Here is a 273,970-nt window from a genome sequence, read left to right as displayed (position 1 = left end):
CCGGTATGTAGGGCACGGCTTCTTCCAGCGTAGCTCGGCTCCAGGCTGCCCTTGACTCCCTGGATTCCCTGTCCTGTCTCCCCACCCCCGCTCCCACCCCCGCCCCGTCTCTCTCCTCATCGGGTCTTCTTGCTTCTCTGAACTACTTCCTGGCTCTTCTTTCCCGTTTGTTTTGGTCCTCGGCACTTCTCCGGTTCTCCGTTTCAAAGCGGACACCACGTTTCCCGCTGCGTGAGTCGCGGAGAGGTCTTGTGGATGGGGGTTCTCTCGGGACCGCTCCACTCAGCGATGCTTCCAGCCGAGACTGTGGTGATGCTCGTGGTGACCACTAGGTGGCGGCCCCCTCACGGCTACGGGTGCCCTCCTGCGACAAGGAGGAGGCTCCCGGCTCAGCGCCCAGGTCTCCCCACAGCTGGGCAGCCTTTACAGGCCAGAAAGAGGTGCCGAAGAGCTTGCGTGCATGAAAACTACCATTGAACAAAGCTTAGAGCCAAAGCATCGTTCCTGGGACTATTGCCTGCCTCCGAAGGGTCACGGGTGCCCCACAGACCAGGGTCTGTTTTCCAGGGGATGGACGCAGACTGGTGCTCCAGAGGGGAGCAGGCTTGAAACCATCAAAACAAAGGCAGCACCCAGGGCCTGGCCACTAGCACAGGTGTGGGGCTGCCTGGATTCCCTGCGCACCTGAGGCTCCGCTGGAGGCCCTGCTGCCCCAGCAGCACCCACGTGTTCTTCTGAGAACAGGGATCTCTTCTGAGATCCCACAGAGCGGTCAGAACTAGGAAATGAAGCACATAGGGGGTGGGTGTGTTTGACCCCTGCTGCCTGGGAACCTAAGCTATCCATCAACTTCTGTTCGCGCCTTACAGGATCTTTCAAGGTGTTCTTCTCTGGCGGCCAGGCAAGACTGTTTCCATTTGCATAGAAGCTTCACATCATTCACCACCTGGTTGGTTTCCAGGAGTGCTCTGGAGGTAATCTACAGGAGACCTTCCATTTGGGCCCCTCTGCATGTACAGCCAACTGATAAAGGTTCAGGCTGGGCTGTACCTCAGTGTCAGAGCACGCATAAGTTCGTAGGTTCAAACTCCCGCACCAGAAAGGCAGGGAGGAAAAAGACAGACACGACTCATTCTTTCACAGTTCTGAGGCTCCAAGTCCAAGCTACCTCTAAAGCTGGGGTGTCAGCAGGGCTAGGAATCTTTAAGAGCAGATCTGAGCCAGAGAGTGATGGTACATGCCTTTAATCCCAGCATTTGGGAGACAGAGGCAGGCGGATCTCTGTGAGCAAGTTCCAGGACAGAGAAACCCTGTCTCAAAAAACAAAAAAGGAGGGGCTGGAGAGATGGCTCAGAGGTTAAGAGCACTGGCTGTTCTTCCAGAGGTCCTGAGTTCAATTCCCAGCAACCACATGGTGGCTCACAACCATCTGAAATGAGATTTGGCGCCCTCTTCTGGCCTGCAAGCATGCATGTAGGCAGAACACTGTATACATAATAAATAAATAAATAAATCTTAAAAAAAAAAAAAGAAAAAAAAAAGGAAAAAAAAGAACAGATCTGAGAAGCCAACACACCCGACACTGAGCCAACTCAATAAACAGTAGCAGAGTCGAGACATTACCACACTTAGCAGTATGGCCAGAAAAGTATGGGGCAGAGCAGGGGACACAAGTGAACCCTGAGCAGTGAAGAGTGAACCCTGAGCAGTGAAGCCTCGGCGGGGGGAGGGGAGGGCCCAGAGCGGGAAGTATGGAGCACACACATTCTCAAGAGCAGGGGTCTGGGAAGGGCTGTCTTCATGCTCAGGCAGAGATGCGGGGCCAGAAGGGCAGCAATACCTACACTCCAGACCTCTGCTCTAAGGGCTGCTTTTCAGCCTAAGTCCTGTGTCTTTTGATCACGCTTACAGTAAATCCTCCGAGCATATCTGTGGTGATATATTGTGTACCCTAATAAATTTGCCTGAAGATCAGAGAACAGAACAAACCACTGATTAAACCTAGAGGCCAGGCAGTGATGGCACACACCTTTAATCCTAGCACTCAGGAGGCAGGGATCTGTCTGGATCTCTGTGAGTTCATGGCCACACTGGATTACATGAGACTGACTCAGTCTAGGAGAGAAACAGAGCCAGGCAGTGGTGGCACACACCTTTAATCCCAGTGTTTGGGAACCACACACCTTTAATCCCAGCACTTGAGATCTCATGCCTTTAATCCCAGTATTTGGAAAGCACACACACACACACACACACACACACACACACACACACACACACGCCATTAATCCCAGCACTAGGAAGGAAGTGATGGCTGGGTAGAGAAAGGTGTATATAAGGTGTGAGGAGACAGGAACTAAAGGCTTTTTCAGCTGGCCCCTTTTGGCTGAGGACTCAGAGACATTCAGTCTGAGGATTCGTGGAGTTGACGAGGTAAGATGTGGCTGCGACTTGTTCCTTTGTCTCTCTGATCTTTCAGCATTTACCCTAATATCTGGCTTGAGATTTTTATTAAAAGACCATGCAATGAACTACTATATGGTCTTTTTATAAAAAACCCAGAGCCTGATATTGGGGTAAATGCTGAAAGATCAGAGAGACAAAGGAACAAGCCATGTCTTACCTCCAGGACTCCTCAGTCTGAAAAGCTTTCCTCAGCCAAAAGACTTTAGTCCCTGTCTCCTCACGCCTTATATTCCTTTCCCCACCCACCCATATCATTTCCTGTCTCAACTTTGCTAGTGCTGGGATTAAAGGCATGTGGCTCCCAACTAATGGGATTGAAGGTGTGTGCCACCACTGTCTGGCTCTGTTTCTCTCCTAGACTGAGTCAACCTCATGTAATCCAGGGTGGCTTTGAACTCACAGACATCCAGACGGATCTCTGCCTCCCAAGTGCTAGGATTAAAGGTGTGTGCCACCACTGCCTGGCATCTATGTCTAATCTAGTGGTTTGTTCTGTTCTCTGATCTTCAGGCAAATTTATTGGGGTACAAAATATGTCATCACATTTCCCCTTTTTTGTCTAAAATAATAAAAGGTTATAACTAATAGAAAAACTATATACAATAAGTATATATAATATAAACAGTCAAGAATTACATTAGCAATGTCCAGTCCATTAACATTTGACAGATTCAGGTAAAATATTCCATTATTCATCCTATTTTGGTGAATTAGGTCCAAAATGTTGTACCTAATTCACTTTCTTTTTTTTTTTAATTTATTTATTTATTATGTATACAGAAGCGGGCACCAGATCTCATTACAGATGGTTGTGAGCCACCATGTGGTTGCTGGGAATTGAACTCAGGACCTAAGGAAGTGCAGTAAGTGCTCTTAACCTCTGAGCCATCTCTCCAGCCCCCTAATTCACTTTCTATCCTAACTTGTATTACCAACTCAAAACTATCCTTTGATATCTTTCAAACTTATAGACTTTACACCTCTTTAGTGAGTTTCTTTTCTGAATTTGTTAATAAGAAAAACTATAACTATCTAATCTTCAATTCCCTCAGAGATCCTAGAAGGAAAAAATATTACCTGAGTAAACAGGAGGTGCAAACAGGCAACTTCCAAAAAATGTGAGAAATGATAGAAACAGCTGGACAGTCACCCAGGGTTCCTCTGAAACAATGGAGCATCCATCTTCAGCCTACAAGCCTAGCATATCTGACAGACTCAGCTTGTGAAGCAAAATTTTCTAAAGAGCCTTCCTACTTTGTCTTGGTAAGGTTTGGCAGTCCTTTTTGTGTGTGTGTGCCCTATTTGTCCCATTTGGACAAACATACTGTCAGCAGTTGAGGCAAGGGCATTTTCTTGCCCAGTGACTAACTTTTGCCACATATGGAGTTTCTTTGATGCCCAACATCTTCTCTGAAGTAGATTGGTGCTGCCAGGAACAGACATGTCTCATTGTCATAAGAAAAGAATCTATGTTATTAAAACATCTTAAATGCCATATTCTACAGATCTCTGAAGTTTCTGAAGATCATCTGTCTATCTAAAATATATCTGTTTGACCTTGAAAACATACCTAACATGACTACAAGTTTGATTGTAATGACTAGCTACTAACTTTCATTTCTTAATATCCTAACTAGTTGGTAATAATAACTTTCAAGGACTAGTAATTTGCATTACATTGTTATATGAGCTGTATAGATACATACCTTTGAACAAGATTAGAAATATATGTACAGTATTTTCTAAAAAAAAAATCTTAAATTTGTATCAATATACATAATTTTTATACAATATACAAAAATCCAATCCAATGTAAAATATTTAAAACTAGTAATTGCTTTGTAAAAGTAGATTCAATAATCTACCTTTTTATATTATTATATCTGTATCCTCCCCTTTTTCTTTTCAGAGTAGACTTAATAATCTACCCTCTTGTCCTATCATTTCTACATAATACATTTCTATATCATATCTCCCTTTCTTCTTTTAGAAAGAGATTGACGATGACCAATAACAATTTTTAACCAACCCCTAAACAAAGACAAACATCCATAAGCCATTTTTGGGGGGAATGTGGGTATAGGTTTCTAGGCTACTTCCTGCTGATTGGGGGTGCTGACAATCTTATGGGGACACAAAGAAAATTTAGGATTATGGTCAAGTCCTGATTAGAGTAGTCTGTGAGGCTGTATCATCTCAGCTAGCCATCTCAATATTGTCCTGTGCAGTTTGTAGTCCAAAGCCGATCTTTGGATAGTGTTTGTTAGTTTGGTGGCATGATCATAGTTCTGATGGAATCATCATTGTGGGGTCCCATCATCTTTTTGGAGACTTCAAAGTCACTGTTAGGTATGGTCCTGGTTCACTGCAGAAAACTAATGGAGACTCAAACCCAAAATCATGTACAGGAAGCTAGATGAACCCTTTTTTCTAGAATTAGTTAGTACTCTATATAACCATTAATATAATGACAGAAGTTTAGAATATATATATATATATTAATCTTATGAATTTTGATATAAAATCCATACCTTAAGAAAAGTTTTAAAAAGTCCAAATAAAGCCAAAGGATCATGAGATTAATAGCAATAGAGTAGTCCCTTAATTTTGGTTTTTCTTCTGTCCCATATCAGGTGGCTCTTCTGACATGATATAGAGATTTTGCATTTTTCTTTTAACAAGCATGCTGGGATTTAGAGAAGGAGAGAACCACACTCCAACTCCAAATCCAACTTTAATTTTTAATTGAACTGGGCCGACATAAAGACCATTTGCATTATGTGTCTGTAGAGAACAGCAGAAACAAACATTTAGGAAGATTTATGGAATTTTATCCTGTTGGTAATGTGACATACCAATAGACCAATTTACTCTTTTTCTTGGTACATTTTTTCTGGATGATTTGTCCTTTTTCTTTAGATGTCTCATTTGTCCAGTGTTCTTCAGATTCCTTAGCCTTCATTCTCCTCAAAGACAAAAACAAAACCCTTCCCCAACCCTAACTTTGGGGAGGTTCTAAATCTAATCTTTATTATTTTGATTTATAATTTCTCCTTAAATTTTTGTTTTATTTTCTAAAGGTGTTGTATCATCCAGAGCAGTATGGTTTCTTACAATCGTCATTAGGTTCTTTAATTGCACTGGGAAGGAGTTTCCTCCAAGATGGCAGGAAAGGATTGAACTGAATTTGTCATGGGGGCCTGTGAGAGGCCCCTCAGGGCATTTCCCACCAGCAAAGGCAAGGGATTGCCTTGTGTGTCCCTTGTTGATCTACATTTGTTAGTCCAGTGTCTACCTTTGCAACACTTTCTGCATAATCCAGAAGAGAGAGACATTCTGTTGGGATTATTTCTTGAGAAAACATTATTTCTAGGAATGCCCTGTTTACAGTCCCTGTTTAGGTGATCTTGTTTATCACAGCTGAAACATTTGATATATTATCTGTCTAGCTTCTGAATTTGGTATCATTCTATTTACTGCTAAAATTAGTCTTTGTAAGAAATCAGTGAAGGTTTCTTTTGGCCCTGTGTAACTTTTGTAAATGACTCAATTTTCTTTCCTACTTCTTAAATTCTGTCCCAAGCACTCAAGGCTACCATGTGGCATAAAGCCAGGGAGTGGTCATCATATAAAGATTGTCTTTGTATATCAGCATAATCTCCCTCTCTAAGAAGTTGATCTTGAGAGATTTCCATACCGCTAGTCCTACTTTGTTGTTCAATGATCTTAGCCTCATCCTTCCACCAGGTCCTCCATTGTAATTGGGGACCAGTCTCTAAGACTGCTCTAACCAAATCTCTCTAGTCGTGAAGGATAATTCTATTACAAGTTGACCATGAGTTTAACATCTGCTTCACAAAAGATGAGTGGATGTCATATGAGACTATTGCTGCTTTGAATCTCCTGAAATCTAGCATTTGCGTGGGAGTCCAGTCAGCTTATACCCAGTCTTGGGGATATCTACCATTTGGTAGTTCCTACAAGGTTAACAGATAGATTAAGGTTGGCTGTTTGAAAGCCTTAGGCTGTTTCTCTGTAACCTTATAATGAAATGCTGAGATTGGTTCTCTTTAAATTCTTCTGTCTGAGTCTGAATATCTCTATAATCTGTTTTAACAGGTTTTTCTAAAACTTTTATCTTGGCACTCATATTAACCAACTTTTTTAATGATAAAACAAAAATGATCAAACAAATAATACTTTTAATTGACGTTACATAAATCCCATCAACATTAATTATTCTCTCATTTAATTGTTCCATTTACAGACCGTTTAATGTATAGTCAAACAGAGACCAAATGTCTTCCATTGTGAAAATGTTTCCCTTTTTTAATGTGGGGAAAAATTTTCTTTTAACTAATTCCTCCCTTTAAGAAATCCCAATTGATTCATCAAATCTGCTGAGAATGATGATTCAGATGACACTGTGGCAGCAACCAGAGGAGGGGCCCCAAGGAAAGCCAAAACCCACCAGGAGAGGAAGAAAGCAAAAGATTCAGCCATCTGGACAGGAGACATTAGCAAAAGTGGCTAACTCCTGTGGTTTTTGGAGCCCAAAAACCTATGGAATTTGCTGCAGAGGGGCTGTAACAAAAACTAAGCCAGCAGGTTAGAGAGTCCAGCCCAGGCAGGGTGGAGATTCTGGCCATGTATAGCTCAGGCCTGAGAAGGGGGCTGAAAGTCCATGACTTCATACCCCACAAGTTGGGCGCCAGATGTAACATGAATTGCTAAATGGTCTTTTTATAAAAAACTCAGAGTCTGATATTGGGGTGAATGCTGAAAGATCAGAGAGACAAAGGAACAAGCCACATCTTATCTCTAGAACTCCTCAGTCTGAAAGAGCTCCAGCCAAAAGAGCTTCCTCAGCCTAAAAGGCTTAATTCCAGTCTCTTCACACCTTATATACCTTTCTCCATAAACCTATATCATTTCCTGTCTCAACTTTGCTAGTGCTGGGATTAAAGGCATGTGATAGCCAAACCCTGGAGTTAAAGGTGTGTGCTACCACTGCCTGGCTCTGTTTCTCTCCTAGACTGAGTCAATGTAGTCCAGGGTGGTTTTGAACTCACAGAGATCCAGATGGATCTCTGCCTCCCAAGTGCTAAGATTAAAGGTGTGTGCCATCACTGCCTGGCCTTTGTATTTAATCTAGTGGCTTGTTCTGTTCTCTGATATTCAGGCAAATTCATTAGGGTACACAATATATCACCACAAGACCATTTAGAAATTCAAGCAGCATCTGGCGTTCAACTTTTGGGGTATGAATTCACAAATTCACCAGCTTAAGCCAGAGCTACACGCGACCAGAGGCCCTACCCTGCTGGCTAAGTTTTTTGTTGTTGTTGTTGTTGTTTTTAAGATTTATTTATTTATTTATTTATTTATTATGTATACAGCATGTATGACTGCAGGCCAGAAGAGGGCACCAGATCTCATTACAGATGGTTGTGAGCCACCATGTGGTTGCTGGGAATTGAACTCAGGACCTCTGGAAAAGCAGTCAGTGGTCTTAACCTCTGAGCCATCTCTCCAGCCCACTGGCTAAGTTTTTGTTGCAGTCTCTCTGTAGCAAATTCCACAGGTTTGGGGGCTCCAAACATGCCAGAATTAGCAGCTTTCACACATTTCCTCATGCAGATAGCTGGACCTTCACTTCTTTCCTCTCCCAGTGGGTTTTGACTTTCTCTGGGCCCATTCTGAATCATCATTGTCAGCAGATTTGGTGAGTCAGTTGGGATTTCTTAAAGGGAGGAATTAGTTAAAAGAAAGTTTTTTTTCCACATTAAAAAATGGGAAACATTCTTACAATGGAACGTGTTTGGTCTCTGCTTGACTATACATTAAACGGTCTGAAAATGGAACAATTAAATGAGAGGATAATTAATGTTGATGGGATTTATGTAATGTCAATTATAAATATTATTTGTTTGATCACTTCTTGTGGCTGCATTCCTGCTGAGCTCCTGGCCTGGTTCCAGAGAGCAGCACCTAGCCCTAATCCTTCCTTTGTTTAACCACACCTTTGTTTCTCTTGTCGCCCTATGTGAATCTTGTTTGACAGTCAAGGATCAGAGAGTCTCCCAAGGATCAAAGATCTATGCAAAACTTGGTTCAGGAAAAAAGGAAAACCGTGGTACCTGAGAAATCAAGTAATTTGCACTTGGCATTTTATCTCTGGGAGCTCCTTTCAGGTTGCTTTAAAGGTACAGAAATTAACTGGCTAAACTGTAATTAGAGAGAAATAAAAATGCCCTAGGCAAAGGAATAGTGCTTCTGTCCTTCAGGGCTTGTCCCGTGCAGCCAAGTAAAGCTAGATTCATTCTTAAGATGCCTCTGAGTCTTCTTTCCATGGATCCACGTGAACCCACACAACTGTGCTGCAACACACAGCTACAATTTCTGTTTGATCATTCAAAAAGTTGGTTAATATGTGTGCCAAGATAAAAGTTTTAGAAAAACCTGTTAAAACAGATCATAGAGATATTCAGACTCAGACAGAAGAATTTAAAGAGAACCAATCTCAGCATTGCATTATAAGGTTACAGAGAAACAGCCTAAGGCTTTCAAACAGCCAAGCTTAATTTGTTCAGTAACCTTATAGGAACTACCAAATGGTAGATATCTCCAAGACTGGGTATAAGCTGACTGGACTCCAATACAAATGTTAGATTTGAGGAGATTCAAAGAAGTGATAGTCTCATATGACATCCACTCATCTTTTGTGAAGCAGATGTTAAACTCATGGTCAACTTGTAATAGAATTATCCCTCAAGATTGGAGAGAGGGGCTGGAGAGAGGGCTCAGAGGTTGAGAGCAACAGCTGCTCTTCCAGAGGTTCTGAGTTCAATTCCCAGCAACCACATGGTAGCTCACAACCATCTGTAATGAGATCTGGTGCTCTCTTCTGGCCTGAAGGGATACATGCAGGCAAAACACTGTATACATAATAAATAAATGAATCTTAAAAAAAAAAAGACAGGAGAGATTTGATTAGAGCAGTCTTAGAGGCTGGTTCCCAATTACAATGGAGGACCTGGTGGAAGGATGAGGCTAAGACCATTGAACAATGGAGTAGGGCTAGAGGTATGGAAATTGTTCAAGATCAACTTCTTGGAGCAGACGATTATGCTGATATACAAAGACAATATTTATATGATTACCACTCTCTGGCTTTATGCCACATGGTAGCCTTGAGTGCTTGGGACAGAATTTAAGAAGTAGGAAAGAAAATTGAGTCATTTACAAAAGTTATTCAAGGCCCAAAAAGTCAGTCTTTCTTACAAAGACTGACTTTAGCAGTGAATGATACTAAATTCAGAAGCTAGACAAATAATAATTGAATCTCTAGCTTTTGAAAATGCTAATGGACAATGCAAAAGGGTAATTAGGCCATTAAAGGTAAGATCAACACCCTTGGAGGTATGGATCTGAGATACAATAAATATTGAATCTTATGATCATGATGATTCTTGGATAGGAGAGGTGATTTCTAGAGGTTTGAAGAAAAATAGCAATGTCAAATATTTCAATTGTGGTAAACAAGGTCACCTAAAAAGGGACTGTAAACAGAGCATTCCTAGAAACAATGTTTTTTCAAGGAATAATCCCAATAGAATGCCCCTCCCTTCTGGATTATGCAGAAGGTGTGGCAAAGGCAGACATTGGACTAATGAAAGTAGATCAACAAGGGACATACAAGATAATCCTTTGCCTTAGGCATCAGGAAACTCCCTGAGGGGCCTCTCACAGACCCCCATGTCAAATTCAGTTCGGTCCTTTCCTGTTACCATGGAAGAAACCCCTTCCCAGAGCAATTAAAGAACCTAATGCCTATTGTGGAAAACCATACTGCTCAGGGTATATAGAACAGCTATAGAAAAGAGAACAAAAAATTTGAGAGAAACAATAAAGCAAATTTTTTGGCACTTCTATAAATGAACAAAGACCAAATTTTAAAATTTAAAATTTTAAAATGCAAGAAAATTATGTTGTCATTTGAAAGTCTTGTAGACACAGGTGTAGATGTAACAATAATTGCACCAGAAACTTGCCATCAAATTGGCCTCTTCAGGAGGTAAATGTTCAGCTTTTAGGTATTGGAACATTATCTCAAGTGAACAGAGCATGAGATGGGTCAAATGTATTGGGCCAGAAGGACAGAAAGGAAAATTAAAGCCATATGTAGCTAATATAGCTATGAATCTATGGGGATGTGATTTGTTACAGCAATGGAATACCCAGATTAACATTCCTCCAACCTCAGAAACAAACCATAAACTAATGTATGTTCTGGGAAAAATATTAGAAGGTATTATAAAGAACAATCACCAACCATCCAGATTATACAAGAACAGGGCACAACAACTGATGATCTTTCAAAGACACCAACAGTCCTACCTTTAAAATGGTTAACAGAGCCAGGTGGCAGTGACACACGCCTTTAATCCCAGCACTTGGAAGGCAAAGCCAGGCAGATCTCTGTGAGTTCGAGGCCAGCCTGGTCTACAGAGTGAGATCCAGGAGAGGCACCAAAACTACACATAGAAACCCTGCCTCAAAAAACCAAAAAAAAAAAAAAAAAAAAAAAAAAGGTTAACAGACAAGCCTGCATGGGTTCAGCAATGGCCTTTAACAACAAAGAAACTTCAGACCTTAGAACAACTCTTTCAGGAGCAGCCTAATGCTCAGCATATTGAAAAATCAACCAGCCCTTGGAATTCTCCTGCATTTGTTATTAAAATGAAATCTAGTAAGTGGAGAATAGTAGCAGATCTAAGAGCTGTTAACAAGGTAATTCAGCCAATGGGTTCTCTACACTCTAGACTTTCTTTGCCTACTTTGTTAACTAAAGGATAGCCTCATGTAGTTATTAATTTAAAGGATTGTTTCTTCTCAATACCCTTACAAGAAAAAGACAGAAAAAAATTTTGCCTTCATGGTGCCTACTTATGATTCTCAGCCTGTTAAGAGATATCAATGGAAGGTTCTCCCACAGGGAATGTTAAATACCCCTACCCTATGCCAATATTTTGTATGACAGCCATTGGAAGTAATATGTAAACAATTTCCAAAATCTATAGTTTACCATTACATGAACAACATTTTGCTAGCTGTTTCAAATGTAGACACTTTAGAAAGAATGTTTGAAGAAATAAAGAAAATTTTGCCTTGTTGGGGGTTACAAATTGCTCCTGAAAAGATACAAAGAGGAAATCCTATCAATTATTTAGGATATAGGTCTACAAAAATTTAGACCCCAAAAGGTGCAAATTATGAGAGATCAATTGCAGACTCTTAATGACTTTCAAAGATTGCTAGGAGACATTTCCTATCTATGGCACACTATTGCGGTAAAAAATGATGAACTGAGTAATTTGTTCAAAACCTTAGATGGTGACAAGGACTTAAATAGTCCAAGAGAATTATCAGCTGAAGCTGAGAGAGAATTGGCTTTGGTGGAAAAGAAAATACAGGATGTACATTTGGATCATGTGGATCCAAAGCTTGATTGCACTTTAGTTATTTTACCCCCTAAGCATTCTCCTACAGGAATATTAATGCAGAGGGAAGATATTTTAGAATGGATCTTTTTACCACATTAACACAGTGAAAAATTAAAAACTTTTGTGGAAAAGATCTTTGAGTTGATTCTAAAAGGAAAATTGAGACTTCATCAATTATCAAGAATACTCCCAGCAGGAATTATAGTACCTTTAACTAATGACGGAATTGACAAATTATGGACATAAAGTGAACCTTGGCAAAGAGCTTGCAGTAATTTTTTGGGAGAGATTAACAACAAATATCCCCAAAGCAAGAAAATTCAATTTATAAAGAGAACCAGCTGGATCATGCCTGGCGTTGTATGGAACACCAATATCTGGAACCCTTACATTTTATATTGATGCAAACAAACAAGGAAAGGCAGGTTACAAATCAGAAAATTTAAGTAAAGTGGTTCAAAGTCCTTACAATTCTGTCCAAAAATCAGAATTATAAGCCATTCTGATGGTATTAATGGATTTTACAGAAACTGTCAACATAGTTACTGACTCTCAGTATGCAGAAAGAGTGGTCTTACATATTGAAACTGATTAATTTATCCCTGATAAGTCAGAATTAACTTTATTATTTATTCAGTTACAAGAAGTAATCAGGAATTACTTCTTGTATGTAAGTATATCCCTTACATATAACACACATCCGATCCCATACGGTCTGCCAGGCCCTTTAGCACAAGGTAATGATGAGATTGATCAACTATTGATAAGAAATGTGTTGGAGACCTCAGAATATCATTAAAAACATTATGTCAATAGTAAGAGTTTAAAAAAGGACTTTTCTATAACCTGGCAACAAGCCAAGGATATTATAAGGAAATGTCTTACTTGTTCTTTATACAATCAAACTACACTACCAGCAGGATGTAACCCAAAGGGTACTCAGAGGAATGAAATCTGGCAGATGGATGTGATTCATTTTGTAGAATTTGGAAAATTAAAATATGCACACCCCACACCATTGATACTTACTCAGGATTTTAATGGACAACTCCGAGTTCTGAAAAGGCTGATTCTGTAATCATACATTTGCTAGAAGTTATGGTCATCATGGGTATACCTGCACAAATTAAAACTGACAATGCTCCAGCATATGTCTCTGGTAAAATGAAACAAGTTATTTTGCTTATTACAATATTATATGTATACAACACAATCCCACGGGCCAAGCAGTCATAAAAAGATTAAATCAAACTCTAAAGGTTATACTAAATAAACAGAAAGGGGTAACAAAGACCCCTCCAGAAATAGATTAAAAATCTTTTATTAACTTTGAGTTTTCTCAGTGCTAATGAGAAAGGAACAACAGCTGTGAAGAGACATTGGATAATAGAAAAAAACTACAGAATTAAATCAGCCTGTATACTTTAAGGATGTGCTGACCTCAGAATGGAAACCAGGATATGTGTTACGTTGGGGATGAGGTTTTGCTTTTGTTTCCACAAAAGAAGAAAAGCTATGGATACCACTAAAATTGATAAATGTTCGATTTGAACAAGAAAGACCTCTTAATTGGAAGAGGTGATAGTTCATCAACCTGCATGACCATTCAATTTAAACTACCTTATATAACTAGCAAATGCTTTTTATTTGATCAGATATAACTTGCCAAAAAGGAATCTCCCCAAAGTTAAGGTTGGGAAAGGGTTTTGTTTTTGTCTTTCAGGAGAATGAAGACTAAGGATTCTGAAGAACACTGGACAAATGAGACATCTGAAGAAAAAGGACAAATCATCAGAAAAAAAATGTCCCATGAAAAAGATTTTCTGCAGTAAACCATGACCACATCCAACAGCAACTTTGAAGTCTCCAAAAAGATGATGGGACCCCACAATGATGATTCCATCAGGACAATGATAATACCATTAAGCTGACAAACACCACCCAAAGATTGGCTTTAGACTACAAACTACTCAGGACAATATCCAGATGGCTAGCTGAGATGATACAGCCTCACAGACTACTCCAATCAGGACTTGACCATATTCCTAAATTTTCTTTGTGTCCCCATAAGACTACCAATGCCCTAATCAGCAGGAAGTAGCCTAGAAACCTATACCCACATTCCCCCCCAAAATGGCTTATGGATGTTTGTCTTTGTTTAGGGGTTGGTTAAAAATTGTTACTGGTCATCGTCAATCTCTTTCTAAAAGAAGAAAGGGGGATATGATATAGAAATGTATTATGTAGAAATGATAGGACAAGAGGGTAGATTATTAAGTCTACTCTGAAAAGAAAAAGGGGAGGATACAGATATAATGATATAAAAAGGTAGATTATTGAATCTACTTTTACAAAGCAACTGCTAGTTTTAAATATTTTACATTGGATTGGATTTTTATGTATTATATACAAATTTTGTACATTTGTACAAATTTGAGATTGATTTTGTTAGAACATACTGCACATACACTTCTAATCTTGTTCAAGGTATTGCACCTATAGAGTTCATGGACTGCAAATTGCTAGTCCTTGAAAGTTATTATTGAAAGTTTATATTAGGATATAAAGAAATGAAAGTTAGTAGTTAGATATTACAGTCGAAGTTGTAGTCATATTAGGTGTGATTTCAAGGCCCAACAGATATATTTTAGATAGATCATCTTCAAAAACTTCAGGGATCTATAGAATATGGCATTTAAGATGTTTTAATAACATAGATTCTTTTTTTTTTAAATGACAATGAGACATATCTGCTCCTGGCAGCACTAATCTACTTCAGAGAAGTGATGGGCATCGAAGAAACTCCATATGGAGTTTACTTTTTTGTGGCAAAAGTTAGCCACTGGGCAAGAAAGTACCTTGCCTCGACTGCTGACAGTATGGTGTCCAAATGGGATAAGCAGAACACAAAAGAAAGGACTGCTTGCCAGGCGGTGGTGGTGCACACCTTTAATCCCAGCACTCGGGAGGCAGAGGCAGGTGGATCTCTGTGAGTTCAAGGCCAGCCTGGTCTCCAAAGCAAGTTCCAGGAAAGGCGCAAAGCTACACAGAGAAACCCTGTCTCGAAAAACCAAAAAAAAAAAAGAAAGAAAGAAAGAAAAAGAAAAGAAAGGACTGCTGAACCTTGCCTAGACAAGGTAGGAAGGCCCTTTACAGAATCCTACTTCACAGAGGAGTCTGTCAGATATGCTAGGCCTGTATGGGGAACATGAATACCCCAACATTGCAGAGGAACCTTGGGTGGCTGTCCAAGCAGCCAGCTGTTTCTGTCATTTCTCAAATTTTTTGGAAGTCCCTTGTTTGTACTTCCTGCTTACTCAAGTAATATTATTTCCTTCTCTGGTCTGTGAGGGAGTTGAAAACTAGATAGTTATAGTTTTCCTTATTAACAAATTCAGAAAATATAACTCACTAAAGAGGTGTAAAGTGTATAAGTTTGAAAGACATCAAAAGATAGTTTGGGGTTGGTAATACAAGTTAGGATAGAAAGTGAATTAGGTACAACATTTTAGACTCACCAAAATAGGATAGATAATGGAGTATTTTCTCTGAATTCATCAAATGTTTATGAACTGGACATTGTTAATGTAATTCTTGAATGTATATATTGTACATACTTCTTGTACTTATTGTATATAATTTTTTATATTAGTTATGTAGCGAGCACATACCCCGGTTCCAGGATAGGAATAATCACTCTTGTTTCAGACTTGGTATAACACTCATTTATTCACACAATAAGATTACAAGCAATATTTATCCTGTCTTCTGAATGGAAACGGGAGTACCTCTCTGGGTGTACAGGTCCGGACTCACCATGTCTATTCCTCTGGATCTTGGGTCAGCCTTCCTGTAGTCAACCATGTCTGCGCTGAGGACAGGATCTCACGTCTCTGGCGGCAGAGGAGAGTCGTCTCACGCAAGGGTCTGACGAGCTCTGTTGGTCATGTCTGAGGCTTCATCTTTTATATGCCTTTATGGCTAGGTTTCTAGCCTTATCCCTACTTCCACACATAGCTTATAGCTTATCACTACTCCATTTGTGGTTTACTTACGTCATTCTATTGCTTATCACTCCTGACCAGGGTTGTTCACCCTAGGCCTTACATGTTCCTTACAAGTTATAACCTTCTTTTATTATTTTAGACAAAAAAGGGGGAATGTGGTGATATACTATGTACCCTAATAAAATCTGCCTGAAGATCAGAGAACAGAACAAACCACTAGATTAGACATAGATGTCAGTGGTGACACACACCATTAATCCTAACACTTGGCAGGCAGAGATCCATCTGGGTCTCTGTGAGTTCAAAGCCACCCAGGGCTACATTGACTCAGTCTAGGAGAGAAACAGAGCCAGGCAGTGGTGGCACACACCTTTAATCCCAGTACTTGGCAATCACATGCCTTCAATCCCAGCACTTGAGATCTCACACCTTTAATCCCAGTATTTGGAAAGCACACACACACACACACACACACACACACACACACACACACACACACACACACGCCATTAATCCCAGCACTAAGAAGGAAGTGATGGCTGGGTAGAAAAAGGTATATAAGGTGTGAGGAGACAGGAACTAAAGGCTTTTTCAGCTGGACCCCTTTTGGCTGAGGACTCAGAGACATTCAGTCTGAGGATTCGTGGAGTTGTCGAGGTAAGATGTGGCTGTGGCTTGTTCCTTTGTCTCTCTGATCTTTCAGCATTTACCCTAATATCTGGCTTGGGTTTTTTTTATTAAAAGACCTACCTCAAATTCGAGTTACACATAACTGTTGGGGAATATTATTTTAAGGTATGTTGCTTTTGTTTATGTTGCATTTGTTTAACTCTGTGAAGTTGTGTTATTTTGTCTGTCTAAAACACTAGATGTTCTAATAAAGAGTGAACGGCCAATAGCAAGACAGGAGAAAGGATAGGTGGGGATGGCAGGTAAAGAAAAAATACATAGAAGGAAAAATCTGAGAGGAGGCAAGAAGTAGCCAGAGAAGGAGGACATCAGGGGCCAGCCACCCAGCCACACAGCACGCCAAGGAGTAAGAAATGATGACAGGAATACAGAAATAGAGAAAGGTAAAAGCCCAAAAGCAAAAGCTAGATGGGATGATTTGAGTTAAGTAAAGCTGACTAGCAACAAGCCAAGCTAAGACAGGACATTTAATTAAGAATAAGCCTTTGTGCGTGATTTATTTGGGAGCTGGGTGATGGGGCCACCAAAAGAAAAAAAACAACAACACATCATTCATTATTGCCCAAACTCTATGACCTGAGGAGGCCCTAATTTTTCCCTTGGACTTTGCAATTCTTTCCCAGAGATAGAACATCCCAGAACTTGCTCTAAAGAAGCAGAAAGGGTAGAAGCTGACAGAATTCTCAGGCTTCCACCTCTTCCCAGGGCCTTGGTTAGCACTGAAGAGTCAGAGGGGACCTATGGCTGCCCAGGCACCCTCCGCGGCTGTGGGCAGAGGCTGCCATGAGCATCCACAAGCCCAGGCTTCAGGAAGGCAGAGCTGAGCTCCAGTGTGGTCCTCCATCCTGGCGTTTCCCAGCACAGTCTGGTTCCTATGGAGACGCCCAGAGTGGAACCAGGCTGAGCTGGGCTTCCCGCCATGCGCCAGGCTCTAGCCTCAGACTAAATTAAGTCGTCCTGGTGGGGGAGGTGGAAAGAGAGGGATCTAAAATGAGCTGGGTGAGTCAGCACTGGGGGCCTGAGGGGGATGCAGCCAGCCCACCAAGGTCTCATTTAGTGAGGGGGGCCACGCAGCAGCTCCGTCTGAGAGAGGTTTATTAATAGACATCAGGCTTTCTGCACCTGGAGAGAAGTGACCATCCCACTCCATGCCGGGAGCTCCCCTGGTTCAGAGAGACACACGTGACCCCAGCAGGGCCCAGGGTCCCCTAGGGCAGAGTCGCCTGAGTGCAGAAGACTGATCTGTGGGTGAGGCAGTGAGCAGCAGCAGCTGTGAAGACCACAGGCCGCGGCACCGCCTGCCCTCATGCCCTCGCTACCCCTCTGCAATCAGAGGCAGATGCCCTGAGCGCCGGCCTGGTCCAGATGGCTGGTAGACAGTGGGGTACTCCCACCAGGGGCAAGCCCAGAATGAGGACCAGTGAAGGGCCAAACGGCAGAGCTGGCCACCATCTGGTCTGGCTGGGATGCTGGAGCTGTCGGCTACAACCTCATATTGGCCACTAGGGCCTCGGCTTCAGGAAAACTCACGGCCCTTTTAGATTAAAACTCACTTGTTACTCTTGGGGCTGAGCTGCTGGGAGCATGCCCAGCTTCTGGTAAAAGGAAGAAGAGAGGCCTGTGAGGCAGAGGGAACATTTAACCCCTCAGCTACCATAAGTGAGTGCTAAACTCCCGACTGCCTCAGCCCCAGGCCAAGCTAACCCACCCCCTGCCCTACAAGGACGGTGGAGGGGATCTGACGGCTGATCTTTGACGTCAACTTGACTTAGCCAAGGAAGAGAAAGCTTCAGCTGAGGACATGTCTCCACCAGATTGGCCTGAAGGCAATTCTGTGGGAGCATTTTCTTGACTGATGATTGACGTAGGGGCTCAGCTCACTGCAGGAGGTGTCACTCTGGGAAGGTGGCCCTGGTGTATATCTCCAGGTTCCTGCTTCAGTTCCTGTCCTGACTCCCCTCGATAGTGGACTGTAACCTGTAAGCCAAATACACCCTTTCTTCTCCAAACTGCTTTTTCTTTTTTTTTTTTTTTTTTTTTTTGGTTTTTTTTCGAGACAGGGTTTCTCTGTGTAGCTTTGCGCCTCTCCTGGAACTCACTTGGTAGCCCAGGCTGGCCTCAAACTCACAGAGATCCGCCTGGCTCTGCCTCCCAAGTGCTGGGATTAAAGGCGTGCGCCACCACCGCCCGGCTCCAAACTGCTTTTTGTTACGGTGTTTTATCTCCCTTTCCTCCTTAAGCTGCTTTTTGTTACGGTGACTGGGTGAGAGGAGAACGGTGGGAGGATGGTGGAGAATGATAGAGGATGATGGAGGATGGTAGAGGATGGTGGAGGATGGTGGAGGATGATGGAGGATGGTGGAGGATGTTGGAGGATGATGGAGGATGGTGGAGGATGTTGGAGGATGATGGAGGATGATGGAGGATGGTGGAGGATGGTGGAGGATGATGGAAGATGGTGGAGGATGGTGGAGGAGGATGGAGAATGATGAAGAATGGTAGAGGATGGTGGAGAATGATGGAGGATGGTGGAGGATGATGGAAGATGGTGGAGGATGATGGAGGATGGTAGAGGATGGTGAAGGATGATGGAGGATGATGGAGGATGGTGGAGGATGATGGAAGATGGTGGAGGATGATGGAGGATGACAGAGGATATTGGAAGATGGTGATAAGAGGATGATGGAGGATGGTGGAGGATGATGAAGGATGGTGAAAGATGATGGAGGATGTAGAGGATGATGGAAGATGGTGGAGGATGATGGAAGATGGTGGAGGATGATGGAGGATGGTGGAAGATGGTGATAAGAAGATGATGGAGGATGGTGGAGGATGATGAAGGATGATGAAAGATGATGGAGGATGTAGAGGATGATGGAAGATGGTGGAGGATGATGGAAGATGGTGGAGGATGATGGAGGATGGTGGAAGATGGTGATAAGAAGATGATGGAGGATGGTGGAGGATGATGGAGGAGGATGGAGGGATGGAGGATGGTGGAGGATGATGGAGGAGGATGGAGGGATGCAGGATGGTGGAGGATGATGGAGGAGGATGGAGGATGGTGGAGAATGATGGAGGATGGTGGAGGATGGTGGAGGATGATGGAGGATGGTGGAGGATGGTGGAGGATGGTGGAGGATGGTGGAGAATGATGGAGGATGGTGGAGGATGATGGAAGATGGTGGAGGATGATGGAGGATGGTGGAAGATGGTGATAAGAAGATGATGGAGGATGGTGGAGGATGATGAAGGATGATGAAAGATGATGGAGGATGTAGAGGATGATGGAAGATGGTGGAGGATGATGGAAGATGGTGGAGGATGATGGAGGATGGTGGAAGATGGTGATAAGAAGATGATGGAGGATGGTGGAGGATGATGGAGGAGGATGGAGGGATGGAGGATGGTGGAGGATGATGGAGGAGGATGGAGGGATGCAGGATGGTGGAGGATGATGGAGGAGGATGGAGGATGGTGGAGAATGATGGAGGATGGTGGAGGATGGTGGAGGATGATGGAGGATGGTGGAGGATGGTGGAGGATGGTGGAGGATGGTGGAGAATGATGGAGGATGGTGGAGGATGATGAAGGATGATGGAGGAGGATGGAGGGATGGAGGATGGTGGAGGGTGATGGAGGAGGATGGAGGGATGGAGGATGGTGGAGAATGATGGAGGATGGTGGAGGATGGTGGAGGATGATGAAGGATGGTAGAGGATGGTGGAGAATGATGGAGGATGGTGGAGGATGATGAAGGATGATGGAGGATGGGTGGAGGATGATGGAGGATGGTAGAGGATGGTGGAAGATGGTGGAGGATGATGGAGGATGACAGAGGATATTGGACGATGGTGATAAGAGGATGATGGAGGATGGTGGAGGAGGATGGAGGATGGTGGAGAATGATGGAGGATGGTGGAGGATGATGAAGGATAATGGAGGATGGTGGAGGAGGAGGATGAAGGATGATGGAGGATGGGTGGAGGATGATGGAGGATGGTAGAGGATGGTGGAAGATGGTGGAGGATGATGGAGGATGATGGAGGATGATGGAAGATGGTGATAAGAGGATGATGGAGGATGACAGAGGATGATGGAAGATGGTGATAAGAGGATGATGGAGGATGGTGGAGGATGATGGAGGATGTAGAGGATGATGGAAGATGGTGATAAGAGGATGGTGGAGGATGATGGAGGATGATGAAGGATGGTAGAGGATGGTGGAGAATGATGGAGGATGGTGGAGGATGATGAAGGATGATGGAGGATGTAGAGGATGATGGAAGATGGTGAAAAGAGGATGGTGGAGGATCCAGATAGTGTGGAGAAAAGATGGGAAGGTAGTGGTAGGATGAGGGTAAGATTATGGGATGGATTTTGAAGTGTGTAACAGGATCAGTCATTGGACACCTTCCACATGGGGCTGTATTAGTTTACTGTTGCTTTGATAAAATATCCTAACAAGGGGCTGGAGAGACGGCTCAGCATTAAGGGTACAGGCTGCTCTTGCAGAGGACCCAAGTTAAGTTCCCAGCACCCACATGGTAGCTCACAGTCACCTATAACTCCAGAGGATCCAATGCCCTCCTCTGGCCTCTGTTGGCACTATAAATACATGGTACATAGACATACACGCAAGCAAAATACCCATACACATAAAATAAAAAAAAAATGAAGAAAATAGTAAAACACCCTAACGAAAACAAATTAAAGGAGAAAGGGTTTATTTTTACTCCAATTCGGTGGAGCACAGTCCATCCTGGCAGGGAAATCATGACAGCAAGAGCAGCTGCTAGCCACATTGTATCCAGTCAGGAAACAGAGTAATGAATGCTGGGACTCAGCTCACTTTCTCTCTCCCCACCCCACTCCCACCCTTCCCAGAGACAGGGTTCTCTCTGCATGGCTCTGGCTGTCCTGGAACTCACTCTGTAGACCAGGCTGGCCTCGAACTCACAGAGATCTGCCTGCCTCTGCCTCTGAAAGCTGAGATTAAAGGCGTGTGCCACCACATCCAGCTCACACTGCTCCCTTTTATTCAGGCCAGGCCAGGTGCCATTCACATTTAGATGGGCCTTCCTACCTCAATTAACCTAATCTACACCATCCCTCACAAGCAGGGCTAGAGGCTATCTACTAGAGAAGTATCAATCACACCTCTTGTCTATTTGACGCCTAAACTTCTCACCTTTAAGTCCTAACCTTCCTTCCCTTGTCCCCAGAGTCTCATGGCCGTCTCATAATATTGAATGCATCCCATCCAATTTCAAAGGTCACCTATAGACTTTAACAGTTCTAACACTTTCAGAAAGTCCAAGATCTCCCTAATTGTGAAGGCCTATAAAATCAAACACATTGCATCCTACCAATACACAACAGCACACAATAAACATTTCCATTCCAGACAGGAAACGATACAATATGGTAATTATCTACCAGACCAAAGAAAGAAGAAAACCCAGGATGCAAACACCAAGTCCCCCAGCCCCATGTCTGGCATCTGTGGTTTAGAATCATCTGGGCTCCAGAGGGTTTGGGTAGCCCACTCCTCCAGCTCTGCCACCAAAGCACGCACAGCCTTTCCCTGGGGCTCACCCCACGGCATGCCCACAGTTCTGCTACACTGGTGAACTATGGTCCTGGCACCTACTTCCTCCTGGGGTCTCTACGGAGACATTGAATTTGCTTTTACACACAGCGGCCTCTCAAAGCCTTGCAGAGACTCGGGCCCTGCCTCCCATTGCCTGGCTCAGTGACTCTCTGGAGCCATGGTATAAGACTCCATGACCCCTCCATCCTGCATCTTTTATACCTGGAAAACTGGACCTCATGGGTGATGCTGCCAAGTTCAAGTCCAGCCTGGTCTGCAGAGTGACTTCCAGGACAGCCAGGGCTACACAGAAAAATAAAAAGGGGGGGGGCGGTTGTGGTGCACACCTTTAATCCCAGGACTCAGGTGGCAGAGGCAGGTGGATCTCTGTGAGTTTGAGGCCAGCCTAGTCTACAAAGCAAGATCCAGGAACAGGCACCAAAACTACACAAAGAAACCCTGCCTAAAAAAAAAAAAGAGGAAGAAGTTTCTGTTTGTCCTGTTAAAGTCATTGGAAGTTTAGGTTTCTATTTGTAACTAAGATCCTGTTTGTCCTGTGCAGGTTGAGGGTTCTGTGTGCAGTCAAAGGATAAGTTCCTGTTTGTCCTGTGTTAGGTCCTTGCAAGTTAAGGTTTCTACTTGTAATTAAGAATAAGTTCCTGTTTCTTAGGTCTGACGGAAACTGTTGCAACCCCTTTCCATGATTCCTCCCCCGTTCCTTCCCTTTCACGTATCTTTCTACCAATGTGTAACTGCCAACCCTCTCCCCTCTGTGAACTCCTTATCTCTCCTACAAGGACCCCAAGAGACCAGCAGGGGCTGCTCTCTCAAGTCCCAACAGGGTGAGACAGCCGGCTGGCCAGTCCCAGTGAGCCCCAAAATAGTTTGCTTTAATTGGACAACTGTAGACTTGGCCCTTTCTCCTCTCCATTCTCTGGGTTAACAGTTGGGGCAGCAACACAGTAGTAACTCCTCAGCCTCCTCACAGGCCTCGGGTGTTGAGTTTCCTCTGCCCGGGGGTGGGTAATGGTAGGTGCTCTGCACCAGGAGCCTGCCAACCTCCCTGCAAACTCTGCACCCCCTCATCAGACAATGCCAGCCCCATGCCATCCCTGTCCTGCCCCACAGACATCTGGCAGTGGGCCGGGGGTGGGGGGTTCCTACTAAAAATACCATCAAAACCCATTGCCTGGGCTGGCAAAATGGGTAAAGGTACTTGCACCCAAGTCTGATAACCTGAGTTTGATCCCAGGGAGGCACATGGTATAAGGAGAGGACTGACTCCTGTGGGTTGTCCTCCGACCTACACACTCACACACACACACACACACACACACACACACACACACACACACACCACACAGACAGACACACCACACAGACATACACACACACACACACACACACACACACACACAAATATACAAATAATCACACACGTATACACACACACTCAATAAATACATAAATATTTTTAAAAAATCTGTTTTGAGACAGGGCCTCATTATGTACCCCAGGCTAGCCTAGAGCTTGCTGTGTAGACCAGCCTGGCCTCAAACTCATAGAGATCCACCTGCCTCTGCCTCCCGAGTAAAATAACAATAATTGTTAGGTTTCAAGGCAAAAGGCTAAGGTGCCCATTAAGATATCAAAGCAGACCTGGCCTCCAGGTTCTCCCAGCATCCTTCAGTCCCTACCTATTACAGGACCCTTCTGGCTGGCATACCCAGTCCCTACCCTAAATTCTCCAGTCCAGGGGCTGGGCTGCCCTTCCTTATATAATCCAACCACTTTGGGGACCCTGCCCTCTCAGGCCTCCTCTCTCCCCTCTCCCTCCCCGTCCCCCACTCCTCACATGGCTCAGGGCCACACCCACTCTGGACTCTCCCAGATGTTCCGGCCTTTCTCCTCCACCATACGTAGAAGCCGGCATGTCCTTCCTTTTTATTTCTCTTTTCATTCATCTGGCACCCAAACCCAGGAAACCTAACAATAATGATATAATAATAGTAATAATAATAATTTAATTTTTTTTAAAAAAAAACCTTATACCCAGAACAAAGTGCATGAATCCCAGGCTTGTCCCTGTTCAGGACGCAACCCTTCACACACATCTCCCTTTCCTGTCCCCTCCCCCTCCAGGAAGCCCCTAGTCTCACCCTCGATGGTAGCACAGCCATGTCCTGGCTAGAGCGCTGGACCGAGCAGGAGCTCAGGCACACAGGGACCACTGCACTGTCCCACTGAGGCTAGGCTCTTGTGGGCTGCCAGCTGGCCACTTGGCTGCCCGGACCTCCCCTCCGCAGGGCGGCAGGTTCCCAGAGTAAGTGGAGAGTGAGGAGTGAAAACAAAGACACGGCCAGCCGCGGTGTGGTCGAGGCGGTGGGTTTTATTGTAGACATGAGGGAGAGCTCAGTCACGGGCATCTGGAAGAGGCCAGAGCAGAGAAAGTAGCGGATTGAACATGGCCAGCGGAATAGACGAGAGGTGGGAAAGACAGGGAAGCAAGAGAGGGGACCAGGGGCCAGAGCAGAGGGCCAAGGGGACCAAGAGAAGAACCAAGAGAGCAGAGGCCAAAACAGCGGGTTTTTTTTTTTTTTTTTTTTTAAATAGGAATTGGAAGCTGAGGGACCGCAACCCTTGGGCTACCGAGGTTTAGGGCGGGAGTCGGGTTGGGGTGGAGAGGTGGGTGTGAGAAGAGCAGGGAGGAGCCACAGGGACAGAAGGAGCCTGGCGACCAGCATGCGCTTTGGTATGCTAATAGGAACCACAGCCATTCGGCCTGGGTTTCTTTGGGACCTGATTGAGAGCAGGAGAGGGGGGAAAATGCATCCTGTTGTCACCTGGCCTTGGGGAATACGACATATCCCAAGGTGAGAGAGGGTTTGGGATGTCATCTGGGACACTAGCCCAGGGACAGGAGTCATCATAGGGTCCTACCTTCTACTAGAGACTCGGGAGCCAGATTTGAGTACCAACTAAAGAATGCTGAGCACCTTCTATACACAGAGACGGCATTGAGTGTCTGCTGTGTGCAGCCAGCATGCACTGAGCACTTACTGTATGTGGCTAACGTACTGAGTTCAGAGACGGCATTGAGTGTTTGCTGTGTGCAGCCAGCATGCACTGAGCACTCACAGTACGCAGCAAGTTGTATCATGTGGCCAGCAGTCCACATGTCTTAACCTCACTCCCTTCTCAGGTTAAAAAAAAATCCAAAGCTTGGAAAAAGACAAAAACATCCCTGCTGCCTTCTTGTTATATCCTAGATCAAAGCTCTCTTAGGGTGGTATGGTTTGGCATGGCGTAGCATGTGAGTTCTGGGGCAAGGGAGTCTGATCAGATCAAGACTGATTACCTGAGGCCTAAAGCCCTCCCCATGTCAGCCAAGAATCCCAGTAGACTTCACAGACCCCCTCCCAGGAGTCAGGCCCAGCCCTCCCTCCCTCCCAATGGGAGAGGCTGGTTCCCACCCGGGCCCTCCAGAGAGCAGAACCAGTATCATGTGTCAGTCTCTGCCCCTCCTACACCACCATGCCGGCAGGGTGCAGGGTGCTGGAGAGGGAACAGAGTCACAGAAAAGGGGCAACCTGCCCGGATGCAAACCAAGGTTGCACAGGAGCAGCCCTGAACCCTAACTTCATCGGCCCTAAAGGCAATAGCTTATACCAACCCACTGTAAAGTGAGTAAGCAGGTGGCCAACTCACAGACCACACCCTGCAAACACCCAAGTCTTCAAGGCTTTGCAGCGGTCAACTCCAGCAGCTTGAAGCCCAAAGTCAGTTGAGCTGGCTGAGGCCCCTCCCACCTGGAGCGCGGAGGGAAGGGGGGGCGGGCGGCACCATCTAGGGAGCCACTGCCTCAGACAACCTGCAATTACCACCTAATACGATTGTGTTAATTACCACTGCAGAGTATGAGGACTGAGCAGTGAGCCCAAGGTTACTCTAGACCACACACACACACACACACACACACACACACACACACACACACACACCACACACACACATACACACATACCACATATACCACTACCCCCCCCCCACACACACACATACCACACACATAGACATATATTGATGAAATTATTAAGGCCACTCCACGTAGTTAAAAGGGAGGTTTATTTAGTGGCGTAACTTACAAATGAAGGGATAGGTAGGTTGCAGGGTCTGGGGAAGACGTAGCGCAGTTCTCTGGAGAACTCTGCTCCATCTACCTCTAGTGTCCAGGGTCCAGGAACCAAGAGAAGGCAGCGCATCCCGATCTCGGGTCTTCAGGACCCTCTCTTGGCCCCGCCTTGTAGGCGTGACAGTTACCGAAGCTTCAATGGGGGTTGGAACTTCCAGATCAAAGCTGAAATGGCTACCCACTACACACATACACCACTACACACACACAGACACACACACACAGGCTTTCCAAGTTAATCATATGCTCAGCTGGAACCCCACACTCAAGTGGAAAATAGAGGCTTGAGCTGGGGCGTGGAGATGAAGGAAGGCCCCTCAAACAGTGAGTGAGCTCTTGGGGGCAGGTAGGGCTCAAGAGATCCTGGAAAACTTGGGAGGGGGCCAGCGAGGGCTTACAGGGCATCAATGAGACCGTGCCTGGGGCCTTCCTCGTCCCTTCCACAAATCTCGGGCAGGACACTCACACCCTCTTCATTTCCTCCCAGCTCTGAAGTGTCCACAGCCCAGGCTTCTGGAGCTGTATCTGTTGTCTGCTTCTTCCTGGGACTCCCCAGGACAGGGACCTCACCCCTCAGCCGTGAGGCTTACTGCTCCAGTGTTCAGGCTGGAGCACAAAAGAGACTTAGCTCCTTTCCAAACTGGAAGGATGCCCAGCCATGGACTTTAGGCACAGCTGGACCCAGATAGCCAACATGGACGTAACCCTCACCCTCAGTTCTGCTTCCGCTACGCTGGTCCCCTCTGAAGAAGGCACATCAGCTGTGAGTGCAATCCTCTAAGAGGCTTCTGCCTCTGAGGACCTGGATGTCCACTGCATCTTCAAGGCAGGATGGCTCAGATGGAAGCCACGTTGGCAGGGGTGTGTGCTGACACTCACATCTGCCTTTACCATTGCCACAGACCATATGGGGCCTGATAACCGTGAGGACCACAAGGCAAAGAGAAATTCCTGGGATTCCTGTCGACACTGTCCACGCTCCCTTGTGTGTCCTCCCGGGCAGCATGAGGCAGAGTGGGGGACCAGGCTCAAAGGGGCTTTCAGCTTCAGGCAGAGAGATGGGCATGGGGATGCAGGACCTGTGCTTTGGCCTGGGGGATGCCACTGCCAGACTCAGGGTGAAACATGGAAATAAGGGGCACACTCACATTACATATAGACACAGGTAAACACACAAGTGTCCAAACCAAAACAGGGATGTGTTCAGAGCCACACAGGGTATCAGGGTGACACACAGAACACTTGCTTCTGAGAGATGACATAGCTCTGGAGTGGCACACAGGTGGCCCAGGAGAAGCCCAATGGCCCTGGCAACACATCCCAGGACCTTGGCCTCAGTGGTGCTGCTCATCTGCCCACTGGCAACAGCGGCTGCTGGCAACTCCAAGGCAGGAGGAGGATCCCAGTGTCAGCAAGAGGACTTGTGTCCTGGGCAGAGAGGGACACGGGGTACTTTCCCAGCCAGAGAGGGACATGGGGCCCTGTCCTGGGCAGAGAGGGACACTGGGTACTGTCCTGGGCAGAGAAGGACACAGAGTCCTGTCCAGGGCAGACAGGGACATAAGGGTCCTGTCCTGGGTCAGAGGGACACAGAGGTCCTATCTTAGGTCAGAGGGACACAGAGGTCCTGTCCAAGGCAGAGAGGGACATGGGATCCTGTCCTGGGTCAGAGGGACACAGAGGTCCTATCTTAGGTCAGAGGGACACAGAGGTCCTATCTTAGGTCCTGGGGCCAGAAGGACATGAGGTCCTTAGTGGAGATCAGAGAGGTCACAGGGCCTTGGGTGGACACCGGAGCTGTGCCCTGTCCTGGAATTCTAGGAGACCTTCAGTCCAGGGCTCTGAGCCTTCAGTCAGTGGACACCCAGCCTGGGTTCTACTTGCTTCTCTCCTGTAGCCGAGGACCCACCAGCCCAGCCCTCCCCAAGTGGTCACGGACTTCCTATATTCCTTCCTCCAATGTTTTAACTCACGCCCAGGTTGGCAGAGGGCCGCTGGCCACAGTATGGCAGCTCTAGTTCTTAGCATGGGTCCCTCCCACCCACAGGACAGAGGTTAGGACCCCACGATGACCAGAGAGGCCAGCAAGGTGATGAGAGGTGGTGTGACAATGAGGGGCAGTGGGACCTTCTCTCTCTAGTCTGCTGCCCATCTAAGGCATCCCCACCTAGGACCCTGGGTGTCCTGTACATGGGTGCATGAGAAATGGTGACTCCCGGGGACTAGATGACCCTATCCCAACTCTGGTGACAGACACATGGCCATGCAGTGACTCACTGCAGAGAAAACCCTGTTCCAGCTGAGAGGCCCCAAAGGGCTTCCTGTAGGAAGCACCTACTGCAGGGGCATCCTCCAGACCTGCCTCAGAGTCTCACTGGACCAGACAGGGGCGGGCCAGTTCCTGGTTTAGGCAACCGACAGTCCCCGAAGAGTCCCCTAGTCGGCGGGACCTAGGAAGGAAATGGAGACAGCTCTCTGGGGACCGCACAGCCTGACCAGGCTCCACTCCCAACCTCAACCAGACAGCTGGACTCAGCAGAATCCATGGGCCTCCAGCACCTCATGAGATAGCAGCAACGTCCATTCTGCAGGCTGTTGTGAGGAAGGGCTGTGTTGATGTGGATGCAGGTTGAGGACAGAGCCCAGCATTCGCATCCGTGAGTCCCCCACCACACAGGCTGGGGCTCCCTCCCTCTTCTGTCCAGTCCCAAGCACCAGAGAGTAGGAGTATGAGAAAGGTCTTCCTCACCGGAGGCTCCCCACCCTGCCTGCCATCCACAGTGAAACTCCTGTTGTTATTAAACACAAAGCAAGCAGACCTGCACCCCCGCACTCCCCAAACACCTTTACTGCACTAAAAACGGCATTATAAACAAACACATTTGGGGGAGGCGTCTTAAAGATTCACACACAGTCAACTGCAAACACAAGAGATATCAAACAGTATAGAAAACAGGACCCCACGAAGGATAGTGGATGGGAAACAAACTAGCAGGCGATCCATGGGTACCTCTGTCTATCCCGACTGACCAGCCCAAGTCCTGGGTTCTGCCCAGTTCCAGAGACAGCGGGGACCAGGCATAGGGAGGGGTCAACTCCAAGGTGCCACTGGGCTGCGCCTCCAGGGCCCCTAAGGAATCAGCTCCCATGCCCTTCTCTAGAGGGACTTGGGCTTTCGGAGTTTGAAGATAGCAAAAGAAGAAGGAAGGATCCGGGACCCTCCCTGGTCCATCAGTGCCCCACTGTTCTGAGCTACAGAGTTTGTGCAAAACACAGCAGCCATTCAGGGAGCCATGGATCCCACCCCAGGAGGGTTTCCTAGGCAGGGAAACCATTCACAGCCCAGCCCCATCCCTCCCACCCACCGCCACAGCCTATTTACACTCGGGAGCAAAGGGCATCCTGGGACGGCAGTTTGTCTACAGCCCGCAGAACGCGGAGGGAGTCAGAGGCTTGAGGCAGAAGCTCTGGGTTACAGGTGGCTCTGATTGGCCAGCAGGAGCGGGGAGAAGCCTGTGCCAAAGAGCCAACAGCCAGGAGACACTGCCTCCCTCAGCTCCTAGTGCGCCCCGGCCTTCCAGTCTCCCCAGCTCCAGGCAGAAGGCCAAGCCCTCCTGTGGCTCTGGATGGAACCCCAGCCCCAGAACCTGAGAGGCTGGGTCGACCTGAAGCCAGCCTGGCCGAGAAGGATGACCTCCCACAGACTGGGGGATGTCACGGAGAGGTTCTCAGAGCGTCTGAGCAGAGAGTATAGTAACCAGACTGTGAGGGAAATCACCCCCGTGCAGCGAAGGGAAAAAAAAAACCAAGGCCAGCCCCTCAGGGAACTCAGCTCCGGGTCCCAGCTGCCTTTGGTACCCGGGATCCTGGGGCCGCTAAGAACCCCACAGCTCTAGATGGAAGGGTCAGGCAGTTATCACGGGGTGGAGGGGGAGGGGTGCCGGCCGGCAGAGCCGTGCTTTGCGCCTGCAGCTCATCTTCTCCCAGGGAAAGAGCATCTTCTCCCAGGAAAAGAGCAATCCACGGAGAGAGACCCAGGGAAACACAGGGCCACAGGCCCCGCTCACCCCCTCCCCCCAGCTGAGCTCAGTGCGGAGGGGGAGGAGCCAGTGACCTCACAGAAAGGGCAGCAGGGAGGTCAGGGGCAGTTCCTCCTCCCCCAGGAGTGTGTCCCGCTTGAGGCTGCTACCCTTATTGACCACCTTGATTCTGAGGGCCAGCTTGCGCACGCTGGCCGGTCCCAGGCCGTCGAAGAAGAAGTCCTCGTTGAAGATGGGGTGGCGGCTGTTTTTGATGATGGTGCTCCGCTGCTTCTGCAGCTTCCCGGGCACCAGGCACAGCCCCACGCAGCAGTTGATGCTCCGGGCATCACAAGGCCGGTCATACAGGCCCTCGGCCGCCAGCAGGCGCACACGCAGGCGGGCCTGAGCCGCCTCGTACTCGGCCAGCAGCCTCACGCTGCCCCTGGTGCCCATCCGCACTGTGTGCTCTCCACGTGGTGCCTGGCCAGACTCGGGGCCCGGTTCCGGGGTGGCCCTGCGGGTCAAGCGGCGACGGACACCGGGGCTAGTGTCTGGGGTGCTGTCGTCGGCAGACAGGGAGCCATGGCGGCCCACCGAGTGTTTCAGCTGGCTCACCTTGGCTTGGCTGTCCTGGGCGAAGCCCTTGAGCAGCGACACAGAGCGAGAGAGCAAAGGGGACCCGAAGGGGGAGGACTCCGCAGAGGACCCCGTGTCACTTTCCCCACCACTGAAGTAGCGGCTAGGGCTCATCAGGGCCCCCCCAGCCTCCCGGGATCCCCCATCACCCCCGTTGGCCTTGGCACCTGCTCGCCGGCGCCCAGCACCAGGGGAGCCCACCTGGGCGAGGGCCCCGTGCTCACTGTGGAAAAGGGACTCCTTGCGTCTGGTGTGGGGGCTCTCGGCCAGTGTGGCAAAGCCATAGGATGTCTGAGCCTTAGGCACAGAGGGCAGTGACATGGCACCCTGTGCCTGGGGGTCGGCGTTGGTGGCCTCCTCCGCGGTCCAGTCCTCCGCGCTCTCTATCTGAATCACGTGTCGTGTGGCTGCCTTCAGCAAGCTCCTGCTCTCCGAGGCCAGCTTGACCGGCAGCCGGGGGCTTCGCGGGGCTCGGCGGGGCCCAGGTGAGGCCAGGTTCTGCTCCGAGGTGGATGGGCCCAGGTCTGCCTGCCCCTCGGCCTCTGTGGGGCCAGAGGGCAGCTTGGGGGGGATGAAGAAGTCGGGGATCTTGTCCGGCGTCAGCACGTTGCTGTATAGCGGGCCCTTGGAGGCCTTGTCCCCAGCCTCACCACCCACCCCTCGGCTGGCTCCGTTGTCCCCGGACCCTCGAAGCCGTTCCAAGAACCACATGTTGGTTTTTCTCATGAGGGCAACAGGCAAAGACCAGGGAGTCTGAGAAAAGAAATAGGGGTGTCAGGGGTGACAGCTGAGCTCAAAGGTCACCTGTCAGCGCTGTCAGAGGGTGGGACCTATGTGCATGGGTCCCCTGTTAGGGTTACCAAAAGGCCGGCATTTGTGCCCAGGGGTCAACTGATTATCAGAACTGTCAGAGGCTAGCACTTGTACACGGGGGGGGGGGGGGTCATCTGCCAGGGCCCCATGGGGTTGACACCTGGTTCAGGGGTCACCACCTGTCAGGGTCGCGGCCAGCGTAATGCAGGGTCACGCTGAGCGCTTGAGGCGCCCTGAGTAGTGTCAGCCTCCCTCCCGCGCCAGCGGGGCCCAGCCTGTATCCCGCGCACCTACCCACCCACCTGAAGAGCTCGGGGTCTCCCCCAGGACCCACAGGCCTGAGCTGTCCCGGCCCCGCCCCCAGCAGCCACCCACCTGTGGCTTCGCTCGGCTGCTGCGCCTTGCGTGGGGGGAGGCGGCGGCGGCCCTGGGCCCCCCGCGCGGCGAGCTGACCGCGCCCCCGGCTTTCCGTGAGCGGGGTCTGGGCACCGCGGAGCGCGCGGGGCTCACCTGCCGCGGGCTGCAGCCACTCCGGAACGCGGGGCTCGGCTGCGGGCCCGGCGCAGCTGCGAGCGAGGCGGCAGCGCAGTGGCCAGCTCTGCGCTCGGCGCGGGAAACCGCCCACCCAGCCGTATTCCTCCGAATGCGGCCGCGCGCCCGCGTCCCCGCAATCCGGGAGGGGCGGGGCCTCCCGGAACTGGCGGGGGTGGGAGGGGTGTGGGGGGGGAGACAGCGGGGGCGGGGCTCCTAATATAAATAGGGCGGGGTCTGCATGTGGGACCGGGCCTAGGAGATGGTCCCTTATTAGGGCTGGGGGCGGGGTTAGATGATGGGCGGGGCTCCTGGTTAAAATAGGGTGGAGTCTGAGGAAGGGGCGGGGCTGGCAGGAGTGGCAGGACTTTGTTGGTCGGGGCCCGGGGGCGGGGCCGGTAGCATTGGACCAATTGCCTGGCACAAGGAGGGAGCGCTGAGAAGGTTAGGGGAACCCACTGGTACAGGCCAGGGGCGGATCCAGCTGTGTGGGACGGGTCTTGGGCTCTGGGCAGGGTCTCCTGACAACTTGTATGGCCTGTGATCCTGAGCAGGACCCCACAGTACTGATCCGGGCCTCCTGGTACTAGACTGAGTGGAGTACAGACTGGATGGAGAGCTGGGGGGTGGGGCTTGTGACACTGGACCCTGCTGAGGCAAGCTGTACCACTTCCGGTCCGGGCACCGCCCCTCATCTCTGGGGAGCATAGCAGGCCCCTTCACTAGCCAGCGGCGCTTCATCCAATAATAATAGTTATAATGATTGGAATTGGGAACTGAGTCCCAATCAGCTTCTAAATGACCTTCTCCATCTCGGGTTCCCATGGCCACCCGGCAGGGAGTCGTGCTCAGCGGTTTGTAGAGAGGTGACAGTTTCTCTCTAGAAGGACCTACCCAGAGGGAGGCCTGGTCACTGCTAACTGGGTTTCCACAGCTCAGTGTTAGGTCTTGAGGGGATGCACCTTCCATGGGCCTACATTTATCTAGGACCCATCTATGGCCAAATGACCCAAATGCTGGGGACAATCTGATGGCCATCCTGATGCCCACTGAGACAGGTGCCCACAGAGCAACACATAGGTGAATGGTAGTGTAGGCGTGTGACTCTCCATGACACAACTATAGCAAGCGGCCGTGGTGGCGCACGCCTTTAATCCCAGCACTCGGGAGGCAGAAGCAGGTGGATCTCTGTGAGTGAGGCCAGCCTGGGCTACAGAGTGAGATCCAGGACAGCCAGGGCTACACAGTGAGACCCTGTCTCAAACTAACACAACAACAAAAACTGCAACATGGGAATGGAAGAACCTGCCATCGGTCACGGCCGATGAAGAGGCCTGGATCACAGTCCCTAGGAACCAGGCTGCCTCGGTCTGCTCAGCTGGAGCTTGAATCTTATGGCCATACACACTTCCTGCTGTGTGCCATCAGGCAAGCTTCCAAACCTCCGTCCCTCTGCCACCTTAGTGATTCCACAGGCCACGTTTGTCCACTGCTGAGGGTCCCACAGAGCCTGAGAGGTGTTGGTTAGAATTTTCTCCCAGGCCTTCTGCAGGTGAGCCAAGGGTGCAGACCTAGGCGGCAAAGAGCTCCAGAGGCTGGCTCCAAAAGCTGAGCCCGGCTGCTGTCCCCTGCACCCTGTTACATTGGGAAGCGTAGAAAGGGAAGACCATGGGAAAAGGTACCTGGAAGTGAGTCTCCACTCCCACCTTGGTGGCCCCCGTGGACCCCACCCTGCAGGGAAGGAGCCCAGCCCTTCCAGCTGGCAGATGGCAAACAGGAGCCTCTTGGTCAACAAAGCCGTCTGCCTCTGTCAGCAGAAGCACTGACAGGCAGATGTGGCCAACCCCCTCCTGTCTGGGCTGGGTTCATGCTGGGGAGAGCTCCTAGAGTAGGAGGTATCGATCTAGCTTCTTCCTGCGGTCCTGGATCGTGACACCTCCTGCTGTGTGACCTCAGCCCCCAGGGCCAGTGGGAGGGGCATTTCCCAGAGGTCTGTGTGGCATTCTGCTCCTGTCTGGGGCTGGAGAGATGGCTCAGTGCTTCAGAGAACTTGGCTCTCATCGCGGAGCCAGGTTCAGTTCCTAGTACCCATATGGTGCGCGCGCACGCGCACACACACACACACACACACACACACACACACACACACACGGGTGAAACGTTCATACACATAAAATACAATGCGATGCTATAGAACGAAGATGCAGGGCTCAAGACCCAGCGCCAATCCTTGTGCCCACACAGCTCTAGCAAGAGGTCTCACCTCAGATCACAGAGGCCTGACTGCTCCTGCTCCATAGCCTGTTCGCTTCCAGACATGTGCCGTGCTTGGCAGGCCCACAGGGAGCTAGGCCTCCCGTCCCTGTGTAAGGGGGCTTATGGGCACTTCAGAGTAAGAGAGCCCAGAATTCGAACTCAGAACTCTGCTACACCCATCCCAAGATCCCTCAGGGCAAATGTTAATTGAGTAGTTGAAGGTGTGAAAGGCAGGGCTGGGGGGGGGGGTGGAATCCCCCCAGGGCCAAGCACATGGGCTTCCTGGAGAATTGAACCTGAGTCCTGGATAGGAGGAGGGTTGGTTGGCCACATAAGCCTCTCTTTACCAGTGGCTCAGCTCAGCGATCAGGTAGATAACGGAGCCTGGCAGCTCTGCCATCCTGTCACCCCTCACCACGCGTGGGTCTTTGGTGAGTCACTAGCATCCATCTCCTAACCTGCACAGTGAGGCCTGGAGTCCCTAAACTCAGGCAGATGTGAGTACATGTCCTGAGGGGCACCAGACACAGGACTTCAGAGAGGACAGGGGACTAGACCTTGTGAAGACCTGATATATGAATGGATTCATGAATGAATGAATGGAGCTAGTTTAGACCCCTCTTTGACCCAGGTTCCAGAATCTAACCACAATGCCTCTTCCCGGTCTTCAGACATCCCTGTCCTATGAACAGGACACTCCCTGCCGGAGTGGCTCTTTTCACTGGAAATCAAGTTTATGACCTCATGCTTAAGCAGTCCAGCAGCTCTCTCTGGCACCTAGCCACTCCTCAGTCCCGTGTCCTCCACCCCGGGCATCTTTCTGTTCCTTGGGCATGCCAGCTTCACATACACAGGGCCTCTGTGCATGTTCCCACTCTGCCTAGAACTCTGTCACCTCCACCCTGGGATCAACAGCGGCCCTACAGCGATGCCCTTCAGATTTCCTGGGATCCTTTTCCCAGGTGTTACCTGGAAAGTGCACTTAGTGGTGACTTGCTGGTCAATGTCTGGGATAGTCTTGCATCCCTGCAGAAGTCCTGGCGGATGAGAAGTGCTCAAAGGACTGTGGTGGGATGAACGGATGAGCCGGCATGCAGGTAGATGAGTAAGTGGATAGAAGGGTGGGTGGGGTGTGGATAGGGCTGAAGGTGGGGTGGGTAGATGGATGGATGGGTGAGTGGGTGAATGGGAGGATGAGTGAATGGATGGATAGATGGATGGATGGATGGATGGATGGATGGATGGATGGATGGATGGATGGATGGATGGATGGATGGATGGATGGGTGAATGGATGGATGGATGGGTGAATGGATGGATGGATGGATGGATGGGTGAGTGAATGGATGGATGGATGGATGGATGGATGGGTGGATGGATGGGTGAATGGATGGATGGATATATGGATGGATGGATGGGTGGGTGGGTGGGTAGATGGATGGATGGATGGGTTGGTAGATGGATGAACTAACTAGTTGGGTAGTGGGTGGGTGGATGAAAGAATGGGCTGATGAGTGGATGGGTAGATACATGGATAGTTATGTAGGTGAACTGAAAGGTAGATGAATGGATGGGTGATTGGATGGATGGCATATGAACGGGTGGGTAGAAAAATGAGTGGGTGGATGGATAAGTTAGGAGGTGGATGGGTAGGGGGATGAAAAGATGGGTGGGTGGGGACGGGGCTCTCAGCCTCTGTATTTGGAGGAAGAGGATATCAAAGTGATCTGTAACTCTGCCTTTATTGGTGTCTCATGTTTGGGGCAGATGGAAGCTCTGACTCCCACGCCCTCCCTGGCATGGACTCCAGAACACCACACAGAGGTGCCCAGTCCCCCCTAGGGGCCCCTGTGTGCAGGGGCCATTCATCCAGGTGGGGTCCCTAGGGGGTAGGGCACAGTGATTCCAAGAAGGGGCTGGGGTAACACTGAACAGAGAAGGAGAGGCCTGCTTATTCTTGCAATAAAATCGTAGGCTTGTTGAGAGCTGGGGCACGGGGTGGGGTGGGGGGGACTCTGGGGTGGTCAGACCCCACAGGCGCTCCAGCCCCAGGACTCAGCACAGCTTCCTCCTCAGCCTCAGTTATCGACCCGGGAACCGTGGCAGGCCACACAGGTACAGCAGGTTCACGTTCAACGCTGTGTTTAATTACAGTTGAAGGTCCAGGCAGGTAACAGCTGGGAGGTGCCGAGTGGACGCCACACCTCAGTGAGGTTCCTCGGCCTCTGACTCACCTGGATGCCCTACCATTCCAGGTGAGCCTCAAGGCTGCTCCCCCAGCAGGGGGTTGAGACCCCAAAGCACCTTGACCCCCCCCCCCCAAAGGCAACAGTGCATCTGGGTCCTCAGAGCCCAGCCAGGGCAGGAATCTACAGCTGCCCACACGTTATTCCGTGGACACAGCCTGATGTCTCTGCCCCATGGGGAACCGAAGGCAGGGCCTGCATCTGGGGTGTCTTTGTTAAAGGCGACTCGGTCAGTCTTTGGTTTATACTACCTCACCCAAGTTCAGGGTGGAGGCTCAGGCAGGGCCAGGGGCTTGGACTCTGACCATCTCACTGGCCCAGCCAGCCGAGCGCAGCTAGGAAAAGGCGGCTTCCTGAGGCTCATGCGGAAGGAGAAATGACGGCCATTCTGTTTCTGGTGGTTTCAAGATCCAAGAGAAAGGCTGAGCCCTCAAGGCCATGGCAAGGGCCTTTGGGGGTAGGAGCTGGGCTGAGGACCATCACCTGTGGACAGAAAGAGGTAAAGTTAGGGTGTCCGTGACAGCAGCCATCTCTGTGTTCATCGAACAGAAAGGATCTCAGCAGCCATGGACACACAGCTACCTGGGACTTGGGGTTCCGAGGCTGCTGCTGGGTGTCCCAGGGCAATATCTTAACCTCTCTGTGCAGACCAAGATGCTAGCCTCAGAACCTGTCTCAGAACCGTGTGATCTAAGAGATAGCATAAGGACCCTGAGTGTTCACGTCTAGGTTCACAAATTCCTTTGAGGCTAAAATAGAACCTTTGTCTGGGTGACATACACCAACCCAGCATGGTACAGATATCGGAGAGGTCCACAGGGCCACATCATTTCAACAGAGCAGTTCTGCCGGCAGCCCTGGCCCCCAGGCAGGAGGAGAGGTTGTCATGGGGACGAAGAACAGCTTGACCTGACCAGCAGCTCTGGGGAAAATTCCACAGTGCCCCCCCCACTTCCCCCAACCCAGCTCCCACATCCAGCTGCTACCTCCTGCCCTCCCTACCACAGCCACCTCCCTCCTCCTGCTCTGCCCAGAGACCCTGAGGTCATCGCTCTTTCACTCCCTCTCCGTCAGCCCTCCATCCCCTTAACACCAAAAGCCCAAAGGTAAACCGAACCCACCCTCCCCCAGATAGGAAACCTGGGCAAGCAGCACACAGTAGGGCCAGCCCTTGGAGGGTGGCGTGACTGCTTCTAGCGGCTGGACTGGCTTTGGGATGATAAAATGTTCTGCAGTTAGCTGTTGCGGGCGATAGCCGCACCACAGTGAATGTACTAAAGCCACAGGCGGCGCACAGAGTGGGTGGCCAGCACAGGAAGACAGCGGGTGGAGCTGGTTACTGGGCACCTGGCTCACGGCTCCCGGGAGACCACTCCCCGCAGGTGCAGCTCACTCTCCGCAGCCACGATGGGCAGGCCGTTCTTCAGGTGGTAGTCTATGAGGTGACTGATGCTCTCAAACAGCACGTCTTTCGTCCGCACCTGTAGGCAGAGACCTCAGCACCCACCCCAAACACACCCCACAGGCCACGCCCCCACCGGCTTAGACTCCACCCCAGAATCAGCCCCAAGACTCCAGAACCATAGGCCCGGTGTGGTAAGGCACACCCATGATCCCAGTGCCCAGGGAGGCTGAGGCAGGAGGATTTTGAGTGTAAGGACAGCCTTTTAGACTCTGTCTCAAAAACAACAATAAAAAGCAGAAAATCTGGGGTTGGGGATTTAGCTCAGTGGTAGAGCGCTTGCCTAGGAAGTGCAAGGCCCTGGGTTCCGTCCTCAGCGCCAACCAAAAAAAAGCAGAAAAGCTGAGGCGTCTCAGTCAGTAACGTGCCTGCTGAGCAAGCATGGGGACCTGAGTCTGGGTCCCCAACTCCCCGTGAAAGCTTCGTGCACCGGTAACCCCGGTACCGAAAGGGAGGAGGCTGCTCACCAGCCAACCTAAATCTTAGAGCACCAGCTTCAGTGAGAGACCATGCCTCAAAAGACAGGGTGGAGCTGGATGCCCTTAGTCCCAGCATTCAGGGGGGCAGAGGCTAACCTGGTCTACAAGCTACAAGACAACCACTGCTACACATCGAGACCCTGCCTCAAAAACGGTACAAAGCCACGGAGAAAGACACACAAGCACACGTGCACACAAGAGAAGGAAGAAGGCAGACACGGGAAGCGGGTGGGGGGAGCCGGGACACAAAGACCGAGATGGTATCGACGTGTCCACAAGCCAAAGACAGCAAGAATCACCAACCACTCCCAGACCCCAGCAAAGGCCTGGCACAGAGGTCTCGCCAGGACAAGCCCTGCCCTCTCTTAAGCTGTATCACTGGTGGCCGTGTGCTTCAGGAAACCCAGGAAACCAAGACACCCCTGACATCACAGGAGGGTCCAGCTAGACTGTGGTTCTCAACCTGTGGGTCACAAACCCCTTGGGGTTGAAAAACCCTCTCACACAGGGGTCGCATGTCAGATATCCTGCCTATCAGATGTTTACATTACAATTCATAACAGTAGACAATTGGAAGTTATGAAGCAGCAACGAAATCGTTTTACGGTTGGGCTCACACAACACGAGGAACTGTATTAAAGGGTCACAGCATTAGAAAGGCTGAGAACCACTGCTCTAGACAGTAAAATAACTACGGCTTCCGTGGCTGAGAAAGCTCCAAGCCCCAATCCTCCGTCCCCGGGTGTTAGAAGGACGTCCCAAACCCCCGAGGGCTTCAGAAGCAGGCATCTGTGGTTCTCATGGCGCCGGCAACATCCATGCCAGAGGAACGGGGGAGCAAGGTCAGCCATGCTGCCTTTCAAGAGGCAGTCTGTGGTTCAGAAAAATAAGCAGATGGGCTGGCGAGACGGCTCTGCAGTTAAGAGCACCGGCTGCTCTCGGGAGGACCAGGGTTTGATTCCCAGCACCCACCTGGGCATTCATAACATTCATAACTCCAGTGCTCTGGGATCCTCTTCTGGCCTCCGAGGATACTACTGCACACACACACACATGTAGGCAAAACACCCATAGACATAAAATAATAATAACAAATTTGAAAAAAAAAGGAAAATGAACAGAGCTAGGTGTGGTGGTGCACACCTTCAATCCCAGCAGAGGCGGGCAGAGCTCTGAGTTCAAAGCCAGGCTGATGGTCTACAGAGGGAGTTTCATGCCAGACAGAGCTACACACAGTCAGAATTCAACTAAAAAAGGGGGTGGTGGTGACACCTGATTCCACAAAGGATCTGACTTGATAAATTAGAGATCCAGATAAATAAATCACAACTGCCATCCTGCATGTGGGGAGCAGGCACCCAGCGTGGAGAGGCTGGGGCTAGAAGTACTTCTGTGAACCCCAAAATGCTTTTCAAAGTAGAAATCCCTTTAAAATGTTTTATTTAGTTAGTTAGTTAGTTAGTTAGTTAGTTAGTTAGTTAGTTAGTTAGTTACTTTGAGACAACATTCTCATTCTGAAGTTCCAGGCTGGCCTGAAACTTACTGCAATTCTCCTGCCTCAGCCTCCCAAGTGCTGGAGTGACAGGCATGAGTCACCACATTTGGATTCAACATTCTTTTTTATTAATCCCAGCACTCAGGAGGCAGAGGCAGGTGGCTCTCTGTAAATCTGAGCCTGGTCTTCAGAGCGAGTTCCAGGAAAGCCAGGGCTACACAGAGAAATCCTGTCTCAAAAGAAAAAAAAGAAAAAATCTTTAACTGAAAAATGTTTAGCTCTCCAGAAGCTAATGCCAACGAGCTTTTCGACCGTTAGGGATCATTATCTAAAAACCAAAACCGGGGCCAACCCTGAAGTCCGGGGCCCCTGCCACCCCTCCTTCCCGAGGCCAGCTTACCACGCCCTCGGGGTCCACCAGCAGCAGATGCTTGGGCTGCCCTGCGTGCATGCCTGTGAGGACATACTGCCCCGGGTTGGTGACGCTGTCTCTCACGAGGAAGTCCCCGTCGGCACGAAGCAGCTTCTCCGCAGCCCGACGGCTCATGCGTCCATGGTACCAGGGCTCCTGCCTCAATTGCTCCTCTGTGGGTGCGATGGGGGCCCTGCGGGTAGGGGGGCTGGGCCACTGGTCCTCCAAAGGGAGCGGGGCTGCAGCGAGGCCTGCTGCCACTGAGCACTCGTGCAGCTTCAGGGCATCCTCGAAGGGTCCTGTGGGTCATTTGTTTTTTCTATTGCTGGGACAGAACCCAGGCCTTCAGGCTTGCCAGGTAGGCTCACTCCAGAGTCCCACCCCCAACCCCTCACTGGAGACCCAAGGCGGGGCTCCACCCTGACCACACCCCCGGCCCCTCACTAGGGGATTCTAGGCGGGGCTCCACCCTGACCACGCCCCCAGCCCCTCACTGGGGGATTCTGGGCGGGGCTCCACCCTGACCACGCCCCCAGCCCCTCACTGGGGATTCTAGGCGGGGCTCCACCCTGACCACGCCCCCAGCCCTCACTGGGGGATTCTAGGCGGGGCCCCGCCCTGACCACGCCCCCAGCCCTTCATGGGGGATTCTAGGCAAAGACTATCCCTCAGTCATGTCCCCAGTCCTTGTTTTACTTTTTGAGAGTCTCACCGAGTTGCCAAGGCCAGCCTCATACTCTTACTTTGTTGAATGCCCAGGGTTGCGCTGCAAGCCCAGATCTGAAACTTACTGGGCTCTATCTGGCGTTGGGCCGCAGCCTCTGCAACCCCAGCCTTGTGACTGTTGACAAGGTTTCCTGGTTCCATTCACTGTCAAAGCTGTTTTCAGGGGAAGCTGAGACACACCAGAACTCCCTTCGCCCTGCCTCTACCTCCACGGGTGCTCTACCTCCACGGACGCTCTACCGCCACGCGATGCCTATACGGCCACAGACGCCTCTCATGGCTGACCACATCTTATGCCCTTGGCCTGGCTGACTGTTGGTAACAGCTGGTGGCCTCACCTCCCTACCTCTGTGGAACTGTCACTGCTCTGGGCCAGGTGACTTCTCCCAGTCTCGGGACCCTCCAGGAACGGGGGGGGGGGGGGGGGTGAGGGGGAGGCAGAATGTGACACAGATCGGCACCCACGTGCCTGACACGGGCCCCCACAGGCCCCACCGACTCCCCTGCCAAGTGGTAACCAGGAACCCACCTCCCCGTGGAAGTCAGGCGGACGGCTGTCGCCCAGGGTCGGCTGCCTCTGCAGGGAGCTCACCCCAACCTGCTTTCCCGCTGTGAGGAGCCAAGAGGCCATGCTGTACAACCAGTGCCGCCACCGCACAGCAGGCACTCAGGAGCTGTTACCTCTCGCCACAATTGCGGTGATGAGGAATGCAACGGCCTAGGTCTGGGGAATGGCTCGGTACAGACCAGAGGACCAAAGCTCGATTCCCAGCACCCGTGTAAAGAGCTGGGGGCAACGGTGTGTCCTGGTAACTCCAACCCAGAGGAAACGGAGACAGGAGGATCCCGGGGCTCACTGGGCAGCCAGCCTAACCTAGTTAGTAAATCCCAGGCCACTGAAAGGGCGAGGTGTTTAGCACTGAGCAACAGTAGCCAAGGCTGTCTTCTGGCTTCTAAATGCTTATCGGCACACACCAAAGAAAAGCAACCATAAAGACCGACTGAAAAGATCTGGAGGAAGAAATCTCTAGCCATCTGGGAGGCCCTGAGAGAGTCATCACCCCACAGTGCCCAGGGGCTGGGGTGGGGCTGACATGAGAATAAGGAGCATTACAAACCCTTCTGGGAGGGCCATCAGACTGAGTCATCTTCGGGGGGGGGGGGGGGGGGGCACTGGCTCCGCCACCATACCAGTTCTCCCTCCTCAGGATGGCGTTGCCAGAGGAGGAAGGTGGACCAGCTCTCCAACCCCCACATGAGACCCTGAGTTGACATTGAGACAGCCAGAGAGATCTAGTCAACTAGGTAGGGACTGCCAGGCCCACTGCCAGCTCAGGGCTCTCCCCTCACTGTGGGCAGAGGCTGGGCTGCCCACAAAAGGGGTTTCAGCCTCACCCATCAGACCAGCTTGGGCATGGCACGGAAGTCTGCCCCTAGCCCACTGAGGTTCATAGTCTTGGACTGTCTACCCTCTGGATTCCCAAGGACGCATTCCCCGTGCCATCCCAGATCAGACGGAGAACCGGCCACGCACGCATGTCAAACAGGTCCTTCTTCGGGCTGTCCTCAGGCAGCAGAGGTGCCTCAGAAACGTCCTCGGGTTCCATGGCGTCCAGGCCCTGGGTGTTGACATACAGGTGCTCCTCGTAGTCATGTGGCCCTCGAGCATCTGCCTGCACATAGCCATCCCCAGGTGGGGCTGGAAAGGATGGAGGGCGGCAGGTCAGACGGAAACCCAGAGGACTTGGAGAGGGGAGCAGGACAGTGAATGGAACAAGACCCAGAGGGAGCGGGAGGGGCAGGGATGCCACCAGCGTCACTCCTCAGGGCCCAAACCCAGGCTTGTCCAGGAGTAAAGAGCCACACAGCGCTCCAGCTGGGGACAGAGGCTGGTCACACATGCAAGACTGGGCCAGAGCCCAGATATGCCACAGCAAGCGGGCCGCTCTCTGGCCAAAGGGAGGGTAGGCAGGGGCGCCAAGCTCCAAAGAGCTGGACGCTCACGTGGACCCTCTGTTTAAACAGTAAAAGCCGGGGCTCTCGAGCGCCTGCACTATGTGACCGGCCACATGGTTGAGCTATTCCCACACTCTGCTCCTATTTTAAGGTGGCTGGCGGCCACCTCCTCCCCTTTCATGTGTGTATGTACACGTGGAGGCTGGAGGTCAGTGCTGGGTGTCTTCCTCACATATCCATCTTATTTTCTGAGACAAGGTCTCTCACTGAACCCGAAGCTCTGATTAAACTAGAATAGGTGGATGGCCAATGAGCCCTGGGGACCCTCCTGTCTCTGTCCTCGGTGCCGGGACTCCGGACACGGACCATTTCACTCCGCTTTTACCTGGATGAGAGAGATCAATGTTGTTCTTCGTGCTGTGTTTCCCTTTGTAGTTACTTCTGGGATGGACCTGTCTCCTGAGGGCTATTCACATCGTGCCAGGTCCTACACACCATCTCCACCCACCCAGGGGTAGCAGGACGCCCTGTCCCCCAGCCTCGCCCCTCAGGGTCACTGGGGGCTGTGCTAACCTCATGAACAGCCCTGACTTTCATTTCTCCCGTCTGAGCTCAGCTGAGCAGATTTCTCAGAACCCCAGGCAGGAAGTGAGGATCGGATGGTAGCAGCTGTGGCCAAGCCCTCCTCGGGGAGTGTGAGCCCTGCCTGTATCATCAGCATGATGCAGGACACATGGCTCTGCCCTCTAAGAGCCCAGACATGTCACTTAGCCTCTGTAAAATGGGGAGAGTAAGAGCTTAATCATAAAATACTGATGGCAACTAAATGTGAATCCAGGAGCCAGCAGGATGTGATGTTCAAGGCCAATTGGGTTGCAGAATGAGACCCCATATCAAAGGTTTTTTTTGTTTTTTCTTTGTTTTTTTTTTTTTTGTCCTTTTCTGTTTTATGGAAAATGCATCTATTTGTGAGCAGAAGTTCAAGGTCATCCTCAGCTACATAGTGAATTCAAGGCCAGCCTCTCTACACACACACACACACACACACACACACAGCTGAGAGTCAGAGGGGCTGACAAGACCTGAGATCTGTATGAACACTGACCGGGTCAAGTGGATGCCGGGGGAGAAGCAAGCCAAAGCCACAGCCCCAAACAGGAAGATTAATAAGGCATTGGGTGATCTCTGTCAAGTTCACAGGGGCCCCATCCACCTGGGAGTGGGTGCACACCAGAGAGGTCACATTGCTCTGTACGGAGGAGTATTATACAGTCATGAAAAGATGAAGAAGTCTGCAGTGTACAGGTGCGGGAAGATCCCACAAAGGATTGTCACTTGGTGCTCTATCAGTGAGCTCCGCACTGGAGACACTGGAAGGCAATTCATATTTGACGTGCTTGAGTGTGCACAGAGAATTCTGGAAACCTCCAGTCATTAGTCACTAATATGCCAGCCTAGCCAAGGTACAGGGCAGGGGACACGGTCTCGCAGGAGGGCGGCGCCCCCTGGAGTTTAGAAGGGTGAGAAGCTGAGTGTGCCCCCAAATGAAGATGGCAGGACAGGGGTAGAGCTGGGAGCACACAGCCTGTGGTGCACACGCAGAGAGGTTTGTCGGGGACGGGACATTTCAGGGGACCCCAGACTCTGTGAGGCCGCACAACCTACCTACTCCAGAGGGACCCACGTCCCAAGGCAAGCCACGGGCATCTCTCCGTGCAGGTGACATTCCCTGCAAGAAAGGCGTGGTGACCCTGGTTTGTGCCAGGCCCTCTTCGTACCCAGCACCCCTCACCACCCCGAGGGCAGCCCCAGGCCCCTCTGGCCCCATAGGACAGTGGAGACTGACCTGTCCGAGGCCCCCGAGTGTGGCCAGTGCGCAGGGCTGTGTGACAGCCAGTCTGGAGTCCACCAGCCCACCCAGGGGTGGCTCCTTCCCTGGAATGCTGTTGTAGTAATTGTGGTCCCCGGCCTCATCATCGTCACCCCAGGCCGACTCCTCCAGCCCTGTCAGCCTGGGGGCACAGAGCAAGGCTAGAATGCTTGGCCCTCCCTTCCCAACCCTCCACCTCCACCTTTCAGCCACGCCTTCCCCACGTAACACGGGTGAGAGTAACCATGATCCATGAGAGGGGACGTGGTGCCCTGTGCAGAGGGTGGCCACGAACACCAGCCGCTGTCTGTACTAGAACCAGAGAGCAGGAGGCAGCACCCCAGAAGTAAGACATCCCACCCTCCTCTGCTATCAGATGGGATCCCCTCAAGAGGACAAGGGGGCTGCCTCCTGCCAGCCCTCAGTCTAGATGAGATAAATGGGGATGGGGCCACACGAGGTATTCTGGGCAAAGGAAGGCAGAGGCGGCCTGCCTCTGGAGGGTAGAACTAGCAGCCTGGCCCCGGAAACCTGGTGTCTCTTTACCTTTCGGGGGGCACTACGGCCTTGGGGGGACTGTGCAGGTATTGCTTGAAGCGCAGCTCGAAGGCTTGGCCGACAGTGCTGATGATGCTCTGGGCTAGACCCTCACAGCATTCCAAGATGTGGCAGGCTGGGGAGGTCACGGGGTCAGTGCGCCTGTGACCTCCAGCACAGCCCTGCCCCGGGCCCAGGGCCCTGAGCTCCCCTCAGCTCACCTCTCTGGTTGATGGGGTCCTTGGCCACATAGGCCACGTAATCAGTCATGTCCTGGAGAGACAGGTGGGAGAGGTTAGCCAGGTTCAGCTCCCCGGGTTGGGGGTCGGGGGGCCCAGCTGGGGTCAGGGAAGGCTGCGGTGACACAGGACGCAGAGGTCCGCCCACCCATCTTACCGTGTCACCGCCTGAAGCGAAGGAGATTGACTGCATATGATGGTTGGCGATGATCTGTGAGGACAGGGAAGCAGGTGTGGTCACGTGTGGTCACCCAGAGCCCTGGCAGGTGAGCCACTGCCACACGGAGACGACATGGGGACGCTGTCTAACACTGCAAGGCCGCAGAGTCCCACCTGGGTCTCAGCCCCGCGAGAACTGGACAGGGCCTAAGGAAGGCACAGGAAGCCAGGTCTCGGGAGTCACATGATCGGGTTCCCACCTGAATGCAGACACGGCCACACCCTCAATCACACACACCCTCCCAGCCGCCTATCCCAGGCTCTGGTCTCTGAATATGGACCAGCTATGTGTTCATTCCCGCTCATTTACACGACCCCACCCCGTCTGCTGCCTGTCACTCGGGTTCCTAAAGTTGTAGAGGGATTTGATTTCCTCAGAATTAAAGCGCGCCCTCCTGGAGGGAGAAAGAGAAAGGTGGGGAGGGGGGAGGAGGGAGGAGTGGGGAGGAGGGAGGAGTGGGGAGGAGGGAGGAGTGGGGAGGAGGGAGGAGTGGGGAGGAGGGAGGAGTGGGGAGGAGGGGGGAGGAGGGAGGAGTGGGGAGGAGGGAGGAGTGGGGAGGAGTGGGGAGGAGGGAGGAGTGGGCAGGAGGGGGGAGGAGGGAGGAGTGGGGAGGAGTGGGGAGGAGGGAGGAGTGGGGAGGAGTGGGGAGGAGGGAGGAGTGGGGAGGAGGGAGGAGTGGGCAGGAGGGGGGAGTGGGGAGGAGTGGGCAGGAGGGAGGAGTGGGGAGGAGTGGGCAGGAGGGGGAGTGGGGAGGAGTGGGCAGGAGGGAGGAGTGGGGAGGAGGGAGTGGGCAGGAGGGGGGAGTGGGGAGGAGTGGGCAGGAGGGAGGAGTGGGGAGGAGGGAGTGGGCAGGAGGGGGGAGTGGGGAGGAGGGAGGAGTGGGCAGGAGGGGGGAGTGGGGAGGAGGGAGGAGTGGGGAGGAGAAAGGGAGGAGTGGGGAGGAGGGAGGAGTGGGGAGGAGAAAGGGAGGAGTGGGGAGGAGGGAGGAGTGGGCAGGAGGGGGGAGTGGGGAGGGAGGAGGGAGGAGTGGGGAGGAGGGAGGAGTGGGCAGGAGGGAGGAGTGGGGAGGGAGGAGGGAGGAGTGGGGAGGAGGGAGGAGTGGGGAGGAGGGAGGAGTGGGCAGGAGGGGGGAGTGGGGAGGAGGGAGGCCCCTAAGACTCAACATAACAAAACTCACGAGGCTCACAAGCTGAAACTGAGGCTTCAGTGGCCACGTCTTCCCAGGAGCCTCTACGACCCCTCAGCGGGACCACAGGCTCAGGAGGAGACGGAACAAGCAGTGTCCTCCCACAGCGGCGGGGCCTGGGCATCAGACTGCTCCAGGCTCTGCTCCAGGCCCTGGTCCCCTGCCCGCTGCCTTGCTTTGCCCTATCCCTAGGCCTGTGTCCAGAGTGCTCTTCCTTCTCCGTTAACAGCAGCAGCAGCTCCTTCGGGGGCCCTTCCATGCTGCAGGCTCCCAGTCTGTGTGGGGCAGAGTACCTCCACCTTCTAGACCCCACTCACTCACCAACTGGGCTGCTCGGAAGACACCCCCCACGCAGGACATCACACCCTGCACTCTACCAACCGAGTCCCCGCCCACAAGTATGTTCCTTTGGCACCAGCTGCATCTGATGTGAGGCCAGCTTGTCCGTATCCGATGTGAGATGCCACGTGTAGCTCTGCGTGCCGTCCTGCACCTCGGCATGCGCCTACACCAGCAGCAGCCAGGAGGGTCAGAGACGCATGGATGGAAGGAATGCTCACTGTGGAACTATGGCTGCGACCACTGTTGATAAACTCAGCCTGTGCCTTGCTAGCGATAAAATTCCAGCTCAGACTTCCTTGGATCTCAGATCTACCAGGGCGAAGTGAGAATTTGTGCACTAAGAGAGCCAGGTCTGCCACATACCTGATGACCTGGTTAGGGTTAGAGTTAAGGTTAGGGGTTGGGGTAGGTCGCAATTGGGGCTAGCGTTAGAAGTGCAGCTGAAGTCAAGCACGGTGACCCATGCCTTTAATCCCAACAGAGGCAAGTGGATGATCTCTACGAGTTTCGGGCCAGGCAAGGCTACGTGGTGAGTCTTTGCCTCAAAACAAAACAGTGGGGTTGGGATGGAGGTTGGAGCTAGAGTTAGGGTAATCAGAATTAAGAGTTGGGCTTGGGGTTCAGGTGGTTAGAGTCGGGATGAGGGTTATTGTTGGAATCAAGGTCTTCCTGCAGCCTGTTCCCCACGGTGAGCTCCTCAGCAGGGCCTGCCCACCCTGCCTCAGTCTATCCTCATTTCAGTCCCCCCCACAAGACCCGGGCATGGCCCGTCGCCAGGACAACTGCTCAGGCAGCCCTGCATTGCCCCCAGTTCCCAGAGATCGGAATGCCATGGTCACTACTCTCAGGACGGACTCCAGACTCCTCCCCAGGTTCATGCTGTCCTTTCCCACAGGAGATGCCTCTCCTCCCTACGTCCAGGGGGAGCCCACTTCCAAGTCCTCAGAGTGCGGAGTGCTGACAATGGTCCCTGGCCGCCACCCACTCGAGCCCAGGTCCCCTCCCGGACAACTGCGGACATATCTGCCCTCGTGGTGGCCTTGCCCTGCATAAAGGCAGCAAGCAGACCATTCGGATCCTGGCTACTGGGGACTTCGTGCCCACAGTGACCCCCACGTCCTGGCTCCACCTCAGCGGGCATCATATATTTCTGGGCATCTTAAGGATCCTGCAGATTATAGGAGAGGCCTGCCAGGTGGGTGTGGCCGAGAGCTTTGAGGTTGGGTGGAGCCAAGAGCAAGATGAAGGGTTTGTAGATGGATAGAGCCAAGGGTAAGGCCCAGGGGTTGGTTCACCAGTGGGTGGAGTTGAGGGTGGGGCCAGATAGCACTGTGGACTGGGTTGAAAGTGGGCATGGCGGGGTCTATGGTGGCACTGACGGGGCAGCAGTGCCGAGGGTGGGGATATGGATGGAGCTAGTTGTGGAGAGACTGAAGCCAGGCGGTGGTGGCGCACACTTTAACCCCAGCACTCAGGAGGCAGAGGCAGACGGATCTCTGGGTTCAAGGCCAGCCTGGGCTACAGAGTGAGTTCCAGGAGAGTCAGGGCTGCACAGAGAGACCCTGTCTGGAAGTACAGGGCTGAGAAGAAAGATGCTGGGTTGTGGGTAGAGTGGGGATGGAGCCAAGATCAGGATGTGGGTGGGGTAAGATGGCAGGGTTGTAGGCAGGGCAAAGGTGGGGTTGTGGGTGAGGGCAGTGGCTCCCACCTGGCGGGTGGCAGGAACAGAGAGGTTGAGGCCATCCACAGAGATGTTGACCGAGATGCTCATGCCAGCGAAGCGCAGGTTGCTCTTCCCCAGGATGGAGGCCAGCGCCTTGTTGGGGGCCTGGGAGGGTAGAGTGTGCCACCTGAGTCAGATGCCCGGGGCCAGAGCAGCTCTGGGTGGCCACATCGTTCCCTGCAGCCTCCCAAGACACACACTAGCTCTGCAGGACCACACAGACGACACCCACCTTCTTCTTCCAGGAGCCCCGGACACCTGGCACGGCCTCATGGAGCCGGCTGATGGCTTCCCTGCGGAAGGGGGAGACCGAACTTAGAAACAGCAGGGCCGGGGGCCAAGAGACAAGCCAAGGAAAGCCGGGAGTGATGATCCCTTTGCTCAGGAGGCGAGGGCAGGAAGACAGTAAAATCAAGGCCAGCCTGGGCTTCATGAGAACAGGTGGTGCCAAGGACTAGGGGCAGAAATAGGACACGGGGCTGATGGGAAGTGAAGAGTCCTGGGTACCCAGTGTCCAGCATGGGCGAATGCACACACAGCACGGTCCATCCACCCACTGGGGTATTACTCAGCCCTGAAGAGGAGTGAAGGTCTGACATGCGCCACAGCATGGAGGGACCGTGAGGACACTTGTGATCAGTGAGACATGTGGTTGGTTAATCACCCAGGGGTGAGCCTCAGGGGACATGTGCAGAGGGCTATCTCGATTGTGTTGAGGCGGGGAGAGCTGTCCACTAAGGTGGCGCCATCCCCTAGGTAGGGGATGCTAGACTGTGTACGAATGAACAAAGCAAACTGAGCGTAAACATGCACATATTAATTCATCTCTTCTGTTCCCTATTATGACTGTGATCCTCAAGCAAATTTAACTTTATTATCTATTATTTGATTACATATTTATTATGATGAGCAGATCCTTCGAGCTTCTGCCTGATGCACTTCCCTCTGACGCACTAAGTGAGCTAAATAAACCCCGTCTCCCTTGAATGGCTTTTCTCAGGGTCTCATCAGAGCGGCACCCAGTGACTAAGACAAAGACACGAAGCCACGGTGTGGGGCTCCCTGCGAAGAAATGCCCGGAGACAGGAAGTGGATTCGTAGGTGCTGGGTGGGCTGTGGGCAGATAACTGCTCATGAGAACAGGGCTTCCTTTTGGGTGTTGGAATGTTCTGGAAATAGATCAGGTGGCTATAAAACACTATGCAGAGATATTTTAAAGCAATGAATTGCAGTGTACAGGGGTGGGTTGTTGGGGCAATAAATCCTGTCGACTGTTTTGTTTGTTTCTTGAGACAATCTCATTCTGTAGCCTAGGCTAGCCTGGTCATGGCAAACCTCCTGCCTCTGTCTCCCAAGTGCTGGAGTTCCAGGTGTGAGTCACCACACCTGGCTTTGGGTCTTAGTTGCTTTGTTTGTTTGTTTTTGTCTTGTTTTGTTTTTTTCCAGACAAGGCTTTGCTGTGTAGCTTTGGAGCCTGTCCTGGAACTCGCTCTGTAGACCAGGCTGGCCTCGAACTCACTGAGATCCTCCTGCCTCTGCCTCCTGAGTGCTGGGATTAAAGGTGTGCGCCACCACCACCCGGCTGTGTCTTAGTTTTTAAGTTCACAGCAACTGGAATAAAAAAAGCCTTTCCCATCACCCTCCTGAAGTCACACCCCACTGCAGGGCAGGCTGCAGGGAAACCGAGTCTGGGGAATGTTCATCACAGCCACGCACAACAACCAGGAACAGAGCTGAGACGCGAAGCTGAAGGACAGCCGCTGCTGAGCCCAGTCTTCTCCTGTCTTTGGTGCCTGGCAGGTCACCTCCACCCCACTATGGCAGGTCACCTCCACCCCACTATGCCACCCTCAAGAGGCCTCATGATGGACGGGCCAACTGCGACCCGAGCTCCCAGCCCACTCCAAGGCCTCACCTCGTCACTTGCGTTCGGGTGTTGAAATCCAGAGACCGCATGGATCGGAGCACCTCAATACAGCCCATGTACTGGGGGGAGAGAGTGTGATCAGTCAGCAGGCGGAGCCCAGCCCAGGAGCTGGTTCTCTGCAAAGAACTTCACTTTCTCTCCAGCGATCCAGAGCTCTTCTCCCTCCCCGACCTCTACAGCCACTGCCCCGGGACCTTTACTCCTGGTGTCCTGGGTCTACCCTCCCCCACCTAACACCGAGTCCTGCCCATCTCCCACCCCAAGGCTCAATTTCAATGTCTAGGCTGGGATGCCGGATGGTGGCATGCGCCTTCACTGAGTCCAGTCACCACCCACAGGACTGGCAGACAAGATCCAGACAGGGACCATCTGGCTGGCAAAGACGCAAACATCAGCCAACCGCCTTCCACAGAAACCTCATAGCTGTAGTTCGGTTGGTAGAGGCCTCGCCCAGCATGTATTAGGCCCTGGGCTCCATCCCAAGCACCCCATAAATGCGGTGTGGTGGCACACACCTGAGGAGGCAGGAGGATGAGGAGGTGAAAGCCATCTTTGGCCACATAGGGAGTCTGTTTTGTGTTGCTTTTTGTTTTCCGAGGCAGGGTTTCTCTGTGTAGCTCTGGCTGTCCTGGATCTCACTCTGTAGCCCAGGCTGGCCTCGAACTCACAGAGATCCTCCCGCCTCTGCCTCCTGAGTGCTGGGATTAAAGGCGTGCGCCACCACTGCCCGGCTATATAGGGAGTTCGAGGCCAACTTGGCATACAGAGACCCTGTCTCAAAAGAAAAAGAAACTTTGTGGGCCTCTATCTAGACAAACATCTCGGTGGATGTCAGCAGAACACAGGAGGAGCAAAGCGGAACCTTCAGTACATCCACCATGAAGCTTCCCCTCTGGAAGGGAAGCTGGCATGGGGGTGCACAACTGTCATCCCAGCACTCAGGAGGCTGAGGCTACCCTGAGCTGCATAGGGAGACTGTCTCAACAGAAGCGGGGAGCAAGGAATCGAGCTAGAAGAGGAAGTAACCAGAAACGACTGCCACTTCCTTCCAACCCCATCTTGGCAGCTGGTGGCACAGCCTCCATCCATCAGTCTGCCGCTGACTTATGTCTCATCAATTAATTTATTTTGGAGTCCTGCTTGTTGCCGAGGCTAGCCCCAAACTCCAGGCTTTGAGACATACTGCAGCTTCCCCATTCCCCAAGTGCTGGGACCGTGTATACACACGGCCGCACCCAGCTTATTCTGTAATTTTGTATTATTTATTTACTTAGGTTGTTTGGGGGACAGGGACTCACATAGCCCAGGCTAGCCTCAAACTCACTATATAACCAAGTATGACCTTACACTCCTGACCCTCCAGCCGCCACCTTCCAAGTGCTGGGATTCCAGCCATGTGCCACCATGACCACCTCCCAGGTAAAATAAAATAAAAAGATCAACGCATACATGCTTTCACCCAGTGACTCCAACTCTAGACTTTTCAGCCCACCAGCCCTGTGCCACGTGGGCAGATTCCCCGTGGGTGAGGAGAAATCAGCCGAGGCACCTACCGTCCTGTCCCCTCCCAGCACGGGACCCACCACAGCCCTCCTCTTGCAGCGACTGCCTCAGTTTCTCCTGAGGGGTTCCAGCGCTGACGGTGCCGACACAGGACCAGTGAGTTCCACAGTCACAGAGTGACGGCTGAATTCACTGTAGCCAAATAAATAGCTTTGCAGCCCAAGTAGATCCCCTCATGCGGACACGCAGACACTAAGCTCTGCCCGTGCTCTCTCCAAGTTTACACTAAACTGGCTGCCCTCTGCGCTGGAGAAGCTGAACACACACGGCCCGTGGGAGAAAGCGGCCCACAGTAGTAATGGGTATGAAGTAGTAAAACGAGACAAGTTATTTTTATGAATTTATATGATACGATTTCCAAAGGCTGCTGCTCAGAGACAAGAGGGAAGGGGGAGTCATCACGAGGACATTCGTGTGACTCGACGTGCAGGAACACGGGGGTGCGTGCTCACCCACAGTTTGCATCCCCAAGTACATGGACTCAGCAGTCAGGCTGCCTCCAGGCAGAGGACCAGGATGCCACTGACACTCTAAAGTGACAATACATCACCCCTCACAGGCCACGTGATGATTTTGCCAGTACAATATCAGCAAGGGGACAGGGTCTCAGAAGCACGGGGACCTCAGATGAATCCCTGGCAGTCATCTAAGGTGACATGACTGTCCAAGATGCAAGGCCAGGAGCTGGATGAAGTGCCTTGTCCCAGCCAGGCTGCTCGCGTGCAAAAGGGTACAGAGAGGGCACTCAGGACCCGCCCGGCACAAAACCGCCAGGAAGGGGAGTCTGCGCTCACATCTCTGGGCCCTGTGGGAGCAGGACAGGAGGAGCCGGGCAGATGGATCGGCACTGCCAGGCCAGAAGTGGGAGCCAGAATATGGCTGGAAAGCCAAGGCCACAGACCCCTGCTGTGATGGTGCTACAGGATTCATTCACTCTGAGTGGAAGAGGTATGGGGGAGCTACAGGCAGAAGCGAGCTGAGCACCTCGCCTAAGGGATGGATGGTCAGTGAGGGATGAGTAGGAAGATGGGTGGATGGATGGATGAACGGGTGGATGGATGGGTAAATGAATGGATGATTGTTGGGTGGGTGAGTGGGTGGGTGGCAGGTTGGTGGATGGATGCTTGTTGGGTGGGCGGGCAGGTGGGCGGATGGCTGATGGCGAGCTTGTCAGTTCATGGACAGAGAAGAGTAACAGATAAATGGACAATATGGACTCCCTATCGGGCATGTCTCACTGCGTGGTACATCAGAGAGCATCAGCCAGGCTCCCTGCTTTGGAAAGGCCCAGTTGCTCCCAGATCCCTCATCCCTGGCCCTTGTCTCTGTCAGTGGCAGTGCCCCAGGCCCTACAACATGTCTCACTCTGTCCTTCTGGGGGCCTAGGGAGCTGATGACTCACAGGACAAACATGACGACCTGAGTTCAGATCCCCAGCACCCACATAAAAAGTGGAGCATTGTGGTATACACTGATAACCCCACTGTTAGAGATGCAAAGAGACGCAGAATTCCTAGGACGTCCTTGCTGGCCAACCTCGCCCAATTGGTGAGCTACGGGCCAGTGAGAGTACATGTGCACATGCATCACACACGTACACGCACACGCACACGCGCACACGCACACACGCACACGCACACACGCACACACACACAAACACACCCACACGTACACACATACTAAGGGAGGAGGGCTGTGCTGCCGGGAATGGAGCAGCCACATGTCACAGTCACCGTCAGCTGGCATGTCTCAGGACATAAATGTGCAAGGGCCCTAGTTGGTGTGGTTCCGAAGCCACATGGCCCTGTTCTGGCTGGTCAGTCAGGAAAAGCACCAAGAACGCAGCCTGCAGGAAAGAAAGCCCTTTGTCCAGGACCACAGCCACCAGGAGAAGAGCTAGCCAGGGCAGCCAAGACCCTGAGGACGAAGACTAGGTCTCCAGGGACCACCTGACAATCCCCACAAGGACAGGGCTTACGAATACTTCCATCCACATTCTAGAGGCCAAAGACCAGGATGCAGGTCTGCTGGGGCTGAGCTGCCTCCAGAGGCTCCACAGAGGGCCCTTCCTGCCTCTCCCGGCTCCTCTGAGTCTTTTGGTTGGCGGCTACACCACTCATTCTGCCTGAACCGTCACAGCCTCCTTCCCCATGTCTTCCCACAGTATTTCTAAGGACAGCAGTCACCAGATTCGGGACTTAGCCTTCCTGGCCCAAGCCCATCTCCACTGACTACATCTGCAGAGACACTGTGCCCATGTCTGGCTACATCCTGGGGTACCAAGTTGGCATGAATTTGGAGGGGCACCTTCACCCCAGTACAAATGCCCACAACCTGGGTGCTTGACGGAGTCGCTGGGTTAGCCAATGCAAGCCGCCCACCCAGGACCTCTGTCTTCTGACACGCCCCTCCTGGTGTGAGCCGCTCCAACGGGGCTGACAGTGACCACTCCTGAGAAAGTCTCAGGTGGCCCTCTGCTTCCCTGAGTTCTGCAGCTCAGAAAACATCCCATGTGGTGACACCAGTTCCCAGATAAATCTAGATAGCCGGGGTTTGGCCTCAGCTCATCCGCAGGGTCCCTTCTGCCACAGGCTGTGGTCACAGGGACCCAATGAGGGGGGTCATCAGTCTACTGGCCACAGAGACACATGAGAGCACGGAAGGGCCGGGTCCTGCAGGCAGAGCCTCTGACTGATGCTTGACAGCAACTACCCGTAAATAAGGGTGGCACCGCCTCCCTCAGGGGCCAGAGTCCCGCTCAGAAGGATCCTTGTGATCATCTCCCTGCCCCCTGCTCTGACCTTCCCGTTGTCAACCAGGAGGCCGGCCTGGCTCCCCGTATTCACATTGTCAAGGCTCAAGCTTGGGGACCAGGTAAGTGCCTTGGCTGCTTCACCCCACACGCCTTTCTGCCCTGTCCATTTCTCACATGGACACCATTCTGCATAACCCCCAGTCACCCAGGTCTGAGCCACGTCAGCTCTCCCCACACCTCCCATGTCCCCCTCGAATCCCTGTAGCCCCCTCTGTGCCCCATGATGCTGTTCTGACAACGTCCCTGAAAAGATCCTTTGGAAACCCCAAGCTCCACCTTCTCCAAGTCTCCCACTGCTACTGGAAAATTCCAGACCTGCCCCCTGCCACAGGGCCTTTGCACTGGTTGTGTCCTGCCAGAAGAGTCTCCTGTGCCGGGGGTTTCCACAGTTTCAGGTCTCAGCACTTCAGAGACGTCTTCCAAACCACTGTGACTGGAGAAGTTACAACTCGCACCGACGTCATCCGATTTTACCATCCCTGCTCCTTCCCACGGGCTGTCTTCTGGTGTCTTTATTATCTGTGTCTCCTACTGCAATCCAAGACTTGGCAGACAGGGACCAGAGATTCCCCACATCCTCTACAAGGTCACTATTCCACGGGGGCTGATCTAAACCCCACGCTGCTCACACCCCAACATCTGGAGCCCCAACAACGACAGTTTCTGAACTCTCAACACATATACCCACCAGACAGGACAGGGCCCTGGAGGAACTGGGTGTGAGGCAGCTGAATGAATGGGATGCTCTCTCACAGTGTGACACCAGAACCCAGCTGAACATCAAACCAGACACGGGAGAAAGGGGACGGAAGCCAGAACGTGGGCACCAGCTACAGAGGGCACTCAGATCCCGAATTGCACGGGCCGAGGAGCCAGAGGGAGATCCAAACGCGGCCTGGGCGCTGCGCGGACCCAGAGCCACAGCCGGCGCCAGGCAGGCACCTGGAGGCTTCAGTGTCAAGGCCGAAGCACTGGAGGGCTATCCGTCATCCGAGCTGCTGCAGCCAGGGAGCACAGGCGAGGAAGACAGCAGGACCGTTATCACTCCATTCTGGAGGCTGGTCTGTGCAGACGGCGCTCCCTCTGAGGCTCCAGAGGGTCCCCGTCCTCTCCCAGCATCTGGGGGCTCCCAGGAATCGCCAGTGGCCCTTGGCTCGAGACCTTTACCTGTGGTTCTAGCCTCTAGCTCTTCTTATGACAGGGTCTCGAATAGCCCAGGCTATCTCAAACTCGCCCTCTAGCAAAGGATAACATTGAATTCCTGATCCCCTGCCTCCACCTCCCAAGTACTGGGATGACAGGTGTAGGCCATCATACCTGGCCCCTTGTGTCTCGGCTTTGGGCCTCAGTCACTGCAGGAGGGCCCACCCTGCTCCAGAGAAAGCTCACCTGAATCCACAACACCCATAACAAACCTACTTCCTTCTTTTCTGTGTTTGGTTGTTGTGAGACAGATCTGGAACCCACGATGCAGACCAGGTTGGCCTCAAACTCACAGATTCTCCATCCTCAGCTTCCCCGGTGCAGGGATTAACGGCGTTCATCATCATGCCCACCTTCTTTTTCTTTGGATGTGTAGCCCAGGCTGGCCTAGAACTCTTGGCAATCCTGCTTCGGCCTGAATGCTGGGATTACAGGTGCGCCCCACCACTCTCAGCTGAACTCACTTCCAAAAAAGGTCCTATTTGTAGATCCCCACTGGAGGAGGACTCACCCAGCCAGGGAGGAGGGACGTGACACCGTGCGGAAAGTGACATCCGGGTGGGGAAAACAGGGCACAGTGAAAGACACAAACACCCTCTCAGCATCCTGGTCCAGGACATCCAACAAACGGCATTCGAGGATCGCTTGTCATCTCATAGATTGTGGTGGGCATGACACCAGACTAGGGTGCCCATGGCGAGCATCACAGACCAGCTTGCTTTCAAGTGGTCGATCAAACTGCACACACAGGGGTAGATGCTTGGAGTGAAGATAAAATGTCCCGGGGGCAAGTGGGAGACCATCCCCCACACCACATCCCTTGCAAAGGTCACAATAAAAACCTGGTAGGGGGCGGGGCGGTGGCGGCACACCTTTAATCCTAGCACTCGGGAGGCAGAGGCAGGAGGATCTCTGTGAGTTCGAGACCAGCTTGGTCTACAGAGCAAGATCCAGGACAGCCAGGTCTGTTACATAGAGAAACCGTGTCTTGGAAAACAAAAAACAAAAAACCTGGTGGGGGAAGAGGGGGATTGGAGCTGGCGCTCATTGGATACAGATCTCGTCTGGCATAAATAAGGCTTTGAGTTCCATCCCCAGCACCATACAGACGGGATGTGGTGGATGACTGTCACCCCAACATTTGCAACGTGGAGGCAGGAGGATCAGGAATTCAAGGTCATCCTCGGCTACCTAGTGACTTCCAGGTCAGCCCGAGCTACGAAAGACTCTTTTTCAAAAACAAAACAAAGAATAAAGTTCCGGGAGTGATGGCACACATCTAACACCCCAATATCCGGGAAGTGGATGAGGCAGGATTGGCGGCCGGCAGTTGAGGATTAAAATCCTCTCCCCAAATCCCTACCCCCCTCCCACCCCTGCCAAAATAAAAGGGATAAACATAGCCAGGCCCATTCACTTCAGCAGTTCTGGTGTCGAATCTGGAGCCCTGAGCGAGCTTAGGTTCCACGCTCCATCCAAGGTCTTTGCGTGTCCCTACTAAATCGCTTTCCCTGAGGCTCCGAGGGTGACGGGGTCTTCTGCTCCCCGGCCTCACCTGGGGGACTCTCGTGCCCAATAGCGGGGGCGGGGGGGGGGGGGAGAGAATAGTCTGCGCATGCGTGTGTCCCCCTCCCCACCTGCGCCCTCTCCCCGCCCCTCCCCACGTGACGCCGTGGGAACTCGGACCCCAGTGCCTGCGGGTGGGGGCGGCCAAGAAGCGCGCACTGGAAACGGGGGTTCCAGGGTAGTGGGGCGAGCTCACTTGGCTCTGGGGATCCGGGAGACCAAACTGGAGGGAGTCCCCCACCCCGGCGTGCGGGTAAGGAGGCTGGGCGCACTCACCCGCACGATGTAGGAGACCCCGGGCCCCAGGACCCTAGCGTCGGGGTGCAGCCAGCCGTGCGCCGGCTTGTGGATGAAGCCGCCCTTGCGCGCCCACTCGTCGGCGACGTCGGGGGTCCCCCGCGCGCCGCGCGCCCCTGAACCCCGGCAGCGGCCAAGCGCGGGCAGCGGGCAGGGCGCGGCGCAGCGCGGTTCGCAGGCGCCCAGCACGGCGGCCAGCGCGGGGACCCCGGGCTCGGGTTGCGCCTCTGCCGCCCCCCGCCGCGCGCGCCGCCGCCGGACCGCGACCCAGGAAGCCGCCGGGCGCCGCGAACTTCCACTGCGGCATGCGCGGCAGCAGCGCGCAGAAGGTGGTGGGCGCCTCGGGCTCGGGGGCCGCGCGGCCACCCGGACCCTGCGTCATGGCCGCGGCCGCCGAGGAGCCCCGGCTGAGCCTGGCGCCGAGCCGCGCGCTCCTCCCCGCCGGGTGATGTCACCGCCTCGCGCAGCGCGCAGCCGCGGGGGGCTGCGCTCCTGGGACCCCCGGCCCTCCGCTGGCGGCACCGCATCCGACCCTGCATGGCCTGCCGGGGCTCCCGGAGGGGCTGTCCAGTCACGCTCTGACCGATGGGGAAACTGAGGTTAGGGGTCCCAGTTGGGAGATGGGACGGGATCCTCCAACCTCGAAGTCCCCCTTCGCCCCCGCTCCAGCACCACCCTACCCTGCCCTTTTCCTAAATGGAGAAACTGAGGCCTAGAGTCGCAGGTGCGGGGCGTCGTCCTCCAACCCCGAGGTCCCCATCACCATTCCAACAACATCCTGCTCTTCTTTACTTCTAAGTTGGGAAACTGAGGCCTGGCTCCGGGCCCTAAAGTGCCCCCTAAGCCACTGTTCCAGCTGGACCGTGCTTTCTCTACTGAGTAGGGAAACTGAAGCTGGGGCAGGGCAGTAGCTCACTGGGGAAACTGAGGGCTAGGGCAGGGGGAAGGCCCAACAGGGGAGTTGGGGTCTGGGGTGGCAGAGGCGGGCTGAGAGGGCCCCCGTCGTCGACACTGTTTCAGCCATATCCTGCCCAACTTTACTTCGAAATAAGGCCCGGGGCAGGGCAGTGGCCGGGGTCCAGGACTAGAGAACCTCGAACTCAGAGGTTCCTCCCCTTGCCCCCTCCACCTGGACCTTGTCCTGTTTTACTGTTTAGTGGGAAAACTGAAGCCCGGATGGAGGCAGGACGAGGTTTAAAGGGAAACTGAGGCCTGGAAGTACCTCGGGTGCCCAGGACACCGCAGGTGGGGCTGCGGTGGAAGGGTCTGAGGGTAAACACAGGCCGCCTCTGCTGGCGCCTGGCCTGGGTCCCAGGCTGTCAGCCAGGGACACCCATCGGTTCTCGGAGTCACCAGTTCCATCCCAGGTTCAAGGGACCTCCGAGATGCCTCCCTCGGACCCCGAGGGGATTCCTTCTGTGAGGGGAAGGGGGTGTCATCCTCCTCCTCCCCTGCGCCATACCCAGGACAGTCCTGACGGGAAACAAAGAGAAGAGGGCTGGGCGGGGCGGGGTGCGGAGGAGGGGCAAGGCCGGCGGGATCGATGAGGAGAGAAACGAGATCACGGCCTGCGAAGGGGGCGGGGGCGCGGGCGGGGATGCTCGGCGGCATCAACAAAGGCGCACCAGCGAGCCCTTGGTGCTCTTGGGTGGGGAGAGATGTTGCTGGGCTGAGGTCTGAGAAGGGGGCTGTGGGATCTGGCTGTATGGAGTGTGGACCACGGCATTCCGGGTCTAGGTGCCCATCCACCGTGTGTCCTCCCATCTGAATGGGGAGGTTGTAGGGAGCGTTGGCTCTACTCTTTAATCCGCGGTACAAATGACAGTAGATCATACTGTAATACTTTAAACTCCTACACATCCTTCAAAGCCCAGTTTACAGTACCCCTTCCCAAGAACCTAGCTGGTCCCACAATCCAAATCCAGGCTCCTGGTGCCAGGGCTTCCATTTGCCCCATCTGAACTGGGAGAGGTCTGTAAAGTTGTGGGCCTGGAGGGCAGTGTTTAGTGTTCTTTTGTGGCGTGACTGGAAATGCTAAATAAACCAATGTGCACGGTGCTGCCAGCTGTTGGTGGGCGATTTATTGGCAAGCAACTCTAGAGGGTGGTGTAGAGAGGGCAGAGGCATCAGGGCCACCTCCAGGAGAAGTCTCCTGCCTCATCTGCAGAAACCCAAGTGGCCTAGATGTTGAATTCTAGGACACGCAGCTCCCTGTCCAGCCAGGGGAAGGGACACCTCTCCCTGGCCTGGCTTGACCTGGGAAAAGAAACTGGGGCCCTAGAGGGAGGCTCACCCTCACCCTGGATGGGGCCTTGGGTCACGGGCCCCAGGGACAGAGAGATCAAGTGGCCTCCAAGGACCTTGGACTGCAGAAGGGGAGGGAGGCACCTCTTTGCCCCATTCTGAAGAAGCTAGGCCCAGAAAGGGCCCCGGCTCCCTGTACCCGGCAGCCATCAGTATTTGGTGTACCCTGCCATGGTAGACGCCCGCTTTGAATGACGGATGCCCATGGTGTATGCTGGAGCCCGGGCCCGGTTCACGGTGACCTGTTCTGGGTTGTGGGTACCAGGACCAGGTGTCTCCTCCAGGGGCCGCGGGGTTCGGGGTCTCCCCAGTATGCTGAAGGCCGGCCTACGCTGCCGGTAGGTGTTGGGGTCAGGACTCTCGTACTGCCCAGGGCCTGGAATCTCTGAGGGATCCTGAGGGGGGCGTGCTGGGGGCGTGCGGCCCACAACTGTGTAGCTGGGGCTGCTAGGCTTGATAAAGATCTGTGATCCCCAGAGGGGTGGCATGGTGTAGGCATTGGGGGCAGGAACAGAGGCGTCCGGGGGCTTCTGTCGGAGGCGGGAGCCCAGAGTGAAAGCTGGGGGATTCCGCTGGCGTACCGGGGGCGCTTTCTCTGGGCTGTAGGCCCCAGGGCCTGGCGTCACCTCCAGACCTGGAGAATGAATGAGCATTGGCACAAGATGGAGGCCTCACCTGACCTGCACCAGAGGTCATACAGACCCAGAGTCTCCCCCAGGAGCATTCTTCACACTTGCATTCTTTGCCTGATACTCCTGGCCCTGAGCCAACAAAGGCTCCCACTTCCACCCCTTCCTCCAACCACCCCACGCGCACCAGTGGTACCTTCTACCCCTCCAGCCACGTGATCACCCAGATTATCCTCTCTGAAGATCTGGGCACCCTGAGATGGACTACTAAGGTGGGCCTGTGTCCACCAGGAAGTTCACTAAAAATGTCTAAGCTGCTTCTGTCCTATATTTGACTCAGCATTAGTGTGACTAAAGAGCTGGGGTGGGGCAGTGAGGGAAAGCTGAGCAGAGTCATGGAGCACAGGGAGATGGATGAGTGAGTGAGGAGGAAGGTGGCGGCATGGACGGATGAGTGGATGGATGGGTGGATGGACACAGAATGGATGGGTGGGTATATAAATGGCTATGTAGGTGGATGGCGGATGGATGGATGGATGGGTAGATGGTGGGTGGATGGATGGATGGATGGATGGATGGATGGATGGATGGGTGGGTAAGTGGGTGGATGATGGATGGATGGATGGATAGGTGAGTTGATGGGTGGGTGGGTGGATGGACGGGCGGACAGACGGACAGATGGACAGATGGATGGACGGATAGGTGGGTGGGTGGATGGATTGATAGGTGAGTTGATGGGTGGGTGGGTGGATGTACGGGCAGACGGACAGACAGACGAATGGATGGACAGACGGACGGACGGACGGATGGATGGATGGATGGATGGATAGGTGAGTGGATGGGTGGGTGGGTGGATGGATGGGTGGGCAAGTGGATGGATAGGTGGGTAGGTAAGTGGATGGGTGGGTGGGTAGGTGGATGGATGGATGGGTGGGTGGGCAAGTGGATGGATGAATGGATGGATGGATGGATGGATATAGAATAGATGGATGGGTGAGTATATGAATGGCTGGGTAGATGGATGGTAGATGGGTAGGTGGGTGGATGGGTGGGTGGGTGGGTGGATGGATGGATGGATGGGTGGGTAAGAGGATGGATGGGGGCTGGAGAGATGGCTCAGAGGTTAAGAGCACTGCTCGCTCTTCCAGAGGTCCTGAGTTCAATTCCCAGCAACCACATGGTGGCTCACAACCATCTGTAATGAGATCTGGTGCCCTCTTCTGGCCTGCAGTCACATATGCTGTATACATAATAAATAAATCTTTAAAAAAAAAAAAAAAAAAGGATGGATGGGTAGGTGGATGGACAGGTGGGTGGATGGGTAGATGGATGGGTGGGTGGATGGGTAGATGAATGGATGGATGGATGGGTATATGAATGGCTGGGTAGATGGATGGTAGATGGATAGGTGAGTGGATGGATGAACAGAATAGATGGATGGGTGGGTAAATGAATGGCTGGGTAGATGAATGGATGGATTGAGAACACATGCAGAGAATAAAATCAAGTGTCTGAGCATTCCTCTGGGACCATGAAGTGGGGGTAACAAAAGGCATCAGAGCCAGGCCTCCCTGCCCCTAGGCAGCGGGGTCACCATGTGCTGCCACCTCAGCTCAAGGCTGTGGGAGTGGAGTAGTGACCCTTCATCTGAAACTCGGGTTTTATCCTTGCAAACACTGAAGTTCTCAGAGCTCCAATCATGCGGGAAGAGAACAGTCTCCAAGACCACACACACCGTACTCACCTCGAATCTTGCCCCGGCCCTGCATGGAGTAGGCAGGGGGACAGCTACGGCCAAATCGAGTAACTTTGGGGTCCAAGAAATAGACAGGTCCTGGGCTGGAATCCTGAAGAGGTGCTGGGGAAAGGACCCAGAATCCCAAAGGTGCCCTGAGCTAAGGGCTCCCCACACCCGGCCCAGAGCCTCCCAAGAGCCTGAGGTATAGCTCAACCTTGGCTCCAGCCTGGGAAGTACTGATGCTCCTGAAAGGGATCAAGCAGAAGGATTGTGCAGGGCATGCCAATCCCTGCAGGGCCTTGGCTCACAGGGAGTCACCTTGAGTCACCCTTGAGATGGCTCAGCCTGCCTGACCCACATTTTCACATCAACATGGAAGGCAGAGATCACTGAAGCCACAGCTGGTCACCGTTTTCACAGTTGTCTATGTGGGAATGGAACCCAGGCCCTCATAAATGGTAGTCTTGAGCTCTCCCCATTAGCCATACCCCAGCCCCTCACTGGGGATTCTAGGCGGGGCTCCACCCTGACCACGCCCCCAGCCCCTCACTGGGGGATTCTAGGCGGGGCTCCACTCCTGGCCACGCCCCCAGCCCCTCACTGGGGGATTCTAGGCGGGGCTCCACCCTGACCACGCCCCCAGCCCCTCACTGGGGATTCTGGGCGGGGCTCCACCCTGACCACGCCCCCAGCCCCTCACTGGGGATTCTAGGCGGGGCTCCACCCTGACCACGCCCCCAGCCCCTCCCTGGGGGATTTTAGGCGGGGCTCCACCCTGACCACGCCCCCAGCCCCTCACCGGGGATTCTAAGTGGGGCTTCACTCCTTTTTACTTAAACCCATGATCCTCCTGCATCAGCTTTTGAGTTGTCAAAATGACAGGTCTGTACTGCCATGCCTGGCCTGATCACTGATTGTTGGACTTCAGGCACACTAGCATGTGCATGGTGAGCATCGGAGTCCAGTCAGCATGGTAAGTGTTGGTGCACCCATACTGGGCCCTGCGAGTGAGTGATACACCTCACCAAGTTTTCCTCGAAGCCTCAGTGAGTCCCAGGATGTGCATAGGTACCACCCAGGTGTGGGCTTCTGTGCACACCCACATAGGCTGTGTTTGCACACACAGTAGCCTCCCTGTCACCTCTGTGATAGTCACTAATATTAAATGATGGCCCTCAGAAACACCCCTATGCCCCTATTTGAGTGACAGGAATTTGTTCCCAGCTCTCCCCTAGCTCAGAGCTAATCTAAATGACTCCCAGGATAGGAGCAGATGGGGTCACAGCCACCAATATGTGCTGAGTCACACACAGGAAGATGCCTGTCCCTTGTCTCCTCAGCCTGTGGGAAACAGGACTGTCAGCGCTTAGCCCCTGCTCTGCATGGGCAAACCTCCTTCCCATTTTCCTACCCAGTTTGTGTGATGAGAGACCCCAGCTCACCCACCAGGACGTGTCCCACCCAACCTGCAGGCTGCACCTGGTGGGCTCGTCTCTGGGGTCCCCCTTCACCAAACTTTTCTCTGTGTAAGACCCCCTGGCTGTCCCAGAACTTGCTCTGTAGCCCAGGCTGGCCTCGAACTGACAGAGATCCTCCTGCCTCTGCCTCCTGAGTGCTGGGATTAAGGATGGGCACTACCACAGCCAGTTAAGACTTCATTTTTCACTTTAAATGATGTGTACTTGTAGGAGAGAATTTGTGCACTCTGGGTGCAGGGTCCACAGAGGCCAGAAGACAGCCTCAGGTTCCCTGGAGGTGGAGTCACAGGAGGTTGTGAGCCACACTGTGCAAGAACTCTCACGGGTTGCCAATACCATCTCCAGGCCCATCCCACCACCAGATATCTCACTGACCGCACAGCCCACAGCCCACCCAGGGCCCTCACCTGTTCCAGCTTGGGGAGGGGCTCAGTGGCTCCTCCAGCCTTCTGTCTCATGGCCTCTAAGTATTTACAGCAGTTCCGGACCCAGATGGCCTCTGTCTGGTCCACTGGGGCCTCAGCAGCTTTAGGAACCAGCACTGGGACTAAAGGCTGCTGTGTTCAGCCAACGTCACTGAGAACTCAAAGCTTGCCATGGGGCTCGGATGCCACACACTGAAGACTGCCAGAGGGAGGGAGGCTCCTGTGCCTGCTCACCTGCATCTCTGCCAGCCTCTAAAGACCACCCTGCACTTGGGACAACAGATGCACTCACACAGTTTGAGTGCTTTGTGGACACCAAGCAGGACTATGGCTTTTTTTTTTTTTTTCCAATCACACCTAAGGTCTTACACACGGTAGGCTAGTGCTCTACCCACTGGGCTATACCCTGACCCTAGCCACCCAGTCCTGGTTGATCCATCAGAATCTTGGTGTCTGGCCAGATGTGGTGATACACATCTGTGATCCCAGAGTTTGGGAGATGGAGGCAGGAGGATCAGGAGTTCAGAGTCAGCCTGAGCGATACGAGAAGGCAACAACTTACCCAACGGGGCACAGCAGCGGGGAGGAAGACCCGACCCGCCTGCCCCGCGTCGCTCACCCTGGTGTCCTTCAGTGGGACTCTGGAGGCCCAAGGATGGACCCTGTACCCCTCAGCTGGCCTTACCTTCGCTGGGCCTCCGAGCGAGTGAGTAGGCGGGACTGGCTACCTTGGTGCAATCGTGATTGACGTAGCCAACGGTGGATGGAAGGATGTACAGGCCAGGTCCGGAGCCTAAGACCCAAAGACTGGATCAGAGGTGGCGCCCGGAACCCTGAGAGGCTGGGCAAAGAGTCCCACCCTGGACCCCAGCCACCTCCATGGCAGAGTAGAGAAAGGGGTACTGGATGACTGAGCCACACCTCCATTGTGAGCTAGTCATGAGTCACAGGACTGTAGAGAGTTGGGAAGCAGACAGCAAGGAAGGCAGGCTAACACAGGGAACTAAGGCTAGAAGCAAAGACCACCACTGGTGGGGAAACTGAGGCCGGGGTATAGAAACTGCCACAGCTAAGGAAACGCAGGCCGGGGATATAGAAACCACTGAGGGAGGGAAACCGAGCCCAGGACAGAGAGAAACGCCACCTCAGAGGTGGGGAGACAGAACCCGGTGTAGATGTGACTCCATCCTAGGTGGGAAACTGAGGCACAGGCTACAGCCTGAATCCTCCACCAATGTCTCCCCTGCTGAGCGTCCAGCTGCAGCCCCTGCACACACTCCATAGCTCTGCAGTCCCCACAGGTACCCTCCCTCTGACTTCCTCCCTCTGGTTCTGCCCTACTGCGCTCAACCTGTCCCCATGCAGGGCAACTGTGCAGGGCCAGAGACCCCACAGAGGACATGTGGACCTGCCTGCACATACTGCCTCTGCTGAACTCTAGAACATCCCAGGAGCCCCAGGAGGAGGACAGGAGGGGCCCTCCCCAACCAGGCCAGCACGAACCGTTCTCCAGGGTGACCATACCACAGGACTTCCTCAGCCCAGTCTCCGGAACGTGGCCCTCGGCCACCCGTCGGGCCAGGGGCACTGTGGCCAACCTGGCCGCTGGGTCGCAGCTGAGGGTCCCCATGGTGAGCAGGGCCTGGTGTGGGCTCCTGCGCCCTGCGGTGCTGCTGCCACAAACCAGGCACTGTCCCCAATCCTCGCAGCTCAGCCAGTATGTTGGCAGAGGCCTGGCCTCACCACACCCTCCCACCACCACACAGACAGCCCCTTGTCCCTACGCAAGGATCTCAGGGCCTGGCCCGAGCCAGGCTGGTCGGCCGGACGCTGGCCTGGAAGTGGAGCTGAGATCAAGTGTCAGCCAGGTGGCTGGATGGCCCAGGAAAGACTCCAGTGTCAGCCGAACAGGTCCCCAGGGAGCCGGCTGAGCTGGGCCACGGGGCCAGAGCAGGCCCCAGGGAGCCAGGACTGCAAACAGAACACCAGCAGCAGCAGGAATGAAGAGTACAGCGCCCCATTTCCACAGAGCCCAGGACTGTGCACAGCACGTCCCCTACCCAGCCAGGTGATCATTCACCAGCAAGCATGTACCCAGCACCTGATGTATCCCAGACTCCTTTTAGGGTGGTGTGACAGACCAGAAACAGACTGGTGAAGGGCGGGTGTGTTCTTGGGGTGGGGAAGGAGGCTAAACGATAAATGTGATAGACTGTTCTGGTAGGAACCGTGCTGAGAAGGAAGACCGTGCCAGGATGAGGGGACCAGCCGTGAGAAGGTCCTGAGGCAGGGCTGAGGACAGCAGTCCAGGATCATCCTGTTCTCACCTTTGCTGAAGGCTCCTGCTGTGTTCCAGCCAGAGAGTTCTGGGAAGGTTAGCCGAACGAAACACAGATCTATTTCTTCCCGTTTGTTTCTACGCTACTGGGAATTTTTTTAAATGTAGTGACTTGGGTTTTGCTTTGTGTTGTTTTGTTTGAGACAAGGACTCACAATGTAGCCCAGGTTGGTCTTGAACTCCTGATCCTTTGGTCTCAGCCTCCCTGGTGCTAGGATCGCTCTTCTATGGTCACAGATGGAGGAAATGGAGGTGAATGCACTTATATTTCTTTTCTTCTTTCTTTTTCTTTCTTTTTTTTCCCCCCAAACATGGTTTCTCTGTGTAGCTCCGGCTGTCTTGGAACTCACTCTGTAGCCCAGGCTGGCCTCGAACCCAGAGATCCGCCTGCCTCTGCCTCCCGAGTGCTGGGATTAAAGGTGTGCTCAACCACGCCTGGCCTAACTCGTATCTGTTCTATAGCCCATCTATACGCGCATAGGGCAGTGGTGGCACACGCCTTTAATCCAGCACTTGGGAGGCAGAGGCAGGCGGATCTCTGGGTTCGAGGCCAGCCTGGTCTACAGAGTGAGTTCCAGGACTGCCAGGGCTGCACACAGAAACCCTGTCTCAAAACACAAACAAACAAATGAACAAAAGCTAAATCAGCTGCACAGAGTTCAAGCGTTTTGAGGAGCTGAGAAAGAGTCCACACCGGATGATGATGAACCAGACCAAGGCCGAAGGAGGCTGCTGGGGTCAGGGCTGGAGGGTGAAGCTTGCCGTGTTCTGTTACAAGGTAAAGGCCACACTGGGTCTGGAGCAGGAAACAGCAGGTTCAAATCCTGGTCCAGATGGACAAACAGGTGGCTAGGGGGCAATCCAACAGGCAGCGCCAGTGAGGGGACCTGAACTGAGCCAATGCGCCAGGAATAGTAGGGAGTGCTCGGCTTGTTGCTCCTTGACACACAGGCCAGGTATCAGATGATGAATGAATTGGTGTGGGGCCATGCCACCACAGTGTCCGTCAGTTACAGGATCCAGGTGAGGGAGTTATACCTTTCCTCTGTTGGATGTGTCTGATAAATTCTTGGTCCTGTTTTACCTGATGTGATTTTAATATGTCTGTGTGTCCCCCACAATCTCTATTGACCTCAGTAAACATAGAGTGGCTCCTTTTCTACTACCAGGAATACATCATGTGCCAACCTTGTATTGCCCGCCCAGATGGTGCAGCTCCTGGGTCCACCCAGGGACTGTGGTCATTCTTCTCCCTCGGGACAAAGTCAAAGGCTGCTTGTAAAATGGATGATGGCGGAGTTGCCTAGAGCAATGCACAGTTGGGAGGGAGACTGTTTTATACACTCTGGAGTAACTTAGTAACTGAGGGGAGGAGAGAGACAGACAGACAGACAGACAGGAAGGAAGGAGGCAGAGAGACAGTGGGACAGGTATGACAGGCCTGGTCTGGGCAGGAAGGAATCTTCACCCTGGCACTCAGGGGAAGGTCTGAGGGCTGGTGGATCCCAGAGCCTGCTGCACAGGGAACTCACAGGTGCCCTCTGGTGGATGACTGGAGAACAGGTCCTAGCATGTCTCTGTAGGTCTGTGGAGATACTCTAGAAAAGAAAGATGGGGACATGAGAAGACAGGTAAAAGCAGATAAGAAGGGATGAATAAGTGGAGGACGGTGAAGGATGATGGAGGGGGTGGGAGGATGGAGGATGTGGGAGGATGGTGGAGGATGATGAAGGATAGTGGAGGATGGTGGAAGATGATGGAGGATGGTGGAGGATGGTGGAGGATGGTGGAGGATGGTGGAAGATGATGGGAGGATGATGGAGGATGGTGGAGGATGATGGAGGATGGTGGAGGATGATGAAGGATAGTGGAGGATGGTGGAGGAGGGTGGAGGAGGGTAAAGAACAGTGGGAGGACGGTGGAGGGTGGCAGGAGGTCGGTGGGCAGAGGTGTGAGATAGGGGGAGGATGGTGACAATTGACAGCACTGGTTTGTTTTCTTTTTTTGCTTTTCAAGACAGGGTTTCTCTGTGTGACTGTCCTGGATCTCACTCCGTAGACCAGGCTGGCCTGGAACTCACAGAGATCCACCCGTCTCTGCCTCTTGAGTGATTTTTTTTTTTTTTTTTTTTTTTTTTTTTTTTTTTTTGGTTTTTCAAGACAGGGTTTCTCTGTGTAGCTTTGCGCCTTTCCTGGAACTCACTTGGTAGCCCAGGCTGGCCTCAAACTCACAGAGATCCACCTGCCTCTGCCTCCCGAGTGCCGGGATTAAAGGCGTGCGCCACCTCTGCCCGGCTCAAGGATTAAAGGCGTGCACCACCCAGTGCAATGAGAGGTTTAAAGGAAGACTAACTATGAAATGGAATGAAGAGAGTGTATCCTCAGGGGGAGACCCACAGCTAATCCTGCAACCTGTGAAAGGGAAAACGTCTACAATGTAACTGAAGGAGGGGGCATTTCCAGCCCCGACAGACAGGAGAACTTGGCAGCTTCAGCCACGGGGTTCTTGCTTTGTGGAGAGGATACAGGAATCTTCCTCTAAGGTTCAGGGATACCGCTAAGACCAGGTGTGGGGCAGGGGAGTCCCTCCTGGAGGCCTGGAGAGGCCAGTGTGCGACGCTGATGAAGCCTGGATTGCCTTGGAGACCCCGCAATATTGGAGATGCCAAAGCCATGGACGTTGGCCAAGTAGAGCATCAGATAAAATGCTTGAGAGAGAAAGATGTGTTGCAGTCAGCAAAATTGCAAGGAATGGGAAACATGAGGAGCCATCCGTCTAGTAAGCCCTTTGACAACATCAGGCATATAGACACAGAATTTGAAGTTTATCCTGCTGGGTTCTGGTCTTGCTTTCGTCCCAAATATATATATATGTATTTATATGTGTATATATGTATATGTGTGTGTGTGTATATTTTATATATATATATATATATATGTATGTATGTATATATATATTGCTATTCCCCCTTTTTCCCTTCTGGGATGATAATGTATGTTCTTTTCCATTGTGTTTGGAATTATGTAATTTTACAGGGGGTCACAATTAAGATTGCCTTGAGTCTCAGAAGACTTGATCTTTGAACAGTGTTGAGACTGAAAGACTACAGGGACTTTTTAAAGTTTATATACATTGGTGTTCTGCCTGCATGTATGTCTGTGTGAGGGTGCCAGACCCCCTGGAACTGGAGCTACAGACAGAGCTGCCAGGTGCGTGCTGGTCCTTTGGAAGAGTACCCAGTGCTCTCCACCCCTGAGCCATCTCTCCAGCCCCCAACAGGGACTTCTAAAGTTGAACTGAATGCATTTGCATTATTACATAGCCATGAATTTGTGGGGTTCAGGAGTAGAATGTGGTGGTTTGAGTGAGAATGATCCCCACAAGCTCATATATTTGGATGGTTGGTCCCCAGTTGGTGGAACTGTTTAGGAAGGATTAGGAGCTGTGGCCTTGCTGGAGGAAGTGTGTCATTGGGAGTAACTGCTCTTGGCCACTGCTCCAGAGCAATGCCTTCCTACCCTGCTGCCGTGCTCCCCATCACCATGGTCGTGGACTCACCCCTCTGACACTGTAAGCAAGCGGCCAATTAAATGCTTTCTCTTACAAGTTGCCATGGTCCCAGTGTCTCTTCACAGCAATAGAACAATGACCAAGGCATGGAGGAAAGGGTTTATTTTAACTTATGTGTCCTGATCACAGCCCTTCATGAAGGGAACTTCGGGAACTGGAGGCAGGAACCAAAGCAGAGGCCATGGAACAAGGGTTCTCGTCATGTGGGTCACGACCCCCTTGGAGTCAAATGACTCTTTCAGGGGAATTGCATATCAGATATCCTGTATATCAGATATTAACATTATGATTCATAACAGTAGCAAAATTACAGTTATGAAGGAGTGATTTTTATGCCTGGGGGCTTCCTACACCATGAGGAACTGTATTAAAGGATCACGGCATTAGGAAGGTGAGACTCACTGCCATGCTGCTTACAAGCTCGCTCCCCATGGCTTGCTCAGCCTGCTTTCTTGGGTAACTCACGACCACCTGCCCAGGGGTGGCCCCGCCCACAGTGAGCCAGACCCTCCTGCATTAATCATCAGTGAAGAAAATGCCATAAAGACTTGTTTCTGGGCAATCAGATGGAGGCATTTCCTCAATTAAGATTCCTTCTTCCTGCAGGTGTGGTAGCGCACACCTTTAATCCCAGCACTGGGAGGCAGAGGCAGGAGGATCGCTGTGAGTTCGAGGTCAGCCTGGTCTACAGAGTGAGCTACACAGAGAAACCCTGTCTCGAAAAACAAACAAAAAGAAAGTAGGAGAGAAGGGAGGGAAGGAGGAAGAGAGGGAGGGAGGGAGGAAAAAAGAACCAGATAAATAAAAAATGTAATGAAAAAGATTTAAAAACACAAGACGGACAGACCGCTGTTGGGGAATGGCTCCCAGGCTGAGCAATCATGAGGACCTGTGTTCAAATCCCCAGAACCCACATAAATCTCTGTGGTAGACGTCATCTGTAATTGAGTGCTCCAAAGGCAGGACGGGAAGTGGAGTCAGGAGACGCCCCGGAACTCTCAGGCCGGCCACCTTGACATGTGAAGGAACAAACATGACCCCATCTCAAACAAAAGCAAGGACTGACACCAGCCTGTCTTCTGATGTCCACGTTTGTGCTGTCACTGGGCGCAACCCGCCCCCACCCCACCCCATATACACCAGGACCCTCCAGGTTGTCCTCTGGCCTCCACACATGCATACACACACACATGCATACACACACATGAACATGCATCGCATGCATACACACATACACACATGCATACACACACACACTCATGCATACACACACATGCATACACACACATGAACATGCATCGCATGCATACACACATACACACATACACACATGCATACACACACACACACACGAATATGCATGTGCACAAAGAGGATGTAGGAGATTAAACAACAAAACAGACTTCTCATTGATGGAGGATGTAGTGGGAGGCGACTGCATTGATGCAGACGGGCTCCAGGGGACCGGGCTGGTGTGGGACTGTGGGTGATCAAACAAGGCAGATTCTAGATCCACTCTGTTATCCCAAGGCAGTGGGCAGGAGATGGAGGGTGGCAGGCAGACTGGTACATGCCTGTCACCCAAGCACTGGGGAGACTGAGGCAGGGAGACTGTACAGCCTGAATGGGCGCTCCCGAGGGGACTGAGTGTCTTGGATTCCTGTTGTTTGTGTCCCTGGCCTCTGGGGACAATGGCGACTCAGAAGGCAGGACGTCCGTCCGTCCGTCCTCAGGTGCCAGCTCACAAACTGCCCTCCCAGACACCTTGATCTGTCCCTCACCTTCCTGGTACCGCTCATCTTGTCCTCTGTCCCAGAGCCAGGCCCGCTGACTCATACAGAGCTCTGCGGTGGCCTGCTGGCTGTGTCCCGTGGGGACACTAACAAAGAAAACCTGTCCTGTCCCAGCTGGGCTCCTGTCCCTTCCCTCCCAGAAATAGTTGCCAGCCATGCAGGTCAGAACTGGTTCACGTGCTTTGCTGGGGGATCCAGCCTCAGGTTCAGAGCAGGAGGACATGAACCTCCCCAGAAGTGAAAGGCTCATGTGCTGAGGACCGGTGGGATCTGGAGAGGGGACTCACAAAGTCTTTCCTTCCCTTTCTGGCGGCCCCTCCTGTTTCCCAGCACACCTCACACCACGCCTTCTGCCTGGTATGCCCTCTCCTCCCCTCCCCCAAGTCTTTGTCTGTCCTCATATGATGACCTTCCTGACCCCAGTCTACCCCACAGGTCACCCCATGCCCATTCAGCCAGGCTGTAGCTCAAGACACTCACCAAGCACTTTGCAGTTCACAGATCCTGTTTTCCAAGCTGGAAGCAAGCTGTGGCTTAAGCCTGGAGTGCCTCCAAAAGACCCTGGTCCCAGCATCGGGGGCGGTGGACAGTTTAAAGAGCAGGTCCTAGGCAGAGGTCCCAAGGTCACTGATGTCATACCCTCAAAGAGGCTTGTGGGGCTCCAGTCTCTTCCTCACTCTCGGCCCCTGTTTTTGTCTTGTTTGGTTTTTAAGACAGGGTCTTATGAGGAAGTCCAGGCTAGGCTCAACTTTATGGCAATTCTCCTGCCTCAACCCACTGAGTGCTAGGATGGCAGGTGTGTGCCACTATTCCCAGGTCTCTCTCTTTTGTTTCTTGGCTGCAAGGTGAATAGGATGCTCCACTACACACATCCTGCTTCACTACAAACTAATTAACCATGAACTCCCAAAATTCTGAGTCAAAATAAGCCACTTCCCAGGCATTATAGTAACAGAAAATGTACTACTCAGGGCTCAGACTCCTCTCCCTAGAACCAAAGCTCCAGGACTGGAGATGTGACTTATAGATAGAGCCCCTACCTAGAATCCCCCAGTGAGGGTCTGGGGGCGTGGTCAGGGTGGAGCCCCGCCTAGAATCCCCCAGTTAGGAGTTAGGGGCGTGGTCAGGGTGGAGCCCCGCCTAGAATCCCCCAGTGAGGGTCTGGGGGCGTGGTCAGGGTGGAGCCCTGCCTAGAATCCCCCAGTTAGGAGCTAGGGGCGTGGTCAGGGTGGAGCCCCGCCTAGAATCCCCAGTGAAGGGCTGGGGGCGTGGTCAGGGTGGAGCCCCGCCTAGAATCCCCCAGTGAGGGGCTGGGGGCGTGGTCAGGGTGGAGCCCCGCCTAGAATCCCCAGTGATGGGCTGGGGGCGTGGTCAGGGTGGAGCCCCGCCTAGAATCCCCAGTGAAGGGCTGGGGGCGTGGTCAGGGTGGAGCCCCACCTAGAGTCCCCCAGTGAGGGGCTGGGGGCGTGGTCAGGGCGGAGCCCCGCCCAGAATCCCCAGTGAGGGGCTGGGGGCGTGGTCAGGGTGGAGCCCCGCCTAGAATCCCCAGTGATGGGCTGGGGGCGTGGTCAGGGTGGAGCCCCGCCTAGAATCCCCAGTGAGGGGCTGGGGGCGTGGTCAGGGTGGAGCCCCACCTAGAGTCCCCCAGTGAGGGGCTGGGGGCGTGGTCAGGAGTGGATTCCCTGATTAAAATTCCCCAGTGAGGGCTAGGGTGTGTGATGATAGTTGCGAGCTTCCCTACCACACAGGATGCCCACAGTTAATCCCCAGCACCCTCTCTGCCATGCAAGGCACAGAACATAAGATCCTCAGGCCAAGAGTCTCTGTGGTACTTAAAACAACACTTATTATAGAGCATCACTCAATAAATTCACCCTGAGCTACTGACCATCCCTTATCCTAGTAACTAGTCTCCTGCTCCAGGGCCTCCAGGCTCTGCCAATTCTATTGTATCAAACGGGACCCTGGTGTCCAGTACCATCATGTCTGTTTCCAGACACACCCTGCAAACCTTAAATAAAACGCTGCAGCTGCATGCAGTGGTGTACACATGTACCAAGGGGTCAGCAGGCTGAGACAGGAGACTTGAGTTTGAGAACAGCCTGGGTTACATAGTGAGTTCCTGGCCAGTCGGGGTTATGAAAATTAAATGAATAAAATATCAGATTTCCCTAGTATCTTCACCCCAGGTAAGGAAGTGAGGCACTTGAGTCCATCCTGATGACAAGGCCTGCTGCTTAGCAACCTTGTCATCATAATCTCAGCCCCCTAATAATAGGTTGGTAACTTTGGTAACAGAACCCAGACACAAGGAAATTGAACCCATCTCCCTAGAAACAGGACCCCAGACCTATCAACATTCAGCCAGCCCCTAACAACAGAACCTCAGGCTTAGCGCAGTTCTCCACCCTTGGCAACACAGTCCCAGCCCCTAGCAACAGGATCCCAGCCTAGCAACACTGTCTCAGCCCCTAGCAACTTGATCCCAGCCTAGCAACATCATCCCAGCCCCTAGCAACAGGATCCCAGCCTAGCAACACTGTCTCAGCCCCTAACAACAGGATCCCAGCCTAGCAACATCATCCCGGCCCCTAGCAACAGGATCCCAGCCTAGCAACATGGTCCCAGCTAACAGTGCCAACTCCTGAGCAGGTAACACATCCCTGCCACAGGGAGACCGTGAGTGCGTCTTTGGTCTCCAGTGCCTGCACCCTGGCACTGGCCAAAGCTCCCTAAGTGAGACTTGTGATTGACAAGTAAATGAGAATCGAAGTTCCCTCAGCTCCAAAGGCCCCTGCAGCCCTTGCATCCTTGGTTGAGAGTGCTGAGGACTGAGCGCCCAGGTGCCTGGCTTCCATAGTTTTATGGGCCACATCCTCGGCCCGAAGCATGATGGGAAATGGAGTTCAGTCACGGTGGTGGCCCGGGACTCCAGAGAACTGAGGACTTGGCTGAGACCACAGGGAAAGGCTAAGTTTGTGTGGGTGGGGCCAAGTGTGGAGAGGTGGGAGGAAGGTGTTGCTGAGCTCATCGGTGTGTCCTCGGTGGCGGTGAGGGAGGGCTAGAGAAAGCTGATCTCTGATGGGTGGGGCGTGGAGTCCGTAGGTCAAAGGCTGAGGAAAGGCCCGGTGCTGGTGGGTAGGGTGTGGAGGGAGGGCCAGGAACTGTTACAGGCTGGAAACCAGACTCTACTCCTCTGTAAGGCATAGGTTGGAGTGGAGTTAGGGTGGGTTTGGGGTTGAAGTGAGGATAGGGTTGGGGTTGGGGTTAAGGCGGTGGCGCACGCCATTAATCCCAGCACTCGGGAGGCAGAGCCAGGCGGATCTCTGTGAGTTCGAGGCCAGCCTAGTCTACAGAACGAGATCCAGGACAGCCAGGGCTACAGAGAAACCCTGTCTGAAAACCAAAGAAGAACAAGAAAGAGGAGGAGGAGGGGGAGGGGGAGGAGGAGGAGGAGGAGGAGAAGGAGGAGGAGGAGAAGGAGGAGGAGAAGGAGGAGGAGGAGGCGGCGGCGGCTAGGTTAGCATCAGGGTTAAATGCCTGATGGCACCTGCTTTGTGCCACTAGGTCCTGGTAACCCTTCTCATTCCTGTGTCCAACCATCAACCACATGAGTTCTGAGAGGTCCCCAGAATACTGGCCCAGTCAGGGCCACTATTGGAGTGTGAGGGCCAGCATGGCGTCCCTGGGCATGAAACAGTCCATAGAGACCTGAGATCAGGGCTTCAGGTTGTTCAGTCAAATGGTGGGTGGTTCTGAAAGCCAGGCCCTGTCAGGTCCTGCTCAGGGGCCCCCAGTCCACTTGCGACCCCCTACCCAGGCCTGCCTGGGCCCATTCCTGGGCAAAGCCAGCACCCACCAAACAGTTATCACAGCATCATGGCACTCTGGTCCTCTAACAGGTATGAGGGGTCTCCAGAGAGTCCCTTAGGCTCCCAGCCTCTCCGTCCAGGTTTGTCCTCAGAGGTCACTGTCCCCAGCAACCTTGCAGGGGATAGCTTTGGTCTTGGATATCAGGCTGTTGTGGGGCTCCCCAGACCAATATTCCCTGAGACAACCCTTCACTAACTCCCGGGACAGACAGCTGATGAAGGGATAAGCAGTCTGGGGTGAGGACTGAGGGGTGGTTTCGTATCTGCGGAGGAACTGCAGCCATCCCGCCCATCCCAGGCCAGCAGATGTCACTATCAGCCTGCCCAGGAACCTGTGATGCACTCAGCTGGCCAGACCCACCCCAGCAGGAGTCCTCAGAGCCAGAATTTGGCTTCCCTGGCCTCTGTGACTCCTGACATCTCCAAGTTCAGGCAATCCAGGGCCAGGCTGGCGCACCTCCTCCCGCCCCTCCAGATGGAAGGCAGCAGGCAGCATGAAGTCCCTCAGGCTGGCAGGTCCTGTGACAGCTTCCCCCACCCCCACCTCATTCTGCAAATGACAAAGGCAGCCAGAGCACACTTTTCTGACAGCATTGCTTACGATCTGTTGGCGCCTCCCTCCAGGCCCAGCACAGCTCAGACAGGTGATTTCAGGGACACGAGGTCCATGTGGATTGGAGTCAGGTGTCCCACCATGCACGGTGGGTAACCAGGTCTAGTCCTACCTCCATGGGTGGTCCGTCCAGGAGGGAGTGTCTGTCTGTGTGTCTCAAAAACGCACTAGAATGTGCTTGTTGTTTTTAAAGGTTTTGTTATTTTATTCTTTTGTATTATCCCTTTCAATTTTAATGTGCATTGGTATTTTGCTTGCACGTATGTCTGTGTGAGGGTGTCAGATCCCCTGGAACTGGAGTCACAGTGAAAGGACCAGGCAGACGCCATAACAGGCTGTCAGTCTTCTCCCAGAGATCTCAGAGCTGATGTGCCGGTACTTGGGCTGTCCGTGTAAACATTTCTGTCTACTTTCCCTTCTTTCCCTGGAAGAGGAGGAGAGAGAGGCACAGCAAGGGCCACCCCCCTCCCTCCGCTGCTCTCTTGCTACCGGGCCTGCAGCCAGCCAGCTGCTCTCGCAGAGGGTGGGGGTGCGCGCTCTCAGTGCAGGCGGGCAGTGACGGGAGCCATGGGCAGGGCGATGGGGAACTGACTGACTGCAACAGACAAAAACTGTGTGAACACTGAACAGAGAATCTGACTTTACTCAGAGGACACACTCTATGCCCACCGCACCCCCTCCCTTCCTACCTAAGCCAAGCTCTTCACTGTGATAACTTCAAGGTCTCTTCTGCCGGCCAGCAGCTGTCCTTGTTAACGCTTCTCCGTCCTGATATTGCTTGAAAAAGAAATGTTGAATTACAAGTCAAAGACACATGGATATATTTGAGTTCAATGGGTTACAAATACTTGCCATCATTTAAGAAAATTGGTTACAAATTATTGTTGGTTAAGATAAGGAGGAAAAAAAAACTGTATCAAATTCCAAGGAGAAGATAGCTCAATGAATTAAATAGAAAAAAAAAAAGATGTTTTAGGATGTAATGCTTTGTTTTGTTTTGTTTTTGGTTTTTTGAGACAGGGTTTCTCTGTGTAGCTTTGCGCCTTTCCTGGAACTCGCTTTGGAGACCAGGCTGGCCTTGAACTCACAGAGATCCACCTGGCTCTGCCTCCCAAGTGCTGGGATTAAAGGCGTGCGCCACCACCGCCCAGCAGGATGTAATGTTTTTATAAGAATATGAAGGCCTGAGCTGTGAGGATGAAAGTTTGAATAAATGATTTTTTGGTTTGAGGAAACAGGTTTTTTGTTTGTTTGTTTGTTTTTTGTTTTTTGTTTTGAGATTTACTTATTGTGTATACAGTGTTCTGCCTGCGTGTATGCCTGCAGGCCAGAAGAGGGCACCAGATCTCATACAGATGGTCGTGAGCCACCATATGGGTGCTGGGAATTGAACTCAGGACCTCTGGAAGAACAGTCAGTGCTCTTAACTGCTGAGCCATCTCTCCAGCCCCATTTTTTGCGGGGTGTTGGGGGGTTGCCTTTTTTTTAATAACATATTTATTTTATGTACATTGGTGTTGTAGTGCCCTAGGACTGGAGTTACAGATAGATGTGAGCTGCCATGTGGGTGCTGGGAATTGAACCCGGGTCCTCTCGAAGAACAATCAGTACTCTTAACCGCTGAGACATCTCCCCAGCCCCAGAAACAGTTTACGATGTAAAAATTTAAAGTCTTAAGCATGTCATGAGGGCTTGAGTATGTGATATTTTGGGTCTGAGGAAGTAGTTTGAGGTATAAAAATATGAAACTTTAAGTAAGTTGTAAGGTTTGAATATAAGTAAAGTTTATGTGGGGTCTAAGATGTAAAGGTTTTAGGTATGGGAATATTAAAAGAATGTTTTGGGAAGAAGGAAAGTAACTGAAGACATGTGAAATGCAGGTTATTGGGATGTGTAAAAGCAGGTTATGAAGATCTGAGGATTAAAAGGCTTAAGTAGTGATAAAAGAAAATGATTTGAGATATATAAAAATTGAAGCATGTTCCAGACTTCTTTCTCTTACATTGAGACTCCAAAGGATCATAGTTGTAAGAATGTCTGTCTACTCTGTAGGTGTGAATAAAAATGTGGCCACATGCGTGTTTGGTTTTGAGTGTCTGAGTTTGCGTGTCCTCTGTGTTAGGGAACACAGGTTAATACTGGTCATCTGGCTATCCAGATGCTAGTTTAAAGCATAAACTGTTAATGCTTATTTAATTATAAGCTATTTAAATAAGAAGAAAAAACAGAATCTGAGAGGTGCATTGGACTAATATATCTACAAGATAACAAATTGGCCTGGTTGTTGTTACCAAACTTAGAGATGTTTTCAAGATTAGGCCTAGATTTGTCTGGCTCAGATGCATTTAATAGACAATGGTTCTCAAACCTGTCAAAGATCTGATGCATATGACATTTAAATTATTTGATAAAAAGCTTACTATAGCGAACAGAGACTCCCAGCTCCTAGCAATGACTCCCAAAGTCTCCAAAGAAGATATGGAACAACAACAAGAAGACACCACCTGAATTGCGGACGACACCAACCACTGGGCAAGATGCCCCGACTCAACACCTGCTGCCAGGGATCTGGCCCAGAATGGACAAATGAGACACTGACAAGATAAGATCAGTCTTTCCCAAGTCGCTCCTCCACAGGAGAACTTCCATGTTATGGGCCCAGCAGCCAAGACTGATGCTGTCCTGATACCTGTCCTGCCAACACTGTGAAGTCTACAGGAGCCTGGGGTGATGGCAGTCTGGATAATGGATAGTCTGTTGTTTTTTAATAGACTTGGAAATCTGCACTCAGGTAAAATTTATCCTTCTCGGATCTCTGATGGCATTGATGACTGGGCTAGCTATAACTTGGTCAGCTTAGCAACATCAGACAACCTTCCACAAGGTTGCAGCCACTTCATTAATTAATTCATTAATGCATTAATTAATTAAAAGCTACTAAGTCTCAGAGAGAGAGAGAGAGAGAGAGAGAGAGAGAGAGAGAGAGAGAGAAACTGGGTCTAAATATAGACTTATAGATGCTTCTCATCAGGCCAAAAACATTTCAGTCCAATCTATACCTGGCTCTCTAGATAGAAAAGACGGTATGGATTTGGATTTCAGGGCAAATTGATAATACTACAATTACCGAGACTATGGGTCTGAAGTTCATAAATTTTAACTCCTGTTCCTAGTTTATATCTTTCTCAACAGGTTTCCACTTGGCTGACAGACACATCCAAGCATCATTTGCTGACAAGCCCTGAACTTGCTGAAAGCTGATATGGACCAGTTCATGCTATCTCTTCAGCTGGTCAATAAAATGCTAACATTCTGGCTTCCCAGGGCCCTGACAACAATGTCCCAAGGTCAGCAGGAAGTAATTACAGAAGAGAAAACATCGCCCTTGTCCGTCGCCCCTCACCCCCATGTTAGATCAAAATGGAATTTCTTGTCATAGGGGACCTGAGATAAAGTAATAACTGGTCCCCATTCTCATTTCCAAGTTCCTTGAGGATAAGGAACTCTATCAACAATCACAGGGATTTTGGCCCTTGTGCTTCTGCTAATTACTGTTGGCTCTTATGTCACTGATGTCTTAACTGAATGATGACTCCTGTCTGGGTACCACTAAACTGAGGATGCTAGAATCCCAATATCAGCCCCTGAACCCATGACACACTTGCAGATGGCAACAACCGAGTAAGGGAAGCCCACTTTGCCATTGATGATGGGAAACCTCTTATGTCCTGGTCCAATTAGTCTCCAAAATTATCTAATACCCTGGTGATAAAGTCTTTTACCAAAAAGAAACGTCTCCATGGTTGGAGGCGATACACCACTCAAAGGGGGAATGAAAGGACCAAGCAGACGCCATAACAGGCTGCTCAGTCTTCTCTCAGAGATCAGGCCTCAATTTCAGTTTCCTGAGACTTAGGCAAGCAGTTTCTGGGAGGGCTATGACATAGTCCTTGCAGTAGCTCCCTTTCTGCACGTACTCTGACTGCTCAAGATTCAGCCAGTTGTTTACTGTCTGGGACCCTTCACCAACGTGTGAGGCCAGCCAGCCCCCATGGCAGCTCAAGGACAGAGCCTGGGACTTGTCCAGGCCTGCCCCAAAATAACTGTAACCCCCAACCAGTAAATTCAAAGGTTACACACCCTCACTCAATCATATGATGCCAAGGCTTGTACCGCCCTGTTTGCGGTTTTTCCCTTTAAAAACCCCTCACTCTGAGGGCTCAGGGCCGTCCTCCTTCACCTGGCTAGCCAGTGTGTTGGACGAGGATCAAGCCCGGGCTTGCTTGTTATCAATAAATCCCTGTGTGTTTTACGTCGGCTATTGGTTCTGTGGTGGTCTTGCTCGCGGGTCTTGCGATGTGGGCACAACAACAGAACCAGGGTCCTCTGGGAGAACAGCCAGTGCTCTTACCCGATGAGCCATCTCTCCACCCACCCTCCTTTCTGTTTGTTTGTTTGTTTGTTTTTGTCTGTTTGCTTAATATTTATCTAATTTTGGCCTCCCTACATAGTCCTGGCTGTCCAGGAACTCACTCTGTAGCCCAGGCTGGCCTTGAACTCAAGAGATCCCCCTGCCTCTGCTTCCCGAGTGCTGGGATTAAAGGCGTGCGCCACCACTGCCCTGACAGCCCTGTATCTATGTGTATGGGGGTAGGGGTGTGTGGGGGGGGTGCATGTAAGTCTGAGTGACCTCAGAGGCTAGAAGAGAACGTTGGATCTCCCTGGAACTAAATTTACAGAGCTACCTGACCTGTGTGCTTAGGACTCAGGTCCTCTGAAGAGGAGTACATGCTCCTAACCACTGAGCCATCTCTCCAGGCCCTGACACTGTCCTCTCAAAGTCCAGCTTCCAGCTGGCCCCCACCTCTTCATGCTCCACAGGGCCAGAGCACCCCGGGCCAGAGCACCCCGGGCCAGGGACTCCAGCCAGTCTCCCAGCCAGTCTCTTGCCACCCTGGCCTCTGGGAACCACACTCTGAAGGAGCCAGGAACGGTGAGCATGTAAGATTGATGATTGAGTGAGGGCGAGCGGAAGGGCCAGGGTTGGAGCAAGGCTACCTTCTGGAACCTTCCTCGCGCTGTAGGCAGGGGAGCCAGGATGTCAGGTCTCCTGAGAAGGCTGGACCTCTGTGGAGAGGGGGGCTTCCTGTGACGTCAGGAGGACTTCCTCCTTGTAGGACAATGGCGGGAAGGGGGGTCGGGCCCTGGACTTGCAGGGAAGGAGGACAGGAGGTGCCCAAGGGCCACGGAGAGCACAACAGAGTCCTGCTGGCCCTTGGCCCCAGTGGGGACAGACGGCCCCTGGGCCACCAGCGCTCCAGGCCCCTGTGCCCTCACTGTGTCTCTGTGTCTGTCTGTGTGCCTCTGCACCTCCCTCTGTGTCTGTTTCTTAGTTTTCTGAACTGTCTGTCTCTCTCTCTGTCCCTCTCTCTCTTTGTCTCTCTGTCCTCTGTCTCTCTGTGTGTCACATCTCTGTCCCTCTCCCCGCTCCCCCCCCCACCCCGCCCCTCGTTTTTCCCTAGTCTCCCCACTCCCCCCCCCCCCCCCCCCCCGCCCACAGCTGTCCCCTCTACACTGTGGCTCTGGCTCCTGCTCGCTCTCCCCACCACGAACAGGATGCTCCACTGTCTTGCAGGTGGAGCCAGAGCTGAGAAGAGTGTCCTTTGAGATCTTCAAGGAAAGCAGGGACCACGCCTGCAGCCCACAGCACCTCAGCCTGCCAGGCGCCTGCTGACCCCTCCCCACCTGGCCGTGGTAGAGCAGGAAGCCGGGTCAGGGGCTGGGAAGCAGCCCATTCACCAGCCCGCTGCCCCCCACCCGGGTTAAGGGCCCAGCTTCCGGGGAAGGGCCCGCGCGTCTTGGAGTCACCTTCCTGCACAGCTTCCGGGCACTGGCGCATGCTGGGTGAGGGGGGCGGGGGGATGGGACCCAGGCAGCCACAGTTCTGAGTTCACACACCTGAGTCTGGTGTCTTCTACTCTCTCTGTGCCTCGGTTTCCCCACTGGGATACCAGCCTCCACCTGTCACACACCCTGCCGTGGGTGCCTCAGTTTCTACTTCTGAGAAGATCCTGACAGTCTGCAGGCTGGGCAGGGGTCAGGGGTCATGGCAGGAGCAGACAGAGTCTCACCCTGTATAGTTAGGGTTTCTGTTGCTGTGATAAACTGCCGTGACCAAAGGCAACTTAGGGAGGAAAGTGTTTATTTCAGATCACTGTCCTTCACGAAGGGAAGCCAAGGCAGGGCCCTGGAGGCAGGAGCTGATGCAGAGGCCATGGGGGGAGCTGCTGACTGGCTTGTTCCCCATGGCTTGCCCAGTCTGCTTTCTTTTGTTTTGTTTTTTCATTTTCTGAGACAGGGTTTCTCTGTGTAGTTTTGGTGCCTGTCCTGGAACTCGCTCTGTAGCCCAGGCTGGCCTCGAACTCACAGAGATCCACCTGGCTCTGCCTCCCAAGTGCTGGGATTAAAGGCGTGCACCACCACAGCCCAGCTCAGTCTGCTTTCTTATAGCACCCAGGCCCACCTACCTGCCCAGGGATGGCACCACTCACAGTGGGCTGGGCCCTCCCATGTCAATCATTGATCAAAAATACACCTGCATAACTCAGCTGGGTGGTGGTGACATACACCTTTAATCCCAGCACTCGGGAGGCAGAGGCAGGCGGATCTCTGTGAGTTTGAGGCCAGCCTGGTCTACAGAGTGAGTTCCAGGACAGCCAGGGCTACACAGAGAAACCCTGTCTGGAAAAACAAAACAAACAAAAAATACCCCCAAAGTCTGTAGGTTTGACCACAGACCAAACTGGTGGGCATTTTTTCCAACTGAAGTTCTCTCTTCCCAAACGGCTCTGCTTATGTCAAGTTGCCAAAACCCAAGGCGAGCACACTCCCGATGTTGGTGGAGACAGACTTCAAGTGTCTGAAGACTTGACCTCCACAGGGGCCTTAGGAAGGCAGAGGAGGGGGAGGGTCTTGGAGACTGGAGAGAGCAGAGCAGTGGTGCAAAGGTCCTGTGGCCGCCTGAGGCGGGAAGGACACAGGGCTCTAGCCTTTCTTCTCTGGGTGCAGCACAACCCAGGGGTGTTGATATGTAGAGGGGTGTCCCTCAATAAGGGTCTGGGCCAAGAGCAAAACATGGGAGGGACGGTGTGCCCATCTTGGAGGAAAGTGGGAGAGAACTCAACGGAGTGTGTGAGAAAGCGCCTCAGAACTCAGCGCTGAGGCCCAGGATCTACCCCAGACGTGTCAAAAGCGAGCCAGCTCCAGCCCCCGGCTCTGTTGGAACTGCAAGGTCTCGTGCGATGCAAGGACACAGACTGGGGATAACTGACTCGTCAGGCAGAGCTCAGTCCCAGGAGAAACCCCCACTCCGGGCGTGGCCGCAGGGGACCCCACCATCCAGAACCGAGTCTGGCCTCTCTGCCGCTCTCGTGTGGCCACCTCTGGAAATGAAGTCAGAGCTCGAGTCGGCCGGGGTGGAGCCGTCTAGGACTGGCTGATTTCCATGCACTTGACCCACCATGGTGACCCCAGCCTCTAGCCTCAGCCTTCCCGTCCATAGAACTGGGGCCTGGAACCTTCCCAGACCTTCCCTGCGCGTCTGTTCCGCCCGTGTTCCCGGGTCCCTGACTCTCTGCCTCCTGCGGAGTGGAGGTCGGGCTGGGAAAGCCCCCAGGGAAACTCCCACGGATAGGGAGGAGGGGGAGGAGAGGCAGGGTCTCAAGACGGCGGGAAGCCACCAGCCGCTGCTATTTAAACCGCTTCCCTTGGCGGTCACAAGACAGAGGGACGACATGGAGTCCAGCCTGGTCCTCCTGCTGGCCCTGGCCATGGCGCCCTTCCAGCTTGGCAGTGGTGAGCAGGGGTGTGGGGAGGGGAGGGGGCTTCGGGAGATGAGTGGGCACAAGGGAAAGAGCTTTGGGGGTGCTATGAAAGCCCAGGGCTTTGAGAGGCTGGCCCGGGGATGTGGGGCTCTGGTTGCTCTCTAGTCAAGGCCAGGGACCTGGGGCAGAGGTCTAGAGCCCTGGGGTCTCAACCCAGGGTCCAGGGTCAGGACTGGAATCTGGGACCCAGTTGCCCCAACATGAGTTTAATGTTGTTTCCCCTCAGGCCAGTCCCTCCATGTGGATCCCCCTGATCCTGTGGTGGCTGTGGCCAAAGACACAACCCTCCGGCTCAACTGCAGCCTGCCCTGTGACGAGGGTGTAGCCCAGGCGCAGTGGCGTGGCCTGGACACCCACCTGGGCAATGTGCAGAACCTCCCAGGCAGCAGCATCCTCTCCATACATGGTCTGCTGACAGACGCTGGCACACGTTTGTGTGTGGGCTCCTGTGGGGGCCGAAGCTTCCAGCACTCTGTGCAGATCATTGTGTACGGTGAGGCCCACTCTGCCCTTCTAGGTGCCACCTACCCAGGGGTATCAGGACCTTGCACCACACCAATGCCATCACCCACCAGGTCCCCGCACCCCAGACCCACAAGGCTGACACATCCGCCCTTCCTGTCCCAGACACCTAAGGCACATAGCTGCATCATCACCCCAACCAAACCTACCTCCTCCGCCTGGCTCAGCCCTGGGCCCCATCTTCCATCCGCAGCCTTCCCAGACCAGCTGGCGGTGTCTTGGTCAGGACAGGACCAAGAGGTGTCCTGCACGGCCCACAACATCTGGCCCCCAGGCCTAGACATTCTCTCCTTCACCCTGCTACTGGGAGACCAGAGACTGGAGGGGGCCCGGGCCCTGGAACCAGAGCAAGAGGAGGAGACGCAGGAGGCTGAGGGCACGCCGCTGCTCCGAGTGACGCAGCGCTGGTTGCTGCCCTCCCTGGAGACCCCTGCCCCCCCTGCCCTCTACTGCCAGGTCACCATGCAGCTGCCCAGCCTGGTGCTGACCCACAAAAGGGGGCTTCCAGGTAAGTCCTCGGGGCCCACCGCCTCTGGGCTTGGCTACCCTGGAGCTTGAACCAGGATTGTGTGTCCCTGCCTGGAGAGTCCCAAGAGAACTGGTCACAGTATCTGCCCTGTGAGGCAGCCAGAAAAAAGACTAATTCAAAAGATGAGGGCCTACTCTGCGCCAACTCCAAAATGATATCTCCATCATTTTCTGTCTGTCCTGAAAGACTAGATGGGGACCAACACTCAGTAGGTATTGGATAAACACTGCCAAGTAGACTCAATGCAGGTCCCAGAACTCAGGAGTTCTACAAATGCTGGCTGAGCAGATTCACAGGATTGGCACACTGTAGGTGCTTTATAAACAGTGGCCTAGCCTTTAATCCCAGCACTTGGGAGAGAGAGGCAGGTGGATCTCTGAGTTTGAGGCCAGCCTGTTCTACAGAGCGAGTTCCAGGACAGCCTGGACTACACAGAGAAACCCTGTCTCCGAAAACCAAAATAAATAAATAAGCGGGGGCTGGAGCGATGGCTCAGAGGTTAAGAGCACTGGCTGCTCTTCCAAAGGTCCTGAGTTCAATTCCCAGCAACCACATGGTGGCTCACAACCACCTGTAATGAGATCTAGTGCCCTCTTCTGGCCAACAGGGACACGTGCAGACAGAACACTGCATACATAATAAAGAAATAAATAAGCAGTGGTCTAGTAGACTCATACAGGATCCAGGAAGTTCTGTCTGTGTCTCCATCTCCTGGCCCAGCCACTATGATGCCCTGTGTCACTTGAGTGACAGGAGGGGGAGGGGAGGGGGAAGGGGGAGGGGGACGGGGATGGAGGGGGTTCTGTCCTAACACCGGGCTGCAGATGAAGAAACTGGGGCAGGAGAGAGGCCCGGGGCTACAGAAGAACATTCTGTTTGCAGTCCTACAGAGCTGGACCTCACCAGAGCCCCCCAACACCACCTCTGCCAAGCCCTACATCCTGACCTCATCACACACTACTGAGGCCAGCTCCACTGGGCTCCCCAACAGCACAACCCTGCCGTCTACCCCTCCTCATTCCACACTTAGCCCTAGGACTCTGAGCTCCGCTGGAACTTGCTATCCCGAGATCCACCAGGACCAGGAGGCAGTCTGGCAGCTACTCTGTGAAGCATCCTGTGGGCCTGGAGTGACTGTGCGCTGGATCCTGGCTCCTGGCAACCTGTCAGCCTACCACAAGAGGGAGGCCGGGGCTCAGGCGTGGCTAAGCGTGCCTCCCCCAGGTCCCATTCCTGAGGGCTGGTTCCAGTGCCGCCTGGACCCCGGGGGGCAGGCAGTCAGTCTGTATGTCTCCAGTCAGGTGTTCCCAAAACCCTGTGAGTGCTGGGGCCCCGGGAGGGACGGACATATGGGATTAAAATGATAGTTGGGGCCGGGCGGTGGTGGTGCACACCTTTAATCCCAGCACTTGGGAGGCAGAGGCAGGCGGATCTCTTTGAGTTCGAGGCCAGCCTGGTCTACAGAGTGAGTTCCAGGACAGCAAAGGCTACACAGAGAAACCCTGTTTTTTAAAAAAAAAAAAAAAAAAACCTAGTTGGGTTTCTGTGCCATGCCTCAGTTCAGTATGCTTTCCTGGCTGTGAAAGAACTTAGACTTTCAAGCACCTTGCAGACACAGAGATTCTGTGAAACAGACGGTAAAGAGAGATGACCAGATATGAGTTTAAAAAAAAAAAAAAGTTTTTTAATGTTGGCTTCACGTGGCTGAGGCTGGCCTCAAACTTGGTGTGTAGCTGATCCTCTTGCCTCAGCCCCGTACGTGCTGGGATAACAGGTGTGCACCACTACCCCTGTTTCAGTGGTTCCATTTTAAAACACATTAATTAGTTGGGGAGTCCACTTTTAAACCATAGGGCCTATGTACAGTGCCCTCAGCGGGGCCTGCAGGCACCGGGGCTGATGATGCCCTTCCTCTTTTCTTCTCTTTCAGCCTCCGACATCACCCTATGGATTGGCAGCTTGGCGCTGGGGCTGCTGGCGCTGGCCTTCCTTGCCTACCGCCTGTGGAAACGCTACGGGCCGAGTGTTCCCCCAGACACCAGCTCATGCACACTCCTGTGAAGCTGGGTTCGGGGCAGTCAAGATGTTAGAGTGTGGCCCCTTTCCTTGGTGGTCAGCACATCCACAGGTTCCTTCCAGCTGCTCGCCCAGCGCAGAATAAAGGCCCCTTATCTGGCCACTGGTGTGTCCTGTCGTGCTGTAAAATAGAGAAGCTTTGCGCATCTCTCAGTCCTACCCCGGGGGCCCTGGAGACAGGCACACATCCCAGTCTATCTTGGTAGGCCCGAGCAGGATGCTAGGCTGGGAAACGCCTGCGCTTCCTAAGAGTAACTAAGGAGGTTCCCAATGGCCCGGAAAAAAAGGACTTGGGGGGCGTAGCTGGGGCAAACACCGAGATGGGGTGTGAGGGGGGCAAGGGGATGGAGGTAAGGGACAGAGGACAGACGTGCAAGGGTCCTGGAGAGCCACCACACAGTTACGGCAAGAGCAACCCCTAGTGGTCAGGAAGGGGAATCGTGGGGACTCGCTCGAGGCGAGCTAATCCTTTCAGGAGACGAAGTGAAGCCAAAATCCCGGCAGAGCCCAAGCCGAGTGCACCACCTGAGACTCAACGCAGGAAAGGATGGGAATCCCGCTCTCAGTCCTAGATTCTCGGCGGACGAACCCCCACGCACGTTTGAGGGGGTTTCTCTGGTACCCAAGGAGCCTGGTTGCTAGGAGACCACGCTTACGAAGACTTGCCCGCTACCAAGATGGCAAGCAATCGCGCTTCAAGCCAGAAACCAAGCCCTTCCTGGGGGACCATTTTGAAGTCTGGCAAGCTCATGATTCCGGACCGAAGTTGAGAGATGCAGTCATGGAGTACCAGCAGAGACGTAAACGGAGAATACCAGTTAGGGCACAGGGGGGATAGGTCGCCTGTGCCTGTCACTGCCGAGACGCTGTCAGAGAGGAAGCCGCTCCTCTGCCCTTAACAGAAATGGCCGCCCAAGGAGGCTGCTTTGTCGCGCCGTGAATTATGGCAGCACTTCCGGCCCCTCTGCCCTCAGCAAAGATGGCGGCAGTGGAGAAGCGGCGGCCGGCAGTAGCGCCAGCGGCCAATTTCGCGGACAGCGGCCGGTCGTCGGCGTCTCAGGCGGCGGCGGCGGCTGAGAGCGAGGAGGATTTCCTGCGGCAGGTCGGCGTGACAGAGATGCTGCGCGCGGCCCTACTGAAGGTGCTGGAGACGCGGCCCGAGGAGCCCATCGCCTTCTTGGCGCACTACTTCGAGAACATGGGCCTGCGCTCGCCAGCCAACGGCGGCGCCGGGGAGCCCCCAGGCCAGCTCCTCCTGCAGCAGCAGCGCCTGGGCCGCGCGCTGTGGCACCTTCGCCTGGCTCACCACTCGCAGAGGTGCGGACCGATGGCGGGCGGGGTGCCTGGACTACACCTCCCGACAGGCCCCGCGCGGGCTCCACCCGCCGCCGGCGCGGGGCGTATCCGGGAGTAGTAGTCTGTCCTCTTTTCCCGGACCTGGTCCGTTTAGGGCGGTATAGCGGCCGGAATACAGCTCCCGGCATGCTTCGCGTAGATTTCGGCCGCTGTGATCGCGGACTGTACTGGGAATTGTGGTCCTGGTAGGAAGTATTGGGAGTTGTAGTCCATCTTTGCTGGAGCTTCCAGATGATTATGGCCTAGTGGGTTTTTGCTTTTGGGCTTGTGCCCAGTTTCTCCTCGCAGCCCAGGGCTTTGGAGGTCAAGAAGCCCAGCGAGGACCTGGTTCAAGAAGCCATCCCTGCAGTCAGAGCATAAAATAGCTGCGGTGCTTGTCCCGGAGATGGGCAGCCTGTGTACTGAGGCCCCACCCCGCAGTATGGTCCTGAGATGCACCCGCAGAGCACAGGCTGGTCTAGAGCCAGGTGTGAACCGTGCAGAGAGGCCTGGAGCTAGGCAGTTGCTCTGTGCCCCAGTGGGAATAGTTCCAGTGGAGAAGATGAGTGAGGGGCACTTCAGTGGATGGGGGAAGTTGATCAGTAGGTGTCATCAACCAGCGAGTGAGAAAGTGGGTGAGCTGGTGTCTGGGGCCTCAGCACGGAAGTGGCTTTACAAAGGGTGCGTGGAGGAGGACTCAGAAGGTGTTGGGCAGCAGTGATCCCAGCTTTCCCCAAGGGAGTGAAAGTCCAGGGAGCCTTCCTGCTGGTTCTCTCCTGGAGTCCCAGAGAAGCTGGAACAAGTTGGGCAGAGCAGGGTGGATCTGAGCCAAGCAAACACCTCTGCACCAGAGGCAGAGGGCTCGGGATCCCCAGACGATGGCCAGGAAGGGAAGCGTGGAGCAGGACGGGCTGATGGGGGCGGGGACGGTCGGTCGGACAGGCACAAAGGCTGGGAGATCAGTGGTTCTGGAAGTGGATCACTTGGTGAGGAGCTCGAGCAAGAAGGTGGACAGAGTGTACAGCTGAGACGGCACTGGGGTGTGAGTGGGGAGACTGAAGGCATCTGTGTGGCAGTCTTTCTTTTGGACCACCAACAAGCTCCCAAATCATGACACGGAGACTTAGTATTAGTTATGAACGCTCGACCTTAACTTAGGCTCGTTTCTTGCTAGCTAATCTGCATTTTGCCTCGGGCTTTTTACCTTTCTTTCATTCTGTCTATCTTTTCCTGTTTCCTCCTGTCTGGCTGGCTGCTGCCTGGCGTCTGGCTCCAGGCATCGCCCTCACGTTCTCTCTCTCATTCCTAGATTCTTCCTCCTACTTATTCTCTCTGCCCGCCAGCCCCACGTATCCCTCCTCTGCCGAGCTATTGGCCGTTCAGCTTTTTATTAGACCAATCAGGTGTCTTAGGCAGGCAAGGTAAAACAGCAACACATCTTTACATCGTTAAACAAATACAGCAGAAACAAATGTAACACATATTTGCCTAGTCAAATCAATGTTCCACAGCAGAAACAAATGTGACACATCTTGACATAGTTAAAGTAATATTCCACAACTCCAGCAAAGGAACAAGCGCACAGGCCTGCACCCTGAGGTACCCAGGGAAGGAGGGGCCAGGAACAAACTGCCTCCTGGGGCATCTGTCTAGAAGAGAGTCTCCCAGGGCTGTGGGGGACCAGCCCCCACCATTATTTACCCCAGAGACTCTGGAGGAATGAGGAATAAGAGACTTAGTTAGAAATAGAGGGGAGAGAGAACACAGGATAGACTCGGGTGGGCCTGGATCCTTAGCCACCAGCCCAAAGGTCTATTTATAGCAATGCCAAGGGGTGGAGCAGAAGACCTCCCCCTGCTAGTTACAGTCACCTGGTGCCCAGGCCCGGGGTCCAGTCAACCTCCCATGCAGTCCTGCAGGGTACAGCCACTAGGAAACCTAGTGGGCTCCAACACAAGGGTGAAAAGCAGTCAACTTAGTGATTTAAAACAGGAACATTGTGAGTTGAAGTCACAGCCCACCTGAGGATCTGGGGCAGGGTTTGTGACCATGTCATCAGGCCTCTGTGCCCTGCCAGCCGCTGGGTCCGTGCCTGGCATCCTCTGACATGGTCTCATCTTAAGTGGCTGAAACCATGAAAGCTGTGTGTTTACCACATTCTGAGGTTTGTGGATGTGAACTTGGGGGTCACTGCTCACCCCAGGACCTAGTGTTATACCACTAACTCGGCAGCTCAGGATAGCAGGGGACATGGAAAGGAGCCAGCAGGCAGGTGGGGTCCCCAGAGATGCAGCCAAGGGTGGACCCAGAAGCCACAGCGTGTCTGTGTCTGATGTCACAGAGCTAGGTCTCTCTTCCTCCCCCAGTCACTGCTCCCCACTTCAGACCCCGTGATGGATGTCTGGGAAGAGTGGGTCCTTGTGCAGTGCTCGGCCTGCGCCTCCACACGTGGCAGCCACTGACGCCTGCCAGCAGAGCCACTTCTCTGGAGCTGAGGGGCCACGCTTCTCAAGTCCCTCCAGGCTCTATAGAGCCTAGTGTCCCCATCGGTCACCTCCCCAGCAGCCTGTGAGCACCACTTAAGATCACTCTTCACCCCAGATGCCTGAAGCCTTGGCCACAACAGGGGAAGCCAGGAGTCAGACCCATGCGACAAAACCCTGCACGCCTTCCTGGCTACTGTGCTGCTGATAGGGGCAGGGGGAGGGGCACTGCCCATACTGTCCCTAAGCTGTTAGGGAGTCATTTCTATGATCAAGTACAACGCAATGATCTAAACTAACTGAGTCACTAACTGGTCGCACTGAGGACAATCCAGCACGCGCCTCCCTTCAGGCACAGCCGCTCTCCACGAGGCACCCCAGACCCTGCAGGGTGCCCAAGAGCCAGGAGCTCTCCGAGTGTAGAGGAGAGCTGGAACAGGGGTATGTGCCCCCCCATACATCATCCAGCCCCACCTCAGAGAAAGCCACTGGCAGGAGGAGGGAGGCCCCCGCTGCCTGCGCAGTGTGAGCACTCAGCAGAGAGAACTGCAAAGTGGAGCCGCAGCCCATGCTCTCCAAGCTCTGGAGCTCACCCCCTTGTCTGTGCTCCCCTCACCTCTGAGTGACTCAGTGGGGATCCCCAGGAGAGGATGTGAGCCATCCGAGAGGTGGGTGTCCTTGTACCAGGCCGTAATTACCTGACCTGTGGCTGTAAACAGCCAAGGGCAAGGTGGCTGGAGCCCTCCCCATGCCAGCACGAGATCATGTCCATCCTCCCAAGAATCTGGAGTTGCAGAACTGGGGTTTGCATTCCTTGGGTAAGCAGAACAAGGCTCACAGAGGCAGCAGCGTCAGAAAGCCAGTGACCCTGGGAGACAGGTCTGGACCTGGTCCAGGAACAGAGCAAGGGCCCACCCAGGCCTTTTACCCCTGGAGGTCACTGCCAGAGAAGGCAGGATCAGGACAAGAGAGCTAGTGGCTATAGGTCAACCGGAGTATCAGTCAGGAAGAGCTATGTTGTGCTGCTATAACAAACAGTCCCAGAGCCTCCGTGGCTCTTAACACAGCTGGGCCCTGCTAAATGACCTTCACAAAAGACACACGGTCTGTTCTCTGGGCGTCTGCAGCTAGCTAGGATTTATTAAGCACCTACTTCGTGAAGGTCTCTAGAAGATGAAGCATCTAAGAAGCCCCCAGGAGGTCAGGATGGAGCAGACCACCCTCATTGTGAAGCTGAGCCACACAAGGACCAGAGTAAGGTCCACTGTCAGGCAGTTACTCTCTGGGTAAGTCCTGCAGTGAGACTATCGGCCTACTCAGAGCCTCGATTTCTCACAAGGCTGTGTTCATGATCACCACTGTGGTCCACAAGGAGGGACCACACCCTGGAGTCAGGGAAGGATCCGCCTGACTCAGCATGCCCTCTCTGCTCACTAGCTGTCAGTTGAGAATGTGACCTAGCCACAGGTTCATGTCAGAACTGGCCACTTTGTGTCTCAATAAAACTTTAATTACACGACATGGTGGAGATGCAGGGAGATTGAGGGCTCAAGGCTCAGCTACTGAGAGACCTTGCTTCGAAATAAACAGCTGGCTTGTCACAGCTGGCTTGTCACCGGACAGCTGCACGAAGACGTCACAGACGGCTCAGGTGTGTGCATGGTGGCAGTGAGGACTGGCGTGCCCTCCCCTGCAGCCATGTGCTGGGGGCGTAGTGAATGGTAGACGCCCCAACATGTCTGCTGGTGGGTTGAATGGCACTTACCAGGTGCGGTGCATACTGTGTGCCGGGATGGGCCGGTTGGCAGAACCCTCACTTAGCATGTGCAAGCCACTGGTTCCAGCCCCAGCACCACATAAAGCGGACATGGTGCACTCAGGACGTGGAGGCAGGAGGATCAGACTGCATGAGACTCTGTCTCAAACAAACCCAGATGGCTCATCCAGTAAAGGTGCTTGCAGAATTTTGACAACTTGAATTCATTCAGTTTCTGGAAGCCATGTGGAAACAGAAGCGACCCAACTCTAAAGGATTGCCCTCTGACCACCCACACATACAGACACATATTTATGTACGTGTATGGTTACAACTAATAATGAATTGGTTTTGTGACAAGGTCTCACTGTGGCCTCAAACTCACAGAGATCCTCCTGCCTCTGCCCCCTGAGTGCTGGGATTAAAAGATTGCTCTACCACTTCCTTTTTTAAATTTATTTTATTTTTATTTTATGTGCATTGGTGTTTTGCAATGGGTGTCCAGTCCCCTGGAACTGGAGTTACAGACAGTTGTGAGCCGCCGAGTGGGTGCTGGGAATTGAACCTGGGTCCTCTGGAGGAGCAGTCAGTGCTCTTAACCTCTGAGTCATCTCTCCAGGCCCTGCTCTACCACTTTCATCTTAAATATTCTTTTAAATTTGATTTTATATGTGTGGGTGTTTTGCCTGCATGTATGTCTGTGCATCATGTGCATGCCTGGTGCCTTGGAGGCCAGAAGAGGGCGTCAGATCCCCTAGGCCTTGAGCTACAAATAGTTGTGAGCTGCCATGTGGTGCTGGGAATCAGCTCCGTCCTCTGCAAATGCAGGCCTACTGACCGAACCATCTCTGCAGCCCTGTAAATAAATCTTAAGAAAGCAAACACTTGGGGTTCCTCCATGCCTGGTGCCCTGGAGGGAGGGACAGACAAATGAGGAGCTGGATTGCTGGGGTGCTGGGAAGGTCTGGAAAGGCTCCGGGTGGCCGGCCAGGATGGGGGCCTCCTGACACCGCACTGTCCCCGCAGGACCGCCTTCAACAACAACGTGAGCGTGGCCTACGAGTGTCTGAGCGCCAGCGGCCGCAAAAAGAAGCCTGGGCTGGACGGGCGCACGTACAGCGAGCTGCTGAAGCGCGTGTGCAGGGACGGCGGGGCCCCCGAGGAGGTGGTGGCACCGCTCCTGCGCAAGATCCAGTGCCGGGACCACGAGGCTGTGCCGCTGGGCATCTTCCGGGCCGGCATGCTGTCATGCTTTGTGCTGCTGGAGTTTGTGGCGCGCGCCGGCGCCCTCTTCCAGCTGCTGGAGGACCCGGGCCTGGCGGTGGCCGATCGGCGTGTGGGCCAGGCCGTGCTGGACACGCTGGAGGGCGCGCTGGGCACGGGAGACCTGGCGGCGGCGCCTACACACTACCTAGAGGCTGGTTCCCGCTTGGGCCCCGACAATCTGGCACGTGCCCTGGACAGGGCGGCGGCTGGACGGCGGCCCAGCGCACCCATGTCCCGAGAGGAGTTCCTGGAGAAGGCTGCCGCCCTCTTCATCGCCAAGGTCAAGCCGGTGGGCTGAGTCCAGGCCGCACGCACACCCTGCCACCTCCCCGGGAAGGCGTGGGCTTGGGATCTGCAAACCGGTGTCCAGACAACCTGCACAGGGCCCTCACCCAGGGAGGGGTCCTGGGTGGACCCTGCAGGACCAGCACCTTCAGCTCAGTCCCCTCTGTACTGGCCTGTCTTCCCTACTCACAGAAATAAAATCTGCAAAGACCCAGCTTTGCTGGTTGCCTGTGTGCAGCTCCCTAGCCATTGCCAGGCACTGCAGGTTCCTCCCAACCCAAGGTCCCGCAGGGTCACCAAAGAAGATGAGGGGATATTGGGAGGATTTTCCCAAGGACAACATATCTCTGCTGATGTCAGAACTAGTAACTTCCTTAGACCACCAGGTCTAACTTCCTTAGACCGCCAGCCCCCAAATCGTGACACGGGGACTAATTAATTATGAATGCCCGTCCTTAGCTTAGGCTTTTTTCTAGCTAGTTTTTTTTTTTAACTTAAATTATCCCATTTCTATTCATCTGTGTGTGGCCCTGAGGCTCGTTTACCTCATCCACTGCTGTCCATCCTGCTTTCAAGCTTCCTCTGTGTCTGGCTGACTGGCCTCCGGTTGGCTGGCGCCCTTTTCTCTGTGCCCGCCAGCCCCACCTATCCCTCCTCTGCCGAGCTAGTGGCCATTCAGCTTTTTTTTTTTTTTTTTGGTTTTTCGAGACAGGGTTTCTCTGTGTAGCTTTGCGCCTTTCCTGGAACTCGCTTTGGAGACCAGGCTGGCCTCGAACTCACAGAGATCCGCCTGGCTCTGCCTCCCGAGTGCTGGGATTAAAGGCGTGCGCCACCACCGCCCGGCTTCAGCTTTTTATTAGACCAATCAGGTGCCTTAGTTAGGCAAGGTAAACCAGTAACACATCTTTACAGAGTTAAACAATTATTCTGCAACACAAACAGATGCAACACACCTTTACATAGTTAAACCAATATTCTGTTCCACAACAAGAACTCCACTCCTAAGGTCCTCACTGGGGGATTCTGGGCGGGGCTCCATCCTGACCACGCCCCTCACTGGGGGATTCTAGGCGGGGCTCCACCCTGACCACGCCCCCAGCCCCTCACTGGGGGATTCCTGGAAGGGGCTCCACCCTAACCACGCCCCCAGCCCCTCACTGGGGATTCTGGGCGGGGCTCCACCCTGACCACGCCCCCAGACCCTCACTGGGGATTCTGGGCGGGGTTCCACCCTGACCACGCCCCCAGCCCCTCACTGGGGATTCTGGGCGGGGCTCCACCCTGACCACGCCCCCAGCCCCTCACTGGGGGATTCTAGGCGGGGCTCCACCCTGACCACGCCCCCAGACCCTCACTGGGGATTCTGGGCGGGGTTCCACCCTGACCACGCCCCCAGCCCCTCACTGGGGGATTCTAGGCGGGGCTCCACCCTGACCACGCCCCCAGCCCCTCACTGGGGGATTCTAGGTGGGGCTCCACCCTGACCACACCCCCAGCCCCTCACTGGGGATTCTGGGCGGGGCTCCACCATGACCACGCCCCCAGCCCCTCACTGGGGATTCTGGGCGGGGCTCCACCATGACCACGCCCCCAGCCCCTCACTGGGGATTCTGGGCGGGGCTCCACCATGACCACGCCCCCAGCCCCTCACTGGTGATTCTAGGCGGGGCTCCACCCTGACCACGCCCCCAGCCCCTCACTGGGGATCCTAGGCGGGGCTCCACCCTGACCACGCCCCCAGCCCCTCACTGGGGATCCTAGGCGGGGCTCCACCCTGACCACGCCCCCAGCCCCTCACTGGGGATTCTGGGCGGGGCTCCACCATGACCACGCCCCCAGCCCCTCACTGGGGGATTCCTGGAGGGGGCTCTATTCCTTAGCCAGGCCCTCAGCCTCCTTGGAGTCTTTTTTTTTTTTTATTTTTTATTTTGTGTGTGAAGATCGGAGGACAGCTGGCAGGAATCAGATCTGCCCTTCCACCAACTGAACTCAGGTCGGTTTTGGTGGCAAGTGCCTTTAGCAGCTGAGCCATCTTACCCGCTCTAGGTTTTTTTTTTTCTTTTTTTGTTGTTTTGTTTTTTGGGTGTTTTTTTTTTTTTTTTTTTTTTGTTTTTTTTTTTTTGGTTTTTGAGACAGGGTTCCCCTGTGCACCTTTTCTGGAACTCGCCCTTGTTATTTTGAGACAAGGTCTCACTAAGTTGCCTCGGCTGGCTCGAACTCATGACCCTCCTGCCTCTCCTTCCCATCCAGCTTGAGTGACACAAGGCACCACCTTGCCCAGCTGCATGGATGCTTTCTAAATTCCATGACTGAGTAGAGACAGATGAGTCTGTCCCATCTCTCAGCTTTTCTGGGACATGAGCCAATCAACACTGACAAGAAGAGAGATTTCCAGAAACTTCCTCAGTGCCCTAAATCCCCTGGGAGCTCACTAGGCAGGTAAGAGTGACAGGAATAACAACGTCATAGCCTCTGCTAGCTCAGGAATGCTATCCTGCCGGACTTGGCTCCCCTGCTGTATGAAGAAGCCCCTGGGGCTGGGGGAAGGGTGCACTGAGCAGAACCTGGATGCCAGGGTGAGGGTGGAGTGGGGTTTGGGGTGCCCAGCAGTGAGCAGACCCGATGCAACCCAACCGTAGCTTCCTGAAGAAGGCCCCTCCCGTTCTCCACCTCCTGACCTGCACCAGTCACAGATCACCCCATGACCTGTGGAGGGTGTCCCTGCAGGTGTCAAGCAGGGAAGCATACCTCTTGGAGAGATGAGAATGAAAACCTGGAGTAGATTGACTTCATCAACCTGGACCAGACTTCGGGAGTCCAATGCCCGAGGTTCATTGTCAGCATATTTCAAACAATACAATTTGGGAAAAGGTTTCCAGGATACAATCACGGCAATTCCAGGTGTAGAATAAAGCTTAAGATGTGACTACGAACAAACTCCTTTACAAAGTCCATGTGACCGTGAAGGTGGGTTCTATAGCTAAAAGACCTAGTGTGGTCTTTTAGAATCTAGTGTGTCTCCGGGAGAGATAGCGTAGAGATCAGCAGGACATAGAGTGCTTTAGACATCTCCCCTAAAGATGGGTAACGGTCTAGGGAGGGACTGTTATTTATTAAGTGGCACTGTTTACCATGCAAGAGAAGCCACAAGGCACAACGAAACCCACTATAAGAGTTATTAAGGGAATAGAAAGGGTGTGCATAGGCCTATGGAATGTCTACGCAGGAAGAGAGAGAAGGAATAGGTGGAACCCGCTTTTATAGGTCCCCACACACATATGCACACATGGGCTTACGTAGCTACGCCACACATGCGAATAGATTACATGATCACACAGTGCAAGGGTTACACAGGACATAAGGCCCTAGGGTGACATAGCGTCTTCCCTGCCTACTGGACAGTGCATGTGCCGTCATGCAGCTGGGGGAGTGGCCAGGAATCCTAACAGGGACGAGTCTGGAATAATCATTCTGGGAAATTTGAGTAAGGGTCTTCCTCTATAGCAAAAGGTGAGTGAGGTCTGCTTCCACAGATAGCAAAAAGGTCGCCAGGTCTTTAACAAATCCACTCTCAGCCTTCTGGATGGAATGTAGGTATTTGATTTTATCTCCTCCAATGAGGAGACTCCCCTGTGTGATTAACATTCCTGGTTCTCTTAGTACATCTCTTTGAGTACAGGACCTCTGTGCCCGCAACAACTATTCTGTAAACTGTAGCCTGAACCTCTGGAGACAAGCTGGGATGCTTGACGAGGAGGTCCTGGATTGAACCCTGCAAGCATCTGGTCACCACAAGGCATGTAAACAGAGTTGGCATTGAAGACCCAGCTGGGAGGCACCTGGATTTTTGTTTTGTTCCATTTTAATGTCCTCTCTGTTATGAATTATTGTGCTGAGGGAACACCGAGGGTACCCTGCACACGTGCGTGCAGGGAAACGTACTGTGGGATGGTCTGTATGTCAAATGTGTTGCTGATTGGTCAATAAATAAATCACTGATTGGCCATTGGCTAGGCAGGAAGTATAGGCGGGACAAGGAGGAGAATAGAGCTGGGAAGTGGAAGGCTGAGAGAGAGACACTGCCAGCCGCCATCAGGACAAGGAAGATGTAAAGTACCGGTAAGCCACAAGCCACGTGGCAAGGTATAGATTAATAGAAATGGATTAATTTAAGCTGTAAGAACAGTTAGCAAGAAGCCTGCCACGGCCATACAGTTTGTAACCAAAATAAGTCTCTGTGTTTACTTGATCGGGTTTGAGCGGCTTGGGACTGGCGGGTGAGAGAGATTTGTCCTGATTGTGGGCCAGGCAGGAAAACTCTAGCAACAGAAACGTGCTGGGCAGACGTACACCATGCGGGCATGGCGGCGGCCACTACTTCACAACCCAGATGCTGCATCCATGTGGAGAGTTTATTATAATAGAGAGGTGACGAGAAAGACAGAGAGAAAGAGAGAAGGAGAGTGAGGGGGTCTAAGGAGTGCACTTTGTGGAAGGAAAAGCGGAGGAAGAGAGAGGAAGGGAGGAGTTTTTCTTAGAATGAGGCTTTTACATCGGGTGGCAGGGCAGCGACAAGGGGTGGGATTTCAGGGGGCGGTTCAGAATATTGACACTCTCCCTCACTCTGTCCAGACACGTTGGCCTCTGGCTAGTTTGGATTCTCTCCACTTCAGGGCCTTTCTGTTGGTTCAGGGGCCATGCCCACAGAGGAGAGTGCTGGTTGGCGGAAGAATCACAAGCCATAGTTACCTTTCTAGAGCTTTATTGGGAGAGAGAAAGACCGCACCGAGGGGGGGAGTATGGAAGGAGAGAGTGTGGGAAGAGAGAACACAGAGAGGGCACGCCCCCTCTTTAGGCTGGGACGCCATCCCAGGCTGGTGATGTAATTAAGGACATAATCCTTACACTTTCCACGTCTGTTTCAGTTTCCTGTGACACTGTTCCCCATTCACCTGACAATTCACGTTACCCCCTACGAGCTGGCTCCCATGTCCACGGTAATGCTCCTGCCCTGTTCTCTGACCTCTGAAACACTATTTCCCTCACAGGAACTAGTTACCATGAACGGTGCATTTGTTTATTTATTTGTTTATTGGTTTTTCGAGACAGGGTTTCTCTGTATAGCCCTGGCTGTCCTGGATCTTGCTCTGTAGACCAGGCTGGCCTCGGACTCACAGAGTCCGCCTGCCTCCACCTCCTGAGCGATGGGATTAAAAGCGTGCACCACCACCACCCGGCTGCCACCAGGGAATTTATTTTATCTCTGGAAACGGTTTCTCTGCCGCACTCCCTTCAGCCCAAGGTTCAGGGACTCTGCTGTCATTGCTGGTTCCCAGAATCTGCCTCCACCTGAGAGGGAAGGAGGAAGTGAATTCCTTGTGAGTGGAAGTCATTAAGGCAAGGTCAATTCCTGTTACTTCTATTACATTACCATAGACTTACCCAGCCATCGCTGATCCATCCCACCGTCTAAGGGAAGGGGGACAACACCCCTTAGCTAGTGGCCCTTGCTGTGAAACAATCCGTTTCTACACTATGAACATGTACTACTCTCATTTGTTAATAAATGAGATTGGCCAATACTGGGCAGGAAGAGACTGAGTGCGGGAGAGCCAGACATTCAGAATTCTGGGAAGAGGAAGGGCAGAGTCAGAGGGTCACTGGCAAGCACAGAGAAGCAAGATGAGAACGTGGTACTGAGAAAAGGTACCAAGCTATGTGGCTAAACTTAGATAAGAATTATGGGTTAATTTAACTGTAAGAGTTCGTTAGTAACAAGCCTGAGCTACCTGCCGAGCATTTATAAGTCATATTAAGCCTCTGAGTTGGTTACTTGGGACTGGGTGGTCAGGACAGAAAACTCCACTTACAGCCCCTTCCTCCCTCTTCAATGCCTACAGAACATTGCCTCCCAATCTCCATGTCCTCTCACCCTCCTTCTGAGGACCCTAGGACAGTCTCTAACTCTCTGCACTTGAACCTATTGGCCAGCTTCCTTGGGCCATGTCCACGGAGGTGACAGGTCTATGTGTTCTGGGGGTCAGATAGAGATGTATCTATAGGCATTCTGCTCTGGGTGAAGTTGGCCTCGAGTCTGGTTCTGTCCATGCAGAGCAAGCAGCTCTACTTTTGCAGGGTATTTGATCACACTGTGAACCCCGAGGTTGTGCTATTTACTGCAAAAACCTATTTCTAGGTGTGGTGTGGCTCATCCCTAGGACACACTTTTTTTTTTTTTTTTTTTGAGTCAGGGTTTCTCCGTGTAGTTTTGGTGCCTTTCCTGGATCTCGCTCCGTAGACCAGGCTAGCCCTGAACTCACAGAGATCCCCTGGCTCTGCCTCCCTGAGTACTGGGATTAAAGGTGTGTGCCACCAACCGCCGGCCCTAGCACACACCTTTAATATAGAGGTTTCTGCTTATTGTAAACAGTATTAAATAAAAACAACATCCCATAGGTGAAGAGGCAGAGCAAGCAACCAGTAGACAGGAAGTAACCATAGAGAGTAAGAGAGAGTCAGAAGGATGGATAGAGAGGCACATAGGAAGTGGAAGAGGAGGGACATTTGAGTTTGAGGAGGTTTTGAGATTGTACACTGGCTGAGGAGGAAGGTCAGCTGGGCGGTTTCTCTGCCTCTCTGAGCTAGCAGGCTTTCACCCCAGCATCTGGCTCCAGAGTCTTTGTTGGTAAAATCAAATGATTGAGCAGGGCAGCGGTGGCGCATGCCTTTAATCCCAGCACTCGGGAGGCAGAGCCAGGCGGATCTCTGTGAGTTCGAGGTCAGCCTGGTCTATAGAGCGAGTTCCAGGACAGGCACCAAAACTATACAGAGAAACCCTGTCTTCAAAAACAAAACCAAAAACAACAAAAAAAACCCACAACACCCTAGAGCCTCCCTCAACCCCAGCCCCTCAAGAAACCACAGCTGTGTGCTTAGCTACTGCCTCCAAAATGCCATTTTTTTTTAAACAGAGTCTCACATAGCCCAGACTTGTTGTGGAATAATCTTTTTTGTATCCTGTGAAGATGTGTCACTCTGATTGGTTTAATAAAAAGCTGGACCGCCAATAGCTAGTCAGGATTTCCAAGCACAGAGGATACTGGGAAGTAGGGCAGAAATGCCAGCAGACAGAGAGGAAGCAGGATCCCGAGTACAGAGTAACCAAGCCACATAAAAAAGCAGGTTAAAAAATATTGGTTGATTTAAATTATAAAAGCTAGTGGGCCGAGTGGTGGTGGTACACGCCTTTAATCCCAGCACTCAGGAGGCAGAGGCAGACAGATCTCTGTGAGTTCGAGGCCAGCCAAATACCTGACCCTGGCTCCTTTCTCTCCCCTATGCTCAGCAGCAAAGGACCCCCAGGGGACCAGCAGCCTGTCCTCTGGACCCCCAAGTGGGTGGGTTACTCCATCAAGTACGGCTTTTTGCACAGTGAAATGGATGATGGAGTTGGTTTCATGTTCTTTAACATGTGACAAAAATCAGCTGAGGGAGGAGAGGGGCCTTTTGATAACACGGACACCATGTGAGTCACCGGGGAAGCCATGTTCACAGAGGTCAGCCTGGCTCAGTAGGCAGAGTGCTCACCTGCCATGCACAAGGCCCAGGGTTCCCTCACTGGCAGAGGCCATTGTCACGAGCTATTGTGGGCCATGACACAATTACAGTTTATAGCAATTGATAATTCAGATGTCAACCCACCAGTGGAATGTTCTCTAATGGGCTAACCTGTAGAGCAAGGCTTGCAGGCCACCAACTCTGAATACTGCTGCCTACATCTGTAATTTCTTGTGCAATAACAGCTATGATATCGCTCCATCACCGTGCATTTCCATAAAATGTGTATATGTGATCTCATGGTTACATCTCAATCTTATGGGCACATACATCTGTGGGTGTCAGAAAGATGACTTTTCGTTTAGCTGTATAATGTTGACACATAGAAAACATCCTAGGATGCTTCATAGCCAGATCCATTGTCCCACGAGACTGTAGACAACCCCTGCCTTGTTCCTTTTACTCATACTAACAAAAATAGCAATCTCGCCTCAGTCTAACACAAACTGCACACATTTAGCTCATTTTACCTCAGAGCAAGTTCAAACTAGACTAAAGGCCTTTGTAAAGAGATCATAAATTTAAAACTTCACAGTTATGCACAAGGTCAGAGTCTCAGGTGTCCACCAAGGTTACTAACACAAAACATCCTAAGAAAAGCCTGCCAATTCTTTGCTTGCCGAGTCTGCTGATAAAAAGCTATGTCTCAGAGTTTGTCACACCAGGCACTGAGCCCCCTCCCTCTGGTCCTGAGACCTTGGAACCTTGCATTATCACGGTAATGGCTCTGCTCCTTATTGTCTATTCTAGGAATGTGCTATGACTTTGAGGGTTTTGAAATTTTTCTAAGGCTTGCAAGGAGTCTCCTGTTAGAAATGTAAGGACAGTCAGACAAAAGAGGAGCTAAGAATGAGAGCTGAAAAGAAGCTGTAGATTTAGAGAAGCAGGAGAATAAAGAGACATGCAACGAAGTATGATATGAACAGATTCATTCCTTCACCCTCAGATGTACATCCAGTTAGTAAAGCATTACGTAGTCTGTCCCTGGGGGTCCTCTTGTTTAACAAGAATCTCCTTTAGAATGCAATTAAATCTTTCAACAACTGCTTGTCCTGTATTCCTGTAATGTGTTTTATGTTGTAACACACCCACAAAAAAAATGTTTCATTTTATTGTAAACATAAGCTGGGGCATTATCAGTTTTTATTTGTATTGGTATACCCATTACAGTCATTGTTTCTAATAACTGTGTAATTATAGGATCAGCCTTTTCAGAACTTAAGGCAGATGCCCATTGAAATCCAGAGTATGTATCAATGGTATGATGAATATATTTTAATTTCCTAAATTCTGCTAAATGAAATACATCCATTTGCCAAATTTCTTTTCTTTGTGCACCTTTAGGATTAGTTCCTGCAAGTAAAGGAACTTGATTATATAAAGAATGTAGCACGACTTCTAATTGGTCTTAATAATAAAAACCTGGAGTCAGATATTGGGGTAAATGCTGAAAGATCAGAGAAGTAAAGGAGCAGCCACAGTCACCTGTTACCTCCATGACTCCTCAATGAAAAAGGGGTGAGATCCTGTCTCCACCCACCTTTTATTACTGTCTCCACCTCCCTAGTGCTGGGATTAAAGGTGTGTGCCACCACTGCCTGGCCTCTATGGTTAACTAGTGGCTAGTTCCACACTCTGATCTCCAGGCAAGCTTTATTTATTAAAGCACAAATGAAATATCACCACAAAAAAACAAACAGTAGAGTTTTTATGATTTCCTTAGTCTGTTACCAAGTAACATAAAGTTTTTTCATTAAGCCCCTACTATTAACATGTTTCTTAAGAAATTCTGAATCTTCCAACACATTTCCTATCAATAATTGATCAATTTCTTCTTTTCCTTTGGCTAATGGTCCAGGCAACCTAGTATGATATTGAATATGGGTAATATAAAGTGGGCAGTTCCATTCTCGGATTGCCTGTTGTGGTTGTGCAAACAATAAAGTTAATTCTGAATTATCAGGAATAAGTTCAGCAGTTTCTATATGCAATACAACCCTTTCTGCATTTTGAGAATCAGTAATTATGTTAATAGATTCATTAAAGTATAATAAAACCATTAGAATGGCAAAGAACTCTGACTTTTGAACTGAAGTATATGGACTTGGAACTATTTTACTTATGTTTCCTGCTTTGCAACCAGTCATTCCTAATTTTTGTTTGTTTGTTTGTTTTGTCAAGACAGGGTTTCTCTGTGTAGCTTTAGGCCTTTCCTGGAACTCTCTCTGTAGCCCAGGCTGGCCTCGAACTCACAGAGATCCACCTGCCTCTGCCTCCCAGTGCTGGGATTAAAGGCGTGCACCACCACCGCCCAGCTCTAATGTTTTTGCATCAGTATAGAATGTAAAAGCCCTAGGAATGCGTGCTGTTTTCACTATACAGGGAAGAATCCATTCAGTTCTTTTTATAAACTTGAAGTCACTTATTTTTTTGGGATATTTGTTGTCAATTTCTCCTAAAAAAATTACAAGTTCTTTGCCAATCATCATTAATCACCACAACTGCACAGTTTCAGCGTTAGTATAGGGTACTACTGTCTCAGTTGGATCCGTTCCTGACAAGTGACTAATTCAAACACCTTGTCGATCTATATAGCTTGTCTTGAACTTTTAACTCTGTGAGCCAGGAAAATCTATTCCAAAATATTATCCTCCCTCTGCATAATGAGTCCAGTAGGGGAATGATTGGAAGGTAAAATTACTAAAATGCATTCAGTTGTGAATCAAACCAGCTGTGGAAATCTGCAGGAACTTCCCCAACAGGTGACAAATGGCCTAATTCAAATGGGTCAATACAAAATGAAAAAACCCACAGGTTCCCATCCAGGGAAGGTCAGGTATGGCTGGACCCAGAACACTAACCGAAATGAGGCCTAATGGTACACACTTGGCATCCCAGGAACTTAAGAGGACCACAGTTCCCCAACCAGTCTGGGCTATAGAGTGAGTTAAAAGCCATTCTCAGCAATGTTGAGAAACCCTGTCTCAAAAGTAGACAAACACACTGGGGGGGGGGGGGTGCAGAGGCACACGCCTTTAAACCAGCACTCGGGAGGCAGAGGCAGGCGGATCTCAGTGAGTTTGAGGCCAGCCTGGGCTACAGAATGAATTCCAAGACAGCCAGGGCTACAGAGAAATCCTGTCTCCAAAAAAAAAAAAAAAAAAAAAAAAAAGACAAAAATCCCAGCAGCTCTGTCGCCAGCGTCTTTCTTCTGCCTCCCGGGAGGTCTCAGCTTTCCAGAATGGGGAAGACATGGTCCCATAATCCCTGCCCGAGCTGCCAGCCCTGTTCCTGGAAAATGCCCAAGGACTAAGGCTCTTCATGAGGCACTCCTGCAGCCCGGGGTGAGGACAGCCCCTTTCTTTGAGCAGGCTTGGACTATCCTGACCAGATGACCAGTCTCAGACGTCCATGTCTGAACACGCCAGGCTAGAAGTGAGGACACCCCAGTCACCAGAGGCCAAGCCAGTATACTTCTCAGATGCTCAACACCCAACATTCAGGATGTCTGAGCCCAGATGCAGGTTCACCTGGGAGCATGGTGGGAGGGAGGGAGGGAGGGAGGGGAGCCCTGTCCCTCTGTCCATCAGGGCTTCCCAGTGGAGGCTGGGGGAGTGGTCACCCCAGGCACACTGAGAGGAAAGCCTGGGCTATTTGCTGTGTCGTGACAACTAGATACCACTGTAAAATGGAGACATGTCACAGACAAGAGGAGCAGAGAACGCGAGTAACCCTCGCACAAGCAAGGGGCCCCGGGGGCCCAGAGTGCTGACTAGAAGGAACCCAGAGCCGCCAGAGAGAGGACAGCCAAGGCCTGGCACGTGAGGTGGCCCTGGCGCTGAGGCTCTCCCCTGGCCACATCAACCAGCCCCACCTTTGGCACTGTCTCCCTGTCCCAAACACGTCTCCTTGCTATCCCCAACCAGGACAGGATGCTGGAGCACCTGTAGGTGCTGCTGTAGGTGGGGAGTTGCCCTTTCTCCAGAACGCCTACAAGCAGCGTCAGTTACCAGCACAACCCAGGGCCAGAACCACCCACCCCTAGAGGTCACAGGTACACCACACACACACCCAACTCTCATGACCAAAAGTCCAAGCATGGAGCGTGGGTGTCTGCACCGGACAGCCTCAGGGACTTTGCACGGCTGTCCTCGCTCCTATAACCTCCCGGGATGCCTCTCCACCGCTTTCCGGTCTGTTTAAGCAGGACTAGGGTGTGGTCAAAGGTCAGCCTGACATGAGGGTCGAGCGCCGGGATTGAGATTCCACCTCCTGGAAGCCAGGCCTGCGGACCCCAAGTCATCGACTCTGTCCGCCCTCCCTCGAAGCAAGCCGGTAGAGACCAAAAGGGAACACCCAGAGCTTCACGTTGGGAAAACAAGGCGGATCCTGCTCCGCCCCCGCTCAAGCCACGCCCAGTTTCCCGCCCGTAGCCACGCCCCCTTGACGTCACAAAAAAAGGCCCCCAAAGCCGCAGCTGCTGGGCCGCACCGCGCAGCCCTGCCCTGCCCGCCACCCAGCACACAGGCATCCGCGGAGCTCTTCTGGCCGGAGGCGACGGCGGCCTCCGGGGCTTCGGAAACGCAAGGCGCCTGCGCGGCAGGGCGGGGGAAGAAGACTACAGTTCCCGGCGTGCCCCGCGGGCGGGCGCGCAGACACATTCCGGACCCGGTGGAGGCGTCGCACAGGCGCATTCTAGACCCGGCAGTGGCGCGCAGGCGCATTTCCGGCCCGGCGGCAGCGGTGCGCAGGCGCATTCGAGGCCCGGGTGTGGCACGCAGGCGCATTCGGGACCCGGAGCCGGCGCGCAGGCGCATTCGAGGTCCAGTGACTGCTGCGCGCAGGCGCATTCGGCGCGGGCCGGGCCGGGCCGAAGCGAACGCCGGGCGGGCAGCGGCGCCAGAGCGAGTGGAGCCTTCGGGGTCCCCGGGTGGCGGCGGCGGCGGTGCAGAGGAGGAAGGCGGAGGCTCTCCCCCTGCGGGCGCGCGACCCGGTCCGTCCCGCCAGCTCGTGCCGGCCCCGCGGCCCGGCCCGGCCCCGGCCCCGGGTCCCTCCGCCGCCGCCGCCACCGCCATGGCCCGGCCGCTGGTTCCCAGCTCGCAGAAGGCGCTGCTGCTGGAGCTGAAGGGGCTGCAGGAGGAGCCGGTGGAGGGCTTCCGGGTGACGCTGGTGGACGAGGGCGACCTGTACAACTGGGAGGTGGCCATCTTCGGGCCCCCCAACACCTACTACGAGGGCGGCTACTTCAAGGTGAGATGGGCCTCAGTTTACCCTTTGTACCAAACCCCCCTCAGGTTGGCTCAGGCCCTATGTGCAAGACGGCCCTTCCCTTCTTGTTGGGCACGTGCTGACCTAACCCCGGAGGACTGGTCTCCCTGGACTGCCCTCCAACAGAGACCACAGAGGACCAGGGACAGCTAATGACTGGCGTGTCCCCAGGCAGTCCTCCACCACAAGACACAGGCCCCTCCAGAGCCTGCTGCTAGCCAGCTTGTTCCCAGGGTGTCCCCACGCCTCTCAGCATGCTCTGGTGAAGGATCTCCCCAGGGACAGCTGCTGGCCTTGTCGCCAGGCAGTCCCCTCACCACAAGACACGGGAGCCTTCGGAACCCCCTGCTGGCACGCATGTTCCCGGGCTGCCCCCCATCCCACTAGCATGTCCCTGGGGAAGGTTCTCCCTTGGCTGCCCACATCCCAGGACATAAAGGCCCAGAGACAGCTGCTGGCTGGCATGTCCTCAGGCTGTTCCCCACTCCGGGACACAGGACCAGGGGCAGCTGCTGGCCGCTGTGTCCCCGGGGAAGAGATGAGCAGCCTGGACAGCCACCTGCTCCAGTTCCAGCAGAGGCCCTGACAGGGCTTTGGCAGACGCGCCTACTTGGACGACAGCCACCTTTGGCCCTCGCCGGGGTTTATGTAATACATTCCAAGGGGACAGTGGAGGCAGGGGCCTGGCTGCCCACCCCGAATCCTCAGAGCTGCACCCTGGCTTCCTGCCAAGGGCTCTGGCCCCAAGAGCTCTCTGTTTGACCCATGGCAGGCAGCCTTTCTCAGGTTCCACTGAGCAGGTGGCTTCTTGGAGGCCTGATTTTTGCCTTCCAGGCAATGTCATCTGCCCTCTGGTGGCTTCGGGCTCAATGTACCAGATGTTTTTGTGATTGGGAGCAGGGAGCCTAGGCTGACCCAACATTGCCAAGTATAGGAACCCACATCAGTGCAGCTGTGCCATCCTGCCTGCTGTGGACTGGGACTCCTAGCAGTCGCAGAGTCACGTTCTAGAGCCAATAGGAACAAGGTGAGGACTAGGTCGATGCACAAATCCCAGCCAGTCCAGGTCCCAGGTGTAGGTCCATGACGGATGTTTGTCCTGTGTCCTCTTTTGTGGCTGATGTCCTCACCGTTCCTGGTCAGTGACTGGGAGAGCAGCAGTCACTGACCAGGGAAGCTCTAGAGTAGGGTTCCCAGGTACAGCGAGCGTGTGGAGAACGGGGGGCATGTGGACACCTTTGCCTCCCATCCTAGAGTGTGGTCTGAACTGAGAAGCCCCTGGGCTGTCCAGACACTGTTAACACCTCGTGGAGCGGGGACTGCCAGGAGGACAAGCATGGACAGCTGAGCTGGTGCCCACCTGTAAAGCATTGTGGGTAGAGCCTCCTGGGCTCACATTATTCTAGGGCCAGCTTGGGAGGAAGCCCTGCAGGATGTCAGTCAGATCTGCCAGCTGGGTGCCTTCTGTGCGGTATGGGTGGCTGAGACATGGAGCCCTCTGAGGGGAGCTGTTAGAGCTTCTTCTGGATGGCAGCCGTCTTACTCTGAGTGTGACTGTCCGGGGAGGGTGGGGGCCTTCCCGATGCTGAGCCTCAGTTGGCTCTTGTTTGTTTGTTTCGAGACAGGGTCTCTCTGTGCAGTTTTGGTGCCTGTCTTAGATCTCGCTCTGTAGCCCAGGCTGTCCTCGAACTCAGAGAGACTCACCTGGTTCTGCCTCCCGAGTGCTGGGATTAAAGGCGCGCATCACCACTGCCTGGCAGTTTGTGCATTTTTAAAGAGCATCTGGAGCTACAGAAGTGATGGGTCTTGTTCCAGCAAGGCCACATCCCTTCCCAGCTGTCCTGAGGAGATCAGGGTTGGAAACTCTGCGCTAGGTTTGTGGATGTCCAGTGGGAAGGAGTCACGGGGCAGAGCCTTCAGCTTTAATTCCTGGCTGACTCTGAGGCCATAGGCCACTTCCCCTAAGTGTTCCCCTTGCCCAGGGGACATTCTCGAGGCTGCTCTCGGGCCTTCCTCCTCTACCGGTCTAAAGTCTGCAGGGCAGTGGGCAGGGTGAGCCTCAGCTACAAGCAGCTGCTGGGGCCAGGCTCCAGCTTGTCTCTGGCACCTCCCTTGACCTAGGCCCCTGGGCCGGGTGGTGCAGGTAGGAAGCCTGCTGACTCATCCCCTGGCTGGTCCACAGCAAGTGGCTCGGTCAGCCTAAGCCTTTCCTTACCTGGGTGCCAGGTCACAGAGGTCGTGCCCGGACTGCACAGGGACTGGGTTGGCTTCAGTGCGTGAACAGACGAGAGGCGGCCTGTCACACTGTTCTTCATCCCCTCCGGGCACAGCTCCTAACACCAGTGCTCCTAACACCAGTGCTCCTAACACCAGTGCTCCTAACACCAGTGCTCAGTGGGCTGCCATTGAACACCCCCACTTTCTGCCCCCAGGCTCGCCTCAAGTTCCCCATCGATTACCCATATTCCCCACCAGCCTTCCGGTTCCTCACTAAGATGTGGCACCCAAACATCTATGAGGTAAGTCAGTCACTGGAGCGCTACGGATGCCTGCCTCAGGCACACCCCACCCCACCCCCCCTCAGGCCTCCCTTGTACTTGGCTCCCACCTCATCTAGTCCCGGTCTCTCTTGCAGACAGGGGACGTGTGCATCTCCATCCTCCATCCCCCCGTTGATGACCCGCAGAGTGGGGAGCTGCCCTCAGAGCGGTGGAACCCCACACAGAATGTCAGGTGAGAACTGCACGTGTCCTCACACCGTGCGCACCCCGAGACAGACCTCGTCCCTCCTTCCTTACTCCCCAGTCTGGGCTCCCCGGGTCTGTGGGGAGCTGAACTTGCAACCGCGGCCCACAGGACCATCCTCCTGAGTGTGATCTCCCTGCTGAATGAGCCCAACACCTTCTCACCCGCCAATGTGGACGCCTCGGTGATGTACAGAAAGTGGAAGGAGAGCAAGGGGAAGGACCGCGAGTACACAGACATCATCCGGTGAGTGCCGGTCACGGGCAGGACAGTGCCGCCGCCGCCGCCGCCGGGTCTTTTTACAGTAGATGCTGCATGCTGTAAGAGCGATCTGGGCTTCATGTGTGGAGTGGGGTACACCCCCACGGAGCACCACACAGACACACACACACACACACACACACACACACACACACACACGTCCTGCCATGTCAGCTCTTCTCTGTTCCCCTATAACACAGCTGCTCCCTGGGCAGCTGTTAAATGTCTCCAGTCTTCCATCCCTCTGTGTGCCCCCCAGAGGCACTGAGTGGACCGCCCAGGATGGCCACGATCCTCTCGCGTCTTTCTTCCTGAGTGGGTGGAGCGCTCCAGGCCTCCCCCAACTCTTTGTGCAAGCATCACTTGCATTTGCATCTGTGGTCCGAAACTCGGAGCCCACTGTGAGTCGTCCTCAGCAGCCTGTGTGTGGCAGTGTCCACATCCATCGTCGCTGTTCAGCAGGGGGTTCCTGGCTTGTTTGGGGGTCAGATGGTGTCCCTTACACACCTAAAGCTGTGTGTAGAATTGCATTTGCAGGATTCTAGACAGATGTCAAACCCTGCAGCTCCTCAGCCCTGCTGAGTGTCCACACAGGTACCCACCCGCCTTCCCAGTCTTGGTCGCTTAGTTTCTCTCTGTTTTCTGAGACAGGCTTTCCTGTAACCCCAGACCTTCCTCCTCAAGTTCCCTCTTGATGCCAGGGTGACATAACACCTCACAGCCAGCCATCCCCTGCCTCAACACTGACCCAGGAGGACAGCGCTTGTCCACACACAGTGACCCAAACACACGGGCTGGTATGGTTCCCACGCTGGCAGCGGCCCAGGCCGATGAGCAGGCATGCTGAGCAAGCCACACATGTCAGCCTGGAGCTGGACACGACGAGTGCCTGCCCAGCAGGAGCCCTGTGCCTTGTCCTGCAGAAGGCAGGACCGACTTCTCAGAATTGACACAGGCTGCAGCACGACCTGAAAGGTTCATCAGAACAAGATGTGCCTCTGCTTCCCTTCCGCTGTGTGGCCGCTGTGGTCCTGTGTGGAGGTGTTGGTTATTCGGGGAGGTGTCACCACGCTCAGATCAGCACGGTCTGGTAGTCCCTGTCCCTCAGCTGGGAAGAAGGCAAGCTGCCCTGCAGGGTTTCTCCTCTTAGATTTGTGAGACAAAGTCTCACTGTATCGCCCTGGCTGCCCTGGAACTAACCATGTGTCCCAGGCTGGTCTCAAACTCAGAGACCCACCTGCTTCTGCCTCCTGAGTGCTGAGATTAAAGGTGTGTGCCACCACCCTGCGGCTTAGCTGTGGCCTGTTTTGGTTGGCTGTTCTGTCTGTCATTTGTCCGTAAATGTCTTCAGCTTGAGATTGCCATAGGCACACTCAGCCTCTCCACCACTCACTTCCTGTCGGCCTGACAGTCGAAGCTGGGGTGTCGGCTAGAATGGTGTCTGGTGGGCTGCCGTGGGCTCTGCCCTGCACAGAGCACGGTTGGGTGCAGCACCAGTGGAGGATCTGGTCTGGTCACTGCAGGTTCCTGCCTCCTGGAGGAGGCCTTTGGCCTAGTTCCCTGGCTGCTTCCTTGCTGTGTCCCTGTCCCAGAACAGAAGTCCCAGGCTATTTTTACCATTCTGACTCCAGGCGCCACTTGCTATGACCATGAAGAGGCCTGTGCTGCTCCTGGGACTCGACCTGAGAGCCAGTGTCTAGCCACAGGGACAGGACAGCTGAAAGTCTGTGGGAAGGGCCTTGAGACTGGTCTAGGCTATTCTGATGTGCTGCCATGGTGGCCCTCCGGCACGGTCTGTACCCCATTCTCTCTCTGGGAAGCTAAGACCGGCATCCGCCCTACCCTTCACCTTTCCCATCAGGACCTGCACCCTGAGGATGGCCTGGCCCTGGGAGCATCTGAGCCTCTGGCCCAGGCCTGATTTCTTTGTTAAGTGCTGCCCTGTGCAGGGGAGCTCTTGCTGTGTGTGGCTTCAGAGTGAGGCCAAGGCAGGCTGGCGTCCCTGTCCCTTCCCCAGGACCACCTTAGGAAGTGCCTCAGCTCAGCTGCAGTTGGCGAGCTTGTTTGGGGTGGGTGGGTGTGTGGGTGGGTGCACACAGAGAACCCAGGGGACAAAGTTTGGTGTCCCTGCCCTGTCGCTTTCCGCCCAGGTCCTCCTGTGTGCTCCCCACAGCGCTGGCGGTGCAGGCCTGGGGGCTGCCGTGCTGCGGCTGGTGTGGGTGCTGGGTGCTGGGAGCTGGGCGGGTCCTGTGCGTCACAGCAGGCGCTCTTCCTGCATTGTCTCTGGCCCTGTCTGTCCTTTAACAGGTCCCACTGTAGCCCCAGCCAGCCCCAGACTCAGCACTTCCTCCCTCAACCTCCAAGTGCCAAGCAGCAGGCCTGGCCCACACCTGGTTGCTTTCCTGCCTGGGAGCTGGTCACTGAGGCCACCCGCTCCCCTCCCCTCCCCCATTGTCTCCCGACCCCTTCCTCCCACCAGCTCCTCACCCTCCGTTCATTGTCTTTGGAATCCGGGGTGCCTGGCCGTGGCCTCACCTCCCCTGTCTCCCCAGGAAGCAGGTCCTGGGGACCAAGGTGGACGCGGAGCGTGATGGCGTGAAGGTGCCCACCACGCTGGCTGAGTACTGCGTGAAGACCAAGGCGCCGGCGCCCGACGAGGGCTCGGACCTCTTCTACGATGACTACTATGAGGATGGCGAAGTAGAGGAGGCCGACAGCTGCTTTGGGGACGAAGAGGATGACTCTGGCACCGAGGAGTCCTGACCTGCGTCCCCGAAATAAACTTACAAATTTTACCTCAGCAGGACCCGTGTGGGCCTCAGGCGACAGACTACCTCACTGAGGTTCCGTGTGGGCTCCCGTCCTGTGACCCTTAGGTCCTCTTACCCCGTGGTGCCTGGCAGACACCCCACTCGGCTCACAGATGGTGACAAGTCTGGGAGGCTGGGGACCGCCTGGTGGGAGGCAGAGACTCCCTCCCAGCCCGACCGCAGGGCCAGCCCTACAGTCGTCTCCTCTGCTTTGGTGTGTGTGAAATCCAAATAAAATGGCTTTCTGAGAAGCTGGGAGAAGCAGCCAGGACAGTAGGATGGGCAGGAGGAACATTGATAACGGTCTGTTCATCGTGCTCAGTGGTCGACAGGGGCCCCAGGCCCAGGAGCAGCTCCCTGCTGCCTGCAGATCAGGCTGGCCTCATCGGCAGTACGGCTGCACCATCGGCCTGCACCCACCTCAAGCCTGCAGTCAGGAGGCCTGGGCCTGGGGTCTGTGTCTCTGGAAAGTCCTGGATCCTGAGGCATGTGGAGGGCCTGTATTCCCAGCAGTTCTTGTGGTCAGGTACTTCCTCGGCTCTGGAAACCCCAGTGCCTGCCTGAGGAGTCCCTGTGGCTGGGGCATTGAGATGCGGCCTAGTGACTCCCCAAGAGAAGGGCAGGGTGAGTCTTACTGTAACAGACTGATGTAATCCTGTGCTGAGATGACAGACCTGCCCTGCCGCTTACGATGTGCTGGGGTGGAACCCAGGACTTTAAACCACTGGTGGTGTGTGTGCCATGTAAAGAAGGGAAAAGAGGCCGGGCGGTGGTGGCGCACACCTTCAATCCCAGCACTCGGGAGGCAGAGGCAGGTGGGTCTCTGAGTTCTACAGATTGAGTTCCAGGACGCCAGGGTGGTTACAAGAGAAACCAAAAGTGAAACACTGTCGCTTCCCCATAAGTGGGCCTGTTACCTCCGGAGCTGAGTCTCTGGAACAAAGCCATACTCGATTGAACTGTACTTAAAGGGACCTCTGCCAGTCATCGCCAGTCACAGGAGGAGGCTGGGGAGTGGGGACAGCACGGGACTGTTGCCCGGCCATGGCATTGCACTTCCTGCCACTGAGTGTTACTAGTTAAGATGGTAAGAAAGCAAGGCGCAAGGGGTGGTGGCTCACGACTCTAGTCCCAGCACTCTGGGGCAGAGGCAGGCTATTAATCTTGATGAGTTCAAGCCCAGCCTGGTATACAAAGTGAGTTCCAGGACAACCAGAGCCACGCAGACCTGCCTCAAAAAAAAAGCACCTTTAGGCCATCCTGTGCTACATGCAGTTTGAAGCCAGCCTGGTAACCTGAGTTCAGGCCAGCAGCAGGGCTCTGGGTGAAGGCTTGCCACCACTGGGGACAGGCGCTCCAGTCCAGGGCCCACCTGGTGGAAGGAGAGGACGCACCCCTGCAAGCTGTCTTCTGTTGGGGTTGGGTTGTCAGCCTGCCAGACCGTGGGTTCACCCCAGTGCTAAAGGAAGCAAAAAATTCCTAAAAACACCAGGAAAACAATCATGGGCACTGATTACTGGACTCCAGTGCAGCCCCCAGAGACAGTGGCTCTGTCTGACTTCAAAGACACTTTCTAAAACCACCCAGAGCAGGGTGTGAAGGAGGAGCTGGCACTTATGCTAGGTGGGCGGGTCTCAGGAGGCCACCTGTCCTCACAGGAAGAGAGTGGGGAGCCACCCCCCTCTACCCCGGGTCCACAAGTCCTGAACCAGGATGGCGGTCCACCAGTCCCTGCTGCTCTTGCTGGCCCTGGAGACACTGTGGGCAGGTGAGCATGAAGGGAAACAGGCCTAGAGCCCGGTTCTCAGGGGTCTGGATGGGAGAGGTGGATTTGTGTACTGGGAAATTAAATAATCCAGATCTCTTGAGGATTGGCATCTATGAAAGAGCATACGCTGAGTAAACCTAAACCCTGAGCTCAGAACTTGAGTGAGGCAGGAGGATCGCCATGGTTCAGTTAGAGTGAGACCCTATCTCAAAAAACAAAAGTGGGTTTAGGATATATCTAAGTTGGTAGGCCATGTGCCTGGCATACACAAAGCCTGGGTTCCATCCTGCATAACCCAGGCATGGTGGAGACCAGAGGACCAGACATTTAAAGCCATGCTCAGCTCTGCTGGGTAGAGGCCAGCTGGGTCTCACACCCTGCTTTGGAAAAAAGGAGGGGAAGGGGTACACAGCATGGTGGTACATGCCTTTAATCCCAGAACTCAGACAGATGAATCCCTTGTGAGTTCAGGCCAATCAGGGCTACATGATGAGACCTTGAAAGCTGGGCAGTGGTGGCGCACGCCTTCAATCCCAGCACTTGGGAGACAGGGGCAGGTGAGGCCAGCCTGGTCTGCAGAGCAAGTTCTAGGACAGGCAGGGCTACATAGGGAGACCATCTCCAGAGGAAAAAACAAAACCTAGGTATGCCTCAAGCCCAGCACTAGGGCAGGTGACGGGATCCCTGGGGCTCAAGCTGAATCATTGAACTCCGAACTTGAGACCTTGTCTTAAACAGTTAAGGTTAGAGTGATTGTGGAAGACAGGACTTGATCTCTGGCTGCCATACACGTGTACACACACACATTTATTTTTGAGACAAGGTCTCAAGATTGTAGTCCTGGCTGACCTGGAACTCACAGAGGTCTGTTTGCCTCTGCCTCCCAAGTGCTGGGATTAAACGTGTGCGCCACCACTGCCCAGCCTCACCCTCCTAATTTTTAACACTCATGATTGCTTAGAACCTTCTCAAAAGAACAAGGAGGAGAGAGGAAGTTGGCAATGCAAGTCTAACAACTCTAACTTACGTTGTGGACTGCCCACTCTCACACAACACGGTAACTTTTTATCTTTGGTGGAGACACAATGTAGCCAAGGCTGAGGTTAAACTCTGTGAGATCTTGCCGCGGTCTCCCAATGTGATTAAAGTACGGAGAGGGGCTGGGCCTGCGCCTCAGTGGGCAGAGCAAGCTCTCTCCCTAGCGTGGTCCACCAGGCATACTGGCACATACCTGTCCTTGCAGTCCTGGGGAGGTGGAAGCAGGGGGATTGGGAGTTCAGGGCCATCCTTAGCTACATGGTTCCAGGCCAGCCTGGGCTACATGAGACACTGTCTGAAAATAAAGTTTTTTTTTTAAACGGGAAGAAAAGCATACACAGGTGAGAAACTTCCTTGGTGGTGGAAAGCTACTCAGTCATGGGTGCTGGCTGCACAGCCCTGCAGATACAGGTTGGCCTGGGAGTGTGTGAGCTGACTCCCTGAAGCCACAGAGGTTTCTCTTTCATTTACACTTGCTTTAGGTTTCTTCTTTTTTTTTTAAGCTTCAAGGATTGAGCTGGGTGGTAATAGTGCACACCCAGGTGGATCTCTGAGTTCCAGGCCAGCCTGGTCTACGGAGTGAGTTCCAGGGCCACACAGAAACCTTGTCTCAAATAAAATAAAGCTTAAAAAATCATACAGAACAGAGAACTCAACTCTGCCATGTATTAAAGCCCTTGGATGGGAACCAGCCCAAGGAAGCAGTGGTTGGGTCATGGAGCTGGTCATGGAGCACCGCCATGGTGGAAGTGCGCCCCGTGGTGGCCGGTCACCGGCAGCGGGTGGGGGTGGATGGGGTCCCTTACCCAAATTCGCTGCAGCTCCCCTGAATGCAGCAATTCCACTAAATTCAAACAAGTGCCCTGCGGCGCATCTCGGCCACAGAGGCACTTTCACTTAGCTTTCCCCCGGAGAAACTGCTCCAGGGCAACAGCTGCTAGCTGCCGGGAAGAGCCCTTCCAAAAGACACTTTCTTACATCCAGCAAACCAACCCCGTGGTTTTAGCTGCCAGCTCTCTTCAGGCTTTTACAACCCCGGTCCTGAGGCCCCAGCACTCTCAACGCCACTCACCCCAGGGGCTCTAGGAGGGAACCCAGCCCCTGCGAGCTGTGGTTCTCAAGCAGCCCTTCCAGGTCTGGGAGGAAACCCAGCCACAGCCAGTCACAGCTGCTGCACCCTGGCCCCCTTTACATTCACTCGCTGTATTACCCTGGGCATCTGGCCGTTAGGTTATGGGGAACATTTGAATCCTTGCACCTCCTCCCTCTGCTCGGTGCTTCTCTAATACTAGCTTGAAGGGGAGCCGCAGGACTAGCAGTGAGGGTTTGCCATGCTCCAGGAGGTTTTTGCGCCAGGGCAATTATGGGTGACTGTCACTTTGATAGACGACCCCCCAGGTGAGTCTAATTCTGCCCCTATAGAGAAGATGAGTACCCTTCTGAGAAGGAGAGACCCGAAGAGCCTCCAGGGTTTTTTGTTTTGTTTTTAAAGATTTTATTATTTATTATGTATACAGTGTTCTGTCTGCACGTAGGGCACCAGATCTCATTACAGATGGTTGTGAGCCACCATGTGGTTGCTGGGAATTGAACTCAGGAACTTTGGAAGAGCAAGCAGTGCCCTTCTCTGAGCCATCTCTCTGGAGTGGAGGGTTTTGTTCCACCGATATCCGCCTCAGGGAACGTTCCCCCCATGGCACTCAGTATTCAGATCTAAACTGTCCCAAATTAGTGCCCACAGGCCAAAAGCTTCCACTGGAATCTTCCCACCCATGTTCCTCATGATATTGTTGCATTTTGACTCCAATTCTCCCCCAGGAGTCTGCGTCCAGAGTCCCATAGTCGGAAAACCAAGGACACAGCTCCTCGACAAACTCCAAGAACCTCTGCACTTGTTGCTGTTCTACATTAACTCCCTAGTTTTCAAACGCTCTACAAGCGAGTATACAAACATCTGCTCACTATTTCCCTGCCCTGTAGCGGCTTCTCTCTCCGACAGCTAAGTCTGCAGTGGCTGCTCATTCCTGGATGCTATTTCCTGTGCGCCAGGTCCAGCACTAGGGAAATTCTCTTACCCTAAGTTCCTTCCTATTAAACCTGCACAATATCCATATACCTAACCCTATGTGTTTACCTAATTTTATAGATAGAGATTGAGAGAGAGAAAGAGAAACCTGGACAGAGAGAGAGATTTGCTGCAGCCTAACTTTTTTTGGGGGGTGGGGGTTCGAAACAGGGTTTCTCTGTGTAGCTTTGCACCTTTCCTGGATCTCGCTCTGTAGCCCAGGCTGGCCTCGAACTCACAGAGATCCTCCTGCTTCTGCCTCCCGAGTGCTGGGATTAAAGGCGTGCGCCACCACCGCCCGGCCAGCCTAACTTTTATTACTTGCTTTATCTATATACAGTTTTTGCTCCAGAAGAATAAAATGCCACCGCCTTAACCTTAATACAAAACCAGACGTGTCCAACTGCTTCCGCGGTGCGCCCTCCCCCACTCACTTCCTCTGCACCCAAGCCCCTAGTTCTGACGCCATCTCTGGGAGGCCACCCCCCACCTTTTAAAAGGGTTCCTATGAGGATAGAGGAATAAGAAACTTCTGGATAGAAAGATAGCGAAGAGGAGAAAGTCACAGGATAGCTTTGGGAGGACCTGGATCAAAACCCACCCGCCCCTTCTGGCTCTTCAAAAGGGCCTTTTATAGCAATGCCAAGGGGCAGGGCAAAGACCTCCCCCTGGCTAGATCAAAGCACACCGCACAGCCAAGGGTAGACCCTTCCAAACACCTGGTAACCACGCCCGTGGTCCAGTCATCCCCTTATGCAGTCCTGCTGGGTAGAGAAGCTATATTCTCGGACCCTGGGTAAGTTCTACTAGGAACCTCATGGGTCTCTGCAGTAGGGCCTCAAAGGCTGCCTGGGGTAGGTGTCTTTAAGGATCTTTAAGGAATGATGGAAAATCAAGATATTTCGAGTTGGTTCACATTAAATTTTTATCATTTATTTTAAATTTTTTTTTTTTTTTTTTTTAACGACAGGGTTTCTCTATAGCCCTGGCTGTCCTGGAACTCACTCTGTGGACCAGGCTGGCCTATTTTAAAATTTTATTCCTGAAGCCGGGCAGTGGTGGCGCACGCCTTTAATCCCAGCACTGGGGAGGTAGAGCCAGGCGGATCTCTGTGAGTTCGAGGCCAGCCTGGACTACCAAGTGAGTTCCAGGAGAGGCGCAAAGCTACACAGAGAAACCCTGTTTCGAAAAACCAAAAAAAAAAAAAAAAAAAAAAAAAAAAAATTTATTCCTGATCCTGATTCCACCTTTCCAGGGCTGGAATGACAGGCACGTACCACTAGACCTTGTTTCTGTGGTGTGGGGGGACTGGAACCCAGGGCTTTGTGTGCAGTGGACAAGCACTCTACTCACTGAACCCAGCCAGGCACCCTGTATCAACATGTCAATGAAGTTTATAGAGAAATAATTCACACACTGCTCAGCTCACTGAAGTTCAGAAGCCACACAAAAATATAGGCACAAGCCAGACGGTGATGGTGCACGCCTTTAATCCCAGCACTCAGGAGGCTGAGGCAGGCGGATCTCTGTGAGTTCGAGGCCAGCCTGGTCTACAGAGTTCCAGAACAGCCAGGGCTACACAGAGAAACCCTGTCTCGAAAAGCCAAAAAAAAAAAAAAAGAAAAGGAAAAAGGAGTGTAGACACCCCCACAGCCCCAAGAACACTCACCCCACACCCTGGTACCCACAAATCCACTTCCTGTTGTGGAGTTTCACACTGTGTGGCCTTTTGTGTCTGATTTTCCCCCAGCACCGTTTCCTCAAGGCCCTTCCATTGTGACAGCACGTGTCAGAACCCTACACCCGTCCAGTGTGTGAGCAGAGCGACAGGCACTCACATGCACGCCCTCCCCTGTGGCTGCCAGTAACTTCTCTCATTTTACATTTTATTTTGTTATTACCTTTTTGAAGTTTGGGATGGTGGTGAGTGTAGTGCCCTCAGAGGCTTCAGAAGGGAGCGTCAGATCCCCTGGAGCTGTGAGTCACCTGGGGTGGGTGCTGGAAACTGAACTCGGGTGCTGTGTGAGAGCAGCCGAGGTCCCCTTACCCTCTGAGCCGTCTCCAGCCCTTCGCTCACATGTTAAGCCTGGCCTCTGGCAGCTGAGAGCATCTGATCAGTTGGGCCTAGTGGGATCTGGGACAGGTCAGTGGGGATCTCAGACAGCAGATCTGCCCGATTCAGGGCTCCCAGGTCTAGAGGAAGGTTGGGTGCAGCTCCCCTAACCTGCTTCTCTCACTTTTCAGCAGGCAACACATCTGAGACCCACATCATTGGGGGTCGAGAGGCTGCCCCACACTCTCGCCCATACATGGCCTCTCTACAGAAAGCCGGGTCTCATGTGTGTGGGGGAGTCCTTGTGCATCCGAAGTGGGTGCTGACGGCTGCCCACTGCCTGTCTGAGCCGTGAGTATCCCACTCCCTCCCCTACACCCCCAGAAAGACTCCCTGGCTTAAGGCACTGAAGGACTCAGGCCTACCAGTTCAGGCCAACCCTCTCACGGCTATATAGGCTGTTGGTTCCGGTCCAGTGGGTCACATGGTACAGGAAAGAATGCCTCCATCTGACACCCAGCAATCTGTGAAAACCAGCCTGCCAGTGAGACAGAGCCTGCGTAGCAAGAACTGCCCTCAACACACCACTAAATAGATCCATCCTGGTAGGGACATCTTTAATGGTAGAGTGCCTGCCTACTGCCTGCTCTCATCCTCAACACTGAAGAAAAAATCCTGCGCCCTGAACAAAAGGAAGCAGCTCTCGAGTGTGCTGGCATGAGCCTTTAATCCTCAAGGAGGCAGAAGCGGTGGATCGCTACATGATCTAGATAGTTCTAGGCCAGCCAGGGTCAGATAGTAAGATCTTATCTTAAGGACAAACAAAATAAAACAAAAAACCAAAGTTAGCTCATGTATTCCAGAAGTCTAGGCTTCAGGTATGGCTTGATCCAGGTGTTTACTTGAGGGTCTCTCACATGGCTGCAAGTGTGGACCCCTGAGTCCTATGGAAAGAAGTTATTTCTCTGTAGTTTGGACAGATGCAGGAAGTCAACACAAGCCCACCCCAGAGCAAATCACAGAAGAAAGGCTGTAGTTGGGGGATGAGGGTGTTGAGCTCTTCAAGAATCCCCCAGTCTGGCGCTGAGCAGGAGCCAGAGCAGGAAGACACCCCGGGGGAGGAGGTTTGTGAAGATGGAAGATGATCTGCCAGGAGTGGGCTGGGAGGATCTGTGGGTGCGTGAGAAGGGAGGAACGGCTGTGGGCGGCTGTGGGCGAGCAGGTTCTGCGTTGCAGGCTGGAGCAGCTGAAGCTGGTGCTGGGCCTGCACCACCTCCGCGACTTCCGAGATCCCGGCCTCACCTTCTACATCGCAAGAGCCATCAAGCACCCTGGCTACAATCGCAACTACGGAAAGGACCTGGCGCTGCTGAAGGTGCAGGACTGAGGGGCAGAGGGCCGCCCTGGCCCGGCTTCCCTCACCCACTCACTGGCCCTCCTGTCTCCACAGCTGGATGGGCGGGTGCAGCCCAGCAGGAATGTCCGACCTCTGGCCCTGCCAAGGAAGAGCCGAGCCAGGCCCGCAGACGGCGCTTGGTGCAGCATCGCTGGCTGGGGAATAACCCACCGAGGCGGGCACCTGGCTCCGGCCCTGCAGGAGTTGAATCTGCGTGTGATGAACACCCGCATGTGTAACAACAGCCGCTTCTGGAACGGTGCCCTCGAGGACGACATGCTGTGCTTGCAGGCGGCGGAGTCCAAGAGCCAGGCACCCTGCAAGGTGAAAGGGATGGCCTGGAGGCCAGGTCTGGGCGGCAACCCAAGCTGGCTTCTGACACCCATTGGGGGAGGGGGAAGACTAAGATTCATATCATTTCTCAGATGCAGAAACCCAGGCCCTGGGAGAGTAACCAGGCTGTCTAGGTTGGAAGTCAGGAAGCCAGAGTGCTGTGGTTTGAAATCCAGCATCACAGACTCCTCCTCTGGGCCCAGAGCAAAGGCCCTGGGGTAGAAAGGAGAGAGAGAACAGGGGAAGGAAGACAGGACAGGGATGCACATGTGGCTTGTTAGCAGCCCAGAGCCCCCCAGGCTCCTGGTCCCCTGATGCAGATGCAAAAGCTGACCCGTGTCCCTCACCTCCGGCAGGGTGACTCTGGAGGGCCTCTGGTGTGTGGCAAAGGCCAGGTGGATGGGATCCTGTCTTTCAGCTCCAAACACTGCACAGGCATCTTCAAGCCCCCTGTGGCCATCGCCGTGGCCCCCTACAGCCCTTGGATCAGGAAGATCATCCGTGGCTGGCCACATCAGCCTCTGGCCTGATGTTCCAAATGACCTGGATACTCACTGGCCGGGGGTGGGAAGGGACTAGCTGTACCTCTAAATAAATAAGGGGCCAATAAATCATGATGTATCTGTTGAACACATCGCTGTCCCCCTGTGGCCTCTGTGAGCCTCCATTTCCCCTATAATACGAAGGCAGCCCTTCCCAGTGGCTGTCAGGAGAGTTCTAGGACACAGGAGGGGCAGGGAGGTGGAGCCAAGGCAAGAGCAAATAGCAACAGCTTGGCCAGCAGGGGGCGCCAACTGCCCTCTGTGGCTCTATCACATGAGGTGGGGAGATAGGGAAGCTCCACACAGAACATCCCCGACTTCTGTTTTACTGACACCTCCACACAAGCAGCTCAAGTATCGTTCCAGTGGGTGTCAGTACAACCCGCATCAGTTCAGAACGAAGCCCATCCCCACGAGAGGCCATTCCAACCCCTCCCAGACTCGTCTTCCCTCTGTGGGTTCTCCTGGACATTCCCTGTCACGTGATCTCACACTGTGTGGCCTTTGTGTCCTTTCATATTGTGGCAGGTGTCGGATCCTCCTTCATCTAACTACCTGGGTTCTTTGGGCTCTAAATTAAATCAGCAGAAATGGATCAGCAGGAAAGAAACCATCACCATGGTGTGTTAGATAAGTTCACATCAAGGGTGCCTGGAAAACATGGCACTCAGCCCTTACCTGACATCTCTGCAGTGGGGAGGCTGAGGCAGGAGGATTGCCTCAATTTCAAAGTCAATCCGAGCTATGTGACACCCTGTCCCAAAAGCGGGGGTGACTTATCCCTACAGCCTTCGCCCAGAATATTCTTTTTTCCCCTTGAGATAGAGTCAGCCCAGGCTGGCCTCAAACTCCATGTCTGAGGTAGCTGAGGATGACCTTAAAATCCTGGTCCCCCCTCTGCCACCTCCTGGGTGCTGGGGTGACAGGCGTGCTGTATACACCCTCTTGAAGCCCCTGCTGGGGGGAGCCTGCTCTACTTAGCTGTTCTTGTTTCTTTCACGAAAACAGCTTTGCAAGAACAGGAAGTCTGAGAAAGGCCAGCCAGAAGTCAGAGGGTAGAGGGTGGAATTACAGCGATGAAGCTCAGTGCCTTTGGCCGGCTCATTTCCCACCCTGCCCTTTGTCCCAAATTGCTGGGCTGGCTCAGCCTTGTTCTCTGCCCCAGGGAACATCCCCTGCCTCACCTGGCTTCCGGACTCTGGGTGGCCCTGGCTCTATAAAATGGGTTTCAAAGGTATCAGTGGATTAACTTGGTTTTATAGACAGAGAAGGGCCTGGAAAAAAACAAAATTGGGAGTGGTGGGTGCGCCTGGGATTCCAGCCCTCGGAGGCCAGAGTGGTCAAGGCAAGACTTCCAGGAAGGCCTGGGTACAGAGCCAGATCGAGGTTCAAAAAAGAAGAAAAAAAGGGGGGGGGGGGCTGGAAAGATGGCTCAGAGGTTAAGAGCATTGGCTGCTCTTGCAAAGGACTTGAGTTTGAAACCCAGCACCCACATGACGCCTCATGGACCACCTGTGACTTACGTTCCAGGGGCTCAGACACCTCCTTCTGGCCTCTGAAGCCCCCTCCCCAAAATAAAAATAAATCTTAGAAGAAGAAGAGTGAGGTGGAGGCATGAGGCTCAGAAGTTCAAGGTCAGCCTCTGCTAGGGATTTAAGGCCAGCCTGGGCTACACGAGACCCTGTCATCCTGCCTCCACCTCCCCAGTGAAAGGCATGTGCCAGCTGTTTCCGTACTATGGAAGCCGGGAGAGGCCAACGCTCCACTAATTCCACCCCAACGCTGTCTTTCTCTTTTTATTTGTTTGTTTTGACTTTTTGCAACAGGATCTCTGTAGCCCTGGCTGTCCTGTAACTCCCTGTGGAGACCAGGCTGGCCTCAAACTCACAGAAATGGCTCCTGCCTCGGGCTCCCCAGTGCCTGGACTAAGGGAGCACACCACCACACCCCACTCTTGGTCATTTTTGAGACAATGTCTTACTCTATCCCAGGCTGGCCTTGAAAACTCTTGGTAATGCCGTGCCTCAGCCTTCAGGGCGTAGGGAGTCACAAGTGTGGAGCCACCTTGGGGGGTGGCCTCATCTTCCATGGACATTTGTGCTACTTCTGACCCTTCCTCACAAACAGCCCTGAAACCTTGGGTTGTGCATGTGCAAGCTAACCTTAGGCATCAACAAAAATTGTTTCAATTTTGTTGTTTTGAGAAAGTTTCTCTATGTAGCCCTGGCTGTCCTGGAACTCTCCCTGTGGACCAGGCTTAGAGATCTCTAACTCAGAGATCCACCTGCTTCTGCCTCCAGAGTGCTGGGATTGAAGGCGTGTGCCTCCATACCCAGCTTGCTTGTTTGTTTGTTTGTTTGTCTGAGACAGGGTCTCTTACTGGGACCTGGGACTCACTGAACTAGCTAGCCCGCTGTCCAGTGATTCCCGGAGATTTGCCTAACCCTCCCTTCCAGCACGGGGATTACAAGCCCTGGACACCACTTCAGCCTTCCTGTGCAGACTGGAACACAGATCTTTATGTCTGTGCCGCAGGCCTTTACAAATTTAGCAGTCTCCCCAGCTCACTCTAAGTTTTCTTCTGCTGGTTGACATCTTTGGGGCTAAGCCAGGCGGTGTGAACACACTCCTTTAATCCCATCACTCAGGAAGGAGAGGCAGGCAGATCCCTGAGTTCAAGGCTAGCCTGATCTACAGAGCAAGTTCCAGGACAGCCAGAGCTACGTAGAGAAACCTCATCTTGATAAACTTAAAAGAAGAAAAAAAAAAAAGCCAGGCGGTGGTGGTGGTAGCACACGTCTTTAATTCTGTGAGTTCGAGGCCAGCCTGGGCTACCAAGTGAGTTCCAGGAAAGGTGCAAAGCTACACAGAGAAACCCTGTCTCGAAAAACAAACAAACAAACAAACAAACAAAAATCATTGAAGCTTTTACCCATAAACCCTCAAACACTCATCCATGGCCCCTTCCCATGGATATGGTGGCCTCTGTCCCTGACTGTCCCTCTAGCAAGATTGGTAAAGCCCAAAGAAGGAAGTGGGCAGCTGGGCCTCAGCCACCAGCCTGAATGCTCACAGCCGGCTGGACTTCCTCTCTGCTCTCAGTCTCCTAGCGGGGTTCTGGGGCAGCTCCAACTGGACACAGATCAGAGGGGCCCGGCCTGTATGTGGCAGGCAAGATGTTTACGATGCTGTCCAAGCCTTCTCAGCTGTCCCTTCGTCTAGTCCCCTGATGGCATGAAGAGCAGGAGGCCCGGGGCTTACAAAGAGCAGGACACCCTCTGTGAACAATATGCAGGCTGGAGTGCTCGCCCCACCTGGGCAGTGGCGACCCATGTGGTTTTCTCTCCTTTCTCTCTCTTCCTCCCCAACCTCTTGAGGCAAGATTGCACTTTGTTGCCTAGTCTGCTCTTGAGCTTGCAGTGATCCCCCTGCTTCAGCTTCCTGAGTGCTAGGATGACAGACATGTACCAGCACGCCCAGTTCCCCCCAGGGCAGCACTGGCTGGCCTGTGCTGGACACCAGACACAGCTCCTCAGCAGATCCCTACATACAGCAGGGTGGGAACCGCCAGGCTGAATGCCCGGGTGGCTAAGGCCGGGCCTGGGAGGTACGACAGGGTTCCGGAAACATCACACCGTGAAGAGCCAAGTGGGAGACCACCACACCACAGCTAGCCGCGTCCCAGAGCCACACACAGGCCGTGAGCAGCAAGCACAGGACACAGAAGACCTGGCCTCAGGATTCACAGCTCGCATGCAGCCGGTATGGTGAGCATGCCTGCTGTGTTGCTACTTTTCTGTTGCCCTGATAAATAAAACACCAAGACCAAGGCAACTTATGGAAGAAAGTTTATTTGGGCTTACGGTTCCGAGGGTGGGGCAGCGTGGACTAGGTGGCGAACAGAGCCATGGAAGAGCTCACATAGTGAACCACAAGCACGGAGCAGAGAGAGCGAACAGAAAACAGGGTGAGACTTCTCATCTCAACGCCCACCGACCCACGGGGACATACTTCGTCCAGCAAGGTTGCACCTCCTCCACCTCCCCAAGCCAGGCTAAGCATTCCAAAACCTGAGAGTATGGGGATCACCTCAGCCACACCACCCCATGTCACCTCTGCATTTGACAGGAGGGTCCTGAGTTTTAGGCCAGCATGGAAACAGAGGAGCCTGAGACAGAAGGAAAAGAAAAGAGGTCTGGAGAGGTGGCTCAGTGGTTAAGAGCTCTTGTTGCTCTCAGAGAGGACTTGGGTTCAATTCCCAGGACCCACAAGGCAGCTCACAACCCGTTGTAACTTGAGTTCCACGGAATCCAGTGTCCTCTTCTGGCAGGGCTGGAAACTGTACCCATGCGGGGCACAGATTATGCGGACAAACGCACATACACATGAAATAAAACTAAATAAACCTTATTTATACATTAATACACACTAATACAAATAATTAAAAATAAAAATCTAGAATAAATTGTGTGATGTAGTGATGCACGCCTTTAACCCCAGCACTCGGGAGGCAGAGGCAGGCAGATCTCTGTGAGTTTGAGGCCAGTTGCTGTGGGATGTTCTGTATGACAAATGTGTTGCTGATTGGTCAATAAATAAAACACTGATTGGCCAGTGGCCAGGCAGGAAGTATAGGCGGGACAAGGAGGAGAATAAAGCTGGGAAGTGGAAGGCCAGCCGTCATGATGATAAGCAGCATGTGAAGATTCTGGTAAGCCACGAGCCACATGGCAAGGTATAGATTTATGGAAATGGATTAATTTAAGCTGTAAGAACAGTTAGCAAGAAGCCTGGTACGGCCATACAGTTTGTTTTTTTGTTTTGTTTTGTTTTGTTTTTCAAGACAGGGTTTCTCTGTGTAGCTTTGCGCCTTTTCCTGGAACTCACTTGGTAGCCCAGGCTGGCCTCGAACTCACAGAGATCCGCCTGGCTCTGCCTCCCGAGTGCTGGGTTTAAAGGCGTGCACCACCACTGCCCGGCCCGGCCATACAGTTTGTAAGCAATATAAGTCTCTGTGTTTACTTGGTTGGGTCTGAGCGGCTATGGGACTGGGAGGTGAGAGAGATTTTCCCTGACCGTGAGCCAGGTAGGAAAACTCTAGCTACATAGCCTGGTCTACAGAGGGATTTCCAGGACAGTCAGGGATACACAGAGAAATTCTGTCTCAAAAAACCACCACCACTAACAACAACAAACACTAAAAAAAATCTAAACAGTCTTGTTTTTGTTTTTTGAGACAGGGTTTCTCTGTGTAGCTTTGTGCCTGTCCTAGAACTCACTCTGTAACCCAGGCTGGCCTCGAACTCGCAGAGATTTAATCCCAGCACTCGGGAGGCTGAGGCAGGTGGATCTCTTGAGTTCAAGGCCAGACTAGTCTACAAAGCGAGATCCAGGACAGGTTCCAAAACTACACAGAGAAACCCTGTCTCAAAAAAAAGCTCGTCAGTGGTGGCGCACGCCTTTAATCCTAGCACTCAGGAGGCAGTGGCAGGCAGATCTCTGCGAGTTCGAGGACAGCCTGGGCTACAGAGCGAGTTCTAGGACAGTCAAGCTACACAAAGAAACCCTGTCTCGAAAAACCAAAAAAAAAAAAGTTAAAAATAAAAGCAGCCAAACGAAACAACAAATGAGTATTTTACAGCTATATCTCAGTAGACTGAGGGAACTGGGAGAGCCAGGGAGCTGCCGCCACCCAGAGCACAGGCAAGCTAGCGGAAAGTCTTCCTATGGGCTGGGCTGGCTCCACAAAAGAGTCCTCCCCAGGTGGGCAAGTCACAAAGAACTGGCTGTGCTCACATCTGCAGCCAGAGTCCCAGACCCTGGTCATGTAGGTGGTGCCTGGGAGGGTCCTTCCTTCCTGTCCCAGACTCAGGGACTCTGGCTCTCCAGGGGCTTGAGGCCTCATCCCCCCAGCCTCTTCCTGTGGCTTTACCTGGTTCTGCTGTGACTCTTTTTGTCAGTTACAGAGACCTAGTTAGGGACTGGGGTGTGTGGGGCTGGGCACTTGAGTGTGTGGATTCCATATTCAGCACAGCAAAAAACAAATAAAATGAAATTAGAAAAAAAAATCCTGAGTTTTAGCTAGGTGGTGGTGATGCACACTTTTAATCCCAGCACTCGGGAGGCAGAGGCAGGAGGATCTCTGTGAGTTCAAGGCCAGCCTGGGCTACAGAGCGAGATCCAGGACAGGCACCAAAACTACATGGAGAAAGCCTGTCTCAAAAAACTAAAAAAAAAAAATCTGAATTTTAAAATTATGGCATTCAAATGTCATGGATTGGTTTGTGGTTAGTTATTTTCTTCTTTTTTTAAATTTCAGGTCAGTTCAGGTGTACAGGTATTTGCCTATATGAATGTTTGTGCACCACTTGTGGGCCTGGTGTCTGAGGAGGCCAGAAGCAGGCATCAGATGCCCTGAACTGGAGCTACAGATGTCTGTAGGCCGCCATGTGGGTGCGGGAGATAAAACCTGGGTCTTCTGGAAGAGCAATCAGTACTCTTGAACAGCTGAGTCATCTCTCCAGCCCCCTTTCCCTTTTCTTCAGTGCGTGCTTTTTGGTTTTGTTTGTGACTGGGGCTCCTATAGCCCAGGATGGCCTCAAACTGACTGTGTAGCCTAGGAGCCCTGAACTCCTGATTCTCTGGCTTCTGTCCGGGTGCTGGAATGACAGGCATGTACCACCATTCCTGACGGCTTTCCACATTTTTATCTGCTAATCTCGGCAGTTCTAGAAACTGGTCTTGGGAGGTCAGGCGGCTAGGTCAGTCAGGAGAAAGGACTTCTCAGAAGTCTACAGGCCGTGGAGGGTCAGCTGGGCCTGGGACCCTGGGAGGGGCTGGGTCGGATGAAAGGACTTCAGGAGGCTGCAGGCTATGTAGGGTCAAGGAGGATTCTAGAAAGCCTGGGAGGGGTTGGGCTTCACTGTGTAAACAGGCCCCGGCTTCCTGGCCAACCTGAAGTTTCCCAGAGGCCCGAACATGCAGGGGGTTAGGAATTCCCCACGCGGGCGGCCCAGCCTTGTTTGTTTTGACCCTAAGGCCCTTTGATGCCAGCTGGCAGCTCCCCTGCCCTGGCCCTCGTTCTGCACGTAGCTTGGAAGGCTCTCTCCAGGAAGGCTTTGGGGACTCTGGGCAGTTCAGAGGCCCCCAAGCCTCTGAGAGGCCGCTGCGGCTGGGTGTAAGTGGGTCACGAGGCCCAGAGCGATTTACCCTGGAGCCCTGGCCCCTCTGACTGCCCAGGCTGTCCTTCCTGGCCATTCCCGAAGCTCCTGGCAGGGTGTGCATACCCTCCAAGGAGCTGCTGACCCCTGAGGCTGCTGCCAAACCCCTGGTTACTCCCACCTCCCACTTTTATTTGGATGAGGAACTGGGTCTGGGTTGCCGAGCTGATCTTGAACTCCAGTGTAAGCATGCGATCCTCTGGCCTCAGACTTCAGAGCAAGTAAGACCCACAGTTCTTTTCTGTTTTGTTGTTTTTTAAATTTTGTTTTGATTTTTGAGATGGGGTTTCTCTGCGTAACCGCCCCGGCTGTCCTGGGACTCTGTAGGCCAGGCTGGGCTCGAACTCACAGAGATCCGCCTGCCTCTGCCTCCCGAGTGCTGGGAGGGAAGGCGTGCGCCACCGCCCCGAACTCACAGGCATGAAAAGGAGATCGGAGCGTGGCGGCGCACGCCTTCCCTCCCAGCACTCGGGAGGCAGAGGCAGGCGGATCTCTGTGAGTTCTGGAACAGCCAAGGCCACGTGGAGAGACCCTGTCTCAAAAAAAACCATCCAAAAAGAAAAACCTGGGTCCACCGGGGACCGTCCGGGATGCAGGCCCCACCCCGCAGTGGGTGTGGCTCACGTGGTCACGTGCCGGCGCAAGCCCCACCCCGCAGTGGGTGTGGCTCGCGCGGTCACGTGCCAGCGCTCCCTCCGCCCGCCGGGCTTCCGCAGCGTGGGCCCCAGCGGCCGGGGCTGGGTCCGTGCCTTCTCGCTGTAGCGCCGGGCGCCCCGCCCCGCGACGCCGTGTGCGTGCGTGCGTGCGTGCGTGCGTGCGTGCGGCGGGCTTGCGTGCGGGCCTGCGCGCGTGCGGGCGCCCCGCCCTCCCGTCCTTCTTATAGAGCCGCTGCGGGGCCGCGCTCGGAGGAGGCGACATGGCGGCGGCGCTGCTGCTGGCTCTGAGCTTCGCGCTCCTGGGCGGCCAAGGCGCCTGCGCGGCGGGTAAGACCCGGGGCTGGGGCCGCGGGCCTCGGGGGAACCCCAGGTTTGCGGGATCCGGTAGTCCGGGGAGCCACAGCTTGGGCTCCGTACTCGGGGAGGAGTACCTGGCTGCGGGTGACCCTCGAGTTGACCCCCGACCCGGGCCGGGCGACAGGGTGGAGGGAGGTGATCCCGGGGACGCGGCCCTGGAGAGACACATCTACGGGAGACGTCCTGAGGTTGGGGGGCCCGGGGGGTGGAGGGAGCCGCCACCTTGCCGCCGTCCCCGCCTGGGCATGGGCTGGGAGGTAACCCAGAGGATCTGGAGTACAGGAGTGAGTGGAATGACCCCAGATTCGGGGCAGCTGGAGATGGGGCCGCTGCCTTACTGCCCCCACTCCCGGAACAGGGCTGGAAGGTGACCCTGGGGGTTTGCGGAGAGAGACAGCGGCGACTGTAATTGGCCTCGGTTTGGGGGAGCTGGGGAAGGTGTGGGTGGAGGTGACCCTGAGGCTGGGAGGCACAGTCAGGCCCTGGGACGACACCTCTGCGTTTGAGTGGTCGTGGACGGAGCTACTGTCTCGGGGTTAACACCTGGGTAACAGGGCTGGGAGGCGACCCTGGAGATTGACCTCCTCTTGGTTTAGGGACCCAGGGGCACGAGGACGAAAGGAGTCACCACGCTGATAGTTCCCCACGTGAAAGACGGGGCTGGGCAGTGATCTCGGGCAGGAGGGAACTGCACGACATCTGGGAGAGGGTTGTGGGACTTGGGGTGGGGGGCGGCGTGCTGCCGGTGGCTTCCTCCAGATTTGGGGAGACCTGGAGGCTGAGGAAGCTGCCACCGTGGGGAGGGCCCCACCTAGGGAACATGTCAGGAGATGACCCCGAGTTTGGGAGACCTGGGAGTGGAAGGAACTGCAATCGTGGTGTCCCCACTCAAGAAACAGGATAGGAGTGACAGCCCCTAATTTGGGAGTTAGATCTGCTACCTTGGTGTCCACACCTGGGGAGGATGAGGATGGATGAGAGGCAGCCTTTCCTGAAAGGTTTGGGGAAATTGGAGTGGAAGAAGCTACCATTTCAGTGTGTCCAAACTTGGGGACCAGGCAGGGAAGTAATCCAGGGGATTTGGGGTACAGAAGTGCCTAGAGGTGAAGTCTCCAAGTTTGGGTTTGTGAATGGCAGTGAGGTGACTCTGGGGGTTTGGGGGGCAGTGTCGTTGAAGTTGTGGTGATGTGAGGGTAATGGAAACCAAATCACCAATAACTTGGTATCTCCACCCAGGAGGAGAGGTTGGGAAACAGCTGGGTGTGTGTGTGTCTTGGGCACAGTGGTCCTGATGTAGGGGATGGGGTGGAGGAAGGTGCTATGTTGATGTTTCTACTTAGTGAGTGGAGGACTGCAGCACTGTTTGGGAACCTGGAAGAATAAGAGTTGCTGTCCATGGGGTGGGGGTGGCATTGCCTGTAAGTAATGTCCTTGAGTATTGGAAGATGTGGATTAGAAAGGGGGTGAGAAGCCGGGCAGTGGTGGTGCATGCCTTTAATCCCAGCACTCGGGAGGCAGAGGCAGGCAGATCTCTGGGAGTTTGAGGCCAGCCTGGTCTACAGAGTGAGTTCCAGGACAGCCAGGGCTACACAGAGAAACCCTGTCTCGAAAAACCGGGTTGGGGGAGACCCTGTGGATTCTTGGGGTACAGAAGTGCCTGGGGATAATGTATCCTGGGCTTGGAGGACGGGGGCTGGGTAGAATCTGTTGCCCTGGTATCATTATGTGGAGGTTGGGTGGGGAGTTCCTGTCCCTAAGTTTGGAAGAGTCCCAATTAGGTAGCTCTTCAGGTGTCCCCAGCTGTCCCTGTCCTCGCTGGAGTGAGCTGCCAGGCTTGCTGTTGCCCACAGGGGCTGTATCAGTCATTCCTACTCCTTGGCAATGGCCAGTGTTCTTGCCTCTGGAGAAGGAGATGGAGGTGCCCCCTGGGCTGGAATCAAAGCTGTAGGGGTGCTCACCTGATCTAGGATTCCCCTGGGAGTGAGTGCCTGTGAATGGCCCTGTTTCACAGGCTCTGGGACTTGGGGGATTATCATTCTTGATGAGATTTCCGGTGGCTGAGGCCCAACACCCAGCTTGCCCCCATCCTGGAGTCTGGCCCATTCTAGCCTTGGGTTTTTGCCTGATTGGGGCTCAAAGGGGAAACTGAGGTCCAGGTGGGGAAGGCTGGTGTTCAAGGTCATGGCAAGGTTGAGTGTAGAGGGCAGTGGAGCAGGCCTGGAGCGCATGGGCTGCTCTCCTACCTACTCCAGACAGAGCAGGCACAGGGCAGAACCTGAGCTCTACTGGAGAAGTGGGGTTCTTTGGCAGTCGATTCGGGAGGGGCTGTGCCTGGCGACAGTGCCCCGGGTTAATCCTGACCCACTTTACCAGTCCCTCTTCCTCACCATCAAAACATCTTGAGGTGCCCCCATGAGGCTGGCTCTCGGGTGTGGACAGCTGCCCCCGGCAAGGTGGATGTAGCTAATAAAGTGCCCTGTCCCAGATGGGGAGCCTGGCAGGAGTCTCCCACTCTGCCTGGGCGTAGGCCCAGTGTGCCTTCCTGCCTGGGTTAAGCAGACCTTTGCAATGCCCGGGGGCCAAGCACAAAATGTAGCTTGCGGGCAGGTCTCAGCCCTTCCTGGGAACAGCCGAACAGCCTGGGCAGGGCTAAGTTCAGTGTACAGTGTGCCGTGTTCACTGTCCACCGCACAGAGGGGAGGGAGGTGCCCCGGGGCGGGCCCTGCTCAGAGGGCCTGTGTGGCACGGGCATTCCTGTTTTGTTTTCCTCGTTGTGTGAGGCTGGGGTTTGACACTGGGACCTCTTAGACGCTGGTGTGAGCACTCCACACTCGAGTTTCACACAGCCTGAAGAGCTCCTGCTTTGCCAGCGGCCACCCAGGTCTGATTTAACCCGAACACCTCAGGTGACAGTGCATGGTGGAAGAGGTGGCAGGCCGCTAGCTGGGTCAGCGCTGGGTCGCGGGAGGCTGGGTGTGGGCTGCCCTCCAGAGCAGTGCCCCCTCCCTGCACCCCGTGGTGCTGGCTTGTTTACCCATGGCCCAGTCTGGCCCTGCTCCCGCCCGGCTGTGAGTGGGCAGGGAGGAGGGCGCTGTTTTTAGACCGAGGTGACGGCTGGAAGCTGTGGGCTGCAGGTCACGTGGCCAGACTCCCAGCTTGACTTTCCAAAGGCCCTTGTAGAGGCTCCTGAGGTTGGGATCCGGGTTATTGGTCACCCCTAAGTAGTGTAGATGGTACCTTTCCAGACGCCTCTACCCCAGCTGTCTTTAGGCTCTGGTGGGGAGGTCGGTGACAGATGCCAGCGAGTTCCACAGAGTACCCTGCGTTCCTGAGACTAGATCCTGGCCCACCTAGCGGGTCCTAACGGCCTGGCATGTGACCATTCGGCCCCTGATCCAAGGAACGTGGCAGCCATGCCCCAGATGAATGAACCCCATAGTGTCTCTTCAGAAACTCGACTGGGGTCCTGGGGGCATCTGTCTTTCCTGACGTCAGTCCTAGATGAAGTGTTGATACAGGCATCCTGGAGCGGTGGGCAGAGAAGGGAACCAGGGGAGCCAGGCTGTGCCCTCTCCTGCCCTGACTCGCCACACCCACTCGCCTGGAGCTGCAGGTTGGATGGTCTGGGAGATCTCAACTCTGGAATGTAGGTTATTAGGAAGCCAACTCTCCACCAAAGCTGCTAACTGTGTCGTCTCTTCCCCAGGGGCCTTGGGGCCACCTAGGTGGCAGGTGCCTATCTTGGTCCCCACCGCCCAGTACAGGGCCTCAGGGCCCAAACCCATACACATGTGCCTTCAGACACACCCATGCCTTGTGTAGGCGTGCAAGGGCCTGCCTGCCTTCTCCTGCCTTCCTTCCCCCGGGACGTGTGTTTGAGGCAGGCATACAGGCCCCTGCGTGGTGCTGAAAAGCCCCATCTTAATTACGCTTTCATTTTGGAGACAACTTTAATCCTCTGGCCTGGAACTCCTGGCAGTCCTCCTGCCTGCCTGCATCTCCCAAGTCGGGGTTACAGGTGAGCCACCACACCTGGCTCCCATTCTGTCTTCTGTCTTTTTTAAATTACATTTATGGGGTGTGTGTGTGTGTGTGTGTGTGTGTGTGTGTGTGTGTGTGTTGGTTGGTTGCCTGCCCGCCCACAGGTCCCGGGTCTTGAGGATCAAACTCAGGACTTCAGGCTTGGTGGCGACCACCTTTCCTCAGCCCCTGGGGTTCTGTTTTTCCACCTAACCTCCTGCTTCTCCCCACAAGCAGAAAGGAGCTGGAGTTTGTTGAGTTTGCCTCAGACCAGGCCATGTGGCAGGCAGGCCCTGTGGTTGGCCTTCTTCCTGTCTCCCTCCCTGGTAGTAATGGGTGATAACCCTCTCCCCTAGCTGGCTTCCTCAAGGCGCCGCTGTCCCAGGAGCAGTGGGCGGGGGGCAGCGTGGTGCTGCACTGTGAGGCCGTGGGCAGCCCCGTCCCTGAGATCCAGTGGTGGTTTGAAGGGAATGGCCCCAACGACAGCTGCTCCCAGCTCTGGGATGGCGCCTGGCTAGACCGAGTCCACATCCATGCCACCTACCGCCAGCATGCGGCCAGCACACTGTCTGTGGATGGGCTCGCCGCAGAGGACACGGGCACCTACGAGTGCCGGGCCAGCAGTGACCCTGACCGCAACCACCTGACCCGGCCACCCAGGGTCAAGTGGGTCCGTGCCCAAGCAAGCGTGGTGGTCCTTGAACGTGAGTGGCCAGGGCACCTGTTGTCCTCTGTTCTCCTCTTGTGCCACCCAGCCCTGGCTCCCACTCGTAGAACCAGATGCCGCTCTGCCCCACCACCAGTTGAGGCCTCCCTGGGGACATGGGTGGGCCAGACACCCATCCGTGTCACCTTGCCGGGTGCTGACTGGCCCTGCCCTCCTGCAGGTGGGTCCTCGGCTCCCATCCCAGGCCTGTGGTCTGTCGTATCCCACCCTGACCTCCATCCTGCTCTCCGTGCACCTGCCCTCCTGGCTCGCAGCCTCCCCTGCCTGTGTATCTGGTTGGGGTGGGGGCTGCTGCCCAAGTGTTCGCTCTGACTGTCCACTGCAAGCCGAGCGGTCCAGCCAGGTGACAGGCTCTCCAGAACCTTCTGGGGGCTTAGTTTCCAGTTCTGAATGAAGGAAATGAGAGGCACCCATACGGCTTTGTTATGTGGGGAGTTGGGCCTGGTGCTTCCCCTGAAACACGTAGCTGTGGGAGCAGCAGACGGGACTTGGGCAGCCGAGTGTCTTACCTTGGACATTAGCTTGCCTTGGAAGGAGTCCGGGGCTGCAGAGTGTCAGCCACTGTGATTCCCAAAGCGGCCCTTGTCGGGGCACGAGGCAGGCTGTGGGGTCGAGCCCCTGGCACACTGTGCTGACTCTGTCCCTGTGGCCTCTCAGCGGGCACCGTCTTAACCTCCATCAGCGAAGACGGCTCCAAGACACACTTCACATGCACTCTGAACAGCAGTGCCGTCGTCGACATCCTTGGCCACCGCTGGATGAGAGGCAGCAAGGTACTGCAGGAAGACACGCTGCCCGACCTGCAGATGCAGTACTCGTGAGTCCATGGTTCTCGGGGCGCCGTCATGATGCCATCCCCCAAAGCACATGGTTGTGCTAGGGCTCCACACAGCTCTAGATGGGTCACGTGGCCTCTCTGTGTAGCATGAGAAGCCGAGACCCTGTGGTCTCCACAGCCTGCATGGGGAGGTGGCTGCCGCCATCCTTGCGGGCTCCTTACTCCATCGCTCTGCCCCCTGCAGGGTGGACACAGACGACAGCGCCGGAGAGTATTCCTGCATCTTCCTTCCTGAGCCCGTGGGGAGGAGCAGCATCTTTGTGGAAGGTAAGCTGGTGCCCGGGAGGTGGCTGTGTGCGGCCAGGGGCAGTTTGCAAGCTTGGGTACCAGGCTGTCACCTCATTCTCACAGGACCACCCCGGATCAAGGTCGGGAAGAAGTCAGAGCATTCCAGTGAGGGGGAGAACGTGAGACTGGTCTGCAAGTCTGACTCCCACCCTCCTGTCATTCAGTGGACCTGGTTTAAGGCCTCTGACTCTGGGGACCAGGTGAGGGCTGCGTGGGAACATGGGGTTCTGGACACGGCAGCAGCAGAAGGGGCCTGGGGCTCTAGGACTGGGGAGGGCTGTAATGGAGACAGGACTTCGGGGATGGGGGGACTTGAGGGACGTGAGGCTTCAGGGATGGCAGGGACAAAACCGGCCGTGGAGGGATGTGGGGCTCCTGGAACGGGAGGAAAGGCCGTGGCAGAACGTGACGAGCCCCTCTTCCCCAGGTGATCACCAATGGCTCTGAGAGCAAGTACCTCGTGATATCCACACCGGAGAGATCTGAGCTGACCATCAGCAACCTGGACATAAATAGCGACCCTGGCACCTACATGTGTAACGCCACCAACTCCCAGGGCACTGTCCAGGAGAGGATGACCCTGCGTGTGCGAAGCCGCCTGGCCGCCCTCTGGCCCTTCCTGGGCATCGTGGCCGAGGTCCTGGTGTTGGTCACTATCATCTTCATTTATGAGAAGCGACGGAAGCCCGACCAGTCCCTGGACGGTGAGCATCCCTGGGTCTGGGTGAGTGGGTGGGGCGCCCCTTGGTGTCAGCCTGAGGGAGAATGCAGTCTGCTCATAGCTCACCTTCCTCCTCCTCCTCCTTCACTTGGCCACAAGCTGGTGTCCTCTGTGGTGAGCTCTCCCCTGCGGCTCAGGCAGCTGTGTGGGGCTTGGGGCTGTGGGGGCCTCCAGCTGCGGACTGCATGGCGAGCCTGGGGTGTGGGGTGTGTTGGCCTCACCATGTGCTGATCACTGCATGCATGACACCTGTGCGGCACCTTGAGGGTGGCATTGTGGGGCAAGGTTCAAGCCAGCCACACTGAGAGGGACCGCAGCTGGAAGAGCCTAGTGGATGCTGACACCTGCCCTCTCTCTTTCATGTGGCTGCTCGTCATCACAGAGGATGACCCTGGTGCTGCCCCACTGTAAGTCCAGCTCACTGTGGGCCCTGGGGAGCTGCTGTTGTCCTGCAGAAATGGGGGCGGGGGCGCATCCATCTTTCACAGGCCTTGGTGGGTTCAGGAAAGGGGGGTGGCTGCTGTTGAAACAATGGCCAGATTGCAGACTCTTTCTGGTGGGGTGAGGCCAGCCCTGTGCCTCTCAGTGCCGAGCCCTTTTGTGTTCTCAGGAAGGGCAGCGGGCATCACCTGAACGACAAGGACAAGAACGTACGCCAGAGGAACGCCACCTGAATGGTGGAGCAGGCGGGGTTGGGGGGCGCCCGACCCCAGCCCAGCGTCCACCTCCACGCCATTCCCATCTGTCCCCCCCCCCGACCTCCTACCCCAACCCGGGTGAAGACAGAGCCTCACTGTGCAGAAAGCCCACCTGGAAGAAGCAAGCCGCCCACAGCACCCCCGATTCTAGTTTAAACTAAACGAGGTTTCTATGCAGAGCATCTGTTCCTTAGGGGGTTCTGTTTGGTTTTTTCCCCTCCCTTTTTTAAGCTTGTCACTACAACCCTGTGGAGTGGGGGAGTGGGGTCTTGTCCTTCGTCAGGAGGAAGAGGCCAGGACAAGCTCTGACTTCTTGGTGGAGGGGGGTTGCCACCTGCTCCCCTGTATGGGACTGCCCATCCCCACCATGGGCAACATGGCTGGGCCTGCTGGGACCCCACAAATAAAGACCTACCCCGCCATGTGTGTGCTTGCTGTTTGTGGTTCCGAGAGCGAGTGTTGAGATCACAGACTGGGGAGGGTGGAGACAGTGAGGAGTGTGGTCCCTAGGGCAGTGGTTCTCAGCCTTCCTAGTGCTGGGACCCTTCAGTACAGCTCCTCATGCTGTGGGGACCTCCAGCCATAACATTACTATTGTTGCTGCTTCATTACTGACTTTGTTACTGTTGGGAATCGTAGTGTGGATATCTAATATGCCACCCCATAAAAAGGGCCTTTGACACCCAAAGGGGTTGAGAACCACACTGCTCTAGGGTGTCAGAGAAAAGCTGGCCTCTTGAGGGCACTGTTGACCATCACTGGTGTTCTATACTGCCCTTTGGCCTAGTACTAATCTTAACTGTCGGACACCCGCCCTCCAGGCAGCTTCAAGCCAAGCTTGCTTCCATGCATGAAGTTTGGGGCTGGGGTTGGGGCAGGTGTGTATGTGGGGTGTTGTTATTGCATAGTTTGGCTGTACAGTCAGCTTTGGTTCCAGCATAGTACATCCCAGAGTGGTGGTGGTCAGGGGAGGCAGGCTATCTCACGGACTGGCAGACCTTTTGGAGGGCCACAGGTAAAATGGGGAAGAGATCCTGCCTTCCAAGAGCCACCAGAGGGCGTAGCACTTGAGTCCACTGGTAAGACCTGTGCCCCCAGAACCAAGCAAATGACTGGGATAGCTGTGGTGCCCACCTGAACTGGATATACCTAGGTGCCTCATTTCTCCTTGTGGATCCCTTAGAAAAACAGGATATGACCTCACCAAGGCAGAGTCAGCCCTGCCTACACAAATGTGCACATGGTCCTGGTAGGGGGAAGCCCAGGATGTCCACTCCCAGCACAGCCTGCCTATGGCGTACCTGGGGTTCTGTCCATAAAACAACCCCCACACACACAACTGCAGGTGAAACCCCAGTCTTCATGCTCTTTGCCTCTGGGGCCCCAAGATGGTCACTGGGGCTCTAAGCCTGTGGGTCTTACATCCAGAAAAGAGGGCACAGTGAGGGTTTAGGAGGTGTTGCCAATGAGGGCTCACCTCCAGAGCAGTACTCCAGGGGACATACCTCTCATCATCCAGGTTCTTGTCCATACAAGCAAAGCTTAGTGAGTATTGGCTGCATGCCCTTCAGCCCAGGACCGTTCAGGAGTAAATGCTTACCCCTGTCCTGAAAGCCTGCTCAGTTTCAGAGGTGAGATGGGCACAGGATCACCTTCGTCAAAACATTTAGAACGATCTGGAACTGGCCTTTGGGGTCCCCCTGAGAACCACAGGGTCTCAGGAATCCCAGCCCCCAGCTGGCAGGCAGAGATGAGGCCCAGGGCCTTGGTACAACAAAGGCCCATTGATGGAGCTGGACCCCACAGGGACCCAGCAGCTGGCTGCTCACTTCTGCTCTAGGCAGACAGGGCTGCCCATTCCTCTCCGGTCCCTGGTCCAGCCCATCTACCCAATCCTAATCCTTATATAAGGATGGTACACTGGTGTGTACCCATAGCACGAGGACCAGGATCACGAGGCCCAGGGAAGGAACAGCCAGGGAAGCTGAGCAAGGCAGCAGAGCTGAGGCTTGTAAAGACTGTGAAGTCCATCAGATGGGCTCCCCATGAACCAGCTTCTCCACCTTCCCACCGGGGCCGTGGGAGGAGCACCGCGGCAAGCCTGAAGTGAACAACAGGTTGGTGTGGTGATGCACGCTTGTCATCTCGCACCCCGGAAGTGGAGTCGGGAGGATCGGGAGTTCCAGGTCACCCTCAGCTACATACTGAGTAAAGCGTGTAGACAAAAGAAAAACACTCCTCCCTGCTTAATGTGCAGACGCTAGGGAAACAGACCCCAGGGAGATGTGTGGTGGACACCCAAGCTGTGTGTGTGGATCAGAATCTGGGGAGCCAACCCCTTTCCTGAGCCTTACCCTCCAGGCCCGGAAACACACAGTGCGGATCCTGTCAGCCCAGGGGTCCAGCTTCGATTTGCTGAATGCTGCTGGGGCCAGCTGCCCTACTGGTCCACCCCTTCCCTGGCCTAGTTCTGTCTCTGCTCAAACCCAGGAATCCTGAACAGGAAATGACTGGTTAGTGCTGGGAGGATGGGCAGAGGGACTGGGGATGAGGAAGACCAGAGAAGACTGAAGGAGACCCTTGGAACAAATGATTTGATTCCTAGGTCATTAGTTTTCCAAAGGCGATGAGATTGTGTGTGTGTGTGTGTGGAGGGGTGGATTATAGGGCTGAGCCGAAAATAAAGGTGTGCACAACTACACTCAGCGTTTGATTGGTTGACTGTCAGGGTCTTACCAAGTGGTACTAGGTGATCTGCAGTTCACTGTGTCGATCAGGTTGGCCTCAAATTCAGAGATTTACTCGTCTCTGCCTCTCCAGGGCTGGGATTGAGGGCAGGGCCACTATACCCAGCATAAAATAAACTAAAAAAAAAAAAAAAAAAAAAAAAAAAAAAAAACAGAGAAGCGGGCTGCGTGTTCTAAGAGCATTTATCGCTCTTGCAGGGGACCCTGGGTTTGGTTCCCAGCATCCACATGGTGACAAGCAATACATAGTTTCAAGTAACACCAGTTCCAGGGGATCCAACACCTTCTGGCTTCGTTCAGGACCATTCGAGCATGGTGACACATACATGTATGTACCATATGTATGTACCATGGTGGTGCACATACATACATACATGCACATAAAAAGATAAATATAGCCGGGCGGTGGTGGCGCACGCCTTTAATCCCAGCACTCGGGAGGCAGAGCCAGGCAGATCTCTGTGAGTTCAAGGCCAGCCTGATCTAGAGAGCGAGATCCAGGAAAGGCGCAAAGCTACACAGAGAAAGCCTGTCTCAGAAAAAAAAAAAAAAAAGATAAATATATCTAAAAGAACAAAAAGTAGCTAGATAGTTAAATTGGACAGCTCCTGAGGAATGGCACCCAAGATTGACCTCTGGTTTACACACACACACACACACACACACACACACACACACACACACACACACACAGACACACACAGAGCCCCGTCTGAGACTGCAGCCCTGAGCCAGGTACTTATGGAATATTTCAACCCCACTGGGGCAGGTGTGAGAATGGGTATGGGGAGAGCCGCAGCCAGGTCCAGTTGTCCTAGCATCCTCTGTGACCCCTGGGCTGGCAGACCGTCTCCTAGCATGGCGGGTCCTCTGACAGCCTGCCGCTGGGCTGCCTCCTCCCCTGCATTCAGCCACAAGCCCTGGGGCTCTGGCGACCTGCCCGGCTGACATCTTCCCAGGGCGAACATAAAAGATCCCCCTTCATCTGGAACAGGCGTGTGCCCTGGGGCGGGCCACAGCCTGGCACTGTCAACTCTGATGTTCAAAAGAGGATGCCAGGGGGGCGGCAGGGGCGTCTTAGGAGTCCCCAGGGTCGGGGCAGCCCATCTGTGTCAGATGAGGACATGCAGCTGGCAGGGCACACCCCTGACACCCCTGAACACCTACTGTGAGAAGGCACAAGTCCTATTTTCCTGTGATACTCAGGCCAGAAATGGTGCATGCTGGAGGGAGAACCTAGGAAAGACCAGGAAGATCTAAGGGGGTCTGGAGGGGACCCAGAAGCATCCAGGAGAGTCTAAGAGGGGTCAGGGGATTTACTGATGTACTTAGGTGGGTCAAGGGAAACGAGATGGGGGGGGCAGGAGAAGCTAAGGTGTCCAGAGGGGACACAAGAAGATTGCCAAGAGTCCGGTGCATGAGAACTGTCTTCTCACCAATTCCCAGCTATCCTTCCCCTCTATTGCCGCCCCTCCCGCACCCTCCTGTCATAAAATCCTCCCCACTCTGTGAAGCTGGGTGGGCATCTGGTGTCACCTGGCACATAGCCTCAGGCCACAGCTAAGGACCCCCAGGAGCCGATGTCTCCCCAGAGCTGGGGTGGAGGGTAGAATGTAGCTGAGGCCTGAGTCCAAGGGGATAGAGAAGGGCTCCGTGGGCGGCGGGGGAGGTGCCGAGGCAGAAGTTGAGCTTGGATACCCTGGAGACCTCTAAAGGATCGCCATACCTGGAAGCCCTCACTACGCTGAAGGGCACCTTTTGGGGATGAGGTCGCCAGAAGCCACAGGAGAGTCTATCTACTACGCTTTTGTTGCTCGACTGTGCCTCGGTTTCCCCACAAGCAGGGCTTGGAGAGGTACTGAACTTAGATCCCAGAATGATCTCAGTTTTTCCCACACATACTCGTAGGTTTCTGTAGCGAAGGTAGTGAAAGGGACAGGGATCTGGTGGCCTCCGGGAGCACTTTTATTATGGAATCTGGCACCTTGAGCAACCCCAGAAAGGGGTTGGCACCCGCGGGCTTAGCGTCAGCGGTTGCTCCGCTCGCGCAGTCCTCGGGAACGCGGAGGTAGCCCCAGAGAGGACCAGGGCCTGGTCCGCATCGCGCGCGCAGAGGCAGGGGCCGGCGGGCTGTGCTCGGTGACCTTGGGTGCGTCCTTGGCCTCAGTTTCCCCTGGGGAACCGAGCCTGAGCTCACTTCCAAGGTGTCGAGGGGGCTGACTGACCTTGAGCCTGCCTGAGGACCCTAGCCTCAGTTTCCCCCATCCATCCCCGTGTGGGGGTGGGGGTAGCGCAGGTGGAGGCGGGGCTCCCGCCCCCGCCCCTCCCCCGCGCGAAGAGGCTCCGCCCCCGACTCCGCCCTCCCTCGGGCTCGGCTGGCGGCGGCGGCGGCCGCTCCGCTCCGCACTGCCCGGCGCCGCCTCGCCATGGATGCGCGCGGGGGCGGCGGGCGGCCCGGCGATAGTCCGGGCGCGACCCCCGCGCCGGGGCCGCCGCCACCGCCGCCGCCGCCCGCGCCCCCTCAGCCTCAGCCACCGCCCGCGCCACCCCCGAACCCCCTCGACCCCCTCACACCCGGAGCCGGTGGACGAGCCCGGCCCGCGCGCCCGGCTCTGCAGCCGCGACAGCTCCTGCACCCCCAGCTCGGCCAAGGGCGGCGCGAATGGCGAGTGCGGGCGCGGGGAGCCGCAGTGCAGCCCCGAGGGCCCCGCGCGCGGCCCCAAGGTGTCGTTCTCATGCCGCGGGGCGGCCTCGGGGCCCGCGGCGGCCGAGGAGGCGGGCAGCGAGGAGGCGGGCCCGGCGGGCGAGCCGCGCGGCAGCCAGGCCAGCTTCTTGCAGCGCCAATTCGGGGCGCTCCTGCAGCCCGGCGTCAACAAGTTCTCCCTGCGGATGTTCGGCAGCCAGAAGGCCGTGGAGCGCGAGCAGGAGCGCGTGAAGTCGGCGGGGGCCTGGATCATCCACCCCTACAGCGACTTCAGGTGCCGCCTCCGGGAGGGGCCCGTCCTTGGCGCGCCCGGGAGGGGGCGGGGCGCCGCGTCCCGGATGGTGACCTCGGGGTGGTGGCAGTTCGGGGCACAGGGCCGGGGGGTGGCGGCAGTCCCCTCGCGGTGACCTCGGGCGCGCCCCGGACCCGCCCCCGAGGGACTCTGGTGTGCGGAGGCTCCGCCCTTTTAGAGGCCTGGGGTGAGGGGGTCCCCGGCGCGCCCCCTCCCGCGCGCCCTCGTTGCGGTGGGCGCGCGCCGCGGTCGCAGGGCCAGGGTCTAAGCGCAGAGGGGCGGAGAGGACGAATAGAGGGGAACGTGGGCGCCTAGAGGCCGCCGAGTAAGAGCAAGGATGGAAGGATGGATAGAAAGGAGAAAGGAAGAGAAGGAAGGAAGGAAGGAAGGAAGGAAGGAAGGAAGGAAGGAAGGAAGGAAGGAAGGAAAGAAGGGCGCATGGGAAGGACGCGCCCCGGAGGCCGCGGGGAGGGGGTTAATCAAGCAGGCGCCGCGCGTTCCCACGGTCTCCGCTTGTGCCTGAGGCGGGCGCGTCCCGAGTCCCCACACATCCTGAGTGTTTGGATATGGACGTGGCCTGAGTTGGCTGCTGCGTGCAGCGGTAGGCGCTGGCGCAGGGCCACGACCCGAGCGTTTGCGTCCATCTGGTTCTCCTTTCCCCGCGAGCTTGCGATGTGATGCCTGCAGGGGTCCTGGGGGGCGTGTGCCCGCCGATCAAGAGGAGGCGTGTCCCTAGGGGTGTGGCTGGTGGGTCTCTAGAAGTACCTGTTGGGATGCTGGCTGTGTGCGCGCGCGTGTGTCCCGGGTGGGTGTACACCCGCGGGCCTTAGGGAGAGCTGCGTGCAGGGAATGCAGGAGAATGTCGCTGTCTCCGGTGACAGTTGGGATGCAGATTTGTGGACAGGGCGCTCCGCTATCCTGAAAACTGTAGTCTGAAGTTTCAGGACCAGGGACAGCTCTGGGACCTGGTGAGGCTCCTGCTAGTCTGGAGTCCTGGTCCCTTCTTCCCCAGGCCTGAGTCTCCTGAGACACTGACTCTTGAACAGGATGATGGTTCAGTGGCGATGCTCCCGTCCTGTCGTTCCTCTTTATCTCTAGTGCTTGATCATTGAGCAAACAGAGGCCCAGGAACAACCTCCCTGAGACCAGAATGCTACCTTTACCACGAACCTGGATTTGGGAAAGAGGCCCAGGGGTTGGGGCGGGCGGGCAGGGTGGAGGGAGCACATTCTGGGCTAACAGGAGCTATTCGTGCATATCCTAGCCTGAGTGCCAGACTCAGTTGCTCCACAAACGTCCAGGCTTGAGAATTGGACCGTGGGCATTTGCTGTATTCCCACCTGTGAGATGGCACAAGAGAGGACTTTGCCAGGCCTTCCTGGTTGGCCAATATGAACGCAGTCTAGTTCCAGCCAGCCAGAGAAAGGCATCTTGGGGCAGGCTGTGGGGACTGCTCACCCCCCTCCCACCCCAGCATCACCCTTATGTCCAGGTTACAGTGGGGAACACAAGGCCAGCCTTAGGCTTGGGTTCTTAGCCGCAGTGGTGACATGTGGCGGTTTGGGGGTGCATGGGGGAGGGAAGGCTGGGAGAAGAAACTGAGCTCCTGTCCTTGAGGCCCCGTGGGTACAGATACCTGGGGGACCCTGTACATGCTGTGGCTGCTTTAAGCCCTGGTAGGTTCAAAGGCCACAGGTCTTGCCTGGACAGCCAGACTGTAAAATAGGGGATGAGCAAACAGAAGGGATAGAGGCTGTAGTTGGGGTTAAAGGAGTCAGTGTGGCCATCAAACTTCAAAGCTGGTTCATGGGGCCACTCACCTTTCATGTCTGGGGACTTGTGCCCCATCTAGGACCTTCTGGTTCAGTGTTGACCAAGACAGGTCTTCAGAGCCTCTAGGGGCTGCTAGAAACACCCCATAAGTGCTGACTAGTGGTAAATAGGTGGATTGATTGATTGATTTTGGTCTTCCCGGGGTGGTTCCTACTGAGGAAACATGCACGCCCTCAGCTCAGTTTCCACTTTCTGTCCTGAGACAGGATTTCATTAAGTTGTTCATTAGCCTTGAACTTATCGTCCTCTTGCCTCAGTTTCCCAAGATGACAGGTGTGCACTGCTAGGCCCAACTGTATTGATTTAGCAACAGAAAAAGGAAGTTCCCACCCCAAGGCTGGGAGAGGAAGAGCCGTTCAGTCACGGTTATCTCAGGAGGTTGGTGGGCTGTTGGGGATATGTATGTTTATATGTATGTGTGTATGTGGTGTATATCTTTAAAATATTTATGCAGAGTAGTAGGCGGGGCCTCTGTCTTTCCAGGGGCTGAGCACCTCGCTCTGTTGGCTGTGACCTGGGTCCCCAGTGGCTCTGTCCTGTGACTTGGCAGGCAGGCCTGACATCCAGATGGGACTTTATTGGTTGGTGACCAGGAGCCGGCTCTCCCCGCCCAGGCAGGAGGGGAGGGGAAGTCACTGAAGGCATGGAGGGAGGCAGGGCTGTGGGGTGTCAGAACCCTTGGGCACCAGTTGCCTGCACCACTGCAGTCCACAGGGATCTAGGGGTGCCAAGTTCTTAGCAGAATTCTGTCCCAGAGTCCCCTAGGACTGCAGGGTGCCTAGGGACCACTTCAGGCTTCTCTGCCTCCATTTCCTAAGATGTGAGGAGGTTGTGCTGTGGGGAAGGGGCAGGTGTCTGATGGTGTCTGAAAGGATCTTCTAACCCCCCTTTTTTGGATAGAATTTTGTCCAAGCTGTGCCCAGACAGCTAAAAATGATTATTATTTCAATTCTTCTTACATTTGTGCATTGTGTGTGTGGGCACCACGGTGCCCATGTGTTCTTCGGAGGGAGGGCAACTTGTGGGAGTCACTTCTCCCCTCCTGCCCTGTGGGTCCCAGGGGCTGGACTCAGTTTGTCAGGTTTTGGTAGCTGTGACTCTCATCCAGTGAGAGTTATCTCACTGCCTCCACTTTTTTCTTAAAATGTAGCTGAGGATGACCTTGAACTTCTGATCCTCCTGAGTGCTGGATGACTGGAGTGTGCCCCCAAGCCCGGCTTCTGCGCTGCTGGAACTGTGAGCCGGGGCTTTGTGCATGCTCGGAGAGTGTGCTACCCACTGACCTCCCACTTACAGTAATCCTCCTGCTTCATCCTCCCAGGCGCTAGGATCACAGGCAGTTGCCACCCCACCCAGTTTTGCCTGGTTCTTCTGAGAATCAGCCCTGGCCCCGAGAAGGTTCTAGAAGCTTCTGTGGAGAAGCAGGTTTGAGGGGCCTTGGGGTCTAGATTCCCATGCTCAAGTTGGGTGTGATACCTGGAGAAGAAAGAGGAGAGAGCCAAACAGTCCTCGGAAGCTGTTAGACCTACTCCAGACCTGTAGGCGCCGGTTCTGAGCCTGCCACATCCCCCACGAGATGGCCAGGGGTCAGTGTGAGGTCAGGATGTTGCTTCCCACATGCAAATCCCTGGAAATGGGCCCTGTATCAAGGCCCTAGAATAAATCGCATTATCATCGAGGATGTGGTGTTTGGGCATGCACCTGCCTCCCAGATGGGAGTGTTGGGACCCGGAAACTCTCAGTGTTGTAGAAGTCTTTGGGGGGGGGGTGAGGTTGGGATGGTCAAGGCCCCCTCTTCCTGTACCCCAAGGCTGTCCTTTCAGTGTTCAGGGGACCCCTTTCCTTGGCATGGCCTCGTCAGCCTCCAACACACACTCAAGCACAGCGTCGGATGACCCCCATTCCTTATTAGCCACCCTGACATTATTCCTGAGTTGAGTGGCAGATTGTAGTCTCCATGACCACGTGGGGATCTCTCAGCCCTCTGCAGATTCTGTTGTTTCCAGGTCCCTCTGCCTCCACCTGGGAAGCCCCACGCTGGCCTCAGAGCCTTTGTACCGCTATTCTGACCGCCCAGGAACCACCTCTCCCCCACACCATCAGCCCTTGAATGCCAGCTCCTCCAAGCAGCCTTCTCCAGCACAACCCAGGTCCATCTCTCACACCCTGGCATTGAGCACAAGCCTTCCTGATGGACATTTCCTCTTAACCCACCCCCCTAGGAGCTGGGAGTTGGGGAGCATGCAGCCTGTATGTGGCTATCTGCTGTCCCTGGTCACTGTGTGTCCCTGGTGCTTGGCATACAATGGGCCTTTACAAATCCCGCACCTGGGACTCCAGCTGTCTTCCCACCGGGGTTTCCAGCCCTAATCCTGACACCTGCTCTGGGGACTCAGTGGGCTCAGGCCCTGATCCTCTGTCCGAGCCTGGCCCATAATCCCTGACCTCCGGCCTCTAATCCCTCCAGCTTTGCTTGGATCTGTGATCCCAGACGGCTTCTGGCTCCATCTCGGGTCTGCCTGGAGAGATGTGGCTGCCCTGCTTGGTCCCTGGAAGTCTGACCTTGGCTTGGAGGGCTCAGTGAGCATCTCTTAGGCCCCTGACTGTCCCAGTGGTACTGTGACCCACCCCAGCAGTGCCCAGCTGTGCATGGAAGGGGCTTTTCTCTATTACTCCATGATCTATGGGCCTCAGTTTCCCTTCTGGAGCTGAGAATGGCTGGGCAGCTGAGGGAGAACGGAGTTCACTTGGTGTCCGCCATCCAGAGTCCACCTATGGATATGAGAGGGCTCGGGCTGAGGGTCAGCAAGAGAGACCCCTTCTTTTGTCTCCCAACGGATCTGACCCCTGAGCCGGGGGTTTGAGAGTCCTCACAGAACTGGGCCGTCATCAGGACTCATTGTTTATTAGGGAATTCATTTTGTTTTCTTTGAGAAGGTCTCATGTAGCCCAGGCTGGCCTCAGCTTCCCAAGTGTTCCCTGCTGGGGATGGTGTAGAGAACCCCTGGAGACTTAGAGAAGGTGGGGATGATGCTTCTCAAGGACACACAGCCTGAGAGAGAAGTTTGAGCTCAGTCTGGACAACCCACCACGCCAGGTCCTATCTCCTCAAACTAGATGTCACGGTTAGGGGCTTTGAGACGGGGGTGGGGGAGGGGGCCTCCGGAGTCCTGGGGGTCTCGATGTGCCTGTCCTGTTTCCCTCAATGTGGGGCTTCAGACCCATTCGGACTGTATCTGTGGGGACCAGGTTGACTAGGGAGGATGAAGGCTAGGAACACTTGGGTTAGGGCAGGTGGGCTCCACCCTACCAGGGCCACAAGGACAGCCACCACCTGTCCCTGGGAGAAAGCAGGCCATGCCATGTGGCCTGGAGATGCAGTCGCTGGGGGAGGTTCCTGGACAGAGTGGCTGGGGACAGAGGACAGCCTTAGTCCTGGGCCCCATTTCCCACCTCAATCCCTGGGCCTCGGTGGGAAGTGTGCCTGGCCCTGACCACCCCAGAAAGAGAAGTATGTGCGTGACTACAGCCTAGGAAGGGGTGCCTGCTGTGGTCTGCAGACTGTTTCAGGACCCTCTAATCATTTCTGAGCCTCCTTCCCATCGCCCTTGAAAGTGCCCCCCATCCCGGTGGTTTCTAGGTCCCCCTGGTGGTTTCTAGGTCCCCCTGGTGGTTTCTAGGTCCCCCCGGTGGTTTCTAGGTCCCCCTGGTGGTTTCTAGTACCTGTTGACTTTTGGTTGTTCCTTCTCCGTTGTTTTACTCCGGCTCTTCCCCCAAAGAGAAGGCATCCTCAATCCAGAAAGGAGAGGTTGGGGCCGAGCTTTCTGACGGACAGCAGTTCAGAGTGTCTGTTGATGAACAGGACCTCTCATCACGGTCTGAGCCACCAATTGTGTCCAGACTCGTGGCCAAATTTAAAGCAGTTATTTATGGCTGAGAGATAGCCCACAATGCTCTTGAAGAGAAGTAGGGTTTGGTTCCTTTCACTCAGTGGGCCGGCTCACAACCTCCTGTAACTCCAGCTCCTGGGGCATCAGACACCCTCTTCTGGCCTCCGCACTCACACACGCAGGACTGCCCCCACCCTGGACATACAGACATACACATAATTTAAAATGAAAAATTTTAGCCGGGCGGTGGTGGCATACACCTTTAATCCCAGCCCTCGGGAGGCAGAGACAGGTGAATCTCTGTGAATTTGAGGCCAGCCTGGTCTACAGAGTGAGATCCAGGACAGCCGGGGCTACACAGAGAAACCCTGTTTCGAAGAAAGAAAGAAAAAAACAAACCCTTTAAATCTGTTATTTGCTTTTGCTCTTGAGGTCTGAGAGACCCTTGCCTGCCTGCAGGTGTGTTATCCCTCAGCTCCAGAGGTCTTTTCCCCACCAAGAGGGCTTGTGAGGGGCATCGCACATGGATAGAATCCCCAAATCCTCCCCCAAAGGGCTTCGCCCCATATGGGCTGAGGAGAGAAAAGACCAAGGTCCTCAGGGAACAGAGAAGCTTGCCCAAGGTCACTCGTGCCCGGCAGGTGCGGGCACAAGGCTGTGCTGGGCGACACTGGGTATTGTCCAGCGTTGGCTCTCAGTCTGAGCTGCCGAGAATGCCCCAGTACAAATCACTTTTTAATTTTTTTTCTCTCTGTTTTTGGACTGTTTCCTTGAGCTCAGTTCTCTGAAGTAGAGTGCTGGTCACCCGCTGGGCATGGTGTTTATAACTGTGCCCCTGAGGTGCAGGCCAGCAGAAGGAGCCAGCTCACAGGCGGGCCCTGAGACAGCAGCTCCAGACACCGCACCCCTGATGCACGTCACTCCTTTGAGCTGATTCGGGCGAGTGCCCAGCCTGTGTGCTCTAGAAACAGTGGGCTCTGTGCCTGTGGGAAGCCCCAAATTCCAGGGGTGGCGACAGACCTCTGGAGACACAAGGGGCTGACACTGTCTAGGTGTGAGGAGATCCCTCTCCATTTTTTTGTTTGTTTTGAGACAGGGTCTCTCTCTGTAGCCCTGGCCGGCCTGGAAGTCACCGAGACCCCCCTGCATCTGCCTCCTGAGTGCTGAGATTGTAAGGGTGAGCCACTACGCCTGGCCTAGTTCTAGAACTCTCACTCCTCCTGCCTCCTCTCAAGCACTAGGATGGCACCTATGCCCACCGTGCCTAGCTCTCCAAGGTGTCTCTTGAGGTGACCAGCTGTGCCCTACAAGAGCTGTGGCCTCGCCATGGTGTGGGCCTGCAGCTCTTAGCGGAGAAGAGTAGCTGGCAGAAGAAGCCCCTGCCATGTACCCCTACCTGGCTCTTAGCCTCCCACCCACGCCCAGTGGTATGCCACCTTCTGGCTCCCATCCCTTTTGAAGGCCAGATTTGTGCCTGGCACATGGTCCCTCTTTGGTCATGTGAAGTGTTTAATCTATTTTGAGCCTTCTCTGCGGTCTGGAGGTACCTTCAAGGCAAGGTCAGAGTGGGCCAGAAGGAGGGACCCTGGCTGCCTGGGGTCAGGAGGCTCCTTTGAGGAAGTCCAGTCCTTGCCACACAGCAAGACCTGGAGTCCCGGAGACCACCTTAGGATTGTGGTCTGGGGACCCACCTTAGAGTTGGGGTCCCAGAGGGAGAGAGACCAACTTTGCTTGGGATCCCAGAAACTACATTAGTTTTGCTGGAGACCCACCTCAGGCTTGGGGTCCCAGAGACCACCTCAGGCTTGGGGTCCCAGAGACCACATTAGGGTTGGGGTTCTGGAGACCCACCTCAGGGTTGGGGTTCCGGAGACCACCTCAGGCTTGGGGTCCCAGAGACCACATTAGGGTTGGGGTTCTGGAGACCCACCTCAGGGTTGGGGTCCCAGAGACCACCTCAGGGTTGGGGTTCCGGAGACCACCTCAGGCTTGGGGTCCCAGAGACCACCTCAGGGTTGGGGTCCCAGAGACCACCTCAGGGTTGGGGTTCTGGAGACCCACCTCAGGGTTGGGGTTCTGGAGACCCACCTCAGAGTTGGGGTCCCAGAGACCACCTCAGGGTTGGGGTCCCAGAGACCACCTCAGAGTTGGGTTCCGGAGACTGCATTAAGGTTGCAGTTCTGGAGACCCACCTCAGGGTTTTGCGGCCCCGAAAGCACCCTGGGCCAGGGAGGAGGGCACGCTTGCCGAGGCCAAGGCCAGGAGGTGTGAGCATCCTGCCTGTCCCCAGGTTCTACTGGGATTTCACCATGCTGCTGTTCATGGTGGGAAATCTCATCATCATCCCAGTGGGCATCACTTTCTTCAAGGACGAGACCACCGCGCCGTGGATCGTCTTCAATGTGGTCTCGGACACTTTCTTCCTCATGGACCTGGTGCTGAACTTCCGTACTGGCATTGTGATTGAGGACAACACGGAGATCATCCTGGACCCCGAGAAGATAAAGAAAAAGTACCTGCGCACGTGGTTTGTGGTAGACTTCGTGTCGTCCATCCCGGTGGACTACATCTTCCTCATCGTGGAGAAAGGCATCGACTCTGAGGTCTACAAGACGGCACGCGCACTGCGCATCGTGCGCTTCACCAAGATCCTCAGCCTGCTGCGGCTGCTGCGTCTATCGCGGCTCATTCGCTACATCCACCAGTGGGAGGAGGTGAGGGGCAGGCAGAGGACCAATTGGGGGCGGAACCCCAGCGACGTGGTCTTGGGCAGGACTAGGGCTATAATTGAAGCCGGGGGCCCCCAGAGATGGAGAGTCCAGGGATGCTGGGCTTGGGGTGTGGGTGGGGCTTCGACTGTGGAACAGGCAAGGATGCAGGGGCGTGGTCATGAGCGATGTTGGAGACTAAGTCTAGGGCTTGGAGATGGGTCCTTAGGTGTGCGATCGTGGGGGCGGAACCTTGGGCTTGGGTGGGGCCGAAGTCTATTCTGTGAGTGGAGCCGATCATCTGAGGGTGGGACCTAGGTATAGTGTGACCATGGCTTTAGGGCCAGAGCTTTGACTTGGGGTGCGCAGGAGAGACGTGGACACCAGTACTGTGGGCACCAGGTCTTGGCAGGGGCAGGGATCACAAGAAACAGACCAGGGCTGCAGGGATTGGGCTTTGGGGTTTAGCTGGGTCAAAGCTGCAGGGAGAGAACCTCACGCTTGGGCAGGGCCCACCTGGATACCAGTTCCCGGAGTACAGGGCCTTCGGTTGTGGGTGTGGCCAAGGCTGAGGACCGTAAGAGGAACCAGGCAGGGCTAAGGCCTCCGTAGGGAACAAAGATGGCATCTTGGGGCAGAGTCAAAGCTGTAGGTTGTGGCCTTGCGGGACCAAGGCTGCTGGGAGGAGCTGCCAAGGGCACTGGACGAGACCCTTACTATTGGAGCCCTGAGGGAGGCGAGGTTTGCCTGCGATGGAAGGCCCAGAGCTGGACCACAGGAAGACGAGGAGCAGGGTTTGCAGAGGGATGGGGTAGGTGGTGCACACTGTTAGATGGGGGACAGGCGGCGTCTCACATTGTGGTTATGGGCTCAGGAGCAGGCCTGAGGACAGACAGTCTTGGGGACCTCCATGGATCCCCTCCTCCCTCATGGACCTTCAGGACACTGGACTTTGGGGAGTCCTTCAGACAGCCTCGTGGTGTTAACATGCCCCTTCCTGTGTGCCCTGTAAGATGTCGGGGAAAGAGGCTCAGACTTCTCCAGCTACCCAACTCCCAAATTCAAGATCCCTGACTCTGACCCATCCCTGCCTCCATGGCCACTGGGAGGATCTTAGCGGGGCTGGCAGGTGGAGACAGAACTTGGGCAGGATGGGGCAGGACATTCCAGAGGGGTCTCGGGTGAGGTAGGCTAGGTGGGATTCGGAACAGAAGTGGTTGGGGGAGGGTACAGAGGATTTCACTAACCTTGGACAAAAAGGTGCAGGACTCAGCAAGCAGGGTGTGGGGCGGGGACCGAGGGAGAGGAGGGTCTGGGGCTCTCATGGTCATGCCCGCTCTCAGATTTTCCACATGACCTACGACCTGGCGAGTGCGGTGATGCGCATCTGTAACCTGATCAGCATGATGCTCCTGCTCTGCCACTGGGACGGCTGCCTGCAGTTCCTGGTGCCCATGCTGCAAGACTTCCCCAGCGACTGCTGGGTGTCCATCAACAACATGGTGGTGAGTGCTCTGCGCCGCGCCGCGCCCCACAGCGCCCCCTGGGGGCCCCCGGGACGGCGCGGCTCCCACTTGCCCTTGGGCCCACCAGCGCCATCTAGGGTCCTCTGTGGGCAGAGCGGCTCCCACGTGCTGTGACGCCCGATGCCCATCAGTGCCCAAGGGCTTTGCGCACACTTGCCCCCTCCCCGTGCCCAAAGCTGACGGCGCCCCTGGGGCCCTTCAGCCCACCTGTCCTGGTGTTTGACGCCTGCCAGTGTCCCCAGGAGCCAGTTTTCAGTGTCACACAGACACTACTCCGCGCTCTTCTTAAAGAAATGTTTTACTTAGCTGGCCGTGGTGGCGCACGCCTTTAATCCCAGCACTCGGGAGGCAGAGGCAGGCAGATCTTTGTGAGTTTGAGGCCAGCCTGGTCTACAGAGACAGCCAGGGCAACACAGAGAAACCCTGTCTTGAAATTCCCCCACACACTCCCCCCAAATGTTTTTTCAACTTTTTGGGGGGGGATTTTGTTTGTTTGTCTGTTTTGTTTTTTTCCAAGACAGGGTTTCTCTGTGTAAGTTCTGATGCCTGTCCTGGAACTCACTCTGTAGCTGGCCTCAAACTCACAGAGATCCGCCTGGCTCTGCCTCCCGAGTGCTGGGATTAAAGGCGTGCACCACCACCGCCCGGCTGACTTATTTCATTTTCTGTGTGTGTTTGCCTGCATGTGTATATGTGCACCATGGAGGTCAGAAGAAGGTATTAGGTCCCCCTGGAACTATAGAGTTCTGGATGTGGGTGCTGAGAACTAAGCCAGGGTCCACTTCAGGAGCAACAAGTGCTCTTAACAGCTGAGCCTTCTCCCCAGTCCCCCTTGTTTGTTTAAAAGAGTTCATGTTAGGTTTATTTTATTGTTAGGTTTTAGATTATGTTTATGTGTGTGGGTCCATGCACATGAGTGCAGTGCCCTCAGAGGCCAGAAGAGGGCATCAAATAAATCCCCTGGAGTTGGAGTCACAAGTGGTTGTGAGCTGCCATGTGAGTTCTGAGAACCGGACTCAGGTCCTCTGGAAGAGCAGCCAGTGCTCTTAACCGCTGAGCCATCTCTCCAGGCACTTTACATTTTGTAATCAGCATCTCATGTAGCCCAGGTTGGCCTCAAACGCATTAGGTAGCTGAGGATCACCTTGAACTTGTGATCATCACCTTGCCCCTACCTCCAGAGTACTGGGATGGCAGATGCGTACCACCACACCAGCTTCCCTTTTTGCCTTTTTTTTTAAAAAATAAACTTAATTTTATGTGCATTGGTGTGAAGATGTCAGATCCCAGGGAACTGGAGTTACAGACAGTTGTTAGCTGCCATGTGGGTGCTGGGAATTGAACCTGGACCTCTGGAAGAGCAGCCAGTGCTCTTAACCGCTGAGCCATCTCTCCAGCCCCCGCTTTTGTCTTTATGTAAATGTATTTAAAACAAAACAACCTTCAAATAGGAAAGTTGTTACCATCAGCCCTAAGAAGTAACAACTCCAAGTAGGTGTCCCCGGGTCTGCATCCAGACAGTTAAAAAGACGCTGTACAGCTCAGGCAGGAGTCTCTACCAGCTGCTAAGAGAGGCAGATGTAGGATGGTAGTTCATGGGTAGCAAGACAGAGTAAAAAGAGGATTGGGGGTGACTCAGCACCACCTTGAGTCCCTCCACCAGTGAGGGGCTGGGGGCGTGGTCAGGGTGGAGCCCCGCCTAGAATCCCCAGTGAGGGGCTGGGGGCGTGGTCAGGGTGGAGCCCCGCCTAGAATCCCCCAGTGAGGGTCTGGGGGCGTGGTCAGGGTGGAGCCCCGCCTAGAATCCCCCCAGTGAGGGTAGAGGATATGGCTCAGTGATGAGCACCTGCATAGCATCCCTGGAGCCTTAGTTTGCGTGCCCGGAATTGTGAAAGTGTGAGTGTAGTCTACAGCGAGGGTCGCACCCCAGGACAGGGACACACTGAAGCTTGGTGTATGTTCGGTCAGGACACAGCAGACAGGCATCAATGGAGTCAAAAGCCGGGTAGGGAGAACCCACAGGCGCCCCTCCCGAGAGCCGGGCACAGCTGCCCCTGCTGAGGAGCCTATTGTCCAGCTGCTGCCTGCACAAGCGGTTCCATTTCCTGGACGGGCCCAGTGTCCCCCCTTTTCTGCCCGGGTCAACTGAGGACATCCAGGGGTGGCCCTCTCCCCTCCTTGCCCCTCGGGTGTTGTTCCGGGGCTCTGAAACCGGCGCTCTTGACCCCCAAGCTGCTTTGGCCAGAGCGCAGCCCTTTTGCGGCTTAGTTTCTCCAGAAGTGAAGTGGGAGGTGGGGAAGTAGGGTGCGACCCTCAGGCCTGTCCCTGAAAGTGCCTCACTGCATCTCTGGTCACGGGGAGCTCACCCCCCCCCTCGGGAGCCAGCGGGAGGGTGGGCAGGTGGGTCCGGGGCCTCCCTCAGCCATCTCCTCTGACTTTGCAGAATCACTCGTGGAGCGAACTCTACTCCTTCGCGCTCTTCAAGGCCATGAGCCACATGCTATGCATCGGCTATGGGCGGCAGGCGCCTGAGAGCATGACCGACATCTGGCTGACCATGCTCAGCATGATTGTGGGGGCCACCTGCTACGCCATGTTCATTGGACACGCCACCGCACTGATCCAGTCCCTGGACTCCTCTCGGCGCCAGTACCAGGAGAAGGTCAGAGGGCAGGCTTGCCCCGAGTCTGGGGTGGGGAAGCGGTGCTGGGCTCCTGTCAGCGCTCAGGACACAAAGAAAGGGCCCGGGTTGGCGTGAAGGAGGTGAGGGGACAGGAGCCCATGGGGTTCGGAACCAATAAGACCAGTCCCTGGGGCCCGGTTCTGAGCGTTCTGGGTGTCAGTGACATGGGGGGTGGCGGGGCAGCAGGGTGAGCCTTCGCAGAGAGTAGCGTTACCAGCCATTTCCGTCTGTCCTCTGCAACAGAGTGCGTCCTCCTGGCCGGCGGCCGGCGCTAGGGGCATGTGGCAGCCGAAAGGGCAGGGGCCGCGCCTTCAGCCACCTGCACCCTCGCTCCCTGCAATGGGTCTCAATTCCCCACCCCCTACAGTGCCAGCCGGGTCACCCGGGCTCTGTGCCAGGCGCCCGCGTCCGGAAGCCTCCGTCTTCCACCCAAACATGAGCTGGTGCTGCCACCACCCGCCGTCACGGGGTCTGCTGAGATAAGGGCAGCTGTGGCTTAGAAATGGGGCTGGGGCAGCCCTGGGGTACTGTGCTGGGTTCTGCCTGGCACCCACACCCCAGCCCTGCTAGGGAGGGGCTGACTCTGTGTGGTTCCCCAGGTCCCAGGGGCAGGCTTTGGATGGAAGTCAGCATGCGTACTGATGTTGACACTACGGATAACCAGGTCTCAGATCTGAGCCGGACACCCTAAGGCGCCCACCCGCCCGCACAGTAGACATTTTGAGAGACATGGTTTCATGTAGCCCGTGCTGACCTCAAACTCACTCTGCAGCAAGGACGACCTTGAACTCCTGACCCTCCTGCCTAGTGATGAGGTTAGAGGTTAAATACTGGTCTAGACTCAGGTTTAAACGTAACTATATCTGCTAACTGGGCATGGCGTCTCAGGCTGTCATCTCACCGCTCAGAAGGCTGAGCTCAAATTCCGGGCCAGCCTGGGCTACAGAGTGAGACCCTACTGCACACAACAGAACAAAGCATGAGGGCCTGGGGGAGGTGTGACTACAGTGCCAGCCGGCCTAGTGTCTGTGAAGACCTGAGTCCCACCCCAGCGTCATACACCTGTCATGGTGGTTCACGTCTGCCATCCCAGCACTTGAGAGGTAGAGGCAGGACAGTCAGTTCAAGGTTAGCCTCGGCTGGCTAGCGACTTCGAGGCCAGCCTGGGCTACATGAAACCCTGTCTCAAAAGAAAACGTACTTGTCTTTGGTGTTGCTGGGCTTGGCATCTCCCTGGGCCGGGCTGGACAGGGTGGTGTGTCCCCGAGCTGGGTGGCACCGGTCTGGGCCTGTCTCGGGGGCAAACACTGACCCTGCTCTCCTCCCCACAGTACAAGCAAGTAGAGCAGTACATGTCCTTCCACAAGCTGCCCGCGGACTTCCGCCAAAAAATCCACGACTACTATGAACACCGGTACCAGGGGAAGATGTTTGACGAGGACAGCATCCTTGGGGAGCTCAACGGGCCGCTGCGTGAGGTGAGGTGGCCACAGGACCTGGGGAGTCTCAGCCACACCCCGACATCCCCCACACCCACCTGTACCAGGGGCCCGTGGGTCAGGTTTGACCAGCTGTGGGTGCCCCTGGGCAAGTCTCCCAGGGCTGCCCTGGCCAACACCTGCCCGCCTGCCAGCTTCAGACACCAAGCTACAGTCTCCCAGGTACAGGACATGACATGCATGTCTGTGCAGGATGCTCCCTCCAAAACCCTGGGGAGGGTCCTTCTGCCCCTCCTGTCATCTGGGGCCCTTACTTGTTTCATGTGTGTGGATGCTTCGTTTGCATGTGGTGCCTGTGGAGGCCAGAAGAGAACATTGGACCCCTTGGAACTGGAGTTACAGACAGTTGTGAGCTGCCATGTGGGTGCTGGGGATGGAACCGCGATTCCCTGGAAGAACAGCCAGTGCTCTAACCACTGAGCTCCAGTCCCCCGACCTTTAAGATTTTATTTTACATGTGTGCATGTGTATGTGCATGTGTGCTCACAAGTGTGTTCAGGTACTTATGTAGGCCAGAAAAGGGTGTCTAACCTGTTAGAGCTGGAGTTACAGGTGTTTGTGAGCTATCAGACCTGGGTGCTGGGATCAAACTCTGGGTCCTCATGATTGAGCAACATTTTTCTTTCTTTTTTTTTAATATGCATTGGTGTTTTGCCTGCACATATGTCTGTGTGAGGGTGTCAGATCCCCTGGAACTAGAGTTACAGACAGTTGTGAACTGCCATGCGGGTGCTGGGAATTGAACCCGGGTCCTCTGGAAGAGCAGCCAGGGCTCTTTTTTTTTTTTGGTTTTTCGAGACAGGGTTTCTCTGTGTAGCTTTGCACCTCTCCTGGAACTCACTCTGTAGCCCAGGCTGGCCTTGAACTCACAGAGATCCGCCTGGCTCTGCCTCCCGAGTGCTGGGATTAAAGGCGTGCGCCACCACCCACGGCCCGGCATCAGCCAGTGCTCTTAACCTGCGGCCCCCGAGCAGCAAACAGTCCTAACCACTGAGGAACCTCTTGAACCCCATCTCCTTTCTAAATGCACACGTGCATGTGTCCATATGTGTACCAGATGCACAGGGGCCGGAAGGCTGCTTGGGTGTTGCCCTGGAGAACACCGGCTGCCACCTTTTGAGACTCGGTCTCTCACTAGCCTGGAGTTCAGTGATTTGGCTAGGCAGCCTGGCCCCAAGGATCCTGTCCCTGTCTTCCCAGGCCCGGGATACCAAGTGTACACCAGGAGCTCAGCTTTTCACCCGTGTCTTGAAGATGAACTCCAATCCCCACGCTTGCATGGCAAGCGCCCTTCTCCCTACTCCTTTACCGGTGCTCACAAAGCCCTCCCGAGGCTTGGCTCCATCTGTATAGTTCTTCAAAGACCCCATTTCCAAGGAAAGTCCCATTCACAGGTTCTGGGACTCCAGCCCTCAGCCCCAGTCTTGCTGTTAGCCAGTGAGGTAGGGGTAGTGGATGCGAAGAACAACGATAGTATTCGTGGGTGAGCGTGGGGGGCGGACTGAAGCAGGGGCACGATGTCTAGATCCCAGGTGAGGGCAGAGCTAGGGCAGAGGCCCCCAGGAGGGAATTACAGGAGGGGGCTGCCAAGGCTGGGAGGTCAGGTACCTGTGCAGAGCCTTGGGGCCCAGGGCTGTGTGGGGACATCCCGGGAAGCAGCCTGTGGTTAATGACCTTGGAGATGTTCAAGTGTTCAGTTATTATTCTCACTTGTTCCTTTGTAGTGAATGGAGCTCACAGGCCGTGAGTTTGTAGGCATCCATCTCCAGTTCTACAACTTTACCAGCAGACCAAAGGAAAGCTTTTTGGGGGGAGGAGGGGAGGGCAGGGTTTCTCTGTGTAGTTTTGGAGTCTGTCCTGGATCTCACTCTGTAGCCCAGGCTGGCCTCGAACTCACAGAGATCCGCCTGCCTCTGCCTCCCAAGTGCTGGGATTAAAGGCGTGTACCACCGCCGCCCGGCCCTCTTTTCTATTTTTTAGACAAGGTTTTACTCTACAGCACCTTAAATTCGTGGCAATCCTCCTGCCTCAGTCTCCCGAGTCTGTGGGATGACAGATAGCCTGGGCCACCTTGTCTGGCTTCGTGGTTACTTTCTCGTGTGCTCCTCTGACTCCCTCCTTGGCAGGGCCTCAGCTCACAGCCCCAGCCTTGTAGTGAATCATGGAGTCTGGTCTTCTTTTCCATGAGTTTCTTGCTGGGTTCTTGGCAGTGACCTTGACTAGATCCAGCTGTATAAAGCACAAGCCTGAAGCGTCCTGGCTGGGATTACATTTCGTGTGTAACTAAGAGAGAATGGATGCCCTAAGAGGCCCGAGGACGCATGTGGTGCGGCCTCCTTTTCCTTCAGAAGTCTTGTTTTTTGAGACAGTGTCTCCAGTAGCCCAGACTGTCCTAGAACTCATTGTGTAGGTGAGGCTGGCCTTGAACTCCTGATCCTCCTGCCTCCAGTGTGCTGTGATGACAGGCCTGCATGACCTGATTTATGCCATGCTGGGCATGGAACCCAGGGATTCACGCATGCCAGGAGAGAGCTCTGCCCACTGAGCCCCGCCCCTCCTTTGATCCTTTTGGGTATTTTTTTTTTTTTTTTTTTTTTGTGGTCCTGTTATCTAGAAAGAGACCACGCTTTACTTGCCCAGTCCAGTGTCAGCCATTCCACGGTGGTGTGGGAACTCGGGCCTCCCTGTGTGTCTCGAGCCCATCTCTTGACCCTGCCTCTAGCATCGGCCTAGGAAGTTGGATAGGAGCTGAGGGGCCAGGTCTGGCACGGAGGAGCCCGTCACTCAGCCACCCTCCCTCCCGTCCACAGGAGATTGTGAACTTCAACTGCCGGAAGCTGGTGGCTTCCATGCCACTGTTTGCCAACGCAGACCCCAACTTCGTCACAGCCATGCTGACAAAGCTCAAGTTCGAGGTCTTCCAGCCCGGCGATTACATCATCCGAGAGGGGACCATCGGCAAGAAGATGTATTTCATCCAGCACGGGGTGGTGAGCGTGCTCACCAAGGGGAACAAGGAGATGAAGCTGTCCGACGGCTCCTATTTCGGGGGTGAGCACCCCACGGCAAGGCGGAGATCTGGACAGCTGCACCTGGGGAGGTCCCAGGAGGCTGAGCCGGCAGTGGGTGGGCAGTCGTGTGCGGTGCAGCCGCTGAGGCTCCACTCTTGGTTTTGCAGAGATCTGCTTGCTCACAAGGGGCCGGCGCACGGCCAGTGTGCGGGCCGACACCTACTGCCGCCTCTACTCGCTGAGTGTGGATAATTTCAACGAGGTGCTGGAGGAGTACCCCATGATGCGGCGTGCCTTCGAGACCGTGGCCATTGACCGCCTGGACCGCATCGGTGAGCTGCCAGACTGCCTGAGAGGGACCCAGGGAGGTGGAGGCATGGCATACAGAAAGGGTGGGGTGCTGAGGAGTGTCCAGGTGACACAGGGCAGGGTGTCTTCCTGGAGTGAAGAGGAGGCTGGAGGACAGAGGCAGGAAGGGCCTGGTGGGAACGGCTCCGGCTCAATAAACCAGGCACATGGGGGCATGGAACAGTCCAGGTTTAGTGGCGACATCTGGAAGGAGGCTGGTGGCCTGTGTCAGGCATGTGGGGCAGGGAGAGGTGGAGCCCTTGGTGATGACAGGGAATCGGATGTGGCTCGTAGCCGGGCAGTGGTGGTGCAGCCTTTAATCCCAGCACTCGGGAGGCAGAGGCAGGCGGATCTCTGTGAGTTCGAGGCCAGCCTGGGCTACAGAGGGAGATCCAGGACAGGCTCCAAAGCTACACAGAGAAATCCTGTCTGGAAAAGACAGTGGCTCGAGTCAAGTGGGCCAGGGTGGGTCAGAGGGCACGCAAGGAGGGCTCGCACACGCCTGCACATGACAGGGACTCTATAGAATGTGCTGGATACACTTGCTTCACCTGCTGTACGCAGCACGCAATTAACACGCGCCTGCCACAAGACAGGCACTCGGTACTTGGAACTTACACAGGTCCCTCAACTGAGGGTGCTGAGAACATGCCTGCTGCAGGCAGTGTGGCTGGCTGTATACAGTAGCTGCTGTGCTCGCACTGGCTGCATAGGCAGGTGCCCAGGCTAGCGCTGACACCCATCCACCAACTCCCGCTTTGCCCGCAGGCAAGAAGAACTCCATCTTGCTGCACAAGGTTCAGCACGACCTCAGCTCGGGCGTGTTCAACAACCAGGAGAACGCCATCATTCAGGAGATCGTCAAGTACGACCGGGAGATGGTGCAGCAGGCAGAGCTGGGTCAGCGTGTGGGGCTCTTACCGCCGCCGCCGCAGGTCACCTCAGCCATCGCCACGCTGCAGCAAGCCGTGGCCATGAGCTTCTGCCCACAGGTGGCGCGCCCGCTCGTGGGGCCCCTGGCCCTCGGCTCCCCACGCCTCGTGCGCCGCGCACCCCCAGGGCCTCCGCCTCCGGCAGCCTCGCCAGGGCCACCCGCCGCCAGCCCCCCGGCCGCGCCCTCCAGTCCCCGGGCACTGCGGACCTCGCCCTACGGTGCACCCAGCTCGCCAGCCACGCGTGTGGGGCCCGCACTGCCCGCGCGCCGGCTGAGCCGCGCCTCACGCCCGCTGTCCGCCTCGCAGCCCTCGCTGCCCCACGGCGCGCCCGCGCCCAGCCCCGCGGCCTCCACGCGCCCGGCCAGCAGCTCCACGCCGCGCCTGGGACCCGCGCCCGCGCCCACGGCCCGGACCGCCGCGCCCAGCCCGGACCGCAGGGACTCAGCCTCGCCCGGCGCTGCCGGTGGCCTGGACCCGCTGGACTCTGCGCGCTCGCGCCTCTCTTCCAACTTGTGACCCTTGCGCGCCGCCCCGCGGGCCGGGCGGGGCCGTCATCCACACCAAAGCCATGCCTCGCGCCGCCCGCCCGTGCCCGTGCAGAAGCCATAGAGGGACGTAGGTAGCTTAGGCGGCGGGCGGCCCTGCGCCCGGCTGTCCCCTCATCGCCCTGCGCCCACCCCCATCGCCCCTGCCCCAGCGGCGGCCGCGCACGGGAGAGGGAGGGGCGCGATCACCTCGGTGCCTCAGCCCCAATTGGGGACGGGGACGGGGCGGCCCTGGCCGAGGAGGAATATGGATCAAGTGCAATACTCGGCCCGCCGGCTTCCCGCTGCCCCAGCCCGGCAAGCTCACGCAATAACCAGCCTGGCCCCTGCCCACGCGTCCGAGTGACCTCCCTCGGGCACCCAGGGGCGGGCTTCACGGCCAAGCCGGCGTGGGGGCGAGGCTGGGTCCCCGCCGTCGCCATGAATGTACTGACGAGCCGAGGCAGCAGCGGCCCCCACGCCCCATTAACCCACACCCCATTCCGCGCAATAAACGACAGCATTGGCGCCCAGCGCCCTGTCTGGTTGCTTTGGTGGGTTTGCGTGACGCCAGATAGTGGCAGCTGGAATAAGTGACCACAGACATTAATTTATTTACACTATGCACAGGTCTAGGGACAGCACAGGGTGGGTCAGCTGAAGAAGTAGGTGGATCTCATCACCTGCTCCAGATCGAAGGTACCTGCGGACCCAAAAGAGCATGAAGCTGAGGCAGGCCACAGACATTCCCTCAGGGCCAACACACACACACACACACACACACACACACACACACACACACGCCCCTGTTAACCCTTACCCGTCTCAGGCAATGACCGTAGCGTCTCCTGCAGCTTGGCGACCAGGATGCGTTCCGAGGGCTTCAGGGACCTGGTAGTGCAAAGAGGATGGGCAGACATGAGTGGGGGGCAGGCGGCAGGCGGGACCGGGCCGCCAGAGGGGCAGCTCACCTGGAGGCAGAGCAGAAGCGCTTCTCCAGGAACTTAGCCAGGTCCTCCAGGATGGGCTGGCTGTGCAGACGCACGAACTGCTCGCGACACACCTGAGGGGTGTCAACCCTGAGTCAGCCACCGCACAGACTCCTGGGACTGAGGCCCCATCTTCTACTCGTGGGGTCACCGGGAGTCGGGACTGGAAATACCTCGTTCATCACCGGGATGTCAGCAGCGTGTGTCCAGAAGCAGTCGTGCACAGAGACGAAGGTCAGGCCCCTCCTGGCCAGGGAGATCCCAAGTGAGGCAGGTGCTGTCTGGCCACGGCCCTGAACCTCATTCAGACAGGCGCCCTGGCTGTCTGCCCCAGGACGGGCGCACTACACTGGGCCCCAGCGCACACACCCAGGTTCCCCAGTGCTCTAAGCAGTACGTGTTTGGGAAGACACTCACTTCACACACTCTCAAACAGCTGCTGGGTCTCAGGTTAGTAAACTGAACCCCTGTCCGAATCTCAGCTCAGTCCAGTGGCAGGTCTGTGCCAAGGACCTGCTGCTGGACCACCTGGGCACAAGGTAGGGACCCCTGCAACTTCACAGCAGCACCCCCATCCTGCCCTGCCCTTCAGGGCAGTGTCTACCCACTAGACTCCACCTCACCATCCCTGTCCCGCCACGTCGCCATATCCCTGGAAAGCAAACAAGGCTGGCATGCCCCAGGCAGCTAACCATCACAGACTGAGTGCCCATGCAGCCGAGGTACTGCACGTACCCCAGGGTCTACCTGCAGCAAGTGCATGCCTGCCCCCACACACACACCCGTAGTGAATGCATGCATGCCGGCCCCCCCAGGACACACCCGTAGTGAATGCATGCCCGCCCCCCCAGGACACACCCATAGTGCATGCCGGCCCCCCCAGGACACACTCGTAGTGCATGCCCGCCCCCCCCAGGACACACTTGTAGTGCATGCCCGCCCCCCCCAGGACACACTTGTAGTGCATGCCCGCCCCCCCCAGGACACACTTGTAGTGCATGCCCGCCCCCCCAGGACACACCCATAGTGCATGCCGGCCCCCCCCAGGACACACTCGTAGTGCATGCCCGCCCCCCCAGGACACACCCATAGTGCATGCCGGCCCCCCCCAGGACACACTCGTAGTGCATGCCCGCCCCCCCAGGACACACTCGTAGTGCATGCCGGCCCCCCCCAGGACACACCCATAGTGCATGCCGGCCCCCCCCAGGACACACCCGTAGTGAATGCATGCCCGCCCCCCCCAGGACACACCCGTAGCAGTACAGGGCAGTCAGCATCATGTGGGAGGAGTCCAGGGAGTGGATGAAGTTGGGAGGGAAGCCATTCTTCTGCTTCAGAGTGTTGGGTTTCCTGTGGACCCAGAAGGGCTAGGCCTCGCCCTCTACCCCACCTTCCTTCCTGTCCCTCCCCTTCTCTCCCTTCCCCTCCCTGGAGTCTGGGACTCACTGGCTGATGTCCATCGAGCTGGTGAAGGTGAGGCTCTGGATGCCACCTTTTACCTACAAGCCGGGGTTGGGGGGTAGGTGAGCCCAGCCCTGGGCAGGGAGGAGGGAAGGGGAGGGGGGGGGCCTTTCCAAGTACCTGGACCTTGGCCTCACGGTGATACGGCTGTATGATGGGGATACCCAGGGGTGTGACCCACTCCACAGGCCAGCCCGCGTGAGAGATGAGGTTGGCGCTCTCGGTCAGCCAGTGCTGCGGGTGTGACGGGACACCGGGTCGGATGGGCAAGCCACGGCGTGGAGGGGGCCCGGACGAGAGGTGGGCTGCCACTCACCTGGATGGCCCGGGTGCTGGAGAACATCTCCTGCAGACTTTTGAAGACCAGGCGCACGAGGTAGTGTGAGGCTTCCCAGACAAACTCCTGCGGGGACGGCGGCTATGAATGGCGGGTGGGCGGGGCCAGCAGGCTGCCCCTCCCCTTGCCCCAGCGCCCGAACCCAGGCTTTGAAGGACTAGCACCGCTCGGAAGAACCAGGCTCAGGCCCTGTGTTGAGGGGCGCACACTCGGCGGGGACCCGCAGGCTGCACACCTGGGGGAAGTCGCTGACTTCGCGCAGGCGCTTCTCTATCTGCAGGCGCCCGCCGTAGCGCGTGACCCCGTACACCACGGTCATCACCGTCTGCTTCACCACCTTGCGAGTGATGAAGCCCTTCAGCACCCGGGCCACCCGCAGGCCCTCCTTGGCGTCCTGCTGGCGGAACTCCTCCACCTGGATGGGGGCAGGGGCGGGCAGGGATCCCATCTAGACATTCACAAGAAAGCGACCCCCACGGGGACAGGATAGGGGCCCGGGCACGCACCTGTGCTGCCACCTCCCTGTACACATCTTGGGGCAGGTCCGAGGGCATTAGGTTGACCGAGGCGGCTCCCGCGCTGTCCCGGCCCAGGGCGGCGTAATGCTGCAAGCCATTGCAGGAGCCATCCTGGCCACAAGGGGCGCCCGAGAGCTGAGCCCAGGGGACCCAGTACTGACACCCAGCTGTCACCCCACCTCCCTCACAAAGCAAAGCCACTGCATCCCGAGGCTCGTCCCACAGGAAAGCCCCAGTTAAATACGAGACCCCTGCAAGCGCCCGTTCCTAGGGCCCCTTGGGCCCAGCCCCCGTGGGCAGTCCATTCGAGTGCTCACCTGGTGAATCGGCAGGTGAGAGATGTAGGCAGTGGGGTCTGGGGACCGCACCGCCTGTGCCACCTCCATGCAGCAGGCCAGGGTCTGCCAGGGCTCATCAGCCTCCATCCACCACTTCCGGCCCTGTGGAGTGTAAGACCCACGGGGCTCGGATCAGCAAAAGCTGGCCAAGGCAGCTCAGGGGACATGGGGACACAGGGACACCAGGCAAGCGTGTGTGTAGGGGAATGAGGAGGGCCACGCAGGGGACAGCCGGTGGCCTCTGCTGGGCACGTTGAGGGGGACACTGCGGGATGGAGACAGCTGGGGTCAGGGGTTGAGAGCATCTGAGGGAGGCGGCCCAAGCCAGCGTGGACCGAGGAAGAGGAGACAGGGATGGGGGCAGCCAGGGAGAAGAGCCGGCGATTCCCCACCGTCATGGGGTTGTCTGCAGAGTCCAAGATCTCCTCCATAACCTCGTCTGCGAAAGCCAGGCGCATGCTCAGTGAGTCACACTTCCTGAGGCCCGTCATGTTGACCAGGTGGATCTTGAGCCAGTCGAGGCCATGCGGCCCCAGTGGCCGGCCCTCAGCGAACTCCAACAGCGCACGCGCCAGGTCGCTGCCCAGGTGGTTGAAGTAAGGCGGGCAGGGGTAGGTGCGGCCGCGGAAGTCCATGTTGTGCGGCAGCCAGAAGACACGGTTGCGCAGGTGCTGCGCCAGCGACAGGCGGTACAGGGCTTCGCTGCGCAGGCTGTGCATCTCGCGAGCAGCTTTGAGGCAGCGCGCCAGCTCCTTCCGCAGCTCCGCCTTTTGCAGAGGTGAGGAGCCGGGCGGCAGTTGTTGCTGAGCTGGCCGTGGCGCCTCTGAGCGTGGAGGAGGAACACCCAGGCGCGCACAGCCCTTGTCCCTGAAGAGCTGCAGCACCAAGTCTAGCAGGCGCCCATTGACACGCCAGGCGCAGTTCCCCAGCTGCGTGAGTGCGTCCAGGGCACCGTGCAGCTGGGTGGGAGCGCAGCGCTCCAGGAGGTGCTGGTGCTGCGTGGTCCCCTCCATGGCACGCATCAGTTTGGTGGAGCTCAGCAGATAGGCGCCGGCATGCGGTGACGTCCAGGGCAATGGCGGGCACAGCATAGGCACTTCAGTGGTCTCAAAGGTCAGCGTGGGCTCCGCTGCCGTCTCCAGCAGCTGCGTAAAGGCAGGGTGAGGCTTGAGGATGCCGATCTGCGGAGACAGCGGACACAAGAGGCATGTACAAGGGGTATCTCTGCCACCACACAGGGAGAAGAGGAAACCCAGAGCCCCAGGGTCAATGCAACAGCCCCCCCACCTCACCCGGCTGTCACATACACATCCCAGCACCGATGGGGATGGCCGAAGGGCGGTGCCCTGAGTAGTCAGAGCCCCACGGAATGGCACAGACACGTTGCTCTGTGTCCTCAGCCCCTCACAAGTCCTCATTAAAGGACTGTGGAGTCCCACTCACCTGGCGGTAGCTTCGGAAGGAATACACGTGGTAGAGCACCGGGATGAGGCGGCATGAACCCTGCGGGGTGGCCAGGCTGCGCGGCATCTGCACCGCCTGCACCAGCAACTCGGCCAGCTGCTTGCCCAGATGCAGCAGCACCGGCAGGGACCAGGGCTGCTGCAGCGGGGTCTCCAGGGGGCCCAGCGATTCCCAGTACTCCCGAGGAAGGCAAGGAGCCTCCACCTGTGGGGAGAGCTGGTCAGGAGAGCCCTGGGGCAGCCCACGTTTTCTAGATGGAGGAACTGAGGTTCAGATGGACCGATGTATTTGGGGAGGGGAGTGCCTGAGGAGTGTGGGCAGAGCATGTAGTGAGCAGAGTAAATCCCACCGAGAAGGGATGTCTCCAAGGAAGTCCACCCCCTTCACCTGCGTGTCAGAAGCCAGCAGCCGGAGGTACTTCGAGTACTGTTGCCCCAGCTTCTGCAGGTGGTTGGTGACCTGCTTCTGCTTCACCAAATGCCGATTTAAGACCCGAAGGCCCAGGTCGTGGGCCAGGTGGAGGAGGGGCTCACCCTGCGCTGGCAACACCTTCAGAACCTGGGTGCGAGCGAGCGACAAGACCCTGAGCTGTGGCCGCCTGGGCATAGCCCTCCGCCCTCCGCCCGGGGCCTCCAGACCTGGCCCACCTGCATCAGCATGCTCACAAACTCCTCTTCACTGAGCAGGCACAGGAAGGGGTAGAGGGTGGGCTGGCCCTCGTGGGCCTGGCAGGCCATGGTGGCCTTGGTCTGCTGCAGCACTCGGAGCAGCTCCCTCTCCCACTGCTCCCGCAGGGTCTTCAGGGTCTTCCGCTGTGGGAGAGCGGTTGTCACAACCCAGCGCTTAGAGCTCCCCTGCCAAGACCTCTCAGGCCCTGGGCAGGGCTCACGGCTCCAGCCCATCGGCCAGGATGAGGCCCTTACCGCCTCAGTGACCTCCTTGGTCATTACTGGGGCCTTCTCCACCGATGGGATGCTGACGCTGGTGCTCAGCTCCACACGCAGCTGCTCGTCAAAGAGGTCCCGCAGGGTCTCCAGGGGCAGGTGCAGCTTTGGGTAGGACTTGGGACCCTTCTGTTGGGCACAGGAGACACTGCCAGGCAAGAGGCCACCTCGCTGCCTCTGACCACTCAGTCAAATCCTGGAGGATAGGAACTGAACACACGTGTACCCAACATCCAAGAGGGACAGCCCAGGGTGCACGGACAGACGGACACACAGGATGCCCTACAACACACTGGAATACTACTGAGCCATGAATGGGAGCAAGGCTCCAACATATACCACAGCAGGTAGGGACCTTGAGGACATGTCATCAGTGAGCCACACACAAAGGGCCACACAGTACAAGGCTCCATGATAGGAAGTACCCAGGACAGGAATCCCGAGGAGGCAGATGTGTAGGTGCTGTCTGGGAAGGTGCCAGCCTAGTCTGTGCCTGCAGGTCAGTCTTCCTGAGGTCGTGGCAGCTTCACGCCTGGGGCTCACCTTGGCATAGACCTCCTTGAGCAGTGTGGACGTGTTGACCGGATCTGGGGCCTGTGGCGGAAGACTGAAGGCAGGCTCAGCCTTGACCACTGCTCTCAGCAGTACGGCCCGCTCGTCCCCTGCCAGGCCCAGGTCGGTGAAGAGCTGCTGAGGCTGGAAGCCTGCCTCCACCATCTCCTTCAGACACCTGAGGCAACGTGGGACAGTGTAAGGTCAGCACTGGGGGCTGGCTTGCCCCAGGGGACAGACCACACCAGCACACTCCAGACCCACCTCTGGATGATGCGGACATCCTGGTCCCTGCGTCCCATGCACTGGAGTGCAGCTGCATAGGACCACAGGTCGGGAGAGAGGCCAGCATCCTTCAACATGACGAACACGTATACCAGCTCCTTGAAGGAGCCCTAGGGACATGGGTGAGGCAATGAGGTCCAAGGACAGCACCTGGACCCCTTCTCCGAGTCCCTTAGAGACCCAGTCTTTGTATCAGTGATCTGGCAGGGGATCTGGGCAGCACGGGGTGTCCTTCTGAGGGACAATGCATTAGTGGGGATTGAACCTTGGGCCTCATGCAGGCCAGGCATGCGCTCTACCACTGAGCTCCAGCTCCAGGACCTGTGTTTGTTTGCAGGCTGGCCTTGACCAGAGCTTCTGCCTCCCATCTGTCTTATGTTTCTTTTCTCATTTTGTTTTGTTTTCTATCTTTGAAATAGGCTCTTTCAGAGTTGGAGAGACGGCTCAGCAGCTAAGAGTGGGGGCTCTTCCAGTGGACCCGGGTTCAATTCCCAGCACCCACACGGCAGCTCACATCAGTCTGTAACTCCAGTTCCAGGGATCTGATGCCCTCACACAGGCATACATGCAGGCAAAACACCAATGAACATAAAATAATATATATATTTAAAAAATATATATAAAATAAGGTCAGGTGTATAGGTGCATGCCTTTAATTCCAGCACCTGGGAGGCAGAGGCATGTAGACTGATGTGAGTTCAAGGCCAGCCTGGTCTACAGAGGGAGTTCCAGGACAGCACAGCCAGGGTTGCACAGAGAAAGCCTGTCTTGGGGGGCGTAGAGAAAGAAAAGAAAAAGGTCTTGCTGTATTTCTCAGGCTAGCTTTGTTTTGTTGTTTTTACGACAGGGTTTCTCTGTGTAACAGCCGTGGCTGTCCTGGAGCTGTGAGATCCGCCTGCCTCTGCCTCCCAAGTGCTGGGATTAAAGGTGTGCACCACCACTGCCCAGCCCCAGGCTGGTTTTGAACTCCTAGACTGACATTCTCCTACCCTGCCGGGGTGCTGAGGAGGAAACAGACCTCTCCGAGCACTGGAGTTTCCACCTAGGGAATTTGTGAAAAAGAACAAGCTCTCCACCCTAGAGCAATGCATGTGTCCCCCAAGGTTCAGGGGCAGCAGGACAGCAGCACCAGCCTCTGCTCAGCAGGCTCAGAAGCCCCACACAGAACTACACCCAGGCCTTCTCAGTCTCTTATCTTTAGTGGGGAAGGGGAACAGAGTTTTTACTCTGTAGACCAGGCTGGCCTTGAACTCAGAGATCCGCCTGCCTCTGCCTCCTGAGTTCTGGGATTAAAAGTGTGCACCACCACCACCCAGCTCTCTTTTTTTTTTTTTTTTTGTTTTTGTTTTGTTTTGTTTTGGCTTTTTTTGTTTTGTTATTGGTAGTGGTGGTGGTTTGTTTTGTTTTTTGTTTTTTGTTTTTTTTTTTTTTTTTTTTTTTTTTTTGGTTTTTCGAGACAGGGTTTCTTTGTTTTGTTTTTAAGATGTACTTACTCTGTATACAGTGTTCTGCCTGCATGTATGCCTGCAGGCCAGAAGAGGGCACCAGGTCTCATTATAGATGTTTGTGAGCCACCATGTGGGTGCTGGGAATTGAACTCAGGACCTCTGGAAGAGCAGTCACTGATCTTAATTGCTGAGCCATCTCTCCAGCTCCTGGTGGTGGTTTTTAAGGGAGAGTGTTTTCTATTGGAAAAGCCTGAGGAACTTGAAGTGGGGCTCACCTGTCGGGCCCAGCCCAGCATCACGGTGTTGTACATGTCCAGTGTGAGCAGCTGCTGTTTGTCATACTTGCTGTGGTGAGTGACCAGCACGTGGTGGGCGAGGGCCATGTTGCCGGTGCAGGCGCAGCACTCAAAGAAGGCCAGAAACCTCTGCTGGAGGAGCAAGATGTTCGGCTCTACCACCACGGCCTTGGTACTGGCTGGGGTGCAGGAACCGAGCTTCGGCAGGGCGGCCTGCAGGGCCCGGGTCAGCCGCCGCTCCTCCTCCTCTGAGCTCCTGGCTGCCCCCTTCTTGCTTGGCTGCAGGCAGTTGGCCAGCTTCTTGCTCCAGATCCGGGGTTCTGTGTGCAGGGTGTGGGTTTGCTTCTGCTGCATGTCAAGAAATTCCTGGCGCTTCTGCTTCATCTGTTTCTCGGCCTCCAGCTTCTGGGCCCAGCGGCTGCTGCGACCCTTTGGAGGCCGGTCCATCTGCACCTTCTTCATCATCACCTCGGACCTGCTCTCTGCCTGCAGCTGCCGCACCCGAGCCTCCAGCACTACGGAGAGAGAGGGGCTGGGGACCCACTCCTGCACCTCGGCACGCTCTGAGCCTGGACTCCAGGCTCTACCTGCCAAACCTCCCACCACTTCCTGCTCACCACAGCCTGCTTCTCTCCCTCCTTCACTCCTCCCAGTCTTCAGGGTTCCTACCTCAGGGTCTTTGCACATGCTGGCACTGGCCAACATATAGTGACCTGCTGTCTCTGATTCAGGCACATACTTGATGCACAGCAAACATCCCTAGGTCAATGCCCCAAGTAAGTTGACCAAATGCTCACATTTTCTCCAAAAGGCAATTAATGGCACTAAACAGGGGCCCCAGCCACACAGCTTTTATGTGCTCAAGCTAGTGTACAAGAAGGTCAAAGCCTGGCTGGGAACACGGCATACAGAAACAGCCGCCGTGAGCGGTGAGCACAGAAACAGAGCAGGCTCATCCACAGCTCCACAACACAGACATCCCCGGGACCAGCTGACTGTCTGCCAATTCCCACAACTCCAGTCCCTGGTTCATGGCCCAACGGTGAGTGTGAGGCAGGGACCTGGCTCAGGTCTGCACGAAAAGAAACAAAGTTGGAAATGGAAGGGGTGGATGGGAGAGATCGGAGATCTCAGGAGATCCTGTCTCAACACACACGCTCTTGGCTCTCAGGGTACCTCACAAGGCAGGTGGCACATCTGCGTGAGGCCTCCTGAAAAAGGAGACAGATGGGGAGTAGGGACCCTGACTGCCCCCGCAGGACCCAAGAGCCAAGAGGGTGCGAGGGCCTGGCGCAGGGTGTTGGATGTGGCAGTAGAGAAGTCAGCGTGGCTGAGCGAAGCTCCGCGGCTCAAGAAACAGGGTGTTTGTGTTCTTGACAGAAAGAGGCCTCATGAGAGGAGACATGGACCGTGCACTAAGTCTTTAACACCCTCTCTGGCCAGATGACAGATCCAAGGTTGCCAGGATCTACGTGTGTGTGTGTGTGTGTGTGTGTGTGTGTGTGTGTGTGTGTGTGTGTCCATCCCAGGAATCAGCTGTTGCTGATGGAGGAGCAGGACCGTGGCTGTGCACGGTCACTATCTATGTGTCTGTCTGTCTGTCTGTCCCTCTCCCTTCTGCAGCTACCATGCAGACATGACATGGGGTCAGGAGGGAAACCTGGATGGTGGCCTGGGACATCCTGTCCACTAGACTTGGTCCCCTAACTCTTAAAATTGGGTTCCAAAGCCAGGTGGAAGTACGAATACCTTTAATCCCAGCACTAGGGAAGCAGAGGCAGGAGGATTTCTGTGAATTTGAGACCAGCCTGGAATACAGAGGGAGTTCCAGGACAGCCAGAGCTACATAGAGAAACCTTGATTTGGAAAAACCAATAAATAAATGAAGTAAAAATTGGATTTTTCACAGGACAGTGGTGGCACACGCCTTTAATCCCAGCACTCAGGAGGCAGAGGCAGGTGGATCTCTCTGAGTTCAAGGCCAGCTCGGTCTACAGAGTGAGTTCCAGGACAGCCAGGGCTACACAGAGAAACTTTGTCTGAGAAAAACAAACAGGGGCTGGAGAGATGGCTCAGAGGTTAAGAGCACTGTTCTTCCAGAGGTCATGAGTTCAATTCCAGCAACCACATGGTGGCTCACAACCATCCATAAAGAGATCAGGTGCCCTCTTCTGGCCTGCAGGTGTATATGCAGACAGAACACTGTATACATAATAAATAAATAAATCTTAAAACAAACAAACAAACAAACAAACAAAAAAATTGGGTTCCAGGTCCACCTTGACTGTTTAGGACTCAAGCTGGAGACTCTCTACCTCAGCAGAAGACCATTCCAACGACAAATGTACCCTGGGCATTTGTTCAAGTTTAATTTGGGGCACCAATTGTCTTCCTAGAAGTGAGAGCCCTGAGGATGGAATTACAACAGCTCCCAGAACCAGCCCAGCACACCAGAGGACCCCACAGGCCACGTACAGGACACAGGACGTTCAGGCAACCCTGCTCGGTGGACTCCGGACCACATCTGACTGTCGTGGTGTGGTCAGGGCCAGTGAGGAGCCCATGGGCTGTGCGGAAGGGCGTGGGGTGCCAGCTTACCTTCCAGCAGCTCAGCATGGCCCCACTCCTTTTGGGCATCTTGCTCACGGGGGCTGGCAGCAGAACTCCTTCTTGAGCTGCAGAGGCCACTGAGGGTCCCTGAAAGAGACACGAAGGGTGAGACTCGAGAAACCACCGCCTCAAGTGGGCACCCCAGCACTCTGGAGGCTGAGTGGCGTCTAGCCTGAGGTATGGCGTGAGTTCCAGGTCAGCCTAGGCTAGCATGAGGGCCTGTCTCAAACTCACCTCATGCCCAGAAAGAAACGACATCGAAAGACAAGGACAACCAGGCATGGTGTACAGGCTTGTGATCTCAACACTCAGGAGGCGTGAGTTCGAATCCAACATCTAGCATGAGCCACATGGAAGAACCATGTCTCAAAAAAATAACCCCCACCCCACCCCAAATAAATCAAGACCCAGGAAAATGTAAGCTCAAGGGCAGAGCAGGCCAAAGCTACCGGAGTCGCGGTGCAGGATCCAGCAAGGACTCATAACTAAAAGTGGCCATAAAGGTCAAAGTCAGAATCCAAAAGTTCCCAACAATGGGTTAAGAGGGCTACAAAAGCGAGCAAGAGTCAAAAGTCAAAGTGCCCTGCGGATTCCCCTGGAAACGGAGTGCCAACTAGTGCCCGGGTGGGTTCCCCGGGACTCCTCCACAGGGCAAAGGGCAAAGGTTGGAGGCGAAAAATCACAGCCTTGGGTCCGACACTGTTTTACCTTCCTCCGAAGTCGGGCGGCGGCGTCCAGAGGAGCTCAACGCCCTGCCGAGTCCCGCTGCGCCTCTGGTCCAGCGTAGCGCCGACATGCCGCCCGCTACCCACACCGCACACGCGCGCGCGCCGCCAACCGGGAGTTGTAGTTCCGAGACTGCCGGAAGGATAGGTACGCTCGGCCCCGCGAGAGGCGCCAGAGTAGAACTACAACTCCCAGAAGGAAGCGCGCAGTGTGGCTGCAAGAGAGCAGGCGCGGGCTGGAGAGATGGCTCAGTGGTTAAGAGCACCGACTGGTCTTCCAGAGGTCCTGAGTTCAATTCCCAGCAACCACATGGTGGCTCACAACCACTTGTAATGAGATCTGGTGTCCTCTTCTGGCCTTCAGGGACACATGCAGGCATACTGTATACATAATAAATAAACGTTAAAAAAAAAAATAGAGAGGCCTGTGACTTGACAGCTGGTCCTTCTCTCTAAAAAAAAAAAAAAGAGAGCAGGCGCAGAAATACAGAAATACTGCGCATTTCATTGGCTCTTTTCATAATACAAGTGTCCTCTGATTCGATTTTTTTTCCTTCCTTTTTTATATTTTTTTTAATTTTGGTTTTTCAAGACAAGGTTTTGAAAACCTGTCTCTGTAGCCCTGGCTGTCCTGGAACTCACTCTGTAGACTTGGCTGGCCTCAAACTCAGAGATCTGCCTAACTCTGCCTCCCAGGTGCTGGGATTAAAGGTGTGCACAACTACAGCCTGGCTTGTTTTTTACTTTCTTATTCTTTGTTTGATTTCTGCTTTGTTTTATATGTATGTGTGTATCTATATATAACAGAATATATATGAATGATACAGAGTCTCACTATGTAATCATGACTGTCCTGGAGTTCATTATATTTGAACCAGGCTGGCCTCGAACTGCCTCCCCAGTGCTGGAATTATAGTTTGCACAACCATGCACAATCCCCTATTTTGTTTTTTCTTTTTCTTTGTGTGTGTGTGTGTGTGTGTGTGCAAATGGAATCCGCAGCCTTACAGATGCAAAAGAAATGTAAATAGGAGAGATGGCTCAGAGGTTAAGAGCACTGGCTGCTCTTCCGAAGGTCCTGAGTTCAGTTCCCAGCAACCACATGGTGGCTCACAACCATCTGTAATGAGATCTGGCGCCCTCTTCTGGCCTGCAGGGATAAGTGCAGACAGAACACTAAGTACATTAAATAAAGAAATAATAAATAAATAAATAAATAAATAAATAAATAAATAAATAAATAAATAAATAAGAAATGTAAATAGTACCACATCCCTATTCATTCATTCACTCACAGAGTCCCATGTCGCTATGACTGGCCTCCAGTTTACATGTATGGGAGCTGACCTTGAACACCTAACCCTCACATCTCCACCTCCCCAGCACTGGGACAATGGAGCTGCAGTACGAGGCCTGATGTATCTGGTGTTGGTAACGCTTTCTGTACACTAGGCAAGCACTCCCCCCTCTGAGCCACAGCTGACCCCAATTTTCCCGGACCCCACCCCTGCTTTCCAATCCTCCTGCCTCTAATTTAGGAGTGTTGGGATGACAGGCATGCACCGTCACACCCAAGCATTTTATTTTTGAGACAGTCTTGCTAGTTTTCCAGGCTGTTCTTGAAGTAATTCTGTAGCCCAGACAGTATCCTCCTGAGATGACAGGAGGCCTGGGCTGCCAAAAACGGCTTATCTTTCCCCTTCCCAGTACTAAGACTACTACTGTCTGGAGGTCATCAGTGAGCGTAGGACATGGTGCGGTGGATTTATAATCCCAGCCCTCTGGAGGTGGAGGCAGGAGGATTAAAATTCAAAGCAATAGCCTGGGGCAATAAAACTGTCTTAATGAGACAGACCCACACACACGGAGAGAGGGAGACAGAGACAGAGACAGAGACAGAGACAGAGGTGTGTGGTGGCCCATGCCCTCAACACTCGGGAGACAGAGGCAGGGGATCTCTGCAAATTAAAGCCAGCTTGGTCTACAGAGTGAGTTCCAGGGCACCCAGGGCTACACAGAGAAACCCTGTCTTGAAAAACCAAAAGAGAGAAAGAAAAAAAAGTCTCTTTAGGGCTGGAGAGGTAGGTCAGTGGTTAGAGTACTGGCTGTTCTTCCAAAGGACCAAGGTTCAATTCCCAGCACCCACATGGCAGTTCGCAACTGTAACTCCAGTTCTGAGGGACCTCACATTCTCACACAGACATATATAAAGGCAAAACACCAATGCACATAAAATAAAAATAAATTATTCAGAGAGAGGGAGAGAGGAAAAGAGATTGATTCCAACAAGTGGCCCAAAAATGCAGGGCATGGATCTTAGAAAGATGTGTAGAAAGCCCAGGTCTGCTTAAGCTTCAACTAAAAATCCAACTACAGTCCAGGATCATGTTTCCCCTTATCCTAGCCTCAGTTTACCTCCACAGACAGGCAGACAGGAGCAGAGCAAGAAGAGTGAGCTAAACCGGGTGTGGCAGCCCACGCCTTCATTTATTTATTTATTTATTTATTTATTTTTTTTTTTTAAATTTATTTATTTATTATGTATACAGAAGAGGGCGCCAGATCTCATTACAGATGGTTGTGAGCCACCATGTGGTTGCTGGGAATTGAACTCAGGACCTCTGGAAGTGCAGTCAGTGCTCTTAACCTCTGAGCCATCTCTCCAGCCCCCATTTATTTATTTTTAATGTTTATTTATTTGTTTATTTTATATATGAGTGCTATGTTTTCGTCCATACCAGAAGAGGGAATCAGATCCCATTGTTTGGGTGGGAGTTCCGCCTCACACCGCTCCTCCCCAAACCTGCCCTTTCAAAGCCCACCAAACACAGCTCCTCCCCCCAGAGAGGCCCAGGACGACTCCCACAGGGGATATATAAGCGGCATCCCCAAACACAGACTCATGGTCCTTGGTTCTTCAGGTCTCGTGTCACTGTCTCCTCTCTGCAGGGCTGGGGAATCGCCCGAGAGTACTTTACCCATTAAACCTGGGCTTTCCAATTTGGTCTGATTTGGTTTGTTGCAACCGGGCAGAGAGGCCTTCAGGAGGCCTAAAACTTATCACCCATTACACGTGGTTGTGAGCCACCACATGGTTGCTGGGAATTGAACTCAGGACCTCTGAAAGAGCAGCCAGAGCTCTTAACCTCTGGGCCATCTCTCCTGCCCCAGCCCACGCCTTTAACCCCAGTATTTGGAAGGCAGACGCAAGCTGATCTCTGAGTTCAAGGACAGCCACGGTGGTGACACAGAGAAACCCTGTCTTGAAGGAAAAAGAGAGAGAGAGAGGCGTGAGCTGGACATAAAAGTGGCATAATCCCAGCTCCTCCGTCCATTCGTTTGCAGCCCCCAGGTAATCCGTTTAGGTGTGGGCCGCCTAACATGGAAGCATGCCCGCCTGAGGCCCCGCGAGGACCACCCCGGGCTAGGACCGGCTTTCATGTGGAAGACCTACTGCAACAACGGGGTGGAGGGAGAGATGCCAGCCAGTGCAAAGGCCCTGAGGTGAGTTGCTGAACCTCTAGAGAGGCCTCAGGGCAGAAACTCAACAGATTTCCTCTCCTTAAAGTGAAGACCCGTGGCCCCCAACTGCACATTCCAAGGTGCCCAAGCAGGCCTGGCCTTGCTGATGTCACAGGGTGAGAATGATTGCAGCACTGAGCATTGCCCTCCCCAACCGGCTCAGGGTACCTGGGGCACGGTGACCTCAACCCTGACTTCTTCCTGGGGTCAGCCTCCTGTTCCCCAGGGATGAAGTAGCAGGGCCTATAACTCCAAGACATCAACAGCTCCTCAGATCTTTGTGGGCTGGAAGAACCATGGACTCGAGTTCTTCCCCTGTCCCTTATTATTCAATCCCACTGGGGGATTCTGGTATCTAGAGCTGAGGTAAACATGGTGTGGGGTAGGGGGAGAGTGGAGGGGAGCTGAGGCTGTGACTCAAGTCTTGCCTAGAATCCCCCAGTGAGGTGCTGGGGGCGTGGTCAGGGTGGAGCCCCGCCTAGAATCCCCAGGGAGGGGCTGGGGGCGTGGTCAGAGTGGAGCCCCGCCTAGAATCCCCCAGTGAGGGCTGGGGGCGTGGTCAGCGTGGAGCCCCGCCTAGAATCCCCAGTGAGGGGCTGGGGGCGTGGTCAGGGTGGAGGCCTGAAGCCCAATCCTGAAGTCTTCACAATAAAAACCTGGAGTGGGGGGTGGGGGGTGGAGGGCTGGGGGGAAGGCGTGGGGGGGGTGGGGGGGCGGGAGTGTGGAGAACAAGGGAATTCGTGGCTGATATGTAAAATTAAATTAAATTATAAAATAAAATTTAAAAATAAATTAATTAATTAAAAAAAAAACAACCCTGGAGTCAGATATTGAGGGTGAAAGCTGAAAGATCAGAGAACAGAGCAGCCAACCACCAGGGACCTCTAACCTCTTCGAAATCTCACACTAAATGGGCAGTAGATCCTGTCTCCACCTCCCTAGTGCTGGGAGAATTCAGAGACGGGAAGTGGACTTGAGAGTCCTGGAAGCAGGTAAGATGACTCTCCTGGGGATGATGGAACTCTCTGGAGTTTGACAGGTAAGTGTTGCCCAACGCTTGTGCACTAATAACTCAGTTTATACTTTAAATGAGTGATTTATGTGGTATGCAAATTATATTTCAATGAGCTGTTATTAAATTAAACCAAGTCAGACACCTCCCAGGCGTGCGTCCTGGCCTCTCATACAGGGAATCTAAAAATGTCCAGGGGCGGGTCCAGGGGCTGCAAGGTGTTCACCGCGGAATGGGAGCTTCGAGTTTCAGTCACGGAACAAAAGTGGCTTGGTGGCATTTGGTGCTGTGTGCTACATTGTTTGCCCAGCATTGTGCCTGGACTTTCTCAGTGTACCCCCTTGCCAACCTTCCTCACAGAGGAAGCACTCAAGTGTGGACGATCAGGAAGGTCAAGGGGCCTTGTGCTATATGTATGTGGTGCGAGCAGCAGATGGACCCAGGCACGGACATGCTGGTCCATCGCATCCTGGACACCCCCCGCCCCCCAGCGTGACCTGCCCAGGGCCAGGAAGACGGGATCTACTGAGCCACCAGGAAGGAATCCTGGCATCCTGAAGGACTGGTTGTCTTTCCAGAGGGCTCCCCAAAAGGTAAACTTGTCAGCAAACCTCACCCTAGTGCTATTTAAAGGTGCCGCCTGGGGCCAGGGGGAGGGAACTGGCGTTGAGGACCGAGGTTCCCCAGCACCAGGGACTCTAGGCTGCACCTGAAGGCCATTGCACCCATCCTCAGAGCCACTGGCTGCCGGGCAGGTGCTGAGGACCACGGCTGCCACGGATGTCTCCCGGGGATGGGTGTGGCTGCGATGAGGAGCAGGTGTGGGGGTGGACACACCGCCCTAATTCTGCTGCCCAGACGCTGTCCTCTTGTCCTCAGTGCCCTTAAGCTGGTGGTGACATACCTGTCTGTCCCTCCCGCCCAAACACAGGTTCCTGCATCTGTCTCGCTGCCCACACCATTCACCCCATCCCTTCCCTGTCCGTTCTTCCATGGCAGAGCCCCTCCGGAGCGGTGGCTTCAGAATCTCTAAGACAAGGGAGGACACACTGTCCCGTGTGTGCTCAGCCCAGCTGGCCGACTGACACCTTCTGAGATCTTGTTACCTCACTGTCGTGTGCCCGTCTCTTGCACAGTCTTCTCGCTCCCTGTCTCCTGTCTCTCTGGTTTCTGTCTCTCTCCATCTCCGGTCTTTCCGTCTTCAATTTCTGTTCCTCTGCGATCTCGTTCTTGTGTCCCCCTCTCCATTCCCGCACCCTGACCCCCCGGGGGGCGGCGACCCGCCTGTGGGACAAACCGGCACGCAGAACCCGCGCGTGGATGCCCCGGCCGGCGGCCCCGCCCCCGGCGCCCATTGGACAGCCGCGGCGCTGGCCCCGCCCCCGACCGTGCAGCTGGGCCACCGCGCGCTGGCGGGCACAGGTCGGGATGCGCCGCCGCCTCTGGCTGGGCCTGGCCTGGCTGCTGCTGGCGCGGGCACCGGGTGCCCCGGGCGGGTACCCGCATCTGGAGGGCGACGTGCGCTGGCGCCGCCTCTTCTCCTCCACCCACTTCTTCCTGCGAGTGGACCCCGGTGGCCGGGTGCAGGGGACGCGCTGGCGGCACGGCCAGGACAGTGAGTGCTGGGGCAGGAGATGGGCACACCTCCTGTGGGCTCCCGGGCAAGGCAGGGGCCTCCGGGTGGGGTCACTGGCCTATGTACAAGGTCAAACTGTGCATGCCAGTGGGACTATGAGGCAGGAAACCTGCTCCTGGGATTGCGACCTGCCTGAATTGGGGTTCGCTCTGTTCCCAGACACCCCTATTTGGCAAATGAGGTAAGAGGGATGCCCTGATCTCAAGGTCCTGCTAAGAGACCAGGAATGTAGCTGGGTCCAGACAGAACCCTGCTTTGCATACAGAAGACCTTCGATAAGTGCTTGTGGCGTGTATGTGGCGTGTATGTGGCGAGAGGAAAGGCCACGGTGAGGAGGAAGCTGGAGGTGATGGAGAGGCCACAGCCAGCTCCCCTGCTGCTAAAGTCTGGCAAGAGTTCCTGGGAGGGTTTGAGCTCAGCCCTGGGCAGGTGACAGGGCACTGCCCATCCCAGTGGCTTTCATCTGGGTTCCAAGGCCCTCATTAGGCCACACAGGATGAGGGCTGTGACAGGGGACTGGCTGGGCAGGTCCATCCGTGGTAGCACAGCGAGGTGGAGTGGCCCCAGGCTGGGGAAGAGGCCCAGCTGAGTGACCTGGGCCCTTCACTACTTCTGAGATTTAGATCCCACCTAGACAGGGATGGGGGTGACAGGTGATGGGCTCTTCCCTCCTTAATGTGGTAGTGACAGTGTGGTGCTGGCCAAGAGGATGCAATGCTAACCAAGAGGGCCCACGGTCACTCCGTAGGTGATAGGGACTGTGGCAGAGTGGTGTGACTGTGTCCCAGCATGGGGCCTCAAGCTTCTGGAGAGGGCCTAGAGGCCTGTGGTGGGATTTACTTCCCTGAACCGGTTCCTGCAGGGAAGCTGAGACCCAGGCAGGTAGGGCTTGCCAGGGCAGATGAGTCCAAAGCTGGCTTCTCCAATCCTGGGCCTCAGTTTCCCTTCTGGAAATGTGTACAGTTGGCACCCTCCACCCAGGGTTGTGTTGTTGCTATGAAGCAGAGGGCATACAGTCGGTGCCCAAGCATGTCAGTGTCAGCGATGGCCTGGCTCCCCAGGTCTTTTCTGGCTAGCGCCTGGCGGCTGTAGACAGACTCCTCTTCGTGCAGGGAAGCTCCGTGTTTGTTGTGGAGTCCTAGTCTCCAGGGTCCATGCCAGCTGGGGTTGGAGACAGCCCAGTGTGGCTGCCGCCTGACTGTCCTCTTCCATCCCCTCAGGTATTGTTGAGATCCGCTCTGTCCGTGTGGGCACTGTGGTTATCAAGGCTGTGTACTCAGGCTTCTACGTGGCCATGAATCGCAGGGGCCGCCTCTACGGGTCGGTGAGTGATGGGCAGTGGGCAGCCACCGGGTGGTGATGGTTGGTGGGGCCGACAGCCAGCCTCACATACCCGCACTGTAGCGGGCCTACTCTGTGGACTGCAGGTTCCGGGAGCGCATCGAGGAGAACGGCTATAACACGTACGCCTCGCGACGATGGCGGCACCGCGGCCGACCTATGTTCCTGGCGCTGGATGGCCAGGGCGTTCCTCGGCAAGGCGGGCGGACACGGCGGCACCAACTGTCCACACACTTCCTGCCAGTGCTGGTCTCGTCGTGAAGGGCTTGCTGATGGTTGAGGAGGCATGGGCAGCGGAGAAGGCCTGGAAGATCTGGAGTTGGGCAGCAAGGGGCCCAGGCCAGAGATCCTGGGCCCACACATGCCTTTCCTTAGGTCACAAGCTGTGTGTCTGCTGGCTGCCAGGCATGGAAGTATGGCAGGGCCCCTCAGGCGAGGCCACTCAGGGGGTACACAAAACTGGCAGTTTCCATCCATCTAGTCTGGAGGTGAGGGCATGGCTGGGCTCAGCCTGGCATGTGCTCTGGGAACAGCATGGAGAGGTTTGGAGGTGGGGACGCACCAGGTGGATGAGGAAAGTCAAGACAGGGTCAGGGAGGGTGGACACGTTGTGGAGGGCGTGGCCCAGGTTGGCGGTAGTAGTGACATAGACCTGTGCCATGTGGTCAGAGTAGGGTTGGAGCTAAGAGCACTTCTTGCTCTTCCAGGGGGACCGAGTTTATTTCTCCCACGAGGCCATTCACAGTCACGTGTATGTCCCACTCCAGAGGATCCAACTTCCTTTTCTGGCCTCTACCAGCACCTGCACTCAAGTGCACATAACTTGCTCCCCATACACATAAAAAAGACACACACACTTTTTTTTTTTTTTTTTTTTGAGACAGTCTCTGCATATTCTTGGCTGTCCTGGATCTCGCTCTGTAGACCAGGCTGGTCTCAAACTCACAGAGATCTGCCTGCCTCTGCCTCTGCTTGATTAAAGGTGTATGCCACCACTCGGGGCTGATGTGGGGCCTCTGGACACTAGATGAGTTCACCATGTTCCCAGGAGTCACTGGGAGAGCCCAACCTAATCTCACCTAGATCACATCCTGGGGACACCAGTGTCAGCTCCTGTCCCAGAACCATCAACAATAAATGTCGTAAGCTTTGGCGAGCATGGTTGCTCGTCACAGAGGCAGGACACAGACACTGTGCTGACAGCTTTCAGAAGGGACACTCGAGTCCTAGGCAGGGACAGCATCTCCAGGGAATGGCGGTCTGCACGGTACCTGTGGGTGGCATCCTCTCTGCTATCAGGCCGTCAGGGTGGGATGTGGCTGGCAGCTTCGTCATTTAAGCACCCCAACCCAAGGAAGCCCAGACTCGTGCCCCAGACCATGGCAGAGTAGAGGGCAACCAAAGGTTAGTTGGCTGACACCATGGCATCGCCAGGGCTGAAGTAACACACGGTCCGCTGGGCTCTTCAGGTCCTAAACTTGAGGACAGGGTGGGCAGGTCACACCGTTGCTGAAAGCAGTGACTTGCTCTGGCTGTGGGGGTGCTCTGGGTCTCCTCCATGGAAACAAGGAACAGGAAGGCTGGGGACCTGCTCACCCACGGCAATGCTGGTGTGGCGCTGGGCGAGTGAGCCCTCACAGATGCTGCAAGTCTGTCACCCCCATGAAGGCAGGGAAGTGGTATGTGGATGAGACTGCAGGGTCCTGGTCACAGGCCCCACCACGTGGTCACCCACACGCGGGGCTTGCAACAGACAGCTTCCCACCCAAGCAGCCCTCAAGTTCAAATTGCCTACTGTGGAACACTGCCAAGGCCTGGGTACCTTCAGGCCTTTGCCAGAAGCATAAACCCACCCCGTGAGCTGCCCCACCGGGCAGTCATGGACACCCTGGCTGAAGGAAGACGCCAAGCCATGGGCTCTGCTTTTTGAGTAGGTGTATTTTAAATAGCTTTCCAGATAACACACATTTCCCTTTAAAAAAAAAAAAAAAAAGTCTGCTGGAGCAGTTTGTTCCTGGGTCTGCTGGTCACCCTCATGGTCCCGAGGCCGGCGCTGGCTGGGTGCTGGGCCTGGCCTCTCAGGGCATGTGGTAGGCTGGGCCTGGCGACAGTTCTGCTGACTCTCCACAGATCATGCATGGCCGCACGTGGCTCAAACGTCCATTTATTTCAAAGCAGTAATAATTTAAAATCATAAAAACCCTTCTGCCGCAGTTGAACATTTGGAGGGTGAGGCCAGAGACGCTGAGGGCGCCTGCTGGGGACATGGGGCCCACGCACGCACGTGCCTCCAAACAGGAGCGGCCATGGCCAAGTCCGAGCCTGTCGCAGCCTGGGGCCCGCCAGGTGCTGCTGGCCACCACGGGGCAGCACCTCTAGTCCACGGCCATGGCGGTGCTGGGGCACCTGGGGCTGGTGGGATGGCCGAGCCCGGAGGGTGGGTGGCCAGGTGGGACTCAGGAGTTGCTTGTGGCATTCTCGTTGCTGGGCGAGCTGGACGAGGATGAGGACGAGGATGACGAGAAGCCCACTCCGGTTAGGCCTGGGGGATTGGTGGCCGTGTTCTGTCCGGTGAGGCTCTTGCGGCAGACCGGGCAGCTGTCATGCTTGAGAGGACAGAGGAGGAGTTAGGAGGGGCCGGGTCTAGGTGAGAGGGCCGGCAGGCACAGCAGGAAGTCAGGGACAGCACCCACGGCAATGCTAACATGCTCTGACCCAGAGGTCCTTTCTGGATCTGGGTGAGGGTGGAGTAAAGCCAGGGCGAGCGTGAGGTCAGCCTCAGGGTCCAGGTGTGGGTCGAGGTCACAGCTGGACCCAGGCATGGCAAAGGCAGGCTCAGAGTTAAGGGAAGGAAGGAACGGTCTGGTGAGTTATGGCTAGTGTGAGGGCCGCGGTTAGGATGAGCACAAGGTTTCTGATTGGCGGGCAAGCAGACTAGGGTTAAGGTCAGAGCTGGGTCTGGGTGTGCGGGCTGCCTCCGAGTGTAGGGCAGTCACCTGCTCGAGCCAGGGCACAATGCAGCTGTCGTGGAACAGGTGGTTACAGGGCAACTGCCGCACGCTCTCCCCCAGTCCGTAGTCATCTTTGCACACGGGGCACTCCAGGCCCGAGCCTGCAGAGGAAGCGGGTCGGTGAGAGGCAGGCCGGGGCAGGGGAGGTCCCCGGGACTCACCACCACCCTGTGAGCATACCCACGTGTTCCTCTGTGACGGGGACTGTGGGGAGGGCTTGAATCTTCTCCTTGTCTGCGGGTGGGGGGCCCGTGTTCTCAAACTGATTGAGGAGCTGAAAGACAAAAAGGAGCAGTAGCCTGAGGGGGGCATGGTTCCCAATGGGGTGGTGGGGCGTGGGGAGTCTCCACCTGCCCAGCTCTGCAAGGCTGCGACCAGCCAGACACACCAGGCCCATTAAACCTCTGGGCTGTCTGAGGCGTACACAGGCCACTGTTCTTCCTAGAACAGGCGTCCTTCAAGAGGCGGGGAAGAAGGGACCGACCACTGAGCTGTCCGACACCAGAGGGCAGGAGGCAGTGGCCTTCAGTGCGCAGAGCCTGCACCCCATCTGCCTCATTAGGCTTCCCGGCCCCCGTAGACGCTGAGTGGCTGGCTGTACCTGTGTGATGATGGCGTCCAGGCCGTTGGCCCCCCAGGCGTAGTCCATTGGGTTCGAGTGCAGGACGCCCCTGGGGGGGAGAGGCCGGGTCAGGGGATGCAGGGTGGGAGGGGCCGGGCACCCGTCCCCTACTCACCAGGGACCAAGGCCCAGGCTGGGTACAGCGGCCGGGGAGATGATACCGTTCACGAGCTGCTGGATGATCCTGTGGGAGAGACGGTGTCACAGGGGCCTGCAGCGGCCAGCACCACCTCACACACAAGAGGCTTGCTCTGCAGCCCCTGCAGGCAGCTAGACTTGAACTGGCCCCATCTTTCTGTCTCCACCACTCAAGTGCTGGGAAGACAGGCATGTGCCCTCCTACCCAATGGGAGGAAGCCATTGGTACAAACTGTCTCATAGGGAATCGCAATAGCCAGAGGTCACGGGGCACGGCCTCAAGGTCGTGGACCCCAGCCTTATTCCACTTCCACGGGGGCATGGGGACGTAGTGCTCAGCTCCTGTGGGGGACCCAGGCTCCTGTCTAAGGAGGGAGGTGGCCAGATGGCTCCCACGGGTAGCCAGGTGAGGCCCTTAAGGAAGCCTGGAGCCGCAGGGTCAGTGGAGTGTGCTTGTTTCCACGCCTCCCTGTGGCAGTGAGGCCCTCAGCAGCTACCCCAGCCCACTCACCCTTCCAGTGTGGGGACACCTTCATGCCGGCCAGTGGCTCGCCGGGCGGTAAGGCGAGCACGGGGCTGCCGGGCCCCATACCGATGCCGAGACTGGTGCTCTCTCTCCCGCCGGCTCTCAGGGTCCCTGCCATCATCGGCCTGTGCCCCAGGAGGGAACGTGGGAATCTCAAAGCTATCATCGAAGATGCCGAAAGCAAACTGGCTGTATCCCTGCGGCAGCGTGAACAGGTGCTGGTCCACACTCTGTGGAGAGGACGTAGTGAGGCCGCCAGGCACCACAGACAGCGAAGGGGGAAGGAGTCCACTGACCAGCCCCCACACGGGGGACAACTGTCAGGGCTAGGAAGAGCACCAAGTACGGGATGGGTGTGTGCCCTCCTGTAGGACAGGGGAGGATCTGGGGACCAGGGACCCTGACTCACCTCAAATGGCTGCCGGTTCTGGTCGGTGGGGGCTGTGGAGGGGGCAGAGCCGTTTTCTGTGTTCCTGGGGAGAGAGAGAGCCTGTCAACTGCAGCTGAAGCCCCTCCTAGGTCCTCAGGGCAAAAAATGCCAAGGTATGGCAGCCCTCCACCCTCATTCACTACCTGGTCTCTTCTGGAAGCTCCTCGATGAAGCCAGACTCGCACCTTGGGCAGATGTAATCCTGTGGGAGAGGCAAGGGTCAGGATGGCATCTATCCCAAGCCACGGACGGCAGTCTTGTCTAGCCTGGGCCTGAGGCACACAGGGCAGTGAGGACAGTAATGGCCTCCGCCTCCTACAGCCTAGTGACTCCAGCACCCTGCTAGGTCTCCCCAAGCCTGGATTCCTCCAGTGACCTCCCAGTCCCAGTGAAGACCCAGACACAGTGAGCACCCCACAATGACAGGACCCCCGGTCCCTTCTTCAGACACATAATGGTGGGACATGGACAGCTAGAAGCCCATGTAGGGAGAGCAAGAGGAAAAGCCTGAAAACCAGGTAATGCCTTCTTGAGACCAAGTGCCAGCTACATTTGTGCTTCTGGGACCAGAACCCATGGACCCAGAGGCCAGGTCACCTCTGGGGCCACCACCACACACAGAAAGCCCCACCAAGTGGAGGGCACGCTTCCCACAAGGCCACAGCTGTTGAGGGTTAAGGCAGTGGTACAGGCGGTCAGCCAAGACCATAGGCCTCTCACGGAAAGAATGGATCCTAAATCAAGAGTGGCCACGGGCCTGACCACTGGGCTCCACACGGCACATCACACACTACGTCCTGCTCCAGCCAGAGGCAGCCTCAAGCTGTTGGACAAGAGGAGAGCGGGCAGGGAGGGGGGTGGCCCAACTGGCAATGTGACACACGAGGCCTGCTCACCACCCTGCAGACACACCTCCACAGCTGAACGCACTGCCACGAACATGTGAAGGGGCACGCCATCAGTCACCGGGGCAATGCCAGCGTGACTCGGCTGACCCGAGACAGTCAGCAAAGCAGGGGCAGGCCTCACCAGAGCTGGGTGGTCGCACTACTGACAGGCCAGAGTCTGACCAGGACCACCTCCTTGGCACAGCACAGCACCAGCACACACGGTCTGGTGCACTCTGCCTCAACCTCCACACCCAGCCACCCCTCACTGGCTGCAGCAGGGACAGTTAGGGCAGGCATCTGCCCACCCTCACAGCAGCTGGTGCCAAGGGTCACCAGCAGAGGCCATTCTGCCTCGTCTGATCCTATCCCTCTGCTCCTGGGAGCAGCTGCCTTGATGGTCCCAGTGACATCCTGCCCAGAGAAGACCCCGATAGAGACCTGAGACTGTAGGATATCCACAGGACATGGGGTGCCCTATGCTCAGGTGACCCCTATAACACATCCCAAAGGACCACTCTGAGTGCCACAGGGAAGGCAAGGGGACGGAGTCCAAGCATCTCTGGCCACAGTGTCAGTGGCCTGCAGCCCCTGGTCTCCAGAGGACAGGCAGCTTCCAGAACTGGCAGGGTGTGAGGCATGGGGAGCCACAGACCCAGCTCCCTGCCCATGGCTCCGCGTGTAGAATCGCCATCCTTGGGCACGTGTGTCCTACATCCTCAGAAGATGCAGCAGCCACCGCCTGTCTCACGGGTCCATGCAGCACCTTACTCAGCACATGGCCGTGCCCTCTGCTCTCCCACCAGGAGGGTTAACGCCTTCACCTTGCCTGGCGCTCTGTATGTAGGAGTGGTTCAGCCCAGGACCCAAGCCAGGCCCCTCATGCTCTACCCCATGCTAGGCACTGTGTTCACGCATGCAGCAGGTACTGGCTCCTCTCATCTACGCCCCTTGACCCACGGGGCAGTGTGCAGGAAAAACGAGGAGCCAGGCTGCAGGTGTCTGCCCACACCTGTGTGTCACATGGCCTCCACCAACACACCCTGCGGAGGATCAAGTCTGGGCGTGCATTGCCCACAGCCTCTGGTTCTAGCCAACTCATCTGTTTCCTACTGACTCGTTCCCAGCCCAGCAAGCTCTTCTTCCCAGCACCCTGAAGCTCTGCCACTGCCTGGCAGCCCCAGCCCCACAGGCACGACACAGACTACCCATTAGAGCAGCAGTTCTCCACCTGTGGGCCGTGATCTCTTCGGGAGTCAAACAACTTCTTCTCAGGGTTGCCTATCAGACATCCTGAACATCAGATATTTACATTACAATTCATAACAGCAGCAAACAGTTGTGAAGTAGCAACAAAAATAAACGTTGTGGTTGGGGTCACCACAACACGAGGAACTGTACTAAAGGGTCCCTGTATCAGGAAGGCTGAGACCCACTGTGTTAGAAACCCGGGGTGCTGCTCACTTGTCTGGGATGGGCAGCACACTGGACAGATGATGACACAGAGTGCCTGGCTCAGGGCCACCCTGAGAAGTCGCCTCTGTCTGACTCCAGACCAGAGCAGCAACAGGGCAGCCCAGGTGCCACCACTGGCAGTGGGTGTCTCTAGCAACCAACTCAGGTATCTGGAGTGGCCGCTGTCCCTACAACTGCACACAGGGCAAGGTCCCCTCCTCCCGAGGGGCCTGTCCCGGACTCTAGACCATGGCAAGTCCCACCGAACCCGAGACCTGCCCCAGCTCCCGTTAGCATGCTAGGTGCTCACACGGAAACCACCACACCACTGTCCAAACACTTGCCACTCCCGGGCCGGCCTACCAACCCTGGAAGAACAAAGACCGTGTTGGGTCACCGGGACTTAGAGGAGGGCCCTTGCCAGGCACAGCAGCAGTCAGAGGTAAGGGTCCTCCTTGTTCAAAGCCACAGGGCCAGCACCTGGTGCTGCGCTGGCCCCAGTAAGGAAAAGCAACAGCTAGGTATGCACCTGGGTCAGGCCATCTCCTAGCAGAGACCCAGGCTTCTGTTCCCAGGGCTCACAAGGATGCTGAGGGGGCTGCACAGTGCCCAGTCCAGGCTCACCCCTGACACTGAGGACAGGAAAGAGCAAGGAAAAGCTGGGGAGACAGGGATGAGGCACAGCAGAGAAGCAGCAATAGCCATCAGGGAGATTCCCACATCCTAGGTTTGCATGGCACCCCAGACTCCACTCTCCCTCCAACCTGCTTTTTTTTGTTGTCATTTTGCTTTTTGTTTGTTCTAGACAGGGTTTGCTGGTGTCACCCCAGCTGTCCTAGAACTCATTAAGTAGACCAGGAACTCCACTTGCCCCTGCCTCCTGAGTGCTGGCATTAAAAGCATGAGCCACCAAACCTAGCCAAACTGAATTCTTAGCGCTAAAATCACCCTGAAGAAAACCACAGTGTCACCACCCAGGGGTAGTGTGCACAGACCCGAAGAAACTACACCAACTCTCACCACCCGCCCTTCACCCGGACAGGCTCTGCACGATTCAGTTACGACCCATCACCTTCTCTGCAATGGCAGTGTGGCTCACACCAGACCAGGTACCACTTCAAAGGACCCACCCAAGCTTCCTTTCCTCAAAATACAGGAGCAGACTCCATGCCCAGCCTGGGAAGGCGGCAGCTGGCTGCAAGTTACAGGGAGATGAACCCTCCCAAGAGTGAGCCTCAAACCTGGTGTGAGATAAGGGGTGCCCGGGGGGTGGGAGGATGCTGCCCTGGGAACCTAGGAGCTACCCACCAAGGGTTGGCCAGATGGACCTGGGAAAAGAAAGGGGAGGTCAGGGACACCAGACACAGAACTCGTCAGTCACTCTCAACAGGCTTGCAGGAACCCTGGGAGGCACCTGGCCGAAATCACCTTGAACTGCACGCAGGAGGCCCCAGGGCACCCAAGCAGGGTCCTCGGGGTACACATGCCCAGAGCCACCGTGAAGCAGCAGGAGGCTTGGGGACACCCAGGTGGGGGCCTGGGGGTGCAGCTGGCCTAAGCCACACCGAAGCGCTAGCCTAAGGCCTGTAACAACCAGCTGGGGTTCCAGCGCGACAGACCCCCGGGCTGCGCCGTCGGGTTCGCAGCTCCTCTGGGCGCAGCTGCGAGGCCCGGGGCGGCGCTCGAGGCCGCGCTGCGCGCCCCCGCGTCCTGGCCACGCGCTCGGCGATCGTCCCCGGCGCGGAGCTCAGCCTCCGATCCCCAAGGGGTCCGGCCGACGCCACGTCCCTACGGGGGACCCCCGCCGCCGCCCTGGGTCCCCGGACCTGCCCGCCATGCTGCTCGCACCCCGCCGGGTCTCAGTTTCCCCTCTCGCCCGCCTCGCGCGCCCAGCCCCGCCGCCCTCCCGTCCGGACCTCACCGGCAGGCGAGGCACGATCTCCACCGAGCAGCAGTGGCAGAAGTACCGTCCGGGCTGCGGCGACGCCTCGGCCATGGCCACCGCCGCCTCCGCGTCGCCCGCCCCCCGCGCGGCGCCCGCCGCCGGCCGTTTGCTGCTCCCTCGCCGGCCGACGCGCCCGCGCACGCTCACGCATAGCACGCACGGCACGCACGGCAAGCGCGGGGCTCGCGGAGAAACGCGGGCGCCGCGCCGCGGAGGGCCGGATCGTGGAGGACGGTGGCCGCACTAGGTCAAACTAGAGACGGCCGGAAGCCGGGGACCTGGGCCGGGCTGAGGGGCGGGGCCTGCAGGTCAGGCGGCGGAGCCTAGTCTCCTTGGCAACCGGGAGGAGTGGGGGGGTGGGTGTTCAGGACTGCGGAGCACCTTGGGGGCGGGGCCTTCCTGGAGGGGGGCGGAGCCGAGAGGCCTTGGCAACCGAACAGGGGCAGAGGCATGCTTGAAGAACGCGGAAATTTCGGGACGGCGAGAAGACGGGTCTCCTTGACAACGACTTTCAGAGGTGAAGCCAGGCGTGGATGCAGGGAGACCAGCGAACGTGGGAGCTTTGTGGGGAGGAGACTCTTCTTGGTAACCTGGGCGGGGCGGGGCCTCGTGGAAGCTTCGGCGAGCGAGGGTCTGCCCGGCTGTCTCCTTGGCAACCTGGGGTAAGGTTCTAGCCCGTAAGCGACGGGACAGCTGTAGGGTCTTCAGACTGCGCGGGGCAGGGCCGGGTTTCCTCGGTCACGAGGACCAGATCCCTGGACCAATCCTGGAAACAGCCTAGGAGCTTGGAGTGGAGCCTCGAGGCAAAGCGTCAGGCCGGCGGGCCCGTCTCCTTGGCAACCGGGCTCGCGAGCTGTGCTGGCTGGAGGCGGGCTCAGGCGCTGGGGCGTGGTCTGCGTCGGGCAGGGCCGTCTCCTTGGCAACCGGGATGGGCGGTTGGGGCGCAGCCGGAAAGCGGGTGACTAGCTCGGGAGACGGGCTGGAGGCAGCAGGGCTGAGTTTCTTTGGCGATCAGGATTGGATGGAGAGCCCTCGGAAAGCCAGGTACAGCCGCGGAGCAGAGTCGCTCGAGGGGCGGGGCTTGGTCGCCTTGGCAACCGCTCAGGTGGTTAGGGCGATCCCTGGACCCCCTGGAGGAGGCTGATGGGTGGGGCCCAAGTGGCTCCTCCCCTTCTCCAGCCCGCCAAGCCCTCATTTGCCTCCGTCCTTCCCCTCTCTGTGCCTCTCCAAGTGCATGGTCCTTCTTTTCCATGTCCAAGTCTCAGCTGCAGTGTCGCCTTCTCGTGTGGTCTCCACAGCTCCATTCCATACCCTATGTGCACCTCATAAATTGTAAAGACAACGCCAGGCAGAAGGGAGTGTTATGTCCGGGCGGTACACATCAAGCGTCACACAAACACTCGCCATACGGACGCGAAGGGACCCATTCTTTGGTGGAAGGAAGAACCTCTAGCTTGCAGGCAGCCCATGTCTCTGTGTGACCCTTGAGGAAAGGATGAAACCTGCGTCATCTTTTAGGCTAGGTCCAGAATGTTCCTGAAGTTAGTTCCTGTACTGATTTTCTCATTCACTCAACATTCATCGAGCACCTATGAAGTGCATACCAACACCCAGCCCCAGGAGGTCAGGGGAAGGATGGAATTCTAGACTGACCTTGGATGTGTCTGACGGCACAAGAGGGGCTTCCTGGGGGCAAGGAGGGTGCAATGGAACCAGACTTTTGAGGAAAGAATAGGAGTTGCTCGGAGCTGGGCTTCTTGCAAAAAGTGGCCATTCAGCCAGCTCACTGGCCATCTCTCTGTCCAGGAGTCCCATTCATTTTGGCGTTGACCACCAGAGGGCGTATGACACCCATCAATGGGGCCTAGTTACCTAGCGCCAAGTCTTGTGGTATGCAGAGACTTCAAAGCAGCCCCAGGGTTGTTTAAATACAGCGACATTCATTGGAGATACCCTCCACGGGGCAGCTCAGGGTAGCTGATAAGTTATTGGGCAGTGGGCGTGAGCTGACCTCCCACCAGGCCATTGCTGTCTGACTTCGGGCGAATCGTTTAACCTTTCTCAGAACCATGGCAGAGATTGCCCCCTGGGAACCTCATCCCTTGCATTTGCTGCTTGCCCCTGGCCACCCAGGTCCACCTCCAGTCTTGCACTGCAGGGTGAGATTCAGTGATCAGGCACATGGGACCCAGCAGCCCTGGAAGCTGTGGCCTGCAGGGGTCCATTGGTAACCAGGTGGTTGTGTGACTTTTATGGCTGTTGATATAGATTAGGGAGGAGGGCACCATCCATATCCAGGGCTCATGAGGCTTCCAATGTCCCCCAGGGTCCAGTTCTACTGGTCAACAAGAGACACAGGCACCTGCCCAAGTCCTTGACACCTGCAGGGGAAGATTTCCAAAGTTCTACAGTGGGGACCAGAGCCTGGGCCTGTGAACCTCAGTGCAGGAGGCTCTTCCTTCTTCAGACCAAGGGCTTGGCAGCCTCTCCCATCAGCCCAAGATGCAAGCTGTACTTTCCCGAGCAGCCATGTCCCTAAGGTTGTCTCACCTATGTGATGAGTCTCTCTGAGAGAAGCCTTGTCTGCGGTTCAGCAGCTCTGACTCCTCACCCAGCTCTCCCTAACCTCTGGCTTCTGTCTCTGCACACTGAGCCCAGCTGCTCAACACTCCACCCCATTAAGCAGGCAAGCGTCTTCCAGGTGGACTCTGGAGGTTCCTGTTTAGTTACTGTATTTGGGGAACAAGTCATCCCACCTACGGGAGACATTGACCCAGGAGCGTCTCAAGTTCAAAGCCAGTCTGGGGTACAGAGTGGCTCAAGTCCAACCTGGCAACTTAATGAAACCATGTGTTAAAAAGCAAAGAGCCCAGGGCATGACTCAGAGGATGTCATTCCCCAGAACCCCCAGTGAGGATCTGGGGACCGCTGTTTAGGGGTGGAGCACCTGCCTGGAATCCCCCACCCCAACCCCGTGAAGGGCTGGGGGCATGGCCAGGTGGAGCCCCGCCTAGAATCCCCCAGTGAGGGGCTGGGGGCGTGGTCAGGGTGGAGCCCCGACTAGAATCCCCAGTGAGGGGCTGGGGGCGTGGTCAGGGTGGAGCCCCGCCTAGAATCCCCCAGTGAGGGCTGGGGGCGTGGTCAGGGTGGAGCCCTGCCTAGAACCCCCCAGTGAGGGGCTGGGGGCGTGGTCAGAGTGGAGCCCCGACTAGAATCCCCCAGTGAGGGGCTGGGGGCGTGGTCAGGGTGGAGCCCCGCCTAGAACCCCCCAGTGAGGGGCTGGGGGCGTGCTCAGGGTGGAGCCCCGCCTAGAATCCTCCAGGGAGGGGCTGGGGGCGTGGTCGGGGTGGAGCCCCGCCTAGAATCCCCAGTGAGGGGCTGGGGGCGTGGTCAGGGTGGAGCCCCGCCTAGAATCCCCAGTGAGGGGCTGGGGGCGTGGTCAGGGTGGAGCCCCGCCTAAAATCCTCAGTGAGGGGATGGGGGCGTGGTCAGGGTGGAGCCCCGCCTAGAACCCCCCAGTGAGGGGCTGGGGGCGTGCTCAGGGTGGAGCCCCGCCTAGAATCCCCAGTGAGGGGCTGGGGGCGTGGTCAGGGTGGAGCCCCGCCTAGAATCCTCCAGGGAGGGGCTGGGGGCGTGGTCGGGGTGGAGCCCCGCCTAGAATCCCCAGTGAGGGGCTGGGGGCGTGGTCAGGGTGGAGCCCCGCCTAGAATCCTCAGTGAGGGGATGGGGGCGTGGTCAGGGTGGAGCCCCGCCTAGAATCCCCAGTGAGGGGCTGGGGGCGTGGCTCAGAGGTAGGGCACATGCTTGCATGGGCTCAATTCTCAGTACTAGGAAAACAGATGCCAACATCGAGGCCAGTAAAATGGTTCTGTGGGTTAAGTGCTGCGAACCTGATAGCCTAAGTTCAATATCCAGCACCCTCTTGGTGAAAAGAGAGCTCCAACTCCTGCAAGTTGTTCTCTGACCCCGCAGACACATGCACTTTGACATACGCACCCCTGTACACACATACACAGTGAGTGTAGTAAAAATTCACTCGGAGCCCAAACAAACTGGGTTTCAGTGCAGCAAGACTCTGGGATTAGTCCTCGGAACTCTCAGGGTAAAATGGAAAATAAAACCTGCACCTTTGTTACTGTAGCAAACAGGAGGCCCCGCTTGTGCAGCCACTGCAGGCTGGACACTGCATCCGCTGGAGTCATCCATCCTGTCCTTGGCCAGAGCTGGGCCACACGGTCATGCTGCCCAGGGACTAGAAAGAGGGGTGACTGAAGACACTGGCCGGCCAATTTCAACTAACGAGGACTTACTGTCATCACCAAGGACAGGACCTGCTCTGTAATAGACACGGCTGCCTGATTCCCTTGGGCTGGAGAGATGGCTCAGTGGATAACCATACATACAGCTTTTGCGGAATCTGAATTCAATTCCCAGCACTCGCGTCAAGTGACTGACAGCTGCCTGTAACTTCCGCTCCAGGAGCTCTGGCGCTCTCTTCTGGCCTCTGGGTATCTGCACACCCATGTAAATACCCACCCACAGATATACACATACAGATAATTTAAAATAAACCTGTTTTTGTTTTAAGATTGGCATCCTTATCAGATAGGGGAGCGTTTCTGTGGAAAGGGGCTGACATGAGAATGTGAACAGGAAGGGCCTGGAACTTAGGTGGGTAGACCTGGAGTTGTTCTATGGCTTTAAGAAGTCACGGTGGTGTGGAGCTAGGGAGAGCCACTGTGGAGTCTTCAGGCTGTGCCTTGGTTCTCACATCACTTATCCTTCTTACTTGGAGAGGGACGCTGTCACATTCTCATCTCCAGAGTGTGGGGCCTGGAACGTCCTGCAGAGAGCCACAACCCACATCCTAGAAGCAGAAGCACCAGGACACGGCTCCCTAAGAGCCCTAAGAACCTGCCACTCTGTGCCCTCAAGACTCCATTTGAATGAAATGCAGGGCAATGCTCTGGAAATGCTGTAGAAACTTACTATATACTGACTTCAGCTTACAGGGAAGGACTTCAGGCATGGCTGAATCCAGAACTTCTGATGCCATAGCAGATACCTTCGGCCCTACCGGCTCTGCGTCTTGCCTGGCTGGCTTCCTTCTGGCCATTGGCAGGGGCAGCCTGCAGCTGTGAGATCTGCCTTCCAACTCAGCAAGTTATACAGGCGTGGGCCAGGCCCAGTCAAAGAAAGAAAATGTGGGAGCAGGTCTCCTGTAGCCCAGGCTGGCCTTGAAATGTAGTGGTGGATGACCTTGGACTCCCAGAGTCTTCCCAGGGTGGGGTGGGAGAGCAGTTGGCTCCCACTTCCTGAGTGCTAGTCTAGCAGGTCTGCAGGGTGGAACCCAGGGCTTCCCGCCACTCTGGTGACATCTGAGCTATGGCTGCGGCTCTGTTTGTTTTCTGGATTTTGTTGTTGTTGATGTCTGGCTGGCCTGGACCACTCTGTAGATCAAGTTGGCCTTGAAATCACAGAGATTAAAGGTGTGTGCCACCACACCTGACTGGCCCCGTTTGATTTTTGAGTCAGGGTCTTTCCATGCAGCCCAGGCTAGCTAAAACTTGTCATCCTCCTGCCTCAGCCTGGGATGGATTCGTGCATGCCTTCACACCCAAGGCTTTGAAGGTCCTTAGCTGGATAGTTTCTTGTAACTAGAGAAAGAGACAGATCCCCAGACTCTGGGTTAGAGACCTGCATAACTAGAGGCCATTGTCCTATCTGCCCCACTTAAATTGTCCTATGTCTGCCGCGAGGCACAAACATTCAGACTTTCAAGCCTCAACAGATCCTTTCTTTGTGCCTAGTTGTAGCAGAATGATCTGGAGTCCCAGACCAGCTTGAGCTACAGAACAAGACTTTCTGTCAAAAAGAAGTGAGGGCTGGGATGTGGCGGAACAGTGGAGCACTGGGCAAACAACCCCGGGCTTCTGAGTTGAGACCCTTGGCACCCACGGACAAAGCTGGGTGTGTGGATATAACCTGTGCTGGGGAGGCAGACACGGGAGGATTCCCTGGGGCTCTCCAGCCAACCAGTCTAGCTGAATTAGTGACTTCCAGCATCACCGAGAGACCCCATTTCGAAATATAAGGTGGAAAGCAGTCAGGTGTGGGCCCCAGGCCCCTGGCCTCTGGCCGCCGCTCACACAGACACGTACACACAGACCCCTCCTCAGCCAGCCATGACCTCTCCTGTTGGTCTCAAGCGTGGCTTCACCCTCCAGGCTCTTCAGGGGTCGAGGGGTCTCGAGTCTGTCATTTCCTCTGTGCTCCGGGGTCTGGGTGAGAGAGAAGTCTGTGAAGTTGAGCAGAGATCATGGGCGTGAGCCGAGAACAACCGACTCTCAGAGCTTGGCGGTAGGAAGTGGGCAGCAGGGGAGAGAAGGCTGAGTTGGGGACAGTTGTGCCAAGGGTGTCCCTGGGGAACCCATGGGTTCCCAGTATGTGGGAGCAGGACAGAGAGGGGCCCTGAACCCATGCCAGCCACACAATGGTCCTTTGATTCACCCAGCCCAGGCCACAGTGGCCCAACACGAGGGGTCAGGCCTCGGCCAAGGTCAGTGCTGTCCACCCCCAACTGCCTCCTGCAAGCTCTTGGTGAGAACACAGGGTCCCATGCCCCGCCCAACCTAGGAGCATCCTTGGGGGAGCTGCCAGAGACCAGGGCCAGGTCAGTACCCTCCCTCATTGGCACTGGACAGCTCTAGTAAGGAAAAGAACGGCTTCTGCGGCCAGTGATCTGCCGGGGCCTCACTGTGTGATGCCAAGAAGTGGGAAGATGTCACCTGAAGGGGTCTGGAGTAGATGTAAGGACGGGGTGATCTCAGGAGACCCAGTGTTCCCTATAGCACCCCCATATTTTCTAGCTATAGATTAATTTATCTGTGTATTTTTTAAATATATTTATTTTATACGAGTGAGTGTTTCACCTGCCATGTCTGTGTACCATGTGTGTGCAGTACCCGAAGAGGCCAGGAGCGGGCGTCAGATCCTCTGCAACTGGAGTTACAGACAGTTGTGAGCTCCGTGTGGGTGCTGGGAACCGAACCCCAGTTCTCTGGAAGAGCAGCCAGTGCTCGTAACTGCTGAGCCATCTCTCCAGGCCCTTATTTGTGTATTTTGTTGTCTAAACCATGAGCTGGGTGAGGACAATACTACATCATCCTTGGTCACTGGGATCCCCCACACCACAGCTTGTCCACTAATTCCCCCAAATCCACAAGGGACTCCATAAGACCCAAGGGCATTTCAAGGAAAAGTGAGCTAGCTACTTTGGAGGCCCCCAGATGGGGGGTTCTAGGTTCAAGAGAGAAGACCCCAGACCCTCTGGCCTGAGGCCCCAGAGCACAAAACACCCCAGACCCATGCCAGTATTACCCTCATGGACTGTGGAAATCTCATGGCACCTGTGGTCTATCTACGCCGGAAGCTGGGTGTTTACCTGGGAGGGAGAGGAGAAGAGTCCCCCAGTCTTTTCGACACATTTTTGTGTGTGTGTGCCACAGCTAGTGTAGGGTCAGAGGATTAGACAACTTGCAGGAGTCAGGTCTCCGTCTTCTGAGTCTCTGCGGCGTCCTGGGGATGGAGCTCAGGTTGGCAGGCATGGCCCCACACACCTTCACTCTTTGAACCAGCTTTTTGTGGGGTTATTTTGAGGCAGGGTCTCACCATGTAGCCCTGGGTGTCCTGGATCTCACTCTGCAGACCAGGCTGGCCTCGAACTCACAGAGATCTGCCTGACTCTGCCTCCCAATGCTGGGATTACAGGCCTGGCCACTGAGCCATCCTGACTGTTTTGAGACAGGGTCTCCCTGGCCTGGACTCCTTAGGTAAACCAGTTTGGATTTGAACTTGTGACCCTCCTAAGTGCTGGGATTCTAGGGTGTGCCTCCCTGCCTGATTTCTTTCGTGGGTGTGTGTGGGTCCATGTGCACATCGGGTGTTCTGTTTCAGCACTCTGGGCCTTGGACACCGACTCTCTCTAAAGTTGGAGCATGGCTCCCGGCCAGCAAACCCCAGCGACCCTCCCGTCTCCACTCCCCGCCGTTCCGGGGTCACAGGCCCTCTTGCCCTGCACGCTCAGCTCACACTACATGGGGGGCTGGAGTTTTGAACGCAGGTCCTCCTCTTTATTCAGTAATCAGTCTTAACTCCTGAGCCATCTTCTAACCTTGGGTTTTGTTTTTCCTTCTTGAGACAGGATCTCAGGTTGCCCAGGCTAGCCTGAAGTTCCCTCTGTCGCTGAGAATGACCTTGACCTCCTTGACCCGCCCGCAAGGTGGGGTGGCAGGTGTGCACCAACATGCCTTCTGCATGCTGGCCGAGCCCTCTACCCCCGACCAAGCTACTGATGGCTCTAGTCTGACTCACTCTGAACTCACAGCAATCCTCCTGCTTCAGCTAGAATGAGAGGTATGAGCCTTTAAACAGCTTGGAGCAGCTCAGGGACACCCTTTGCCACCTTGGGGCTGGTGAGTGTGAAGGTCAAGCCAGAGGCTGAAGAGACCAGATGGCAGCCTCATTGTCATGCCCAGCCCAGACTTTCAGACACACTCCAGGTGGAGACCCCAGGGGAACGCGGACACCTGGCGGTGTCCACCTTAGTCACCTCCATGCCCCCCGGGCTGCAGTTTGTGACCTGACCCCACTGTGGGCTGTTCTTCCTAGACAACTGTCTGGTTCCCAGATGGGATAGGGCCTGCCCCCGGCGGCCACCCCCGCGCAGGCCCGGGCCCTGCGCCTAGGGGACACGTCCGTCCCGCCGCGCCCCGCCCCGCCCGCCGCCGCCGGCCCCGCCCGCCTTGGGCTTTTATAGGCCGAGGCGCCCGCACTCCCTGAGTCCCTGCTGCTGCCCCACACTCGCCATGCGTCCTGGGGCACTGTGGCCGCTGCTTTGGGGAGCCCTGGTCTGGGCGGTGGGATCCGTGGGCGCCGTGATGGGCTCGGGGGATTCCGCGCCCGGTGAGTGGGGCTGGGCGGAAGGGGCGGGCGAGCGGGCCACCCACGTGGCCTGCGGAATGCGGCAGGGGGATGTCTAGGGTGCGCTCTGGCTGGGTGGGCGAGTGGGGTGCTCCACGCCTCCAGCCTCAAGAGAGGACTGACATTTATTTATTAAGCTCTTATTGTTTGCCTGCTTTCCCATGAGTCCACAGAACCCAAAGTTGTGGGTACTTTTTCCATCCCCGTTTTCAGGATGGGTAAACTGAGGCTCGGGGTCATGAACCTCTGGTAAGTGACACTGTGGGTGGCCCCTTTAGAGAGACATCTCTTTTAGAGAGACATCTCTGGGTGGCCAGACCTGCTAATGCCATCTGGGTAGAGGGTTTCAGGATTCCTTGGAATGTCTGTTAGAATGGTATACCTGCATCTGGCTTGGAGAGCTCTAGCCTCAGTTTCCCGTTTTGAAAAGTGTTTGCTGAGGTGGGGGGCCCAGTTCGTGGAAGGCGTCCAGTAGTGTCTCCTGAGCACGGATGAGTCCTGATACAGGGGATGCGGCTGTCCCCATTTAAGGGTGAAGAAAGCTGGGCTCTGCGTTCCAGCCTCTACCCCGCCCCGCGGGGCTGCCGGCCTCCAGGGGAGCCGAGCCCCCTCCCCTAGGGCCGCGTCCCCCGTCCCATCCCAGGGGAGTGAGCTCACGCAGAGGGAATGTTCCCCGTTGGAGTGAGTAAGAGGCGGCTGGGGGGGGCTGCAGGCCGGGGCTCGGCCGCCCTGGGCACTGTCTAGACAGAGGGCAGAGGCGGGAAGCCAGTGCAGGCCCACAGACCCTCACATGCCGAGTGCCTGGCATTTGAAGGGGCCGGGCAGGGTGCCAGTTCTCAGGCCCGGAGGCCGGGCAGAGCTGGTGGTGGAGCACTGGGGTGCGGCTCAGAGGAGGAGGGCTCCCCACAGAGCAGAGTCAGGACCAAAACTGTGGCTTTCTGTCCCGTCTTCCTGAGTAGGGGGACAGGATACCCATGATGGCTATGGACAGCTCTCAGTTGGAGGGGGCATTAGGCCTGGGGTGTTGGGGGTTGGTTAGGAGTTTGCTACAGAGACTATACACACAGAATAATTTGTAGGTAGAGGTGGGGGCCTGGAGTCACCCTCCAACTCCTCCTGTGGCATAGGCGGTGTCTGCTGGCTCCAGCAGGGCAGAGAGGCCACCTGCAGTCTGGTGCTGAAGACCGACGTCAGCCGCGAGGAGTGCTGTGCCTCCAGCAACATCCACACAGCCTGGTCCAACTTCACTCACCCAGGCAACAAAATCAGCCTGCTGGGCTTCCTGGGCCTCGTCCACTGCCTCCCCTGCAAAGGTGAGGATTGGGGTCGGGGGGGGGGGGGGGCCGGAGCCGCAGAGAGCCCCAGCCTGTCTCCATCGTCACCCACACGCCGCGGCCCTGAGTACCGCCAATTTTACGTGGTTAATATGCCTGAGAATGCCCCCCCCCGTCCCTGCTGAGAACAGAGTGGCATCCAGATACCCTCTGCCTTGGAGGGAGCGCGGGTCGGAGGGTACCCCGGTCTCTCTGTGATCAGGGCTGAACCAGCAAGGACCTGGAGGAAGTGCTGGGGAAGGACGTGGAGAATTTGGGCATTAGATGTAGGGTATTGGGAGATGATTAGGAGTTTGCTGGGTGGACCCCACAAGGAAGAGTGCACTGGGGCTAGGGTCGGTCTCTAGGAGGGTGGGTGCCCTCAGGCAGCTTACCCAGGAGGCTAGGCTGCAGACCTGAAGGGCAAGCCCAGGTGCTTGCGCTGGCCTGTGGGACAGGATTGACGTCGGGTCAGCCTGGCTGTGTCCACCGCCACAGACCCTCCTCCAGACCCCACCCCTGGCTTCTGGGAAGAGAACAGACACCCAGAAACAGGCGCCTGGCCTGGGTGTGAGGGCTGATGACTGCCCTCTCCAGCCTCCTGTGGCCCCTCCCTTTAGTTCTTAGATTTCCTAAAGTTGGCTAGAGGGTCGGCTCCAGATGTCCGGGTGGGTGGTCCCTGTGGGGTGCCCAGGCGTAACCCTGCAATGTGGGTCTCTCCAGCCCTTTACACCGGGAAACCGAGGCCAGAGAGTTCAGGGTCTGTTCGTCTGTTCTCCAGACCCACAACGCAGCTGAACTGGGAGAGGGAGGGGTGTCCATTCTGATTCTAGCATGAAGTTCTCAAGCTAGGATGTTTTGGGGGTCCTCTTGTACTCAGAGCTGTAACAGCCTCAGTTTCCGCATCTGTAAAATGGTGGCTGAACCACATATTAAAAGGGACACGCGGCCAGGAGTGGTGGTGCAGGCCGATTCCCAGCACTTGGGAATAGAGGATCAGGAGTTCAAGGCCAGCCTGGGCTACAGGAGACCCTGTCTCAAAAGAGCAAAATAAAGAGTGCGGGGCATCCCAACACAAGACTGTCCAGCCGAGCCTCTTAGGGCAGGCTGGTTAGGGGAACCGTCAGGGCACACGCACGCAGTAGCCGTGCACTGGGGTGCGCCTGGACTCCAGTGGCACGTGGGAAACCCACCTGCGCGCGTCCTGTGTCCCCAGATTCCTGCGACGGAGTGGAGTGCGGCCCCGGCAAGGCGTGCCGCATGGTGGGGGGGCCGTCCCCACTGCGAGTGCGCACCCGACTGCCAGGGGCTTCCCGCGGGCTTGCAGGTCTGCGGCTCCGATGGCGCCACCTACCGGGACGAGTGTGAGCTGCGCGCCGCGCGCTGCCGCGGACACCCTGACCTGCGCGTCATGTACCGAGGCCGCTGCCAAAGTAAGGGACGCGGCGTGGAGAGGCGGGGCCGCGGAGAGGCGGGGCCGCAGAAGGTGAAAGCAGGGCCTGGGGGCGGGGCTAGGGAGATGAGGGCGGGGCGGGACCCGCAGGGCGGGGCGGGGCCCGGGAAAAGGTAGCGCACGGAGAGGGGTGGAGTCTCTGGAGGGGCGGGGCCTAATGGAGGTGTGACTAAGCAGGGGCGGAGCCTGGGGTAGAAGGGCCCGGGGAGAGATGGGCAGGGCCTGGAAGGGGCGTGGCCTAGTGTACTCTAGGGGCGGAGCCTTTGGGGGCGTGACCTGTACGAAGTCCGGGCCAAATGTTGGTAAACAGGCTCTAGGGGCGTGGCCACGTCGGCCGCACTCTAGGGACACTGGGGAGTGGCCCCGCTAGGGGGCGGGGCCTGAGGGAGGGGCAGGTCTATGCAAGACTGTGGGTCAGATCAGTGGGTGCCAAAGTCGCCGGCTGCGAGATTGAGCCCGAGCCCCGGGGTAGCTGCAACGCTCAGGCGTGTCTGGGGACAGGGCTGTGCGCGGCAGCACGTAGCGTTCCGCAGCCCCGCGGGCCAGCGTGCCCTCACAAGTGTGACGCGCGGGAGGAGGCTCGCGATGGGCTGCGGGGGAACGTGGGGGTAGCCACGGAGGCCGCCTGATGGGTGGAGCTTGGTGGAATGGGGCGGGGTTTGGCAGCTGAGGGGGGCTGTTGTCCTGGGGGCGGGGCTTCGCGGAGCCGGGGTGGGATTGGTTCTAGGGCCTGGTAGGCGGGAGCTGGTGTTCCAGGGCGGGGCTCGGGGAGGGGCGGCGCGGTTTTCCTCCCCAGGAAGGGGGCTTTCAGGTGGGGCCCTAGGGTGAGGGCGGCTGGACCCACGGGAGGAGACGCCGTGCAGCGCCTGACCCGCCCTCCCTCGGGCCCACAGAGTCCTGCGCTCACGTAGTGTGCCCGCGCCCCCAGTCGTGCCTTGTGGACCAGACCGGCAGCGCGCACTGCGTGGTGTGTCGCGCCGCGCCCTGTCCGGTGCCTTCCAGCCCCGGCCAGGAACTCTGTGGCAACAACAACGTTACCTATATCTCCTCCTGTCACCTGCGCCAGGCCACCTGCTTCCTTGGCCGCTCCATTGGGGTTCGCCACCCGGGCATCTGCACAGGTGAGACTCAGTGGGCCTGGGCATCGGTCCACCAAGGGGTGGTGCGTGCGCTCACTGTCGCCTTTCCCTCCATCCCTGCAGGTGCCCCCAAAGTACCGCCAGAGGAGGAAGAGAACTTCCTGTGAGCTGCAGCAGCTGGTGTTTGAGGCCGTCCCAATTTTATTTATTGTCGCAGAAAAGATTCTAATTTTCTAATTTATGTCACGTGGACGTCCCCCAAACCTGGCCTGGAACCACTTGTGGATCCCCTAGGATCCTGAGCACGTATCACAAAGGACTGAAGGGAGATGTTATAAGAGTTGGTATGTGCCATCACCAGGTACTGGGATCGAGTTATGACCCCAGACGCCTGCTGCCCAGGAAGGGCAGCTTCATGGAGACCCCGGCCTTGATATCTCCGCCTGCTTTCTAGGCTGGAGCTGAGTCTCAGGGCACAGTCAATGGTAGCTGTGCCCTCTGCAACTGCTGTTCACACGGGGCCTCCCGGCCTCAGATGGGGGGGCAGTTAGCCCAGAAACACTGGGTTCCTCCCTCTTTACTCCACTTAGAGTGGGACCCGGTGGGAACCTGGCTGACTGCGTAGTCTGTGGACACCAGAACTCACTGTGCCCAGAGTCACCCGAGTGCCTACTGTCCTGTTCTGGGGACCCCAGAATCAGCTTTTACCCAGGTCCCAGCCAGCCGCATTCATCACCAAGCTCTGCAACAGGTGGTGACATCAGCCAGGTGCTGTTTGGGGCATGACCCTTCACTCTGACAGCTGCCACTCAAAATTACCCACATGTGCCTTGAAGGAGACCAAAAAGAATGGGGAGCTGTGGCTCAGTGGTTAGAGTGCTTTCCCAGCATGCACAAAGCCCTGGGCTCCATCTCCAGCACCACATGAACAGACATGTCGGCACACACCTGCCATCCCAGCACACAGGAGGATCAGGAGTTCAAGGCCAGCCTGGGTTACCTGAGACCTTTTCTCTAAAAAATTAAAAAGGAAGACAAAATGTCAGCTCACAAACAGAGGCCCGTAGGAGGGTGCACAGCCCCCCATTTGGGGGCAAAGAGTCCCAGGTCTTCTCTACCCCCCAGTCCTCGGCTGTCCCCAAAAGTGTCCTTAGCCGGCAGCCTGGGCAGCCTCTCCCACCCTGGGGTTCTGCCTCACCAAAGAAATAAAGATGGTAAAAACCACCATGGTGACCAGGCTCAGCCTCCACCTGCCTCTTCTCTCTCAACCTGGGGACTGGGGTGGAGCGTGGGGCCAACCATGAGAGCTTCCAGAAAGATGCGGCACATGTTCACGGGTCCCTGGGAAGCATGGAGACAAGCAGAGGGGACGGAGAAGAAGTGGGCCCCTCTGGGGTCTGAGGTAGAGGGACAAGATGGCTCAGAAGTGAAGGCTTGCCCTCAGTGGAGGGACGGCGGCTGTTGGGATGATTACTAAGCTGAGGCAGCCTTTCCTAGGAGGCCAGGCTAATCCGCGGTTCCAGGATGGAGTGGCCATTTTGTTTTATTTTTTATCTTTTATCTTTTTGTCCTCGCTGTGTATTTTGGTCCCCTGTCTGTGTGTTAGTGAGGTTAGTCTGCCATCCATAAGGGGACAGAGCAGGTACAGAGGCCAGGAGCCACCTGGAGTGGGGACCTATGGTGTGGGAGTGGGTGATCTCGGGCGGGGAGCATAATGGGTGAGGGGCTGTGAAAGGGTCTTGAGTGCAGGGTTGAGGGGTTCCTTAGGGACACTGACCACACACGGAGCTGTAAGCCCTGTGTCTCGTTAGCCTTCAGTACCGCTCCTCATTTTGTATGGATGCCTGCAGCCCAAGCTGCAGGTTCTCCATGGTCTCCAGCCAAGCCACGGACTATTCCAGATTCGCCCATGGACACAGTGCCCTTCATCTCGGCCCCAGTAGGGGGCTGAGATTCAAACATCCCTCACAGAGCATCCCATAGAGCAAGGGGAGGAACTTCCCCGAACCACGTCCCAGATCCAGGCCACAAAAGCCGACACTTGAGTGTAGACATCCGGGGTCTTGGGGTCACCACACCAGAGGCCTGAGAAGGAGACAAGGCCGTGGGCCCGGCTCCCACAGACCAAGGGCCCCCCAGAGTCTGCCTGGAGTGACAAAAAAGTTGGAGTTAGGTGTTGCTCTTGGGGTCTTTGCCCCCCAAAGGAGTCTCTTCTATACAGACAGGTCTGTGGTCTTTGAGTGGTACACAGCCCGCATGGCGGTGTGCCCCTGTCTTCTGACGTGTCTCTCAAGTCTCAGCCCCCAGGCTGTCTTTTCTGTGTCCTGTCTACCCTAAAATCCCCAACTCACCCTGGAATCAAGCGTTAGAAGTCCAAGCGCCCCCTACTGGACCTGCCCCCTAAGCTCGTGTCCACAGCCCCAGGGCATTTCGTGCAGGGCACAGCCTGCAGAAATGAAGGGAACACCTCTGTCCAACCGCCCCTCACCTTCCTGGGCCTCATTTCTCCGTCTAGTCAAACATCAGTGGGACTCAGTTCTCAGAGGTAGCCTATGTCCAGCCCTGACCCCTCTGTGGGTCTCGGTTTCTCCAGACAACAGGCCATCTTACCGAGCAGAAACCACGCCACCGGCGGTCCCCGCTGCGGGTGCAGAGCACGGCAGGACTCAGCTGGCCCTGCCAGGAGCTGTTGCAAACACTCAGGTCCAGCACGCGCACCTCGGCTTCCATCAGCCCCGGGGGAGGCTCCTCAAAGTCAGACATGAAGCCCCAGCCGGACACACGGCAACGCGTCCCGGCCAAGGGTGGCCGGGCGCCTCTCCGTGGCAAGCGCAGTAGCCGGACAGCAGGGCCCAGGACAGCTGAGCCGTTCAGCTGCGGGAGGAATGCTGGAGTCAGAGCCGCAGCCCCTCTCCCCCAGGGCTCCCGAGCTGGGGTACCTTCCCATTCAGCCTCAGGCCTCAGATTAGACATCACTCTTCAGGAACCTCTCAAAGTCGTCAGTACAAAAGGCCCTCGGGCCGCTGGGTGCTGGTCGGCTGTGGGGCTGCCTGGGGTGGCTGCCTGGGGCCTCTGCAAGGTCTCCGGCTACTCAGCTGAAGGGGAGGACGGAATGACCAAACCTCCAGGCAAGGACTAGTCCATCTAGCTGCACCTTTACCTCAGTTTCCCCATTCTCCCCAGCCTGTTTCCCCACCTGTACTAGACATCAGGTGACTCTAGGGAGACTCACCCCCGGACTCCGGCAGTGGGAACCCTCATTGCCTCCTCTGTCCTACGAAACTGCCGTGCCCTGAAGCCCACGGTACCCAGGGAGCTTGCCGCTGTGTCTGTAGGCCAGCTCTGAGACACTCCCTTGAGAAACAGGACCTCGACGCTCTTGGCTTTGCTTTTTATTCCCAGAGGTGGGAGTCATGAAGGGTTCTGGGCAGCGGAGGTGTAGGGCAGGATTCAGGAGTCTGAGGTGCTACCAGGCATCTTCAAACAGAATTCCAGAACCCTTTCTTTCTTTGTCCCCAGAGACAGGGTTTCTCTGTGTAGTTTTGGAGCCTGTCCTGGATCTCACTCTGTAACCCCAGCATTCAGGAGGCAGAGGCAGGCAATCTCCGGGTTCGAGGCCAGCCTGGTCAATAGTGAGTTCCAGGACAGCCAGAACTACACAAAGAAACCCTGTCTTGAAAAGAGTTCATCCCCAGCCCCACAAAAAATTAAATAAACAAACTCAGAAGTCAGGTGGGCCCGGGTCTGCCAGCCACCCTCCTGCAGCTCACCCTTAACAGGCAGATGTCGTTGGCCTGTGTGGCAGGCTGGTAACTGGGATGCTGGACAAGAGCTGCAATGCTAAACACCTGTCGTGTGGGCTCCGCTTTGAGCAGTGCATGGGCCCCGAGCACCACCAGGCCAGTGGAGGGGTCCCTGCAGGGAGAGGAGAGGGGTAAGATCAGCTCATGCAGCCCCTCACAGTCCCCAGGGTTACAGCCCTCCTCCACTACAGCGGTGCTCCAGTCCTGGCAATATTAACGAGTTATAAAAATACACTTAACACAGCACAACCTTATTTGTTACAATTCTTACTTCCACAATACTATTTTGTAGTGCTGAGTATGAAACCAAAGCCTCAAGCTTCCTGCTAGACAAGTATGCTACCCATGGCCACGGCCCCAGACCCTCACTGGAGATTCTAGGTGGGGCTCCATCCTGACCACGCCCCCAGCCCCTTACTGGAGATTCTAGGCGGGGCTCCACCCCGACCACGCCCCCAACCCCTCACTGGGGGATTCCAGGCGGGACTCCACCCTGACCACGCCCCCAGCCCCTCACTGGGGGATTCTAGGCGGGGCTTCATTCTGACCACGCCCCCAGCCCCTCACTGGGGGATTCTAGGCGGGGCTCCATCCTGACCACGCCCCCAGCCCCTCACTGGGGATTCTAGGCGGGGCTTCATCCTGACCACGCCCCCAGCCCCTCACTGGGGATTCTTGGCGGGGCTCCACCTGACCACGCCCCCAGCCCCTTACTGGGGGATTCTGGGCAGGGGCTCTATTATTCAGCTACAACTCTACAACTATTTACTTATTTATTTTTGAGACAAGTTCCCAGTCTAGAGCTAAAACTTAGCTTCAGTTTTCCATCCTCCTGACTCAGCCTTCGAGCCTTCTGGCTAATTGGAATTCCCAGACCGGGCTGCCATTCCCAGCAGTAATGTGCGTGCTAACAGTAACACACTTTATGTTGAAGGTGATCATAGTTATTAAATTTGATTGTTATCACCAGAAGTGCCCCGGGGGAGGGTTGGTCCTGTCTGGGTCACATCCTAGCGATGGCCTTAAGTTCATCCCTCAGTGGCCCCAGCACATCACCTGTCTCTGAAGCAGTGGGCAGCTGACACCACCCAGTGGACATGGAGCAGAAAGCCTCCGCAGTGGTGACGGCCCTCGAAGCTCACAGAGACCATGTAGGGCCGGGAATGTGGTGTCACTTCATGGCCCCCGATAATCTGGGATCCACAGCAACCTGGGATAAGTGCGACTATGTGAAAGACCAGGACAGGAAGATGGACCAATGGAGGCCAGCCCTAGCAGGGGGCAGGAGTGGAGGCGGGGCTGAGAGGACAGGGGTAAACAGAGGCACTCAGGAGGCAGAGGCAGGCAATCTCTGTGGGTTCAAGGCCAGCCTGGTCTACATGGGAAAGTTCCAGAACAGCTGGGCTACATAGTGAGACCTTCCCTAAGTAAGGGTGGGGGAGAGAACAAGAACAGGAGAAACCCTGGACGACTGACGGGGTTCAGTAGCCAAAGGCAGTGGCTCCAACCTTGACAACCCGACCTCAATCCCAGGGACTCCCATGGCAGAAGGGCACAACCAACCCCTGTAAGTTTACCACTGGTTGCCACAAGCACCACAGACATATGATCCATCAAATAAATAAATGTAATTTTAAAAATAGGACACTTGGGGAAATGGTCCATCACTTAAAACCCCTGGCTGGTCTTGGGACTCAGGTTCGATTCCCAGCACCAACATGGTAGTGCCAACTCCAGTTCTAGGGGATCTGGCACCCTCTCCTAGCCTCCTCAGACACCCCTTGCATGCAGACATGCAGACAAAATACTCATAAAAAAGAAAGTATTAGGGAATCCAGAGCCCACAATCCTGTACCCGAGATGGCCAAGATCACTGCCTGGCACCGCACGCTCCAACCCACAGCCACCGTTCCTGGTTCAGCAGTTAGACTAGATGTGGGTCCTATTTGGGAGCCTAGGGTCACCGGGAGTCACCTTGGGTAGGGTTTAATGGCAGTTTGAGTTCTCACCAGGGGACCTCAGGGTCAGGGCAGCCGCCACCGCCAACAACAGGCATCCCCAGCGTCCAGTCCCTGGCGCCATGGCTGCAGCAGGACGGCAGCTCCCTGGCAAGGTCTGCAGATGCAGGAGGCACCCTCACCAACGGTCCAGCCCCAAAAGTAGGAACAAGGCTGTGGTCTGTGGTCAGGAGGTGGAGCAGGCATTTCTAGGAACCAGGGAAGGCAATTCGACTGTCCCCTGTCCCCAAGATCGCTGCTGGTGAGAGCCCAGAAGATCATTTTGTCAGCCCAGACTCATCCAACACCTTCCTACTAATTCATCAGACCCCGGCCGGGCTGAACACATACATCACGTGTGACTGCCCCTCAGACCGTCTCAGGGGACACAGTCACCCTGGAAGTGCCAACCTTGCCTACCCATCTGTCCCTGGCCAGGTAACCTTGGGCAAGCACCGTGACCCTTGACCTCAGTTTCCCCATCATGAACCTGGGGTCTGTAAGGACAATGAGGAAGCTGATCCTTTGGAGAGCCCTGGGTTTGGCTGACTTTGCTGCATTTTATTGAGCTCCTACTGTGTACTAGACGTGGCTGGAAGAAAGGAACAGCAGAGAGTGAGCCTGAGTCCTGGGGTCTAGCAGGATCTGTGCTAGGCTCGGGTTTCTTCACGGTGGGGACCTTTGGAAGAGGAAGTTCAGATAGGGTCTCATGTAGCCCAGGCTGGCCTCAACTTCAATATGTAGCTGAGGATGACCTTGAACTCCTATTCCTCCAGCCTCCACCTTCCAAGTGCCGGATGGGATGACAGGCGTGAGCTACCACAGGCTCACTTAAGTGGGAACTTAAGCCCCCCACGCTGTGGAGTGAAGTCTAGAGCACACAATGGCCGGACTTGCGCTGGTCCATGTTTGGTGGCCGGACTTGCGCTGGTCCATGTTGTTTGGTGGCCGGTGTCTCAGCTTCAGCTTAGCTGGACACAGCAGGCTGGCCCCCAAGTCGGCCTGCAAGACCTACCCCCACGGCTGATGCAAATGCCGGAGGAAGGGACAGAAGGACCCGGATGGACTCAGGACACACAATGGTGCTCAGATGGCAATGTCCCTGTGCAGCTCAGGGAGGGGGGCACAGGGCCAGCACGGTCACCCTGCAGGGAGAGGGCACCGTTGTCTTGGCTTCCTTTCCCCCAAGAGGCTCATTCCAGCCACCCTGAGGACGAAGGATGGAGTTCTGCACCGGGGGCTCTGGAGGGAGCCAGGGCTGGGGGCGGGGCAGGGGAGTGATGGTAACAGACAGCACTGCATGGTGGGGGGTGGGGGGAGAGATCTCAGATAGAGAAAGGGAGAGACACACACGGAGACAGCCACAAGGAGGGAGGGAGAGAGAACTGGAGACGGAATGAGGCAGAGATGGGGGGGGGGATGACAGAGACAAAGATAAGGACAGAAAGCCAGGCTGGACGGACGGTGCTCACCTCTAATCCCAGCACTCTGGAGACACTGGCAGGTGGGTCTCGGTCAGTTTAAGGCCAGCCTGGTTTACAGAGTTGCCAAAAAACAGAAAGAGGAGCCGGGGAGGTGGCTCAGCGGTTAGGGCCCTGGCTGCTCTTCCAGAGGACCTGGTTCTGTCCCCATCCCACCCGATGGCTCACAGTAGTTCCTAACTCTAGTTGCAGGGGATCTGATGCCCTCTTCTGGCCTCTGTGGGTACTGCATGCGTGTGGTCCATATGCACAGGAACATAAAAAATAAACATTAGCCAGTGGTGATGGCGCTCGCCTTTAATCCCAGCACTCGGGAAGCAGAGGAAGGCAGGTCCTTCTGAGTTCGAGGCCAGCCTGGGCTACAGAGAGAGTTCCAGCACAGCCAGGGCTACATAATGAGACCCTGTCTTGACAAAACAAAAGGAAAAACACACAGCAAGTGAAGGGAAGTGCAGACTGCAGACTCAGGGGAGCCCTTTCTGCTCCCCGACTTCCTTCCGCTTTGGCGATCAGTTGTGAAACGTAGAACCACCTTGTGTGGAGCTCAACCGCCGAGCTCACAGCAGCCTCCAGGAGCACTGCACAGCCTTGAGAAAGCCAGGGAGCTTTTCCGTCTCGGTCTGGGTATCTGGGAACCCTGTGAGGACTAGGGCTGGAGCGGGAGATAAATGTTCCCCAAGATCTCAGCCCTCCCATGTGCCCTCATTATGTAACCAATGAGAACCGCGAACCATGAGCCTCTACTGCTTCGTAACAGGCTCACATCTGGTTTTTTCTTTTCTTTTTCAATTAAAACTTTTTTTTAAAAAAAATCTCACTATATGGTGACCTTCCCACCTCAGTGCAGGGAGGAAAGGTGTGCGTCTCCATGCCTAGCCCCTGAATCCCTTACTTTTCTAATATTGTACTTTACATGGGTGCATGTTTCTGTGGGGGAGGGGAGAACGTGTGAGGGCCTGAGAACAACGTCCGTCCGTTCCTTAAGTGCCACCCACCTGGTGTCTTGAGACAGGATCTCTCCCTGGCCTGGAATTTGCCAGTTTGGCTAGGATGGACGATCAGGGAGCCCTAGGGCTCCTCCAATCTCCATTTCCCCAGTGCTGGGGTTACAGGCGCGTGCCCTCACACGATCGCACACAGGCGGGTGCCCTCACGCTCCCCTTAACTCGCTCATTCGGGAGACAAAGAACATTGCCTCTCTGAAGACACTGTTCTGAATCACCAATGCTTACAGTAAGAGCTCAATAATTCTCTTAGGCAGAAAAGACAGAGGCCCGGGAACAGCAAAGACACCAGCTACCTGTCAGTTTCAGAACCTAACGCAGGCTCAGCAGAATATGGCACTCAGCCTGTCTTTGTCAATAAAGTTTTGTTGTTGTTGTTTTGTATTTTTGGTTTTTTGAGACAGGGTTTCTCTATGTAACAGCTCTGGCTGTCCTGGAACTCGCTCTGTAGACTAGACTGACCTCGAACTCACAGAGATCTGCCTGCCTCTACCTCCTGAGTGCTGGGATTAAGGGAATGTGTCGTCACTGCCCAGCTATCAATAAAGTTTTATTGGCACACAGCATACGTATGGCCTATCAATGCCGATAAAGTTTTATTGGCACACAACCACCTCCACATATCTTCTCCTGCTCCTTTGGTGTCCACGACGGAGCACAGTTCTTGAAGCACAGACCGTCTGGCCCACAGCTCTGACCATGTTCACTATCTGGCTTTTTATCCGCCAAGTTCGCTGAACCCTGGGTGCGTCCTGGGCCCCGTTCTAAGAGCTGTGAGGCGAGGATGATGCTGTTAACCCTCCAGCAGTCTAAGGAGGTGGGATGGACAGAAAGACACAGAGGCCGCGAAATACATCCTCAGGAAAGATAGACAGGTGTGGAGAAGTAGGCCTGGCTGAGGCAGGGGGATCTCTCTGAGTTTCAGGACATCCTGGTCTACATAGTGGGACCCCGTCAAAAGAAAACAAAACCAAGGTGGACGGCTCCTGGAGAGGAGCTGAGGGTGTCCTTGGGCCTCCACACGCACACAAGGTGAACACACATGCTCCACAAAACCAAACGACAACTATTCTATCCTAGAGGCGCGTTTCGTGGCACACCCTCCCTGCTCTACCCCAAGGCCCAGTCTGTCCAGGGCCACGGGGCTGCAGCCCGGGAAGCCACGCGGTACACCCTCTAGGGGAGACAAGCCCTGAGCCTGTCTTACTGCGGCTCTCCAGGGTCCTGGGAACAAAGTCCGAGTTAACCTGCTGCCCCCTCGCTCACTCCGGCAGCGTCAGGGGGCTGACTAAACTCTTGAGTTCAAGAGACCAGACCCAACCGTTAGCCCAGGCTGGGCCTCCCGCGGAAGCTGAGTCCCCCCCCCCCCCCCCCCCCCCCGAAACCGCTGCTGTGGCTGTCCCGCGGCTCGGGGCTCCACTGCGGGCCCTCGGCTACACATCTGGGCTCTTTTCCTCCGGACGACGGGGTCCGGGACCTGAGCGACGCTTCGGGGCGCAGCTGCGCCGGTGCGGGGCGTCTGCGGCCGGCAGGAGGCGCGCGCGGGCGCGCGGGGCGCAGGGAGCGCGCGGAGGCGGCGCGCGCACGAGCCCACCCGGCCGCGCCCGGACAATACCCGGCGCGCTGGGGACGATGCCCGCGCCGGTGCCGCCCCCGCGCCGCGCAGCCCTGGCCGCCAGGCCCTAGAGTCGGCCCTGCCCCGCGCTGCACCGCCCACGGACCTCGCGGGAGATGGAGTGAGTACCCGGCCGCGCGCCCTCCGCCGCCCCAGGCCCCCAACGGGGGACCCGGAGGCGACGCGGGGAGACCGTCCCCAGCTGCAAAGGGGAGGGATCGAGCTGGGCCTCGCGCTCCAGGCCCGGTCCCCAATCAAGCTGGGGAGGAGGGGGGGGGGCGGGCGGGACGGACCCGGATTGCACCCACACATCGCTTGCAGGATGCGAAGGAGAGGGGCCCACGCGTGCACGACCCTTCATCCAAGCTGGGCCACCTGTGGGTGGGCGCCCCCCGAGAGCCTATGGGACCTCGGTAGTAGTGGGGACCCTAACTCAAAAGGCAGGGTGCTCCCTGCCTCCCCTCCCCCAGCTTCGGCTAGCCGCTCCTGGAGCTTCCGTCGGTCCCTCCTGCGCGCTGCCCTCCTCCTCGTGGCCTCACCGGGGTCCGCAGACTCCTGGCAAAACCGATTCCGGCCCATTAGATGTGGTCCCGAGTCGCCACTGGCTGGAGAGGTGGATTTCCGCGGAGAACTAGGCGGGGCGGTTCCCTGTCAGGGGCTCTAATCTCATTTCCCCCTTTCCCTCTAAGAATGCTTCCCCCCCCCAGGAGAAAGGGGGGACCTGATGGTGTGACTCAAAGGGGTGACTGGATCAGGTTGGAAACGGTGGTGGTACTCAGTCCCCAGACCCGGCTGGTGTGAGCTGGGGTCTGTTTGTGTGGGTCTGTGAGAGAGACGGACGCAGTGGGGGATTTTGTGCAGAGCCAGGCCCCAGAGAGCACGGACAGTCAGTCAGTCAGGCATGCAGCCCCTCTAAGCCGTGTGAGGGTGCCCCCCAGCCCCTTACTCCCACAGGTGGGAAGGATAGGTGGTTGAGGGGTGTTTGACAGGCCTGAGGGTGGGGAAACATTCCCTAGGTCACAGACCCGCCTGCCTGGTGACTGGGGTAGTAGTGGCATTCCCCCGCAGGGCCCCCGTCCTCACCCCGGCCGGCGCTTGGGACATAGGAGCCCAGCCAGCTTGGCTGGGCTGGTGGCCGCTCCCCCTATCCTTCCCTCTCTGGGTGTGTTTCGGACGAGACAACTTTCCTCTTGGGATTAACCCGTGACCCACCACACCCACCGATGGGTGGAAGCTGTCACATCCCTGCCCGGCCAAGAAGGCTGGCTCCCAGTGCTTTCCTTCAGAAAGCCCAGACAAAGGCCTGGCTGCTCCCCCACCCCGCCCCGGGAGCCCCGCCAGGGGCTCAGGGGAGCCAGCGCCCGGACTTGCCTGCCCCACATCCCCTGGCTTGTTTATCTGTTCGGCTGGCCTGGCCCAAGGGAGCAGGGACAGGCCTGGGTGTGGCGGAGGCCAAGGGGCTGCGCTGACAGGTGAGAAAACCTCCCGTCCAGAACAGCAGGCTTTTTCTGCTTAGGCCTCCATTGTTTCCCGTTCTTCCAGCCCTTCCTTTCCCACCGGGGATCCAGAGGCTCAGAGGGGACTAGGTGATGCCCCAGAGCCACACAGCACACCCAGAGTCCCTTAGCACCTGCTGCAAGGCTCTTGTGGATTCCTGAAGCACTGTGTGGCTCACGCACGAGCCTCTCCCTGGGTGGGTGGTCCAGTGGTTACTGAGTTGGGGGTGCGGTTCAGCGAGAGGCTGGCCCCATGTGGCAGTGAATGAGAGAAACCTCTATTAGGTTTCCAGTTGACTCAGGTTGGGGTGAAGTTTCCAACTGGCCCCGGCCAGTCCTGTGCGCCCGACCCTCCATTTTCATGGTCCTTTTCCACAAGGGCTGAACTCATTCCCTGGATGGCCCAAAACGTGGGAGATGGAAGGCTGGGGAGAGAGGATCTTCACGATGCCTTTTAAAGGTCAGGGCATGGTGGCCCAGGCTTTTAATCCCAGCACTCAGGTGGAGGCAGGTGGATCTCTGTGAGTTCCAGGCCAGCCTGAGCTACATAGAGAGACTCCGTCTCAACAACAACAACAAAAATACTTTGAAAATTAAGAAAAAGAGTGGGGTGTGGTGGCGCACGCCTTTAGTCCCAGCACTAGGGAGGCAGAGGCAGGCGGATCTCTGAGTTCATGGCCAGCCTGGTCTACAGAGTGAGTTCCAGGACAGCCTGGACTACACAGAGAAACTGTTTCAAAAAACAAACAAACAAAAGAGGTGTGCATTAAAGAATGAAAGGAGAGCATTGCAGAGATGGCCCAGGCTTAAGAGTGCTTCCTGTTCTTGCAGAGGCCCCGGGTTTGGTTCCCAGCACCCACGTGGTGGCCCCCAACTCCAGTAACTCTAAATCCAGGGGACCCAACGCCCCCTTCTGGCCTCCACAGACATTGCATGCATATGCACAAATCCACACACAGACTAAAAATTAATCTTTAAAAAATTTAAAGACCTAATAAAATTACTTTCGGAGATATGTGGCAGATACGGGTGGCCAGGAAGCTGTAGCAATCCTCCTGCCTCAGTCTCCTGGAGGGCTGGGGTGACAAATGTGAGCTACCAGAATGGAGATGTTGAAAAGGGTGAGTGCTACCTGGATCCTGACCCCGCACCTCACCCCACCCCAGCCCCCCACCCCGCCCTGTGTGCCTGTAAGTGCCTGTCTGCACCAGGTCTACACTGATAACGGAATGTCAAAACTTTGGTGTCCTCTGTATCTACTTGGTTGTTGAATTTGCAGACTCTGGCTTCATGTGTCAACTCCGTGATGCTTTTCTCCAGTACAAGGGAATTTGGTTCGAAATGTGAGAGTTGGTTTTTGTTGTTGTTGTTGTTGTTGTTTTTCGAGACAGGGTTTCTCTGTGTAGCTTTGCGCCTTTCCTGGATCTTGCTCTGTAGCCCAGGCTGGCCTCGAACTCACAAAGATCCGCCTGGCTCTGCCTCCCGAGTGCTGGGATTAAAGGCGTGCGCCACCACTGCCCGGCTTATAATTTTTTTAAAAGATTTATTTATCACATATACAGTGTTCTGCCTGCATGTGTCCCTGCAGGCCAGAAGAGGGCACCAGATCTCATTACGGATGGTTGTGAGCCACCATGTGGTTGCTGGGAATTGAACTCAGGACCTCTGGAAGAGCAGCCAGTGCTCTAACCGCTGAGCCATCTCTCCAGCCCCGAGAGTTTTTTTTTAAATTTGGTTTTGTTTTTCATCTTTTGTTTTTGTTTTTAATTATTTGTGGGAGTTGGTCCTCTCCTTCTGCCGCGTGGGTTCTGGGGCTGGAACTCAGGTCGTCAGGCTTGGCAGCAAGCCCTATTACCCACTGAGCCATTTCGCTGGCCCCTGAAATGTGAGTAAAATTCACTCATTTAGAGATTTTTGTTGCTGTGTCTTAGTTTGTTATTATATTGTTATTTTTGTGGGCGGGGCATGGTGGGCGTCTGGAGGTCAAAGGACAACTTGCAGCTCATTCTGTCTGTCTACCATGTGGGTCCTGGGGATCGAACTCAGGGTCTCAGGTTTCTCAGCAAGTGCATTTACCTGCCGAGCCATCTGGCCAGCCCTCTCCTTGCAGTTTTAATGCTGTTTGTTTGTTTGAGACATGTAGCCCAGAGTGACCTCAAACTCACTGCCCAGCCGAAGAAGACCTCAGCTTCTTAATCCTCCTGCCTCAGCTTTCTGAGCTGTAGCACCACTGTCAGATTTTTTTTGAATTTTCCGGAGCTGAGGACCGAACCCAGGGCCTTGTGCTTGCTAGGCAAGCGCTCTACCACTGAGCTCAATCCCCAACCCCAGATTTTTTTTTTTTAAAGATTTATTTATTTATTATGTATACAGAAGAGGGCACCAGATCTCATTACAGGTGGTTGTGAGCCACCATGTGGGTGCTGGGAATTGAACTCGGGCCCTCTGGAAGTGCAGTCGGTGTTCTTAACCTCTGAGCCATCGCTCCAGCGCCCCAGATTTTTTTTTTTAAAGGTTCTTTTTTCTCCCTAAGGCAGGCTTTCACTGTGTAGCACAGGCTGACTTCCAATCCGTCACCCACCACACCCCCCACCCCACCCCCCGCCTCAGTCTCTGAGTCTACGAAAGGTTTCCTGTTTTGTTTTTGCCCTTTCTACCCTGGGCCTTTTCTGTCAAGGATTCTCAAGGACCTGCTAGGCAGGGAGCACCTGTCCGCCAGACCGGTGGTGCAAACAGGCACAGGGAGACAGCCTTCTGTGACGTGCGCTCGGGTCCCAGTCCCTGAGGGCTGCAGAGCCACAGTGTCTGCGCTAAAGGACCAAGGCCCTGGCGGGGTGAGGCCCTGGCGGGGTGAGGCCCTGGCGGGGTGAGGCCCTGGCGGGCAGGCTGGGCTGAGAGGCTGCCGCTCAGGAGCCGGAGGAGCCGGGACCTGTGTCTGGAGCGCACGCGGCTGCAGAGGCCGTCTGTCTCCCGGGGAGTCAGAGCACGGTAGCGTGTCTGAGGATGGTGATGGAGCCCAGGCCTGGCCCCGACGACTGAGAAAGCCGCCCCAGGGAGCCAGCTGCATGAGAACAGCTGTGGAGGGTGTGGCCTGGCCTGGGCACCCAGCAAAGAGGCCGAGGAGGCCCGGTGGAGATGGGGGGGTGGCGGTGGGCACAGAGGCTGGGGTTTTGTGATACCGACACAGGGAGAGGAGATCGTGTCTTTTGTCTTCTCTCTATCTCTCTCTGTCTCTGTCTCTCTCTCTGTCTCTTGTTTGTTTGGTGTGTTTGTTTTTGTTTTCAGAGAAGGTCCCTCTATGTCCTGACTGTCTTGGAAGTCACTCTGTAGCCCAGGCTGGCCTCAGACTCACAGAGATTCTCCTGCCTCTGCCTCCCGGGTGCTGGAGTTAAAAGCATGCGCCGCCGCCACCACGCGGCTCTAAATAAGTCTTTTAAAAATCTGGAATAAGCCGGGCGGTGGTGGCGCACGCCTTTAATCCCAGCACTCGGGAGGCAGAGCCAGGCGGATCTCTGTGAGTTCGAGGCCAGCCTGGACTACCAAGTGAGTTCCAGGAAAGGCGCAAAGCTACACAGAGAAACCCTGTCTCGAAAAACCAAAAAAAAAAAAAAAAAAAATCTGGAATATTTTGAGCGCTGATAGTGACTCAAGTGGAGAATTTTGCACCTGGCCCTGTATCGGTCCACCCGAGGCCGGAGTGTTGAGTGTATGATCTGAAGTGCTTTGGGGCTGAGGCTCAGCGGGTACCACACCCCTGGCATCACGTGACCCTGGGCCCTGTCACCAGCGTCGCAGAAAGCAGGTGTAGCAGCACACGCTGCCATCCCAGCACTGGGAGATGGGGGCGGGAGGGACGAGCAGGAATTCGAGGCCATCCTTGGCTCCCAGTAGGAGGTCCAAAGGTGTCCTAAGTTACCTGAACCCCATCGCAAAGAAAAAACGGCCCTCTGAATAAGTATGAAACATGCCATTTTGTGTTTAGACTTGATCCCAGGTCCCTTAAGGGGACATTCAACCTACATATTGATGCCAAGTTGTTCAACCATCTCCTCTATCTAGCTCTGGAGCAGCGGTTCTCAACCTGTGGGCAGTGACCCCTGAGGGGGGTCAAACAACCCTTTCATGTGGGGTTCCATATCGGATATCCTGCATATCGGATGTTTACATTAGGATTCATAACAGTAGCAAAATTACAGTTATGAAGTAGCAACAGAATAAGTCTATGGTTGGGGTCAGCACACGTGAAGAACTGCATTAAAGGGTCGTAGCATTAGGAAGGTGAGAACCACTGCTCTGGAACATTCCATCACCCCAAAATGAAGCCCACACCCAGCAGCAGTCCCCCCATCCCCTTCCAAATCCCCAGCACCCCTGAATCCACTTCCCATCTGTGGATTTTCTGGGGACATTTTCTGTTATTGAGTCCCACATACTATGTGGCCTTTGTTTGTTTTGTTTGTTTGTTTTCGAGACAGGGTTTCTCTGTGCAGCCCTGGCTGTCCTGGATCTCACTCTGTAGCCCAGGCTGGCTTTGAACTCACAGAGATTCGCCTGGCTCTGCCTCCCGAGTGCTGGGATAAAAGGCGTGCGCCACCACCGCCTGGCTACTGGTGTGGCCTTTTGTGTCCCGGAAGCCTCTCTGTGCTGTGGCACGTGTGGGAGCCTTGCTCCTCTTTATGGTTGAGTACTGCTCCTCTGTGGGTGGTCCAGGCTGTGTACCCATCATCCACCTATGGACACTAATGGTTTACGTGTTAGTGTTAGTTTGCTCAGGGTGTTAGGTATCCAGGCCCCATTATGGATAAATGTGGGTCCCTGAAGTCACTTGAAATGCTCACAGTACAGGTGTCCTGAGGCCGACGTCCCCTGACTATGCGTCACTGGTCCTGCAATCATTGAGTACCTGCTGTGTACACTGTGCTGGAGACAGAGCTGGCAGGAAAAAGATGCAGCACCGTTCTTGTGGGATACAAAGCATCAGGAAGTGTCCCCGGGTGGAGGCTAGCAAGTGTTGGAGGTTGAAAATTAGGATAGTCAGGGGATGCCTGTGTGAGGAGCCCGGCCTGTGGAGATCTGGGGGATACTGCACCGAGTGGGCAGAATGGCGAGTACCAAGGTCCTGGGGTCACAGCAGGCCCCAGTGTTTGAAGATCACTCCTGGAAGTGTTATGGGGGTCGGGGGAGCGTCTGTGGAAACTGGTCTCTACATTAGAATATGCCAGAGTCCCCGTCACCTGCGAGGACCAGGGCAGGGTCCAGCCTCTTCTGCAACAGCAGGTTAATAATCAATGCGTCTACTGCACTGGTCTGTGCTGCTGTCCTCTGCACTGCTGGGGCGGTGGAGTCTCTACTCTGCCTGAGGCTGCATGTAATCCTGGGACTGGAGATTAGGAGACTCGCTGGAGGGGTACCTGGAGGAAGAGGCTGTGCCCAGCTTAGCTTGGAGGTGGAAAGGCTGGTGTCAGGGCAGGGAAGGCCGGTTGACGGCTAAGGTCAGGTTAGGGCTTGGAGCAGGCTGGGAAATGCCTGGGGTTTCAGGTCTGCAGGTGTCAAATACTGAGAGCCCAGGAGACACAGGGTACCCCGAGAGAGGGGGCAGCAGACAGGTGGATTGGGTAGCCCCACGCCGGAGGCCTCAGTGGGGGAAGGGCTGCCGGGTCTCCTCACCCGCCCTGGTGACCACCCCTCCCCTCTTGGCCAAGGTCACCATCAGCATTTTCCTTTCATTCAGCCGCAGGAATGTTCTGGGCGCTGGGCTCCACGCCTGACCAGCTTGATCCCTCGAATTTCTGTCCTGCTGGACACTGGAGCTGCCCAGGCTGTGGAGGGATAAGCATGAACAACAGCGCCCCTCCGCCCCTCCCCTTCTCCTATCCCTGCCAGATCCACCCTGTCCGCTGGGTGACCTTGGGCCTGTTGCATAACCTCTCTGGGCCTTGCAAAAACAAAACTGGAAGCCAAGGCTTGGGCTCGGCTGTCACTGGATTCCCATTATCTCATCTGGAGCTGAATTATCTCAGGAGCTAGGAGACGACGCCCTCCCTGGTCCTCAGCCACCCACACACATCAACGAAGGAGCCGATCCCCCCCCCAAGTGCTTTAAAATTATCCCCAGGAGGTGCGGCTCCTTGAGCTGCGGGGTGAGTGGGCATAGGGCGCTCTGTAAACAGCTCTGAGCTGGTGCCCGCTGTCCCCAGAGGCACCAAGAGAGGCTTGAGACCACAAGTCACCTGTCTGGGGACACACAGCGTCTCTCTAAAGTCAGCGTCTCGGTGGGTGTAAGACCTTTGGAGAGACGGCCTCTGTTTGGCATTTCCCAGCCCCCACCAGAAGCCGAGGGTCATTCCGTGGGGGCTTCTCTCAGTGTCTTACTGTGTTTCCTCACTCTGTAGCCCAGGCTGGCCTTGAGCTTACTGAAAGCCCTCCCGCCTTGGCTTCCCAAGCGCAGGGATGATGGGCATCGGCCACTGTGCCCAGCTCCTTTTGCACACACACACACACACAAAAGATCAATATTTCTGTTTTTCTTCAAGACAGGGTTTCTCTGTATAGCTCTGGCTGTCCTGGATCTCACTCTGTAGACCAGGCTGGCCTCGAACTCAGAGGTCCACCTGCCTCTGCCTCCCGAGTGCCGGGATTAAAGGCTTTTCGCGTACGTTCCAGCTTATTTTTAGTTTTTGAGATAGGGTCCCACGTAGCCCAGGCTGACCCCAAACTCACCATGTAACTAGGGATGACCTTGAACTGATTCCCCACACCCCAGCCTCCCGCGTGCTAGGGGAACATCCCCCGTCTCAGCCTCAGCCACGATCACTTTACTCTGTATTTTGAGACCAGGTGTCACCGAGTTTTCCAGGCTGGCTTTTAACTCGCTGTGCTCCTGCCTACGTCTCTCTACTGCTGAAGTCACGGGCATGGGCCCTTAGATATGACTTGGGTTTAATGATTTGCATATTTCTCCCCTCTTAACCTTCACTGCCTGGTCCAGACCCTTCCCAGAGACACGCGTGGGCACGCCAAAAACCAAAATGGGAGAAAAGGCAAGCGCCCTCCCACCCTCCAGCACCGCCCCCCAAAAGCTAGGGGAAACCTCGCAGCCCCCTAGCTCTGGGCCGGGGGTGGATGCTCAGCACAGGCCCCGCCTCCACACTCAGGGCCTCGCGTTGCCATGGGGACAGGGAGGTTGCCAGGGCGACCGCCTCCCGCGGGCCGCCATCCATCACCGCAGCGGCGCCCGCGGGTGGGGAGGGGCGCGGGAGGGGCTCAGCTGTACTTGTGACCAGGCGACACAATCTGGGGACGGCAGGGACAGAGGGATGGAAGCCGTCTTCTTGGGACGACTGAGAACACTGTTTCTGTGTCGGCTGGCTGTGCCCGCCTGACTTGCGTCCGCTCTGGCCGGGGGACAGGCCGTCCAGCCCAGGACACTGACTGCCTTGTCTCTACCCACCCACCAGCCGCACAGCTGTGCCTGGGCCCGGCCTGCATGGCCATCTGACTCTTTGGTGGGGGGAATAACTGGGTGGGCAGCTCCGCACGGCCCCCTTCCCCCTGAGGGTCTTTAATCTTTTGGATTTTATTTTTAAACAGAGCCTCAGTACGTAGCTCTAGCGGTCTGGGAGCTCACTCTGCAGCCTCCTGCTGCCTCCGGGGTGCTGGGATTAGAGATGTGCGCCACCGCGCCCGGGGCCCTGGGTGTCTTGGCTGCCGAAAGGAACCCCTCACCTCTGCTGTCTTCCTGGAATGGAGGAGGCAATGTGGGGTGGCCTCTGGTGCACAGGAGCAGCCCACGAGTGTAGGCTCAGAGCTCTAGATGTTAGCATTCGGCCTTGGAGAAAGCTCACCAGACTGGAAATGCAAAGGGTCTGGGTAGGCATCTCAGTGGCTGCAACAGACTGAGCGAGGGGGAGCTTGGAGGGGCCGAGAGCAAGCAGGTAGATGTGGGCGAGGCTGCACCAGGTGGGGCTCTCTGGAAGGACGGTGTGAGTGAAGGAGAGAGGGGGGTCCGATTATTGCTGTGAGAGGGTAGTTCGGGTTGTTGGGTGCAGAGGGGCCTGCTGGGAGGCAGAGAGGAGGGAGGGGACAGTGGAGGCCTGGGTGGGGCTGTAAGGAATGAGAGATGGAAGAAGGCAGCCGAGGAGGAGCTCCCGGGGGTGCTGTGCAAGGTCCTCCCAGCCTAGCTGGACGGAGCCTCACCGAGGACAAACGGAAGACAGGAAAAGCCAGGCCCAAAGCTAACCCAGGTGACTCCAGGACTCAGAAGACTGAGGCAGGAGAATGATCCAGGCCTGCATGGGCAATTTAGTGAGGCAGCATCTCAATAAGAAGTAAGGGGCGCCGGGCGGTGGCGGCGCACGCCTTTGACCCCAGCACTCGGGAGGCAGAGGCAGGCGGATCTCTGTGAGTTCGAGGCCAGCCTGGGCTACAGAGGGAGTTCCAGGACAGCCAGGGCTACACAGAGAAACTGTCTGGAAAAACAACCAACCAACCAATAAACAACAAAACAAAACAAAAAAGCCAAGCTGGGTGGTGACTGAGGAATGACACCCAAGATTGGCTTCTGGCATCCACACCTATACATATACATGTGTACACACACACACACACACACACACACACACACACACACACACACACTATGAAATAGGGGCGTGGTCAGGGTGGAGCCCCGCCTAGAACCCCCAGTGAGGGTCTGTGGGCGTGGTCAGGGTGGAGCCCTGCCTAGAACCCCCCAGTGAGGGGCTGGGGGCGTGGTCAGGGTGTGGCCCCGCCCAGAATCCCCAGTGAGGGGCTGGGGGCGTGGTCAGGGTGAGGCCCCGCCCAGAATCCCCAGTGAGGGGCTGGGGGCGTGGTCAGGGTGGAGCCTCTGTTTATCACAGGTTCTGGATTCCATCCCCAGGCCTGTGAAAATAGATAAATCAGTGTGTGCTCCCTCCGCCAGGTCCCTGGGAGGCACTGAGAGGGGAAGGTGCTTCCTGCCAGGAAGGGAGCAGCTGGACAGGGTCACCTGTTGGGGCGTGGGAGCCAGGTCACCTCACAGGCCTCAGTGAGGTCAGGAAACTGAACCCCAAAGTGGGGGGTGGGGAGGTGCCGCTGGCTCCAGGTTGTCTGGACGGACTTGGGTGGAGGCAGTTCACTGGTGGGGGCTGCAGGACCGGTCCTAGGCAGACGTCTCTCCTGCTCCTGAGTTGCAGAGGGAGAAGCTGAGGCCCAGAGAGGTACGGGGATCCTGACCTCAGGCCAAGGGTGTTGAACGTGGCTGTAATTTCAGTCTCTGGAGATAAGGCATCAGGAAAGTGGGGTGGGGGTGCGGGAGGTGACCGAGGCTAACCCTTCCGGCCATCTGCCTCAAGAACGAGGGGAGACGGGCACCGGCTTTGCCGACGCTTTGCTGTGGTCCCTGGGATCTTGGGCTGCTTTGAGACGCCACCCTTCTGTCGTTTAGTTTGCAGGGTTGGGATGTTGACGGGGCTGGGGCATCCTTGATCCTTCCTGTGTCTGGCTTGGTGGAGAGGAGGGTCCTTGGGGGTCGTCCGTCCTGGGAGGTGACACTCCCTCGTTAATTCTGCAGCCTGGTGACCGCCTGTATATCCCTCCTGGCCCCAGCCTCCTAGCACCCTTTCCTACGCCCATCCCACGTGTCTAGGCAGAGCCCCTGAGGGGGTCAGGGGGCCCCACCTGATGGGGGATCGCGGATTAGGGGTGGTCCTGGCTGGCTGGACGCTAAAGGATCTAACTTTGTCTCCTATGTGCAGGGTCCTGGCGACAGACACTGCGTTCCAGCAGGAGCGACTTCAGGCCATCGCAGTGAGTTCCTCCCACTGTGGACCTGGGTCGTGAGTGGGTCGGGCAGGGTGGAGTTCCGGGATTCTTGATGCACAGTCTGGGGCCCAGAACTGGTTGGGTACAGTAGGCAGAGAGTTACCTCGGGGTCCCCAGAAGTGAAACAGGTGGGGAAGACTGAGGCTGGCATTTGTCACAACCTCGGCCCACAGTCTGCTAATGCTCCGTGTCCAGGTCCCCTGGCTGTCTTGGGTCCAGTTCACATGGGTGCTGGGTCTCGTCGGGGTGGGAGTGGTCCTGACCTGGTCTATGCTCGCAGGAGAAGCGCAGAAAGCAGGCAGAGATCGAGAGCAAGCGGAGACAGCTGGAGGATGACCGGAGACAGCTGCAGTACCTCAAGGTGGGGTGGGGTGGGGGCGGGGGGCGGGGTCTGTGGGCACACTCGGGGCTCTGTTTGAGCCTGGTCTTTGGGATGGACCCAGGCCTGTGTGGGCTGTGTCTCTAAAGTGGGTCTGTGTAGTTCTGTCTGGGGCCTGCATGGGACTACTGGCCTGTGTGACCCTTGGAACGGCTGGGACCAAGGTCACTGTAACTCCGGTCACGACCTCCAGCCTGACCCTGGCTGACCACAACCCCGACACCGACCCCATTCATGACCCTAACCTTAATACGCATCCTAACCCTGACTCTGATCCAACCGCGACCCTACCTGGATTCTGAGCTGCTTCCCTGCCTCTCCCCCCCACCCCCCCCCAGTCCAAGACCCTGCGGGAACGCTGGCTGCTGGAGGGGACGCCGTCCTCAGCCTCTGAGGGCGATGAGGATATGAAGAAGCAGATGCAGGATGATGAACAGAAGACTCGGGTCCTGGAGGAGTCCATCGCCAGGTGGGCAGCAGGGGCGGGGGCCCTGTCCGGGTGGATGGGCCTGGGGACCCCACCAGGGATGGGCAGGTGTCACAGTGGACGGAGGTCAGACCCTGCCCCGGGTCCCTCCTGTATCACATCCTGACTCTCGGAGCAGTCCTGTGAGGCCTGGAAAAGCAGGAGTCCCTGAGGAAGGGAGGTCCCGCCACCAGCCCCCCTGAGGGCTTCCTGGCGCCAGCCCAGCTGGCCCTGCGGCCCTAACGGAGACCGCAGAGGCAGCTGGGCCTGCAGGAAGCCGTGAAGGGGTCGGGTCAGGGAGAGTAGCCGTGCCTGTGGGGCTGGAACAAAACACAAGTGTTTCCGGCAGGCGGCTGATGAGGGTCTGGCCTGGGGAAGAGAGGTCGGGGTAGAAGGAAATGGCTAGCTTCTGCATTGCCTGCAAGCAAGGCAGGCCCCCAGGTGATTTCAGCCTGGCCATGGGAGCCCCTGTTTGGGGGTTAGCTGGGGTTTCCCTCTCCACTTGGGGAGCATTTTAAAGATGGCATGAGCCTGTCCTGCCGGCTAAGGGAGCTAAGTGCGTCAGCGGTGTCCCGGGCTTCTGTTTTCCTTCCTGAGAACCAGTCAGGGATCCCGCTGAGTGTTTTCTGAGGTTTTATTTTGGTTTTTGTGTGGCTGGTGGAATCAAGGACTTTAACCAGACTGGACTGGCTCCACCCTGACCACGCCCCCAGACCCTCACTGGGGGATTCTAGGCGGGGCTCCACCCTGACCACGCCCCCAGCCCCTCACTGGGGGATTCTGGGCGGGGCTCCACCCTGACCACGCCCCCAGCCCCTCACTGGGGGGTTCTAGGCAGGGCTCCATCCTGACCACGCCCCAGTCCCTGACTGCCCTGCCCTACCTCTTTTTAAAAATTCTTTGTTAATTTTGCTTTTTTGAACCTGGATCTCTATAGCTCAGACTGACCTGAAACTGGCAGCAATCCTCCTGCAGCGGCCTAGCTAGTACTGGGATGACAGCGGTGTACTACCATCGCCTGGCTCTGCCCTAATTGTTTTTTGGGGATTCGTTTGTACTGAAGTCTTCTGATGCTTGTGACAGTGACATATTTTTTCCATTGTCCCTACAAAGCTAACCGTTCCGGTCAGTTGTGAGCGGGAAAACAGGGAAGCGGGTTTGTTTGAAGCAGCTTAGCACACAGTGGACTCGGCCTGCTGCTGCTTGCTGGCCGAGAGACTCGCAGGCTGACCAAAACGTAGGCCCGGGGAGATGGTTCGGTGGGTAGAGGTGCTTGCTGCCAAGCCGGACGACCTGAGTTCGATCCTCAGAGCTCACAGGGTGACGGCCACACTGCACTGTGGTACAGGTGCACACAGACACTTTGTAATGATAAATAATGTACAAGGAGAGAAAGAAAAGTTAAATTCGCCGGGCGGTGGTGGCGCACACCTTTAATCCCAGCACTCGGGAGGCAGAGGCAGGTGGGTCTCTGTGAGTTCGAGGCCAGCCTGGTCTACAGAGTGAGTTCCAGGACAGCCAGAGCTACACAGAGAAACCCTGTCTTGAAAAACCAAAAAAACAAAACAAAACAAAACAAAAAAGTTAAATTCAAGTGTGGCCTTTTGGCCCACACCTTTAGTCCCAGCACTCAGGAGGTAGAGGCAGGTGGGTCTCTGAGTTTGAGTCCAGCCTGGTCTACAGAGTGAGTTCTGGGACAGACAGGGCTACACAGAGAAAGCCTGTCTTGAAAAAATAAAAACCTAAATTTGGGGAGCCGCTGTATGACCTTTCTCCCTCTAAAGGCTTGAGAAAGAAATCGATGTCCTGGAGTTTGGAGAGTCAGCCCCAGCCGCCCCAAAGGAGAACGCCACAACCCCCAGCCCGGCCCGGCCCCCCTCTGCAAGCCCAGCCAAGGAAGAGCAAAAGTCGGATGCCGTGGTGAATTCTCAGCAGGTGAGAGGCCCCCGGAGCAGCCAGTCCTGTGTTGCTCGGCCCTTCGGGCTTCAGTTTCCGCTGCGTGGAGGCAACTTCCACGCCTGTCCGTTGACAGTTTCGTAGGAGTCTGATGAATTAGTGGACAGTCAGGCCTTGGCCCCAGATGGACCCCACCCTCGGGGTTTCCTTTCTGCCGTTTTTTTTCGTTTTCAGTTTTCTTTCTTTCTTGTGAGGGGGTGGGTGTTGTGCGTTGAATCCAGGACCTGAGTCATGTTTGACAAGTACCCAACACTGGTCCGCATCTTAGCCTAGTATTCATATTTTTGTTTGTTTGGTTGGTTTTGGTTTTTCGAGGCAGGGTTTCTCTCTCTCTAGTTTTGGTGCCTGTCCAAGGTTGTGAGCCACCACCGCCCAGCTAGTATTCGTATTTTTAATTACTTATTTATTATAGTATCCTGGAGTACATGAACGTGCCACGGAGGCCAGAGGACCCTCTGTGGAGTCAGTTCTATCCTTCCAACCTTTATGTGGGTCCCAGGGATTGAACTGGTGTACTGACGCCAAGTGCCTTTGCCCCGAGAACCGCCATCTTGCTGGCCCGAGTTATGGATCTTTTGAGACCACAGCCACTATGTATCTCGGGCCGGCGTGGAACTGTTCTTCCTGCGTCCGCCTCGGCTAGCCTGTGCCACCACCCCTAGCTGTCCACGTTCTTTCTTATTTATTTGTTGTGTGGGTGTGGTGTCTGCGTACACGTGGGTGCGTGCGCATACAGAGGCCAGTACGGGTGTCGTGTTGGTTGATCTCCACGTGTTATTATTATTTTTTAAAGACTGGTGGGCTGATTTTAGAGCCAGGGTCTCACTGTGTAGCCCTGGCTGTCGTAGAACTCACAGAGGCCCTCCTGAGTGTTGAGATTAAAGGCATGAGAAACCACACCTGTCCATAACCCATTTGATGGAGGGAGGACCAGAGTTAGGGGCTGACTGCGGGCCACACAGCTGACTGGAGGGGCGGGGCTGGGGATGAACTCACAGCCTTGTGCATGCTGGGAAAGTGTACTGCTGCTGCCATGGAGTCCTACCCCGGCCCTGGTCTCTTGTATGTTCTCCTGGATTTCGGGGAGACCGAAATGATGTCGGTCTGAGTGCTGGCCCCTGCCTGTTGGGCATGTACATCATCATGGCTCAGAAGGGAGAGCAGACCTATCGTCAGACAATCCCTGGGCAATGGGAGTCACACCCGTCCCCCAAAGCATCTAGCCTCCTGAGGAGGGTGGGCAGGCTTCCCAGAGGGTGAGGGTTTTGAGGGTTCAGCACGAGCTCTCAGGCACAAATGGACAGGTTTTGCTGGAGACCCCATTAGGGGCTGAGCCTGTCTCCCCACGGCTCCCAGCCCCGCAGGCCCGTTCTTCAGCTGGGGATGGAGCTTAGGTCAGTGGAGGCTGAGGGGACAGCCCTAATCCTTCTCCTCTCTCTTGCAGACCCCACTGGGCACCCCGAAAGGTAAGCTTCCATCCGGGACATGCGGCCTCTGGTGCCCTCTGGTGGCCAGAGGCGGGATGGCGGGTGAGTGTGGCGGGGATCAGGAAGCTGGTACCGGCGGAGGCTCTGGGCCAACCTGTCCACATCCACTCTCTGTGACATTGTCCCCAGCCAGATAGCCTCTGGCTAACACCTGTAAAATGTCACGCCTGTCATCCCAGTGCTGAGGGCACCAAGGCGGGAGGACCTGGGCTCGCTGGCTGGCCGGCTCGGCCTAATCAGTGGGCCTCAGGGCTGGGAGGTGGCTCCGTGGTCAGGTGTGCATGCTGCTCTTCAGAGGACCTGAGTTCGGATCCCTGCACCCACGTCAGGCAGCTCACAACAGCCTGTAACTCCAGCCCAGGGGACCTGACTCCGTGAGCACCTGCGTACACACGCACAGACAGACACGTGTACACCTATTGAAATACAATAAACCGAAAAAATGCCCTGCAAGGTAGACACCGACTGCGGAAGACATGGGGTGCCAACCTCGGACTTCTACATGCACATGCACACTCGTGTACACGCCCTCATGATAAGTACATATACCACACACACACTTAAAAAGTAGAGAGATTGCCAGGCGGTGGCGCACAACTTTTATCCCAACACTCGGGAGGCAGAGGCAAGCAGATCTCTGAGTTCAAGGCCAGCCTGGGCTAGATGTCAAGTTCCAAAAATGGAGATATATAAATACCATATATGTATATATATGTCCATCTTATATATAAGTACACTTTTTAAAAACAGAGTCTCATGTGGCCAGGCTGGCTTTAGACTCAGTGTGTAACCCAGGATGACCCTGAACTCCGGATCCTCGGCACTGGGAATGACAGTGCCAGGGATGGGACCAGTGATTCCTGCATGTCAAGTGAGCACTCTGCCCACTGACCCCGAACACAGCCCTATTTATTCATTTATTTTTGAGAAAAGTCTCCATCTACATAGCCCAGGCTGTCCTGGAACTCACTATGTAGACCAGGCTGGCTTTGAACTTAGAGAGATCCCCCTGCCTCTGGCGCGCAGCACCAGGCCAGCCTGGGTCTCTATTTTCTGAGATCTCTATTGAGCATGTGTTTCCTGCCCAGCGCTGCAGGCATGGCTGGCAGTGCGGCCTTAGGACTCTCTGGCCCGATTTGCTGTTAATTATTCATAGGGAGAGTGTCTCCCAGTCTTGCTGTAGAATTAAAAATTAATAATTAAAAGAAAATCCACGCAGGCCTCTCAGGGATTTTGTGAAAGTCATTTTGGTCTGAACAGTGAGAGGTCTGTGGGGCTCAGCTGGGCTAACTATGTAGTGAGGGACCCTGGGCATGCACAGGGCTGGGGATGCAGGTGTGGTATTTGGGTGTAGACTCATGTGTTGGGGTCTGGGGTGCAAGTAAGTGTATGTGTTGGGGTCTGGGGTGCAGGTGCATATATTGGGAGTCTGGGGTACAGGTGCATGTTTTTGGAGTCTGGGGTGCAGGTGCATGTGTTGGGATCTGGGGTGCAGGTGCATATATTGGGAATCTGGGGTACAGGTGCATGTGTTGAGGTCTAGGGTGCAGGTGCATACATTGGGGGTCTATGGTACAGGTGCATGTGTTGGGGTCTGGGGTGCAGATGCATACATTGGGGGTCGGGGTGCAGGTGCATGTGTTGGAGTCTGGAGTGCAGGTGCATGTGTAAGGGGTCTGGGCTGCAGGTGCATACATTGGGGGTCTGGGGTGCAGGTGCATACATTGGGGGTCAGGGTGCAGGTACATATATTGGGGGTTTGGGGTGCAGGTGCATGTGTAAGGGGTCTGGGGTGCAGGTGCATGTGTTGGGAGTCTGAGGGTGAAAGTGAATATATTGGGGTTCTGGCATGTGTATGTGTTGGGGGATCTGATGTTTCAAGTGAGTTAGGGAGTCTAGGGTTCCAGTACATATTCTGGGGAGTCTGGAGTGTTTCGGCCATATTGGGTCTGGCCATGCATGTGGACCAGGTATTTTGGGGGGTCTGGACTCATGCTCATGGAGGGACATTTTGAGGGGATCCTGCGATTCTGTCTCTGACTCCATCTTTTTCTCCACCCCGTGCCCGGTGTAGAAAATCGCATGTCCTCCACGCCGGTGCGGACTCCGGGGGGATCCACCATGATGAAGGCAGGTAGGTCAGACCCCACTCCCCACCCTGGTCTAGCTGCCATCTGAGCCTCTGTCTGGGTCCTGGAGGGTGGGGCTGACAGGGTGGCGTTCACCCAGACCGCGATACCCATCTGCTTTGCTGTGACGCACCCACCGGCCCACGCTTCTCCGAGAAGATGGGCCCAGCATGGGGGCTCTAACCCAGTGCCCAGCAGCTTCCATTCCTAACCTCAGCCTGGGGACCGGGGCTGGCATACAGGCTGAACACGTTCCCACACGCCTGAACACGCTTGTGTCACATCCTGCCTGCTCCAGGGGTCCCGGCATCACACTGACCTCACGTGGGACCTGATGTGTTCCGTATCCAAAACCCAGAAAGATTAGTTGATGACTAGTCTAGACAAAGTCCTGGGGGAGGGAGGACCACAGGAGGACTGGAATTTCTTGCGCAGGGTTCAAGTTCGGGAGGCTAGGGACGTTTCTTAATTCAGAAGGTGCCTTCAGAACCGCCGCCGCTGTGTTAATACCAGATGTGGCCCTCCCACCCCCCATATCTCAGCCAGTGACTTTGTGCAGATCACAGGTTGCCCAAGCCAGTGGGGCTGCCTCGCAAGTAGGTATGTAGGTATAGAGACAGGTGATTAACCGACCACCCGTTGTTCAGTCAACAAACGCTCACGGAGCCGGGCGTGGAAGAGGGGGCGTTGTATTCCGGTGGGTGGAGGGACCGTTCAGTTAACCGCGTGAGGAAAAGGAGGAAATGATTTTCAGGGCCCTGAGGCTGCAGGAAGGATCTCTCTGGACAGCGGGGCTTCCCACCCAGCGGCGTGCTTACCAGTGCCCTCTGGCGGCTGCGTGCAGCGCAGACCTAGGCCCCGGCCACCTCTGGACCAGGGAGACCAAGCCGGGTCCCAGCCTGGGTGGGTGGAGTGCTGCGTGGGTCAGCAAGGGGAAGTTCTAGATGTTTCCGAAGGTGACTTGGAGAGGGCCCCACACTGCAGTGGAGCCCGGGGACCCTGTCTGGCTCAGTGTGAGGTCGGCTGGGATGTAGATGTGGCTGCTGCGGCTTGGCACCGTTCCTGGCGCCCTGAGGAGGCTTGTCGGTGGGGGACATGGTCAGTGCCTGGGCAGGTCAGTGCCTGGGCAGGTCAGTGCCTGGGCAGCTGCTGGTTCGTCTCATGGGGCGGTGGCGGCGGTGGCCGCGCACGCCTTTAACCCAGCACGCCGGAGGCAGAGGCCGGCCGAGCTCTGAGTTCGAGGCCAGGGAGAGTCAGCAGCGCGCGGTGGGCGGAGATGGAAGGACCTTAGCGCGGCCGCGGGTTCTGAGCAGAGCGCGGACTCGAACTCTTGGCGCTGGGAGCTGCGGGAGGCTGTGGAGCGGGGAAGGCCGCGCCCGGCGCCGGGGCACCGCTCCCAGGGTGACTGCCGTCCCTGCTCGGCTCTGCTGCTACCCTTCTTCCTTGGCTTGGCCACAGCCTGGCGGGAGGCGCCTGCGGGTGGACGGGCCGTGGGGTAACCCCGTGCCTCTCGTGCCAGCCATGTACTCGGTGGAGATCACGGTGGAGAAGGACAAGGTGACCGGGGAGACCAGGGTGCTGTCCAGCACCACACTGCTCCCCCGGGACCCACTGCCTCAGGGCGTCAAAGTCTACGAGGACGAAACGAAAGGTATGAGAAGCCCAGCCCTGCCTCCCGGCCCTGCTGAGCACTGAGGTGGAATCTAGACGCAGGTTCAGCCATCGCCAAGCTCAGACCTGCCGCCCAGAGAGCGGGGGTGAGGAGGGAGCCGCTCAGAGACCCGCGGCTGCACAGCCAGGGAAGGGGGCGGCGCCCCGGGTAGCAGCCACGGCTGGTGCAAAGGCCCTGGGGTCCGCAGAGGGGGATACTGAAAGGAAGGACTGTGAGCCACAGGGGAGCAGAGACCGTGCCCGGAAGGGTGGTCTGGCTGGAGGGGTGCTGGGAGGTTTGGAGGAGATCGGATTTTCATGTGTCTGTGGTGCTGGAGACGGAGATCAAGGCCTCCAGAAGGCTAGAGAAGGCTAAGGACTAAGGCAGCTCCAAACCCTCCCGGCATTCTGGGCGGGGCTCCACCCTGACCACGCCCCCAGCCCCTCACTGGGGATTCTGGGCGGGGCTCCACTCTGACCACGCCCCCAGCCCCTCACTGGGGATTCTGGGCGGGGCTCCACCCTGACCACGCCCCCAGCCCCTCACTGGGGATTCTAGGCGGGGCTCCACCCTGACCACGCCCCCAGACCCTCACTGGGGGATTCTAGGCGGGGCTCCACCCTGACCACGCCCCCAGCCCCTCACTGGGGATTCTGGGCGGGGCTCCCCTGACCACGCCCCCAGCCCCTCACTGGGGATTCTGGGCGGGGCTCCACCCTGACCACGCCCCCAGCCTTCACTGTTGGATTCTAGGCGGGGCTCCACCCTGACCACGCCCCCAGCCTTCACTGTTGGATTCTAGGCGGGGCTCCACCCTGACCACGCCCCCAGGCTTCACTGTTGGGTTCTAGGCTGTTATTCCCAGTTTTTCTGGGTGGTTTTAGAGGTGTTTTCCAGGTCTATGCTGTGGGGAAGTCGTCTTGAGGAAGCCAGGGTCCATCTAATCAGAGATGATTTTAGCAGGACCCATAAAGTCAAACTGGTCCCCACCCCGTCCTCTTTTTAAGAAATAAATACGTATCCCGTAATTCTCCTTTTTACAGTCTGTGGTTTATGAGGTTTGTTCCTTGGTGTACAATACTTTACCTGCTTTCAGAGCATTATCCCAAAGGAAGCCACCATCACCCATGCATCTACTTCCTGTCTCGGGATGGGACTATTTTGAGCATTTCCCATCATGGAGTCCCAGGCTGTGTGACCTTTTGTGTCTGGGTCTCTCTCTGAGCAGTGTCCTGAGGGTCCCTCCACGCTATGATGTGTGTCAGAGCCTCGCTCCTTTTCATGGCTGTGTGATACTCCAGCATGTGGAGCGACCGTGCTGTGTGTGTTTGGTACCAGGCATGTTTTTGTGTGAACACACGCCCATGTCTCGGGCGTGACTGGAGCAGGGCTGGCTGGCCCCGATGGATGTGACTCTGTTTATGAAGGACACTGAGTCTGGTATCTCTTGTTGCTCTGTTCCACTCCCAAAGTGGCTGCACACATCTCACCCTCTGCCATTCCACCATCTCTGCAGTCTCTCTGGGGACCCAGAACCAGCTCGACTGGACCCCGGTTGCTTAGCAACAGCAGGGGATCTGTTTCTTTGGAGACTGGTGGAGTCTCATCTCAAGAGCCCAGGCCCATGGGAGAAATTTGACCCCACCCTGTTCACCCCAATATCACCAGGAGGCCAGACACGGGGGCTCCTCTTCCCGGGGTGGGAAGCTGACATCTGGAGGTGGTAGCCCTGACCCTTCCCTGGATCCCTGGGGCTACTCTGTCTCCTCCCCTGCCGTCTAGGATTCCGGAGGGGTTTGCCAGGCTGAAGCCCGGGTGTGTTTGGGGCTGTAGACAGTCGATCCCCTCGGTGAGGAGACACTGTCTTACGTAGTGACAGCCAGGTCTGCCAGTGCACACCTATCATCCCAGCACTCAGGAAGCTGAGGCCAGGAGAATTGCTGCTACCTGACTCTTGAGCTCGTGGCAGTCCTCCTGCCTCAGTCTCTCTGAGCTCTGGAACGACAGGCATGCACCGCAAGAGCTGACTGTCACAGTGGGCGTCTTCCACAGCCTCCCGGCTCTGCCCTTGCGTCCCCCAGCTAACTCTCTCTGTGTGTCCCCACACAGTGGTGCATGCCGTGGACGGCATTGCTGAGAACGGAATCCAGCCACTAAGCTCCTCCGAAGTGGACGAACTCATTCACAAGGCCGATGAGGTCACACTGAGCGAGGCAGGGTCCACAGCTGGACCAGCAGAGCCTCGGGGACTCACAGAGGAGGCCACCAGGACCACACCTTCAAGGAGGGAGATCACAGGAGTTGAGGCTCAGCCCGGAGAGGCCACATCAGGCCCGCCAGGCATCCAGCCCGGTCAGGAGCCCCCGGTTACCATGGTCTTCATGGGTTATCAGAATGTGGAAGACGAAGCCGAGACCAAGAAGGTGCTGGGCCTCCAGGACACCATCAAGGCTGAGCTGGTGGTGATCGAAGACGCCGCCACCCCCAGGGAGCCCGCGCCACTGAACGGCAGTGCGGCTGAACTCCCAGACGCCAAGGAAGAAAACCAGACGGGGCCCTCGGCCACCCCCAGCGATGCCCAGGATCTTGACATGAAGAAGCCTCGCTGTAGATGCTGCTCTGTCATGTGAGCCGTCGGGGCGCCCAAGTCCCCGATCCCCGTCCTACGCTTCACACTCCGCCCAGCAGCCCGGCCCTCCCCGGCGCCTGCCCACCCTCACCCTCCGCCTCACAGGCCCCAGACACACGTGTGGTCCCTATGCACCTCGAGTCGAGGGTGGGGGGTGCTCTGCCCGTCACCACACTCCACACTCACCCGAACCTCTGAGCCGTGCATCTTCCCTTGGTGAGAGACAGGCCGACCCATCTCAGATCCCCTAAGAATGGGGACCCCCCCACTCCAGGTCACAGCAGGTTTACACAGGCGCTCACGCCCATCGTGGTCTCAGCCTGGTGTCCGCTTGCCACCCCAGGCCAGCCTGTCTGTGCCTTATTGCTACTTTTGGGGAGTCTCCAAGGGGACCAAAAGAGAGGGTCTCCCTGGCCAGTGCGCCAGTGGCCTCATGTGGGCAGGCGGGGTGAGGCCACACTTCTTTGGAGACTCAAAGTCTCCAAGTCCTAGGGTGGAGGACGGGCACCTGTGGATTCCCCCCAGTAAGTAGCGGAGCTCACAATGGGGTAGCCCTTCACTGGGGATGGAAACATCACCCCCAAGATGGGGTCATTGTTGGCAAGGCCCCAAGTCAGCCACTCCCTGTCCTGGGTCCCCCCTACCATGCACACACTGGGCCCTTCTTCCTGGTGCTAATTTTGGGACCCTTGGAGTCACCTCTGCCCTCTTTAGTTGGCTTGGACCAGGGTCCTGGGTTTCCCACATACCCTGTACCCCAGAAGTCGGGGGTACGTCTGCCAGCGCTGCGGAGCCTAGCGTTTCTAGGCAGGTTTAGGTTGCCCCACACACGCCTTGGGTGGGAGTGAGGGAATCCCCCCTCTGCCGCCTGGCTGGACAGGAACCGTGGCAGGGGGACACCCACCTGTGGGCAGGCGGCAGCAGCCGCCTTGGTCCCAGAGGCGCTGCCCTGCACTCAGCAGGCGCAGGTTCAGCCCGCTCCGCCCTCGCTGGCCTCGGAGGACCACGCCCCGTCCACGTCCCTTCCCTGGGACTCCAGCCTGGTGTGCAGGGTGCAGGACCACCTGTGGGGCCCTGTCACCACCCGCAGCTGCAGTAGGGCACGCAGAGGCCACGGAGTCTGTGTCCTGTCCTTCCTGTGGCCTGGAGGAGAGGCGCTCTTCCCCGAGGGGTGGCCCGTGGCCACGGCCATGGTCACGGCGCCCCTACCTCTTCCTCCTCTGAGTCTGCCTGAGTCCCTGGAGCCCTGAGCCTCAGCTGAAGTGCCCTTGCTGCCCTTTCTGCTTTTGATGTGTGACGAGGCCCCACCCCTCACTCCCATGTTCTTGACTTTCCCAGAGAAATAAATTAAACAGAAAAAGTGTGCAAATGTGCAGAGCCAGGTCGACGTAGTTCTTGGGTTTCATCTGGGCGGGAAAGGGGTGCGGCCACCGGGCGAGGAGGGCGGCCTCCCGGCGGTGGAGCCATAAAAAGCCAGGCCCAGCAGGCCACGGGAGAACGCCTATCCTCTGTGGCCACTGCACCCCTCAGGGTGAACCCCTCACTGTGGATCTTCCCCAGGACTCTGCGGCACCCGGACAGGTGAGGGCCAGCTGTGGGCAGCCACCCCGAGGGCTTCGGTCTTCCCATCCGCCACACCCATGTCCTTGGGCTGCGAGGTCGGGGATAGAGAGGTCCCCGCAGACACTCCCAGCTCTGAGCTAGGTCCTCAGGCACAGTGGAGACCCCATTTCTTTCTGTGGTATTTGGGAAATTTTTCTCCTTTGGCCTCAGTTTCCCTGTCTGTATAGAAGAGCTGACTGGGAGCCCTGTGTCCCCAGCATACTGGGTATTCCAGGCTTGAGTAAAGTCTAACCCAAGCTGGCCTCAGACTCGCAGCTATCCTCCTGCTTCGGTTTCCTGAGTGCGGAGGTGTCAGGTGTGTGGGTTCAATCTGGGGCCCCTTTGAGACTCAGTTTCCCTGTGAAAGGTGGTTTGTGTCTAAGTTGTGGGGAGAGGGTTACTGATTCAGATCCCACCTGACCTGTGGGATTGGATGTGCCCTCCATTTCAATGTCCACTTCTGCTAAACAGGGGTGAAGGGGTCCGAAGGGGCACCCCACACCCTGGCTTTGACCCTCTCCACAGTACTGTGTGGTAGATGGGCTCTGTTACCACGTCCGTCAAGTCCCCTTGGAGTCACAGCTGGGACTACTGACTGGCAGGAAGAAAAGCCAGCCCTGGGGGCAGGTCGGGACTCCCAGCACCGTGTCCTCGGGTCCCACAGACCATGGGCTGCCAGCGCCCCTTGGACCCCGAGGGGGATGGTGGGTGCCTTGGCCATCGCCGCCAGCTTCTCATTGGGACGGGGTGTAAGCTTCACCTGTCTGACCAGTGCTCCTGGGCATTTATTTTATTTGTTTGAGTTTTGGAGACAATGTCTCACTCTGTGGCCAAGACTGGCCTCAGACTAATAGCAATCCCACGGCCTCAGCCTCCTGAGTGAGAGCTGGGATGGCAGGCCTGTTTCTCTGTACCTGGTTTCGCTGGGTATTTCAGAAGGCTTCATATTTCATGGGAACTTTTGTGTGAATATGAGCTGGAGAATTCCCATTTCCTGGATGAGAAAACAAGGTGCAGAGGATTGGGCTGGATACAGTTCGACGCCCCGCTGACCCCTCCCAGAGAACAGCGACCTGAGACCTTCACCCTGAGTTTCACAATTCCAGCCATGGCGCATTCGAGGCTGGAAACAGCCACGTGTGTCCTTCATTCTCGCTACATCAAAGGGGGCGTCCACTGGAAGAGGCAGACATTCAAAGGGGTCCCACAAGCCAGCCCAGGCTTGGGATTCAGTCTCCTCATTCCACGGGAGCAACAGGCTTTTGTGCGACCCTGGGCAGAGGTAGCCCTCCATCAGCAGGACTGAGAAAGGTGGGGTAGCCAGGCAGAGGCTCAGTTCCGGCTCTGTGGGGCCAAGGCCCGCAGCGGGCACGGTGCCCGCCCTTGTCGGCCCGAGTATCATTTTTCTGTCTTCTCTGGACTTTGTTTCCCGTGTCTGGGTGGGGACGGGGAGGAGGGGCACACCTGCTCCAGGGTGAGGCTTCTGTCCCCTTGGCAACATGTGGCCAGGGCGGAGCCCAGGGGGCCTCCCTGCAGAGGACAGAGCCTGAGGCTGGGAGGCAGCCTGGGCACCTGGAGCTGGCAGGTGAGGCTGGGGAAGCAGGGAGGCCAGAGTGGGGAGAGGGGAGGAACTGTTTGCCGTGTGCCGACTCGCAGAGTTGGTTCATCTACAGGGAGTCCCAGGAAAAAACCCCGGCCCCCCAGTCTATACCTCCACCACCCTTGGCCCTGGCTGGGGCCCATGTTGTCCTCCTGGATCTGAGAACATGCTGTCTCCTGCTAATCCAAACTAACTCCTGGGCCTATGTGGATAGGACTTTCATCTGCACCCCAAACGCCAGAACCCTAAACCCCAGATCACCGAGAAAGAGACTAGAACCACAGACACCCTCATAGCCAGAGTCTGTGAGACCCCATGGATTCAGGGCCTGGTGTGAAGAAAATGCAGGAGCCATGGTCTGTCTCCTGTTCCGGCTCAGGCCGGTTTAGGATATAGGATCAGAGGTCAGTCTTGGACTGGTTTCCCCAGAGCCAGCTATCCAGGCCACAAGAAGGCCAGAGCTGGCCCTGAGGGACAGGACAGAGGACTCCTAAGGACACCATCCTACTGGGTGACCCACTGCCCCACCAAGGAGCCTTTGCCCTGTGGGAAGGAGGCCAGAGCCCGCCCGCAGGTGTGCCTGCAGGGACCGTAAAGCCAGTTTCTATGGGGAGTCACAGTTCCAGGGTGCGGCCGGGTGGAGCAGGCTTCCTGGAAGAGGAGGTCATGGTTGGGAAAGAACGGGCTTTGGAAAGCACTCCATCATCCCTGTGTGTGAACTTCCAGCTTTACCTCTGTTCCCTCCGGGGCAGAGACAAAACTGACCCCCTTGTCCTCGTCCTCTGGGCCCTGAATAGAACATTGATGTGTGAGGTAATTGATGGACAAGGACTAACAACAGACCCCTGTGGGGAGCTGGAGGTCTTCAAGGGGCCCTTTGTCCCCACCACGGCTTCTGCAGACTGGCCGCCAACTCCCCTCTCCCCAGCTCTATGCACTGGCCCTTCGGAGACCCTAAGACCCCTGCTGGATTTGGGATTCCGTTCATCAGATCTCCAGCCACTGTGAATCACCTCTTGAGTGCTTGCTGAATGCCAGGCACCGGGAGCTAAATTAGGTTTTGTTGTTGCTGCTGATATTGTTTTTGTTTTTTGAGACAGGGTCTCTCTATGTAGCCCTGGCTGGCCTAGAACTCACAGAGATCCTCCAGCCTCTGTATCTCAAGTGCCGGGGTTAAAGGAGCAGGCCAGTACACCCAGCAGAACTCAGATTTATAGCCCCTTGGCAAGGTTGTCCTACCAGCCCAGCCCATAACAGAAAGGGTTGAATCCCGACCCAGAGCTCACCCTCTGACCTGAACTGAATCACTGGAAAAGAATGAGGCCCCCACCCGAGGGAGGGATGACATCCTTCTCTAGAGGTCATGTCTGTCTGTCCATGACCAGGGCCATAAAATACTGTGTACACATCGGTCAGCGTACAAAGGTGGGTGCACGACAGCTCTGGGGTAGAGGAGGGGAGACAGCACCCAGGGACAGCCGCGTTCATTGACAGTCTTTATTTTATTTTTTTTTATTTGTTTGTTTGTTTATTTATTTTTGATTTTTCGGGACAGGGTTTCTCTGTGTAGCTTTGGAGCCTGTCCTGGATCTCACTCTGTAGCCCAGGCTGGCCTGGAACTCACAGAGATCCGCCTGGCTCTGCCTCCCGAGCGCTGGGACTAAAGGCGTGCGCCACCACCGCCAGTCTTTATTAAGTGCTTGCTGTATGAATTAGAAATAGCCACCCACACAGAATGGAATCACCCCATTCTCCGAGTCTCTGTGAAGGAGAGCAGCACAGGGATTGCCCTCCACAGGAGGATTGCTAGGAGTGCTAGAAAAGCCTGGCTGAGGACAGGGCTCAGGGGTGGAGCCCCGCCCAGAATCCCCCAGTGAGGGGCTGGGGGCGTGGTCAGGGTGGAGCCCCGCCTAGAATCCCCAGTGAGGGCTGGGGGCGTGGTCAGGGTGGAGCCTCACCTAGAATCCCCCAGAGAGGGGCTGGGGGCGTGGTCAGGGTGGAGCCCCGCCCAGAATCCCCCAGAGAGTGACTGGGGCGTGGCCGGGGTGGAGCCCCGCCCAGAATCCCCCAGTGAGGGGGATGGGGGCGTGGTCAGGTGGAGCCCCGCCCAGAATCCCCCAGAGAGGGGCTGGGGCGCAGGTCACCTGTGCACACTGAGCTTGGTGACGCTCTGGACTGTGCGGTCGGGTTGTGGCCTTGAGCACTGAGCGCAGCTGCTGACTCCAGGAGACTGAAGAAACGAAAGCGAGAGCAGGTGTGAGCGCCAGGGAAGGAGCTGGGGGAAAGGCTGAACCCCAGGTACCAGGTCAAGGTGGTACGGCTCTGAGCCCAGCCCAGGTCCAGGGACAAGGTCCAAGGCACTCCCAATTCTTCTTGGTTTTGTGGTGCTGAAGCAGGTGCTGTGGAGGTGGTACCAGGTGCTCTTTGGGGCAGAGACCCCAGGTGTGTAAGCTGGGAAATGGACTTTGCCACATTCCCTGTGCCTCGGTTTCCCCACATGTCATCATCAGTCTCCAAGAACCAGAGCCCAACGGCTGTCTGTGAAGGTCAGGTGCAAAGACAGCAAATAAGTTTCCATCTGGGAATTAGTGTGAGGGATGAGGGATGTGCCCTAGAGAGGGAGAAGGTAGCCATGGCGGGAAACCTGCGCAGTCTCAGATGTGAGGCTGACCTTGATTCGGGTTGCTGAAGACAGGGTAAGGTCAGGCAGGATGGAGCAGCCACTCAGCTCGCGGGATGTTTAGGTGAGTGTGTGGCTGTGTCTGCAAGAATCAGCGGGTAGCTGGGTGTGGTGGCACATGCCTGTTAGCCCTGCAGTCGGGTGGCTGAGGCAGGAGGATTGTTACGAGTTCTGACCCAGCCTGGGCTACAGAGTGAGGGCGTGTCTCAGGAAGAAAGAGAGGGAATAAAGACATCAGGCAGGAAAACATGAATTTGTTGTATGAGGCAAGTACTCAGGAATTCAGGTCCAGTTTGGTCTAGGAGCTCAGAGGTTTGGGGGCGATGCTGGGGTTGGGATTGCTTTCAAGACGCGCTGCCTGCCAGGGGTCTCCTGCAGCCAGCCCCTGAAGCGGTCCCTGTCCCTAGGTGGTCTGACCTGGTGTCCCTCTCCTCCCGCAGAAGGAAGGTCACGCCCACACCCCTTGAGATGGATCGCGTGACTAGACGCCCACTCTTCAGCAACCCCCACTCGGCACGGGCCACCAGCTTGGTGCTGGACGAAAACACCAGCTACACCGTTGAGCTGGTGGGCGTCGGGCCCGAGGCTAGCTGGAGCCAGGACGACCTGCAGGCCTGGTCCGCTGAGTACCAGACCAGGCCAGACGTAAAGAGAACAAGTGTGTCCTCCACCAGACGAGTCTTCCTCAGCCAGCCGCCCCCGAGGTCACTGTACCTGGAGGATGAGGACGAAGAGATGAAGGCATACCACCTGGACGAAACCAGCGCTGCCCTCGACAGCCAACCCAGGGACCGCAAGGCCGAGCGCTCGGCGGTCATCCACAGCCAGGCAATCAGGAAGGGCAGCACAGTGGCTACACCCCAGGGAGAGCCCAGGGCGGCTGGCCAGCCTCGGCCCACGTCCACTGAGGAGATCTTGGTGGACACAGAGCAAATTGATTTCCTGGCTGCTCGACAGCAGTTCCTGAGTTTGGAGAAGGCGAACACGAACCCAGTCACTTGTAGTCCCACAGTCAGGGAGACCTTTGCGGGTACCCCACCAGGGGTCAGCCAGGTCCCCAAAGCCTCCACCAGGCCCCTCCTAGCCAACGGCTACGCCATTCCTGTCACCACGTCCCCGGTGAAGGAGGTGATTTTGGAGAAGACTGTCCCAGTTTCCCCAGCTGGGTCCATCCGTGAAGCCAATGACCCTGGCCACTGGACCCGAGCCGAGTCCCCTGAGACCCCCAAAGAGACGCCCATCGAAAGAGAGATCAGACTGGCCCAGGAACGTGAGGCAGAGCTGCGGGAGCAGAGAGGACTTGGGCGGGCCGCGGGGCATCAAGACCTGGTCCAGATTCCCAGCAGGCCACTGCTCAGCAAGGTAAGCCTAACGGAGCCGCCAGCGCGCAGAGACAGGGGCCGCCCGTCCCTCTACGTGCAGAGGGACATGGTGCAGGAGACACAGCGCGAAGAAGACCATCGTCGGGAGGGTCTGCAGGTGGGCAGGGCGTCCACACCCGACTGGCTCTCCCAGGACCCTCAGCCTGGGCTCCAGAGAAGCCTGAGCTCCGACTGCATCCTCAGCCCAGACGCCCGAGCCACAGACCCGGCTCCAGAGGCAAGAAAGGTCAACCGAATCCCACTGGATGCCTATCAGCCGTATCTGGGCCCTGGGACCCCCAAACTGGAATTCTCAGCCTTTGGAGTATACAGCAAGCCAAATGGTGTCTCCACAGAGGACACCAAAGCCGTGGCCTTCCAGAAGGCCACAGAGTCTCCAAAGCGTGTCTCAGAATGCTCTAAAAGGTCTCCGAGCTCAGAACAAGAGCGCTCAAAGGCCCCTGAGCAGCCCCTGCGTGCCAGTGTGGGTACCGTGCGATTAGAGAATTTCCGCCTGCGCCCACTGCGGTTCGGCGTCCCAGATGTCCCCCAGAAGGCTGAGACCTCCCACAGCTGGGGCTGGGAGGTGGCCGGAGGCCCAGCGCTGAGGCTGCAGAAGTCACAGTCTTCTGACCTGCTGGAAAAGGAGATGGAGAGCGTCCTGCGAAGGGAGCGAGAGGTGGCCGAGGAGCGGAGGAATGCCTTCTTCCCAGAGGTGTTCTCTCCAGTGCAGGACCAGGATGAGCAAGACTCCCGGAGCTCCTCCCGGGCATCTGGTGAGCAGGGATTCAGGGGACGGCTATTCTGTCTGAGGTCTCGGGGTTGGAGGAGGAGAGGCAGTGGCGAAGTTTAAAACATACCCATTTCTCCCAGGAAGTAGATTTTGGAGAGAAAATGACAACTTTGCTTTAGAGTTTTTGTGGAGTTTTTTTATTTGTTTGTTTGTTTGTTTTTTTAATTACACATAGTGTTCTGCCTGCATGTGTCCCTGCGGGCCAGAAGAGGGCACCAGATCTCATTACAGGTGGTTGTGAGCCACCATGTGGGTGCTGGGAATTGAACTCAGGACCTCTGGAAGAGCAGCCAGTGCTCTTAACCATTGAGCCATCTCTCCAGCCCACTTTAGAGTTTTTGAATGATGCTGTTGGGAGCATAGGATTTTACTTTATGGTTCTGAGTGCTGTGATTGGGCCCATACAAGTTTGCAACTATTTATCTTGATGGCTTGTTCCTCTGTGTTAATGACATGTTCTCCAGCTCACTACATGGTATCTTTGGTCCACTGTCTATCTAAAATCTCTTCTGATTATTTCAGCCGGTCTGTCACAATGAGTTAGTTGCCTGTCTGCCTGTCTGTCCACCTGTCTGTCTGCCTGTCTCTGTGAGCATTCCGGACTCTTGCCCAGAGACCCCAAGTCTCTTGGCCTGAGTACTGACAACCAGACCACCCTCCCGATGACATCTCCTCTGCCCACCACAGGCATCACCGGCAGCTATTCGGTGTCGGAATCACCATTATTCACCCCCATCCAACTGCATTCTGGCCTGGTGTGGAAGGTGCAGGAGCCCGGGGACGGTGCTCCGGGACAGAAGACAAGGAAGGAGGCGTGGGTGAGTAGAGAAGGCTGTCTGGTCACTCCCCATGGGGTCGGGCAAGGGCAGCAGAGGGACTGCGTGTTTCTTCTAGCCCCTGAGTTCCTAGTATGAGAGGACACACAAGCGGGACATTGTGCTTATTGTGGGGTCACCCTCAGGGTCAAAGGCCAAAGGTTGCTGAGGAAGAAAACAGACATTGACTGGTCATTATCACCATTTTTGTTTGTTTGATTGTTTTTATTTTTTGAGACAGAATATCTCACTCTGTAGCCCAGGCTGGCCTCGAACTCACAGAGATCCGCCTGGCTCTGCCTCCAGAGTGCTGGGATCATGTGGGAGGCGTGTGCCACCACCGCCCAGCACCATTATTTTCATAAATCCTGTGCGTGTGTGTGTGTGTGCGTGAGTGCGTGTGCATGCATGTGTGTGTGTGTGTGTGCGAGTGCATGTGCGTGTGCGCGCGCGCGTGCGTGTGTGTGCGCGTGCGTGCGTGTGCGTGTGTGTGTGTGTGTGTGTGTGTGTGTGTGCGCATGCGTGTGTGAACCCGAGTGCCGCTGTGCATGTGTGAAGATCACATGGCACCCTCCGGTTTGGTTTCTCGCCTTCCTTCCTTGAGACCGAGTCTTTGCTGCTGTGTGGCCAGGCTCACTGGCCCACCACTGTTGGGAACTCTCCTGTCCCTGCCTCCCACCCCCACAGAACAATGGAATCACAAATACACACTATCCCTTTGAACTTCACGTGGATTGTGAGGGTTAGAACTCAGGTCCTCACACTTTCAAGGCAGGCATCTCACCCACTAAGCCATCTCCCTGGCCCCAGCAGTCACAGGGTGTGCCACACCGTGCCGGCCGGCTGTTCAGAAATCACACCTTCAGCATCTTTGGCATCAGGTACATCTGCAGCCACCGAGCTCACAAAGCCAGCCCAGTGCCAAGTGTAGCTGCCCAGGCCATGCCGGGAGGGACACCCCAGAGGAGACAGCACACATCCGAGCCTACCCGCCTGGTCTCGTAGCCTGACCCCCATGGCGAGTGGACACAGATGGCCCAGTGACCCAGATTCAAGTACAGACAAGTAGCGGCCCTACTGTTACCCGCAGTCTCCTCCGGACAGTCGGCACAATGACAACCTTGAGTGTGTTGCCCTGCGGATGGAATGCTGGCTGTGTGCTGGGGCTAGGGCCTGTGGCAGGCGGGGCTTGGTACGGGCCTGCGGTCCTCACTGTGATACACTGAGACTACCCGTGGACACTGTTGGCCAGAGGCCGCAATGAGTGTCAGGACGGCATGGCGGACAGCCTTGAGTTTGGTGACCCTGAGACTCTGGGAGAGCACCATCAGCTGGGCATCTCTTCCCATCTGGCCCTTAGGCGGTGATTCGGCCATGTGAGGACTTTCAGGTGGGCACAGGGGCTGGACAGAAAGGATGAACACTGATTCTTGTTCTTTCCATGCAGTATGCAGGTATCAACCCTTCAGATGGCGTCAACTCAGAGGTGAGTGAGCTCCAGAGGGAAAGGGCTCCGTCTGTCCCTTCCTGTCAATACCTCGACCACAGCACTGAGGGCCTGGTCACTGAGGGTCTTTCTTCTGGATGTGGGACTGCACTGGCTATCTGCTCTGTTGGTAGAGTCTTCCTGGGGTAGATTGTGTTGTCATCTGCTTGTGATGCCTGCTAGGGCACAGATTATGGCAAAAGGTCTGTGTGAGGCTTTTTTTTCCCCCAAAAGACAATGATTTCAACAGGTAGAGCCATAAATAAGAACATTATTATTATTATTATTATTATTATTATTATTATTATTATCATCATCGATAGTCTCACTGTGTAGCCCTGGCTGGCCTGGAACTTGCTATGTAAATTAAGCTGGCCTAAAACTCACAATCTTCCTGCCTCATCCTCTTGAGTGCCTAGACTATAGATGTGACCCTTTCTGGGCTGAGGCAGGGCCTGGTCTCCTTGCTGTGGAGCTCAACAGAAGTCAGCAGGTCCCTAGGTCCTGTTGTTTGAAGGAGAGATTGTGAAACAGGAGGGGAGGTTCTCACCTCAGCTCTGTGCCAGACCCTCCTGCACATCGGCAATGGGGAGGCGGTCGGGGGTGGTCCGTATGTCCATGGGGACTCCACACCTCTTCATGCGCAGGTCCTGGGAGCCACGCGGGTAACGAGGCACAAGAATGTCTTGGCGGAACGCTGGGAGGCACGCATCTATGCCAGCGAGGATGAAGACTGAAGCTGGAAATGGGAGACCTCCAACCCCTCCATCCAACCCCAGCCCTGTGGAAGCTGCCGGACCTGCCCAAGCCTCTGCTGTCGGTCCCAAACAAGTCCCTCTCTAAGCACACGGCTCGCTTCACACCTGGCCCAGGCTGATGTTTGTGGCCTGGAAATGGGTTCTGCTTTCCTGGTGTGGGGAGTATTTTCTGCTTAGGGGTGGTTCTCGGCTGGGGCTGAAATGATAATTCTGCCGGGTCTCTGTGTATTTAAGATGTTGCCAAATGCTCTGGGATCCAAGGAGGGAATTAGGCTGCCCACCGCAGGATGTAATGTCCTGGGAGCTGTGGGTCCAGGGATCCCCCCTTATACCCCCTCAGCCCCTCTGCAGGGGGCACCAATGGGTGCAGAGCCCAGATCCATCACCTGACAGAAAGAGGGCTCTGTAGGGACCGGCCACTCCAGTCTTGCCAACCCCAGACATGTCCATGTTGCTATGAAATAAACTTGTCATGAGCTGCCTACCTGGAGTGGGGAATGTGCCACGAGCAGCCGCTGTCCTCCCTCCTGGTGACATCAGTCCTGTCCCCGCAAACATGAATTCCAGCTGGGCTGAGGTCCTGGGAGTTCATCTGTAGAAAGCTGGGCCTAGGTCTGGGAGGCTACTGTTACGACGGTGACAGGGACCTTGAACAGAGAAGGAAGGGCTTGAGTAAGATGATGGGGTGGACATCGACATCTGCAAAATGAGGGGTGCTGTACTAGTCAGGGTTCCCTAGAGTAACAGACCTTACAGAATGGACAGATAGATGTATGCATACGTGGGATTTATTAGAATGACTTACAGGCTGTGGTCTGGCTAATCCAACAATGGCTGCCTGTGAACAGAAGGTCCAGGAATCCAGCAGTTGCTCACTTCATGAGGCTGGGTGTCTCAGCTCGTCTTCAGCATACACTGGAATCCCCAAGTAGACTCTAATTCCAGTGGAGGGATGGATGTGTCAGCAAGACAGGGCAAGCAGGCCGGGTGAGAGTGTCCTTCTGCCATGTCCTTCTATGGGCTTCCAGCAGGAGGTGAGGCGCAGAGTAAAGGTGTGCCTACTTCAAAGGTCCACCAGAATGGATTCACCCAATTCAAACCAAGCCAAAAAAAATCTCACAGCTGCCCTCCATTTCTGGACTGTAGTTCATTTCAGATGTAGACAAGTTGACAGCCAAGAGCAGCCATGACAGGTGCCTCGGCCAAGCACCCTCTGCCGTGGACAACCTATGCGACTGTCTGAGGGGGCCCTAAGAGAAACCACAGATGAGCACTAAGGGCGGGTGCTCCCCAAGGCCTGCTGGGAGCAGCTGGAGACAGTTAAACTCTGCCAGTCCCTCTGGGTCCCCGAGCCCTGTTGCTGGTTGCTGTCCATGGCAGATATTTGAAGATCTGTATCTCTAAGGTTCCCACATGAGGTGCATGGCAGATGTGGGCTGGAAATAGTTGTGGGCTGAGACTGGAGTGTCCCGTTTGGGGTGGGGGTACTGGGAGTCAGGTGAGTGACAGGGTACAGCATCTGAGCAGAGGTAAACCCGAGGAAGCAGGTCAGCCTCTTCCCACAGGAGCAGTGTGGGAAGGTCCTGTACCCCTTGGCTTGTGGCCCCTTGCCCAGATTTCACAGCATGGTGTCTCCCTGTCTCTTTGTCTCCGACCCTCACGCCTCCCTCTGGGGACCCTGTGATGACACTGAACTGAGGATGGTCCAGGATGATCCCACCATCAGGGTCTTCAATTTGAGACCATCTGCAGGGTCCCTTCTACCCCAGAAGGTGACAGGACCCCCGCACCCGGGACTTCTGTGGTGGGGGTCTCTGGAGCCTTCAGTAGGGTGTCTGGACACCCCCCCTTTCATCAAACAACAATCACTTTCACTTAGACTCCCTGAGACAGGCTGGGAGGTGGGTAAAGGTCTCACCACACACGTGTGGGGACCCATGTGTGGACGCCCAGATCTGTGTAAATGCCGGGCACGCACGGCGGCTCACCTGTCATCCTGACACAAAGGAGGCGGGCCAGCTGGCCAGCTGGACTTGTCAGGTCCGTGAACTTTGGGTTCAAGTGAGGGACCTTGTGTCTGTATACAAGGTGAAGACCCACCGAGGAAGACAATCTGGCTTCCGTCTCTGGCTTCCTCATGCACACGCACCTGCACACACGTGTGCACCCACACACGTGAGAGATGTGCATACACTCAGGTGCACACATAAAAAGGGGAAAATCCCACCTGGGACAGGTGCACACGTTGTCCCCGCACAGGCCACGTAGCCAAGGCTGTGGTGCTGGTTCCACGTGTGGCTGGTGTGTCCTTAAAAGCATCAGGCGACCTTTTGCCGACAGTCCCTCTCCACGTGCCACAGCCAGATCTGCCCAGCTCTCCAGGACTCGGCAGCAGGTGCCTTAGGGGCACAGAGGCTCCTGAGTGCCACTTCCTGTCTGGAGACGTCACAGCCTGGCGCAGGCCACAGCTTCATCCCCCTCGGCAACCACAGGGCACACAGGACTGGGCCCTGGCCACCCTGCAGCCCAGGGGAGACTGTGTCCCCTGCCCGTGTGCTTTCCCTCTGCCTCTCGGTCTCTCACCTCCGTCTCTGTCCCCCAATCCTGTGCTCTATGTCTCGACTTTGGTCTCCACCCCAGCCCCCGGACATTATCTTCCTCCCTCCCGCCCGCTGTGGCTCGGGCCTGAAGCTGCCTCCATCTGGGGTGGCCCAGGGCCTTTGGGGCAGGGTCAGTGTCAGCACGTGCCTGGCCCGCAGCCCCCACACGGCCACCCACACCTGACTGAAGCCCTCCTCCCAGGTTTCTCCCTGCAGGGCCACCGAGACCCAGTCACTCTGAAAGGCCAAGCACAGACATGTCTCCTCAGGGCTCCCCGAGGCTGGAGTGTTTTCTCTCCTCCAATTATGAGCAAAGCCCGTGTGACGCCATGTCATATCTACTAATTCCAGAACAATCCGCCAATGCTAAAAGGAAACCCCAGCCCATGAGTATCCCAAGTACATAGTTTACCTTATGTACCAGGCTTTTTATTTTGGGCCACCAACCGGGTCACGAATCATGACATGGAGACTCATTGTTAGTTATGAATGCTTGGCCTAGCTTAGGCACATTTCTGGCTAGCTCTTTTTTTTTTTTTTTTTTAAGTTTTGTTTATTTATTTAATGTACTTAGTGTTCTGTCCGCACATATCCCCACCAGCCAGAAGAGGGCACCAGATCTCATTACAGATGGTTGAGAGCCACCATGTGGTTGCTGGGAATTGAACTCAGGACCTCTGGAAGAGCAGCCAGTGCTCTAACCGCTGAGCCATCTCTCCAGCCCTCTGGCTAGCTCTTATAACTTAAATTAACCTGTTTCTCTTTATCTTCTTTTGCCTCGGGGCTTTTTACCTTTCATTCTGTGTGTCCTACTCGGTGCCTGCTGGCTGGTAGCTGCCTGGCTGGCCGTGGGCATCTCCCTCTCTTTTGTAGCTGGTTATTTTTACTCGTTGGGGGCCTGCCACCCAGCTCCCAAATAAATACACAGAGTCTTATTCTTACTTAAGACTGCCTGGCCTTAGCTTGGCTTGTTTCTAGCTAACTTTTCTAACTTAAATTAACTCATTTTTCTTCTTCTAGGTTTTGCCTCTGGGCTTTTTACCTCTCTTTATTCTATATATCTTTCTTCCCTTCTTAGTCCATGACTGGGGGGCTGGGGGGCTGGGCGGCTGGGCGGCTGGGGGGCTGGGGCCTGGGGGGCTGGGGGGCTGGGGGGGCCGGGGGGCTGGGGGGCTGGGGGGCTGGGGGGCTGGGGGGCTGGGGGGCTGGGGGGCTGGCCCCTGGTGTCCTCCTCCCTCCTTTTCTCACTCCTCCCTCTTCTTCTCCTGAGCCCTCGTACTTATTTGGTCTGCCTGCCAGCCCCGCCTATCCTTTCTCCTGCCTTCCTATTGGCCTTTCAGCTCTTTATTAGACCATCAGGTGTTTATTTTTTTTTTCTTTTTTTTTTTTTGGTTTTTCGAGACAGGGTTTCTCTGTGTAGCTTTGCGCCTTTCCTGGGACTCACTTGGTAGCCCAGGCTGGCCTCGAACTCACAGAGATCCGCCTGGCTCTGCCCCATCAGGTGTTTTAGACAGGCCCAGTCACACAGCTTCACAGAGCTAAACACATGCAACATAAGAAAAATGCAACACATCTTTGCATCATTAAACAAATGTTCCACAGCACAAACAAATGGAAGACATTGAAATAATATTCTACAACACTTTCCTCCTCCTTCTCCTCTCTGTCTCTTTTGTTTGTTTTTGTTGTTGTTGTTGTTTCGAGACAGGGTTTCTCTGTGTAGTTTTGGTGCCTGTCCTGGATCTCACTCTGTAGACCAGGCTGGCCTCAAATTCACAGAGATCCGCCTGCCTCTGCCTCCCGAGTGCTGGGATTAAAGGCGTGCGTCACCACTGTCCAGCCTTCTCTCATTCTTCTTATTCTCTGTGCCCACCAGCCCCGCCTGTCCCTCTTCTGCCTAGCTATTGACCATTCGGCTCTTTATTAGACCAATCAGGTGCCTTAGGCAGGCAAGGTGAAACATATACAGCACATCTCTTCATAATTAAATAAACGCAGCATAAAAAAATGGTGGGTTTTTTTTTTTTTTTTGTTATTTTGTTTGGTTTTTGAGACAGGGTTTCTCTGTGTAGTTTTGGAGCCTGTCCTGGATCTCACTCTGTAGACCAGGCTGGCCTCAAACTCCCAGAGATCCGCCTGCCTCTGCCTCCCAAATGTTGTGATAAAAGGCGTGCGCCACCACCGCCTGGCCAGCATAAACAAATGTAACACACCTCTACACAGTTAAAGTAATATTCTAGGACATAAACAAATGTAACATCTTTGCCTAGTTAATATAATATTGCACCACAGCCTTAGGTGAAACCCTGGCCGTGTGAAGTATGTCCCAAGTGGGCTCAGGAGATCAGAGAGGTTGTGAAATTCCCTCAGCGTCACAGAGCCAATCAGTGGCTGGACCAGATGCGTGAGGACGGAAGTTGGTTGTGGGAACAAACAGCCAGAGGTCTTTTGAAAGAAAAAGACGACGCAGCCACAACAACTCAAAACTGGCTTTGGCAAAACCAGGATTTACTGGTTCTTGTGACCAAAAAGTTAAAGTAAACTCGGCTTCAGGCTGAGCTGGATACGGCCCTCCCACTTCCTGTCCCAACCCTGCCCCCCACAACTGACTGCTTCCTCCCAGACTCAGTTTCCTTCTCTGCGAGGAGCGGTGACTACGCTCCACCCTCGGGGTGTGTTGCGCGGGGGGGATGGGGTGGTGGTGACCCTGCACCGGGCACACAGTCGGCGCAGAATTAATGCGGGGCCTCTGGAGCAGGGTAAGTGCAGGACCCCCGGGTTCGGAACAGCGTTTGCACACGGCCACTAGAGGGAGGCAGAGCACCAGCAGCGGCCGGGGCCGTCGGGGAGGGGAGGATGAGGGAGAGCGGGCGTGCGTGGTGCGTGCGTGCGTGCGTGCAGGGTGTGCACGGAGGTTTCTTCGGATCGGCCGAGTTCTGTGTATTTGTTTTTATTATGGGTTGGCGTGCGCGGCGGGTCGACGTGGCGGTCGGAGGGTGCTTCTGTGGAGTGTGCCTTCTGCCTCGGCCCTGACACGGTCCTCGGGTGGGACCCAGGTCCGGCTTGCGCAGCAGTCGCCACTCCTGCTCAGCCGCCCTGCCTGCCTGATTTTTGCTGTTCTTGAATTTTAGTTTTCTTTTCGTCCTGTGGGGAATTGAAGCCAGAGCAGCCAGTGCTCGTAACTGTGAGCCATCTCCCCTGCCCCGTTTCTCCGTTTTGTTTTGTTTTGTGTCAAGGGGAGGTTGAGACAGGGTTTCTCTGTGTAGCCCTGGCTGTCCTGGATCTCACTCTGTAGACCAGGCTGGCCTTGAACTCGCGGAGATCCGCCTGCCTCCGCCTCCCGAATGCTGGGATTAAAGAATGCTGGGGTTAAAGGCGTGCACCACCAGGCCCAGCAACTGTAAAAAAAAAATTAAGTCAGATACAATGGCATACATCTCTAAAGCCAAAACTCAAGAGGCTGAGGTATTGCAGTAAATTCAAGACTAGCCTCAGCTACACAGTGAAACCTTGCCTCCACACACACACACACACACACACACACACACACACACACACACGCACACACACTGCATTAATGCCTTAGCTGGGTGAGCTGAGCTCTCACCTACCCTAGCCTCCATCCCCCACACCACAAACCAGACTGTCACCACAGCCCTTGGGAGGTGGAGGAGGCCGGAGGGTAAGAAATCCAGGGTCATCCACAGCACGAATAGCTAAATCCCCAAACCCAGGTTTAAAGTCGACAACTATCCCAAAGACAGCCAGTTACAGTCTAACTCCATGGTTCACCTGCATGAGTTTCCTGCAACAAAGGGACCCAAAAAGAGGACTTTACTAACACCAGAGACCTCGGAGCCGGAGGAGTGCCGTTCAGCAATGGGACAGAAGGTCATCAGGACGGACACACAGACACACCGGTGGTCAGGATTCAGAGGAGACAGAGAGAGCTGAGGTCTAAGAGATGGCGGGTCTTCACCATCCTCCACCGTCCTCCACCGTCCTCCACCGTCCTCCACCGTCCTCCACCGTCCTCCACCGTCCTCCACCGTCCTCCACCGTCCTCCACCATCCTCCATCATCCTCCACCATCCTCCATCATCCTCCACCATCCTCCATCATCCTCCACCATCCTCCACCATCCTCCACCATCCTCCACCGTCCTCCACCGTCCTCCACCGTCCTCCACCGTCCTCCACCATCCTCCATCATCCTCCACCATCCTCCACCATCCTCCATCATCCTCCACTATCCTCCATCATCCTTCATCATCCTCCACCATCCTCCATCATCCTCCACCATCCTCCACCATCCTCCACCATCCTCCACTATCCTCCACCATCCTCCATCATCCTCCACCATCCTCCACCGTCCTCCACCGTCCTCCACCGTCCTCCACCATCCTCCATCGTCCTCCACCGTCCTCCACCATCCTCCACCGTCCTCCACCCTCCTCCACCATCCTCCATCATCCTCCACCGTCCTCCATCATCCTCCATCATCCTCCACCGTCCTCCACCATCCTCCACCATCCTCCCCCATCCTCCACCCTCCTCCACCATCCTCCACCGTCCTCCACCGTCCTCCACCGTCCTCCATCATCCTCCACCGTCCTCCATCATCCTCCATCATCCTCCATCATCCTCCACCGTCCTCCACCCTCCTCCACCATCCTCCATCATCCTCCACCGTCCTCCATCATCCTCCATCATCCTCCACCGTCCTCCACCATCCTCCACCATCCTCCACCCTCCTCCACCATCCTCCACCGTCCTCCACCGTCCTCCACCGTCCTCCACCATCCTCCACCATCCTCCCCCATCCTCCACCATCCTCCACCATCCCTCAGCATCCTCCACCATCCTCCACCCTCCTCCACCATCCTCCATCATCCTCCACCATTCTCCACCATCCTCCACCATCCTCCACCGTCCTCCACCGTCCTCCACCATCCTCCACCGTCCTCCACCGTCCTCCACCGTCCTCCACCATCCTCCACCATCCGTCACCATCCTCCACCCTCCTCCACCGTCCTCCACCGTCCTCCACCGTCCTCCACCCTCCTCCACCCTCCTCCACCGTCCTCCACCGTCCTCCACCGTCCTCCACCATCCTCCACCATCCTCCACCATCCTCCACCATCTTCCACCGTCCTCCACCGTCCTCCACCGTCCTCCACCATCCTCCACCATCCTCCACTATCCTCCACCATCCTCCACCATCCTCCACCATCTTCCACCGTCCTCCATCATCCTCCACCGTCCTCCACCATCCTTCACCATCCTCCACCATCCTCCACCATCCTTCACCATCCTCCACCATCCTCCACCATCCTCCACCGTCCTCCACCATCCTCCACCATCCTCCACCGTCCTCCACCATCCTCCACCATCCTCCATCATCCTCCACCATCCTCCATCATCCCTCACCATCCTCCACCATCCTCCACCATCCTCCATCATCCTCCACCGTCCTCCACCGTCCTCCACCATCCTCCATCATCCCTCACCATCCTCCACCATCCTCCACCATCCTCCATCATCCTCCACCGTCCTCCACCATCCTCCACCGTCCTCCACCATCCTCCACCATCCTCCATCATCCTCCACCATCCTCCATCATCCCTCACCATCCTCCACCATCCTCCACCGTCCTCCACCGTCCTCCACCATCCTTCACCATCCTCCACCATCCTCCACCGTCCTCCACCATCCTCCACCATCCTCCACCATCCTCCACCATCCTCCACCATCCTCCACCCTCCTCCACCGTCCTCCACCGTCCTCCACCGTCCTCCACCGTCCTCCACCATCCTCCTCCATTCTCCATCATCCCTCACCATCCTCCACCGTCCTCCACCGTCCTCCACCGTCCTCCACCGTCCTCCACCATCCTCCACCCTCCTCCACCATCCTCCACCATCCTCCACCGTCCTCCACCATCCTCCACCCTCCTCCACCATCCTCCATCATCCTCCATCATCCTCCACCATCCTCCACCATCCTCCACCATCCTCCATCATCCTCCATCATCCTCCACCATCCTCCATCGTCCTCCACCATCCTCCACCGTCCTCCATCATCCCTCAGCATCCTCCACCATCCTCCATCATCCTCCATCGTCCTCCACCGTCCTCCACCATCCTCCACCATCCTCCACCATCCTCCACCATCCTCCATCATCCTCCACCATCCTCCACCATCTTCCACCATCCTCCATCATCCTCCACCATCCTCCACCATCCTCCACCATCCTCCACCATCCTCCACCGTCCTCCACCATCCTCCACCATCCTCCATCATCCTCCACCATCCTCCACCATCCCTCAGCATCCTCCACCGTCCTCCATCATCCTCCTGCATCATCCTTCCCCATTCTCCCACCATCTACCTCTGTCATCCTCCATCACCTTCCCACTCACCTCCCATCATATCCTGCTTCTCTCTTTCTTGTCTCGTGGCCCCTAGTCCTGTTGTGTTCCAGACAGCAGGAAGGGCACCCTACAGCACCATGTGACAAATCCCTCTTCTCTTGTCCCTCTCAGCTCCCACTTCGTGGATGTCAAAAGTTAAATCTTCCCCTTAGGGACTGTAGAGATGGCTCAGATGTTAAGAGAATTTATTGTGCCTGGCTGTGATAGCGCACATCTTTAGTCTAGGCACTCAGGAGGCAGGGACAGATGGATCTCCGGGTTCGAGGCCAGCCTGGTCTACAGGGGGAGTTCCAGGACAGCCAGGGCTGCACAGAGAAACCCTGTCTGGAAAAAAACAAAACAAAACTACAACAAAAGAGAGAACATACTGCTCTTGAAGGGGACCCAGGTTCGATTTCTGCACCCACATAGCCCACAACCATTTACAACTCCAGTTCCAGTGTCCCATGGCCTCTTCTGGCCTCTGTGGGAGATGCGTATACATGATGCACATTTATATGCAGGCGAATGCTCATACATATAAATAGAAATAATAAGATTTTTTAAAGAGGGAAATAATAAATGCTCATTGATAGCTGATCTTCACACGCCGCGTTTGCCCTCTCTTTCTGCCGTCTGCCGCCTGGGTCTTCTTCCCACATGCCCAGGTGGTGCCATTTGAATCTTGTAGTATCAGTGCCTTCTGCCTGGACCCTTTCCAGGGACAGAAGGGAGCTTTCTCTTTTTCAGAGTGTTGCAGGTTTGGGATTGTCTTAGTTAAGGTTTCTGTTGCTATGAAGCGACACCATCACCGTAGCACCTCTTGCAAAGGAAAACATTGAATTGAGATGGCTCACTTACAGTTCAGAGGTTTAGTCCGTTATCGTCAGGCGGGAGCATGGCGGTACACAGGCAGATGTGGAGCTGGAAAAGCTGAGAGTTTTATATCTTGATATTCAGACAACAGGAAGTGGTCTGAGACACTGGGCATGCTTGAGCATATATGAGACCTCAAACCCACCACCACAGTGACACATTTCCTCCAACAAGGCCACAGCTCCTAGTAGTGCCACTCCCTGTGAGCTTGTGGGGGCCAATTACATTCAGACCACCTCAGGGATCACCACTTCTGAGGCCCAGGCTTTCTGTGGAGTGGTGGGAAATCCAAAACAAAAAGAAGCCATGGCTACATCAGCCTGTGGACATTGGTGTGTGGGAGTGCCCTTTGCTCTGGGTCATCCACAGCTTTTATTTTGAGACAGAGTTTCACAGAAATTAAAACAGGCTTTAAGCTAACTCTGTAGCCCAGGATAGCCCCACACTCCCATCTGTTGCTCCTCAGCCTTCTGAGGCTGCTGAGTGACAGGCATGAGCCGCTGTCCCCGTCTCTCTGAGGACAGTCACACCACTGATTCCTCAGTGGTTTTTGTGTACACCGCACCTGAGTTTTGTTGATCATGCTCTGCCAAGAGCATTCTGCCCGAGTGCCGTTTGCAACTTGTTTAAAATAAGATAGTAAATGTTTTAATTAGAAATAAATTGCATACGCAAAGGCTGAGTGCCTGAGTCATCTGTGGGAACTGGCCACCAACCACAGTATCAGCTTCTCCACATGGATGACAAAGACAATTCTGAGGCATCCACTGAAGAAGAGGCACCATTGCCAGATGTCCTCTGACACAGCAGCATCCGAGCCGAAATTAGACCCCTGCTCTCTGGACGATTGCTCTTGGCTTTAGTGACCGCATGGTCACGATGATTCTGGAAGGTTCAGCCCCTGGGCCATATTTGGACCTTTCTGAGGAAGTCCACTGGTCTGGCATGAAACCCATAATTGCAAGTCCCCAAATCCCCTTTCCTGCCAGGAAGCTGCCATCGGTATGCTGTCCATTCCGGTTTGCAGCCTTACCAAGCCAGTGGTAGCGTGGAATGAGGTTCTTTCCCTACCCCCAGCATGTGACATCCTTGGGTCAGGGACCCTCCCCGCCCCATCATCCCAGGTAATTTCTGGGCAGTTTGTGGTAAATGGTGCTGCAGGGAACTGTCCACACCAGGAGGTCAGAGCCTGGCTAAGCTGGGTTTCAGCACTGTGTCCTTCAAGCTGGGCATGGCAGGTGCACAGCCCTCCAGTACTCAGGAGGCTGAGGCAGGAGGGCTGTCAGGAGTTCAAGGCCAGCCTGGAGTACATTACTTCCAGTCTCAAGAAAGAAAGAGGGGCTGGAGAGATGGCTCAGAGGCTAAGAGCACTGACTGCTCTTCCAGAGGTCCTGAGTTCAAGCAACCACATGACAGCTCACAACCATCCGTAATAAGATCTGGTGCTCTCTTCTGGCCTGCAGTCATACATGCTGTATACATAATAAATAAATAAATAAATAAATAAATAAATAAATAAATAAATAAATAAATAAATGAATAAATGAATAAATAAATAAATAGAAAGAAAGAAAGAAAGAGACAGAGAGAGTGTGTGTTATTCTCAGCACTCAGGGGGCAGAAGTAGGCGGATCTCTGTGAGTTTGAGGCCAGCCTGGTCTACAAAGCAAGTTCCAGGACAGCCAGAGCTATACAGAGAAACCCTGTCTCGAAAAAACATAAACAAGCAAATAAATAACAATACAAATAAAAATAAATTAAAGAACAGGGGCTGGAGAGATGGCTCATGGGTTAAGAACAACTGACTGCTATTCCAGAGGACTCCTTTGATTCCCAGCACCTGTATGGCAGTTTACAACTGAAGTCTGTAACTCCAGTTCCGGGGACTCCAACACCTTCTTTTGGCCTTCACAGACACCAGGCATGCACATGGTACATGACCAAACATGCAGGAAAACACCACTGATGAATAAAAATAAATAAATAAAAATTAAAATAAATAAATAGACGCAATCCTTTAAAAAAAGATGGAAAAAGTGAAATGAAGTTAGACTTTCTTTCAGTTTCTTTGTTGATAATGATGAGGTTTCTGGTCTTGAAACAAGGTTTTGCTCTGTAACCCAGGGAAATAGAGGCAGGAGGATCAGAGGCTCAAGGCCATCCTCAGCTATATGTCCAAGAGCCAGCCTTTGCTACCTGAGACCCTGTCCAGGAAGAAGCAGCAAATGCAGCAGGAAGCCTGCCTCGTCCATCCCTGCCCTAGAGCTCAAGGTAGAAAATGCCTAAGGACAGTGACAGATGGAAATCACATCCAAACCTCTGAACTCTGAAAATTGGGCTGCAAACATCCCCAGCAGGTTTTTCCAGCCCTCAGAGTCCAAGGCAGCGACGTGCGTCTGCGTTGCTTGGACTTGCTGGAATTTCTTCCATGGTCCAACAAGCAGATCCATTGCTGTGCTGAGGCGGGTGGGTAGTGAAGGGATATCCTGGTGCTGGGATACTGGGTTCCAACTTGGCCTGAAGGTGACAGGAATCACTTCGGAGCCACCTTGTCCCCTGGTTTGATTCCCAGCATCCACATGAAAGTTTCCAACTGTCTGTAACTCCATGTTCAGGGGATCCGACACCTTTTTCTGGACTCCGCGGATGCATATGGTACACAGCCATACATGCCCACAATCCATCCCTCAATGAGGGGCTGGGGGCGTGGTCAGGGTGGAGCCCCGCCCACAATCCATCCCTCAATGAGGGGCTGGGGGCGTGGTCAGGGTGGAGCCCCGCCCAGAATCCCCCAGTGAGGGGCTGGGGCGTGGTCAGGGTGGAGCCCCGCCTAGAATCCTCCAGTGAGGGGCTGGGGGCGTGGTCAGGGTGGAGCCCCGCCCAGAATCCCCCAGTGAGGGGCTGGGGTGACGCTCAGGCCTCAGATCTAGCCTAACAAGTAGGAACCCTGGGTTCATGATAATATAAAGAGGAGGGGAGGAAAATCACCCGCTGTGTGAGTCTGAGGAAGTGGGAGGGATCTGCCGCTGGAATGTCCGTGCCCCTGCCTGGCTGCAGCGGTAGTCTACCCCGTCACACCCCATCCCCCAGGCTCCTGCCAAGTCCAGACAGAGAAAGGAATTCCTGCCTGAGTCTAATTTAAAACAAACAAATAAACAATGTTCGGAGGGAGGGGAATGAGCGGAATGCGGGCGTGGCTCCTCCCTGTGCGAGGACTGGGGCCTGGACCTGCAGGACAGAGGTCACCGTGACCCCAGCAACGCCGCACCCCGTCTCTGCAAGGAGCTAGAAAACACTATCAAGCCCACCCCAGCCCGGCCTTCCAGGACTACTCTGGTTTAAGGCCTTTTGTTCAGCTGGCTGCAAATTGGGGAAGACAAAACACACACATCACACAGACAGACAGACACAACACACACAAACACACACACACACCACACACACAAACACACACACACCACACAGACACACACACGCACACACACACCACACAGACAGACACACCACACAGACACACACAAACACACACACACCACACAGACACACACAAACACACACACACACCACACAGACAGACACACGCACACACACACAGGGCAGGAATATTAACAGATTCCGGATCCGGAAAACCTTTGTTTCTTAGGCGGGTCGGCTGCTCCTCAGGACAGTCTGGGCTCTGACCTGGGGTACTGGATGGGCTTTTTCTTCAGGGAAACCTTGCCGAGAACAAGAGCCCAGAGGCTTGCATGTCCTTTGAAAACAGTGATTTTTTTTTTTTAAGTATATTTCTGCAGCCTGGGTGGCTCCCCTTTGTCACCTCACTACTTTAGAGATTAAGGCAAGAGGATTGCTGAAATTTTAATGCCAGCTGGGCTACATAGGACCTTTTCTCAAAACATTGTTGGTGCATACCTATCATTTCAGAACTCAGGACAGGGAGGCCGAGGATCAGGAGTTCAAGGCTATCCTGGGCTACCTGAGATCCTTCTCAAAGCGTCTCTCCTAAATACAAAGTATTCTAGGATTGAGGGGTGCTTTGGGGGGTGAGACCCTAGTACTGAAAATTAAACTGTACCTTTCCTCAGCCCTTTCCTGACGCCTCTCTGGATTCCACAAACGTCTCAGAGGCCCAGGTTTGCAGGTGATACCAAAGGTCCTGTTGTTTGTTTTCCTAGCAGGGAACTCTTTCATCTGGATTTAGAGAAGAGCCTGCTCAGAAAACAGCGGCAGATCGCCCAACAGGCCGATTCTAGAATTCTCTAGGAGAAAGTCTGGGGAATTTAACCCTGTTGGGACCACAGAGAAGTCGAGGGAGCAGGCAGGATTTTCTCAACACGGTTCTCTCTGTTTTATGTTTTTATTATTTTTATGTGTATGGATGTTTTGTCTTCAGGTATGTCTGTGTCCCGCCGGCATCCCTGGTCCTGGAAGACACCGGACAAGGGTACGGATCCCCTGAGACTCGACTTACAGACAGTTGTGAGCTACCATGTTAGTGCCGGCATCAAACTACGTCCTCTGGAGGAGCAGCCAGTGCTCTTAACCCTCATCGGCCACAGCGTGGAACTGTTCAACACAATAGTCTATGCTGTTCTGAGAGTCGCTTGGATGACCCTGACCAAGTACTGAAAGGCGGCTTCTCGGTGACCAGTCCTGGGTTTGGTTAATTTCCTTTAAGATGTATGGATGTATGTACTGTGTATAATTTTAGATAAATGTAAAAAAAAATTGAATTCACTGCGACTTTATCCAGCAACCTTGGTGTTGTCCCTCAGACTCCCGTACTGACACCCCACCCCACCCCCCGTTGGAGCCATCTCCCCATGATTTTGTTCCTCACTTTTCCCCTTTCATGGCATCTGAATCCTGCCATCCCAAGACCCACCCCCCAATCATGGCCCCTTTTCCATTTTCCCGGTTTCTGTCGTTATTACAGGCTGTGTACTCACATCTGAATATTTGAGCCACCAATAAGAGAGAACATTGGATGTTTGTCTTTCTGGGTCTGGGTGACCTCACTCAGTGTGATCCTTTTGAGTTCCATCCATTTTCCTGCAAGTCTCATGACTTTGCTTTTCTTTACAGCTAGACAGTATCCCAGAGTGCAGAGGTACCACGTTTCCATTATCATTTTCTTTGGGTGAAGGACATTTAGGTTGTTTCCATTTCTTAGCCGTTGTGAACTGCGCAGCAATGATGGCTGAGCAAGTGTCTGTGAGTGGGGCGTTCAGTCCTATGAGCACACGCCAAGGAGTGGTATAGCTGGGTGGGTCCTGTGGGAGATTTATTTTTAGCTTTTTGAGACTTTTCTGCACTGATTTCTGTCTTAGCTACAGCAGTTTGCAATCCCACCAACCGAGAACGAGGACCCTTTTCCTCCGGGATCTCCTCAAGCATGTGTGGTCCAGTGTTCTGTTGATCTTTGCCTCTGACTAGGGGTCAGAGGTTAAAAGTGAGTCCATATTGCTGAAGACACTGCACATTCAGGACAAAGGATTCGGGCGGTTTGAACTGGATCTGCCCTGGAGGCTTTGTTCCAGCAACCTAGCTTCCATGGTTCCAGAAAATGCTATGTCAGTTGTCAAGTTCGGGAAGCAATTAAGCAGTCCCACCTGGCCAAGACAGACAGGAACCACGACAGTGACCAGCACGGCATGATATCCTTAAAGGTGCAGGAAGTGGCACCCACATGTCTGTGGCAACCCACAGCTGTCTAATTGTACCTAAGGGCCACTCCAGAAGAGGGGAAACCGGGCGTGGCCCTGGAATCCCAGACAGCTTCCCAAGGCCAGTGAGATCATGCATCTTAGAAGAGAATCCACTACCAGCACTTTGCTAGACCAGCATAATTCTTAACTACCTTCTAAATCTTATCCTTGTACCTATAGGTGAGTGTAGCCAGCACCCCTCATCAAAGAAGACTCTCTCAGCATGGTGGCGCACGCCTTTAATTTCAGCGCTGGAGAGGCAGAGGCAGGTGGACCTCTGTGAGTTCAAGGCCAGCCTGGTCCACAGAGCGAGTTCCAGGACAGTCAGGGCTACACAGAGAAACCCTGTCTGGGGGAGGGGGGACACTCATTACAGCAAATGGAGACCATCAAATAAAATGACAGCTGAACACAATGTAGAGGGTATCCCGGCTCCAACATCGAGGTAGACACACCGGAAGATGGGGTACAAAGATTGTGGGAGCCAGAATACCAGGAAGTCCGCTGTGAAACAGTCTGTCCTAGAAAAGGCTGCATAAACAAGGTGGGAACAATGGCAATAGCAACGGACATGCTAACACAGAAAAACTTCGTGAGGTTCCCACCCCTGGACAAGGAGCTGCAGGAAAGGAGTGACTGCGGGGGGTGGGGGGAGAGGTAGCCTCTCCCAGGGTGTCCATACAGAGTGGTCAGCTCCGAACCCACTGAACACACCAAAACAGACTGAGCAGGTTGTATATATATATATATATAGTTTGTTTGTTTGGGACAGGGTTTCTCTATGTAGTTTTGCGCCTGTCCTGGATCTTACTCTGTAGACCAGGTTGGCCTCAAACTCACATGGATCCGCCTGCCTCTGCCTCCTGAGTGCTGGGATTAAAGGTGGTGTGAATTACCACTTGATACTTGACTTTTTTTTTTTAAGAAAGAAAAAAAACCATAAAGTTGGGTGTATAGGGAAGTGGAGAGGGTCTAGGAGGAGTGGGGAGATGGGAAAAACATGATCAAAATAGAGTATATGAAAAAATATTAAAAATAGCCAGGCGGTGGTGGCGCACGCCTTTAATCCCAGCTCTTGAGAGGCAGAGGCAGGCGGATCTCTGTGAGTTCAAGGCCAGCCTGGGCTACAGAGCGAGTTCCAGGACAGCCAGGACTGTTACACAGAGAAACCCTGTCTGGAACCCCCCCCAAAAGAATTAATAATTAAAAAAAAAAAAAGAGTAAAAATCCAGTCTGAGCTGCAGGGTGAAACACTGTCCCAAAGAAACAGGGTCAGGCCAGCGGCGTCACTGGGTGAGGTCTGGCTGCCCCTGAGGCTGCTGACCGGAGAAACTGACACCGTGGAAGGGGAGAGCCCACAGCCGTCAGTTGTCCTCGGATGTCCGAGCGTGCCCACTGCCTGTGCACCCAGACACACACCAAATAAACCAACGATTGTACATTTAAAATGCCCTTTGAAAGAAAAAGTAACAAACGGGCCTGCTAGCTAAACCTTGTCCCAGCACTCTGGAGGCGGAGGCAGGAGAGTTAAGATTCAAGGTCATCCTTTGCCACATAGTGAGTTTGAGACCAGCCTGGGCTACACGACACCCTGTCCAAAAAATAAAAAGAAAGAAAGAAAGAAGAAAGCAAGTGTGGACTCTTCACAATGGTGTGCTTTTTCCTCTCCACACGAGGCCATGTGGTGCTCACCTAGCAGTTCTGATTGGTCACACACGGCTTGTCCCCTGGGCTGGCTGTAACAGTGTCCATCACCAGGCAGAAAGCCACCTGAGCTGGGACCAAGATCGAGTGTTGGGTGCCCACTATGAATTATCGATGCTGCAAAGATCACCCCACACACTGTGAGATTTCCATCTCCAGTTTCCTGCCTCACCCTTGATAAAACCCTGGGGAGGGGGTGGCCAGTGTTGGGACAGGGATAGACAACAGCCAGGGCTGCCTGCCGACTCTTTGGTCCTAGAGCCCCATGGGACCCACCTGTACCTCCCAGAGGTAATGACATTCCAAGTCTGTGACACATGGGAACTACCGGGGCTCAGTATCAGGGAGCAGTTTGGCTTTGCCCCAGTTTTCCAGGACAGGGTCTCCCTGTGTAGGCCAGGCTGATCTGAAATTATAACCAGCCCTTCCTTCCCTTCCCAGTGCTGGGATGACAGACATCATCACACCCCAGCTACTCACACTGTAGGTTTGGTGGGGTTTTGTTTTGCTTTGTTTTGTTTTTCCTTTTTGTTTTTTCGAGACAAGGTTTATCTGTGTAGCCCAGGCTGGCCTGGATCTCAGAGATCCACCTGCTTCTGTCTCCCAATGCAGACGACTAAAGGCGTGTGCCACCGCCGCCCGGCACCACCACCGCCCGGCACCGCTGCCCGGCACTGACACTGTAGTATTAAGTACACTACTGTGCAGGGTTTCCTACTGGGGCTGTGGACACAGGGCCAGATCATGTGTTTTTTATATATATATATATATATATTTTTTTTGAGACAGGGTCTCTCTAGGTAGCCCTGCTACTCCTGGCCCAATTGTGAACATTCATATCTCCAGACATCATCCCTGGGGATGGCTCACCTGTGGATGAGAAGCCTTCCCTGTGCTGTTGGGATTGCTGGACCGCACGCTTTGCTTCTGTTTCCTCTCAGTTTCGGTGCCAGAGATGAAACCCGAGTCTTCCTAGGGAAGACCCATCCTCAGTGCCTTCTTTTATTCTCTTTACACTAAGAAGATGTCTTAGAAATGCTCAACATCCGTCATCATCAGAGAAATGCAAATCCAGACGACTCTGAGATACCACCTTACTCCAATGTCAATGTTGGAGAGGATGCGGAGCAAAGGGAACACTCCTCCTCCACCGCCGGTGGGGATGCAAACTTGTACAATCGCCGTGGAAATCAGTATGGTGGTATCTCAGAAAATTGGGAATAGATCTACCTCAAGACCCAGCCACACCATTCTTGGGCAAATACCCAAGGAACGCTCAAAGATACATACCACAAAGATACATGCTCAACTATGTTCATAGCAGCACTATCTGCCATAGCCAGAACCTGGAAACAACCTAGTTGCCCGTCAACCGAAGATCGGATTATGAAAAGGTGGTACATAGACACAATGGAGTAGTACTGCTCTGCAGAGAAAAACAATGACAGCATGAAATTTGCAGGCAAATGGATGGAACTAGAAAATATCATCCTGAGTGAGGTAACCCAAACCCAGAAGGACAAACATGGTGTGTACTCACTCATAAGTGGATTCTAGGTATAAAGCAAAGAAAAATCAGACTGCAACCCACAGAACCAGGGAGGCTATATAGCATGGGGGGACCCTAGAATGACTGTGGCTTATACTAAGTTTTGGTTTGACTCAATCACTGGGCAAGCCTCCATGAAATATTTCACAATTAGGATAAGAATTTATACTGTATCAAGCTGATAATAGAAAAGAAAAAAAAAAGATGTCTTAGAGCCGGGCAGTGGTGGCGCACACCTTTAATCCCAGCACTGGGGAGGCAGAGCCAGGTGGATCTCTGTGAGTTCAAGGACAGCCTGGGCTACAGAGTGAGTTCCAGGAAAGGCGCAAAGCTACACAGAGAAACCCTGTCTCGAAAAACAAACAAACAAACAAACAAAAAACCCTCAAAAAACAAAACAGAACAAGATGTCTTGGGCCGGGACTGGGGTTGGGCTCAGTGGGCTGAGAGCTCACTAGCATTCATGAAGCCCTGAGGTCCATCCCCAGCACCGTATAGACCTGCACTGTGGTGTACACCCGGGATGTGGAGGCAGGGGGATCAGGAGTTTAAGCTCATCCTGGACTATACCGTGAACTTGAGGCCAGCCGGGACTATTGGGGACCCTATCTCAAAACCAAAACAAAAAACAAAAAACAGCACATCCTTTACACTTGCTGATTATAAAAATGAAGGTCTAGAACAGAGGCCCACATGAGGGATGGTCCCCAAAAATTCATCCTGGAACTATCAGCTGGAGGGCTCTGTGGGTCCCCGGATGCTCCCGACCCATGATCCTACAACCAGGAGGCAGGGAAGAGGCAGGCTGGATCATTTCCAGCCTGGCTCAGGTTCACTGTCTTATCTAGACATCTCCCTTTTAATAAATTTTGCAAGGCCTCAGAGGCAAGCCTGCCGACAGGGCCATTGCTATCCCCGTCTCCATGACTGCACGGAGCCCCAGGAACGCTTGGCCCCGCTCCACCCGCCGTCCTGGATGCTCAACAGCCTGCACTGTGGTGACCTGAACAGCCTGGGCTGCTCAGAAAAACACACTGTGGCTCAATAGTGGAGGGCCCCAGGATGGGAGCCTCCGGGCAAGTGCAGGGCTGCATCATGCCCAGGGTCCAGGAGGAGCCCTTTCTGTCCATTCCCACTCCAGGACCTCCAAGGGGCCCTCCGAGGGGCCTCACTCACCAACCTGGTTTCTGTGGCAGTCAGTACAGGGCAGTGTGCCTGAATGTCTCTCTCTCTGTGGAGTCAGAGTCTTGTGTAGCCCAGGCTAGCCGTAAATGTAGCTGAGGATGACTCTGAACTCCTGATCCTCCTGCCTCCATCTCCCCAGCTTTGGAGTGACAGGTTGTACCACCCAGCTGGGTTCATCGGTGGGGATAGAACCCAGGGCTCCGAGCATGCCAGGTGAGCACTGTCCACCTGAGCCCCAGCCCTAACTGACCTCTTCTATGAACCCTGTTGCTGCTCTACCCCCTACACTCATGGCCTCCACCTACCTCTGCTGAGACCCTGTTTCCCACAGAATGACCCATTCCCAGGGCCCTGGCTGCCAGGGATGTGGACAGACAAAACTAAACTCACCCAGGCAAATCAAGGTACCTCAGTGAGTAAAGGCACTTGCCATGAAGCCTGACATCCCGGGTTCAATTCCCGTGATGCACATGGCAGAAGGAGAGAAATGACCCTGTAAGCTGTTCTGTGACCGCCACACATGCACCATGGCACATGTGTCCTTACCCAAAAATAAGTAAATGTAACTTAAAAAAGACAACCCGGGCTGGAGGGCGGCGGCGGAGGTGGCGGCAGCGGTGGCCGCAAGCATGCCTTTAATCCCAGCACTCAGAGGCAGAGGCAGCAGGATTCCTGTGAGTTCAAGGCCGGCCTGATCTACAGAGTGCGTTCTAGGACAGCCAGGGCTAGGTAGAGATATACTGTCTCAAAACACAAACAGTCGGGCGGTGGTGGCGCACGCCTTTAATCCCAGCACTCGGGAGGCAGAGCCAGGCAGATCTCTGTGAGTTCGAGGCCAGCCTGGGCTACCAAGTGAGTTCCAGGAAGGGCGCAAAGCTACACAGAGAAACCCTGTCTCGAAAAACCAAAAAAAAAAACCACAAACAACAAAAATCCAAAAGTATTTTTTTTCCAGTGGGGCTGGAAAGATGTTTGTTGATGTGTTTGTGTGACGTGTAAGTACAGGTGACAGACATGCCATGGTGGTCAGGGGAGAAACGCAGGAGTGAGTTCTCTCCTCCCACCCTCACGGGGATTCCAGGACCAGACTCAGGTCATCTGGCTTGTGAGACAAGCAGTTTTGCCTGTTCAGCCATCTTGGTGGTTGTAAATATTAAAAAGAAAAAAAAGTTTTATCAGAACTCAACCAGTCACCTGTTAGAAATGTAAGATATTCTCTTCTTGAGAACGGAGGTGCGTTAGACAGGGAGAGACCAGTGTTGGGACAGCCATCCTGTACATAGAACATTCATCTCTGCAAAGGAAACTGTTGCCATGAGCAGTCCCCCACCCCCACCCTAGCACCAGCGTCCGTCCGTGAATCCACTTCCTTCTCTGGATCCCTCTGTCTGGACATTTCCTGTCATGGAGCCCCACACTGTGTGTGTGGTCTTTTGTGTCTGGGTCTCTCACTCGACTCACTGTCCTCCAGGTCCTTCGATGCTGTGGTGTGAGAGCCTCGCTCCAGCTCGGGACTGTGTGCACTCCTGGGGAGGAAGGGCTGAACTGTGGGTCCACTGTGCATCTTCGTGGTCCTGCTGACTCCTGGACACACACGCCCAGTTACCTAGGGGGCCACACTGGGAAGCCTGCTTGTCCCCCCAAAGGTAACCACCACGGCTGCTTCAGATCCCGTGTGCCAGGGATGGCCAAGGTGCCAGAGGATTGGCTGCAGTTTCTGGATGTCCCTGGTGAAGCTGACCAGTTTCTCCTGCTTCGATGGTTGGCTGTAGTTCTAGAGTCTGGGAGATACAATCTTGAATCTTACCGGGAGGGGCAGGGGCAGGGTGGCCTTTCCTGCTGGCCTGGGGGTGGGGTGGGGTGGGTGGGTGACACAAGGGTGGAGAATCCTAAACAGGTCATGGACAGTTAGGAAAGGACTCTTTGCTGTCACTGGTGGACAGTAGGGGTTGGCAGAGGTGCGGAGGAGGCCTGGAAGTTCTGAGAAGCCCCCTTACCGCTTCCTGAATCTTCTCTTAAAAAGAAAAGTATTGTTTTTACAAGCATCTATTTTGTGTTTCTCTTGGGCCAGTGGTGGGCAGAGTCAGCCTGTGGGAGCAGGTTCCTCCTTCCACCCCTGCGACCCCTGCAACCCAGGGACTGAACTCAGACTTGGCTTGGTTACCAGCACCCTTTCCTGGAGCCCTGAGGTAACTTCCCTTCAGTGGCTCTCCCCAGACCCAGACTCCCTGACCCTGTACTAAATTGTTCAATAGAAATCTGGGAAACAGCCTGTGGCGATGGCAGCGGTGGCGCACGCCTTTACTCCCAGAACTCAGGAGGCAGAGCCAGGCGGATCTCTGAGTTCGAGGCCAGCCTGGGCTACCAAGTGAGTTCCAGGAAAAGGCGCAAAGCTACACAGAGAAACCCTGTCTCGAAAAACCAAAAAAACAAAACAAAACAAAAACCAAAAAAAACACCCAACTATTTACAAGGGCTGGAGGGATGGCCCAGTGGTTAGAACACTGGCTGCTCTTGCAGAGACTCACATCTGTAACTGCTGTCCAGGGGATCCAGCGTTCTCTTCTGGCCTCCTCTGGCAACAGACACATGTTACAGAGACATCTATGTGGGTGAAACACCCATGTACATATAATTTAAAAAAATTTTTTTTTTTTTTTGAGAGTCTGAGTAGTCCTGGCTGACCTGGAGCTCCCCATGCAGACCAGGCTAGTCTAGAAGTCACAGAGATCTGTGCCACCGTGCCCAGCTAAACACATTGTGTTTAAAAAGAAAAGAAATACTTATAATTCACACACCAGCGGCTGGGTACGGTGGTCCAGGCTAGTCACATCAGGTTTCTGAGAGGCTGAGACAGGAGGGTCTCAGTGGTCAAGGCTCTCACTAGAAACCCTCAGTGACAGGCAGGGTGAGTGTGGCCCAGGGGTGGAGCTCCTGGCTAGCAGGTTTGAAGCCCTGGTCTCCATCCCCAGCAAGGCAAACAAACAGGAAACAAGAAATAACAAGCATAAAAACTTCCTCTGGTGGAGACGCTGGCCTTGCTTTCTTTTGAACAGAGGAGTAAACTGAGGCTCGTCCCTGTCCTCCTGTGCTGTTCTGAGAGTTTCGCTTGGCACTGGCTCTGAGGGCCCCTCACCCTGGCCTCCATCTCCTCCTGCAGGGGAGTATCACTTTCCCTGGTAACAAGCAGGCTAGTGTGCCTCTCAGACAAAGGCCAGGTGAGCGTCTCTCCTCGCCTCAATCATTCATGAAGACAGCAGCTGGCAAGGCTGGGGTGGGCGCTGGGCAGGCCGGGCACCAAGTCAGGATAAATAAATAATACAGAGCCTGGGGTATCTTCCCTAACAGATGTTCTGCACAAGGACAGAGACACGGTAAAATGGCCGGTCACTGAGCCATCCCCGCCTGAGGAGGAGGACATCTAAGGCTCTGGTGACCCGGGGTGGAGGTTCCCCAAGCCAGGCTCTTTTGCAAGGATGAAAGGCCATTCACAACCTTCAGCAGCTTAAGATGGCTTATCGTGACCAGAGGTGACCTCCGCAAACTATATCCATGTCTTGATCCCCAGAGCCCACGAGTATGGCCTGGGGCTGGGGCTATGAATCAGTAGTAAAGGCTGGTCTGGTTGGGTGGGGGTGTTCAGACAATTCAGGGTCCCAAGACAGTCGGAAATTATCCAGGTGGGACTTAGTATAGAACAAGGATGAGGCGACTCCAGAGGCCAGGAGAGGCAGGAAAGACATTTCCTACAGAGCCTGGTCTCATACTTCTGGGCTCCAGATGCAGGGCTCACATCTGTGAGGTTAGAAGCAGGCCGGTGTAGGGACTGCATTACACCAGCAACACGAAACTATTAATTTTTAAAAAAGCTTTGACAGCAACGGGAATGAAACCCAAGGCCTATTGTATGCCAGGCCAAGGTCCTACCGCTGAGCCACATCCCCAGCCCCATCAACGCTGGGGGATTCTGGGCGGGGCTCCACCCTGACCACGCCCCCAGCCCTCACTGGGGGATTCTAGGCGGGGCTCCACCCTGACCACGCCCCCAGCCCTCACTGGGGGATTCTGGGCGGGGCTCCACCCTGACCACGCCCCCAGCCCCTCACTGGGGATTCTGGGCGGGGCTCCACCCTGACCACGCCCCCAGCCCCTGTCTGGGGGGATTCTGGGCGGGGCTTCACCCTGACCACGCCCCCAGCCCCTCACTGGGGATTCTGGGCGGGGCTCCACCCTGATCACGCCCCCAGACCCTCACTGGGGATTCTAGGCGGGGCTCCACCCTGACCACGCCCCCAGCCCTCACTGGGGGATTCTAGGCGGGGCTCCACCTCTGAACCAGGCCTCCAGCCCTCTTCACTAAGTTGCCAGACCTGGTCTTGAACTCACTCTGGCTGGGTGTACTGGCCTAGACCTGTCACTCAGGAACCTGAAACAGGAGGATCACTGCAAGCTTGAGGCCAGCCTGAGACAGCCCTCGGGAGGCAGAAGTATGGAGATCTCAGTGAGTTTGAGGCCAGCCTGGTCCACAGAGTGAGATCCAGGACAGCCAGGGCTGCACAGAGAGAACCCTGTCTCGGAAACACAAAACAAAAACCAACCACTCTGTACTACAGACGGGTCTTGAACTAGCAGTGTCTCCCCAGTGTCCCTTACTTTTTCTTGGTTTTTCGAGACAGGGTTTCTCTGTGTAGCCCTGGCTGTCCTGGATCTCACTCTGTAGCCCAGGCTGGCCTTGAACTCACAGAGATCCTCCTGCCTCTGCCTCCTGAGTGCTGGGATTAAAGGCGTGCCCCACTCCCCGCCCAGCAGTGTTCCTTACTCTGTTCCTCTCTGCTCTGCAGGCCTCCTACTTGGGGCCAGCCCAGCCCACCCTCAACTCTCCTCACCTGGCTTGCTGGCCACTGCTGCAGTTAAGGAAGACTTGCACTGGATGTCCTCACACATAGGCTCCCCTAGGACCCGCCTCCTCCTGTCTCTGTGGCTTACTCTCTACCTAAGGCTGGATCTCTGCAGTGCGGGTCCTGCCTGTTTCAGAGGTCAGGGGACACTGTTTTCCTGAATGCTGGTACCAAGGCCCTGAGGAATGATTTGAGGGAGGGAGTCAGCTGGGGCTTCAGTCAACCTGGCCCAGGGAACTGCTGTGCAAAGGCCCTGAGGCAGGGCTTGAAAGGAAGTCAGGCAGGTTAGAGAATCTTTGTTGAGTATTTAGAGGTCTGATCAGAAACCAGACAGGAAGGTGAACAAGGCCATTTCAAGAGTTCTGGGAGGGCTCCGAAGTAGCTTTCCATAAACTCTGCCAGTGCAGACCTGTGCTTGGAGACCAGCAGTCTCCACCTTTGCCCATCCACTCATGGGCAGCCACCCATGCAGGTTGGCTTCTGAGGGTGGGGCCCACGCTTGGCACCAGCCACCCAGGGAACAAAGCCTGGCAGTCAACCTTGGCCCTGATGGACCTGATGGGAGTCCCAGAGGGCTCAAATCCTCCGCCTCGTCGTGAGGCTTCTAAATCCGCGGGACGGTCCTGATTAGTGATTCTGGGCCTTCACTGCTCTGCGGGCTGGCTGGAGCCTGAAAGGCCTCTCCCGGCGGGGCCTCCGTGGAATCGGCAGCCGC

The 273,970-nt window shown here is 55.3% G+C and overlaps 18 protein-coding genes and 4 long non-coding RNA genes across 50 annotated transcripts in view; 14 read left to right on the top strand and 8 right to left on the bottom strand.

Annotated features, from left to right (window-relative positions):
• Theg (theg spermatid protein) overlaps positions 1 to 82 on the bottom strand; it is a 26,275-nt gene extending 26,193 nt beyond the window's left edge. For 6 of the 7 annotated variants that reach the window (XM_052747318.1, XM_052747325.1, XM_052747321.1 and 3 more), the window contains exon 1: positions 2 to 70. The gene's annotated coding sequence lies outside the window, so the exon portion shown is untranslated. Of the gene's footprint in view, position 1 lies in introns of all 7 variants that reach the window. The other variant, XM_052747324.1, reaches the window with a different exon arrangement.
• Positions 83 to 29,284: 29,202 nt separating this feature from the next.
• Positions 29,285 to 32,543, bottom strand: C2cd4c (C2 calcium dependent domain containing 4C). Of its 2 annotated transcripts, none has more exons than XM_052747317.1 (2): positions 32,436 to 32,543; positions 29,285 to 31,865 (listed from the first exon to the last, which is right to left on the bottom strand). In XM_052747317.1, the coding sequence occupies exon 2, from the start codon at positions 31,836 to 31,838 to the stop codon at positions 30,570 to 30,572; it is 1,269 nt and encodes a 422-aa protein (XP_052603277.1). In that variant the 5' UTR covers positions 31,839 to 31,865; positions 32,436 to 32,543; the 3' UTR covers positions 29,285 to 30,569. The 2 variants fall into 2 exon arrangements, with proteins under 2 accessions (XP_052603277.1, XP_052603275.1); XM_052747315.1 differs by having other exon boundaries at positions 32,301 to 32,463.
• A 3,891-nt stretch (positions 32,544 to 36,434) lies between these two features.
• Positions 36,435 to 59,861, bottom strand: Shc2 (SHC adaptor protein 2). The gene is given in 14 exon segments (XM_052747313.1): positions 36,435 to 37,440; positions 38,305 to 38,438; positions 40,794 to 41,104; positions 43,066 to 43,230; positions 45,153 to 45,216; positions 45,334 to 45,499; positions 45,904 to 46,030; positions 46,116 to 46,167; positions 46,291 to 46,344; positions 49,590 to 49,709; positions 49,837 to 49,897; positions 51,520 to 51,590; positions 58,955 to 59,213; positions 59,215 to 59,861. Coding segments are annotated over 13 exon segments (1,722 nt in total). The 5' UTR covers positions 59,358 to 59,861; the 3' UTR covers positions 36,435 to 37,440; positions 38,305 to 38,309.
• On the top strand, positions 52,048 to 57,460 carry LOC128116037 (uncharacterized). The gene is made up of 2 exons (XR_008220356.1): positions 52,048 to 54,042; positions 55,259 to 57,460. It is a non-coding gene; the product is annotated as an uncharacterized LOC128116037 (long non-coding RNA).
• A 123-nt stretch (positions 59,862 to 59,984) lies between the features above and the next one.
• Positions 59,985 to 68,210, bottom strand: Odf3l2 (outer dense fiber of sperm tails 3 like 2). Its single transcript, XM_052747314.1, has 4 exons — positions 67,053 to 68,210; positions 66,235 to 66,342; positions 63,653 to 63,766; positions 59,985 to 61,913 (listed from the first exon to the last, which is right to left on the bottom strand). The coding sequence occupies exons 1-4, from the start codon at positions 67,177 to 67,179 to the stop codon at positions 61,429 to 61,431; spliced, it is 834 nt and encodes a 277-aa protein (XP_052603274.1). The 5' UTR covers positions 67,180 to 68,210; the 3' UTR covers positions 59,985 to 61,428.
• Positions 68,211 to 80,414: 12,204 nt separating this feature from the next.
• Positions 80,415 to 82,052, top strand: LOC128116033 (uncharacterized). Its single transcript, XR_008220355.1, has 2 exons — positions 80,415 to 80,526; positions 80,928 to 82,052. It is a non-coding gene; the product is annotated as an uncharacterized LOC128116033 (long non-coding RNA).
• Positions 82,053 to 84,439: 2,387 nt separating this feature from the next.
• On the top strand, positions 84,440 to 88,848 carry Madcam1 (mucosal vascular addressin cell adhesion molecule 1). Of its 2 annotated transcripts, XM_052747311.1 has the most exons (5): positions 84,444 to 85,589; positions 85,845 to 86,111; positions 86,334 to 86,648; positions 87,552 to 87,986; positions 88,600 to 88,848. In XM_052747311.1, exons 1-5 carry the CDS (start codon positions 85,256 to 85,258, stop codon positions 88,728 to 88,730), a joined length of 1,482 nt encoding a protein of 493 aa, XP_052603271.1. In that variant the 5' UTR covers positions 84,444 to 85,255; the 3' UTR covers positions 88,731 to 88,848. The 2 variants fall into 2 exon arrangements, with proteins under 2 accessions (XP_052603270.1, XP_052603271.1); XM_052747310.1 differs by having other exon boundaries at positions 84,440 to 85,589; positions 85,845 to 86,648.
• A 128-nt stretch (positions 88,849 to 88,976) lies between these two features.
• Positions 88,977 to 96,084, top strand: Tpgs1 (tubulin polyglutamylase complex subunit 1). The gene is made up of 2 exons (XM_052747312.1): positions 88,977 to 90,062; positions 95,346 to 96,084. The coding sequence occupies exons 1-2, from the start codon at positions 89,689 to 89,691 to the stop codon at positions 95,881 to 95,883; spliced, it is 912 nt and encodes a 303-aa protein (XP_052603272.1). The 5' UTR covers positions 88,977 to 89,688; the 3' UTR covers positions 95,884 to 96,084.
• Positions 96,085 to 108,338: 12,254 nt separating this feature from the next.
• Cdc34 (cell division cycle 34, ubiqiutin conjugating enzyme) lies at positions 108,339 to 114,822 on the top strand. 2 transcript variants are annotated; one of them, XM_052747307.1, is made up of 5 exons: positions 108,339 to 108,737; positions 111,188 to 111,274; positions 111,391 to 111,488; positions 111,612 to 111,746; positions 114,318 to 114,561. In XM_052747307.1, the coding sequence occupies exons 1-5, from the start codon at positions 108,561 to 108,563 to the stop codon at positions 114,358 to 114,360; spliced, it is 540 nt and encodes a 179-aa protein (XP_052603267.1). In that variant the 5' UTR covers positions 108,339 to 108,560; the 3' UTR covers positions 114,361 to 114,561. The 2 variants fall into 2 exon arrangements, with proteins under 2 accessions (XP_052603267.1, XP_052603266.1); XM_052747306.1 differs by having other exon boundaries at positions 108,343 to 108,737; positions 114,314 to 114,822.
• A 116-nt stretch (positions 114,823 to 114,938) lies between these two features.
• Gzmm (granzyme M) lies at positions 114,939 to 123,858 on the top strand. 2 transcript variants are annotated; one of them, XM_052747309.1, is made up of 5 exons: positions 114,939 to 116,339; positions 121,690 to 121,846; positions 122,732 to 122,870; positions 122,946 to 123,215; positions 123,581 to 123,858. In XM_052747309.1, exons 1-5 carry the CDS (start codon positions 116,285 to 116,287, stop codon positions 123,752 to 123,754), a joined length of 795 nt encoding a protein of 264 aa, XP_052603269.1. In that variant the 5' UTR covers positions 114,939 to 116,284; the 3' UTR covers positions 123,755 to 123,858. The 2 variants fall into 2 exon arrangements, with proteins under 2 accessions (XP_052603269.1, XP_052603268.1); XM_052747308.1 differs by having other exon boundaries at positions 121,687 to 121,846.
• A 7,975-nt stretch (positions 123,859 to 131,833) lies between these two features.
• On the top strand, positions 131,834 to 139,713 carry Bsg (basigin (Ok blood group)). 2 transcript variants are annotated; one of them, XM_052747303.1, is made up of 8 exons: positions 131,834 to 131,969; positions 136,376 to 136,723; positions 137,404 to 137,563; positions 137,769 to 137,851; positions 137,936 to 138,072; positions 138,300 to 138,576; positions 138,976 to 139,000; positions 139,204 to 139,713. In XM_052747303.1, exons 1-8 carry the CDS (start codon positions 131,903 to 131,905, stop codon positions 139,265 to 139,267), a joined length of 1,161 nt encoding a protein of 386 aa, XP_052603263.1. In that variant the 5' UTR covers positions 131,834 to 131,902; the 3' UTR covers positions 139,268 to 139,713. The 2 variants fall into 2 exon arrangements, with proteins under 2 accessions (XP_052603263.1, XP_052603264.1); XM_052747304.1 differs by lacking the exon at positions 136,376 to 136,723 and having other exon boundaries at positions 131,835 to 131,969.
• A 4,736-nt stretch (positions 139,714 to 144,449) lies between these two features.
• Hcn2 (hyperpolarization activated cyclic nucleotide gated potassium and sodium channel 2) lies at positions 144,450 to 164,524 on the top strand. The gene is given in 9 exon segments (XM_052747266.1): positions 144,450 to 144,589; positions 144,591 to 145,016; positions 153,048 to 153,471; positions 154,809 to 154,970; positions 157,435 to 157,653; positions 159,006 to 159,152; positions 161,984 to 162,224; positions 162,352 to 162,516; positions 163,301 to 164,524. Coding segments are annotated over 9 exon segments (2,592 nt in total). The 5' UTR covers positions 144,450 to 144,464; the 3' UTR covers positions 163,984 to 164,524.
• A 57-nt stretch (positions 164,525 to 164,581) lies between these two features.
• Polrmt (RNA polymerase mitochondrial) lies at positions 164,582 to 181,791 on the bottom strand. 5 transcript variants are annotated; one of them, XM_052747259.1, is made up of 21 exons: positions 181,602 to 181,791; positions 175,225 to 175,323; positions 172,606 to 173,141; positions 170,862 to 170,992; positions 170,589 to 170,775; positions 170,025 to 170,174; positions 169,749 to 169,913; positions 169,489 to 169,659; positions 169,081 to 169,305; positions 168,030 to 168,818; positions 167,617 to 167,739; positions 167,288 to 167,410; positions 167,017 to 167,196; positions 166,761 to 166,847; positions 166,565 to 166,678; positions 166,430 to 166,482; positions 166,235 to 166,333; positions 165,154 to 165,226; positions 164,963 to 165,054; positions 164,812 to 164,882; positions 164,582 to 164,694 (listed from the first exon to the last, which is right to left on the bottom strand). In XM_052747259.1, the coding sequence occupies exons 3-21, from the start codon at positions 173,089 to 173,091 to the stop codon at positions 164,645 to 164,647; spliced, it is 3,369 nt and encodes a 1,122-aa protein (XP_052603219.1). In that variant the 5' UTR covers positions 173,092 to 173,141; positions 175,225 to 175,323; positions 181,602 to 181,791; the 3' UTR covers positions 164,582 to 164,644. The 5 variants fall into 5 exon arrangements, 4 of the variants coding, with proteins under 4 accessions (XP_052603219.1, XP_052603216.1, XP_052603215.1 ...); XM_052747256.1 differs by lacking the exon at positions 181,602 to 181,791 and adding an exon at positions 175,945 to 176,313 and having other exon boundaries at positions 167,017 to 167,118; XM_052747255.1 differs by lacking the exon at positions 181,602 to 181,791 and adding an exon at positions 175,945 to 176,312.
• Positions 181,792 to 181,865: 74 nt separating this feature from the next.
• On the top strand, positions 181,866 to 184,661 carry Fgf22 (fibroblast growth factor 22). 2 transcript variants are annotated; one of them, XM_052747300.1, is made up of 3 exons: positions 181,866 to 182,110; positions 183,352 to 183,455; positions 183,536 to 184,661. In XM_052747300.1, the coding sequence occupies exons 1-3, from the start codon at positions 181,924 to 181,926 to the stop codon at positions 183,731 to 183,733; spliced, it is 489 nt and encodes a 162-aa protein (XP_052603260.1). In that variant the 5' UTR covers positions 181,866 to 181,923; the 3' UTR covers positions 183,734 to 184,661. The 2 variants fall into 2 exon arrangements, with proteins under 2 accessions (XP_052603260.1, XP_052603261.1); XM_052747301.1 differs by having other exon boundaries at positions 183,559 to 183,702.
• A 959-nt stretch (positions 184,662 to 185,620) lies between these two features.
• Positions 185,621 to 192,604, bottom strand: Rnf126 (ring finger protein 126). 3 transcript variants are annotated; one of them, XM_052747286.1, is made up of 9 exons: positions 192,463 to 192,604; positions 188,343 to 188,401; positions 188,179 to 188,242; positions 187,755 to 187,999; positions 187,221 to 187,289; positions 187,085 to 187,154; positions 186,668 to 186,757; positions 186,469 to 186,584; positions 185,621 to 186,078 (listed from the first exon to the last, which is right to left on the bottom strand). In XM_052747286.1, the coding sequence occupies exons 1-9, from the start codon at positions 192,535 to 192,537 to the stop codon at positions 186,009 to 186,011; spliced, it is 858 nt and encodes a 285-aa protein (XP_052603246.1). In that variant the 5' UTR covers positions 192,538 to 192,604; the 3' UTR covers positions 185,621 to 186,008. The 3 variants fall into 3 exon arrangements, with proteins under 3 accessions (XP_052603246.1, XP_052603245.1, XP_052603248.1); XM_052747285.1 differs by having other exon boundaries at positions 186,664 to 186,757; positions 192,463 to 192,603; XM_052747288.1 differs by lacking the exon at positions 187,085 to 187,154 and having other exon boundaries at positions 186,664 to 186,757.
• An 8,304-nt stretch (positions 192,605 to 200,908) lies between these two features.
• Positions 200,909 to 206,551, top strand: Fstl3 (follistatin like 3). The gene is given in 6 exon segments (XM_052747297.1): positions 200,909 to 201,450; positions 202,596 to 202,781; positions 203,998 to 204,047; positions 204,049 to 204,214; positions 205,128 to 205,355; positions 205,437 to 206,551. Coding segments are annotated over 6 exon segments (771 nt in total). The 5' UTR covers positions 200,909 to 201,353; the 3' UTR covers positions 205,481 to 206,551.
• On the bottom strand, positions 201,576 to 203,968 carry LOC128116027 (uncharacterized). Of its 3 annotated transcripts, XR_008220354.1 has the most exons (3): positions 203,198 to 203,968; positions 202,950 to 203,034; positions 201,576 to 202,773 (listed from the first exon to the last, which is right to left on the bottom strand). It is a non-coding gene; the product is annotated as an uncharacterized LOC128116027 (long non-coding RNA). The 3 variants fall into 3 exon arrangements; XR_008220352.1 differs by lacking the exon at positions 202,950 to 203,034 and having other exon boundaries at positions 203,177 to 203,968; XR_008220353.1 differs by lacking the exon at positions 202,950 to 203,034.
• A 118-nt stretch (positions 206,552 to 206,669) lies between the features above and the next one.
• Prss57 (serine protease 57) lies at positions 206,670 to 214,973 on the bottom strand. 4 transcript variants are annotated; one of them, XM_052747290.1, is made up of 6 exons: positions 212,586 to 214,973; positions 211,126 to 212,258; positions 210,173 to 210,326; positions 209,084 to 209,228; positions 207,924 to 208,187; positions 206,670 to 207,459 (listed from the first exon to the last, which is right to left on the bottom strand). In XM_052747290.1, the coding sequence occupies exons 2-6, from the start codon at positions 211,196 to 211,198 to the stop codon at positions 207,268 to 207,270; spliced, it is 828 nt and encodes a 275-aa protein (XP_052603250.1). In that variant the 5' UTR covers positions 211,199 to 212,258; positions 212,586 to 214,973; the 3' UTR covers positions 206,670 to 207,267. The 4 variants fall into 4 exon arrangements, with proteins under 4 accessions (XP_052603250.1, XP_052603251.1, XP_052603249.1 ...); XM_052747291.1 differs by having other exon boundaries at positions 211,126 to 211,231; XM_052747289.1 differs by having other exon boundaries at positions 211,126 to 214,973.
• Positions 214,974 to 215,171: 198 nt separating this feature from the next.
• On the top strand, positions 215,172 to 238,591 carry Palm (paralemmin). Of its 3 annotated transcripts, none has more exons than XM_052747280.1 (9): positions 215,172 to 215,334; positions 226,465 to 226,516; positions 226,812 to 226,892; positions 227,249 to 227,379; positions 229,161 to 229,311; positions 230,777 to 230,798; positions 232,894 to 232,953; positions 234,468 to 234,599; positions 236,709 to 238,591. In XM_052747280.1, exons 1-9 carry the CDS (start codon positions 215,330 to 215,332, stop codon positions 237,227 to 237,229), a joined length of 1,155 nt encoding a protein of 384 aa, XP_052603240.1. In that variant the 5' UTR covers positions 215,172 to 215,329; the 3' UTR covers positions 237,230 to 238,591. The 3 variants fall into 3 exon arrangements, with proteins under 3 accessions (XP_052603240.1, XP_052603241.1, XP_052603242.1); XM_052747282.1 differs by lacking the exon at positions 215,172 to 215,334 and adding an exon at positions 225,866 to 225,927; XM_052747281.1 differs by lacking the exon at positions 234,468 to 234,599 and having other exon boundaries at positions 215,175 to 215,334.
• Positions 238,592 to 242,529: 3,938 nt separating this feature from the next.
• On the top strand, positions 242,530 to 248,807 carry Misp (mitotic spindle positioning). Its single transcript, XM_052747268.1, has 4 exons — positions 242,530 to 245,247; positions 245,952 to 246,082; positions 247,527 to 247,565; positions 248,213 to 248,807. The coding sequence occupies exons 1-4, from the start codon at positions 243,372 to 243,374 to the stop codon at positions 248,300 to 248,302; spliced, it is 2,136 nt and encodes a 711-aa protein (XP_052603228.1). The 5' UTR covers positions 242,530 to 243,371; the 3' UTR covers positions 248,303 to 248,807.
• Positions 248,808 to 253,402: 4,595 nt separating this feature from the next.
• On the top strand, positions 253,403 to 265,068 carry LOC128116025 (uncharacterized). Of its 3 annotated transcripts, XR_008220351.1 has the most exons (4): positions 253,469 to 253,682; positions 262,605 to 262,899; positions 263,297 to 263,419; positions 263,542 to 265,068. It is a non-coding gene; the product is annotated as an uncharacterized LOC128116025 (long non-coding RNA). The 3 variants fall into 3 exon arrangements; XR_008220350.1 differs by having other exon boundaries at positions 253,486 to 253,682; positions 263,297 to 265,068; XR_008220349.1 differs by lacking the exons at positions 263,297 to 263,419; positions 263,542 to 265,068 and having other exon boundaries at positions 253,403 to 253,682; positions 262,605 to 263,207.
• An 8,037-nt stretch (positions 265,069 to 273,105) lies between these two features.
• The window catches only part of Ptbp1 (polypyrimidine tract binding protein 1), an 11,749-nt gene continuing 10,884 nt past the window's right edge, over positions 273,106 to 273,970 (top strand). The window contains exon 1 of one of the 2 annotated variants that reach the window (XM_052747274.1): positions 273,106 to 273,970. This exon is cut by the window's right edge and continues 1,285 nt beyond it. The gene's annotated coding sequence lies outside the window, so the exon portion shown is untranslated. The other variant, XM_052747276.1, reaches the window with a different exon arrangement.

The sequence above is a fragment of the Peromyscus californicus genome, unplaced genomic scaffold (genome assembly GCF_007827085.1).
Source record: "Peromyscus californicus insignis strain IS unplaced genomic scaffold, ASM782708v3 Scaffold_1__1_contigs__length_55948999, whole genome shotgun sequence".
Lineage (NCBI taxonomy): Eukaryota > Metazoa > Chordata > Mammalia > Rodentia > Cricetidae > Peromyscus > Peromyscus californicus.
This window is presented reverse-complemented; position numbering and strand designations above follow the sequence as displayed.

Coding starts and splice junctions, on each gene's coding strand:
- C2cd4c (XM_052747317.1), bottom strand. CDS start 31,838: ATGAGAAAAACCAACATGTGGTTCTTGGAACGGCTTCGAGGGTCCGGG.
- Odf3l2 (XM_052747314.1), bottom strand. CDS start 67,179: ATGGGGACCCTCAGCTGCGACCCAGCGGCCAGGTTGGCCACAGTGCCC. Junction 66,343..67,052: donor TATGGTCACCCTGGAGAACG/GTTCGTGCTGGC, acceptor TTTGGGTCTTAG/GCTCCGGACCTGGCCTGTAC. Junction 61,914..63,652: donor GGGCCGGGGCAAGATTCGAG/GTGAGTACGGTG, acceptor TTCATTCTCCAG/GTCTGGAGGTGACGCCAGGC.
- Madcam1 (XM_052747310.1), top strand. CDS start 85,256: ATGGTGACCCCAGCCTCTAGCCTCAGCCTTCCCGTCCATAGAACTGGG. Junction 85,590..85,844: donor GCCCTTCCAGCTTGGCAGTG/GTGAGCAGGGGT, acceptor GTTTCCCCTCAG/GCCAGTCCCTCCATGTGGAT. Junction 87,987..88,599: donor TCAGGTGTTCCCAAAACCCT/GTGAGTGCTGGG, acceptor CTTCTCTTTCAG/CCTCCGACATCACCCTATGG.
- Tpgs1 (XM_052747312.1), top strand. CDS start 89,689: ATGGCAGCACTTCCGGCCCCTCTGCCCTCAGCAAAGATGGCGGCAGTG. Junction 90,063..95,345: donor CTGGCTCACCACTCGCAGAG/GTGCGGACCGAT, acceptor CTGTCCCCGCAG/GACCGCCTTCAACAACAACG.
- Cdc34 (XM_052747306.1), top strand. CDS start 108,561: ATGGCCCGGCCGCTGGTTCCCAGCTCGCAGAAGGCGCTGCTGCTGGAG. Junction 108,738..111,187: donor ACGAGGGCGGCTACTTCAAG/GTGAGATGGGCC, acceptor TTCTGCCCCCAG/GCTCGCCTCAAGTTCCCCAT. Junction 111,275..111,390: donor GGCACCCAAACATCTATGAG/GTAAGTCAGTCA, acceptor TCTCTCTTGCAG/ACAGGGGACGTGTGCATCTC.
- Gzmm (XM_052747308.1), top strand. CDS start 116,285: ATGGCGGTCCACCAGTCCCTGCTGCTCTTGCTGGCCCTGGAGACACTG. Junction 122,871..122,945: donor AGGACCTGGCGCTGCTGAAG/GTGCAGGACTGA, acceptor CTGTCTCCACAG/CTGGATGGGCGGGTGCAGCC. Junction 123,216..123,580: donor AGAGCCAGGCACCCTGCAAG/GTGAAAGGGATG, acceptor CACCTCCGGCAG/GGTGACTCTGGAGGGCCTCT.
- Bsg (XM_052747303.1), top strand. CDS start 131,903: ATGGCGGCGGCGCTGCTGCTGGCTCTGAGCTTCGCGCTCCTGGGCGGC. Junction 136,724..137,403: donor AAGCGTGGTGGTCCTTGAAC/GTGAGTGGCCAG, acceptor GTGGCCTCTCAG/CGGGCACCGTCTTAACCTCC. Junction 139,001..139,203: donor GACCCTGGTGCTGCCCCACT/GTAAGTCCAGCT, acceptor TTGTGTTCTCAG/GAAGGGCAGCGGGCATCACC.
- Polrmt (XM_052747255.1), bottom strand. CDS start 176,032: ATGTCGGCGCTACGCTGGACCAGAGGCGCAGCGGGACTCGGCAGGGCG. Junction 169,914..170,024: donor CCAAGGAGGTCACTGAGGCG/GTAAGGGCCTCA, acceptor GCTCTCCCACAG/CGGAAGACCCTGAAGACCCT. Junction 168,819..169,080: donor CCTTCCGAAGCTACCGCCAG/GTGAGTGGGACT, acceptor CTGTCTCCGCAG/ATCGGCATCCTCAAGCCTCA.
- Fgf22 (XM_052747300.1), top strand. CDS start 181,924: ATGCGCCGCCGCCTCTGGCTGGGCCTGGCCTGGCTGCTGCTGGCGCGG. Junction 182,111..183,351: donor CTGGCGGCACGGCCAGGACA/GTGAGTGCTGGG, acceptor CCATCCCCTCAG/GTATTGTTGAGATCCGCTCT. Junction 183,456..183,535: donor GGGGCCGCCTCTACGGGTCG/GTGAGTGATGGG, acceptor CCCGCACTGTAG/CGGGCCTACTCTGTGGACTG.
- Rnf126 (XM_052747285.1), bottom strand. CDS start 192,537: ATGGCCGAGGCGTCGCCGCAGCCCGGACGGTACTTCTGCCACTGCTGC. Junction 188,402..192,462: donor AGATCGTGCCTCGCCTGCCG/GTGAGGTCCGGA, acceptor CCTCTCCCACAG/GATTACATCTGCCCAAGGTG. Junction 186,585..186,663: donor CGTCACAGAGGAACACGTGG/GTATGCTCACAG, acceptor CTTCCTCTGCAG/GCTCGGGCCTGGAGTGCCCC.
- Prss57 (XM_052747289.1), bottom strand. CDS start 211,198: ATGGCGCCAGGGACTGGACGCTGGGGATGCCTGTTGTTGGCGGTGGCG. Junction 209,229..210,172: donor GCCCACTGCTTCAGAGACAG/GTGATGTGCTGG, acceptor CTCTCCCTGCAG/GGACCCCTCCACTGGCCTGG. Junction 208,188..209,083: donor ACGACATCTGCCTGTTAAGG/GTGAGCTGCAGG, acceptor TTCCTCCCGCAG/CTGAACGGCTCAGCTGTCCT.
- Palm (XM_052747280.1), top strand. Junction 226,517..226,811: donor AGCGACTTCAGGCCATCGCA/GTGAGTTCCTCC, acceptor CTATGCTCGCAG/GAGAAGCGCAGAAAGCAGGC. Junction 234,600..236,708: donor CTACGAGGACGAAACGAAAG/GTATGAGAAGCC, acceptor GTCCCCACACAG/TGGTGCATGCCGTGGACGGC.
- Misp (XM_052747268.1), top strand. CDS start 243,372: ATGAGGCAAGTACTCAGGAATTCAGGTCCAGTTTGGTCTAGGAGCTCA. Junction 245,248..245,951: donor GAGCTCCTCCCGGGCATCTG/GTGAGCAGGGAT, acceptor TGCCCACCACAG/GCATCACCGGCAGCTATTCG. Junction 247,566..248,212: donor CAGATGGCGTCAACTCAGAG/GTGAGTGAGCTC, acceptor CTTCATGCGCAG/GTCCTGGGAGCCACGCGGGT.